The sequence below is a fragment of the Podarcis liolepis genome, assembly GCF_965112155.1.
Source record: "Podarcis liolepis genome assembly, chromosome: 3".
Classification (NCBI taxonomy): domain Eukaryota; kingdom Metazoa; phylum Chordata; class Lepidosauria; order Squamata; family Lacertidae; genus Podarcis; species Podarcis liolepis.
In genome coordinates, this window is record NC_139557.1 from 112,833,906 (window position 1) to 113,062,865 (window position 228,960).

At 42.5% G+C, this 228,960-nt stretch overlaps 7 protein-coding genes and 2 long non-coding RNA genes across 23 annotated transcripts; 3 read left to right on the forward strand and 6 right to left on the reverse strand.

Annotated features, from left to right (window-relative positions):
* Positions 1–2,302: 2,302 nt before the first annotated feature.
* On the reverse strand, positions 2,303–20,351 carry CLHC1 (clathrin heavy chain linker domain containing 1). Of its 5 annotated transcripts, none has more exons than XM_083494455.1 (12): positions 20,246–20,351; positions 18,210–18,477; positions 16,828–17,015; positions 15,272–15,405; positions 14,792–14,993; positions 12,427–12,545; positions 10,972–11,059; positions 9,038–9,144; positions 7,604–7,778; positions 5,371–5,573; positions 4,307–4,486; positions 2,303–2,633 (listed from the first exon to the last, which is right to left on the reverse strand). In XM_083494455.1, the coding sequence occupies exons 2-12, from the start codon at positions 18,390–18,392 to the stop codon at positions 2,437–2,439; spliced, it is 1,776 nt and encodes a 591-aa protein (XP_083350581.1). In that variant the 5' UTR covers positions 18,393–18,477; positions 20,246–20,351; the 3' UTR covers positions 2,303–2,436. The 5 variants fall into 5 exon arrangements, with proteins under 5 accessions (XP_083350581.1, XP_083350582.1, XP_083350584.1 ...); XM_083494456.1 differs by lacking the exon at positions 20,246–20,351 and adding an exon at positions 20,080–20,181; XM_083494458.1 differs by lacking the exon at positions 20,246–20,351 and adding an exon at positions 19,829–20,181 and having other exon boundaries at positions 18,372–18,477.
* A 184-nt stretch (positions 20,352–20,535) lies between these two features.
* On the forward strand, positions 20,536–25,592 carry RPS27A (ribosomal protein S27a). The gene is made up of 6 exons (XM_083494928.1): positions 20,536–20,626; positions 20,712–20,776; positions 22,203–22,257; positions 22,804–22,889; positions 24,808–24,939; positions 25,408–25,592. The coding sequence occupies exons 2-6, from the start codon at positions 20,729–20,731 to the stop codon at positions 25,555–25,557; spliced, it is 471 nt and encodes a 156-aa protein (XP_083351054.1). The 5' UTR covers positions 20,536–20,626; positions 20,712–20,728; the 3' UTR covers positions 25,558–25,592.
* A 2,406-nt stretch (positions 25,593–27,998) lies between these two features.
* MTIF2 (mitochondrial translational initiation factor 2) lies at positions 27,999–48,431 on the reverse strand. Of its 2 annotated transcripts, XM_083494376.1 has the most exons (15): positions 47,996–48,431; positions 47,389–47,416; positions 46,161–46,376; positions 45,577–45,697; positions 43,451–43,622; positions 41,719–41,879; positions 40,191–40,367; positions 39,514–39,653; positions 38,413–38,537; positions 36,122–36,326; positions 34,403–34,655; positions 32,091–32,231; positions 30,737–30,901; positions 29,058–29,198; positions 27,999–28,365 (listed from the first exon to the last, which is right to left on the reverse strand). In XM_083494376.1, exons 3-15 carry the CDS (start codon positions 46,368–46,370, stop codon positions 28,196–28,198), a joined length of 2,181 nt encoding a protein of 726 aa, XP_083350502.1. In that variant the 5' UTR covers positions 46,371–46,376; positions 47,389–47,416; positions 47,996–48,431; the 3' UTR covers positions 27,999–28,195. The 2 variants fall into 2 exon arrangements, with proteins under 2 accessions (XP_083350502.1, XP_083350501.1); XM_083494375.1 differs by lacking the exon at positions 47,389–47,416 and having other exon boundaries at positions 46,161–46,377; positions 47,996–48,430.
* A 5,868-nt stretch (positions 48,432–54,299) lies between these two features.
* LOC310702782 (prolyl-tRNA synthetase associated domain-containing protein 1-like) lies at positions 54,300–58,252 on the forward strand. Its single transcript, XM_083494910.1, has 2 exons — positions 54,300–54,795; positions 56,691–58,252. The coding sequence occupies exons 1-2, from the start codon at positions 54,697–54,699 to the stop codon at positions 57,126–57,128; spliced, it is 537 nt and encodes a 178-aa protein (XP_083351036.1). The 5' UTR covers positions 54,300–54,696; the 3' UTR covers positions 57,129–58,252.
* Position 58,253: 1 nt separating this feature from the next.
* Positions 58,254–140,748, reverse strand: CCDC88A (coiled-coil domain containing 88A). Of its 5 annotated transcripts, XM_083493997.1 has the most exons (33): positions 139,358–140,747; positions 139,139–139,239; positions 121,105–121,213; positions 117,892–117,961; positions 117,251–117,309; positions 115,729–115,812; positions 114,617–114,757; positions 113,280–113,449; positions 102,329–102,410; positions 101,204–101,362; positions 98,900–99,046; positions 97,803–97,947; positions 96,846–97,030; positions 95,152–95,289; positions 92,490–93,560; positions 90,634–90,761; positions 86,149–86,290; positions 84,646–84,822; positions 84,062–84,223; positions 82,202–82,479; positions 81,856–81,999; positions 81,355–81,541; positions 80,320–80,465; positions 79,021–79,113; positions 78,662–78,876; positions 73,985–74,068; positions 72,803–73,006; positions 72,463–72,534; positions 71,500–71,580; positions 69,782–70,050; positions 67,639–68,119; positions 63,294–63,395; positions 58,254–62,115 (listed from the first exon to the last, which is right to left on the reverse strand). In XM_083493997.1, exons 1-32 carry the CDS (start codon positions 139,418–139,420, stop codon positions 63,331–63,333), a joined length of 5,652 nt encoding a protein of 1,883 aa, XP_083350123.1. In that variant the 5' UTR covers positions 139,421–140,747; the 3' UTR covers positions 58,254–62,115; positions 63,294–63,330. The 5 variants fall into 5 exon arrangements, with proteins under 5 accessions (XP_083350123.1, XP_083350124.1, XP_083350121.1 ...); XM_083493998.1 differs by lacking the exon at positions 71,500–71,580 and having other exon boundaries at positions 139,358–140,746; XM_083493995.1 differs by lacking the exons at positions 58,254–62,115; positions 63,294–63,395 and having other exon boundaries at positions 66,821–68,119.
* Positions 140,749–147,564: 6,816 nt separating this feature from the next.
* LOC310703022 lies at positions 147,565–151,242 on the reverse strand. The gene is made up of 2 exons (XR_014523900.1): positions 151,114–151,242; positions 147,565–147,911 (listed from the first exon to the last, which is right to left on the reverse strand). It is a non-coding gene; the product is annotated as an uncharacterized lncRNA (long non-coding RNA).
* An 8,705-nt stretch (positions 151,243–159,947) lies between these two features.
* On the reverse strand, positions 159,948–170,396 carry LOC310702893. 2 transcript variants are annotated; one of them, XR_014523759.1, is made up of 2 exons: positions 169,656–170,396; positions 159,948–163,805 (listed from the first exon to the last, which is right to left on the reverse strand). It is a non-coding gene; the product is annotated as an uncharacterized lncRNA (long non-coding RNA). The 2 variants fall into 2 exon arrangements; XR_014523760.1 differs by having other exon boundaries at positions 159,948–167,833.
* A 1,867-nt stretch (positions 170,397–172,263) lies between these two features.
* CFAP36 (cilia and flagella associated protein 36) lies at positions 172,264–190,368 on the forward strand. 2 transcript variants are annotated; one of them, XR_014523588.1, is made up of 11 exons: positions 172,372–172,715; positions 177,011–177,075; positions 178,842–178,943; positions 180,277–180,391; positions 181,613–181,700; positions 181,947–181,998; positions 184,009–184,117; positions 184,976–185,106; positions 187,896–188,057; positions 189,530–189,702; positions 190,246–190,368. XR_014523588.1 is itself a non-coding variant. In XM_083494735.1 (10 exons), exons 1-10 carry the CDS (start codon positions 172,595–172,597, stop codon positions 189,614–189,616), a joined length of 1,032 nt encoding a protein of 343 aa, XP_083350861.1. In that variant the 5' UTR covers positions 172,264–172,594; the 3' UTR covers positions 189,617–190,368. The 2 variants fall into 2 exon arrangements, 1 of the variants encoding a protein (XP_083350861.1); XM_083494735.1 differs by having other exon boundaries at positions 172,264–172,715; positions 189,530–190,368.
* Positions 190,369–191,211: 843 nt separating this feature from the next.
* On the reverse strand, positions 191,212–222,527 carry PPP4R3B (protein phosphatase 4 regulatory subunit 3B). Of its 4 annotated transcripts, none has more exons than XM_083494325.1 (16): positions 221,963–222,527; positions 220,008–220,063; positions 216,549–216,647; positions 215,069–215,692; positions 209,606–209,683; positions 209,298–209,414; positions 208,320–208,436; positions 206,316–206,447; positions 204,850–204,952; positions 202,315–202,356; positions 200,567–200,725; positions 200,101–200,270; positions 196,193–196,332; positions 194,519–194,703; positions 194,172–194,374; positions 191,212–192,786 (listed from the first exon to the last, which is right to left on the reverse strand). In XM_083494325.1, the coding sequence occupies exons 1-16, from the start codon at positions 222,102–222,104 to the stop codon at positions 192,691–192,693; spliced, it is 2,463 nt and encodes an 820-aa protein (XP_083350451.1). In that variant the 5' UTR covers positions 222,105–222,527; the 3' UTR covers positions 191,212–192,690. The 4 variants fall into 4 exon arrangements, with proteins under 4 accessions (XP_083350451.1, XP_083350450.1, XP_083350453.1 ...); XM_083494324.1 differs by having other exon boundaries at positions 206,298–206,447; positions 221,963–222,521; XM_083494327.1 differs by lacking the exons at positions 216,549–216,647; positions 220,008–220,063; positions 221,963–222,527 and adding an exon at positions 215,819–216,060.
* Positions 222,528–228,960: the final 6,433 nt, after the last annotated feature.

Genomic DNA, 228,960 nt, shown 5'->3' on the forward strand with positions numbered 1-228,960 from the left:
CCCGCGGCTCTCCCAAGGCTAGCGGACTGCTTGCGCGCACCTAGAAGCTTGGGGCGCGCTGAGCTCAGCACGCCCCAAGCTTCTGGTGTAGCGCAAGGGTCCGCTAGCCCTGGGAGAGCCCCGCGGCTCTCCCAAGGCTAGCGGACTGCTTGCGCGCACCTAGAAGCTTGGGGCACGCTGAGCTCAGCACGCCCCAAGCTCCTGGTGTAGCGCAGCGATCCGCTAGCCCTGGGAGAGCCCCGCGGCTCTCCCAGGGCTAGCGGACTGCTTGCCGGCACGCAGAAGCTTGGGGCGCGCTGACCTCAGCTCGCCCCAAGCTTCTGGATTAGCGCAGGGGTCCGCTAGCCCTGGGAGAGGCGCCCGGCTCTCCCACGCTAGCGGAGACCTTGCCGGCACGCAGAAGCTTGGGGCGCGCTGAGCTCCGCACGCCCCAAGCTCCTGGTGTAGCGCAGCGCAGCTGGGGGGGAAATAATTTTTCCCCCCTTTATTTCCCCCCCAAAAAACTAGGTGCGTCTTATGGGCCGGTGCGTCTTATGGGGCGAAAAATACGGTAGTTAATGTGTTGTTTGTTATGTTGTTTTAAGTGTGATGTGCAACTTGAAAATGAATAAAAATATTGTTAAAAAAGAAGATCACGTCTATATCTATGGCTATAAATGCAGTGGTTTTCTATCTAACTACATATATTAATTAACATAGCAAATTAAGGCTGATTATGTTATCACTAATTACTTTTGTTGTGAATGATCACTGTGTTTATGTTGCATACTTTAAACTCAACCACTTAAGAGATTTTCTTTACAATTAATTGGCATGCAAATTCTGTTGAATAAATGAATAATAATCTCAGCCTATATTTTATACATTCCATAGTCATTTTACTCCAATGTTTAAAACATTTTAAATAATAGTATTGCTAACTATATGACCTATTAGTCACTTACTACAAGAAATCTCTAAACAATTTATAAAAAAGTTAGGGCACAAATGTGTAGCACAAAACCATAACAATACATTTCAGTAACACCAGTTCAATAATCCATAAACAGACCAAGCAGAACCCCCTCCCTGCAGAATATTTCATCAAATAAGCCATTATCTAGCTAATCATAATCCATCAAGTTTTAGTTTAGTGCCAGAAAGATGGTTTATGATGGGGCCAGGTGGACCCCTAAATAAATTTGTTAAAGTCCTGGATTCTTCATTCTTTTAGCAGCTTCAGGTGTTTTAATAAGACATTAGTACTAATAAGGTGGTCTTGCTTCTGAATAATCATGCATAGGATCACATTCTACACCTATGTTAACGCCTGCAAAACAGAACCTTTTCCAATAAAACCCAGCAATGGCACTTTTTATAAGATGCTACTACTTCTTTTTATTTTTAGTGATTGTAATTTTAAAGTTGCTTTTAACGCTGTATTTTAAATGGCAGCAACCCAGCACATGGCCTTAGAGCGAAGGGTGGTTAATGAAGAAGAAGAAGAAGAAGAAGAAGAAGAAGAAGAAGAAGAAGAAGAAGAAGAAGAAGAAAAAATGGAAACGGGGTAAACTTGGTGCTTGGGTTTCCAAAAGAAATGTATTGTGGGTGTCTTCAAGTGACTTCTGATTTGTCCAGCCTCCTCACCTCACCTGCTTTTTTTTTAAACAACAACAACCCCTTCACAAATGAATGATCCTGGCTACATTGTCTTACAAAAAGCTTCTCTGATAAATTAAGTCTGCAAGCCTAACTACCTGTTAGTTGGTCTCTAAGGTGCTACTGGAAGGATTTATTTTTTGTTTCAACTACCTGGGAGTAGAGATGTTGGAGAAATTTAAAAAATATATCAAAATGTTAGCCCTGTATGGCATGTGGGAAGGCCCTGAGTAAGTCCTTTGGGGTGGGTATTGTGTTCATGTAAGTGTGAGGGAGTGAGGGAGTGAGAGAGCATTTCAACCACTGGGCCCAGTGGCATAGGTGCAATTGTGCAAATATGGAATTTTTCAATTTGAAATAATAGACCAAGTCATGTGGACAGAAACTATTTCGGAAGAAGAAAAAGTTGGGCGACAAAAATGAAATCAGAGGAGAAATGAAGTGAAAATAATTTTAGTATGAATGTGAAACTCTATGACCATGAACTGCTAGCAACAGAGTCTTTAAATCTGCCCCAGGCCTTTTGCTATAACAGACTTAGCACAGCTACCCTTCTGGAACAAGTCTTATGTGAAACAAGGACGACGGTATCCAAAACCAAATCAAATACAGACTTCAAACAACACAGTCATATTTTGCCATGACAAACATCTCTCCCAATAAGGACAGGCACCCAGGTGTTTAATATATTATTGTTTCTAAGAAGAAAGCACATTCACAAGTCAGGTTTTGTTGAGTCTTCACCCAGTTGAAGTGACTCTGGAGGCCAAGAGCTCCCCCGTGTGATTTGCAGGGAAATTACCAGAAAACGTGTTCCATTAACTTGGCATCCTCTGCACTATCAGGAATTTCAACCACTCCTGCTTGGGCAGCCAGGATCGTGATAAGAAACTTGGATAGTTTTTCTCTCCTGATACTCTGGCATATTTCAGCTATTTCCTTCCAGCCATCCACATTACATTCTTTATCCTTTACAATAATTTGTTCCAGCACGTCTGTAAGGACATTCAACAAAGAAAAATGTGAAATAAAGTCTTGCTGCTTTTCCTTTCTGCTTGAATCATGAGTCGTAGAAAACAGAAACATGCATACCCAGGGACGCGGACTTGTAAAAAATATTGGGGGGGCCCGGGAAAGGTCATGAATAATAAATAAGCTCATGAATATTCAAATAAAGTGGCTCCGGCCCTAAATAGGGCAAGCCACGCCCCCCCGCCAGCCGATTGGCTGGCTGGGAGGTGTGGCCAGTCGGGATTCCCCTGTTCTCGCGGGATTTCCGGCAGTGCCTTGGCAGTCGAAGCAGCGAGGCAGAAGCCCCCGCCATTAGGGCGCGCGGCTGGCTGGCGAAGGAGGAGGCGGGGGATGGCGGCGGCGCTCTGTTGGAAGGGCGCCCGAGATTATTGGGGGGGCTGAGCCCCCCCAAAAATTTTTTTGAGGGGGCTCGAGCCCCCTCAAGCCCCATGGAGTCGGCGCCTATGTGCATACCTTTGGATAGGATCCTACATCCATTACAGGGCGATCTATACATGTCTATGAAGAAGCCCCACTGAGTTTGATGGTATTTACTCTCAGTAAGTAAATTTGCATTCTTCAGGTTTTGCCCAAGATAGTATGCAAAGGATTGGAACCTAACACCACAGAAGTCTGCACTGATGAACTGCAACCTATGCATGTTTTCTTGGGAGCAAGCCCCATTGGACTCAGATTGACTTTTGAGGAAACATAGGTTGGATTGCAAGGTTGAACTATGTCCCAGCAGACATAAGATGCCACGGTAGAGCAGGTCTTTAGAACAATGGCATCCATGTTAATATTATGTTTCAAAGCTTAAATCTTAAAGCTGGGGTAAAATGAAGCCATAAATAATTGCTACATTTAGTCACAGGTTAAACATGCTGACTTTTTAGTCAGATTGTCCTCTATGAAAGGATGTTAACTGATTAGGTAATTAAGTAAAAGCAACAGTGTTAATCTATCACATAAATGTAATGAACATCTGCATCACATATCCAATTAAAGCGCCTTTCTCCAACTTAAAAGGTAAAGGTAAAGGGACCCCTGACCAATTAGGTCCAGTTGTGACCGACTCTGGGGTTGCGGTGCTCATCTCGCTTTACTAGCCAAGGGAGCCAGCGTACGGCTTCCGGGTCATGTGCCAGCATGACTAAGCCGCTTCTGGTGAACCAGAGCAGCGCACGGAAACGCCGTTTACCATCCTGCCGGAGCGGTACCTATTTATCTACTTGCACTTTGACAGGCTTTCAAACTGCTAGGTTGGCAGGAGCAGAGACCGAGCAACAGGAGCTCACCCCGTTGCGGGGATTCGAACCACCGACCTTCTGATCGGCAAGTCCTAGGCTCTGTGATTTAACACACAGTGCCACCTGCGTCCCTGAAGCCCATGGTATGAAGGCCAAAAACAGACATGGGAGTGGGAGACCTCTCACCTGTTTTTAAAAGTTTAACTGAAGCTGAGAGCAGAGAGGGATCCAGTTGGGACTGCATCCCTGCAGCCCCTGCTCCTGATTAAAATCCTCCACCTGTCCCCATCCACTACCTACCCTTGTGAGGCCAAACATACCTGCAATATACAGGTGCCTGTAGATATGGGATAAATTGCAAGTACATGCAGTGACATTTCTACTGAAAAAACTCCAGCTGTGCTCACCCCTGCCTTCCTTGGAAATATCTTCCAACAATCGTATGCAAATGACTTTGTGTTCTGTGTCGATGAGTGTCAGGACTGTTTCCCCGAGGGACAAGAATGGTGGATGCCCATTCCACTCTTGAGTTAGGCAGCGCATGAGTTCTACATTTGGGCAACGTTGCAGTAGGAAGATATAGTCCTCTGAAAACAAACAGCAATTCCGTTAGAAAGGCCATCTGCAAACAATACAATCAATCATGCCAGTAAGTGGAGCATGAGGTGCACAAAATGTCTCCAGTTCTTTGCTGGCAAGAAGAGATCTACCATCTTTAAAAAGGCAAGATGGACTTGAGGATCCCATGGATGGACAGCAAATGAACTATTTTCCATGTAGAGCTAATGCTTGTTTCAAACCATAAGCAACAGAGAGAGGGGAAGAGCCATAATCACTTCCTCTTTCTCACACACAGAGCATTGCAAAAGTGTTTGAAAATGGCTGAGAAGCATTTACAGTGGTACCTCGCAAGACGAATGCCTTGCAAGACGAAAGAGTTTTTCGTTTTTTGAGTTGCTTCGCAAGACGAATTTCCCTATGGGCTTGCTTCGCAAGACGAAAACGTCTTGCAAGTTTGTTTCCTTTTGGATTTTCAATGCATTCCTATGGGAAACCGTGCTTCGCAAGACGAAAAATTCACAAGACGAAAAAACTCGCAGAACGAATTAATTTCGTCTTGCGAGGCACCACTGTATTCATTCAACATATAGCTTAACATTGAATGAGGAAAATAACACATGTAATTCAGGCCTGAAAAAGCAGCTACTTGATGCATCATCACCATCCCCAACATTTGAGATCAGGAGGGGAAGTCCTTTTCTGGCTTCTGGAGTCAGGCATGTGAGCTACAAGGAACAGGGCCTTCTAAGTATTAGTGCTGTTCTTGTGAAACTCCTCGCTGAAGGATGCTCACTAGGCTCTTTCACTTGCCATTTTTCAGAAGATGATTAAGATTTAAACAGATCTTTGGTTAATTTCAGTGCTGTCGAGGTTGCAGTGAGATATAAATTAACAAGGCTTGGGAATCTACCTCTGGGAAAGCGTTTGCATTGCTGAAGGTAATCCATGGCTCCGTAGATCTGTCCCTGTTTGCACAAGCACAGGGCGGCTTTTTTGTGCGCTCCACATTCAAGGTAGACAATCTGAGCCAAAGCGTAGCACTGGGACTCATTGTGCTTATCCATCTGTGCATAATTGAAGATTGCATCGCCGGCTTCCTCACAGAATGCCAGTCTAGGGGAAACAAGAGCAATTAAACATTCTAGGGACTTATCAGGCTTTGGGGTATTGTGAAGGATTTCAATGTGGAAAAATTGAAATAATGATACCTAGGATCATTTTGTAACTCACGTTGACTTTAGACTTAGTGGCGGGGGAGAATAACTAATATAATATATAATAATAATAATAATAATAATAATACAATAACAATTTATAATCTAAGTGAGGCAAAGTAAAAAAAAGAAAGGAACAGGAAGAGAAAACAAGGAATTGAGAAAAGTCTTGCTCATAAGGCAATGTTGGTGTAGGACTCTCTCTACACATTCCAGGAGTTTGAGCATTACCCAAATGATTCCCATGCTGTGAAAGTAACTTCTGAGATTCTGCTCAGGTGCTTCCTGTTGACCACTAACCTGCTTGCTCCCCTACTTCTCATCCTGGCCTGTAAAAGGTAAAGGTAAAGGTACCCCTGACCATTAGGTCCAGTCGTGACTGACTCTGGGGTTGTGCGCTCATCTCACTCTATAGGCCGAGGGAGCCGGCGTTTGTCCGCAGACAGCTTCCAGGTCATGTGGCCAGCATGACAAAGACACTTCTGGCAAACCAGAGCAGCACACGGAAACGCCGTTTACCTTCCCGCCAGAGTGGTACCTATTTATCTACTTGCACTTCGTGCTTTCGAACTGCTAGGTTAGCAAGAGCAGGGACCGAGCAATGGGAGCTCATCCTGTCGCAGGGATTCGAACCGCCGATCTTCTGATTGGCAAGCCCTAGGCTCTGTGGTTTAACCCACAGCGCCACCCATGTCCCTAAAAAATAAACAGAGGTGACTCCTCCTGTGCTCAGCCCCAATGCAGTTGGGTCTGACAGAGCCAGGCTGCCTCAGTTTCAGAGTTAACTCTTCACATTTTGAGAATTGTTGTCCACAGAAGTACAATCAGCAGGAGCATCAGTAACGCATCTGGATCTGCCTTCTTTGGAGCCAGATCACTGGTTCACATGGCCTAGCAGACCTGTGCAAAATGGGGGGCAGCCAAGTATACTTTATTGCAGATATTAATATTGTGCAGTTTGAAGCAATAGGATGAATTAAAAGCTGGTTCCTCTTGCAATAAAAATTGTCCAGACCCAAAATATGGTTTCAAAGCTTTACTAAAAGAATTTTCTTCAAACAGATAAAAATACAAAAAAATGATACAGTGGTACATCGGGTTGAGAACTTAATTTGTTCCAGAGGTCTGTTCTTTACCTGAAACCGTTCTTAACCTGAGGCGCGCTTTCGCTAATGGGACATCCCACTGCCGCCCTGCTGCCGCCGCACAATTTCCGTTCTCATCCTGAGGCAAAGTTCTTAACCTGAGGTACTACCTCCGGGTTAGTGGACTTTGTAACCCGAAGTGTTTGTAACCCGAGGTGTTTGTAACCCGAGGTACCACTGTACATCCAAATAGTTGCATACCAAATGGGCCTGAAATAAAGGTTTGTCTATCTCCACAGCCTTCATTACAGCCTGGAGCTGTTTTCTCTCCTGGAGAGAGAGACTTTATTGACACACCTTTGTCTTCGGTGGCTTGAGAGAGGCACCCTCAAAATGGCAATTTGCAACTGAATATTACATCCATGTGGTGTAAAGTTAAACACGATGTAAGAGAGCCAGTAGATAGACATCAACAGGTAATTATCAACCTGGTGGCACTTAGAGAGCTCCTAGTACAGCTCAATGGAATTTCCCATGCCCTTTTAGCAATACACATACAGTGTGATTTTCTGTTTCAATGTGCAATTAATTATACTTAACACACTTGACCCGGGCCTCAGAGGGCTAAGATGGCTGTGGGGAAGGAGAGCCAGGGGCCTGCTGGACTGTCATGGTAAGAACAAGACTCCTGCCCCCAGGCTTCAAACAAGCTCTGAATGGGCCTGTGGCCCAGTATTGCCTACTCTGAGGCCCAGTGGCTCCCCAGAGGGCTTTCCAGCATAAAAAGCACATGCTCTGCCACTGAGCTATGAACCCTCCTTGGATGCTCCGAGTGGCCACTTACCTGTGCATGGTGACCCAGTGCATCACCAGGTCTAACCGTTTCTCATTCAAGGCACACTGGATGGCTTCAGCTACCAAATGGCTTGAAAGCGGCTGCTTAGTAGCTATGCATGTGCCTATTAGAGCTTCGCAGTACATGAGCAGAGGGAGAACCTTCCCTTTGATTGGGCCAGCACCTGAAAGGGGAAGTCAGTAAGTTTCTTTTTTAAAAAAATTAAGCAAGCTATGGAAGATAGGAGTGCCTGGCGTGCTCTGGTCCATGGGGTCACAAAACAACTAAACAACAACAACAACATGCTTTTGCTTGGGCATTTTTCTTCTCTGCACTGCTGATTCCTCCTCAGTTCAGATTCGCCACTAAGGGAGCCTTAATTCCAACCTTGGATTTATATAATTGCTTGATCTTAGGGCTGATAAGAGTTAAAGAAATGAGGAAAATCTCAGAGAGAAGGAGGAAGGGTGGAAACAAGTTGTGGAAAGTGGGGAATGGTGGGTTTAAAAGGACAGAGGGACAAATATATTTAGCTAGTTATCAGTTTTAATTTTTTTTTATCCAGCGCAATCACAAAGTAAGGTAGCAACCAGGAATATTTAAAAAATGGCATTTTAATACTACAGGCTTGGATGAGACTTCAGGTGTAAAGAAATCTGAGAAAATATATCTACATAATGTTCTAACCTGCTACACTAATGCAACTACTTAGGGTGCTCTTTTGGTTGATTCTGTCTGTTTGGCTGTCAGAGTCTTGTAGTATCTTACAGAATCAGAAAATTGAAAGGTACCTCAAAAGCCCCTTCCAGTGCAGAAAATCTTCTGCTACAGCATCCCTGATAGGTTGGCTATTCAGTGTCTGCTACTGAGAGTATCTCTCTGCACTCTTTTAATAGTCTAACCTGACATACTAATTATGCTACTCAGAGCACTATATTGATTGATCTAAAACAGGAAAGTCATATAAAACCTTAAATATTAATGAATGTATTATGACATAAGCATTTGTAGACTATACTTTATCAGATGCAGGAAGTGTTGTCCATGAAATCTCATACCTAATAAATGTTAGTTGTTAAGGTGCTTTAAGTGGTTTGTGCTACAAGAAACAACATGGCTAGAGGAAGTTAGCTGATCTAAGAAACTGCAAGGGAGAAAGACCACATCCGAGGATCTCCCTCATTAACATCCTTTCAGCACCAGACATAAACTTCTCTCTTCACCCAAGGATTTAAAAGGTTATGGTAAATGCCCTTTTTATTGCTGTTTTCTGCTGCTAAAGGTTTGCTATTTTGCTGGATCTGTTTATGGGTCACTAAAATTATTACTGTAATTTGTTTCATTTGCTTTTTTGTTATGCCTTACTAATAATTTTTTGTAAGCAGTTTAGAAAATTATATATATCTATTGAGTGACTAATAAATCATATACATACATACATACCCCTAAATTTCTCCATGGTTTCTTCATTGTGGAGGATTCCTCTTGGACAGTTTGCTGCATATATTGCAGCAGCTTCAAACTGACTACGGGAAAACAGTTCATTGAACCTGGCACAGGTTAAAGAACATACAAGTTCAAAGGCACATGCAGTGGATGTACACTAGCCAGACACAACCCCAGAAGCTGTGTAACATGGGTATGATAGTCAAACTAGAAATACATAGCAAGATGTTCTTCTTTCATGCTCTTGCTATGTTGCTGTGCACAGCAGGACAGCTGTGGTGAGGAGCAAACCATCTCTTTCCAGCCTGCTGACCCCATTTTTATCTGTTTTGTTTATTCAATTTGTATACCACCCACAGGGCAATTCACAACATAAAAATACAAAATGAGAACATAAAATATATAATAAAAACAAACACAAACAAACAAACAAACAAACAAACAAAACCCTCCCGCAAACCCATTTAACAAGGACATAAAATGTTAATCAGCCCCTGGTTAAAGAGAAATGTCTTCACCAGGCACCTAAAGATATGTAATGAAGGTGGCAGGCAAGAAGCCCTGGGGAGAGCATTCCACAAATAGGGAGCCACCGCAGAAAAGACCCATTCTCGTGTTGCCAACCTCCAGGCCTCTCATAGAGGAGGCACACAAAGAAGGGCCTCTGAATAACCCCGCTCTGAGGTTTTGTATAGATGTTAAATAAATGGGAGGGGGCCGTGGAGAGGTAAGAGGGGAGTGAAACAGTGAAATGGCGTTTTCTCATCTGAATAGAAAGAGAAAACCATCTCTCTGGTTCCATTAGTCTTTTTGGTTATGGCTCTCTTCATAATCCATTTCTCCAGCAAACTGTTGCCCAAAGACACCATTTGCTTCTCTCCTTCCCTGCACCTCCATTTTCCTCATAAGCTTACATCAATTCCTGACCTTATTCTCTACCAGTGTCTTGCCTATCCAAGATCTCTGGGGCAGCCCATGCTAATGACTAACTTTGGCCCTCAAATACTTCTGTCTATTAAGGAGTAGAAGAAGCAGTTCTGTTTGGCACAGCCAACTGGTAAGGGATGCTCTTTGCTTCCTGCTACATCTCCCCAGTTCTGTTTTTCCCTGCAGTTTTGCTGGCTGTGTATGCCATGTCCCCATCTGTGTGGGATGTATTATTACTAGAGCAGTCAAGTACAACATTTTCCTGTTGCCTAGAATGGACACACAGGGGAATGTGGCTCCAGACAAGGAGGACTTCCTGTCATACCTGTGTGGAGCTTCCTCCCCGTCTGTGACCAGGTAGATGACCCTAACTGACCAGATAAAAAGGGTTGGCCACACAACCATCTCTCTCTTGGACTCTTAGTCTCTTACTTTTGGAGTCTCGTGGCTCTTAGGTTGTAGCCCACAAGCAGAAAGTCTGAGATGTAGCTCAGACTTCTTTTTACTGTAACCACAAGATAAAGCATGCCTTCAGATTACTGCTGTGAACTGAATGCGAGTAAAACTTTATTCTTACTTTTAAAGAAGACTGTGTCGTGTTATTATTATTTTAAGGGGGAAATAAAGGGGAAACTTACCAGGAACAATCCAAACTGGACAAGCCAGACTGGATTGCTTAATTAAAGGATTCTAATGAATCATCAGCTTGCTTCCAATATGTTGCAAAGGGAATGTGCTCTGCTGTTTACTCACTAGCGTGAGTGAGGAAGGATAGTATCAAAACAATATATCCTCTCCTACCTTCCTTAATGTTCCCACAATCTGCACACCAACAGTATGTCACAGAGGGGAGCAGGGAGACTGCTTGTGCCCACTGCTGCAGCTGTCAGAGGATCTCCACTGTACTGCTGCTCTCTGTTCAGTTGAGCAGTCTAATGACCGCAATGTGCTTGATGCGCTAGTTGTGGCGGGGACAGACTAAAGGGCATGCTCCATCACCTTACCTTTCAATGTATTCAATCAGGTCTTCAGCCTCTTTGCTTTTGCTGGGGTCATGTTCAAATACGCTGGAAATGCTGCTGGCAAGTGTATCTGAATAGAGAAAGCCACCCATAGCAAGTTACCATTTTACGCTCTCAGAAAACAGAACCACTAGGAACCACAGGTTTATATCACTTTTAGTATTACTTTAAATGATATGGCTTCTTGTAGTTTGGTGAAAGTGCTGAGAATTCTGTTTAGAGAGCTCTACTCTGCACCACAGAATTACATTTCCCAGGGTTCTCAGGGGAGAGGAAGGTCAGTTAAACTAATTTTGGCCAATAGCGAATGTGTGCCCAAAGACATCACCAGCTGTTTTCCAAACACTGTGCAGCATTCAGAAGTGACATAGTCTCTGTTCAAAAGCCTTAGGTTGCACTGGGCAGGAAAGACAGGAATGAGAGGTGTGGACTGGATGTAGTAGAGAAGTAAGGGGAGGTCAGCTGGAGACGATGGAACATGAAAGGTGAAGTTAGGATGGTTCAGGAAAGGATTTGCTAGCACATGAGTCAAAGGAAAGAGTGCAGGAAAGGAATCAGCTTGAGCATAAGGTGTAGCTTGTCGGAATTCGCCAGAGATATAAATTTGAAAACTGACAAATAAGGATGCCGGAGCATTCCAATGAAAACAGAAATGAGAGCAGAAGTTGCCAGTGTTTTCTTATTTGTCTCATGTGTCCAGAAGCAAAAACAACCCAGTGAATACAATCGGCTGTTTCTTTCAATCTGCACATGATACATAATTGATTATGTTTCCTCTCATTTGCACAGTGTTTCCTTTGCAGCGAAATGAATGGGGCAGAATAACATAATGACAAATTTATTTTACATAAGTTACATAATTACATAAATTATGCAGCTTCACCTCAGCAGACAGCAAGAAGAGGAACTGCAGCAGTGTTGCATGTGATAGAAACAGAAAACAATGCCTTCTTTCCCCCCCGCCCGCCCCCCCGGATGAATGAGCTAGAACAGATCAGGGGACCGAAAGATTGGCATAAGGAAGAAGAAGAAGAGTTTGGATTTGATATCCCGCCTTTCACTCCCTTTAAGGAGTCTCAAAGCGGCTAACATTCTCCTTTCCCTTCCTCTCCCACAACAAACACTCTGTGAGGTGAGTGGGGCTGAGAGACTTCACAGAAGTGTGACTGGCCCAAGGTCACCCAGCAGCTGCATGTGGAGGAGCGGAGACACGAACCCGGTTCCCCAGATTACGTGACTACCGCTCTTAACCACTACACCACACTGGCAAAAGGCAAGCCCTACTTTGGCAAATAATTTCAAAATGAAAGGGAACTTTAGCATTGCTGGTTGCCACATGGATCAATTGTTTCAGCATGCATCACAGACAAATGTTCTTCCCTGTCCTCCTTTGATGGTTTGCTGTTAGATGGCAAAATCTGAACTCGTATATTTTACCTTTTGAAAGTTTCTCATTTTCTATCATTTGAATGATGAGCTGCTGCAGGGTTTCTAAACTCCTGTCTGAACTCTCCCAGATAGTCACAACGTTGACAAACTGTGATAGTCGATAAAAGCTACAAAGGAGACAATAGTGCGTGAAACTGGCTGCCTGGCTGTGGCTCATCAAAAGGCTCTTGTTAGCTCCCTGTTAGTGATTCCGCCTAAATTTCTCTTTTCCCCCAACCACACCTTTATTATCATCATCTTGCTCCCTTTAGTCTTCAAAACAGAGGACTTGAGTTTTCTTTGCTACAGACCTTTCCTACTGCATGTTCCTTCATCAAGTGGCTCACAATTTGGGATGAGGGAGAAATTCAATTCCGGTTGCGTTTACAGGCAAACTGACCTAATTTAGCCATTTCTTCTTCTTTTTAATTAGCAATTTCCAAAACAATATGCAGACTGAAACACAGCCATCCTTCAAAATTCTCACTTATCTGAATACTGAAATGCAGTTGTCCAGCCAAGTAACGTGTACAAATATCTATAAATCTCTGTATAAATCCTTATCAATCTCTCTCCCATTTTTATGCAAAGATAAACATATTGTCATCATTACTCTGTATATTAGTAATACTCATGGCTAGTTTCTAACAGAGACCAACCCAAACCTCCTTTGAACAGGGCTGGAGAGGTGCTGGATTCGGCAGCGGTTGTTTGACAAGAAGATCCTGGGGAACTGAACCAGGGCCTAAGTGCTGTTGGTCCTCCCCATCAAATGAAATGAATGTCACTATGTTCTAGTTGAGAACCACTGATCCATCTGCCTGGTACTAGCCTAACTATATGGCTTAGGTCAAAGCTATCTGTAAAGGTAAAGGGACCCCTGACCATTAGGCCCAGTCGTGACTGACTGGGGTTGCGGCACTCATCTCGCTTTATTGGCCGAGGGAGCTGGCATACAGCTTCCGGGTCATGTGGTCAGCATGACTAAGTTGCTTCTGGTGAACCAGAGCAGCGCATGGAAACACTGTTTACCTTCCCACCATTTACCTTACCTATTTATCTACTTGCACTTGGAGGTGCTTTCGTACTGCTAGGTTGGCAGGAGCTGGGACCGAGCAACGGAAGCTCACCCGGTCACGGGGACTTGAACTGCCAACCTTCTGATCAGCAAGCCCTAGGCTCTGTGGTTTAACCCACAGCGCCACCCGCATCCCAAAAATGGGCTCTGCAATCTTCAGAGGAAGTCCTACTACATTCACGAGCACACCCGGTGAAGATGCAGGACAGACTTTCTCAGTGGCTGCTCCTAGTCTTTGGGACTCTCTTCCTAGACAAGCTACACTGTCTCCCTTTCTTGTTATCCCCCCACTGGCAGGTAAAGCCTTATTATATTATTATTATTATTATTATTATTATTATTATTATTATTATTATTATTCCGGCAGGCTTTTAGGAACTGACTGGTTTTAAGGAAAGGGCTCTGTACTATTTTTTACTATCTGCATTCTAGAAAATACTTTTTAACATTAATTCCTCAGGTGGTTTAATGGCTTTTGAAAGATAACCCTTTATATGTTTTCAGCTCTGCCCATTTTATCTGTATTTGCTTTAATTTTTGTGTGCCTCCTTGAGTTCTGGCAGAAAAGGTGGGATACAAATACAGTCAAACCTCGGTTGTTGAATGTAATCTGTCCCGGAAGCCCATTCGGCTTCTGAAATGTTCAGCAACCGAGGCACAGCTTCTGATTGGCTGCAGGAGCACTCAAGCAGAAGCCACATCAGATGTTTGGCTTCCGAAAAATGTTCGAAAACTGGAACACTTACTTCTGGGTTTTTGGCATTCGGAAGCCGGAATGTTCCAAAACGGAGGCTTTTGGGAACCGAGGTTTGACTGTAAATAAGAGTGTAAAAATATTAACAACTCTGTGTGTGTCTGTGCGTACCAGAGATTGAATTAATAACTACAGTGGTACCTCGTGTTATGGATGGGATCTGTTCCGGAGGCCCATCTGTAACATAAAATGCCCACAACTCAAAGTACTGCGTCTGTACAGGCGCGCTTTGGCGCTTCTGCGCATGCGCGAGTGGCGAAACCCGGAAGTAACCCGTTCCGATACTTCCGGGTTGCCATGGAACGTAATGCAAAAAGACGCAACATGAAGCAGACGCAACACAAGGTATGACCGTATTAGGCATTCCGCCTCTGGGATCTAAGCCATAATCCAGCCTGATTATGAGGTCTGTACCTAGAGAGGACTGCATTGCTACTGCAGTTCCAAAATAGAGAAGTGCGGTAGAGGTTGAAAGAAATAATACCCTGCAGAGCTCTTTTAAATACAAGGTAAATTTCATGTTGCAAGGGGGATCATTATACCAAAACTTCAGCAGCTCATTCTGTTTTTCAGCCTCATTTCGCTGGATAAGGGCATGGTTGAGGTCCTCTTCAATGTCTGCAGTGTTCTCCAGGGGGATGTACTTTGTCAACATGTCTTCTTTCAGGTCCCTCACCCTCTGTTGGAGGTGAGCCAGGTGGACAGAAAGGGCATTGATGTCGAGAGAATCTTTCATGCTGATGCCTGTTGGGAAAGGAGGAGCATAGGTTCCGGTGAACTCGCGGTTGCAATCAGCACACCGATTACCTGGAAATTCAGCTTTGTTGAAACAAAATCAAACCTGTAGTCATTTTTCATTACATCCAGTTTACTCAAAGTCAAGTGTGACAGCTAAATTGCATTACTTGATTTTCCTTCATTGAAATCCACAAGACTTAAGTGAAAAGTCTGTAACTATGGCCAGCTCATGCTCCAAATTTAAGAGAAACTTGATTGCTATATTAAAGAGAGCTGCTTCTCACCTGGAATGAGGATGGCAGGGTTGATTGTCTTGGTCGGGATTGGAGAGTCTTTTGCAGAGAATGTCTGCCTTAATGCTCTTACTTTCTGTATCAAGTTTGTGATTCTTTCAGAATTTTTCTCAATTATTTTTATCCTGAGAAAAGAAATAGTCATTGAAATATTAATCCAGCCTCTCTTGTGTAAGCGGCTTTCGTGTTCAAAGACACCCCCACCCATTCTGACATGTGCCACCTTGTGGGGGCCACACGGCAATGATGGGCAGGGCCAGAGGCAAAAGTGAAGGGGGGATAATTGTTACTCTTACCTTTGCACAGTAGGTGAAATTTCAATCATGCAAAACCAGAGATTTCTACATACACATCTCTTGATTCAGGCAAGCAAAAGAGCATTATTTCTGTTCAAGGGCATATTGTTGCCAGGGAAAAGGACTAGAGGAGATTGGAGGGCAGGGACATTGAGGAGCAGTGCTTTTATTTCTAAAAAAATGTTTAGGGGTGCTCTCATTTTCCTACTCATATTGAAATACTGCCCCTCAATGAGGCCAAACTTAGATTCACAAAATGTTTAGGGGTATGCGTTACCCCTGCGTCCCCCCAGAAAAAAAGCACTGGTGAGGAGAGCAGCCTCGGGACAGTTCCAAGGGTCAGGCAGAGAAGTCTGGAGGTCTGCATTTTGCCCTGTGCTGGATTTCTTCAGTAAGTACACCAATGGGATGTCTGAGGCAACTTTACTTAGTCAAACAGAACAGCGGCTGCGGGGGAACCCACAAACATGGAGTCCACAGGCCTATAAATTACAAAGGCTCTTATGTGGAGGCATTCCTTTGCCTCACATACCCTCCAACATTTCTCTGATGGAAATAGGGATGTCCTAGTCAAGACAACTTACCAAAAAAACAACAACAACCCACAGCAGATTAAAAACAATAAAGAGCAGGGGGTTTGGGGGGGGGGAGGGGAGAGACATTTTATAAATAAAGCATATCAGTAGACAGTAAACTAAATAACAAGCCACCAAAGGCTCTGACTGAAAAATATGCTTGCCAGGACAGAATTGTCAAGAGCTTGTTTAAAAGTAGACTAGGAAAATCATCCCAAATTTTAAAAGAAAGCATTGTTTGCTGCTTTTACTTGACTGTTCTTCCCCAAGAGCTTGCCACTGTACTCTGAAGAGTTGCAGTTTCACTACTTTCTTGTGTGGCTTTGAAGCCACACCATACATTTAAAGCACTCATACCACTTTAATAGGCATGGCTCACCCTAAAGAATCCCAGCTATAATTCCTAGCACCCATAACGATCTACAGTTCCCAGGATTCTTTGTGGGGAACCCATGACAGTTCAAGTGGTGTTAAGAGTACTTTAAATGTATATTCTGGCAGAGAACTAGACTGAAACATGATCCATGAAAAATATGATACTAAACCGCACATAATTAAAAGTTTTTAACCCCATTTTACTAAGTCCATGCTGTTGTGCTAGACTTGCTCAAAAATATGCTATGAAAGGTCATCCACCCCACCTCCTGTACTTAACAGTTGCCAAAGAGGTCCTTACTTTTCTTTCAGCTGACTAATTCTGTTCTTATAATACATGAGAGTTGTAGACTCGCAGGCTAAAATCTTTAATTTCCCATGAAGATAAAAGGCATTCTGTTGGCCCTTCTTTATTGCTTCTATGAAGGCATCATATTCCTGCTTGATTGTAGTGAGGATATTCTTGTACGCATTAGCATGCTCTATTATCTGTGTCAATAATATAGAGGCTGGTCATTTGCTTTCCCTGCTTTATAACACACTAGGCACAAGTTATGAAAAAGCTTCATTCCAAAATCTCTGGAAGACCCCTCCTTGCCAGGTCAGACCAAAGCAGCCTTCCCCCTTCCATATGGCAGATATTGCTTGTTAGTGTGGTGCCTGAGGTTCCCAGTGTGCCCACCAGTACCTCCTAGGGCACCTGGGAAGGTCTAAGTACATAAATATCCCCTCAAAAATCTACACTACAAGCGAGACTGCTTGTTCTTCCTGCTGTTTTTACTGCTTAAGTCTCTCCTACGTTGAGCTCCCTTAAACATGTCCACATTTCACTGAATGCCAGGATTGGACAGCCACCCTCCCATCTGTTCTGAAAAGAGGATAGGTGCAAAAAGAGCCTTCTCTCCATGAGCAAGCATGTGGAGAAAGGGCCAGTGTAGATGCCTCTCCCCACCAACACCACATTGATGGACTGGCTACATGTCACTAAGACACCTGTTTAGTTAGTTTGTTTGTTTGCTATTTGACACATTCCAGGACTAAGGCCCGGTATGATGAAGCCTAGCTCAATCACAAAATGTTCATATCCATATTACTACTGATTAACACAGGCCCAGTAGATTCCTTGGCAAATGCCACTGGGAATAGGTACAGGATATTTATTATTATTTTTTATTGAATTTATATACCGTCCTATACCCAAAGGTCTCAGGGCGGATCACAGGATAGTAGCTAGCAGGATGGACCATGAACCAGACTGGCTGCTGTTTTTCAGCCTCATAGGAACATAGGAAGTGGACTCAGACTGAGTCATGCCATTGGTTTCTCTTGCTCATTATCATTTACACTGACGAGCAGTGACCCTCCAGGGTTTCAGACAGGTCCCACCTGGAGATGTCAGGGATTGAATCTGGGATCTTCCTTCATGCAGAGCAGATTTATTATCTCCTCAGTCCTCCCACATGCAATATGGGGGATAATACTACTGATCTACCTTATAGGGTTGTTGCAAGAATTGCTGTAAAAATGGATGGGAAACATTTTGCACACTTAAGAAGTCCTATATAACGCTGCGCATTATTATTTTGCCACTGATTTCAGTGAAAGTCAGAATACGTTCCCAAACTCCTAAGATCGCACCCATTTGTCTTGAAAAGTGAAATGTTCTTAGCAATGCTTGGTTACCATTTCAAACACATTTCTGTATATTATGTAATACTCCTCAGCCAGTCCTTGCTCAGTACAACCCACTTTCTCGATTTCTGAGTGGATGTAACTCTGGATGCTCTCCAGAAATTCCTTCTCCGCCTCGGGGATGATAGGAGGCAACACTGAGCACTTTCTTGCCTTGACACTGGCAGCTTTCATGATGGAGGAGCAGCTAAGCTTCTACTGCAGACAGAAGTTGAGAATTCTCAGCTGTTTCTTTCGACCGAAACACTTCAGTCAAAACCTAAAAGAAAAAAATGACAGGGACACTGTTAAAATAATTTTGAACTTCTCTGGCCTGTCTCGCTGTCTTCAGTGGGACTTATTCGCAGATAAACTGGTGCTGGTCTGGATGCAGCAATCAAGCATCTCACTGTGGAATAGTCATGTTAAATTCATCTTTGTGCAAGTATGCAGTAGCAGTGTCCTTTGTGAGGCTGGTCCAGAGGCTGAAACTACAGTAACTAGTTTGCTTGCTGGGCAAACTACCGCCAGCACGAAACACCATGTTTCTGGAATGTGCAACAGCCAGTCTGCTACTGGGCCAAGTTCAAGGTCCTGGTACTAGCATGCAAAACCCTCCAAGTGTCTCCATTTTCCAGGGTTTACAGAAGCAGTCCCGGTTTATGATTTGATCCCAGAATGTCCCGCTTTTCCTTAGGACGTCTCTATTTTCATCGCATAAATGCTGGAGGTTATGTGAACCCCAAGCCAAGGCAATAAGTAACTATGCAAAGTTTAGAAGACATCTGAAGGTGTCCTGTATAGAGAAGGGTTTCTTTTTAAATGTTCAATTTTTTATCATGTTTTTATATATGTTGGAAGCTGCCTAGAGTGGCTAGGGCAAGCCAGTCAGATGGGTGGGGCATAAATAATAAAATTATTCTGATTATGGAATAGGATGCAGCTATTTTCATTGGAGAAATGTTGGAGGGTATGGTAAGGCCCTATGCAGCTTGGGACTGGGATACTTGCAAAACTGTCTCATCAGACCTTGCACACCAATTAGATCTTTATAGGCTGAACTGCCATGGAGATCAGCGAGGAAGGAGTGTAACTCCATCAGCCCCGTCCCATGAGGATCCTAAGTGCCAACAAGACCCACTGACTGTGTGGAAGGTCCCCAGGTTCTATCCCCAACATCGCCAGTTAAGGCCGAGACAGGAATCCTGTCCAGCTGTTGCCAGTTAGTGTAGGCAACACTGAACTAGACAGACCATTGGCCTGACTCTCCTCCTTAAGGCAGCTTCCTATGATGGGGCTGCCCTTCCTAGGAAGCCAGAGCTGTGCCACATCTGTAAGAATTAGGTTGTTTAGTGTGGCAGCACACACACTTTGGAACTCCCTGCCTCATGATACCAGGCAGGCGCCTTCACTGTATTCGTTTCGGCGCCTGAGCAAAACATTTTGGTTATCCAGATTACAGTCTGTATGAGTTTTAATTTGTTGCAGTCTATTCTGTGGCAGGTTTCACCTTCTGCGTGTTTTAAATTATGGTCGTGATTTTCTTATTTTTCTGCCTTTTTCATAAGCCACTTGGAGGCTTTTTCCCCTAGTCAGTAAGCACAACATTTATGAAATGAATAAGCAAGAACGTGTGCTTATGCTTGCTTTTTCCTCTCCTCCCTAGCAAATCCCCTTTCCTCATAAATTGCCATGCCTATTTATGAGGGGAGATTGCGTGAGCCTGAGGGAAGGGACCGTCTCAGAAATCACGTTGGTAAGCTTCTCTGGGAGCCTATTTTGGGCCAATGGGCGGTGCAGAAATTCGTTCAATAAATTAATATACTAACTCATAAATACGGCCCAGGATGTCATGTGGAAGGGGGAGGTCCTTCAGAATTACAATGGAAATAGGGCTTCTGCCTCACACTGAGGGAGCTCTGGGGCCCTTTTAACAACGCGCGCGAAAAGCGCCTCTTCTTCCCCTCAGCTGAGGGAGCCAACTGCCAACCGGCCCCGCCCCGCCCCTTTTGCCCCTTCGCCCCGCCCCTCTGCCCCAGCGGACTCACCCAGGAGCCAACTGTCGGCAAGCAACCAAGCTGAGCTAAATCACTAAGCAAGGCGCAGGTTGCGTGGGTGGATTCGGAGCGGTGCATGCTGGGAAAGGTAGCTCCCCTCCCTCCCCGCGTGCCCACTTAAGATCCAGCCTACAACTCCCAAGGGCCCTTTCGCCACCGGATCAACGGCCGACGAGGACGCTACTGCCTTGAAAAACTACCGCTCCCGTCATGCCTCCTCACACATTCCAGGCGGCGGTGCACGACGGGAGTTGCAGTCCTTGCCTCAGCCGGCGTTTTCCTCCCTTCCTTCCGCTCCCTAGCCTTGGAAACCCCGTGCGCGGCCGAGCGGGTTCTCTTTCCGGCGTCCGCCATTCCGGGAGCGGGTCGTTGGTGAGTGGTTGCTCTGTGCGGGGCCTGCTTCTCCGTTTCCCTCAGCCTTCCTTCGCCTCATTTCTCGCTCTCGTTGTTTCCTCAGGTCCGACGGCCGCCGCCATGCAGATCTTTGTGAAAACCCTGACGGGGAAAACCATCACCCTCGAGGTGAGGGAGGGAAGAAAGAAAGAAAGAGGGGTTCAGAGCAAGGCCGCTGATCCTCGGGCCTCTTCGCCTCGTGTCCCCAGAGTTGGGCTTCCAGGCCTTTCTTCCCCCTCCCCGTAGTTTGTGGCCTAGAGGGAAATGGCGGATTTTGCGCAGTTCCATTCCGCCCCCTGCTCCCTCCCAAAAAGGAAAAAAAAGGGGGGGAGAAAGCCTGTGGCTCATAAAATCACAAAATCGTAGAGTGCATAGCTGTCAACTTTCCCCTATTTTAAAGGGAAATTCCCTTACTCCGAATAGGATTCCTCGCAAGAAAAGGGAAAAGTTGACAGTTATGGTAGAGTGGGAATGGGGGGGGTCCCCTGGGGGTCATCTAGTCCAACCCCCTGCAATGCAGGAATCTCAACTACCACCCAGCCTCCGCTTAAAAACCTCCAAGGAAGGAAGGAGAGCTCACCACCTCCAGAGCAGAAAGGTCTTAACTGATGTTGGGTCGGGATCTCCTTTCTTGAATCCATCGATTTGGGTCCTTAGACCAAGCTGATATATTTATGTGTGTGTGTGTGTGTGAGAGAGAGAGAGAGAGAGAATTATATATTTATGAAGATGGCTATCCCATCACTTTTCTGTGCTCAAAGGCCTTTGTAACCAACCCACCCGTTTTTGCGTTAACCAAAGACCACAACAGTTCCACCACAGCTTGATGCTGCCCAGCAACACCCAGTATTCAGAGGCATGCTGCTTCTGATTGTGCAGTTGGTGTGTGGGCACGGCGATTAGTAGCCATTGATAGCCCTTGTTTTTCATGTCTTTGTTTAATCTGCTTTTAAAGCTGCCTAAATTGGTGGCCATCGCTGCCACCGGGTATAGGGCGGTATATAAATTCAATAATAAGTTGAATGCACTTTTTTATCTCCTCCCTTGCCCCCATCCCATGTCCCCACAATAAAGAGAGGTGTTTTTATATCTGAACAAAGAACCCAGCCAGCAATAATATAACCGCCTTCTTTGCCTCTACCACTTGCTGTTGCTGAAAGGAAAGGTTTGAGAAGGAGATGTGCATTCTTTCCCTTCTAGCCTGGTGATGGCAAGGGAGACAGCTGACAAGCCAAGCATCAACATTTTCCTACCATTTTATCTCTGTGCTGTGAAAAACTTTGTCTCCTGTATGTTAAAACTGCTGTTAAAAGTACAGGAGCAGGATTGGTGTTTGTATGTTGCTACAGAGAATATGACAAGAACTCAGTGTTTGGTCTGTTAACCAACATTATCTTGTCCAAGGCTGTGTGTGTATTTTAAGAATTGCTAGTTTAAACAAAGTTACTGAGCTAATATACATGTACTGTTCTAATACCTGGATGGGAGCAGTAATGAATTTATAACTATTTTAAGTCTGTAAAGCAATTCAATGGTGACTTATTTTTATAAACAGGTTGAACCATCTGATACCATAGAAAATGTCAAAGCCAAGATTCAGGATAAGGAAGGTAGGTGTTGCTTTTGTTTTGGAACTTGTGGTTTAAAAATGATTCTACTATGGAGTAAAGCTTCCTTGCTAGAATTCTCTGTTTACCCGTACCGTTCTTTTCCATCAAATTTGGTCTTCAAGGAGGTCATAGAATGATGCTTGCAGAGTCAATTCAGTATGCTGCAGCAAACAGGATACAGTTAGGAATGATGCCTTTATTTAAAAATAAAATAAAAGCTAGCAAGTATAATTGGGGTACATGTAGAATGAGGCTTATTTTGCTTTCCTCAAAAGGATAATGAATAGATGGAAACACACTTTTAAAAAGCATAAATGCCTAAGTATCTAGTCTAGAACAAAAAGGTGTTTATTGACATAATCGGAAACTAAATAATGTGTCTTAACATGAATGACATGGCATGAATACATTGAGAGAAAGGCATGTTAGACTGGTTTTAATATATTGTAAATTGCCCTGGTATTTCCTAGAGCTAAAAGGCCATTTTAAAATGTTCTTATAAAAACTGAATCAGTTACTCATACTCCACCATTTTTCCTCTATTAGGAATTCCTCCTGATCAACAGCGATTGATTTTTGCTGGGAAACAATTGGAAGATGGGCGCACACTGTCTGATTACAACATTCAAAAGGTATGTACTAAGTGTTCTAATACAGTGGGTGGAATTTACTGTTACTCTATTACAAACGTTCTGTCTGCACAAACATTTCATCTTGCTAGGCGGAATGTTCCTCCCTCCACCCGGCCTGTTCTGGGGGTTCTCCCGATCCCAGTCAGTTTCAGTGGCGGGAGCCCCATTGTGGAACCCCATGTACTTGCTAAACCATAAAATGCAAGAGCATGCTGTAATCTTGTACCAGTAGGATGAATCCTTCTGCTTCTAGTAGACAAGATGACCAGGTGGTAATAGCAGGTGCACATTGGTCCCACATATTCATTGTTAATAGGATATAACAGTTGGCTGTGGCCTCTCCTGAAGATGGAGACTTCATGAAAAATGCTGTTTTCCTTTTAGCATCTAAACCTGTCTGCCTTTAAAGGCACACAGAACCTTAGTAGAAACAAGCTGGAGCTTTAATTACATGAAAACAAAGAGCGTAGTGAACTGAATATACTGGACTTTAGCTTATCCCAAAATATTAGAAGTTGTGCTGACCTGATCAAATGTGAGGTGAGCGTAGCAAACTTGGATTTGAAAAGCACAGTAGGTTGCGTCCAGCAGTGTTGTTCAGCTGACGATAAGAGTTCTATCAGCAGAGTGGAGAGGGATCAATTTTCTGCCATCTCTCATGTGCCCCACATTCCCATTGCAGCTACTCTGGAGGGTTGGGGGACCTTCTACAGATCTATTCATACACTGCTTCCCATCCAAGGATTCCAGAGCAGTTTGTTGGATCAATCCGTCAACCTCTGATGGATGATTTAGGAGGATTGGGTCCTGTATCACTTGCTGCGCATGTGTGCCAGTATCCATACTCTGCAGAGTTACATCTCAACACAGCTTCTTCCTTGGAAGCATCTTTGGGGTTGAAGGGTACACACAGTAGGCAGTAAACACTCATGGACGCCATAAAGATTCAGTTGAGTGTAGAAGTTTACTTGACAGGCATAAATGCATATTGGTAGCAAATATATACAGACATTCACCACTGCCGTGGTCAAGGCATGCTTAGATTCCAGCAAGAGTCCAAGACTCACTCTGCTTCTCTCACCACAAGGCGCAAGCAAGAGACTCACAAGAAGCTACACACAACCATTGTTATCAGCACTTCTTGTCACACTGTGTATGTCCAAAGAACAGTTTCCACAGAAAAAGTCCTTGCATAGACAATCTCAGCCTTTTGCTGCTTTAAACTTCTCTGTTCTTCTCAGTTTCTGGAATAAATTATTCTCTCTCTCACACACACAATATCCAGCACAGTTCACAGAATTTGGGTATGTCTGCAGAGGGCTTCAGGGGGAGTTGCTTCTCATACAAGCCCTTCTAGTTGCTGTGTGCAACTCTATTTAAAGCAACCCAATGACTTCTGTAGTATTTACCAGTCATTGAGATTATTTCCAGTCTATTTAGCGCATCAGCAAAGTGCCAGTTATGTGCTTTGGTATTTTATCCATTTGCTACTCTTATCTCACTCCTCCTTAAAAGAGCACCTGGGAGGTAGGCTGTGCTAAGCAACTTGTCCAGGGCTATTAAGCTTTGTGGCTGAGCAGAGCACCTATATCTTGGATTCTTGTTACAGATAGGTAGCCGTGTTGGTCTGCCATAGTCAAAATAAAAAAATTCCTTCCAGTAGCACCTTAAAGACCAACTAAGTTAGTTCTTGGTATGAGCTTTCGTGTGCATGCACACTTCTTCAGATACACAGTGTGTATCTGAAGAAGTGTGCATGCACACGAAAGCTCATACCAAGAACTAACTTAGTTGGTCTTTAAGGTGCTACTGGAAGGAATTTTTTTATTTTGGTTTCTTGTGTCCATCCCAACTCCTAAAGGTTGCATGACTACAGCTGCCAAAATTTTTGTGTCCTTTGTTCGCTTTCTAAAACTAGGAGTCAACCCTTCACCTTGTGCTGAGACTTCGTGGTGGAGCAAAGAAGAGGAAGAAGAAGTCTTACACCACTCCTAAGAAGAATAAGCATAAGAGAAAGAAGGTGAAACTCGCTGTCCTTAAGTACTATAAGGTAAGAGCAACTTCATGTGGGAATTGACATACTGGGTCAGCGGTAATTAATTGCCTATGAAGAGCTTGCAGGTTCTTTCTAGATACAGATTCTTTCTACTGATGGCTGTTTCTGCATTTAGTTAGAATGCCAGCATGAGCCGTCTCCTGGTGACAAATGTAACCTTTAAGTCTGTTTGGAAATAATGCATAAGCACAACTGATTAATAGTACTGGTTAGGGCATTTAGTTATGCTGAATTGTTGGGGGGGGCATAAGTTATTTTCTTGCATTTAATGCTTAAACAACAAATATGGTCACTCTGCTTGACTAAATTTTGTCGGGGTTGAGAGTGTAACCTTAAATGATAACTTGGTGATTCTAAAAATTGCAAGCAGTGGTAGTCTGGACTGCATAAGTCAAGCTTCTGTATTTTTTTTTTCAAGGGAGATGGAAAATGCAATACGATTTAAAGCCTTTCTTCTTGCAGGTGGATGAGAATGGGAAAATCAGCCGCCTGCGACGCGAGTGTCCCTCCGAGGAATGTGGGGCTGGAGTATTCATGGCTAGCCACTTTGACAGACATTACTGTGGCAAGTGCTGCTTGACATACTGCTTCAACAAACCAGAAGACAAGTAAATGTGTCTATTGTAATAATTAAAAGTTGCTTTGAATTTTGCTGTGCTTTTTTCTGAGTGTGCAAAGCAGGGGCTCTAACATGTTTGCTAAATGAGAGGAGGGGAAAGTAGATAAATGGAAGACAAGGGGCTACTCATGAGCATTGCTGATAGGAGGAGGAGTTTGGATTTGATATCCTGCTTTCTCACTACCCTAAGGAGTCTCAAAGCGGCTAACATTCTCCTTTCTCTTCCTCACCCACAACAAACACTCTGTGGGGTGAGTGGGGCTGAGAGACTTCAGAGAAGTGTGACTAGCCCAAGGTCACCCAGCAGCTGCATGTGGAGGAGCGGGGAAGCAAACCCAGTTCACCAGATTACGAGTCCACGGCTCTTAACCACTACACCACACTGGCTCCTTTGTAAGAAACTTCAGTGAAAGCATGCAGCTGGCCCGTATGGGGATTGAACTCACGACCTCGGCATTATCACCACCACGCTCTGACCAACTGAACTGCCTTGTAACTTACCTGTTTAGTATAAAATACTTGGTCTGATTCAAAAATGAGATAGTACAAGTTACCTTTTATCTATTCCAAATGGCCCCTTTTTTACAGAAAATGAGGGCAATTGATTCCGTTATAGTACATAAGCAGAGATACAGCTCTTGCTGTATTTTGCATACATTGCGTGGAATGCAACATTGCACTCTTCTAGTCATTCTCGCTCTGCAAGTGTTGCATATTGGCAGCTGGAACAATCTAGAGTCACTCTTGCGGGGTGGGGGGAGGACAAAAGTCCTGTTGCAGAACTCTTTACAGAGGGTTACTGCTCATTGGGCTGGTCAGGTGAATCCAACAGGGCCTACAGCAGAGACGGGGGCACATTTTTTCTTGCTTGCTTTTTTTTGGGGGGGGTTCTTATTGCCTAGTTTCCACACCTTGAAGTCATGAACTTAAAAAACACAAAACATTAAGATTCTTAGGCCTGCTGTATTTTATGGCCCATTTCTAATATACGGTAGTTGGGTGGGACAGAACAAACTAAAACAGCAATACTGATTCTAAAGTATGGATTGATGGTGGAAAAAGTAGTGGTACCTTGGGTTACAAACGCTTCAGGTTACAGACTCCGCTAACCCAGAAATAGTACCTCAGGTTAAGAACTTTGCTTCAGGATGAGAACAGAAATCGCGCAGTGGCAGCAGCGGGAGGCCCCATTAGCTAAAGTGGTACCTCAGGTTAAGAACAGTTTCAGGTTCAGAACGGACCTCCATAACAAATTAAGTTCTTAACCTGAGGTACCACTGTATGAGGTTTCTTGCCATCACTAGTTCCCTCTCCAAACCTGGAATGATGGAAGACCTTGTTCCTTGGAGCAGCGGGCTGCCAACCTTTTTGTCCCTCCAGGTACTACTATCCACACCACAATGTGTTCTGACTACGATAAAATGCTATAAAGTCTCATTTTTGGAATAGGAGGGAAGAAACCCTTTGTGATGTCTCTGGGTACCATGTTGGCATTCCTTGCTTAGACACTAAATTACCAAGGTAAAGGGGCCATTAGGTCTAGTCGTGACCGACTCGAGTTATGGCGCTCATCTCGCTTTATTGGCCAAGGGAGCCGGCGTACAGCTTCCGGGTCATGTGGCCAGCATGACTAAGCCGCTTCTGGCGAACCAGAGCAGCACACGGAAACGCCGTTTACCTTCCTGCTGGAGTGGTACCTATTTATCTACTTGCACTTTGATGTGCTTTCGAACTGCTAGGTTGGCAGGAGCAGGAACTGAGCAACGGGAGCTCACCCCGTTGCGGGGATTCGAACCACTGACCTTCTGATTGGCAAGTCCTAGGCTCTGGTTCAACCCACAGCGCCACCCGCGTCCCAAATACCTATTTCACAACCATGGCTGTGTTCCACATTGGTGTAAAAAGGCTTTCGGGGGGGGGGGGCGGGGGAGAGATGCCATGGCTGCTATCATTCACCCAGTACAATCTGAGCATGGAGTCTTGAAGAAGGGGCATACGATTCTCATAAAGCATTGCAGGAATTGACTCCCAACAATCATGAAAATGTGTTTCCAGCTTGAAATACATAGGGAGTCATGGGAATCCTGTTCATCCCCTGGAACCGCACAAAGGTGGCAGCAGCTTAGCTTTACCTTCAACATACACACAGTTTGAATATGGCATGTAGGTAGAGATACTACCATCATGTGGTTCTTGAATTCGTGGCAAGCTGGTGCTAGCCCTGTAATCGCCTCATGTAATTTCAATGTATGAATTTGTCTGTACTCCCAAACTGATTTGAATAATAGCTTGGCACACATGTCTGCAGTGACAGATCCTCACATAGTTAAGCAAACACTTAGATCTGTTCAGCAAAATGTATTATTTTGGCACAGCCTATGACACAAGTTTCAGGATGCTCCTATTGTAATACATAAAATATAGATCAAGGTGGTTTCACTGTACAGCTAAGCTCTCCCACAGTTTTTATTGAAATTTACAACATAATGATTTTTTTTATATATTAAAAAATACATTAAAGTCCCCTAGTCATTTTTACAATGCAAGCTGCTTCTCAAATGTCTCTGTGATGCAGTGCAAATAATATAATCCAAGTTTCTCAGCCCATCACATATTTGGCTGTTTGGAGATTTAAAATCCTGGGTCCCAAGAGATCGTCTGCTCAACTTCCTTTTCATTGAAACAAACAATTTCATCTCCCACTTGAAATGCTATGTTCTTGTCCAGACTGAGCCCACAATCCATGCCAGTCTTGACTACAGGGACATCATCTTTATGGTGCTTCATTGACGATAGGTATCCTAGGGAAAACAGACATACATAAAGCAAAAACTCCAAATTGTGCAACATTTATTACAAGGCGAGAAATGTTTAGAGTGCAGAGATTGCTCCAATCCAGACCATGTCTTAACTGTGACTAATTTTCATACAAGTCACAGCACTCCAGAGCACACTACTCAGAATCAGAATTGCAGAGTTGGAAGGGACCCTGAGAGTCAACTACTCCAACCCCCAGAAATGCAACAATCTCAGCTAAAGGATCCAGTGTTCTCATGGTTGCCACATACAGGATTTAACCATCAAATGCCTGGGTAAACAGTAATGTTTTCAAATTCCTCTGGAAAGTTAACAGTGTTGGAGACACACACCTCACATGAGATTATATGAACACACCTCTCCAATAATTCGACACAGTCATGCGGAAGAGAATCAGTAACTGATTCCACCTGGAGCTCTGCTACCCACAAAAAAATTCTACAAAGCATATTGGGAAAGTGTGTGTGACTGACATTTGACTGAGGAGGATCAAACTTTATTTTTGTATAAAGAGGTGCTTAAATATTGGTTCCTTATTCAGTCTATTTGTTATTTTTTTAGTAAGAAATTCACCTAGGGGAGGGGCAGAAAGCAGGCTTACGAAATCCAGGAGTTTCATACAATTGTGAGAACTGGGCAGTAAAACTGTCTGCTTAGGAAATCAACCGCTACTCACCTGTCCAAATAACTTCTTGATTACGAATTAATTTAAATTTCATCTTTCTGTCCAGCTGCCCCTTCTGTACTCTGCAGCCAGCTACTGGAACTGTACTTTTTCCAACTGTGACATCAAAGATTGCTAAAACAACAGCTGTTCCTAAGGAAAACAAAAAAGCATGAGAATCCTAAAAGTGTAAAAGTGCCATTTAGGCAGTCTCTGCTCATTAAAAAGGATACGAACATTAATTCCAATCAAAATACAAAAGCTAAGGTGACGTATCCAGTACTAAAAAAACCCCAGCATCCAGACTTTCCAAGTTAAAAGCTGGATTTTGTACAATTTAAATGACGTAACTGAACAAGTCTGCAATCTTCCCCCTTTCTTGTTTTGTAGTAACTCTGCAGCTTTAGCCTGTTTTACTTCATCCAACAAAGTTTTACTTAGCTCAGAGCTTAGACTCATTGAAATGAACGTGATTGGTAGATCCACTGAACTCAGTAGGTCTGTTCTGAGTAAAAGCTGAAGCCCATCCCTTTTCCCCCTAGTCTTGACCTACAGACGTTCTGTTCAAACTGCACCTCACCAAGTGCTGTAAGATTGCAGCAAACATTACAAGCAAAGTTTCGAGCACTGTATACCTGAAGGAGTGTCTCCAACCCCATCGTGCAGCCCAGCTGGACTCAAGGTCCAGCTCCGAGGGCTTTCTAACCTTGTGAGAAGCAAGGTTACAGGGAACCAGGCAGAGGGTCTTCTCAGTAGTCAACACCCGCCCTGTGGAACGCCCTCCCAGCAGATATCAAGGAAATAAACAACTATCTGACTTTTAGAAGACATCTGAAGGCAGCCCTGTACCAGGAAGTTTTTAATGTTTGATGTTTTACTGTGCTTTATGTTTTTAATTTGTTGGAAGCTGCCCAGAGTGGCTGGGGCAACCCAGTCAGATGGGTGCCATATAAATGAAGAACTATCATAATTATTATCTTGGCTGCCACAAGTCCTAGAAATTTGCATTAAAAAAGGAAAATAGATCCTTAGGAGGTGGCATTTCTGCAGCCGGTTACGGCACTGCGCATTTCTGCAGAGAATCCTGTCTCTGGTTTGTCACTATTCCATGAACATCAGTACTTTAAGAAAAAGGTAAGGTAAAGGACCCCTGGACGGTTAAGTCCAGTCAAAGGCGACAATGGGGTTGCGGCACTCATCTCGCTTTCAGGCTGAGGGAGCCGGCGTTTGTCCACAGACAGCTTTCCGGGTCATGTGGCCAGCATGACTAAACCGCTTCTGGCGCAACGGAACGCCGTGACGGAAACCAGAGCACATGGAAACGCCATTTACCTTCCCACTGCAGCAGTACCTATTTATCTACTTGCACTGGCCTGCTTTCGAACTGGTAGGTAGGCAGGAGCTGGAACAGAGCAACAGGATCTCACCCCGTTGTGCGGATTCAAACCACCAACCTTCTGATTGGCAAGCCCAAGAGGCTCAGTGACTTAGACCACAGCACCACCCGCATCCCGCTTTTAGAAATACCATGCTGAAACTGCTATCCCTTGAATGAAAGACTTCTGGTGTATCATCACGCCAAAGGTCCAGTGGCCAGACAGCTGCTTTTGGGAAGCCAACCACCCGGGCCAGCAATGCTTACCACCCACCCACCCACCCCTATTTCTGCCATCTCAAATTCAGAAGTATACCCAACACATGCTCCTCTAGAGAACAGGGCAGGGTGCTGCTCAGCTCCGCCTGTAAATCTTCAACAAGCCGGTAGATGATTTTGTGCATTTTCAACTTTATTCCCTTCTTGGCAGCCAGCTGCTCAATAGGTTTATTTGCGTTCACGTTGAACCCGTATACAACACCTGACAATGCAACAAAAGAGGGTAAGTGTAAAATTGCTATTTTACTTCTTCTTTCTAATGGATCAAATTAAGCATACTTTAAAAGTTCCAGAGTTGCTCTATTTACCAAACATTAAGGGCAGGGCTGAGTATATTCATGAAGAGAAAATCCAAAACATCTGCAGCATGGTAACATTCTGCACCAAGGAATGCTAAATTCTGAAACCCAACTGAATTGCACCCATTCGCACGCACCTGCTTATTTTGCATAATTTATTCCACATCTGAAAGAAAGAGATGGGGAAGAGACGTCTCGGGAACTGAAAATCCTACCCTACTCCTCTCTGACTTCCATGATTTCACCAAGCATTGCACACACACACACACACACACACACACACCTCAAGCCTATCTTTGCAGCCATGTGGGAGAGAGACCTCCTTTACAATAAAGATGAGTTTCTTGCAATGTTAAATTCTGTGCCCTGAATTCCCACAGCCATGCAGAAAGCCATTTATTTCGCTTCTAAAAACCTGCAAGTTACCTTTTGTCCCACAAAGGGCCTCAAGCTGACGTAATGAAAAGCATTACGTGAAGACTCTTAATCTTGCATGCAAGGCATTCAGAAATCAGGATGGTGCATGCAGCAACTACCCCTAAACCAGGAGAGTTAATGTGCAGCTCCAATAGCTGGCATCAAAGGTGCCAGCTGGCCACAGTCTTGACAGGTAACACAATGTGTCAAGGGCATGAGATACACATTCCTGACTTGCCTTGCAACATGGGTGGGAAAGTGCGTCCCGTTCTGCTCCATGGGAACCCTGCCTGCAGTCACTGCAGCACACCTTCTGTGTACAGTGGTACCTTGGGTTACAGACACTTCAGGTTACAGATGCTTCAGGTTAAAGACTCTGCTAACCCAGAAATAGTACCTCGGGTTAAGAACTTTGCTTCAGGATGAGAAGAGAAATCGTGCTCTGGCGGCACGGCAGCAGTGGAAGGCCCTATTAGCTAAAGTAGTGCTTCAGGTTAAGAACAGTTTCAGGATAAGAACGGACCTCCGGAACGAATTAAGTACTTAACCCGAGGTACCACTGTACTTTAAGGCCGGTTACTGAGCTGCTGACTGCTTGCAAGGCAAAGTGCTCTGGCTCTTCAGCCATCTAAGACACATGACTTTGTACCGCTTTCTTCAATGGCCACCCTTTACCTTTAAATGTCTCTGCGAGGTTTATGTCATTTTCGCTAATATCCCCAATCCCACAGTGGACCACGTCTAGTTCACACTCCTCATCGGCGTCGTAGGTGTCCAAGATGTTCAAGATGGCTTCCACAGAACCATCAACGTCACCTGAGCAGAGCAAAAGTCCCAGTGAGTTTAAATGCGAGTGGCACACACAAAACAAAGAATAGCACAACTAATTACTGTACAATCCATGAGGATCTTAAGTCTCATGCAATTAAATGAGAAGGAGCTGAGCAATGAATAGAGCTTTGATTAAACTCGCGGAAACTGTGTCTCACAGACACACTGAGAGCCAGTGTGGTGTAGTGGTTAAGAGCGATAAACTCGTAATCTGGGGAACCGGGTTTGTGTCTCTGCTCCTCCACATGCAGCTGCTGGGTGACCTTGGCCTAGTCACACTTCCCTGAAGTCTCTCAGCCTCACTCACCTCACAGAGTGTTTGTTGTGGGGGAGGAAGGAAAAGGAGGATGTTAGCTGCTTTGAGACTCCTTTGGGTAGTGATAAAGCGGGATATCAAATCCAAACTCTTCTTCTGAAATTAAAACCTCCCAGGACTTTCCAACAGTCTGATTAAAATGTTGTGGGGTTGCTCAATAAAGAAGAGTCTACAAGTACAGCCATTAACAGTCGTGACTGTTAGCATTGGTATTGTATTTGCATTATAAACGCATTTCACAAAGAATAACTGGTATGGGGAAAGGAGGTGGCAGTTGGCAAGCTACTCTGTTAGTTGATTCTTTGGCAGAACCGTGAGGGTGTCTGGAGGAGTTTGTGAGGACAGGCAAGCTATGGACTAGTAACTTATGCACCGCTATGAAGGCGTTTTGAAAACAAAAAGGACTAAAGCCTCTCTTGGGCTCAAGGGAGAGAAACACATTGTAGTCATTAACATTTACGTGAATAATACTTGCTGTTCAACTGTTGCCAACTTGACAAGTCTCAATTTATCTTCGGGTCTTGTGTATGGTGCCTAAGGTAAAGGTAAAGGTACCCCTGCCCGTTCGGGCCAGTCTTGCCAGACTCTAGGGTTGTGCGCTCATCTCACTCTATAGGCTGGGAACCAGCGCTGTCTGCAGACACTTCCGGGTCACGTGGCCAGCGTGACAAGCTGCATCTGGCGAGCCAGCGCAGCACACAGAACGCCGCTTACCTTCCCGCTGGTAAGCGGTCCCTATTTATCTACTTGCGCCCGGGGGTGCTTTCGAACTGCTAGGTTGGCAGGTGCTGGGACCGAACGACGGGAGCGCAGAACTGCCGACCGTGCGATCGGCAAGTCCTAGGCGCTGAGGTTTTACCCACAGCGCCACCTGCGTCCTGTGTATGGTGCCTATTTTATCATAAATGGCTAACAATGACAGGTGCCATTCTCAATGCCAGTTAAGCCACACCTGTGTGTCAGTTAAGTAGCATGAGGAAGGACCACGGTTCAAGCATTAAAACATTTGCTTTCGATGCAGGAGGACGACCTAAGTCCACTTTCCAACACCTCTGGGCAAGACTGTGGGAGCTCTGTCTGAAATCCTGGAAAGTCGCTACCAATCAGTGCAGACAATACTGAACTAGGCAGACCAATGGTCTCTCTTGATATAAGGCAGCTTCCTAGGTACCATGTGTGCCCTCTTGTGGGCCTTGCTTTCTCGAGGCTTCAAATGGTGCTGTCAGGGAACTGCCAGGGGCGAGAGGGGAAAAGCAGGATGGATCACAGAGAGCCCCCAAAGATTGTGGGAAGCAGCACCCCCTCAGCGGAGGAGAGTAACCACGCCTCCAGCGGAGAGGAGCTGCAGGGCTCGGGGGAGGCGAGACGATGCCAGGCACCCTGCCTGGGCAAAGCGGGGAGGAGAGAGGTCCTCCGTTACCCACGCCCTCCTTGCGCAGTAGGCTTCTGCGCAGAGAGGGGAAGCGCAGACTGGGTGTCAACAAACTACTCTGCTGGGGAAGGTTTAAGGACCGCCCACTCTCAGATTCTGCCAGTGAATGAGCCAGCCACGGGATAGAGACACTCTTCATGGTGAAGGTTTTTTCTGGCACCAATAACAAGGGTTTACAGCTGACCAGGGAGGAATTTGCCTGATTGCTTGATTGCTCTTGAGCAATCCCCTGATACCATTACAGGTGCTATTTAATATTATATGGGGAAGTGCACCCCGCCCAGCCCACTGCCTCGGTGCTGGGGAATAATAATAATAATAATAATAATAATAATAATAATAATAATAATAATAATAATAGCAGCTCTTGGGAGCAGGACAAACCCAACTGAGTAAGAAGGACTCCACCTTTGATGATGATGTGCAGCACATTTTTGTCACTCTCCCCTTTTTCTTTCGGTCGTATAGTCAGGAGATGCTTTTTGCTCTTGTACACGGCTGCCCTTCTCTGCTTCCAGGACATGTTTTCCATGCCTTCTCTGTCCTTCTTGTAGGCGTCCCTGTGCTCCTTCTGCTTCGCCTCGATGACCTCTAGGTCCTTCTTCGCCTTCTCTTGTTGCTCGGCGTAGCTTCTCCACTCAACAACTTCACGAGCCCTTTGCTTGGCAGAAGAACAAAAGAGCTGCCTCTCTGATCTAGCAGGATAGCTGGGATCCCAGGATCTGGGCTCCCACCTCCATCTGCAGCCCCCACCCAACAGCCCAAGGGTTCCCCTCCCACCAGCAATTTATTTTTGGTGTGCACCGAGAGCTACAGAGGGAAGTGGGGAACTGTGTTCGGTACCTGGAAGGGAAGGTAGTAGTCAAACCTACATCTGCAGCACTGACCAGCCAGATATTAACAGCTCAAACTAGGATGGAGTCAGCCACTGCAGCTGGTACTCAAATATATGTTGCCTCCAAACACAGCTGTTCTGTTTAAATTATCTTAGGTTTTTTTAAAACTATATTTTTTGCCTTACACTTTTTATTATTACTTCATTTTAATTTTTTATTCATTTGTGTACCACCCTATACTCTTAGATCTCAGGGTGGTTTGCAATATATAATCACGATATAAAAAACACAAGATAAGTAATAAAAATAAGAACAATAACACACTAAAAATCTACCCCCCCCCCAAAAAAAAAACATTAGAAAGGGCTTCGGATGACAATCAGCCAAAGGCCTGGTTGAAGAGGAATGTTTTTGCCTGGTGCCTAGAGGTGTATAATGAAGGTGCCAGGCAAATCTCCCCAGGGAGAGAATTCCATAAGTGGGGGGCTACTGCAGAGAAGGCCCCTTCTCATGTTACAACCCTCCAGACCTTTTGTGGAGGAGAAGTGGTCAATGAGGTAATTATGCTTCTGGTGGCTTGAGGAAGATCAGAACAAGCGCCACTAAGTGCACAGAGATTGTGGGGCCCACTGTGCTCTCCATGAGCCGCTGCACCCTGCCATCTTAGGTACAGTGGTACCTCAGGTTAAGTATTCATTCTGGAGGTCTGTTCTTAACCTGAAACTGTTCTTAACCTGAAGCACCACTTTAGCTAATGGGGCCTCCCGCTGCTGCCGCACTGCCGGAGCACGATTTCTGTTCTCATCCTGAAGCAAAGTTCTTAACCCAAGGTACTATTTCTAGGTTAGCGGAGTCTGTAACCTGAAGTGTATGTAACCTGAAGCGTATGTAACCCGAGGTACCACTGTAATGGAGTGGAAGAAAGCAGGATGCAAACAGCTTGCACACAGCTTCTGTTCCAGCAGTGTAAATAGCTTCTTGAGCTGCCACAGCCGAAGCCAATCCGTGTTCATTAATTCTGCTCCTTCTCTCTAGTACAGGGATGGGGGCCCAATGTGGCCATCCTGATATTGTTGGGCTCCAACTCCCATCAGCCTCGGAAAGATGGGAGTTGCAGCCCAACAACATGGGGAAGGCTGCAGGTTCTCCATCCCTGCCCTGGTAGCTTGTCCCTGCTGCTTCCCCCCCCCCCAGAGGCCTGGAGCCCAAGGTGAGTGTGTCCTCATTGCCCAGTGAGAGGACCCACCTTGGGGGCGCCAGGCTTAAATGCTGAATGGGAAATCTGTGGTACCTCAGACTCTACTTCAAGGATTTCCTCTCCGGCTGAAGGAACCTCCTTCCATCCCACAATCTCCACTGGCATGCTTGGAGGGGCAACGTCCATGGCCTTGCCGTTCTCGTCAAACATCATACGCACTTTGGCCCAGCTTTTCCCTGCAACCAGAATACAGCCCTTTCTCAGACTGCCTCTCTGGATGATGGCAGTGGTCACTGGACTAGAGGGGAGAAGGAGGGAAGATCGCGTTTGAATTCGTACAGCCAATTTTATGCCACTAATTTTATTTGCATTTTTTTCCATAGTGAGCTGTCTTGAGATGAGTTATAGCATATGTGGATGGTAGCAAACATATTCGCAATGCATATGCTTTCTGTTTACAGTGGTACCTCGGGTTAAGAACTTAATTCGTTCCGGAGGTCTGTTCTTAACCTGAAACTGTTCTTAACCTGAAGCACCACTTTTGCTAATGGGGCCTCCTGCTGCCGCCGTGCCGCCGGAGCATGATTTCTGTTCTCATCTTGAAGCAAAGTTCTTAACCCGAGGTACTATTTCTGGGTTAGCAGAGTCTGTAACCTGAAGCGTATGTAACCCGAGGTGCCACTGTACTTTGATATCTGTTTTATCACACTTGAGCCCGGCCCTTCCAAATAGTTCATGTGAAGAGAATCAGAACTTACAGGATTAAACAGTTCTGAGTGACGTCTCACATCATGAGGCGTGGCTATGTTCACATACGGGAATGTTCTCTGTGTGTGAGTTCTCTTTCGGTTTTGACCAAGAGGCGAAAGATGTGCGCTCTTTCACCGGGCTGATTTAAGATGTTTTGCCACACGATTAAAGACTGTTGGAGATAAGCAACAAGCCTGCGTACAGTCTGATTTATTACCCACACACTGCAACAGTTTCTACCGCTGTGGAGACTCTGCTGAAGCGAAGCTTAGAGAGAGCTAGGCACAGGAGCGCAGTGGCGCGCAGCAGAATGTGCCGGACGCCATCATAAAGCCACAGTTCAGGACAGTGTACAGTGGTGCCTCGCAAGACGGAATTAATCCGTTCCGCGAGCCTCTTCGTCTAGCGGTTTTTCGTCTTGCGAAGCAACCCTATTAGCGGATTAGCACTATTAGCGGTTTAGCGGCTATTAAAGGCTTAGCGGCTATTAAAGGCTTAGCGAATTAGCGGCTAAAAGGCTATTAGTGGCTATTAAAGGCTTAGCGAATTAGCGGCTAAAAGGCTATTAGTGGCTATTAAAGGCTTAGCGGATTAGCAGCTAAAAGGCTATTAGCGGCTTAGAAAAAGGGGGGAAAGCGGAAAAAAATCGGAACACTTGCAAGACGTTTTCATCTTGCAAAGCAAGCCCATAGGGGAAATCGTCTTGCGAAGCAGCTCAAAAACAGAAAACCCTTTCGTCTAGCGGGTTTTCCGTCTTGCGAGGCATTCGTCTTGCGGGGCACCACTGTACCTAGATTCCCTACTCCTTAAGTCAGGGATGGGGAAATCAGTGGTCCTATAGATGTTGCTGGGCTTCAACTCCCCTCAGCTCCAACCAACAATCAGGTATGATGGGAAATGTAGGTCTGCAATATCTGGAGGGCCGCTGATTCGCTAATATCACCAACCCCACAGTTCCTTACCCCTGTTAGGTGAATTATGATGGAGATAAGGATCAGTCCCAAGTTCACCCACTACATTCCCGGTGGCTCTCCTGTGGCTTCCCAGAAGCACAGAAAGAGATAAATCGGTTGCACGCTGGGTTCAATAGCCTAACCTCGCTTAGTGTTGCAGTAACAGAAGCCACTTTGCTTCTAAATAACAGGAAATGGAAATGCAACAGGAAATGGAATTTGGACATCTGGAACTGGGCATGGATTAAAGGATATATATCAAGGGAGGAGAAAATTATGGAATATTATTCATAGAATCATAGAGTTGGAAGAGACCACAAGGGCCATCGAGTCCAACCCCCTGCCAAGCAGGAAACACCATCAGAGCACTCCTGACATATGGTTGTCAAGCCTCTGCTTAAAGACCTCCAAAGGAGACTCCACCACACTCCTTGGCAGCAAATTCCACTGTCGAACAGCTCTTACTGTCAGGAAGTTAATTCCAATATGTGATTGCAGTAGAGAGATTTTAACATGGACATGGATGGAAAAATATAGAGGACTGGTGGTGGCAATTAATGGAGATAACATTGAAGAAAAAAGCATGGTTGATTGACATTTACCAATAATAATAGTAATAATAATGACTCAAATGACTAGTGATACTGTCAAGGAATGAAGGGGCGTGTGCCTGTGGCTCACCCTTTTCCTTTATCTGTACGAGACTCTATGATGGTGCCTTCCACGGGGCCCGTAGAGTCTGCCTTCAGTTCCAACACCTCCGCAAGAGCCACGGTTGCCTCTGCTAAAGCCATCAAGTTGTCACCCTACGCCAAACAAAGACAGTTCAGAAAAGAGCTGAGTCACTTGGGATCAAGGAAATGACACATCAGTTACGTTACGACAGGAGATGAATAGCTCTAAAATCTGGATTACTGCATAGGCGGCAGTTTGAGGATGGGGATGATTTAAACCCCTCTGCATGGAGACTGTCATTGTGTGGCCAGGTATTCCTTCATGTCCAGGAACATGCATCAGCATCAGGGAATTTTTCCCCAACCCACAGTACTTCCTTTGCTGGGTTGTGGGTTTTCTGATCATTTGCAATGGCATGAGGAAAAGACATCCAATCTGTATGGTCCGTCATATAGCAGCTTTGTTGCTGCCTCTGCTCTTTAAGGAGGCAACCCTAGGGCTATAGGATAAACAGAGAGAGGCCAGAAGTTGAATTCTACCTCCTTGCTGCTACCGAAACATGGCCCTACCAATGGATGCCGGTAGAGTCAAAGAGGGTGTTTCGAGGGAGCACCAGGAAACAGCTTGAATCGGACAGATCCAAAAGCCCAGGTGATGGTGTAAATCACACCTTTGTATTACCCTCCAAAACAGGGTTTCTAAGAACCCACAAAATGGACCTCCCTTCTGCCCTGCTGGTGAAAACACAGCAGGGCTTAGCTGCCTACGGCAGCGAAATCATCTTTGCGTCCCACTCATTTTAGGATTGCAGATTTAGTTGTTTATTCAGCCTCGAAAATTAACATTTGCCCCAACTAATTCTCTCCCAGATCGATGTAAGAAACATCTTAGCGTTAATCTAATGATCTGTAGTTCTACACCTGCGGACACACAAGAATGGCACAAGCATTTTTATTTTGCACTGTGAAAAGCACTACAAATTACCTTCCAGAATTAGCTGGAACCAGCTTATGGGGAAAGGAAACATGCTTCTGGAAATAACGCACTTCCAGAAATGAAGCCCACCTATGACCCGCGGTTAGTATCGTGACAACAGGTTAAAATTACCTTTAGTGCTGAAACATGGACAGCCTGAACATCTCCTCCGTATTCTTCGCAAACCACATTGTGAGCCAGAAGCTCTTTCTTCACTCTATCCGGGTCGGCTTCAGGCTTGTCACATTTATTAATGGCAACGATAATTGGAACTGCGAGAGAAAAGAAAACGGGGAAGAATGCCAAAGTCCAAACAGCAAAGCATGGGAAGCAGCAAACCAAAGACGTTTCCCCAAAACTACAGTTCAATCGAGTGAAAGAATATTTATTTGTGAAGCTATCAGAATGAGCAGCTCGCAAACAGGTAAGCACCTGACCTAAGGGCCTTGGAAAAAAGTGAAGGCTTTCAGTGATTACTGTATTTTTTTGCTCTATTAAGACTCACTTTTTCCCTCCTAAAAAGTAAGGGGAAATGTGTGTGCGTCTTATGGAGCGAATGCAGGCTGCGCAGCTATCCCAGAAGGCAGAACAGCAAGAGGGATTGCTGCTTTCACTGCGCAGCGATCCCTCTTGCTGTTCTGGCTTCTGAGATTCAGAATATTTTTTTTTCTTGTTTTCCTCCTCCAAAAACTAGGTGCGTCTTATGGTCTGGTGCATCTTATAGAGAGAAAAATACGGTATGTATGCTATTTGACCAATGGCACTTATCTCTCCCTTCCTCCCACCCACTTTAAAGAAAAGTGCTGTACCTTTGGCATTTTTAGCGTGTTGAATAGATTCCACAGTCTGCTTCATTACGCCATCTTCTGCGGCTACCACCAATATGACAATATCTGTGACATGTGTACCTCTTGCCCTCATGGCTGAAAATGCAGCATGGCCAGGTGTATCCAGAAATGTTATTTTTTCTCCAGAAGGCAAACGCACTGCAAAAAACCCAAAACAAAAACCCCAACAACAATCAAATCTATACAGCACTACTGTAAAAATTATAAATGCATGTCAAAAATCTATGCCCCACAGAGCTCCATGGGTCTTGTTCCCCACCAAAAAATGGTTACACGATTGCAGACTGCTCAAATTCCTTTTGGACATGGATTCTGTTAAGGTAGCAACAGTTCTTCACAAAGCCAAACTCAGGGAATCTGCTAAACATATATTTCTGATATCTTTTATTTTTTAAAGGTTTCTTTTACTGTCACTGCTGCAGTCCCAAGCGCCACTGTATGCCTTCATGATAAATATTATTTTCTTGGAAGCCGCGCCCCTTATTCTTGAAGCTGGTCTTCATTTCCGTACTGTACAGCAGAGTAGCGTCAGCAACTCAACCTTTAGATCTGGGACTGTTTTCTGACACTAAAACACCTTAGGAAACAAGATTGTGTGGAGATCCCAAGGAATCCTGGGGGCTGTAGTTTGTTCAAGGGTGCTGAGGGGAGACCCTTAACAGCTATGACCGTTAAAGTGGTCCAAGAGTTCTTTAAATGTATGGTGTGGATGGGACAATCCGAGGAAAAGTCAGCGTAATTATCAATGCACGTTAAAATGACTCTGATACCGTATTTTTCGCCCTATAGGATGCACTTTTTCCCCTCCAAAAATGAAGGGGAAATCTGGGTGCGTCCTATGGGGCGAATGCAGGCTTTTGCTGAAGCTTGGAGAGCGAGAGGGGTCGGTGCGCACCGCCCCTCTCGCTCTCCAGGCTTCAGGAACACATCCGCAGCCTAGGCAGCCCTACGGGAGGCCCGGCAGGGATGTCTAGGCTGCGGATAGCAGCCTGCTGCCCAGCACGAGGGGTGCCCTGAAGCAGAGCGCCCCCCCACGCCAGACAGACATCCGCAGCGTGGGGAGCCTTGCAAGAGTTCCCCGCAAGGCTCCCACGCTGCGGATAGCAGCCTGCCGCCCGGCGCGAGGGGCGCCCTGAAGCAGAGCGCCCCTCCGCGCCAGGCAGACACCCGCAGCGTGGGGAGCCTTGCAGGAGTTCCCCGCAAGGCTCCCCACGCTGCGGATAGCAGCCTGCCGCCCGGCGGGCAGGGCGCCCTGAAGCAGAGCGCCCCTCGCGCGGGGCAGACATCGGCCAGCCCCACAAGCTCGGGGGACAGCAGGGAGGCGCAGCGCCGCCATCCCGCTGTTCCTCGACCTGGTTCTGTTTCCCCGACCTGCTTTTGGGGGGGAAATAAAGGGGGAAAAAATTCCCTTTATTTCCCCCCCCAAAAAAACTAGGTGCGACCTATGGGACGGAGCGTCCTATGGGACAAAAAATACGGTAAATCATACCAAGAAAGGCACCGATATGCTGCGTGATGCCGCCTGCTTCCATTGCTGCCACCTGAGTTTTCCTCAGCGTGTCAAGCAACGTGGTTTTCCCGTGGTCGACGTGGCCCAGGATGGTAACAACTGGAGGCCTTGGAGTTAATGAAGCAGGATCTGCAGGAGGCCTGCAATGAACAGAAACACGCAAGGCTTGCAAATGAAGTCAACCAGGAGTCAGCAAACTTTTTCAGCAGGGAGCCGGTCCACTGTTCCTCAGACCTTGTGGGGGGCTGGACTATATTTGGGGGGGGGAGAGAACCTATGCCCCACAAATAACCCAGGACGCGGGTGGCGCTGTGGTCTAAACCACAGAGCCTAGGACTTGCCGATCAGAAGGTCGGCGGTTCAAATCCCCGCAACGGGGTGAGCTCCCGTTGCTTGGTCCCTGCTCCTGCCCACCTAGCAGTTCAAAAGCACGTCAAAGTGCAAGTAGATAAATATGTACTACTCCGGCGGGAAGGTAAACGGCGTTTCCGTGCACTGCTTTGGTTCCCCAGAAGCGGCTTAGTCATGCTGGCCACATGACCCGGAAGCTGTACGCCGGCTCCCTCGGCCAATAATGCGAGATGAGCGCCACAACCCCAGAGTCAGCCATGACTGGATCTAATGGTCAGGGATCCCTTTACAAATAACCCAGAGATGCATTTTAAATAAAAGGACACATTCTACTCATGTAAAAACACCAGGCAGGCCCCACAAATAACCCAGAGATGCATTTTAAATAAAAGGACACATTCTACTCATGTAAAAACACACTGATTCCTGGACTGTCTGTGGGCCGGATTGAGAAGGCAATTGGGCCAGATCCGGCCCCGGGCCTTAGTTTGCCTACCCATGAAGTAAACCCTCCTTGTGTTTCTCCTTAACATTTTCCTCTTAACAGATCCCTTAAAATTCCTGAGCATCAATGACCTCAGCATGCGATCCTCAGCAACGAGTCACAGCCCAATGCCAGTAGCCTGCCAAGATGTGGTATTTTCTTCTTCAGGAAATGGAGTACGCATGGATATGTGGCTAAATGAAACGGGGTGCTCTCTTCACAGCAAAGGGCTTTACTTCAGTCAGCGCTTCTTTGTTTATTGAGTTATAGAAACTAAAAGATCTGAGAAGGGTTTATTTCAAATACTACTGACCAAATGAGATTTCCATAACAGCTAAAATGGTTTTTATTTGGACTCGTAGACAGAAGCACAGGAATCGTTTTCCAAAGTATTTCTTATCAATAAAAATTTCAGTGTGGCGCAAGCATATTTTTATTCTGAAAGCGCGGCACAGAGAAAAATGGTTGAGAACCACTGGGCTAGAGGATAAGCAAAGCAAAAGGGGTGTGGACAGAGAGAAAACAAAATTGGCTCAATATTAATTAAGGCTTTGATTGACTATTTAATTTCTATACTGCTTAACACACTGAAAATATCTCTAAGCGGTATACAAATAACTGAAGCAACAACAGACAACTTAAAACAAAATATTATGAAAATGCAGTTAGATATAATTTGTACATTCATATAAAGTTACTAATATTTTTAAATCAATATTAGCACACACAAAAACCTAAGCGAAAAGTTAGGATCCAAGCCTGTGAATGAGTATCAAAGACTATAGACATTAAACATAAGCCGGAATAGCAAAAGGGCGATGGAAAACAGGGTCTGCATAAACCTAGCAACCAAAATCAATTAACCCAAGCCATTACCTCTTTACGGCATCTTTGTTTTCTTTGATTTTGTCTTCTTTCAACTTGGCCCATTTGTGTTTCATGCCGGATTTTTGAACGATGTCCTTGATCAACACTTCATCCAGGACCGAGTCGGGTTCTAGGGCATCTATATCAACGCTCGTGTTTAGCAAGGCTTCGTATATATTATCTGAAAACAGAAACGGAAAGTTGTATTGGTCAGTGCACCAACCTCAGGAAGAACATGGTTGATGAAGAAGAAGAAGAGTTTGGATTTGATATCCCGCCTTTCACTCCCTTTAAGGAGTCTCAAAGCGGCTAACATTCTCCTTTCCCTTCCTCCCCCACAACAAACACTCTGTGAGGTGAGTGGGGCTGAGAGACTTCAAAGAAGTGTGACTGGCCCAAGGTCACCCAGCAGCTGCATGTGGAGGAGCGGAGACGTGAACCCGGTTCCCCAGATTACAAGACTACCGCTCTTAACCACTACACCACACTGGCTCTAAGAAGAAGAAGCAGCTCTAAGAAGAGCCTGCTGGATCAGGCCAGTGGCACATCTGGGGCAGCATCCTGTTCTCACATTAGCCAACCAGATGCTTATGGGAAGCCCAAAAGCAGGAAGTGAGAACAACTGCACTCCCTCCCACTTGTGATTCCGAGCAACTGCCAATTGGACGCACACTGCCTTCAACAATGGAAGTAAAACATAGCAATTTGAACTACCGTATTTTTCGCTCTATAAGACGCACCAGACTACAAGACGCACCTAGTTTTTGGAGGAGGAAAACAAGGAAAAAAATATTCTGAATCTCAGAAGCCAGAACAGCAAGAGGGATCGCTGTGCAGTGAAAGTAGCAATCCCTCTTGCTGTTCTGGCTTCTGGGATAGCTGCGCAGCCTGCATTCGCTCCATAAGACGCACACACATTTCCCCTTACTTTTTAGGAGGGGAAAAGTGAGTCTTATAGAGCAAAAAATACGGTACTTGGAGCCTAGCTGGATACGGTCTTTGTCACACAGGGACTTGCAGTCACCACCACAGCAGCTGCTGAATTCAAGCCTGGATTTCAGTGCTGTATAGTTAAAGCTATGGTTTTCCCAGAAGTGATGTATGGAAGTGAGAGCTGGACCATAAAGAAGGCTGATCGCTGAAGAACTTATGCTTTTGAATTATGGTGCTGGAGGAGACTCTTGAGAGTCCCATGGACTGCAAGAAGATCAAACCTCTCCATTCTGAAGGAAATCAGCCCTGAGTGCTCACTGGAAGGACAGATCCTGTAGCTGAGGCTCCAATACTTTGGCCACCTCATGAGAAGAGAAGACTCCCTGGAAAAGATCCCGATGTTGGGAAAGATGGAGGGCACAAGGAGAAGGGGATGACAGAGGATGAGATGGTTGTACAGTGTTCTTGAAGCTACCAACATGAGTTTGATGAAACTGCGGGAGGCAGTGGAAGACAGGAGTGCCTGGCGTGCTCTGGTCCATGGGGTCACAAAGAGTCGGACACGACTAAACGACTAAACAACAAAATTTATCACTACCACCTTGGGGAAATATATTTCACATGTGGGGGGAAAACTCTAAATGAAACAAGCTAAAGAAGTACAACAAAGGGTTTCCCATTCTCCTCTCCCAACCCCCCACCGCAAAAAAAACCCCCATCCAACTGGGACCAATTCTATGGCAAATTCATTTAATTCAAACCTTTCTCGGATGAAAGTAGCTCAAGCACATCGGAAGCAGATGGCTGAGGAATGCTCTAGAGGATGAAAGACATCTTACACAAACCTCCTTTATGGCACTGGAAAGGCAGGAAATCTTGAAACAATTAAAATGGGCTAATGAGGGACATAAGCTCCGCTGCAGGACTCCCAAGTCAGCAGATACAAGGCCCACATTCTCCTGTCTTGTCAGCAAAGGAAACTGCAATATACTGAGTTAGACTATTGGTCCATCTATCTCAGGGTCTCTTCAAGGTTTCAGACAGGAGACATTGCCAGCGCTGCCTGGAGAGGCTGTGAACTCAATTGTATGCATGCAGGGCAGATGCTATACTGAGCTTCACTAAAAGGGGATTCAAGTGGGAGCAGCTGAGAATGAATTCTGATGATGGTAACCTTTGCAAAGTCAAAGAAACAGTCTCACCTATGTCTTTATGCATGGCTTTTGCAAGGTCTTCTACGGTCATCCTGGACATTATCTCAACCTCCTGCTTCTCTGGTTTTGGTTGTACATGTCGCTGTTTCTCCTTGGCTGATTTCTTTCTCTGCAAGGGAGTTCAAGGAGTGCACATGGGATGGATGGAAGGGGAAGCAGTTTCAAGCAAAGCTGTAAAATCTTAAAACGCAATGCCTGCTTTGCTTATACGGCAGCCGGACACACACAGCTATGTAAGAAAGATCCACAGGGGCTCAGCTCTGGTGAACAAAGTGCTGATGCACTTTGAAAGAGGAACAATTAAACCATATGTTGTGCCGTATTACCATTTTTCATCTTGTTTCCAATGGTTTCCACTTTTGTCATTTCAAGATGGGCTGGGCAAAAGGCACACTTGAATTTGTTCGGAACAGATCAAACACTTTTACTCGACGTTTCTTTTGCATTAACCATCGTTTTTGTTTCCCTACAAAATACCCTGAAGGTTCCTCCACAAAACAGCGCCAGCTTTCATTCCACAGGCACACACAACAGGAATTCTTGGAAGCAAGAATAAAGTAGCTGTTAATTACCTCCTTGGTTGTTAAAAGCCTGAATTGTGAGCTGGTGTCTGGCTGCCAGAGCAGGGGGTGCAGCTGAACTGGGCACATGGGGTAGGCAGATGACAAGACAGGCTTCCACTGTGTTCGGTGTCCTTTCCCATAAGCCAGGGAGTGCAGCTGCCGGCAAGCACGATGCAACTGGCCCAAGTTCTCCAGCGTCAGCATCACCCTCCAGTTCATTTCTTCTCTGAAGGAAAGGATATAATGAGTCACCTTTCAAGATATATGGACCATTAGAAGCCACAAATGGGAACAAAAAGTGGCACCAGGTGCAAAAGAGGAACAGGAATGCTGTGTCTTCCATGGCTGTGTGGAAGAGGAAATGTCAGCGGGAAATGTTTATTGGGGTGTGTGAGAGAGAGAAAACCATGTTTACTGTATCTGAAGAAGTATGCATGCTCACAAAAGCTTATACCCAGAACAAACTTAGTTGGTCTCTAAGGTGCTACTGGACAATTTTTTAATTTATTTTGACATGCTTACTGTAATTCAATATTCTACATAACTATTGTAAACCACAGAGGCCCCCATCTTCCTTTGTTCCTGGCACCCTAATCAGAAAATAATAATAGGTTGTCATGTCCAGACTCCAAGAAAAAAATCTGGCAACGTTATGAATCAAAAGGAGGAATCTCCCCAGATGTGGACTGTGCTGCAGTGATGGAAGAAGCTGCACACAGCAAAGATGAGAAGGCTGTCAACAGACAGCTTTTCCAAGTCATGTGGCCAGCATGACTAAGCCGCTTCTGGTGAACCAGAGGAGCGCATGGAAATGCCGTTTACCTTCCCGCCGGAGCGGTACCTACCGGTATCTACTTGCACTTTGACGTGCTTTCGAACTGCTAGGTGGGCAGGAGCAGGGACCGAGCAATGAGAGCTCACCCCGTCGCGGGGATTCGAACCGCTGGCCTTCCGATTGGCAAGCCCTAGGCTCAGTGGTTTAGACCACAGCGCCACCTGCGTACCCCTAGTTCCATAGGTCTGCTTTTAATTCCTTTTCTTCTTTTTTAAACTTTTCTTGATGTTATTTCTCTGGTTTTATGTTTCTTTATTGTTGTAAACTGCTGTGTGTGTGTGTGTGTGTGTGTGTGTGTGTATGTATACACACACACATTACAAATACTTCTGTAAAACAAGAAAATCTTTAATAATAAAAAAATGAAATATATATATATATATACAGGATATGAAGGTCTTATTTTTATCTGTAAGCCTGCTTTGAGTCACTGTCAAGCAAAAAAAAGGGGGGGTAAATAAATACAGTAACAATAACAGTAGTAGAAGACAGAAAACAGAGGGACACAGACATTCAAAGGGGGCCAGGGGTATTATAATAATAATAATAATAATGATGATGATGATGATGGCCGTGGGCTTTGTGACATGAACTCTATGGCAAATGGGCCGCTCTTCCTTATATGGAGAGAAAAGGAACAGGGCGGGTGAGGGAACAGCCAATCCTGCTCCAAGGCTCCCGTTCGTCCATTCAAATCAGCGGGAGAAAACTGACAAGCCCCGCCCACATTCTCATTGCTTCAGTCCCCTCGCCGTGCGGCTTCCCTCCTGCTTTGCCACCACCCTGCCTGAAGGTGGCGCTCGCGCTCCTCGGCCGCTAACAGCTTTTTTAAAAAACCAAAACCACCCACCCCTCGCGCATGCGCATCCCAACCGCCGCGTCTCGAGACAGGGCCGTTAGGAAAGCCGCTGTGGCCGCCGCCGCTTCTCGTGCTGGTATTCCGCGCCGTCCTCGCCGCCACCCCCCGCACCGAGCACGCCCACCCGGGTGCGTGTGTTTCTGTAGCTACCTGTTCTCCCGAAGAAGTCTGCCTTCTCCCTCTCCCTCAGCGCGGAGCCGAAGGCCCCAGCGCAACCCTTGAAAAGAAAAGAAGAGGAAAGGTGTTCTTCATGCCGAGTTCTTCACTGAGCATGCGCCACCCTTCCCGAGCATGCTCGGTGGCGGCGGCCGAAGCCCTGGAGCTCTTCTCTTGCCCTCACTTGGGAAGGGCGGAGCCGCAACTCACGTGGTGAAAAGGGATGTTAGAAAGCTGCTGAGTGACAGCGGAATAAGCCCCTGGCTGAGTTCTATAGGTTTTGCTTCCTAGTAATTAATTTTCAGCTGATGTTTGTCGCAAGTTTACTTGAAGCTGTCTATTTATATACCCACTTCCTGCCAGGACGCAAAAGTTGGTTTACAATGTTAAAACTGAAGCCACAAAATAAACCGTATAAAGTGTAACGTTGGGGTCTGTGCTGATTTTGAGTCGTCCCTGAGGGTTGCATTTACCTCCCTCACTTATATGAGGCAGAAGTTCCACTGTATTCGGTGCTGCAAAATAAATGCAAATAAATAAATGCAACCCACTCCTTTGTTCAATGGTAAAGGTAAAGGGACCCCTGACCATTAGGTCCATTCGTGGCCGACTCTGGAGTTGCGCCACTCATCTCGCTTTATTGGCCGAGGGAGCTGGCATACAGCTTCCGGGTCATGTGGCCAGCATGACTAAGCCGCTTCTTGTGAACCAGAGCAGTGCATGGAAACACCATTTACCTTCCCACCAGAGCGGTACCTATTTACTTGCACTTTGACGTGCTTTCGAACTGCTAGGTTGGCAGGAGCAGGAACCGAGAACGGGAGCTCACCCCGTCACGGGGATTCAAACCGCCGACCTTCTGATCAGCAAGTCCTAGGCTCTGGTTTAACCCACAGCGCCACCCGCATCCATTGATTGTTCAATTATATTTGCATCCAAATAAGCAGGGAGAATATTTGCAGCCTTATTTGCGGTGGCATATTGCAGCTTTAGTCTGCCCTAGCCTTGGTGTTTGTTTTTAAGCAAAAGTAGAGTTTTTCCATGAGTTGGTATTCCTACATGTACTTACCTCAATGGGACGACCTCCTAAGTAGACATGTATACCGTACTAGACTTGTATTGTTAAACTAGGCAGAAGTTCTGTCTTCCATATGATGGCGAGCGATTGGAATTTTTAGCAGCTGCAAGGATGGGCAGATTGTTAACAGCTGCAAATTTAACAATAAAAAACATGGATGTAATATAGAAATTTACGGTGACAAAGACGAACCCCACCCCCACTCCCAGATTATGGCTGTGTGTGCTGTTTCTTAAGCAAAACTGGAAGACTGAAACAATATTACTTATTTCCTCTTTTGATTCTCCATTATACAGCCCATGTTTAATTCATTTTTCTTTTTTCTCCTTTGGGTAGTCAGACACATTCTTTTGGGGTGTTCAAACATTGTTTAACATGCATTATCACATACAAAGTTTCTGAAGTATTCAAGCACAGTAATTTTGACATGACACCAGCTGCAATCCCCTTTGCACCTATTTGGGTTCAGTGGCGCTTACTTTCGAGTAAATTTGCACAGGGTTGTACTGATAGTCTAAGCTCTAATTTTCTTTCCTGCCAAGGCACTATAATTTGCAGCAATCCTCTGCTCCTTCCTCCCAGGCCCAATAAAAAAATCCGCCTTCCTCTCCTCAGGCTAAAGAGCACTTGCTTGCACTGTGTCATTTGGGATTATCCCTGGGGTTTCTCTGCATTGTTAATGTGAGGGGAGGGCAGAAGAAGATTAAGGGTTTTCAAAGGCTTTTAAAAGGACCACTGCTTCTGCCTAGAATTTCTTCTAATCTATGGGACTGATGTCATGTGTGTGCCAGGAAGAATTTCATTGAAAAGACCCAGCCATCTGTAATCTGACTGCAGTGGGGGGTTGGGGGGGGGCGGTGAGAGGAAAACACAGGCAATCAGTGAGCACAGCAGACATATGTTGACTGCTGCCATGTCAGTGAAAGTGCTTTTGACAGGTGCTGTCCTTAACAGACAAACAGCATTCTGTAGTTTTCTTTGGAAAGGACTTGAGAGACTCTGCAAATACATTTTACATTTCCAAGTTCAGGTCTATGCTTCCCTGTGCCGGTTGCTAATCATTTGGCAAAAGAGTCTGCCATGCCTTTCACAATGCATTGTACATGGGATGGTTTGGGGGATGACACTGAAACTTCAATGGGTTCAAAATACAGCGGTCAGATTATTGACTGGGATTGGTCAGAACATACCTTGCCATATTTCCATTGTCTCCTTTTTACTAAACCCATAGTGAAAAATCACTTTGAAACTTACACTATTTTCTCCTCTGTTTTTATGTTGTTTTAATTCTGCTATAGTTTCATTACTTTTTAACTATTGTTATTAATAATTTTTTTAGCCACCTGTATTTTATCTGTGTTGTTTTACGTAATTAACATGAACTGTCTTGGTGTTCAACTATGAAAAAGGCGGGATGTTGTTGTTGTTGTTTAGTCGTTTAGTCGTGTCCGACTCTTCGTGACCCCATGGACCAGAGCACGCCAGGCACTCCTGTCTTCCACTGCCTCCCACAGTTTGGTCAAACTCATGCTGGTAGCTTCGAGAACACTGTCCAACCATCTCGTCCTCTGTTGTCCCCTTCTCCTTGTGCCCTCCATTTTGCACGGCATAGTTCATAGCTTCTCTGAGTTATTCAAGCCCCTTTGCCACTGATCCATGAAGGGGAGGCGGGAGGTAAATAAATACAATAATAACCTAGTGCTATGGGTTTTGTGATGGTAGTAAGTCCTTGGCTACAAAGGAGATTCCAGTTTAACATCAGGAAGAACTTTCTGACAGTAAGGGCTGTTTGGCAGTGGAACAGTCTCCCTTGGGAGGCTGTGGACTCTCCTTCTATGGAGTTTCCAATCAGAGGTTGGATGGCCATCTGTCATGGATGCTTTAGCTGAGATTCCTGGCATTGCAGGGGGTTGGACTAGATGACCCCTGGGGTCCCTTCCAACCCTACGATTCTGTGATTCTATACAATTAGGTAAAATGCCCCGTGTAACAGAAGGGCAGGGCGGGATGAGCTCTACTTGCCACTGCTGGAACTGCTTTTTGAGCTTATTACAGTGGTACCTCAGGTTACATACGCTTCAGGTTACAGACTCCGCTAACCCAGAAATAGTACCTCAGGTTAAGAACTTTGCTTCAGGATGAGAACAGAAATCGTGCTCCGGTGGCGTGGCAGCAGCAGGAGGCTCCATTAGCTAAAGTGGTGTTTCAGGTTAAGACCGGACCTCTGGAACAAATTAAGTACTTAACCCGAGGTACTACTGTGCTGGAATTTCCTTTTCTACACAACCATTAGAAAATCCCTATGATTCTAGCATCAGCAGGGGTTTAGGCCAGATTACCACTGAGGTAGTTGATTAGACAAGTTCAAGGAAGTAAAGGCTACGATTGGCTACTAGCCATGAGGACTATGTTCTGCCTCCACAGTCAGAGGCTGTATGCTTCTGAATATCAGCTGCTGGAAACCACAGGAAAGGAGAGTGCTCTTCTCTTGAACTCGGGTCCTGCTTGCAGACTTACCATAAGCATTTGGTTCGCCACTGTGAGAACACGATGCTGGACAAGATAGGCCACTGGCCTGATCCAGCAGGACTCTTCTTATGTTCCAACTCTACAATTCTATCAGATGATACTACACCTGTTCTGTAGACACTGCCCAACTGTTGGCCAGTGAAACCTAAAGTTGGCAACCCCTGGAATAAGTGGACCATCATGAAACTCAAACACTTTTATTTTAAAAATCATGACATGGCACAGAAGACTTTGATCTAATCAATATCAGAAGTTGTTTCTCAGCTTTAAAAAATTACCTTGTGGGTCCCACCCCTTTCATATTTTGGTAACTAGGCAGAAGCATTTTAACAGGATTAATATTACATCTCGCTTCAGTTGCAAGCAAGATTGTTTAGATAATTGGTTTATTAAATAAAACACACCAAGAGCAGCTGTTTTCATTAAGCAGTTGAATTGCAATGCATTTCACACTCTGCAGTTCACCTATTGCCAAATACGTGTGAATGCACAATTAAAGCCATTCAATTTAATATCCATTTCCCCCAGAATTAATGCTAATTTATTCACTTTCCAGTTAATGTCTTGCATTAGAACAGATTGTTGTTCTTAACAGCTTAGCAAATCCCTCCCGGCATAGACTAGGAAAGGCTAGCTCACAGCATTCCAAGAGAATCTCAAAATGCTTAAGGCCCAATCCACTGGGTACTTCTCTCTCATTAAACTACATTGAATCAATAGCGCTAAACTACATATTAATTTAAGCAGGAATCTAATGAATATTAAGAGATGGAGCATGGCTCAGTGGCGGCACATTTTCTTTGCAAGCAGAAGGCCCCAGATACAATCCCTGGCTTCTACAGATACAGCTGGCAGAGAAGCCTTCCTTGGAACCCTGGAGAGATGCTGCCGGTCAGTGTAGACAATACTAAGTTAGATGGACAAATGGTCTAACTTGGGAGAAGGCTACTTTCTATGGTTCCTATTGCTTTTGCATATGAAATTACTCCTAGATTGTGCTCTTGTTTTAGGCAGGGAAATCACTTCGTAAGCAAAGGAGCATGCATTGCACCAGTTTAGATCCAAATAGTTGTATTATTATTATTATTATTATTATTATTATTATTATTATTATTCAAGATTTTCTTGTTGTGTAATGTCTCTCGTATTTTTTCCATGTAACATTTTTACAAATCAGTTTCATTTGTTGAGACATTGGGGGGGGGGAAGGGGGTAGAGGGGGGAAGATGGGGGGGGTCGGGTGGTGATGTTTCTATTTTGCTTAATGTATGTAGGGTTTGGTGTCAGCGTTGCTTGTGCTGTTCATTTGTGTTTCTTTGGTGGCGAGAGAGGTTGGGGTTGGCCTAGGGTGTGGCTGTTCATTTGTGGTTGGCTGTGGTGGTCTTTGTTTTCGTGTGTGAGTGGGGTGGGCGGGTGTTTTGGATCAGGTTAGCCATACTGATTTGTATGCTGTTGGTGGATTATTGTCATTGTCTTGTTGGGCTGTGCATGTGATAAAAGGGAGCCATACTGGGGTAGAGGCGTCTTCTTCTGTTTGTCCTCGTATCAGTTTCCGTTTATTGGTTAATTTTTCTAGTAGGGCTGTTTCCCATACTATTTGGTACCATTGGTCCATACTTACTCCTGACAGGTCTCTCCAGTGTCTGGTTACGGTGTTTCTGGCTGCTGAAAGTAGGTGGGTTATGAGTTCCCAAATAGTTGTAGTTGAGGAATTGTTGTTGTTGTTGTTGTTTAGTCGTGTCCGACTCTTCGTGACCCCATGGACCAGAGCACGCCAGGCACTCCTGTCTTCCACTGCCTCCTGCAGTTTGGTCAAACTCATGCTGGTAGCTTCGAGAACACTATCCAACCATCTCGTCCTTTTTCGTCCCCTTCTCCTTGTGCCCTCCATCTTTCCCAACGTCAGGGTCTTTTCCAGGGAGTCTTCTCTTCTCATGAGGTGGCCAAAGTATTGGAGCCTCAGCTTCACGATCTGTCCTTCCAGTGAGCACTCAGGGCTGATTTCCTTAAGAATGGGTAGGTTTGATCTTCTTACAGTAGTTGAGGAATAGATCATGTTAATCATGAATTTTGTTGGCATCCATCTCTCTACATAGACAATGGAATGTGCCTCTGGGAGTGAAGTTAAACTGCTGCCTCAGCAGCACTGAAATGACCTCCTGGGAGGACAAGCCTGAGCAGTGTCTGTGGAGGTCCAAGACCCCCCTCTTGGCCTCGCTGATGTGCTCCAAAGAAAAGCAGAACAATCCGGTTGGCACCAGCTTGGCTGCAGGAGTTGCTGGAAGGAAGCATACAAGGCACTGTCCAACTGTTTTACGGATTCCACTTGTGTGCAGTTTGCTCCTTAGCCTTTTCTTCTCCAGAATACAGTGGTACCTCGGGTTAAGTACTTAATTCGTTGCGGAGATCCGTTCTTAACCTGAAACTGTTCTTAACCTGAGGTACCACTTTAGCTAATGGGGCCTCCTGCTGCTGCTGCGCCGCCAGAGCACAATTTCTGTTCTCATCCTGAAGCAAAGTTCTTAACCCAAGGTACTATTTCTGGGTTAGCGGAGTCTGTAACCTGAAGCGTCTATAACCCGAAGCATCTGTAACCCGAGGTACCACTGTATATCCTGCAAGGCTGTCGAGTTTTCCTTCTAGGTGGGCTACCTTCCCAGGCTGAGTAGCCTCATATGCCCCACATACTATACATAAAGTAACTGCAATCCTATGCACGTTACTCAGAGGTCTCAATGAGGATTACTCTCTAGCAATCGGGCTTAAAAACCTGCAGCCAACGAGTTGCGGAGTGCAATTCCACGCGCGTTTACCGGAGAGGAAGCGCCCCTGCAATCAGCGGGGATTCACTGCCGAGTAAACGCGAGTAGATTCGGAAATCGAACCCCGCACTTTCACCTGCAAAGCGGATGAAAGCGAGCAGCAAAAGTGAAAGCGATCCCTCCTTTCTTTCTTTCTGGCTGGCGGAAGACGTTCCCCTCTCCTTGGCCCAAGCGGAAAGGCGGCGCCTCCTCCCCCGCAGCGCGTCGCTCGATCAGCTGACGGCCCCCATCTCCAAAAGGCCCGAAGCGAGGGCGAAGGATCAACCATGGCCGGGCAGCCGCAAGCCGAGGGGGCACTTCGGAAGGCGCTAGAGGATCACCTGCACAGCCTGGGCATCCAAGCACTGGCCGTGGAGCACCCAGAGGTGAGGGGAGTGCGCGGATCGCGGGCGCCCGTGGAGGGGGAAGAGGCAGGGAAGAGCAGTTGCCACGTGGCTTGCTCCGATTAGCAGCCCCCTGGTGCTTATGCGCCCTGGCCAAAGCGGGTGTTTGGAGGAGAGGCGTGGAGAAAATCGGTATAAAGTTTTTCTCCCTGTTTCATAGGACGAGTGGGCACCCAACCAAGCTGAACGTTGGACGATCCAGGGCAGATGAAATAACAACTTCACGCAACGCAGAGTTTTAACTATGCAGAACTCACTCCCGCAGGGCCAGCAACCTGGATAGATTTAAGAAATCGGAGAAATCCAGGGAGGCGGCGGCTAACAATGGCTGCTGACCAGGATACCTATGCTCTGCTTCCAAGATCAGAGGCAGAAACCAAGGGCGGGGAGAGTGCTGTTGTTTCCCACATTTGGTTGGCCACTGAGAGCAGGATTCTGGACCAGGTGGGTCTAGGCCAGATCCAGTAGGTTATGACTACAGTCTGATGCGGATGTCCTGCTCCGACCATTTTTCTTACAATACTCTCCAATATCGAGTTTACAGCTCCAAAGCAATAAAACCATTGTAGACACATTAGGATAGCAACAGTCTTATAATGACAAACAATAAAAGAAACATTTCTAAGTCGTCACGGCCTTGGGAAAGAAAATGGCACTCTGGACACGCTCAGAGGGGTTTAATTTCTAATGTGACAGCTGCTGCTATTATTATTGTTGTTGATGTTGTTGTTGTTTTATTCCTTTGACAAGAACAAGCTAGGAATTCAGTAGGGTAAACATGATTTTGTGTTTTGTTGGCAGGGGAGAAATAATGCAATTAATTATGTTACACTTACTGATGCAATCCTACGCATGTTCTACCCCAAAGTAAACTGCACTGAGTTCAATAGGGTTTACTCCCAGCCAAGTGTTTAGTGTTTAATATTAGTTAAGATCGTAACAGCCTGCAGGATCAGGCCTATGGCCTATCTAACCTGGCAATCCTGTTCTCACAAGGACCAACCAGGTTGAAGACAGGAGTGTGATAGGAAGTATTTTACTTATGTGACAATTGCATTATAACACCTTTGCCATCACATGAGAAAAAAAGCAAGCAACCCCATAATCTGAGATAAAGAGTTAATAAAACAAGGCAATTTTTGTGCATTATCAAACGTGGGTCCAAGAAACGAGGAATCCTACTAGCCACTTGAGAACATTGACCACACTGCAACTACAGTGTTAGTTAGAACTAGTTGCAGCTTCCAACATGAAACTGATATAAGTAAGGGGAAATTGGGTCGATTGCTCTGGAGCTCTTCACACCCTCCCTCCCCATCACTTGGATAAACCTGGGTGTGACTAGTTGCTGGACAGTGACCCACATGGAACGCATCCTGATATAGTCCCTTCTCCTTGCTGAAAATGACCTCAAGCTCAGGCTCAGAAGGCATATTTCTGTATTTAAACTACAGTGGTACCTCAGGTTAAGAACTTAATTTGTTCTGGAGGTCCGTTCTTAACCTGAAACTGTTCTTAACCTGAGATACCACTTTAGCTAATGGGGCCTCCCACTGCCGCACGATTTCTGTTCTCATCCTGAAGCAAAGTTCTTAACCTGAGGTACTATTTCTGGGTTAGCGGAGTCTGTAACCTGAAGCGTCTGTAACCAGAGGTACCACTGTAGTCAGTCTTGTTCCTGTATAGGAAGCCTGTGGAAACATTCCGCTTGGGAGTTCTCCCGTATGCACTATGTTGGAATGAGCAAGATTTTTGCAGTCATTGCATTGGGGTTTGCGCATGAGTCATTCTGTGAATTGTGGCTTATGTGTAATTTGAAAAGCTCAGCCAGTGGATTGTGCAAGGAATAGCCAAACTATTTCAATGATCTCTTTTAGGTGTTCACAGTTGAAGAAATGATGCCTTACGTCCAGCATCTGAAAGGAGCACACAGCAAAAACCTTTTCCTTAAAGATAAGAAGAAAAAAGGGTTCTGGCTGGTGACGGTCCTGCACGACAGGCAAATCAATTTAAATGACTTGGCAAAGAAACTAGGCGTCGGGAGCGGGAATCTTCGTTTTGCTGACGAAGCGGCCATGCTTGATAAGCTGAAAGTTGGCCAGGGGTGTGCAACGCCCCTAGCTCTTTTCTGTGACCAGGGAGATGTGAAGTTTGTGTTGGATTCTGGCTTTCTGGAAGGAGGCCACGACATGTTGTATTTTCACCCAATGACAAATGCAGCAACTATGGGACTACATCCAGATGACTTTCTAAGATTCCTGAAGTCCACAGGACATGAGCCTACAATTGTACATTTTGATGAAAGTGACAAGTAGCTTTACACCACCATTTTATATGTAAAATCATGTCATGAAAATTTAAAGATGCTAGCTATCCGTTAATTTTATTTGTATAGTTTTTTCAAAATTTTAGTAGTTTATCTTTAGTTGGGAAGTTACTACCGGTTTCATGATGTATTTGGTAATGATAATCCACACCACACTTTTAAAGCGCACTTATATAGTCATGGCTATCCCCCCCACAAAGAATCTTGTGAACTGTAGTGTACCCTTCTCAAAGCTATAATTGTCAGCACCCTTTGTTGTTGTTTAGTCGTTTAGTCGTGTCCGACTCTTCGTGACCCCATGGACCAGAGCACGCCAGGCACTCCTGTCTTCCACTGCCTCCCACAGTATGGTCAAACTCATGTTAATAGCTTCGAGAACACTGTCCACCCATCTCATCCTCTGTCATCCCCTTCTCCTTGTGCCCTCAATCTTTCCCAACATCAGGGTCTTTTCCAGGGAGTCTTCTCTTCTCATGAGGCGGCCAAAGTATTGGGGCCTCAGCTTCACGATCTGTCCTTCCAGTGAGCACTCAGGGCTGATTTCCTTAAGAATGGATACGTTTGATCTTCTTGCAGTCCATGGGACTCTCAAGAGTTTCCTCCAGCACCATAATTCAAAAGCATCAATTCTTCGGCGATCAGCCTTCTTTATGGTCCAGCTCTCACTTCCAGCACCCTTAACAAGCCTTAAACACAGATCCCAGGATTCTTGGGAGGCAGAGTTTGGGCAGGTAAGCCATGGCTGTTAAAGTGGCAAAGGAGTGCTTCAAGTTTGTGGTGTGGATGTGACCATTGTTATTTCCAGCCACATCAGTCTATGTGAGTGGCTGTGATTCGGTGGTAAGACCACACATTTGAAATATAGAATGTCTCTGATTCAGTACCTAAAATATCCACCCTTTGTGGCAACCAATACAATTTACGCAATTCCAAATACAACCACATTTACTTAATCGTTTGCCGCTCAGGTACGATGGGTGGTGGCTATAAGCAACAAACATGATTTTATTACCATTTTCCAGATACAGAGTCCTTTAGTTCCAACTCTATGCTCAGGAAGGACCAAATAAAAGCATCTTTGAAAAAGGCAAATAAAGAGAGAGGGAAAGTTGAGTTATTTGGCTTGGAATTTTAATAACATAATTAAGTCGTGTACAATGGCAAACATTACAAAACTCCTTAATAGGTATAAGAAAGGAAAACTACAGCTTTAAATAACAGCTTCTGTAAAACAGTGTTTAAACAGTTTGTGTCGCACCCAGGTGCTCCCTCCTTTTAAGGCAGTTCCATTCTTAACAAATGCTTGAGCTACACACACACACACACTCACACATACACACAACAGTTCACACCATTGCTGGAGCTGCTCAGTCTCTCAGAACACAAAACATTTTAAGAAACAATGCATTCTGGAAAAGGCGATTGTAGCCTTGGCAACTGCAGCAGCAGAGCGGAAATTAAAACATTTCATTGTATTACAACACATTTCCAGCTTCCACTTTCCAGCTGCTGGATATCGATTTGTGCAGTGAAAAAGCCCTTGCATTTAGTTTTAAAGGTGCTGGGATTTAAACAGATGGCGAAGTGACACATTAATTTCTGACACTGTCACAGACTTTATGAAGTTTTTTAAAAAGTTAATTATTTTTAGAAACGGGGTAGACGGCAATGAAAATTGAGATTAAGTGGGAGGACCATTTCAGTTTCCCCCCCGATTCATAAGTGGTGGAATCTAGAGAGATCAGGGAGCCAGGTTATACTCCTCAATGTGCTCTGGGAAGGGAAGCTAAAAATATACAGGGCTTTGGTTCTGCATAAAATCCAGGCACTGTTTTCTGTTAAGCTGTTAGCAGAAAACCATCTGGCTTTATACAAAACAAATTACTAGGCTTGTTGAGAAAGAGCTAGAGAAGCAAAATGTTTGCAGCTCGTGAGCCTCTTCCTCTGCAAAATATCAATGAATTAAGTTTTGTTAAGGGAAGATTGTATTTCGGTCTTAAAACTTTGAATTATGCTATTAAAAACAAAAACAACCACCAACAAAACCTTACACATAGTGCTAACTCCAGCCTATTGCCAAAAACAGGTAAATCATAAAAGGCATGATCTTGCGTTCACTTTGCCTGTGCAAGTGTTGTGAAAATAAAGCAACGCTCTTGCGCAACTCCCTTTGACTTCAAGGGAGGCCTGCATGCACAAGAGAAGTTCCAGGTAGATGAGAGTCAGTCTCTAGCTGATATAATTGCCTGTAGAAAGGTAGAGTGCATGTGAAACAAATCATTAAGCCAAAGCACACAGGAATATGAAACAAGTGCAAAGCTCAAAAAGGTGCAAATCTTAAGAAAATAGGTATGGTCAATCAGCGGGTTGGTAAATGCATGAAAAACACACGATTGTTCCCGAAAGCTTGAGAGTCTAAACAAAGCAACAGAAGCTTAGGATCAGTTCATTAAAAAAAGCTGATCTACAAAGCTAGCTAATCACCATCTCCATGTACACCCACATTTAGAAACATCAATGTTCCCAGATATTAAAATCATCCTTTTAAAAGATTCCGTATCTTCAGAGGGGAAGAGACTGGTGACACAAGACAGGGTGGCACAACCCGCTACTGAACAAAATTACTGATGTGTTTTATGTGATTTTCATATGCCTAGTATCCACCCTCTTCTGTTTTCCTCTTCAAGGGGAGTTTACCGTTCACTCATTTTATTTTAATTTTATTCTGACAAAATCATAGTCAAGGATGCATGGTAATATCTGAAAGGCCATGGACTCAGAAATTACCAATTATGGCCACAATCCTACCATCCCATGCAGAGGGTAGGAAGTACATACAACTTTTAGGCTGAAGAGACTCTCCATACACACTAGCCGTATGCTGTCTGTAATTTATCATTATTTATTACAAGTATTTATAATATGCATCCCCCTCCAGGGTTGAAAGATGCACAGCCTGAACCAAAATGAAACCGCAAGATTAAAACCGCACAGAACAAAATAAAAAGCGTGGAGATTAGATGCCCTGCTTGGGTGTGTGTGTGTGTGTGTGTGTGTGTGTGTGTGTGTGTGTGTGTCTTCATCCAGTTACATGCTTGCTGTTCAGGAACACACCTGACACAGCCATGGGGGGAATTCTGAATGTTTGCTGCTCTCAGGGCAGGACTGGAATGATGAGCTGGCTCTGCCTATCTGGCCCCTGCTGTGTTTCATTTGCACCTTGCTGTTTCATTTGCCAGTGGGGGAGAATGAACCTATTCTTACATTACTAATAACATTAGTAATCATTTGCAAGAAGCCTGATGGCTGTAATAAACGTTTGCAAGGCTGTACAAAATGCTTTCTTTAAAAAAAAAGTTTGATATTAACATAGGGAGCGCTGGTCCCAGCCCAACAGGAGTTTACTAGGTCGGTCTTCACAAACATAGCACCCTCCAGATGTTTTGGATTAAAACGCTCTATTGAATCATAGAATTGTAGAGCTGGAAGGGACCACGAGGGTCATCTAGTCCAACCCCCGCAAAGCAGGAAACTTTTGCCCAACATGGGGCTTGAACCCACAACCCTGAGATGAAGCAGACCCAGCCAGCAGCCATGTTGGCTGGGACTGATAGGAGTTGTAGACCAAAACATCTGGTGGGCCCCAGATTAGCAAGGGATGGGCTTTTAGATATAGTACAACTCCTTGCAAATAGTTTGGCTGAGATGAAAATAAAGCGTGGTGAGGTTTAAGGATGCCCATGTGCATAAATATTAGCAAGGTTGAATGAACCCAATGAGGTTAAATGGTTAAAATGCGATATATTGTCATGGAAATATTAATACATTTAGTGACTCGTAAGAAAATAAACCTTTGAAATTTAATATAAACCAGGATAATTTCATGTACATTTCCCAGGATTAACCAAATCTATTTTCCTGTGCTCTTTGCAAGAGTTTTAAGACAAATGCATACAACAAATATTTTCAAAGTACCAACAGCATTAATAAATCTTAATTCATATACAATTATAAGGAACAAAAAGGTGGAAATATTAGTAAGAGCCTTAATAAAAGGAATGGCTTCAAAATGCTTATCAGAACCTTGTTTACCTTCGTCTTCCCCCATAAAGCTTCCTCCTAAACCATAATAGGCTAACAAAATCACAAATTAAAAAACACAACTAAAAATACAAAATATTTAACTTAAAGACAGTTTTGTTCCAAAATTTGTATTTGTTGAAAACAGAGATTGTTTTATTGGACATAGAAAGTTCCAGGAATATTAATTCCATTGTTTCCCTGCCCCCACCCCACCCCACCCCAATTGTATTGTTTTGCAAAATAACTTGTTGCCTTGAAAACTCATGGAACAAATAAAATCATGTCGAGTGTGGATTAAAGTGTTTAGCTAAGTTTTCAGGTACCTAAACAATTTTTTCTTGCTATTTGCACCAGAATAACCAGCAGTCTCATTTTACAAAGAGCAACATCATGCAAATTAAGCAAACCAATAAAATAAGCTTGAGGGGTTCATTTTTGTACCTGTATTTACAACAAATTCCACAATATACTACAGCCTTCTCCCCTTTCAGATTTACAGAACTAAATATTGCTAATTATTAGCAGAAGCAGTAAGCAGTTGATGACTGGGGTTCATAAAGGAATGAAGAAGAAAAAAAGCAATTGAGTTCCTGGAGCAAATCTTGAGGCCATACAACTCTTGGTTGTTAGAGAGGTTAAAGCTGTCCTTTATTCAGTAGATCTTAACAGTGCAATGTGCAATAAATTCCTTCTTTAAAAAAATTCAGCAGGAGACACCAGCACAGCTCCTTGATTCAAGGAAAGAAGATGCATATTTCTTGATTGTTCTATTCATGTAGGCCTGTAAAAACCTTCAACTATTTTTAAAAACACAACATGATTCCTATAGCCGGATGCCTTGTTACTTCAGTAATAAAGGCTTCACACTGAGATACTGAAGGACACTTTTCTCTCTGTGTTCAAGTGAAAAGTAGAAAGAGAAGTAAACGTAAGAAAAGCTTAAAAAGATACAGAAGAGATATAAAAAAGTAAAGTGACTACAAGAACTAGGAGGACACAACAGAAATGGTTTAAGCAATGATAAAGAAGAAGGGAGACAGAATGCCAAGAGTAAAATACTATATAATGGCATCTGGGCACCACTGTTGTAACTGCAAACCTATGCATGATTACCCAGAAACAAGTCCCATTATTTTCAATAGGACTTACTCCCATGTAAATGTGTATAGGATTGCAGCCTTTCAATTCCTTTAGCTATGCTCTTACAGTACATGCATACTATACAGGGCTGTGCATATGCTGGAAGTCTCCGTGATTGACAGAGAAGAAAGCACAAGTGGTGCTACTTGGGGTAGAACTCATGTTTCATAAGAATTCATGGTTGTTTTTTAAAGATAGGGTTTCAAGTCCTTAGGACTGCAAAGATATGCTTGAAAACAAGTTTTTCAGGAGCTGGAGGGGTGGGGGCTGAACAACATTCCCAATGTACACAAAGGGCCAGGGATACTTCTGTGCCCTCAACATAACTGAAATAAATCATGCAAAATAGTAAAAACGACAGTTAAATAAAATCAGAAGCACTGCGCTTAATTTATTTAATTCGCAGAATCCAGAACCACAAAACCTAAACTGTTTCTGGGTGTAATTTTTTTTTTAAAAATCTGTTTCTATAGAGTCTGCATGGCTCTGATCATATATCACATTCTAAAATGGGTATTACTGTAGCCTCAAAATGTATATGCTTGAGAAAATGACCAACTTATATGCAGTATAATACAGCTGGCTCTTTAGAGGCAGTTAACATAAAGGTTACACTGGCACAGGAGTCCCCAAATGAACAACGCAATGTCATTTTTTTGGATAGTGGCTTGCTACTATACACTGTGATTTATTATTGGAGACATATATGAGAAAAGCAAGGTGGATTTAGAAGACTGGACACTCCTTGCCTGGGTAGATAAGTAAGTGTCACATGCTGGCTTAGCTTGAATAGAGTAAGCAAGAGCCATTTAATGCAAGCGGTACTGACAACTGTTAATGCAAATTGCACTTGTTTTCATTTATAAATGTTAGTTTTTTACTCCTCTGTAAATGAAAGCAATCTCATTTACATGTTGGGCAGAAAACTCACCACTTGGCCCACATCTCATGTAGTGGGGGTAATAGAATTAGGAGCTTTGTTGCTCCCTAGACCTGCTTTTTGAATTTCTGTTTTCTGGTTTAGCTTCCACATCTGCAGAAGAAAAGCATTTTGTGTTACTTGTTCAGCAGGGGAGGAAATCACCTGATGTTGCAACATATACTGTTAGGTACTACTGACCAAAAGTTCACAAAAATGGAGAGGAACAAGAAGGGAAGGTAGGAACACAACTGGAGGCTGTACAGCTGTATTCTGTCTTATAGACTGCAATAACAAGAACATTTATGGAACTGTGCAGCAAAACATGTGCATTTGATTTATGCATCCTACCAATAAAGTCTGCAAAGCAGCAAATTATCCTTGCATGCAATAAAATGGAACATGCAAAATCAAATTATCTGAAATTAGCTAGTTGCTTAGAAAAGTAAGTCTTCAAGCAAGCAAGCTTTTCCTTGCAAGCAAAACAACTGTCCCAATTCACAGAACAATTAATCAAGCGTCTCATGCTTCTCTTGGGATGCTGGACCTGTATTTAATTCTCTGACTTAGGGTCAATTCATGCAATTTTTTAAAAAAGTGCACTGAAAGGCCCGTGTACAGAATCAACTATATAATTCCTTTGTCACTCATTCAATTCCAAACACACCTACTAGGAAGTAAGTTCCATCAAACAAAGTAGGTCCACTTATAAAAGGAGAATGATGTCACAGTTAAGTTAGGTGAGAAAGCACAATGCCAGTATCTGCTTCCTGGCCTACAAGATCAGACTTGACCATCAGTAACACTATGGACAGAACAGTGTCGTATTGTCTGTGTGGGTTTTGGGACTTAAGACATCAGGTTGTGTTGCCAAAATAGCCTGTCCTCACAATGTTACTCAGAGCTGGGACGAGTGATTTTGACACACCTGCCTGGTGGAGTACTACCAAGGGAACCTTGCCAAGGCAGAGGTTTTGCCCAACACTAAAGGGTTGGGGATGACCTACTGCTACCCCAAAAAATCAGAAAAGTTGCCCTCTGCACTATAAGCATCTGCTTGGAAGCTGTGAAAGCACCCATAGAGGCATATAAACAAAACCACATCAAATGCAAAATTGAAGACAGAAAGAACAGCACTGAAGAAAAGAGCTGAATATAGAATTAAAGAAAAAACAGAAGGCAGGTTTAGTTCATACTTTCCTCAGGGGGGAAAAGCAAAACAAATTCTCACAAATACCAGTGCTGGAACAGTCAGGAAGGTACTGAGCGGAGAGGGACCAAGCCCCTTGAATTCTACACCGTCAGGGCAATGGGCTGGTTTCTGACCAAAACATTTATCGGCTAGCCCTAACTGGTAGTGAATTTGCACTTACTGGCACAGACCCTATATGTGGGACTGCACAGAGAGCATAAAAGAAGCAGCAAGAAGTTATCAGCCAGCATTACAGGACATTTTGTCAGTTGTGACAAGATTTTTTAGAAAAGTTATATCTGTGAAGGACTTTTTCCCCTGACTCTTCCTCAAACATCACTGAATTCTTCATGTATCACAAATGTAAATAATTAAGACAAAATGGAATTAAAGTAGCTTGCATAAAATACAATACAGTTTAAAGGTGTAATTTAGTTATTTGCTCCTCTTGTCTTTTTAAGATGGGGACAAAAAAAAGCACAAGTCTTTTGGTCCCTGGGGGTGGCCAGATAGCTGAGAACTAAGTGAGTTCTTCCTGTAGCATTCTGATTTTGCTGCTCCTGGGAGTAAAGTAGCAATCTTCAGTCTCTAAATAGGATGCCAATCAAAATTAGGAAAGGCATTTTTCATTTTCCCAGAAACTTATTTTTCCTAATGCAAGTTTTAAACACATCTCACTTATTATAATAACTTCTACTTTCCTAAAAACAAACAGATGGATATTGAAGATCCAAAGAACCATAAAACTAAGTTTTTTGCGTGCAAAGGGGCTTCGTGCTTATTTTCATGAACAACGGTCCACCACACCACATGGCAAATCACTACTGAAGGTGAGGGAACTCTCAGAGATGGATTGTGTGATGTGGCATGGGGGGTGTTCCTGCTGTTCAAAGAAGAAGAAATTCCAAATAGTTGTGCCCAAGCTTAAAGCATGCTGAAAGTAGCCTATGCTTTTACCTGAAGGACCTGTGGATTCTTATTCACTGAACGATTTTGGAATTTAACCCACAATAACTCTTGGCTTTCAAACAAGCTCATGTTCCATTAGGGTTTATTGCAACTATGAAAATTGGTTTAGATGCACCATGTTCTGGTCACAAGACTCTCAAGTAGTTCTGTAGTCCAAAATGTATTTAAGCTTGTATTTCTTGAATAGTTAATCAATATAGGAAGCTGTCTTGCACAAAGCAAGATCCATCTAGCTCATTGTTGCCTGTATTGATTAGCAGCAGCTCTCCAGGATTTCACATGGGAGTTGTTCCCCACCCTACTTGGAGAGCCCAGAAGCTCCCTCACCCACAGGCTGTATTGCTTACTATTTTAGAACATGAAGCATCTTGGGGAAGGGCAAAAAAGAAGGAAAAATAAAATAAAATCAGGGTTCTTTAAATCCAACTTTTTCTATGGCATGGAATTCTACTTTCTCAAAGAAAGTTGTCAACCCAAGACCTTGGACATGTCTAAAGCAGTATTTTGGACCATCAAGCCAATTAAAAAAAACATTTTGTGCATCATTTTCTAATTAACTATCACATCCCTGAACGAAAATAAGAATACCGTAATACCAGTTTATTTTTTATTTTAATACACTGTAAAAATCCATTAAAAGCTATATAATAAAGATTCAGATAAAGCTCTATCGACAAGACAACACCATGACCATGTAAATACATCAAGCATGGGACGGGAAAAGCACATAAAAGGGAAAGATGAAGAGGGTCAACTTTTCCAACGAAACTACATTTAGTTATGTATCATTAAACAGGAAAGGCCCACTGTTTAGGCTTCCAAACCTTGATGTTTTATCAGCATGAATGGTACACATTCAGTGTGCAAACTATAGTCACTATTTCGAGAATGGCTCATTTATTAAGTAGAATTTGTATACGTCCAAAGTAAAAAGCTAGAGGTCAGAGGGGCCTCCTGCATTTTTTCACCAGCAAAACAGGAAAAGGACACTGATACAAAAAGGCCCCAATCCAGCTAAAGCTTGTCAAAGCTAAGATGTAATTCCAAACACACCTACTAGGAAGTAAGTCAAAAGTGGGGCTTACTTCCAAGTAAACATGAATATAATTGATCGGTAAGCCACTAGGCAATGAGACTTGAGTCAGTTACAACCGAGTTGGTTCCATTAATTTTACATCAGTCACAACCAGCTTTAGTTGAATTGAGTCCAAAATGTATAATCTACATGATAATGTGGACTCTGAAAGGAAGAAAAACTGAATGTACTGTTGCTGAAAGTTACCTGTTTTTTTGTGCTGTTTCTGGCACAGCACCATGCAACTGGTTAGCATGCATCCAGTAATGTATAGAAAATAAAATATTTGTAACAAATAGAAAATAAAATACAGTTAGCTTTTATTATTAAGGCTTTTAAAAGGCATGCAGAAATTATACAGTGCAGTTAATGTTTCATGCAAGCTTTGGCATGGTTACAATTGTACATTCATTCACATGCTAAGGGGGTAAGGTGAATTCTCCATCTCCATTTCGAGAAAAACTATGTACACCTAGTTACTATCATGGCTACTAAATTTAAATATAGTCTAAATCTATTAACATTAACAAGAACATCCACAATCTGTAGCAGAGATTTACTTAATATTATATATGTTTATCATACACAACCATATTCATACCAAACAGTCTGAGTATCTTCAGAAACGGGTGATGGTATTTTACTATCACTAGCATTTGAATGGGTAAGTGGTGTAGATTCACCACTATTCTGATTCATCTCTACATTTCTGCCATCAGATGATTTCTGATTCTCAGAAGGTAGTTTGTGATCATTCTGTGGAGATTTCACAGATGAATCAAATGTCTTATCAGTTGTCTTTGATACAGGCATTTGGGGCAGTCCACTAACATTGCTGACTAATTCGGTGTTGAGTGCCAAAAATGGCCTGGACAAACGGACTGCAGACAACTTACCTATAATGCTTGTTGATGTGCCCATTTTCTCATTGTACACATTACTACAAGAAAATGTTTTAGTAATAAAATTTGTCTTGCCTGTTCTTGAACTCCTAGGCATTTCTGATTTACATGTAGAATTATCTAGCGTGGCTATCCTACCCAAGTCATTTTCTGACGAGGTAACTGAAGGAAAAGGGGGATAATGAAAAACAGAGGAGTGTTGTTGGGGATTGTACTCACTAGAAGCTGATGGGACGCTTCTGTCACCTGTAGGTGGAGTTGGATCAATTGATACTGGCTGCCTAGTGTCCTTAGACAAAAAATCATGGATGCTTGTCCTCCGAGTAGTTCCTTCTGCAGTCGAAATCACACTGCTTGCACGAGGTAAAGTCGCATAAGGATTACAATCTTTTGATTGTCGTTGTGATTGTACACTTTCTTTAACAGACCTGGCCCTTCCTTTAGTGCCTGCTGTAAGTGTTTTTGAAGAGTTTGCAAAGTTGGCATCTTCCATTCTATGCAAGCTGGGTCTTGTAAGGTGTCCTTGTTTAGCTGACTTTCCATCAGAGAACTCCATTGTGTTTTTCACACTCTGTGATCTGGCAATACCACCGCTGCCTGATGACTGTTTTCTTAATTTATCTCTTCCGACTAATTCAGCATTTTCAGAAAAAAATTTCATCACTTCATCCAAAAGATTATCTTGGCTTGAGGACTTGAGCTGCAAAAGGTAGATATCCAAATAAGTTAATTCATTATCTGCTGCTTTGTTTCTTAATGTTTCTGCAAGAGAGTGTTTCATACTTCGACAGAACAAACATGCATAACCATGATGCAGTTCAAAATAATGGAAATCGTTGATACATATGGTATCACCCAGGTTTAGTACTTTTATCAATATGCTACTAGACTAAGTTTACTCAATAATGGAAAAGCCACAATTTCTTTTTTCAATTTTAAATGCATAAACTTACTGAAAATAAACATTCCTACCTTGACATTTTGATTTCTGTGAATATTTCCATTTATTTTAACATTTACGCAAATATCACTTCTCCAACATCAAAAGGTTCAACCAATGATGATCATTTCACTTTCAGATCTATCCCATAACTTTCTCACTGACTGATTAAAAAACTTCCTTAGCAATCTGAACATCATGTACAGGAGTGCCTAAGCCTGAAATCATTGTGTGGACTTCCGGATTTGGAACTCCCAGTTGGGAGTCCTTGGAAAAGATCCAAGATATAAGAAAAGAACAAGACCGCCTTTCCTTTCTAAGGCTCATTTAAGAACCAATCACCTAAAGACAAATGCACCTTATTTCAGACCGATTGTGGCATTTGAGCAGTCGCCAGGCCAAAAGTTTATACTGTTATTAATAAATAGCTGAGAAAATGAGTGCGTCTGTTTCAAAACAGTGGAAAAGACAATAAATTAGTTGTATACCCATATTATCTATCTTTGAAAAAGCTATTTTATGTAAGACCAGACAGAAAAGAATTAAATTATCCAATTTAAAAAATAAACACCAAAATCACATTATTATTTAAATTAAGTACATTATTTTATTCCAAGGTTATTTATTCCAAGGTTATTTTAATGCTTTAGAACTTGGCATCAGCATACAGCCACTTGTTTCCTTGACACAGAAATATAATGTGCTGGAAGACACAGTTCAATCATGATGGGAAATACACACTGGAGATTTTGGGGTGGGTGGGTGAAAATGCTATAGTCAGATAGCTCTTCAATTAAGTCTTTATCTCCTCAGTGCAAAGTATGTGGTTAAGACACAGTCCAAAGCATTTCACAAGCAATGCAGATTAAAGTCGAGATTAAAAGTGTAACTTTTGAGTTGTTTTGGCTATGGTACTGTCTGAAGATAAATGTAACCTGACAAGGGTGTTGGAAAAATTCTTTAGAGCTTGCAAATACCCATCCGTTGCTCTTTGGGTCACATACTGCAGCAGACCTGACAACAATTTTGTATAGTACTACTGACTCACTATTGGAGTCACAAAGAGTCAGACACGACTAAACAACAATATTGACTCACACTTTATAGTTTTGTGTTCAGAGAACGAGCACCCACACTCTGTCTTAAAAAAATTATATTTATAAGTTAGCTCATTTACTCCTGAAAGACTTTGCTCTACAGGAGATTTGCTCTTTTCTCAGAATAGGTTCATTTTTTTCTTTCCCTGTCTCATAATGTTACTTAAATTCCTACCCTAGGTGTCAATTAATTTTCCTAACCAACTTAATTCTGACCTTTACAAATGTAAAGTCACCACCAGATTTCCTTGTGCAACCTAAAAAGTGCGCTAAGTTTTGCAGCTTTATGTTTTGCCAAGTGAAATTAAGTAGCTTTTCAACGTACCTCACCCGAAGTCCCTTTATTACTTTCTTCCAAGAACTGCTGCAGAGTAACCACTTCACTTCCAGGGGAGTCCGTTTTAATTCTGTGCGTTCCTTGTCTATCCATTGTTTCTGACATTTTAGGATGGAGCATGGGGCTAGACCTGGCATGGCTTTTCAAATACTGGATGGGACTGCTGCTGCTGCTGGACCATGCGTCATGCTCATGAAGCAGGCTAAATTCTCCACTGCTGTGGCTTTGTGGCCTGCTTTGGTTAGTAACTGTGCCTGCTTTAGGGATAAACAGTATTGTCATCTTTATTATGCACGCTACATTGTATTTAAACACTAACAATGCATTATTGGATGTTTTTCCTTTGAAGAGACATTTGTCATAAGGTACTAAAAAACCTATGGGGAAGCCATACGAGAAATAAAGGTTATTAAGGTTCTTCAATGTGACATGGCATCTTTCCAATTAAACACCTCCACCACCTAATAACTTTGAATGTTTAATCTTTTTCAACAAAATGAGATCCCAGACATTAAATATGACCCAGTTCAGCTACAAAGTTGACATCCGCTACTATTTATGACATATGGCAAAAGGTAAAAATATAAAAGATGGAATGCAAATAATTTATTTTCAGACTGATCAAAAAATACCCTTCGAGAAAGGTTTCTTAAAAATGCATTCCGTCAAATGCCTGTATCAGTTTGTCATGACTTGGAGCAGAAACATCCCATTTTGCACAGAATAAAGGTTGAAGAAATGCCAGTTCACATTGTTTCCTTAAACAGATACAAATCAACCAACTGAAAACTGCCCTTTGTGTTATTTTGAATTATTATTATTTTGAAGAAAAACAAGCAGCATACACCATCAATGCTACTGAACTACATCATGCATTACTGCAAGGAATTGTTTATACTGGAAAATCACAAACATTTTAGAAGACCTATCCATATTTTCCATTGAGCAGATACTATCTAGAAATACAGTGAAATGAATTAAATGAAGTTTAAGTAATTCCTTATAAGGCAGTGACTGCTAGAAATCTTCCAGTTTTGCCTTGCATACACATGTTTTACAACAGAAGAGGAAACAGTCCATCCTGTCAGGTGTGTCTCAAAGCAGAGGACCAGAAAAAGCTGAGTGTATCACTTGTCCCTTTGGTTCTACTCATTTGCAACACAACAGCATGAATTCCTCTCTAGAACTATCCATGTATTTATTCTTCATTTGTAGGCAGCGGCACTTTCATCTGAAGAAAGCCAAAGAATAATGCTGATTCACATCTGATTCTAGAGGTCTTATTCCAAGACATTTGCCTGGCAATGAGTTTACTACAACATGGTTAGTAAAAATGGCCTATGTGTCTTCTGCCCAGAATGTAATTTGCTGTTATATTATAAATGTTGGTTTTCTGTCTAATATGACATTTGTTTGCAGGTTAAAGAAGAATTTGAAAGCATTATTCCTTTTTTGTTTTATGTGAGCTGCAAGGCATTGTAATGTATCCGAATACACTACTACACTATATGGATGGATGAATATCTGCAATGTCCTGCATTAATTTACTTTTCCTAAATCAGACATGTGACCCACCTTATTCCAGAGCTTCATCTAAAAAGGAATGAAATGATGAAAGGAAAGGAAAACATGCCCTGAATTCTCTCCCTCCCTGCCCTGGAAATGGGAGGAATGAAGCAGATGTGTCAATTTGCCTGGAAGCATACCTTTGACTTCATGGAGTGAGGCATTATTATTGCTATTGCTAGTGGATGTTCTGCCACTATCAAGGCTGGCTGGTCTGGAAGCTAAATGGAAAAAAACCAGTAGATCGCATGAAGCACATACCATAGCAGATGACACTGCGCCTACTACATTCTGATCACAGAATGCTCTGAGGCAGGAAATCATGCACTACTGATATTGCACAAGCTGAACATGTCTCAAAGTGTGGATTCTGGCAGGTGGGAAAAGGTGGTGTCCCCAGGCAGCCCAAGACAGCACTTTAAGAAAGTACACTAGAAAAGCGAGCAGGTTAGCGAAAGAAGGAACAGAGAAACAAAACACATGTTTTGAATTGTATCAGGTTTATTGATGGGAATAACCAAGGTTTTAAAGAGAAATGGCACCAACATGCAGAAATCAGGTTGCGGTTAAGGCACTTACAAAAGATTTTGACATGGAACTCTGCACGTTACAGAAATGTCACCGACAGGAAGAGAAAGAACATCTGCTCAGGAATGTTCTTTACTCCTAACCAAAGCAGGCGCAGAAGCAGTGTTAAAGGGTTTTAGAAACTGCACTACTGTGATTCAAATTTAACGGAAGTATTTTACAACTATGCCAAAATTTGATAGAGGAAAAATACATTTATTAATAAGATGAATTTTGAAAAGAAGATTTCATAAGCTGAAAGTTCTCACAATTGAACTCTAGAATACTCAGGACTGATGGAGAGGAGAGAAATTTGGGTCCTGTTCAGGTGCACTTCATACTAAATAGGTTTGTTCTGTTTAAGAGTGAAATCAGAGTGAAAGAAATGGAAAAGTTCCCATACAATCAGATGAGATGAGATGTAAGGAAAGAATACAAACATGCACACTTGCAACGCAGGTCATTTTCTATTTCTGGATAAACTTCACTAGCATTTCCGTAATAGGTCTGCTACTCCTTTAAAGCACAAATCTTACCATGAATTCTTGATCCTGTACTAGAATCATCACTAATTCCTTGTGGACTTACATCTTCAAAAGATGTAGCATCTAAAGGGGAAACAAGCACAATTTTGTTGCAAAAACAGACCTTTGAATTTATCATCTCTAAAACACAAGAAATTTTTATGGCTCATTGATCCCCACAAAAGTTTACAAATACGACTAGTTTCCCCATCCTAATATTCCACAAGTCTGCAAATCAAATATTCCAGTTATTTGCTGGAAAAGAATGTGAAATATGGAGCACAAACAGTTTCCAATAACGCTACGGTTACCAACACAACCACACCACACCGTGAAAAGGTTCTACCTATACCTTTATTATTAAGCAACTGCTTGGATCTCAAGCCTGCAGCAGAGTTGACAGTTGCAAAGTTGATGGATGTAGTAGAGAAGGCCATAGATCCCAATTCTTTTCTCCTTTTACCCGTAGATATATCATCAGGACCCTCCAGATGCTCAGAACTACCTGTCCATTGTCCTCCTGCTAGGACCATGGACTGCACCAGGTCATTCATGGCTGGGATGCAAATGAAAGCAAATGAATCAGCATGGTTCAATGTTTCTGAAAAGTTTTATTTTGTACTGTAAAATGCTTCATTTACCTAAGCATCAAGGCATACTGAAAGCTACAGTCCACAAGTTTCTACATGTTAAAACATGCAATTGGCTGAATGAATGAAAAGTGTTAAAAAGCCAAAGCCTCCTTGTACAGATGATTTTATTGCTTTTTATTAGCTACAACCGCCATGCTTGTGCTGGAGTGCTATACAATAAATAAATATATGTTAGAAGCTCTGATATGTTTCGCAATGAAAAATGGAATGAACAGGGAAAGATGAGCAGAAGTGCTAATACAAAGTCAGTGTTGGCAATGATAAGGGGTCCTTCAGTGCAGGTTTTTGCAGGAATAATATTTATTGCATGACAATAGAGGAAAGTATTTAAAATAAATGTGTCCTCTCCCAACTTTTTAAAGAGCATTTCACTGAAGAAATGACAAAGAATACCTGATTTCCCCACCCCACTCCTTCAACTTAGAATGGTAAAACATTTCTAAGGAATAACAGGTCACCATTTATTTTTTGTTTTTAAGCAAATGATTTTCTAGATTTGTACTGAGGTGTTTAGAAAACTGATTACTAGGAGTGGAATTCAAAATGTGCAAATGCATTGAGTGCACTATATCTTTATATGTACACACATATAACACATATATGTTCATATACTTCCCAGAATGTGAACCTATAAATGTGTGTTCATTGTGTGTGTAGATAGATGTAAGCATATGATTACATATACATTTTTATACACCCCAAGAGTTATGTATATTGAGTGCCAAGGTGTTTAGAAACATTGCTTCAGCTCCTTGTATTATAGCAGGACTTGCACTTTGCAAAATAGGAAAAACAGCGCAGTCCACGGAAAGGTTAGTGAAAGTAGTAATAGAAGCCAGTGTAGCCATTTAAAAAGAAGCTGAACTGTCATAAAGTCTTACACATGGAGCGACGGTAGAAGGCCTTCATTTTGTCTTTTTCCTTCGGTCTGTTCCTCAAAAAGGGCAGTCTTTTCAGTGCAACCACTTTTATGTCATAGCATAAGGAAAAACGGAAACGGGAAGATGAAAGAAAAAGGGGAGAAGAACAGATGGAAGTTAAATGTTGAAACTAAGGACAGAAATGAATGCTTGAGTTTCCGCTAGGTGCACTTTATTTACTAAAAGCTATTAATCTCATGTTGCTGAATGGCAATGGATATGAAGCCTTCACTGTGGAACTATCCAAGGAAATACTGGAAACCATGCCTGAGGAATATAAGGAACTTTCACAGTTCACAACTATTGGCTGTCTTAAAAACCAAGCAAAAAAAAGATATAAAAAGAAGCCAAACCCAAACCCAGGCACAAAAATTATGGGCAAGGAGTCAAAAACCAGCAAGCAGGTTTCCTGAGATGGAAAGGTATACTGAAAAAAAAAAAGTTCATTTGGTTTATCAAAGTATCTTTCAATAGGCACTACCTTCATTTCTTGCTACCAAGCAGTCATTGTATTTTTCACATTAATGACTTGTTTTAAATTGTATTAATGTGAACTCATCTTAGTTGATTTAACTTCCAAGAACAGCAGTATCTAACCTTTACCTCCTTTTACACACCATCTGAACATAGGATCAAGAAATTATTGGAATGGAGTGCAGAATACTGTAATATTCTGACTGATTACCACTTTAAATAAGAATTATTGGTTAAATGACATACCATACTGCTACTGGGGTGTGAAGTGGGGGAAGGCACCAAACAGAAAAATGACAGAACAAAGAAACAAACAGAACAGTGACAGTGCGGGAACATTAAAAATCAAACATGTAATAACTGCAGTGAGAATTTTAAATTGCATGTTACAGAAAGCTTTCACATGTTTGTTTGTGGCAGGGTTGAAACCCTATACAAGAAGACCTTGTAATAAAGCAAACATTTGCATTTCAATGTGGCATTATTACTAATCCAGTGCAAAAGATGTAAGCCATGAGTGTACATACAAGCCGTTCATCTCAGTCAAGGAGTCATCCAGTATTATCTATGTATGTTCATTCATGAATAAGTTCCACTGTGATCAATGGTGTTTACTTGCACTAAAACAAGCTGAATGAGAAGACACAGATTTTCACTTACACATGACCTGTTTCCTCATCTGTGTGCTGTGCACATGTGAAGGAGCATTGCCACAGCATGCTTAGTGCAGTGTCCTAGAAGGCATGCCACAGGCTTTCTTCTCTGCTAAACCAGTTGACACCTTGTGTAGCAACTACGGGTGGAAATACATGTTTTCAACAAACATGTATTCCAAAACCCTTCTTTGCAGAGATAGCATGAATGCATTGTATAATATGATAATCTATGTGCATATGGTTAAGCCTTCCAGTGAATGCCAATCCCACCCCCTGCAAACGCCTCTGAGGTGGTTCCTCTTCAGCCAAACCTATCCCACTCTTGATAACTGGCTAGGAGGGGTGATAATAGAAGCATTCAAAGATGTCCTAGAAGCAACTGGCTGGCTGAGGAGTTAAGTATTAGCCCAGCAGGGATCAGCAGTATAAAGGGAAACAAACATGTGATGGATATTCCATGCTTCCCCTGAAATGTGTAGCAAAGTATCATTTACAAGAGTAAAATATCAAATCAAAGTGTGTTACTATGGAAGGTTAACTTTTGTCACATTCAAATCTTTCTCCACAATTTTGGATAAAAACCTCACCTTTTCATTTTGTCTAAAAAGTAATGAAATGGAAACAGAGACTTGTGGCACCATAAAGAATAAAATATTTATTGTGGCATGAATCTCTGAGTCTTTAAAAGGTGCCACAACACTCTGTTGGTTTTGCTGCAACATACTGAAATGGTGCGCCCTGTGGAGGTGGAATAGAAGAATTTAAAATTTGTATACATATTTTGATTAAAAAAGGTTATCCGAGTTGTCTGAAAAAAGTTGCAAGAGAATTGTGGGAAGAGAAGGACTGCAAAAAGCACATAGAAAAAAATATATTGGGCAAGTCAAAATAAATTCATATCTATTGAATACTCCTTCAGTTTTGATATCCAGGTTGTTCTCTTCCCTGTCCCTTCATCACGGAAGTAACTCCCACACATAGATTAGCTACTGCTGATAGCCATCATGAGTGGACAGCTCTGATTCCCCTTGGCAGGAGTGCTTTCACAATATCTTATAAAGAGAAAAGGGTCTAGCTCAAGTTAAAGGCATGATCTTGCAGCAAATATGTCGCTGGCACCCAAACCACTGGATGTAAATGTATTAGCTACATTTTCACAAAATATGCAAATAATATATTTCTTATTCATAACAAAATTCTACGGAAACTGATGCTGAAGAAATGGTCCACAAATACAAATGATCAGATAGGTTTCTCTGCGTGAGGAAATGCAAGTAAGTTATGTGCTGATCAGATACAAGTAACACATCATAAAGTAAAATACAAATAATTCTGGACATATTTTCGAGTTCAGTAGCTACCTAATAATTACCAGTGAAAATATACTGAACACACACATAAACTGCAACCCACAGGTCAGTTATATAAATTCATGTGGGTCCATGGTCTTAAATAGAAATTCTACTTTGTCTCTGGAACATAACTGATCCCAGTGCAAGAGGGAGGTTGAGCAATGAAATTTTTTCGTAACGACTGCACATTTACTGAGCATCAGGATACAAATTTGGAGGAATAAATTGATTAACTGAAGATGATCTGGGAAAAAGAAATGCAGCTCCTAGTGGATTTCCCAAGGGGATTTATCTCATGACAGAAAAAAGATTCCCTGCCGATCACAAACCTTTTGAAAGGAATAATTTAAGGAATACTCTTAAAGACTATTTAGCAATTCTTCAATACTTAGCAATTCTTCAGACCTAACTAGCCTTCCTACCTGATAATGCTAATGGTGGGCGGGGGGGGGGGGGGAATCGCCACACTTTCTCCTCCAAATATACCTGACATTTGCTGCAATGTTTAAAAGTATCCCATCAGAATGGAAATTATCTGTGCAGCAATTGAACAACACATGCTGATTACTCTAGATCACTAAGAGCAAACAATCTTCTAGATTACAGATAGGTAGCCGTGTTGGTCTGCCATGGTCAAAATAAAAAAATTCCTTCCAGTAGCACCTTAAAGACCAACTAAGTTAGTTCTTGGTATGAGCTTTCGTGTGCATGCACACTTCTTCAGATACACAAGAAGTGTGCATGCACACGAAAGCTCATACCAAGAACTAACTTAGTTGGTCTTTAAGGTGCTACTGGAAGGAATTTTTTTATTTAATCTTCTAGATTGTGAAAGTAAAAATCTTTGTAGTTAGGAGGACAGCAATTGTGGACCAGATATCATGACAGGCAACTACTCAACTAATTTGGGACCTAAATTAAGATGTAAAACGCTAGGCTAGTACAAAGGCTGGTCAAAGTCTTCTCTTCCACAGAATTAGTTTCTCTCCTCTTTTAGGTCGCACAGCAAATGTAATCTTCAATCATTAGTAGATCAGTAATGAATCAAAACTGTAAAAACAATTACTCAACTAAAGATTTAAACATACTATGAAGCAGAACGTAATTTCTAATGTTTGTACAGAAATCTATATAATCAAAGCACGCATCATGTGGGGTTTGATTCTTTTCCAGCCTGATCAAATGGAGGAATGTTTACATGTGCACATTTTGATACCATGTAAAAACATCAAAGACATTCATTAAAAAACAACAACACTGTGTCTGCTACTCGGTCATATTGTTCTAACAGATCTTATTTTCAAGATCCCCCAGAATAGGTTTAGGGGGCATGCAGTGCTTCTAGTACAAACGGACATAAATATCTCACTTAATGCTACACTGAATTCCATGTTGAATTCCACCGTAAATATTTGCTTTGATATGGCACTCAAAAACAAGAATATGATTACTTAAGGTTCAAAATTCTATTCCAAAGCAACGTTGGTACAATGAAATGCTGTTAACGATAAAGTGTCACACACCCTGTGTCAGCACAGCCTGGCATACCAGTGAATTGATAGCAGAATGTGATGAAAAGGTATGGGTTAAAAGGAGTGGGAGAAGAGCTATTACAGAGCTGGACCTCTTGCTTCAAGAGTATATATAATGGATGCAGGTACTCTCATGAACCTGCTGACCAGAGCTATGCATGACACTGAAGCTTTGCAAGGCAGATCGATACAGCACAGTCCCCCTTCCATGCAGTATGCCCATAAACATGCAGAAACACACAATCAATTCATCAGCAGTATGAAGATGCTGATAAGGAAGGATGTTACAGGGAACTCTTCACACGCCAAGAGTAGAAATGTAATAAGTGGATGAAAAGAAACAGTACAGAAAAGAGCAATGGTTATGGGTAAAGAAGGGGTGCCAATTTCACCTCTACGTTCAGCTCAGACCCAATTTTTCACTGTCAGTAAATATTGCACCCCTAAAACACATTAAAGAGCATTCCTCTGCTGTAGAGCTTGATTCTCCATTCTTGAGCCTACAGGAACATGAGCAAAATACTTTTAAGCAAACTTCCTCCATGGGTATTTTGAACCTTTTCACCGCATCATGAAGTACTGCATGACACGCTACCCCTTACAAAAATTAAGCAATTTACTCACTGCTGCTTTTCTTAGCCCCCAGGGTCTGACCATCTTCCAGGGAATTTGAGCCCACCGAGGAACTATCTTGACTGTCCTGATGTGGCAGCTGAAGAAATCCTTCACTAGATTCTGAGCGGGTTGGTGTCAGAGTTAGAGACTTGAGGCGTTCTCGGTTAATATCCTTCTTTGATTTTATCAGTTTCCTCATTTTCAGAGTAATCCAATTACCTCTCCTTTTGGAGAAATGAAGAGGAATGCTATATTTAGAACAAATTCTTGCAAATATTTCAAAACAATTAAGTTTCTCTCTTTAAGTAACAAACACTGGCACATTGCTGGCAAAGAAGGAGGGAGAGAAATATGTGGTCATGCATTACCTTCTTGGAGGAGATGGTTCATAAAATTTATACTGATCCATAATCTTTTCTTCCAATTTCTCTTTTTGTCTTCTCAATTCATTTAGCTTGTCACTGTGAAGAAAAGGTAATTGACATGTTAGAAGGCATGTATGTTTCTAAAAGATGTTTTTCCTTTGTATCAATGTGCCTCAGGGACTTTTTAGGACATGTGTGTTTAAATGCAGTTTGCATTGCATCAGGGCATTTTACATTAACATTTTGCCAGAACTCAAGTCACAATATTTTATTTTTAGGAAAATATGGCCACTATGTAGAATAAGAGAAGGTGTTAGAATAAAGTGCTGGGCACATGACAGGATGTTTCATGTCACTCACAGGAACACAGGAAGCTGCCTTATACAACATCAGACCATGAAGCACGGGACTGACAGCAGCTCTCCAGGATATCCAGAGGAGATTCTCCTAGCCCTACCTGGAAAAACTAGGAAATGAACCTGGTACCTTCTGTATGTATTCTAACACTGAGCTACACCACTGTCTTCTCTCCATTACAGAAGGTCACACTCCCCTTATTTTAGACGGGAACACTGGACGTTTGCCGTGAAGGTTCCTTCTGGTTTGGTTGAATAACAGGTTAGGAAAGCAGGAGGAAGGCAGGGATTAAGTCACCTAGATTTCAGTTGTAGGTCTGGTGCTCTGAGATGCTTTCCCAGTTGTCTTGCTTGCTATAAAGCACAGGGAAATGTGATCTCAGGTGCCTAGGAAAGACTTACAAGCCAAGGATGGAAACGCTCCACCCCACATTAGGCCTAGCACAATCTGGAAGATGGTACTATAAGGGCCAGAGACTAGGAAAACTTTTCTCTATCCACTATCCCCATGCCATGCATGATTTTATAAATGTCTATTTTTCTCGCATTTTCTCGAACAGTCCCAAATCGTACAATCCTTCCTCACAGGGGCATTCCTCCATCCCTTTTATACCTTCAGCAAATGCATGCTGCAGCACAAATATCTTGAAGGATTGCTCCTTAAAAAAAACCTGCCAACATAAGGAGAAAACAGGTGGCTTATAACTTCCCATAAGAAATCTCACTGCTCTTCTGATTCTAGCAGTTTAAGGAACAATAATTCAACATCATTCCACAGTAAACTTTATTTCACAAGGAACAATACTGATTAAAATCCAACTACGAATGAACATTTTCATCTGTTGTTAATGGAATGCACTGATTAACATTTCCATGATTTATTTCTATTCGAACATCCAACTGCAGTTATGCTGGGTGCAACTAGTTCACCATTTTTGATACCCACATATACTGCCTTTGTTCAACGTGGAACAGATCTTTGCTTTCCATATTCTGCTCTAATAACGTTCTGTTTTGCAGCATTAATGTCTGTATTTGATCCAACAGGTGTCTGTTTTCTTCTTCCAAATTTCCTTTTAGCTGGCTAAGCAACTGTTGAAATGTACAAAACACAGTATTTTAGTGTATGCAGTCTGCCCAACTTTCTGTTTATAAAGTACAAAAGAAAATGAAGTCAAGAAGACAAGTCAAATAGTAGAGACAGCAATAGTTCAGTCACCAGAGCATGAAGCTCTTAAATCTTGGGGTCAGGGGTTCAAGCTCTGCTATAGATAAAAGATTCCTGCATTACAGGAGGCCGGAGTAGATGACCCTCATGGTCCCTTCCAACTCTACAATTCTATGATTCTATTATCTGGTTTTTGTAAATAATTGTAAATTGCCTTTCTTCCAATTGAGGAGAGCAATCTGAAGCTTCTGTTAAGGTCCTAGCATCCTTTTAGCTTCTAACCAATGAATCCACTGTTCAAGCCAATAAGAAAGGGAGCAGAATAAGTCTGGCTCTCTTCAGGATATCTCATACCTCTTCCTTGAACCTTCAGCTTTTGTTTAAATGCAAAAATGTTATTCTCTCTTTATGTATGAAACAGACAGAAAGAAAACCATGAATTCAATATTTGGAATTATGGAGTAAGAATCAAACTTTTTGCTTTCATATCAATGAGTGCAAAGAGACTAGGTTGATTGATATAAGAGGATACATGCAGTCTTAAAGCAACTTGTCAGAACACCGCCACTAATTCCTTAATAAAATCACTAGAACAATTCCAGAATAAGCAGAACGACTGACCTAAGTTTGTTCCTAACATGATACAAAGACAGCTTCAAAACTATTAAGATATATTACTAAATTCAACTATTACAACCCTTACAGAAAACTCATAAAGATAAACACATTACTGTAGAAATCTAAAAAAGCCTCTTTTGTCATGAATAAGCAGGGCTATAATAAAACATTACTGAAGAAATGCAAACTCATTACCTCACACTGATTATTCAGTTTTGTATACGTAATATCCAGCTGTTGGTATTGCTCTTTGAGTTTGGAAAATTCAGCTTCCAGCCTTGTTTGTTCCAGTTTAGAACTGTTCAGTAATGTTTTCAAATTCTTATGATCCATTTGGAGAATTTCATTTTCTTTCAAAAGCTGCGTATATGTATGATTCAATCTGTAATTAAAAATGGACAGAAAACAAAATTAAAGTAGGTTTTCACAAAATTAACAATTAAACAAGTGTCTGCACAGTTATATCATATGCTCACATTTAACTAAAGAGAGATTTACATTGTCATAATGTTTGTAGCAGTATCTTATAACCAATTTCTATGAGCATACTGTAGATTGTATTTTTCTTATTCTAACGTATTAAGGGTTTCTAACTTTCATGCATTGTGTTAAGATCAGGGTAAATGCAAAATATAGTTGGCACATTTAATCATACACTTTAATTCAGATAATTATTCATTAGCTTTGTTTTCTTACCTGTCATTTTCCTCACAAAGCTTTTTGTATTCCGCTGCTACTGTTTCATGCTTTTTGTTTTGCTGTAGCATCTTCTCTTGTTCTGCTTTGAGAACTTTTTCCAGTTCTTCTAATTGCACTTTTTGTTTCAGCAACTGATTGTATCTGTCAAATGGATTATATAATATTACTAATTCTATTCTCAAGTATTAATTACAAAAGGTTATTATGAATACAGCTTCCACTTTCAACACGGCTGTGATTATAAGGATTTAAGATCTAACATTTTAAATAATTCAATAATTATAAAATATCTGGATTTTCAGATTCAGCTGCAAATTGGTTATGACTGATATATCGAAATCACCTGTCTTCTAAGTCCTTATGTTCCACCTCAAGATTCTTGTGTGCTGACTTAAGGTTTCCATGTTTGGAAATTAGAGATTCATATTCAGTAGCTTGCCGTTCATGAAGCTGTTCCAGTTTCTCATGATCTTTGATGAGTGAATCATATAGCAATCTCAGATCCTCACGTTCCTTGATTATGGACTCATTTTCATTTTCCAAGGTGGACTGCTGAATCAGCAATTGTGCATTCTGATTCATGAGAGATGTACTTTGCGAATTAATAGCAGAATTTTCTACCTACAATTGCCAAAGTGACATTGGACAATCAATAACAAAGTACTTTGTGGTGTACTCATTCAAAATTAGCCTTCTACAGAATTAGCCAATTGAGGTCCTAGGTTGTTAACAGGTTTTAAACCCTGTATCTCAGAGCAATTTCCCCAATCTCTTCGAAGAAATGCTAGAGCTCAAACTGGGGCATCGTGCATTCAATGCACTCTCAGCACATAGCTCCGCAGTTTGCATCTGTAGGCATATCCACTATAAGGATTAGGTAACAGGTGGTACAGAAAACCTCTGACATAGACCCTGGAGAGCTGCCACTGCCAGTCAAAGTGGACATTTTCTCCTGTCCTATGCTTCCTAAATCAACTCCAGAAATAACATGAGGATCAGCAGTGAAATACTTAAATTAGGCTTGTTTAGGCAAATACAGGAGTCCCCCCACTTAGGCACATTCTACTGAAGCGCAACTGCATATACAGTGGTACCTCGGGTTAAGTACTTAATTCGTTTCGGAGGTCCGTACTTAACCTGTAACTGTTCTTAACCTGAAGAACCACTTTAGCTAATGGGGCCTCCTGCTGCCGCCGCACCACCGGAGCACAATTTCTGTTCTCATCCTGAAGCAAAGTTCTTAACCTGAAGCACTATTTCTGGGTTAGCCGAGTCTGTAACCTGAAGAGTATGTAACCTGAGGTACCACTGTACGTGTGGCGCTGGGAAACAATTAAATAAACTCATACCAGGAAATGGTGAGATAGAAGATACAGCAGCAGTACTTTGTTTCCGCTGCTCAGTCTCCCCGCCTAACAGCATGTGTTTGCCAGCCTCCTGCCAACCCCATAGCTTCCATTCTAGCTGTGGATACAGTATTTTGTGTATGGATTGAAGAGAAAGAAGAGGTGTTTAAAGGGTGCTCCCCACTTCACGTGATTTCACTTATGAGTGCAAGGGTGTAACGCCCACCTAACTGGGGGGACGCCTGTACTGATTACAAATTCTACATCTAGCCTCACAGAGATTCTTCTGATCCTTTCCTATAGATTCACCTTCTAAAAAATTTCACAGCTGTTCTAGAATGCAAGAGGAACTAAATGGTTTTTTTGTCTCTAAGATACCTAAATGTAACAGAAGCAGGAAACCCAAATGTTTGACTCTTGTTACCAAGTTCTAATTAGGGTTGGGAAATCAGAGACTTCTCTCTAACATGAAGAGATGGAATCATAGGGTTGTAGAACAAGCCCCCCCCCATCTTGCAGTACTTAAGCCATAGCACCACAAAAGGGATATATAGGGACTCAAAATGATACTGGCATGTGATCATCGAAGAAGTGAAAAAATGAAGTACAAAACAATAGTAATGGGAGCTATCCAAAGGAACTTCTTGGTTCTAGGAGGCAGATCTAGCCCAGGGAGCTAGGGAGTTACTACAGATGGGGCACTGCCCACCAGTCAAACCACTTATGTTCAAAATATAGGTTTTCCATGAGTGTCACAAGAATAGCTGCTGCTACTACCATGTGAATAACAGCAAGGCTTTCACTTGTAAATTCTATATTGCGGTTGGGAGATAAATACAAATTTGTGAAAACAGAACCTGAAGCTTGGCATTCTGAGTTTGTAGCGTTGTATTTTGCTCCTGTAAGGAAACAGTCTGTCTCTGAAGTGCCACAATCTGAGCCTGCACATTATTGTTCTGCGTCTCAAGCTGCTTTAGTTGTGTTTTCAGGGCTTGCTTCTCTGCCTGCAGAGTTGCGTTCTTTAAAAAGGAACAAAATGTATTACATACACGCACCATTTAAATGAACAAAATATTGATTAAATTCAGACTTCTATTTTACGCTAAACAATCCAAAGTATGGAGACATTATTGCAGTCAGAAGAAATCACACAAAGCATGGGTTTGCTTTCTGATGAAAGTGGGTTTACTCAATGTGGTATACCTATGTATGCATGCAAGAGAGAAATAAGACAGGCAGAGAGGCATAATAAGTTATGCTGAAATCAACTACATTTATTTCCAATAAACGGTATGTTCTTTGAAGCACAGTATTAGATCAGAGTACCCTAATTACTAGCCTATTCTTTTGTTATATCCGTGGCAACAAAATGTGGCTTACTATATACTACACAGGCTGACAATTAGGGTAAAATTATTAAATAATCCAAATTATTACTTACATTTCTCTCAACTTCAATCAATCTATCTTTAACCTTTAAAAGTTCTCTAGTAGTTTCTTGGCTCTCTCGTTCCCATTTATTGACAGACAAACTTTCTTCATCAGTTTTTGATGAACAATTCTGTACCATTTTCTCTTCCTCTTGTCTTTGCTTGAGGGCCTCATAATTCTTTTTCACCTAAAGATCAATGAATTCAAGTTCAAATGTAAAATACTAAGTCCTACTAAGTCCTAAGCATGCCAAGGCAACTTTATTATTATTATTTAATTAGAAAAAATGGCCTTGCCACAGCTGTTTTTCATTCACCAAAGGTTCCAACCTGTCTTTGATCCCCATAGGGAAAAAAGCAATAAGAGAGGCAGTTTCAGAGGGAAAGTATGGTTTGTGGAGGAGTTCAACACGCCTTCTTTCCTGCCCCAGCACAGCTTAGATCACACCCCACCCCAGACTTTACAGGGATTTGGTGGCAACCCAATTGTTACTCTCATGTCTGTTGCGTAGTCTGGCCTTTTGAGGTAGACTAATGACAAGGAGAGCATCTTTCTGAGGGACTTTGACTGCTACTTTCACAGCTTTTTGCAAACATGCCTACCATTCAGTGTCTCAGGTGTAGTTTCATTCAGCTCAACTAACTGGCCCACTAGCCTCTACTCCACTTCACATTACACAAGGACCACTTGAGCCCTTATACTGCAGTTCACTCACACTGAGGTCATCTTGAGGAGTACTGGTTGTTGTCCCCCATGCTACAAAGGCCTGATAGGCCTCAACCAGAAGTTCCATATTGTGGAACACTCTTCCAGCAGAGATTCAGCAGGCATCCACATTTTGGACTTTGTGGCCTTTTTTTGGAGACTTTTGCACCGACAGGCCCATGCACTTGTTTTAAATTTTGATGATTCTAATCATTAGGGTTTATTATTTCAATCATTTTAATCATTGTTTTGTACTGCTTTTAATTTTTTATGTTTTTTGATTGCTGGTACACTACCCTGATACTTTAGGAGAGGGTATACAGATACATACATACATACATACATATGTATAGATATATACTTTTATAGATAAATAAATGCTAGCAAAAATTAGCAAAGCCACATGCTGCAGTCTCAAGTGGCAGCTGTTCAGAAAGGGGCTAAACATGAAGCTGAACAGCACTTTAATTACTGCTATCAGCAACATCTAAAATTTGCCATGTCAAAAAACAAAATGTTTTCTGCATGGAAAGCATTGTTTTTAAACCAATATTTTTCATATATTTCTGTGAAGATAAATTGGTAATATATACACATTTTTCACTAAGAAAGCAAGAGTATGATTCAGCATGTATTTTGCTTATCAAAAGCAGCACTGTGCATAAATCTTTAGAAAAAAAACTTTTGACAATATAAGAAATAGATTTTTTTCTAACACCTTTATAACTGTTAGAAACAATTTAAAGAAATTTTATGTCATTTATGCACCAACTGAAAACTAAGGTAATATAAATATTCATTTTTTTACTGTTTTAAGTTCCTGGCGCAGTTGTTGATTTAAATTTGTTGATTCTTCTAATCGAGCTTCCAAAGCAGCAATTTTTTCTTCTTTTATTTCAAGTGACTTTTTCAATGTGGATTCTAATCTTGACTCCAGTAGCTTGTATTTGCTGTTAATGAAAGAATTACAATGTTTTAATTATCAAGAAGAAGACAATCCCCTAATATACAAGCTTCATCAAGGTGATAGCTTGACTGTTTTTCAATAAATCTGTTCACCCAACAGTCTGCTGCCTTCACTGCCTGTTGTTCTATTTATTTCATAAAATTTAGAAACCACTCGAATGTAAAAAACAAACAAATCCAAAGAGAATAAAATAATCAGTTGAAACAATAAAAACAACCATTTAAAACATTCAAAATATGACGTCTGCAGTGATCTAAAAAGAGATTGAAACATGCAAGATTTTGTACAAATTCTTACACCTCATTAAACTGTTTAGACAGAAGTAGTTCTACTCTGTGGGTACTGACACAGTCCTCTTTTTAATTAATGCATTAGCACTATCGCACTTGTTCATCTGACCAATTTAAAATCTAAATTTGGCTACTATGGAGATTTAGGAAGCTGCCTAACACCATCTCCTGACCTCAAAGGCCATGACCTAATCCCTTTGCCACCACTTTCATCAAATGTATTTAATGGAGAATATTCAAGAAAATAATGCAACCTCTAAAGAAACAATTCCAGAAAGTGTACACATACAGAGGACAAAACTGAGATGTGTCACCCATGCTGGTCTGGGTACACCTTAAGAGAACGGAAGATGTACATTTAATCATACTGAGAGTTCTGGCACATAATGCAGAATGCAAAGAGACTGAATTGCTGGTGAGCAGTCTTCATTCTGGCTACAGTCCAACAAAATCAAAGATAAAAAAATGAGCTTGATTACAACCCTCCACTACAAAGGACTGAACCACACAACCCTGGTTCTTCAAAACATAATGGGAGCAGAGAAGAGAAGGAATAAACATACAGGTGCATGATGATTTCCTATATATACCCACAATTGGTGTGAACCTAACACTACAGTTGCAATTTCTAAAGTAGTACTTCCACTGCTCAATATAGCCAAATTGACTGATGCTGTCCACATCTGATTTTACCCTTTGCTTTCTGCATTTTATTGCAAAGTTAAGTCTACAGCAACTCTTGTTTTCACATCAGTTGTATCTGTAGCCAAGTTCCCAACGTTTCATACATGTCCTCTGAATACTGGACTGTGGGAAATTTTTCTCCTGGCTTAAAGTGATGTAATGCTAAGAAAGCATGAAATAACATTGGCTCACATTAATGGAAACGCTGCACTCTGTTCATCCCTATGCTGCCAAGAGATAACAGAGGGTGTATGTGAGGAGGGATAGAAGGTCAACACACAGACTGAATGTGGTGCAAATATGGGAATACTTACAAATATAGATGTGGCCAAGTACAGCAAAATTATGTAAAGGTAAGCAAGAGTTTTCATGGCATCATATATTTTGTCTGATCATTATCCATTCCGAGAATCAAACTATTTCACTCAGAAAGTAATTTGCTCTCCTATGGTCAAGGTCACATCCAGGTCAAGGTTATGTCCAACCTGGTGTGAGGACACAGATATACTGAGACAACTCCATGGCTGTCATTGAGACCATGAAGTCCTGAACTGGTCCATATGGGACAGTTTCACTATGGATAATAAAGTTTCCCCTACACCACCATGAAAACATTTTCCAACATCAAATCTGAGATAACCTCTGCCAGCTCAGTTAGGGAGACTTAATGCGGCAGGGTGGATGGTACAGTAAAAACAACCCTGTTCTGGCCCTCTGGCCCAACAACGCAAACAATCCCTCAAATCCAGACACAGTATGGATTGGTCTCCTGGTGAGGGTGATGAGGTTTCTATGCACAACTGCAACTTCCCTGCCCCATCCCTCTGACCTCAAATGGTGCTGCACTGAGTGTCCAGGTGAACATAGCTGGGTGAGCTTAGGGCCACCAACTTCATCTATCCAGGTGTCAGTCATACATGCCAAGTTGGCTCCCTCACCCAGGATCAAATTGTGAATGGTTAATATTTTATTCTGAACAGACCTGGCATTTAGCAACACAGCACCAAGGGAGGGAGCTGGCTTACTAGCACCCCCAGATTCTGAAATACAGCGGGAGAAGCAGAAGGAGCCTGGGCTTTGATGTAACTAGCCCTCCTTCTCCTCCCTGTACAGTGGTACCTCGGGTTACATATGCTTTGGATTACATACGCTTCAGGTTACAGACTCTGCTAACCCAGAAATAGTACCTCGAGTTAAGAACTTTGCTTCAGGATGAGAACAGAAATTGTGCACTGGCGGAGTGACAGCAGCAGGAGGCCCCATTAGCTAAAGCGGTGCTTCAAGTTAACAGTTTCAGGTTAAGAACGGACCTCCGGAATGAATTAAGTACTTAACCCGAGATACCACTGTATACCTTTGTTCACCTCTGTATCACCTCCTAAACATATTACCACCCTGTGCCACCTCTACAAAATGACAGGAATACAGCAGAGGTTAATGTCAGGGGAACTCAAACTATGAGATACTTTTAAAATAAAAATATCAAATGTGACACACCTCAGCTCTCATCTGGGATAAAAACTCACCACTCCATAGGCATGAAATTAATATTCTCTAACACACATTCTTTGGTCACCTCATGAGAAGAGAAGACTCCCTGGAAAAGACCCTGATGTTGGGAAAGGTTGAGGGCACAAGGAGAAGAGGACAACAGAGGACGAGATGGTTGGACAGTGTTCTCGAAGCTACAAACATGAGTCTGACCAAACTGCGGGATGCAGTGGAAGACAGGAGTGCCTGGCGTGCTCTGGTCCATGGGGTCACGAAGAGTCGGACACGACTAAACGACTAAACAACAACAACACACATTACTCTAGACCACCTTCAGCCTCTTACCCTGAAAACAGTCTAGAGAAAACACAACACTGCCCCAAAAAGATAGAAATGAACAAGCAATAGGTAAAGGTAAAGGTACCCCTGCCCGTACGGGCCAGTCGTGTCCGACTCTAGGGTTGTGCGCCCATCTCACTTAAGAGGCTGGGGGCCAGCGCTGTCCGGAGACACTTCCGGGTCACGTGGCCAGCGTGACAAAACCTGCATCTGGCAAGCCAGCGCAGCACACAGAAACGCCGTTTACCTTCCTGCCAGTAAGCGGTCCCTATTTATCTACTTGCATCCAGGGGTGCTTTCGAACTGCTAGGTTGGCAGGCGCTGGCCAATAAAATTGATAAAAGGGGGTAAATTTTTGGTTCACACTGCTTCCCAAAGAAGTGTTCCCCTTTGGGGTGGCCCCTGCTAGCAGCATAACATGCTTCCTGCACCAGGCTTGGGCATACAGCACTTTATCATGACTAGAACACACAAGCAGCCAGACTGAGTGAAGGTAATTGAAACCACAAACTGCATCATATCCTGTAGACACCCACCATTCCAAAATCTGATGATAAACCGAGTTAACACTAAAAATCTACTCCTTCCATTGAAGCCTCTCACCACAATAAAAAAATTCATTGTTTAACCTCTCTATTCAATCCTCTCTTTCTCTCTCACAAACATCTCCCTAAGCCAACATCACTGCCACTGAATTTGGTCTTCCCACATCAAATCCATCACTCTGTAATAGAAATGAACCCCTTCCATGGGCACCAAACTAGGATTCTTAAGCAGTTGTCAGGAGCTAATGATTGAAAACTAAGTAGAAATGAAACCTTCTAGGGTGGAAAAAAAGCAATTAAAATTATTTTAAAGGGGAAAGTATTGATAATTTACTGTGAAAAGCTTACATTGTCTCAACAGTATCCTGAAAGTAAGACTGGATACATACAATTATAATGCTGGCTTCCTCTCAAGATAGAAGGTTCTGAATTTGCCACCATCATTATGTCAATCACTGCTAATAACAGACTACAGCGCCAGTCATTATTCTCAACTGAGTGGCATGCTGACAGGAGGGCTGGTCAGAAGCTGGAGTATTCTGCTTTTGTTAACACATATTTTCTCCAATTCCACAAGGAACAGGATGGAACACATGACCAAGTAAAGGAAACAGATGTTTGTATGCTATTAGCTTTATATTGGCAGATGGAGTAAGCTGAAGAGAGCCAAAAGCTCTTTCAGAGATACTGATTTTCCCCCCCCGCTGATAGACTCAGGAATCTATTATAAAGGATATAGTAAATAACTGTTGGAGAAAAGTGCTCAAAATGTCTATACCAACTCTGCAAAGAGATGTTTACTCCTCTGATGACATACAGAATTTCTTACAACAAAATTGAAAGTGGAACCTGAAAGAAGTGCACACTGTAGTAGCTGTTCAGATACATTCAGGAGCATATCCTGTGAAAAACAGTTATTGCAGAATGCCATAAGGAACTGCTCTCAACCTATTCCAAAGAGGCCTTAATATACTCACCTATCATCTGAACTCTGCTCATCATGCAAGAGGCGCTCCTTATTTAAACCTATCTTTTCAAGTTCATGTGTAAGCTTTTCTAAATCATTATTCATCTGCTGTGTCTTCAGTTTTTCATTCACCAAATCCTTTAAATAGATTTTTGAAAATGTGTTGAACGTATAATATTGCAATAATGCCATTTCTAGAGACTACAACAGGAGACTCAGGCAATAGATTTTAAGGAAGTTGAAAGTGGCTTTAAGAGAGGTTTCCCTTTCAATGCTGAACACAAATATTTTTTATCTCAGTTGTCTCCCATTAATTTTCTTTTTTTAGGTTTTTGAAAATTCTTCAAAAATATGCCAAATCAGTTTGCCAGATTTGAAATTAAAATGTAGATACATGCAATAAAGCTGTGATCCTTATTTCAAACCACCTTCAGCTCTCTGAAAAAACTATATTTTGTCTCCATCCTATTCACACTTACTGCATAAACTTCTAGTTAATCAGCAATTATATTCCAAAAACAAATATGAATTCATTTCAAAGGTTTGCCTCCTTTATTTTTGCTGGGTATTTTGTAGTTAATATATCCAATGCTGGCCTTGCCTTAGCAGAAATAACTTTTGTTTAAATTGGAAAACTCACTCTTCTCCAATTCCCCAACCGTATCCTCTTCTGTCCCAGTGGATTCCACATCCCTCAGAAGCAGCTTTGGGGAAGTGTTAGGTAGGTAGGTAGGTAGGTAGGAAAGATGAAGTGACCCAGTTTGCTTGGGCAGAAGCATTTTCCCCTCACATTAAGCCACCATTGGATACAACCCACTAATTTTATATTAAGTTACTAAATCCAACAAGATAGTTCAAATGTTCAGTGCATATGATCCTGAATAATAGAGCCATCAAGTGTTATAACAATTGCTTTCATGCTAGCTCCTTTCATTGAAATTGTCTTTCTTTATTCATTTGCTTTTTAGGGAGTATCCAGATTGTCAAATGGTTGTATTCTGGTATTGTCGCTGTTGTACTCCTGCTCTTTTTTGCAATGAAACACAATCACAGAACCAGCCTGTTCAGTGTGAACAGCCAAAGTGCCATCACAGCTTTTAAGAACTGGTGTCCCTTCAATGAAAAGCTTCCTTCTTGCAGTTTCTTCATTTCAGTTCGTATGCACCTGGAGGACTAGTTATCAATTAGCCCTTAATTAGTCAGCTTCTGGTGCCTGTGTAAATTACTGGTTTCCTTTCACTGTTTCATAGCAAAATGGTTATCATTTCAGTATAAAAAGTAAAGTGGGGGAGAATTAAAGGAAACCAGACGTCACCATGGAGAAGAGAAGCTGACTCATTACTGCAAGGAGGAAGCTAATAACTAATGTTGCAGGGGACCTGCTTATGAATAAATATTAGAAAAGGAGCAATGAGGAGGGCAAGAGCTAGATATTATACAGTCCACCTGTGCTACACAGAAACCATCATTTTAATTCTGCTTCCAAGGTAGTAATTATTCCACAATGCCTCAAAAGTGCCAACAGGTCCCAGTGTGAAAGCAAACGAAGTGCTGGCAACTGTTGCCTGCATTGCAGTGTGCAAGTCCATGATATTCACATGGCTCAAATGCAAACATTTCTGCTTTGCTCATTACACAGGGGGCACAAAAAGAAGCATGAACATCTTCTGTCACCATTTCTTCTTAATGTATGAGCAACTCAGAATCCACCAAGCTCATGAATAGTGTTTGAATAATATACAAATAAAACAAAAATACATTAAATTTGCATGAATTATTGCATGAAATTGACAGTTAGATTTTTTTGAATGTTACAGCTGCATTACCCTTTATAATTATAGTATATCATTCAGTAGGAAATATTACCTCCCGTAATGTGACAAGTGTTTTCTTGTCAATGGTGGCTCTTTTTACAAGCTCTTTATTTTCCTTTTCAATCTCTTTTAAACGAATAGAAGCTTCTTTACATATACCAATTTCCTTAACGAGTGACTTGTTCTCTTTTTCCAGATCACCAATTTTTACATTATTTTCTTCTAATGTGCTGTCCTTAATATCTGCTTGTTGTCGAAGCCTCTTGTTCTCTTTTTCCAGCTGTTTCTTATCTTTTTCTAGCTGAGAGGTCTCTTGTTCCAAAAGCTTGTTCTCTTTTTCTAATTTTTCTAAGCGTTTACTAGAGATTTTGAGTTCTTCCAGGTTTTTTTGTAAGGTTTGATTTTCCGTCTCTAGATCCTGTAGTTCACTTTCTAGATGCTGAATCTTTTTGTTGGTGTTTTCTAGGGCTTTCTGCAGTCTTTGGTTTTCTGTATCCAAACCCTGATAACTTACTTCTAAGCGTTCAGTCTTCTTAAAAGAAGTTTTCATAAGATCCAGGCTCTTTTGAAGCTGTCCTTTCTCACTTTCCAGTTCTTTATTTTCTAGCTCTAACTGAGCCATCTTGATATTTGTACTTTTCAAAGTTTCAACTGTTCTTCTGAGCTCTAAATTCTCTTCATCAAGTTGTGTGTTCTCTTTCTCTAATGACTCTAATTGAAAGCTGAGATTTTTAAGACTATCTAGAGTCTTTTTCAGCCTTCTGTTTTCAGTGTCTAGACTTGAGTTCTCTTGTTCTAAGGAATCTATTTTTTCACATGTAATCTTTAAGTTGGTAATCTTTTTCTGTAATAGTTCGTTTTCTTTTTCAAGATGTTGAACTTCTTTCTCCAGTTCATCTGCTCTTTCTCCCTTCTCTTTATAATGTTCTAACTCTTTCTTCAGTTGCTTCTTTTCAAATTCTATCTTATTTAATTTACTGCTTGTCTCTTTAATAGATTCATGGAGAATTTTATTTTCCTTTTCAATATCTTTCACTCTTGCTTCAGCACTGATTTGTGAACGCTGTCTGAGGGAAGCCACTGTTCGATTCAAATGCTCATTCTCTTGTTCCAGGATTTTAATCTAAGTAATTAAAATGAAAGTTTAAATCAGGCTAAAAATATTTTACATTAACAAAATTAGTTACAAAAAATATTCCAAGAGTTAAAGAGCACAAAAGTATTAAGCCAGTTTGAATAATAAAGTTAAGTCTTAGGTATGTTGTGAAGCAATCACAGAACTGCCTCACCTACAAACCTATTAAACCCAGATCTCATCCTATTTCGGGGCATCGGAGAGCAAGATGCTCTAGAATCTCACAGGGTTCTTCTTTAAGAATTCTGTCCGTTACACCAACATATGGGGTTTCATTTAACAGTACTGACTGAGGATGGAAGGCTAACATTTTGGTACCTGGACTTCTTTGAGCTCAGGATTATGAATGGTTGTATGACCCAAAGAACTAAAGTAGAATTGGAAAGGTTTTGCCAAGGAGGAAGGGCTTAGTTAAGCACTTAAACTGCAAAGCCTCTCCTCCTTGCAGAAGGGAGGAGCTGTGAGTGGGAGCCGTTTCCCGCCTTGGCAGGGGGCGTTTTGGCCCCTGCCCAGCCATCCTGGCTGCTGCGCCATGCCCCCGGGGCAGCCAACCAACCAGGTGGAGGCTTGGGGGTGGGGTTTCGCTGCTCAAACGCGGCTGCATTAGCGGCAGCAATTCCCGTCCATTGTGCTGCTACCCCATGGCACGACCCCCCGGTAACATCAGGGGGAGCTTTCAGTTGTATTTGCATCAACAGGCTCCTCCCACTGGTTAACCCTTGATAGACTCACCCCTCCCTGAGGGGGTGGAGTCACTCGCTGTGGTTCATCCAATGCCTAAGCCAATACCTCTCACATGCTGTAATCAATAAAGTTGTGGCCTTTTTAAGCTCATTAACCTTATATACCGTGTCCATGTGTCTTTCTTATCCTAAAGCGGGTGATGGATCCTTGAATCACAATTCCAATTCTACTTAACTCAGTAAGTCACAATGAATTCAACTAGACTTACCGTATTTTTCCCGTGTATAAGATGCCACCATGTATAACACGCCCCCTATTTTGGGGGACTCCAAATTAAGAAAACACCCCTCAGCACTACCCGTGTATAAGATGAGCCCAATTTGAAACTGAATTTTTTGGTAAAAAAAACCAAAACCCTAGTCTTATACACGGAAAAATACAGAACTTTGGGGTAAACAGGGTTGTAGCCAACTAAGTTTTGCTCAGAATAGAGCCACTGAAATTAAGGACCATAATTTAAAAGAGCTTATTAATGTCACTGTAGCTACTCCAAGTACGATTAGCATTGGAGACAATCCATTGTTAGGATTGCAATGTTAGAAAACACTAGGACTGAAAGAAACGCAGTACAGACGATTACTAAAGCATGAAGCTTCTCTGCCTGCTTAGATACTAGTGGAAAAACATGGACATAGTCCACCCACAAGGCATTCTGACAAAGTGGAGGAATAGAAAAAGGCAAATAACATCTTTGAAAAAACATGAAAATGGTAGCAGGAAAAATTGACCATGATTACCATATCCTATAATATAACATATACAATTATTTTAAAATGTCAGTCTTGACCATCTAAAGAAAGTTATGGTTGACAAGCGGAAATCTTTGTCATTTTACCTGTCTCTCTGAGTTTTCTCTTAGAGTCTCAATAGTCTTTTCAAGTTGGGCTTTCTCTTTCATTAGATCTTTGCTAAGATTCTGACTATTCTGAAGACCTTGTTTCTCTTCAGAAAGTTCCTTCTCAAGTCCTTCCAGCTAGAGAGAGAAAAACAAAATAAAATTGATAAAATTTCACATTACAGTGTATAAGATATGCTGAAAGTTTGTAGCTATTATTTGTTTCTTAAGTCTGTATCCCCCAAAATGAAATTTTCCTATAAGAGAAATTAAAGACCAAGGACAACATACAGAAGTGTCCAGAATATCTGGTTTTTCAATACCTTCATTTCTGAAAATTTATGTAGCTTCTATTGAAAATATTGTTCTGCACAAGAATTTATACTGCATTTTGTAAAAGAGTGTTAAAATACATTGAACATCTTGTGGATTAAAACAGTTATTTGTATTAGAATCAAAAACACTTTAAATATAATAATAAATCATTATTTTGACAGCGATAAACTGCAGCAAGCCTTGGGCTTCTACATTCTCCTCCACCAGTGTGGCTGTGAAGTGTAGATCAGCAGCTTTCACATCTGTTTTTTGATTAGCCAGAGTTTAGCATTACATCCCAGCTCTACTGTAGGTTAATCTTAACCACAATTTGTTGAAACAAGTCAGATTCATAACTCAAGAATTGAAGGCGGCTTGTTTCAACCAAACCATTGTTAGGATTAATCATTCTTTGTTGGGTATAGAAGAAACAGGCAACTGCAGTTAATAAAAAATGGAAGGCTCCTGGTCTGCTGATTAGCACTGATAACCAGCACCTTTTATGCTATTTGCAGGTGTGCTTTGATTCCAAACTGTGCCTTCAAAAGTGGTTGCTGTTTAGAAGCCTGGTTTGCCAAGGGAAACTTAAGAGTGTGTGTAACCCACCAAAACATTAATATACAGTTACAGCAAAATATACCGTATTTTTTGCTCTATAAGACGCACCAGACCACAAGACACACCAAGTTTTTGGAGGAGGAAAACAAATATTCTGAATCTCAGAAGCCAGAACAGCAAGAGGGATCGCTGCACAGTGAAAGCAGCAATCCCTCTTGCTGTTCTGGCTTCTGGGATAGCTGCGCAGCCTGCATTCACTCCATAAGATGCACACACATTTCCCCTTACTTTTTAGGAGGGAAAAAGTGAGTCTTATAGAGAAAAAAATACGGTACTTGGATGAAATATTTCTAGGTAGCATAACACCACAAAATTTAAAAAGATGGGTTTAGAACAAAGCAGAATTTTTGTTTTCTTTATTATGTATCAAAAGGCATTTGTCAATTTTTTCTGTCCTGTTCCAATTTTGAGAAAAGTTACCTGAAACAGAGCAGAAAAGGTCTAACTAATAAATAGGCCACATATTTAATATATATAATTTTGAAAAAGTATACACACAAAAAAGTAAACCATTAACAGCTGCTTTATTTCAAAAAATGCTTGTCAAACTAATCAGTAAATCCTCTGGCTAAACATACACAGATAATATTAAACAAAACATTTGTTTAAAACGAGACTTAAGACAGGGAACCTACAATGAAGTTCATGATAGAAAGCTTACAGAAACTTTAACAGTCTAAGATGTTTTTAGAAACTCCATTTTTGAATTATTTGCTGGGATTTACCTTCTTCCTATTTTAAAAATACAATAAAAATGGTACCTTTTTACTTAGTCTTTGGTTTTCCTTTTCCATTTTCAGCATTTTTGAACTGCTGCCTTCTGCAGATCCCACTGCATTTTGCAACTCTTCCACAGTCTTTAGCAAACTTTGGTTTTCCATTTCTAGTTTCAGTAACCTACTTGATGTCAGTTCATTCACTTCATGACCAAGTGACTTTCGTGGCGCTGTGGGTTTGTTTAAAAAAAAAGGCAATGACTTAAGTTTCCCATCTATTATCTGTAGATATTTCTTATATGCAATTGACACTGCACCCTGGAATCATGTTGAAGCGAACCACACCACTCCCTATTTGATCGTTATGCTGCCACATACCACTGAAGACATAATATCCCATAAGACTTAGCCATAATTTAATGATCATTTGTCTACTGTCAACAAAACATGATGTGACATAATGGTGCGTTGCTGGCTTATACACTTTTGTGTGTTTTAACTCTGGTTTGGAGTTACATGTGAATCCAACCAGCAACCTTCCTTAAACTACAGTGGTACCTCAGTTTAAGTACTTAGTTCGTTCCAGAAGTCTGTTCTTAACCTGAAACTGTTCTTAACCTGAAGCACCACTTTAGCTAATGGGGCTTCCTGCTGCTGCTGCTGCGCCACCGCTGCACGATTTCTGTTCTCATCCTGAAGCAAAGTTCTTAACCTGAAGCACTATTTCTGGGTTAGCGGAGTCTGTAACCTGAAGCGTATGTAACCCGAGGTACCACTCTATCATATATTTAGCTATCCCAGCCCAAACACCAAACTACGCCTATGGTTCATCTATTGTTGAGCCATATTACTTTGTTCACATGGCTCCATCTTTGGGCCCTCCAAGGAGAACTGTTTACAGAATATCTGTTTACAGCATGTGGAGTATTTGCAATGTTCAGCTGCCTATTTCCCATATAAACAGAAGAAAATAAGAAAATGCAGAATTAAATCTTCATCTACCTTCAGAAAGTTCGGATGATCTGTTTATTTGTTCAAGTTCCCAGCCCAAATGCAGTGATTCATCCATACTTTGCTTCTGAGCCATTTCAAGTGTCATATTTTCCTCCATAAGTTCCTCAATTTTCTTCCGGTCCATATCACGTTCCTTAAACATTGTTTACATGGGGAAAAAACTCTTTAAAAGTTCTCCTCAAATTGCACCAACCTATTTCAGTAACAAAAATTTTGCACAATGCTACTGACTTAATCTTTTTATGTTAAAGGATCTTGATCTAGTGTTAGCAGTGGAAAAAAGACCTATTTAAACTTATCCCAGTAGAGCATGCCCTCTTTCAGATACAAAAGGACCTGTGTGTTGGCAATCACATGTCAATTGGACACATCTAAAATGGTCGCCCCCTGTATATACAATCGTATTATCAGATGTTAAAGATTATGATGCTATGCTATCCTACCCTTGAAAACAAAATTTTTAAAAATCAACCATTAATTTTTTAATGAATGTTATAGCAATACAGTGTTACCAAAATCATTCTATATCAAACATCCTTGTTTCTTAAGAAAAAAGCAAGCAAGCAAACAAATAAATAATAATAAATAAATAAAACCGGTTGATTTTTTTAAAAAAAAAATCAAGCACAACGTAGTATCATTAATAACTTTTAAAATTGTTTTAGTAAAGATGAGGTTAGTAGAATGGCGATATTTAAGTGAAAGAGCACAAACTTTGCATACAAAAGGTCCCAGGTTCAATCCCTGAAATCTCAAGGCTGGAAATCCTCTTGTCCAAAACTCTGGAGAGTACTAAGCTAGATAAACCAACTGCCTGATTCAATATAAAGCCAACATTCTGTGTTTGTTAACAAACCATGGCTTAGCAGATTCATAGAGTGACATTCAATGTCACGTGAGCAGGCTTTTGCTTGTGCAGCAGGAGTCCAGAGTTAGGGGACTCTCCAGAGCAGATCTGGAACACACAGGTAGGAAGTCCTACTAAGCAAATAGGCAAATATCCCTGGATGTCACCTATAATAATTAATCCTGCATAATTCTGTTTTTAAAACCTACGCATCTGATGTCTCATGTTGTATGCTCACCGTTTCCATATCATGAAGTTTTGCCTTTAACTGTAAGTTTTCCTTTTCCAGTTCGTGCAGTTTATCAGAACGGGCTCGGGTTCCCTCCAACTGATCTTCCAACATTGTCTTTGTTTCTAGCAGTACTTGATTATCTTCTTTTAGCTCCTACAATAATCAGAAAGAAAACTGAAGCTGAGGATCAGTGTGTCAAAGAACATAAAAATGGCATGAACTGAACCAAAGTGATAATTTGCTGAATTAAGCTTTTAACAGAGTTGTGTCACACACACACAAGTTTGATGAAGTTACTGTTAGGATTCATTCCCAGTGTTGCAGTCATGGGATTGTTTTTATCACATGACAGTGTATGTTTTCATTCCACATTGTGGGAAGCGACAGAGACAGGATGTTTTTATTACTGTGTTTCCATGATGTAGGATTTTTGTCCTTTCTCTTCACTGTCTGATGCTGAAGAGGAAGGAGCTGAGTTACGATGCTCTGAGTGTGTATATGTAAATAAATGTAGTTTAGCCAAAAAGCTGCACAACTGAGTCGGAACGCTGACCGCCTATACTCTGCTGATCCTGAAGTGTGCTGATGCCTCTTGTTATCAGTCGCTGTGATGTTCGGGCTGGAAAAAGCTTTTGAATCTCCCGAACGAACAACCAGGAGGGAGAGAACATGCCAGTCAGGCATGTGTCTCTGCTGGACTCCTACTCATGTGTAGGACCTCCTGACAGTTACAGCTACATCATTCTGACCCCTGAGCTAAAATTGTATTAATATTCAGAATCCACTTTGGAAGTCACAGAAGCAGATTCTAAATTCAAACACCAAGTCCTCTGCTTGAGGCATTATTAGGGTCCAGGGATTGTCCACTCATGGGGATGGTAGATGGTTGATGGAGAGACCCTGGGTATGTTGGTCTCCCAGGGTGAGAGGCTGGGAGGAGAAAGGAAAGATCTTAGGTGAGAGCTGGGAGGAGATATTACATTATTTGGATAGTAAAGGTTAACATTTATATCCATTCTTAAGGAAATCAGCCCTGAGTGCTCACTGGAAGGTCAGATCGTGAAGCTGAGGCTCCAATACTTTGGCCACCTCATGAGAAGAGAAGACTCCCTGGAAAAGACCCTGATGCTAGGAAAGATGGAGGGCACAGGGAGAAGGGGATGACAGAGGACGAGATGGTTGGACAGTGTTCTCGAAGCTACAAACATGAGTCTGACCAAACTGCGGGAGGCAGTGGAAGATAGGAGTGCCTGGCGTGCTCTGGTCCCTGGGGTCGGTCACAAAGAGTCGGACACGACTAAACGACTAAACAACAAAAGGTTAACAGCTATCTTTAAGAGAAGACTCCAATTCTATATGTACCTGTATGTCATGGACTAGCTGGAGGCAGAGGAATGGTGGGAGGCACTGGCTGGGGAACCCCTGAGGGAAGGAGGCTTAGAGCCCAGGGACTGGTGGTGGGAATACAATGAGAAGTCAAAAGGAGAAACCTGGGAGGAGGAGGTGTTGGGAGTTCAAGAGGTAACAGGCTTTAGTGAGCAGGGAGAGTCTGTGGCAGAGAGAAGTCCAGAATTAGAATCACAGGCAGAAGCAGGAAAGGAGGAGGGCCAAGAGGGAGAGACGAGTCAGCCAGTGAAAAAGCAACGGTTTCTCCCCGCCTTGCTGCAACAGACTCCCCTCCCCCTTGGTCTGAAGAGGCATGAAGCAGGAGGAACAAAGATAGGCATGTAGGCGTAGTCTCAGGTGCTTGGGAAGGACCTGGGGAGAGGAGGAGGCTTAGGCAGCTGTGGGAAGGCAGGGACCTCCAGTCTCCATAATTGCCTCATAGGGGCAAGACCTACCAAAGCGTTGTTGTGAGCATTAGGCCTGGCACTCCTGAGCAGGTCCTGTTTTTCTAGTAAAGAGTTAACTTCATTTACATCATATGATTTATGGCTGATTTGCTCCTGACCCTGTTTTTGATTTTTTCCCTACATTTCTATGTTTTATTGTATTATGAAAAATGGTAATAACAATCTTAAAAATAAATAAATCCAAACACCAAAATTCCTAACACTAAAAACAAACAAACAAACCTTCAGTACAGAAGGGTAGGATTAAGTGACTGACGTGCACAAGTTTTGTGTGCTTGTATACAACCCCTAGTATGAAACCGCTTTGCTCCCGAATCACACAAGCAGGGAAAGAAACTAGGAAGTTGCAGTTAGTCACAGCTTTCCATTACGTGATAACCAGGACTTCAAAACAACCAGATTCAGAAGCTACTAGCGAATAAAACCTTTAATTTTTAATGTTTGAATTTCAAGTCACCTCTACTCTAGCCTTGTAGAATTCAATATCGTGTAGCCTCTCCTTATACCGACTGACTTCGCTTTCAAGCTTGTCAACCCTGATTGCCTTCTCTCTGAGAGCATCAAGTTCATCACGGTACACCCTGGCAGAACGGGCATCCGAAAGCAAATTCATATTCTAGCAAACGAAACAAACATATTTAATTATTAATTATTTTGTAGAAGAAAACATTGACATTACAGATCTGCAGTGAGCAACACTGAGTTTTCATGCACGATGGCAAAATTAAAGCTTGGAGAAAGACACTAAGCTATTCAAAATACTAAAGGCAATGAGAAGCAAAACACAAAATGCATTCAGATCCATGTACGAAATCTGCATGCGTTGCATGCAATTCAATCCTATGCATGTTTACATGGAAATAAGCATGACTTCAATGAGGTCTGCTTCAAAGTAATTGTGGAGAAAACTGAAGCCCCGATATATTATTAATCTCATTATTTAGCTGGAAATTCGCCTTCTCACTGAAATTTTGAAACAATTGCTGTAACACGATTGCTAGTTTTACAGAAAAGGTGGTAATCAAATAATTATCTTAATCCCAGGATAACTGTGTTATTTCTTATATGTATATAAAAGTGTTGAGGCAATTTCAATGCTGTAATGTTCCTCTTCAAAGGAATTATTCCCTTGATGAGACTGAGTTGTCCATTGACCAGTTTCACAAACATGCTCTGCTTGCTTTAAACTCAATTAAACTGTAGGAATCAAGTTATGTTTGATGACTTGTCATTACTGATGAAGTCAGTAACAACTCATTATAAAAGTAATGCCAATTGTTTTTTTCAACATGTCAGTTTTATTCTTCTATGTTTTTTGGAAACACTTTTCAACACAGGGTTCATATAATTTATAATATCATATTGGCCAAACATTTGGATGAACCTCAAGTAGAACAGGAAAATACCACATCCAAAAAAACCAAAATATGGACTTGAGGCAGAACCCAGAGCTCCTTAGCACAAAAACCTATTTAATTCAGGGTCCTAGCTTGGAGCATGACAACACATGTAATTAATTAAACTGATAAACTATACTTAATCTAAGCACAATGGCCTGAGAAGTTATCTTTAATTTCCAAACCTCTTGTTGCAGTCTTTTCAATTCAGCTTCAATTTGTTCCAGTTCTTGCTTACAATCCAGTAACTGTTCAGTCTTCTCCTCACTAAAAATAAAATTATTTAGTTAAAAACAGGAACTAAAGAAGAAAGGGACAGAACAAAATGAATAGACTTCCCCTTCATAGTTCACACCAGAATTTATACTTCAGATGCCTGAAGGGTGCTTTTTGTTTGTCTTGCAAAAAAACCCAACTTCTGGATTCATCAAACATGAACCAGGAAGAGCTGGGAGTGTGCTTAACTCTCTGCACTCTAAGTCACTTCCCCCCAACCCCACCAACACATCACATGCATTTTTTAACTTGATGCTTAGTGAGTACAATTTATCTAACATCTTTTTCATGAACACAGGCTTGCTCTTTACCTGGGGATCACAGATTTCTTCAAAAGTTAACAGCATATCAAGTAAGACAGTGGTTCCCAATTAACTAGGATCCCCTGCTTTTGAAAATGTTGATATCTCTGTGGTAGTTTTTGTTATGTGAATGGTACCACCATACCCTCCAACGTGTCCCTGCGCAGAACTATGGTGCGCATCTTCTGGGCTGCACTCCTGCGAGAGAGCACAGCGCCCAAAAATGTGTGTTTTGGAGCCCTGCGATCTCATGTGGTTTTGGGCACTGTGAAATGGGATGCTTGGACAGTGTGTTTGTGTGTAATTTTTTTAAAAAATCTATTGAATGTATATACCGTCCTATACCTGGAGGTCTCAAGGCAGTTCACAGAACAAAATCAAAATATAAAACCACAAAATACATAATCAAAATAAAAAAGCAACCCAGTTGACTGGTATGAGCCATGGTCTATGATTCTATGACCCCCTGGGGTCTGTGGATCACCAAGTGGGAACCACTGCAATAAGGGATATTAGCTCTGTGTTTTAAAACCAAATAAAGAATTGTATAAAGCCTACTAGCTTAAATAAAATATCAAATGGATCAGATTGCCTACTTTTCAAACAGGAAAGTTTCACCTGCCAATTCCTTAAGCTTGAACTACTGCTAAAAAGCAGGACTACAAAAGTTCATTAAAAAGCAGGCAAACCCTAGTCAACAGTCACATCATATATGCTTTATTTTCAATGTCTAATGCTCAAAATGTCAATTATCATCCTCCGATCAACTTCTGCAAGGATGTGTAAATAAATGTTCTCTTCCTATCCTTATACATACAACAAAGAATCCAAGTTTATTATGAATTTTTACATGCCCAAAGGAAATTTACTTCAAGCTTCATAAAAATGAAGAAAAGATATCCAAATTATTCAATATTAGAAAATCACAGTCTACATCTGACATTATATAAAAGATTCTGTGTACATAGGGTTAAGTTTGAGGAAAATAATTTGCAAGGATACACACAAAAATGTTTTTATAGTAATTGCTCCTTAAATCTCCATACACGTGGGGGGTTTTTTATGAAACACTTATCGCTGAAGCACTGTAAGACCCTTCAGTCATCAACTAGACCACAATAAAAGGCATTGGGATTGTAATCAGGGAACCCTCAGGAAAATCCTGGAATAGGAAGCTGCAGCAAGAGAAGAGAATCGCCAAAAATGTGGCAGAGACAGCTTGCCCAAGGTGTCTTTGCCCAATTTTTGGCAATCCTCACCAAATACTACAGTTCACAATCCCTCAGAAAAGACTTTTCAATTAATGCAATAGGGAGAAGGTTCCATCGTATGTTGTTTGTTATACAAGCACTGCTCTCTTTTATTAAATAGGCTGTGCTGACCAGAATGGTCAAATGTTCAGTATAGGAACTTGAGGAAACTGAGTGTTACACATTTTAGGGGGGAACAGAAAGAGGTATTGGAGACGAAAAACTTATTCAGGACTCTACTCGCATTCTGAATGGATGGGATGGGGAGTTGAAATTATATATATATATATATATATATATATATATATATATATATATATATATATATATATATATATGCTTTCGTAGATTTTCACGGGTACAGGAATGCAGGTTTTGGTGTCTTCGGGTGTCTTCCCGTGTAAGAGTTGGGGTGTCTAGGCGACGTTTCGACGAGGTCTCACTCGTCATCTTCAGGCTGGTGCTTTCGGCTTCTTGTTACTGGAACAGAGCAGGATCTCAGTGTTTGAGTTCCTATAAATACTGTTGAGGGGGTGTGGTGTATGGCCTCCAACGTTCTGGGCAGATAGGAAGTTCCCAGGGTGTGCCTTTTCTTCTTTTGTTCCTTAATTACTTGAGGGATATCTTGAGTGATTTCTTGAGTGATATTCTGAGTACCACTTAGGAGGGTCATTAGGTGTGGATTAGTTGCTAAAGCTTTCGTGTCTTGACCTCTTGAGCTTGTGAAGAGTTTTTCTGAGAAGAAGGTTGTACTGCACTTAGTTGTGCTCTGGCTTGGCTTCGTGTATAGGGGCGAGCTGTGGTTTTGTGCCCTGTGTCAGCCAGATCTGTGTAGGGATTGCAGGGGGGTGCAGCATCCGGAGGTGCCACTATGGTTTGGCTACTGGATGGTGTCTGTAATTTATCTGTGGAGAGGGTCTGGGTTTGGGTCTGGTGTGGTTGATTGGAGATGGCGTTCTGTGTGCCTCTGGTTCTGGTGTCGGTTTTTGTGGGGAGGGCTAATTTCCAGATGTCTGGCAGGCGGGACGTGTCGTCACGCTTGTTCATGTTGTGAGGGTGTTTCTCTATCTCGATGGCTTCCATGATTATTCTCTTGTGGTGATGTTCCATGTTAAAGAGCAATTTGGAATCTGCAAAATTAATTTCGTGTCCTGTTTCTTTCATGTGTTGGAAAAGAGAGGAAGCTTTTTCTTCTTTTTTGACGGCATTCTTGTGTTCTGCGATACGTGCATTTATTCGTCTGTTTGTTTGTCCAATGTACGTGGCTGGGCAGACTTTGCAGGGTATTTCATAGACCCCTTGGTTTTCCAACTGGATTTTATCTTTGGGGTTTCTGAGGATATTGGCTATTTTTTGGTTGGTGCAAAAGGCTGTTTTGATATTGTGTTTATGGAGGATTTTGCTAATTTTATCTGTAGTGCCCTTGATATAAGGAAGGAGGGCCATGCCATTGTTTTCTTCTGTGTCTTGGTTTTTGGGGGGTGTTTCTTTTTGGATTAGCTTCGTAACCCTGTTTTGCTGGTATCCATTGGCGATTAACACATTTGAGAGATTCTGTAACTCAGTTGTCAAGTGGTCTTTGTCAGCCAGGCGTTTGGTTCTGGAGATGAGAGTCTTGGCTACGGAGTTTATTTGTGCAGGGTGGTGGTGTGATTGTGCATGTAAGTAGCGGTTGGTGTGTGTTTTTTTCGGGTAGATAGTGTGTCCTAGGGAGCCATCAGGTTTTTTGTAGATTAGGACGTCAAGGAAGGGAAGTTGGTTGTTGGCTTTTATTTCCATAGTGAATTGTATTTTGGGGTGTAGGCTGTTGAGATGTGTGAGGAAGCTATCTAGTTTTTCCTTCCCGTGTGGCCAAATTACAAAGGTGTCGTCAACATATCTGAGCCAAAGTTTGGGTTTGTGTTCTGACTTGTCTAAAGCATTGGTTTCAAAGTGTTCCATGTACAGATTTGCGATGACCGGTGAGAGGGGTGATCCCATAGGTGCTCCTTCTATCTGTTTGTATCTTTGTCCATTGTGGATGAAGTACGTGTTGGTTAGGCAGTGGTTGGTCAGGTCCAGGATGTATTCGGGGGGATTGTATTTGTTTTGAATGGCTGTCAAGGCTTCATTAATGGGCACTTGTGTGAAGAGAGATACAACATCGAAGCTCACAAGTAGGTCATCGGGATGTAGGTTTTGCTTCTTTATTGTTTCTATGAACTGGAAGGAGTTTGTAACGTGTGAAGCGATGGATTCTGCATAGGGCTGAAGTTGCTTAGCGAGAAATTTAGCGAGATTTTGTAGAGGTGAGCCTATGGAGCTGACTATTGGTCTGAGTGGTGTTCCTTCTTTGTGTATCTTGGGGAGACCGTAGAGTTTGGGGCATCTGGATGATTTTTCTCTGGGGATGATTCTTAGCTGGATTTCTTCACTGATAGGAGAGGCTTTTATTTTGGATTTGGTGGTTTTTTCCAGATAGGTGGTGGGATCTGTTTTTATAGGTTGGTAGGTAGGGTCTTGGAGTAGATTTGATAGTTTTGCTTGGTAGTCCGATGTGTTCATCACAACAGTGGCATTACCTTTGTCTGCTGGGAGAATGATTATGTTGTTGTCTTTCCTCAGGTTGGTGAGTGCTTTTTGTTCTTCTTTGTGTAAATTGCTTCTGGGTGGTTTGCTGGAGCAGAGGATGTTGGTGACTTCAAGTCTGATTTTATTGGCTTCATCTGGGTTGATTTTGGTTAGGCTAGCTTCGACTCCGCATATGATGTTTTCCGTGGGGATGTGTCTCGGGGCGACTGCAAAGTTGAAACCTTTGGAGAGTACTTTGGTTTCAGTTGAGGTGAGGATCCTGTCTGATATGTTATGTACTGTTTGTTTCATGGGTTGTTGTGGAGCATATATGTTGTGGAGCATATATATATATGCTTTCGTAGATTTTCACGGGTACAGGAATGCAGGTTTTGGTGTCTTCGGGTGTCTTCCCGTGTAAGAGTTGGGGTGTCTAGGCGACGTTTCGACGAGGTCTCACTCGTCATCTTCAGGCTGGTGCTTTCGGCTTCTTGTTACTGGAACAGAGCAGGATCTCAGTGTTTGAGTTCCTATAAATACTGTTGAGGGGGTGTGGTGTATAGCCTCCAACGTTCTGGGCAGAGAGGAAGTTCCCAGGTTAGTGTGCCTTTTCTTCTTTTGTTCCTTAATTACTTGAGGGATATCTTGAGTGATTTCTTGAGTGATATTCTGAGTACCACTTAGGTGGGTCATTAGGTGTGGATTAGTTGCTAAAGCTTTCGTGTCTTGACCTCTTGAGCTTGTGAAGAGTTTTTCTGAGAAGATGGCTGTACTGCACTTAGTTGTGCTCTGGCTTGGCTTCGTGTATAGGGGCGAGCTGTGGTTTTGTGCCCTGTGCCAGCCAGATCTGTGTAGGGATTGCAGGGGGGTGCAGCATCCGGAGGTGCCACTATGGTTTGGCTACTGGATGGTGTCTGTAATTTATCTGTGGAGAGGGTCTGGGTTTGGGTCTGGTGTGGTTGATTGGAGATGGCGTTCTGTGTGCCTCTGGTTCTGGTGTCGGTTTTTGTGGGGAGGGCTAATTTCCAGATGTCTGGCAGGCGGGACGTGTCGTCACGCTTGTTCATGTTGTGAGGGTGTTTCTCTATCTCGATGGCTTCCATGATTATTCTCTTGTGGTGATGTTCCATGTTAAAGAGCAATTTGGAATCTGCAAAATTAATTTCGTGTCCTGTTTCTTTCATGTGTTGGAAAAGAGAGGAAGTTTTTTCTTCTTTTTTGACGGCATTCTTGTGTTCTGCGATACGTGCATTTATTCGTCTGTTTGTTTGTCCAATGTACGTGGCTGGGCAGACTTTGCAGGGTATTTCATAGACCCCTTGGTTTTCCAACTGGATTTTATCTTTGGGGTTTCTGAGGATATTGGCTATTTTTTGGTTGGTGCAAAAGGCTGTTTTGATATTGTGTTTATGGAGGATTTTGCTAATTTTATCTGTAGTGCCCTTGATATAAGGAAGGAGGGCCATGCCATTGTTTTCTTCTGTGTCTTGGTTTTTGGGGGGTGTTTCTTTTTGGATTAGCTTCTTCGCAGAAGAAAACAATGGCATGGCCCTCCTTCCTTATATCAAGGGCACTACAGATAAAATTAGCAAAATCCTCCATAAACACAATATCAAAACAGCCTTTTGCACCAACCAAAAAATAGCCAATATCCTCAGAAACCCCAAAGATAAAATCCAGTTGGAAAACCAAGGGGTCTATGAAATACCCTGCAAAGTCTGCCCAGCCACGTACATTGGACAAACAAACAGACGAATAAATGCACGTATCGCAGAACACAAGAATGCCGTCAAAAAAGAAGAAAAAACTTCCTCTCTTTTCCAACACATGAAAGAAACAGGACACGAAATTAATTTTGCAGATTCCAAATTGCTCTTTAACATGGAACATCACCACAAGAGAATAATCATGGAAGCCATCGAGATAGAGAAACACCCTCACAACATGAACAAGCGTGACGACACGTCCCGCCTGCCAGACATCTGGAAATTAGCCCTCCCCACAAAAACCGACACCAGAACCAGAGGCACACAGAACGCCATCACCAATCAACCACACCAGACCCAAACCCAGACCCTCTCCACAGATAAATTACAGACACCATCCAGTAGCCAAACCATAGTGGCACCTCCGGATGCTGCACCCCCCTGCAATCCCTACACAGATCTGGCTGGCACAGGGCACAAAACCACAGCTCGCCCCTATACACGAAGCCAAGCCAGAGCACAACTAAGTGCAGTACAGCCATCTTCTCAGAAAAACTCTTCACAAGCTCAAGAGGTCAAGACACGAAAGCTTTAGCAACTAATCCACACCTAATGACCCACCTAAGTGGTACTCAGAATATCACTCAAGAAATCACTCAAGATATCCCTCAAGTAATTAAGGAACAAAAGAAGAAAAGGCACACTAACCTGGGAACTTCCTCTCTGCCCAGAACGTTGGAGGCTATACACCACACCCCCTCAACAGTATTTATAGGAACTCAAACACTGAGATCCTGCTCTGTTCCAGTAACAAGAAGCCGAAAGCACCAGCCTGAAGATGACGAGTGAGACCTCGTCGAAACGTCGCCTAAACACCCCAACTCTTACACGGGAAGACACCCGAAGACACCAAAACCTGCATATATATATATATATATATATATATATATATATATATATATATGAGTTTAAAAGAGCTGTGACTGAGATATGAAAAATGCAAGAGAGACAAAGATGTGAAAATACCGGCAAACACTACTGCAGTTAGTAGAGAAAGCTGTAAACGGAACCAGAACATGAACTCTGAGAGGAAGGGACATAGATCAGAAGGTTATATCTATGTTCAATCCCAGGCATCTCCAGGCAGGCTGGAATTGTTTCCTGCCTGAAACCTTAGAGACACCGCTAGTCAAACTACGCTGACTTGAGGGGTCAACATTCTGACTTGATATAAGGCAATTTCCTAAGATAAGTACAGTGGTACCTCGGGTTACAAACACCTTGGGTTACAAACACTTCGGGTTCTGGAGGTCCGTTCTCAACCTAAAACCGTTCTTAATCTGAGGTACCACTTTAGCTAATGGGGCCTCCCGCCACCACCGCATGATTTCTGTTCTCATCCTGAAGCAAAGTTCTTAACCCAAGGTACTATTTCTGGGTTAGCGGAATCTGTAACCTGAAGCGTCTGTAACCCGAGGTACCACTGTATATCAGTTTCTTGTTGTATATGCAATTTTAAGTGCAATGTAATTTACAGGGTACAGTAGTACTAACTACTATAAACAACTTAATCAATAAATTTAGCATTTTATTTGTAACTTTTTTTGTAAATAAATCCAACACACTGCAAACGTGGTAACATGCTCTCAGTGATGTCTATACTTCCAATTGTGTGCTTCAACTACAGTATAAAATGATTTGTTTTTAATTATACAGAATGCAGCAGTGTGCACTGTTTAGTCTATTAACTGCCAGTCAAATTAATAACAGCAATTTGCATTAATTTTCCTAGTGCAGCTGTTTACAGAATATCTTGAGTAAGCTCACTTCAACAGACATGTAATAATCCACACATCAGAAAATGAGATCTGTTTCTCTTATATTCCAGTGTTCATGATGACTAAAATATATTACTTTGTGTATGCTTGTGGGGCGGAGAGAGAGTTGAAGTGAGATAACAATTAACTGTCAGTTTTAGAAGATATAGTCAAAACTCTTTTGTAAGAATTACATCATTCTTAGTATACTTAGCAGGTATAGGCTATCCTGTAAATGTCCCAATATTATGTTTGTCCTCTATTGTATTATTTGATGAAAACCACCACTGGAACTCACCCAGACTATCACTGCTGCAGTCCAGTGCAAAATCAGTGATGAAACACATAACAATCAACCAAAGTGAAGTCACTAAAGTTATTAATATAATTGGATGGAATCTGAGCAACATCATGTGCTCACAACTGTTTCAGATAGGTACTTGATATACAATCAACTTTTGACTGGCAGTTGGGAAAGAAGTTCTACCCTGGATTACCCTGTTTTCTTAGTCATTCAGTCTCTAAATTTAAACGGAGTTGGAGTTGCCCAGTATGCGTTGAGCTTTTGCTAGTATCTTTGCAACTCTGTTCCATAACAAAACTCGAAGATGGTTGAATTAGGCTTGGTAACAGGTAATAATAAACCTTACAATTTATAGTATGTTTGAATTACTTCTCTCACACAATTATGGGGATGAATAACTGAGATTTTATATGGATCTATTAAGGCCACTCACAGAGTTCATGGCCAGGCTACAATTCAAAACACCGGTCTGCAGTTCCTACAATGACAATTCAACACTAATTCTCAGATTTGAGTGCTATTGTCTTGGAAAACTCAATATACATGCTATAACCTGTTCAATGAATGGCAGGATAGGACTTTATCATTTGGGAGCAGGATCATACAGTAGTTGTCAAGCAGCCCAGTGTATGAGACAAAGCAAGTGAACACACATGCACGTGGCTGGATTCCAGAAAGCTCAGAAGGCATACCACTCAAAGGGGACACTCTGTTAATAGCTCAACTGAGTGGGGTGTCATCGAGCTGACCTCAGGCACTGGAATAAAGGCACACCCTCCCATTATTCAAATGGCAAAGTTCCCAGCACCATATGGCACACATCAGAAAATTAAATAGAAGGCCAGACAATTATAGAACAGCTGTTGGGCAACTTAGGTTAAAGCTGATAGAATAAGCAGAAATTTCTTCTAACACAACACCCTGATTTGAGAGATGTGATGATAACACTTGTTTTTACGGATTTTTAAAAACCAAAAATAAGGTTATTTTAAAAGACTATTGTGGCATGGTAATGGCAAACAAATGTATAGCCATCCAGTACAACTGTTGCTGAGTGCAAAACAATTTCATTAACCTAAGCTGACCCCACCAGGGGCTGTCACCTTCTGCCAGCTATCGTGCATTTGCCACATATTTTGCAAATCCTTTACTTAGGAAAACTGACACAAAACCGATTTGTTTGCAGACTCAGAATTGAGTGTATAATATCCAAAGTTTAATCTTACTTAGAAGGCTTACTTCATTGTCAGTCACCAATAAATATTCAATGCTTAGAAGAAAGGAGGTGACTAGTTCCAAGTTAGACCCTTGAAAATCCTAGCTGATAAAGGTTGGCAGAAATACCTAGAATTTGGTATAATAGACTTAGATAGTGGCTTCTGGCAGTAGATTTCAAAGTCAGTGGGATGGGGTAAATTTTAAAGTGTAGGCACTCTTCACGACAGCCTTCATTAGCCATAAACCAAAAAGTCCACAGTCACACCTCCAAGGAGAATCTAGAAGTGCAGGCGGCTTTGTCACTTCATTACAAATCCCCAAAAGCAGCAGAGACAGTAGAATAACTAATTTATTAGGATCAGCTGTCAACCATAAAACAACCATGGCAAGGATGGTGCTGTCATCCTGCTGTGACAAAAGTACCAGAGCTGTACTGCCCTAAATTCTTGTTCCTCTATAACCACTGTTCATAGACATTTTCTGCCTCCAACTACCACCCCTTTAGGTAATTTTTTTAAAAGTGAGCTCCAGTTCAGAGCAGTCTCAGATTCTTATATTCAAGAAATGTTTTAAGGCCAGGATTGTCAAATTCTTCCCCTATGGAACAGGAAGGGGCATGACAGAACAGACCAAATACCAACTTAAAAACACCACCAACAACAACTTCTTACAAATTTGTCAAGTAACATTTACTCTTAATCTTTTGGGATACGGTTGTTAAATTAGTAGCCAATTAGCATAACTCCAAAGGTCCAATAATCTTTACAGTCCAAAATCTCTCAAAAGGTCTTGAGGCTTGGTTGGGGGGGTGACTACACGGACCTAGGTGGGGTAACCTGTCCTCTCCCCCTTCACAGGGGGTTGGACTAGATGACCCTCTGGGTCCCTTCCAACTCTACGATTCTACAATTCTATGACCTTTGAGCAGTAAACCTGTCCTTGCTTTGAGATACTCCCTTAATCTAAAACAGTTATTTACCCACAACAAAAGACAACACAACAGGGATAAATAAACATAGGGACCACATCCTGCAACAAACTCAGGTTTCAATGCTTTCCCTGAATCTATGCAAAAAAGCCTATACTTCACAAGCCATCACCAAAAGGCTGAGGAACTTTTGATACTGACCTTCAGAAAAGAAAAATGATTGCTAGCCTGAATATGTGTGCAAAGTGCCTGCTTATCTTTTTATAAAAATACTGAACTCATCCAGAAATTCATTCCTGCAAAACCACCAATACACCATTGGAAAAGAGAGGAGCCAAATTGCAAAAATGCTTATATTTCTCTGCGTAAGCACAACAGAATTATGCTGCAGTTCTACATTCATATAACTGGAAGTCATATTGAAGTCACCAAGTGACTTATCATTCAAAATCTACACTTGTTTACTTGAAAGTTCAACTCAAACACCCTGACCCTAGGAGTATTGTAACTGAGATAAGACAGAAGGTGAATTTGGAAGTGCTTATAAGAATGTAAGATATTTTAAGCATTATTTTCCATCTTACCAACTATGTGAACTGAAAATAGGCATGAACTGTTAACTAACCACATATAACCATACAAGTATGATACACAACTACAGCAGCATATATAATACAGATATTAATAATATAAAACTTCAAGCTAAAAAAAGGCTATTTCTACACTACTTCCCCAAGGGCCCACAGTTTCTCATTACCGCCTAGCACTCTTCACAGTGTACTTACAGCTCTTGTCTAAGCCTTCTGATCTTTGCTTTGGCATCTGCTAGTTCCACTGATAAGTGCTGCCTACTTTCAGTGCGCTTCATGCCTGGAGATCCACAAGGTGATTGTGCTGCTGATGCATGAGGTAGAAAATGAAGAGAGTCTCGTTCTTCAGAGAGTTCTATGATAGTCTAAGATACAACATGAAATCTTTGATTACCACATAAGCATGTCAGGGCAGGAGCTAGGTATAGGTCAGCAATGGGGGGGGGGGGTCACCCGAGGCCAGGGCAGTTAAATTTTTATTTAAGGAAACAAACTACAGCTCACGCCTACTGGTCTCAGTAACTCTTTCTAGGTCTTGCCCCAATGAAGCAGTTGCAAGGACTGAAGGTCCCCGCCTTCCCAGTGTCCACTAGGACTCCTCCTCCCCAGTGTCTTTCCCATGCAAACTCAGGCTGTGCCTGCACACACCCACTCTCTGTTCTGCCTGTTTCATTTCTCTGTGAGTTCAAGGAGAGCAGATGGATGCAGCAGGAGGGGGAGACTCCCTGGATTCTTCAGCAGCTTGTCTCCACTCTGCCTCTTGGCCACCGTCTGCTCTCTGCCACAGATTCCGCCTGTTCACTAAACCCTGTCACCTCTACTGCAGCTGAGACCTCCTCCTTCTTCTTCCAGTCTGCTCCTCCTCCCTCTGACCAATCATCATTGTCCCACCGCCAATCCCCTGAACCTGAGCCTTCTTCCCTGGGGGTTCCTTAAGGAGTTCCCCAGCTGGTGCTCCCACTACTCCTCTGCATCCAGCCAGTCCATGACACTAGATAACTGATTTTCAATATTCTTGCCTCTGAGTCCATAAGTAGGTGTGTGTGAATTTAACCCATATTTTTCAAGGCCAAGATGCTCATCTGCCAATACCACTCAGTTTAGAGAACTGAGAAGACGACAATTAAAAATCATATTTCTGTATTCTAATGGCAGCGGTAAGAGCAGGGGAAGAGTGCTACGTGAACTTCTGAGGAGTGCATCAGCACTCTGTTCATTCACTTAAAGCCATAGTTGGTTTGAAGCTATGGTTTAATGTGATGTGCAAACAGGTCAACCATTGCTTTTAGCTGCCAGCTATTTTCAGCACTAAGGTAAAAGCTGGTAGTTGTTTTTAAAGAAGTGTAATATTAAAAACATAACCACTGAAAGGGGCCACGTGTACCTACACATCAACAAAATCTACAAATCTATCAAATTTCAGTATTTGCAAATAGTTGAGCAGTTATACTCCCAGGCTTTTTTCTAATTAACACACTTCTTTAATAACTAAAAATCCATTAGCAGAAGGGGAAAACTAGTACGACACATACCTCAGAATGCTCATCTCGTTCATCTATAAGCCTTTTTAAATGCAATGCCATATTTTTTAGGAGAGACTCAATACAGTCATGTGACAGAGCACTGTCATCCATCCACTGGAGATCAAACACATTTTCCTGATTATGAGTTACCTGCATATGATAAATAACAATAAAGTGAAAACTGTGCTGTTTCAATAATAAGACTATGAAAAGATGTGCTAATAGAATGTAACCTAATGTGGAGCAAAAGATTTGAAGTCCACGTCAGCTTTAAGAAACAAAGATTCATAACCTTAAATACATTTTAAGGAACATTCTGAAATCCGTACCACTTAGTCCAAGAAAAATCCAGTGATTTGGGAATAGTTTCACTTGGCTCATCCTTCAAGAATGAAGATATTGATTACAGCCTTAGCAGCATATCTTATTTTTAAATAATTTTATTTAGCACATTAAAACCATCTCTGTTTAGAAGTAAAATTACTGTAAACCACTTAAGAGATTTTTTAAATAATAAGCCGTCTATAAATCAAATGAAAAAAATCTACTCCATTTTGTTTTTAAAAATTCCTCAACTGCTATTAAGGACTAGTGGTAGTTAACACAAATACAGGTACCAACAACAATAACATCTCTTTAAACCATATCTGAATACTCTTAGCAGTCATGTACCTTTCTAGCATACCACCTTTATGGCTTTTTAAAGTTGAAACTAAAATTGACTCATGAACTTCTTCTCCCAAGACTTTTTGGCTCTTATCTTGTTCACACTCTTTTTTTAAATCACAATACAGATAAACTCTCAAATTCATCAGTTGGTTTGAATCTCCCTTCCCTAAAATTACTGAAATGTAATGTGTTGCATTCATTCATTGTGATTAAAGTTGTTACCTGGGTAGGTACTTAGTATTAAAAGATGAGAAAGACTTGTTTCAGAAACATTTTAAATGTATTTTTTCTAATTTTACAGAGATTTACAGTGTGTTCTGTGTATCATATTGGCTTCATAATCTGTAGTAACTATAATTTATATTCTTCTGAATAAAAAATAATCAAGATGGAAGGCTGCCTCCAAAATCCATATATAGATAAGATTTTAATAGTAGAAAACCAGATAATACCTCTTGTATATGGGCAGCAACAGCAGCTCTTATATCAAAGTCTAAACTTTGGATTCTTTCAATGAATTCTTCTTTCTTCTGACACTAAAACACAGATATTAACCAAAATTAACATTACAATTGGCTACACATAATAGCTCAAGAAGACCTAAAATGTTATCTGTTAGGCATACTGAAATACAGTGGTACCCCGCAAGACGAACGCCTCGCAAGACGGAAAACCCGCAAGACGAAAGGGTTTTCTGTTTTGGAGGCGCTTCGCAAGACGAATTTCCCTATGGGCTTGCTTCGCAAGATGAAAGCCCATAGGGAAATCTCCGGGGACCTCTTTTAAATGCTGGTGGTGGGGAGCAAAGCCTTTCCCCCCCTCCGGCCTTCAGAAGAGGTCCAGGAAGGCCGGCGGGGGCCGAAAGGCTTTGCTCCCCACCGCCAGCATTTTAAAAGCAGTCCGGCATAGCAGGGAAGCGCTTCCCACTATCGCGGACGGCTTTTGAAGGCAGGCGGGGGGAGCAAAGACTTTCGCCCCCCGCCGGCCTTCAGAAGAGGTCCTGGACCTCTTCTGAAGGCTGGCGGGGGGCGAAAGTCTTTGCTCCCCCCTGCCTGCCTTCCCGGGAGAGCAGAGAAAGGCAGCGCTGTCTCCGCTGTCGCCGACGGCTTTTGAAGGCAGGCGGGGGGACAAGACTTTTGCCCCCCGCCCGCCTTCAGAAGAGGTCCTGGACCTCTTCTGAAGGCTGGCGGGGGGCAAAAGTCTTTGTCCCCCCTGCCTGCCTTCCCAGGGGCTTTTAAATCGCCCCGGACAGCGGAGAAGTCCTCCGCTGTCCCGGGGCGATTTTAAAATGCCGCCCGCCAGCATTTTAAGATCGCCCCGGACAGCGGAGAAGTCCTCCGCTGTCCCGGGGTTTTTTAAAATGCTGGGGGTGGGAAGAAAAGCCCTTGTCCCCCCCCCCCAGCCTTCAGAAGAGGTCGGGGACAGACTGTCCCCGGACCTGGTCTGAAGGCGGTTTCCCTAGGAACGCATTAATTGATTTTCAATGCATTCCTATGGGAAACCGTGCATCGCAAGACGAAAAACTCGCAAGACGAAGAGACTTGCGGAACGAATTAATTTCGTCTTGCGAGGCACCACTGTATCTAAAGGTCTCATTAACAATAAACTGAGTACCTAGACACAACAGTTACATTCAGACATCATACTAAACTATGTGGACAAGTCTAGCCTCCTCCTAGATTCGCACACTTCCATCTTTTCCTTCCTCCATGTGGTCGGAGGAATTCAAAAGCTTTTGTTTCCATTATTGGTTAAACTACAGGACCTGGGCACAACAGCATTTTCCCCTCTCTCTGCATACAGAAGGTCCCAGTTTCAATTGCTGTCATATATCCAGTAGGAATGGAGAAGATTTCTGTCTGAACACTCTAGAGAATCTCTGTCAGTTTGGTTGAACCAGTACTCTGACTCTGTATAAAGCAGCTTGCTACCTTTAAGTGAATATCACGAGCAGTTGTATAATTGAGAGCTCACCTGAACTGCACATCCAAGGAGGAGTAGAAGCAGCTTTTTTACTTCTTCAGTGCCCTGTTCTGAAAATATTAGAAAAACAGCACACTGTGTACACCTTTAGATAATCATTTGTACACTACCAACACCATTTTTTACTTTTTGGCTAGGACTAGCACTCCTAGGTGCTATACCCTTCCTGAAAAGAATAAGTACCCTTTTCACTAGGAACCCATGATCACTTAGGGTGGCTAGTTTGATTTTATGTGTTGAAGGGCTCTTTGTACAGGTCATCTAGGTAAAGATACATGTGGATGGATCTCTTCCATGCAGAAGTGTGCTACCACTGCCACTATGAGTTTGATGAAGACCTTTAGGGCATGGGATGGTAATGCAATCCCTTGTAAGCAAAGTCAAGAATCAGGAAATTCTCAGTTCTAAACTTGTCTGTTATGAGTTCACGAGACAGTCTTAAGCAAGCTACTGCCTTTCATCCTTAGTCTCCCCCTATGTTAATACTGATTTATCTTACAGGGTTATCATAAATATGATAATGAATGGGAACCCCTTTGAACACCTGAAAATTTGATGCAAATGTTGAGTTCTAAATATTTAATAATAAACTTAACACTGAATGTCTGTTTTAAAATGAATATACTACTTACCTGAAAAGGGATTTTTGCCAATTATCAAGATGTTTGGCAAAGGCATCATAATCAATTGTTGCAATGTCTCCTATAGAAATGAATGTAAAGATTTAGAAGAGCTGTGTGAAGGATGACCACACCATCCATATGTTAACTAAAAACACAAATATCTTTAAAATAATGAAGCACCCATTCAAACTCACTTCTGATTTAACATATACCTAGGCTACATTTCTTTATCTATACTTACCTAGGAGTAAGACCCAATGACCTTAGTACATAGGATTGCACTGTTTGAGGTGGATTTAGGGCAGTGTGACCATTTCTGCCTCACTGGGTACCGAGCCCTGGTGACAAAGCAGGGCAGTACAACTATGATCTAGTGAACTGAGCAAAATGGAAGGCGGGGGCCATTTTTGGCCTTGCACAAGGCGCTGCTTAAATTTGAAAGACCAAAGTCCGTACCTGGTCTAAAGCATATACAGTCATACCTCAGGTTAAATGCGCTTCGAATTGAGCGTGTTCGAGTTGCGCTCCTCGGCAACCCGGAAGTAACTGAGTGCGTTACTTCCAGGTTTCGCCGCTTGCGCATGCGCAGATGCTCAAAATGATGTCACGCGCATCTGCAGGAACGGCGAAAAGTGACGCACGTGTGCGCAGACATGCTGTGGCTAGTTACATTTACCTCTAGATGCGAACGGGGCTCCGGAACGGATCCCGTTCGTATCTAGAGGTACCACTGTATAGGAGGCTGCACATATGTTTCTGATTCCACTTCAAAGTGCTACTTTCAACCTGCAAAACTCTATTCAGCCCAGGATCCCATTATCTAAGGGAATGTGTCATTATACTTGGATGTATCCAGTCTCTACTATCATCACCTGATGCCCTTCGCTCTATGAAATACACTCTCCAACACTTACATCCTTTCGGTGCCAGATTAACCCAAGCATTTGAGAAAATACTATCATCATGCTTTCTGTGGGTTTTTTGGGGGGTGGGGTACTGTTATTGTATATTTGGTGGTTGTTTTTAATTATGTATGTAAGCTGCCTAGAGACATTTTGTATTAGACAACAAATAAATTGAATTAATATTATCACTGATGTAGGAGGCTGTCTGATACATGCACTAAGCATTCCTCCAGGAACAATTTGTAACCTTATAATAATAAAAAACCTCAGACCCACCTGACTAGTCTGCATTAGGTCCACCAGACACTCACAATAAACATGAAAAATGAACATTTGTTAACTTTAATGTGCATATAAGACAGACAAAAAATTTAAAACCCAGTGATTGCTCATTAAGTATGAAGTTAACAAATTAAAAACAGTATCATATTCAAGATATAATTGATAATAAAAGTAATTTCCTCCATTGATCAAGGTCTAGGAAAATTTAAAAATGCAGACTACAGACGGACAAGAATGAACTGTATCACAATAGTCAGGTCAACAAGGACTACAGATATAGTGCAAATTTGCTTCAATTGGAATGTGCAGTGTTGTCCAGGAATGAAAAAAAATATTTAAAAAGAAAACAAGTACAATTTATGTGTTCCATGAACAATCTCATGGAAGTTGACCTGTTCTAACTATACAGTGTGCAGCAGTGGTAATGAGCGAAAATCCTCAGTCTAGACAGTACCTAATTCTTTAACGTTGGTGTATATTCCCTCTAACATCTGGAAACCTATCACAGCAGCTGCTAACACATACACAGATTTGGCAGCACAAGACTGTTTCTCTATATTACAGGGATTTTGCCATATGTTCAATAAAAATGTCCAAATTTATGTTCTGCATGATTAAGAGGGCTGTCCTCTTTTCTTTCAGCTGTTGTACAACATATTTTGACACAGTTATGAAGAAACTGATAATCTAATTCTCAAAGCAAGATAGGATTTTAAGTAGATAACAAAATGATGTAACAACAGAACTGAATCTAAAGGATCCGAGGTGCTGAAATGAATTTAATATAATGAATTTAAGTTTACATTTTCTATACACATAAAGCTGAGTCATTACTGGGAAGCAAATCTAAGTTCCATAGTATAAAATACTGATCAGAAAAAGATGAGCTGATGGAAGTATTAGCTACATCCAAGCAATTAAGGATCAGACAGAATTTAAAATACATTCAGCTGGTTCCAATAAGTCATACTCAAGGGCAGACCCTTGACAACAATGGACTCATTAGTCACGCCAATTAATTTCAATTGTTTTAGTCTGGGTATGACATAATAAAATATAACCCATTATACTGAAATTTTATAGTTCTACCAGAAAACATCAGAACATGACGATACCAGAAAGGTAAAGTGTTCCTTCTGGATGAATCAACATTCCTGTCATGGAAATCAATTATTTTAACCTGCTCTGCCCTCTATACTTTAGTATTGTATTTAGGATAGTTTTCAACTCAAAATAATGTTGTTTAGGTGCTTTGACAGAAATAAGAAATAATGGCCATCTATGACAGGTATACAAAAAGATGTGGACATGCACCCATCAATGGGGAGAGAGAAGAAATCTAAATTAGTTACCATTCTTTCACAAAGAGATGCTCTTTGCACCTCTTAGCTGTTTGAATGGAAGTGAGGTTGATATCCAATCCCGGCCAACAGGAAGGAGAAAAGCAATCTCTCATGCACTGTGGATTTTTGAGCGGATATTTGTAGGGACCTTTCACGTCCACCAGTGTCTCTCATGGCACCCTCAGGCACTGTGTTAGTGATCCCTGGTTAAATGTGAATCAGCAGAATGCTAATGCACACAGCTTGCTTTGCTCCTCCCCAACTGTTGGCACACCATCAGAAAACAAGTCAATTTCTAGCTTCTCATGACACCCAAACCTGGGCTCATGGTTTGTTTGGATAGTATCCAGATTTGAATCTCTTGGCTTGTTTGCAGGCTGCAAGGCAGCAGAAGGAGCATGGGTAGAGCAAAGCAAGCAAGCACTATATTAGCTGCATGAACCAGCACAGTGAGCTCTTTGGGTAAACCACAGTTTACTTTTAATCATGTTTTAAAGTTACCTGCTAACTAGCTCACTGTCAACTTCAAATAGAGACATTCTGATTCATTATGGGTTTCTTAGAGGAAAGGAGAGGAACAGCAGCACAGCAAACCAAACTCACAATTTAGACAATTGTGTCTATATTAGCTTAGCATTGTCCACAAAACACATCTTTACAAATGCTTTTTAAAAGAAAGAAAAATCACATACCTGATAGTATGATTTTATTTGCTTCACCAAAATAGATAAATTTTGAATTCGAAGTGATGAATCATTGTTGATTTTCTTATTTACTCTTTGACTAGATGCCTTAGGGTTGCTGAAATAAAACATGAAAGTAAATGAAAGAAAGTTCATTTAGTTGAAATTCACAAGGGGAAATTTATGTGTCAGCTAAGGAGAAAGACCAGTTACTAGTTACTCAAATATAAGTCAGATTCACAAGCTTTTTGGTTGGGGGGAGGGCGCGTGATAATAATGCAAGCACTTGGATAGATTACTGTGCTCTCATATCTATAGAACCTTCAATAATGGGAGCACTTTGTATATACAAACAAACAAGGCTAACAACAAAGAAGGAAGGCCAGATAGACAATACTTGTGTTCTCAGATCCCTTATATGTGTCAGGAGTCCAGATAAAAATACTAGCTGAAAGCCTCAATTCCACTGCTGTAACTAGGACTGCAAGGACAAAATGCTACACAAGCATAAGGATGGGGAATACTTCAAAATATGATTCACAGCTCTCATGTCTGGCATTCTAGTTAAGACCTCTTAGCAAAATACAGTCTTCCTAGCCTCTATTCATTCAGGGAGGCCAAGACATATAACTCTTGCCACATTTGTGTATACAATGTGAGATATCCCATGATTATATCAAGACGGCCAGGGATAGCCCAAGCAAACTCCTTTTTAATTAAAACTATGCCAGCCTCCAAATAAATATGGATATGAGAAAATCCATTGATTGTGCTGAGAAGCCTGTCACTCAATCCCCACCTACCAGTTCCAATACCATAAATAAGGAATATGGTGCCCCTATTCCTTGTCCCAATGTCTGACCATCTGAGCAACCCCACATCCAAGTGTACTGGGATTCACTCCAATAATCTTTCATAGATTAGTTGGTTTTTCAATGTTTGCTTTTTTTCTTAAGAGTAAAATTAACCCTTTCCTTAGCCTTTTACTTTTCATAAAGAATGCAGTCCCAACACCTTTCCCCCCAAATGTAAACTGTGTGACACTTAAAGTAACAGCTTTATAATGAGTCCCGGCATCTTTTTTTCTAAAACAAAAAGCACTGAGTCCATGCATTATGCGTATGGGGAAAGAACCCTCATCCCAGTTTACCTTAAGTCCACTTCATGTGCAAAATTTGAATTGGTGCAAGATGAAGCAGCAGATGAGGAAGTAACAGAAGCAATTGATCTGATATGCTGCCCCTTGCATCAATTCACCTCTATGATTTTGGAAGCTCCTGGGCAAGAGGCTTGATAAGCAGGTACTCCAACAATCTCTTGCCCCAAGAGCTTCCAAAATCATAGCGCCAGCCTTGCCAAAAGTACTCAGCACAGAGGAGGCTGCCCACTACATCTGCATGATTAATGGCTCTAGCCTACTGGAGAACAATTCTGACATGTCTCTGCTTTGTGTGTAATTAGATCAATTGCTCCTGATAGAGATGCAGCAGAATTGGTTGCCCTCAGGGAAATGGGAACAAGCTACTCTATTGGCTTTTCTTTCTTTCAAACAGGAAGCACATTCAGAATAATTAACTCATGCAGAAACACAAGGGACACCTCTACCAGTGGGTAGCTTTTGTTCTCACACATTCTTAAGAAGACTCTTTACTGGTTGTGAAACTGTGTGTGTCCAAAATTAACTCTGGAAAAAGACCTGTCAACTATAAGAAACATTACCACAGAGGGAGGAAAGGGTTCAAATGTAATAACTAAAAACATTAAAGCTCTAGAATTTAGGAAGCAGAAAAGAAGAGCCTCACATAATTTTAAAAGTGTACCTCCCTAGCTTTCACCCTCTTCCTCATAGCACTGTATTAAAATTAATCACAACATGGAAACAGCCATGAGATTCAGATTAACATTTCTTCTACTACAGTTTTCGTCTGATAGAGAACATTGCAATATTGTGATTACCCATTTTTTCAAACCCTGACTTTATAAAACAGAAGAACCAATACAAGATGCTATGTAGAACAAAAAAAAGGTGTTCATATAATTAATATTTGGTGGAAATGCTCTCCAAGAGATAGTATTTATTAAACTTATTAATTTCTCCCCAAAAAATGTAACTCAAAAGCAACTTACAACATCAGCAAACCAATAATGCATACATTCAAACCAGCATAAAACTGGTATTATACTAAGAACCAGCACCTAGGTCTCCCGAATACATAGCTTCTATCTGTGTGTCACATACATAAACTAAAAATAACTGCATAAAATTTAATGGAATTCACTAACATAAGATAAGGAGATCACCACTAATTAAGATGGGATTAGCAGACTTCACAGAGAATAAGCCTAACATCACCAGCTACTAGACATTATGCCTGTATGCTACTTTCATGATCAGATGAGTAGCTAGTGGGTAAGAACAACAGGAGGCTAGTAACAGGTAGGTAGCCGTGTTGGTCTGCTGTAGTCAGGGGGGGGGGGATTCCTTCCAATAGCACCTTAAAGGTAAAGGTACCCCTGCCCGTACGGGCCAGTCGTGTCTGACTCTGGGGTTGCGCACCCATCTCGCTTAAGAGGCTGGGGGCCAGTGCTGTCCGGAGACACTTCCGGGTCACGTGGCCAGCGTGACAAGCTGCATCTGGCGAGCCAGCGCAGCACACGGAAATGCCGTTTACCTTCCCGCTAGTAAGCGGTCCCTATTATCTACTTGCACCCGGGGGTGCTTTCGAACTGCTAGGTTGGCAGGCGCTGGGACCGAAAGACGGGAGTGCACCCCGCCGCGGGGATTCGAACCGCCGACCTGACGATTGGCAAGTCCTAGGCGCTGAGGTTTTACCCACAGCGCCACCCGCGTCCCATAGCACCTTAGAGACCAACTAAGTTTGGTCGTGTGCATGCACACGAAAGCGCATACCAATAACAAACTTAGTTGATCTCTAAGGTGCTACTGGAAGGAGGCTAGTAGTTAGTAGTACCAACATGTTCTGGTTGTGGTTTGCTGCTGTGGGACATAGGGTACTGGATTACAGAGGCCTTTGTCTGATTCAGCAGTGGCAGACAACAAAACCAAATACCAGTAAGTATTTGGATACAAGTTGTAAATCGTATTGGCTTTTGGCAAAGCTTTTCAACCTAGAAATGCCTGTTTTAGATAGGATGAGATGGAGAGTCTTGATTCTGTAGTAATCAAAGTGTAAATGTAAAGGCAGCTACCATCTCAGCTGTTACTGATCAATTACAGCAGAAGGCCCAAGTCTTTGTAGCAGTAGCTACCGCTAGACAGAGGAAATAGCTTTTCTTGGCAGCGGTCAAGGAAGGATCTCACAGAAATTCTAGAAGCCAAGACATGCAGCTGAAGAAAGCTCTTCCCATGAGTCTGGCAGATGTGAGTAGGAAGCAGCAATTATTTCTGATCCCAGTGGAAGGCCAACATAACTGAAATCTTAAAACCTGCAGAACTGCAAATAAATAATCAACACACTACCCAAGAAGGCAGGAGGAAAAAAGAATTCAAAGTGCAGTACTGAACTTTATTTATTCTCTGCACCCTCTCCTTTCGACAGTGGCCTCAGGCTTTTGAATCAGTTCCCAGCAGAGCTGTAGCAATTCACCCCTTTATTAACCTTCAGGAAAAATGTAGGGCTTGCTTATTTAAGCAAACATTTGGGATCTAAGCTGCAGTTATATCATCTGACTTACTTCGAAATTGACTATATTTTCTCTTTAAAAATTGTTAGCTGTCTCAAAGGGTGTCTTGCAAATGTTTTTAAGAAAGAAAGGTTTAGGCTGCAATTCTTCACTCATGGAACAAGCAGGGGCGCAGGGCGCAGTGGGGAGTGACACACTCATGTAACCAAAAGAATTTTGAATATTTTTACCACCGACACCCAGCTGAGAAGGCAAGCAGGTTGTAAGTGGAAAAGCAGCCTGGTTCATGCCACCATATACACTGTTTCCCACCCCTAGTCACACACGTGTTGAGAATTGCTGCTTTTTAAATATTAAATTTGTATACCACCCTTCATCAATGGATCACAGGGCACTTTACAGTATAAAAACACAAAAATACATACTATAATAACAAAGAAAACAATAACCCCACACACAGTTTAAAAGGTCGTAGTTTGTTTCATCAGCCAAAGGCCTAGGAGCAGAGGAATGTTTTCACCTAGCACCTAAGGTATGTATATGAAGGTGCCAGGCGAGTGTTCCCGGTGAGACCATTCCACAAACAGTGAGCCACTGCAGAAAAGGCCCCGTTCTCAGGACTAGATAATTCTCTGGACACCACCTGAGATCTGTAGATTTAAGCTGTAATCCTATACACAGTTAGGAGTAAGTCCCATTGAACTCAACAGGACATGCCTCTGAGTAGACATGCATGTAATTGCTTTGGTTCTCTGCAAGCATGTATTAGAATCAAGTTACAAAACCTACAGAGGTTCAAAGGGTTTGCTCCTGATGAAGTGTTCTTAGGGCAGTTCAGATCACCTTAAGGATGAGGAATAGCGGCAGGGGACTTCTTCCTCCTCAGCAGAAGAAACCCATTTGTCTAGTTCTCGGTTCTGTTTCCTCTTCCATTTGTTGGAGAAGCACTGCTTTAATTTTCAAGTAAATTATGTGATTTCTATATTGGCATTTCTCTTCCCCAGTGATGGGCACTGCATGTTGCTCCCCCCCCCCCCCAATATTCAAGCTGTATATATGGAATACACTTGCTGCTGAATTATGAGAGGCTCTATCAGTATTGCCATTCTACAGGTTTTTGAAGACTTACCAGTTTGCACAGACACTCTCTTGACTTAAATCTGTTTTTAATTACAATACTGTTTTAAAAAATCACTGCTTTTGATATAGTAGCAATGTCCAGGTAACAATATGTATATTCCTCTGAACTGCCATCTTAGAATTAGTAATTTTAGGATTAGCAAATGTGCATTATTCACACTATTAATTATTAATCAAGAGTGAAAATCTGAAAGTGGGACCCATGTTTCAGGTTATGAGTCATGTGTGCATCTGGACCAATTGAAAATCACAGTGGCTCTAGATGGCTGTTCTACTAAGCTATCGCTAATGGAGGAAGACTTAGAGGAGTAGGAAGACCTCGGCCTCCATGCATCTTGGACTGCTTCTTGAGGTATGCTCTAGAGCAGGGTGGGGAAAACATATCTCAAAACAAACATAGTAACTTATTTGTGCTGTCCATTGATTTTAACAGTGTAATATGTGATGCTACTTAAAAAAAAAAAAAACTTTTCAGTTCATAGTGTCCATATTAAAAAGCAGGATCATTGCTTCTGAAATATTTCCAGTACAAAAATAGACCTACACTTTATGGGATTACAGAAAAATATCTGCATGAGACAAACATAAGTTGCCAGTGGCAATCTCGAAAGTCACACTATATATATTCTAAGGCAATGAATCCTACATATCTGAATAGCTCCTTTTGTAAGGTGGAAAATGAGAATGCTTCACTGGCAAATAGCCTAACAAAATAGGGCAAATTTGTCTAGAAGTCAATAGGCAGCCCAGCAGTAAAAGATAGCCTTAAGCAATTTTACATTTAAAAGCAACCTACATATGACAAGTTACATTAATTTCAACTGGAGGAGAAACAGACAAGAGCACCCACAATGATAATACATTAGTTCAAAAAGCATAGTAAATAGAGGGGAGTCTGTTATTCTCAAATGCTATCACCACTATAAACTACAGATTCAGACATCACATAATCAGGGATTAGGTATCTTTTTCATGCAACAAAATCTATCACAAATAAATATGAAGCCATTAAGCTATCAGATTTCTAAATCTAACCAGACAGCAAATCAGTTGTGTCTTCTCCTGCCATCTGTTCAATGACGGTACTTAATGATTAAACCAGACTCATTTATACTAAATTATTAATTTAAAAAAATATATTTATACTATAGTACAAATACAACCTATATTAACCACACAATACATGATTTGCTTGAGCATCCATAGCTCTGCGAGACTGACATACGAACTACATCTATCATTCGAGAAACACTCTTGTGAAAATCTATCTCTAAGGCTGCAGGCCTAACCACACCACAGAGTAACTCATTGGAATCAATGGGGCAAAATTCTGAGTATACATCATTAGAATTGCAGCTTAAATGTCTCAGAAGGTCACTACAGTGGTACCTCAGGTTAAGTACTTAATTGGTTCCAGAGGTCCGTTCTTAACCTGAAACTGTTCTTAACCTGAAGCACCACTTTAGCTAATGGGGCCTCCAGCTGCCGCCGCGCCACAACCGCCCAATTTCTTTTCTCATCCTGAAGCAGAGTTCTTAACCTGAGGTACTATTTCTGGGTTAGCGGAGTCTGTAACCTGAAGCATATGTAACCTGAAGTGTATGTAACCCGAGGTACCACTGTAATTTCTATATATCAAAACCCTGAAAACTTTAATGGATTTCAACAATGCTTCATAATGTCTGCAAAGATACACTTTCAAATTATTTTATAAATGGTGAATACTAAAATCCAATACAGTAAACTGATCACATTGAATATGTCCAGATATAGCTGTAACATCTTTCCCTCTTCAGATTCTAACTATGACTTTCATGTACTGGTACAAAAGGGCAGGGCTTTTTTTATTTGGAACTCAGGGAAGGGTTCATAGTGAGCTCAAGCACCTATTTTTCTAGAAAAATAGCACTGCTAAAGGGTATACTGAAACAGTACGTTTGCTGTAAGGAGGAATACATAACTGCAAAGTATTTATTTGGCAGTAAAACTTTTGACCTAAAAGACTCTTGCCTAAAAGAGATACAGTGGTACCTCAGGTTAAGTACTTAATTCGTTCCGGAGGTCCGTACTTAACCTGAAACTGTTCTTAACCTGAAGCACCACTTTAGCTAATGGGGCCTCCCGCTGCTGCTGCGCCGCCAGAGCACGATTTCTGTTCTCATCCTGAAGCAAAGTTCTTAACCCAAGGTACTATTTCTGGGTTAGCGGAGTCTATAACCTGAAGTGTATGTAACCTGAGGTACCACTGTCCAGTCTTTCAGTATCTCTGAAGGACTGCCTCTTGAAAGTTATTAGTGAAATGAATGTGAAACTTGGTTTAATTCATACCATATGTAGAGTGCAAATGATCTGTGTAACCCTGAATAACATGGCCAATTTTTGTCACTATGTTTTTATAATGTCCCATATTTTCCGGCATGCCCCCATTTGCCAAACTAGTGCTATGTCAATATCTACTCAAAAGGAAGAGTTTGTCTAACTTCCTGTTTTATATTTGGTGAATGTGACACATACTTTGGTGGTATAGTTATCAGATTTAACTTTTTAAAAAGAGAGGAAGCTAATATGGCTCTGTGACATTTCGTCTATTGGAATGTTATGCAGCTATTTCACCCAGGAATAAAGGAAAATTGACAGCCTTCTGTTGATAGTCCTATAAGGTTGTGGATTTAGAACCTTAGAAATAAAATATTTCTGTATGGAATGAAATTTTTTTTTAGAAAACCAACAAAAATGACTTCAAATCTGAGTAGTTTTGTACTAGAAAGTCACAAAAATTCTGAATATCTAAAGTAAGCAGACTCTTATGAGATAGCTGGCTATGGCTACTGTTTAACAGAGCTAGTGACAAGATAATGCTTGTGACAATTGATCACATATATATTAGTTCACAATTCATTCTAATAGTATATTTGCCCATGCAGGAAAGTATGGGTGATCCTGTGATTAAGATGCCAAAGTTGAAAGCAAACATAATGTCACGCATCGCTAACTGTTAATACTGAGGAAATCTGTGAGCTGAAACAGAGCCTGTCTCATGTTCACACTGATGTGTTAAGGATATGTGCCAAGTTTCTCATTCACAGTTATGCTTGAATGGGTGACACCATCCTCTTCCCTTAAGCAACTGTTCATGATACAAGCTACCTCATCACAAGCTCAGTTTTAAGAAATATTATTCCACTAGACCATAGCTGTCAACTTTTCCCTTTTCTTGTGAGGAATCCTATTCGGAATAAGGGAATTTCCCTTAAAAAAAGGGGAAAGTTTACAGCTACGCCACTAGACACATACAAGAAAGCCATTCCTTTATAAACAGTACTTCAAAGAAAAATGTTAAATCATTATTATTGCACTGCGCTTAGGTTTTCTAAGAGGAAAAAGTACCGTAATTCAAAAAAAGGCATTCATTTTCCATAAACAAGAACAAAGAAAAATTAAAGGTAGCAAGAAAAATGGTTCTATAAAAGGTTTTGACTATCAACATTTCCTTTCACTAAATAAAGTCCAGAGTGCTACTAGAGTGCATCTGCTCAGGTGCTTCCTGTTTGATGTCTCAGCATTAAGTCATAAATACAGGAAGAGAATGAAAAAGAAAGCATGATTTGGCAGGGGAAAGTCTCCACTCAAAGTTTGCTGTGTGCAATTCCCCATCAGGGTGCTGATATGGAGCAGGGGAGAAAGATTAGTGCTATGTGACCATGAGGTTCATGTGGGGGCTGCATGCTGAAATACAAAATCAGACTTTCAAGACAAGCTTCAGATATATGTGCCTCTTTTATATCAGGATAAAAAAAACATCTTATCTTCTGAAGTAGCACTCACATCAGTAGTACTACCTGGGGCTGCTGGGAGCTGTGGTCTAGATCAGTTGAAGACACCAGATTGGTGAAAACTGATAATCGGACCGACTTCTGGCTGGGATGAGAAAATCTAAGTTTGTGTGTTATAAAGATTATTGTGTTCGACAGAAAACTGCATATCTGATTACCAAACAGAATTTTATGTTGCTTTGATGCATTCAGACTTAGAGCAGGGCTTTTAGTATGGCTGCATCTGTTTTGTGGCACTCATCCATTGTCTCCCGATACAAATGGATGCCAACCAACCCGATTCCTTGCAAAATACAACACTATCTGCATTTTGTGGAAACAACTGAATACATTTTTTGTTCCAACAGGCTTTCCCAGCTGAATGAATGGGTCTCTGTCATGGTCGCGCGCGCGCTCTCTCTCTCTCTCTCTCTCTCTCTCTCTCTCTGTGTGTGTGTGTGTACACACACACACTATATATCTGTATCTATATCAATATATATTTAGTGTGCGTTGTTTTCAACTGTGTTTTTGCTGTTTTTATTGTACATTGTCCTGCAATGCATTGTGGGGGCAATAATAATTCACCCTCCCACAGAAACCTTAAGGGTAAAAAGCTTTTGAAGGACAAAATTTACTACTTTTTCCTATACCCTTATTTTCTGCACCAGGCTACACCAAATATATTATTAACTGTGGATACAGTTACTGTCACAGACTATCCAGTATTATGGATCAAAAGAATAAAAAGGGGAAAAGACCAAAGAAAATTTATCTTATACATCAACCCACAAAGTAAATCGGGATTTTTAAATAAAAAGATGAAAATCAGAGAATAAAGGAGGACATAAAACTAGGAAAGACAGAATGATCTGAGGATCATGTGTAGACAAATGAAATAGAAATGATCTTAGAATTACTGATAACAAAAAATGGCTAAGAAATAAGATTGTGCGATCTTGAAGACAAATCAGAAATTTAACTCCAGGAAGTATTTTTTTACATTGATTTAAACAGCTGTGTCCTCATAGCAGCACAAACTGTGAAAACAGTTGCACTATTGTTACATTTTAGTTTAACTACTACATGTGCTCCTTTATATACTGAAACAAACTTGTTTTATTTACTACGTTCAAGCAAAAACAAACATGTATTTTGTCAGGCATCCCAGGAGCAAATCATTGCCAAGTGGACACAATAAACCCACTTATAACATTTTCAAATGACATAAATAGCCACAAGATTTTTTTTTAAAGTGCATATATTTTCGCTTTCAAGGCATAATTATGAACAGTTAAGAGGATGCATTAAAATATAGTCACTTAAATTCAATGTGTGTACAGCGGCCTTTAAAATTAAAAATACTGCTTCCTTCATCCCAGTTGACAAATTCTGAAATGTGAATTGAAGAAACAAACTGATACAAATAATTCATCTTTTGCTCAGAAACCATAAGTGCAAACTTCACTGCTATCCATTTATTTTGTTTAAAATATTTTCCTCCGTAACATTAGAGCCAAACTAGATGTCATGGCAGCAATGCCATTTGTTTACATATAGAATTTTTCTGATCAAGTAAAAGAAAGAAAGAAAGAAAGAAAGAAAGAAAGAGGTGTTGGGAAAGTGTAAGGCCACAATCCTTCCCTCATGTCTATGACTGAAAGAGGATTATGATAACACATAAATTTCTCTCTACTGGCAGAAAGGAGTGCTGTTATGTTGGAGGCCTCAAGGTACAGTACACCCAAACAAGCAGTAAGCTGCTGCCAGCTGTTCAGCATGAAAAAACCCTAAAATGCCAGCAGCTTTACATCCACTGAGTAAAGTTTTGTGAGTCTGATCCTCTGGTTCCTCAGCTATACCAGCTTGAAGCTGGCATAGCAAGAAAAAAAGGGGGGGAGGCATGCCCCCACCTCCCTCAACACTTTCTTGCCCTTGACAGTAGACGCCTGCAAGGCTTCAGCTGACCTTCCCAGACCCTAGCCCAAGATTAGGATTGCTCTGTTATTTTAAATAGGAAAAAGGACACATAGATAAGGAGTCTAGACCTACCCCCTCCTGTAGCTTCCCTCATCAGCTCAGGGCTTCCAGGGCACACTTTCTACACATTTTATGAATCTGCCCAAATCTCCAGGGGTTTCAGAATCAGGTTATCAATAAAACCCAACAGATCACAGCCTATCAGTTAATATCAAACACCTTATAGAGAATCTGGTAATAGCAGCTAGAAGACGTATTCTCCAACACTAGAAATTAACAGAACCTTCCACTACAACAGAATTGTTATTTTAAAATAATAGAAATTGCAGTGTATATAAAACTTGTGTTTCCCCCTCAGGGTTCAGCAAAAGGTGCAAGAAAATAAATTTAAAGGAATGGTTTTTACTTCTCTTGAAAGGTTTTGTTTCCATAACTGGTAATGTCCAACCTTGTGTCTTTTTTACAATGCTATAATTTAAAATAATATGGCCACGACTATATCCTGCTTATACTTATATTTCTATCTGTTTTGTAGCTTATGTTTGCATCATTTATTGCTTAAATTGTTTGAAGTTTTATTCTGTAACCACCAGACTGGTGGGGGGGGGGTAGGAATCTTACTTAGGAAAAAATGCAGTCAGTGCCTCACTTAATATGAGCCTTCAACACAACTGACCTAGTTATGGGCCCTGGAATGAATATATAAAGTTGCCCTAACAGTGACCTACAATGGGAAATGTAGACAACTGAAGGGAACATGGCATTAACAGAAATAAAATCTGTGCTGCTGGAACAGAAAAGCCTTACTGAACAACTGAATGGGGAAATGATATTTTAAACAGATGCTTTGGACTGTTTGTTAACAGCCATTATATTCAAATCAATAAACACTTGAGGAAGACATTTGTAAAAGATCCAATGTCTTCAGTCCCTCCACACAACCAATAAGCTATCACATCATTATTCTAGCCATTTCTTTCAAGTTATAGCAAGTATTATTAAAGTGATTTAAAATACCTTAGTTTCAGTAATACAGTGGTACCTCTAGTTATGAACTCAATTCATTCCAGAGGTCCGTTCTTAACCTGAAACTGTTCTTAATTAGAGGCGTGCTTTCGCTAATGGGGTCTCTTGCTGCTGCTGCGCCACCGGCACATGATTTCCGTTTTCATCCTGAGGCAAAGTTCTCAACTCGAGGTAACTTTTCCAGGTTAGCGGAGTTTGTAACTCGAGGTACAACTTGAGGGCAATAAGCTTCATGAAAAAAGTCCCATTTCTGTGGTGGCCCCCGATTTTGGAACCCCCTTCCTACTGAAGTGCAAATGGCTTCACCTCTGGCAGGAGTATATGCAACAGGGAATAGTAGAGACACGGGTGGCGCTGTGAGTTAAACCACAGAGTCTAGGACTTGCTGATCAGAAGGTCAGCGGTTTGAATCCCCGCGATGGGATGAGCTCCCATTGCTCGGTCCCTGTTCCTGCCAACCTAGCAGTTCAAAAGCACCTCAAAGTGCAAGTAGATAAATAGGTACCGCTCCGGCGGGAAGGTAAACGGCGTTTCTGTGCGCTGCTCTGGTTCACCAGAAGCGGCTTAGTCATGCTGGCCACATGACCCGGAAGCTGTACGCCGGCTCCCTTGGCCAATAAAGTGAGATGAGCGCCGCAACCCCAGAGTCGGTCACGACTGGACCTAATGGTCAGGGGTCCCTTTACTTTTTACACATCTTCTTTTGCTGCTGTGCTGATTAATTTCATTTTGAAACAAATGTGGAATCCACAATTATTCTGATCCATTGATTTCAATGGGACTATGCAGAGTATGACTTAGCTGGATATCACCTATAGTTACCCCCAGCTGCTTTCATGTGCAATGGGGCAGGGATTAGCTAATAAAAATCTCCATCAAAAGATGCTACCTTTTCATATCTTACATACCAAAACATATTCACCAGCAACCCTATTGCCCCCGAGTACTTCAAGGACCAAGCATCCTCCAACAGCTCTCATCTATTTTCCTACATCCCATGCCTTGCCTTACAAAATAGCTGTTCCCAACATCCTGCTGGAATAAGCCTCTCCACATCCAAACTTCCTGCTTCACAGGTCAGAAATCATCACCATCTATTTAGTCCCTTCACCACTGGCTGCAAATTCTGGTAAACAGCACTCTTTCTTTGATATCAGCATACACCGATGCCAAAATCCAGCTTTCTCCCAATTGAAAAGTAGAGAGTTTGAAGACTGGGACATTCACAGGGAAACCAAAATGCTTGTTTACAAAGCTATTGTACTACCAACTACCTTATTGTATGCTTCTGAAACATGAACCACCTATAAACGCCATCTCCAACTCCTTGAAAGATTCCATCAATGGTGTCTCCAAAATTTTTTACACATCACGTGGGAAGACAGGTGAACTAATGCTGGTGTACTGGAAGAAACAAAGACCACCAGTGTTGAAGCAATGATTCTTCAACATGAACTTGGTTGGGTTGGTCATGTTGTTTGGATGCCTGATGATCATCTTCCAAAACAACTACTCTGTTCAGAACTTAAAAATGGGAAGTGTAATGCTGGTGGTTAACAAAAGAGGTTTAAAGACTCTCTCAAGGCAAATCTTTTTTAAAATGTAGTATAAACACCGACAACTGGGAAACCCTGGCCTGTGAGTGCTCCAATTGGAGAACACCCTTACCAAAGGTGTCATGGACTTTGAAGATGCTCAAACTCAGGACGAAAGGGAGAAACGTGCTAAGAGGAAGGCGTGTTTGGCAAACCCTCACCGTCATCAACTCCCACCCGGAAACCTATGTCCCCACTGTGGAAGGATGTATGGATCCAGAATTGGCCTCCACAGTCACTTACAGACTCACTGTTAAGACCATGTTCATGGAAGACAATCTCACTCGGCCACGAGCGATCGCCAAAGTAGTAGTAGTATTTTTATTGTTTCTAAAAACTTCCAGATTTCTTCTTGCTTTTAAGCAGAGCCAGCCCCTCTGATCCCAGGGTGGCTGAATACAATAAAGGAGGGGATGTAGCTGGAATATCCTGCAGCTGATGCTTTATTTGTGAAACTGAATTGATTGTGAGTATTGTTCATCACAGCACAGCACAGTGAGTCCTCTCTCTCATGAGAAATGCTCAAGTCCTGATTTGCAAAAGCTGATAAAGCTACTTGAAAGAAGAGACCCATTTTATTGGACTGGCTTTCACAAGGAATTTGGAAGAGTTTTGAATTTCAGAGAAAGGTTACATTTAGTTACCAAAGTCTATTCATGGCATGGTAGTGAAGTGAGAATCTGTGTAGGACTGGAAAGTACACTGACAAGCTTCTTTTGATACTGGAGCCTATGAAAGTAGCTCCTATACATGATCTGACCTAAATATAGAAAAGCTGTTGATTAGGAGCACCTATCCCATTATCATTAATATCTTCTGCAGAGGCCCTTTTCCATGTCTTCTACCACCAGATATGAAAATCATCAAAACAGTGGTACCCCAGTTCTGGAATTATCATTAGGTTTCCCCTTCAAAGAACTGTCAGCATAAGCAGCATGATCCTTATCAGTTCAGGACCCTAGACAATGGAGTGTGCCTCCAGGGATGAAGTCAAACTGTGTTGTTTTTGCTGCATTAGGAACACTGAAGTGACTTCTCCGGGGTGCAAGCCTAGGCAGAATATGTGGAGGTTCCGAGCTGCCCACATGACAAAACACCGCACCCACCCCCTGGCCTGATGTGGTCCTAAGGAAATCAGAGCATACAATTGGTACCAGCTAGGCTGCAAAAGTTGCCAGAATGAGGCGTACAAGGGCCATATTAGGGACTCCACTCTAGATTTGTGTAAGGTTTATTCCTTAGCCTTTTCTTTGGTCCCTCAAAGCAGCGGAGGTTTGGGGGTCAGAGTTTTCCTTTTCCTAGATGGGCTACCTCCCCAGTTTGAAGATCCCCATCTGTCCCTTATTTCCCTCTACAACATGTGCAGAAACTGGCTTATTGACCTTTGGACCCACTATTGGTCTCATTCATTCAATCCGCTACAGCCTGTCTTTGCATGCAGGAGAATGCATGGGGCATAGTGGTGCTTTAACCCTTTACCTTGCTAGGGTCCTGAACCAAAGCAGCCACCCACTCCCCATGCCTGGGGAAAAAATTTCCTAAGAAAATTGTAGGCATGGGGAGTCCTCTATTATTTCAGGGGGACAAAAGGTTCATGTCCACTACACTGTAGTCCCAGGTCTATATCCACACCACCCCCTTTCTGTTTTTGGGGGTGAGAAGTTTGTACTCAAGGTCAAACTATAAGTAAACCTCATGTGCAGTCTTGTCCTAAATCTTAAAATGATTTGTTAACTGTGGTTGGCATCCATCTGTCTTGGGAGACAGTGGAGAAGTGTGCCTTTGGGGGTGAAGTCAAACTGTTGAAGAATTACAGCGTCTGTTGTGGCTATCCTCCCATGTTATCTCTGCTCTCTCAGCCTTTTTTGTGGTCCAAAGGAAAGCAGAGCAATATGTTTGGCACTAGCTTGGCTACAGGAGTTGCTGGAAGATAACTAAGGGTTTCCTAAATTGTTATGCCGTTCAGATTCCCTGGAAAACTTGGACCACAGCCTAGGTAAGAAACAGTCAACTGTAGTAGTGGAATATGCAATTTATGATGCCTCCCAGCTAATTATTAACAACAACAACAACATTTGTACCCCGTCCATCTGACTGGGTTGCCCCAATCATACAGCAACTATGAAGCAGCACTTCACCCTCTGCCTGTCTTAAAAGTGTCCCACTTAACATTGAGTGAGTGAACCCTCTCCTGGTATAGAACCAACATAGAGAGAGTGCTGAATCAAACATCTTGAGGTTCTTCATTTTAGTTTGCCAATTGGTTTGTCAAAAGGCCCTGTGGTTAAAGGGTGTGGTGGTTGATGCTCCAAGTAACAGACCAATAAGTCTCTGCCCCATGCTCATAGTGATCTATAGGAAACTCATTTGTATCCAGTGACAGAATCAGTGTGGCCATGAGCTAGCCCCTTTCAGAATTTATTGATATGTCATAGTCTGAAAGGGAATTGTAAAGCTTTTGTAGACTCCTGATTAAAATATTTGCTACCCTCCCAATACCAATTCAGAGTTTGTGCTAATTTAATTGACCTTGGGATAAAATGTACCCAATCTAGATCATCTATATAGCAGTGTTATTTCATAGTTGCTGTATGATTGTTAATTAGCTGGGGTCACATTGTGAAGGAGAAGAAAATGGTGCCAAAGGAGCAGCAGAGAGAAGCATTTTGCATCTCTCCTTAAATCAGCGCTTTTTGTCAGAAAATGTCTGCACATGAGCACTTGGTACAGCTGTACTCTAAATGTGATATCCAAGTCAAGTTGTATGTGACTGACTTTTTTGCAAATCAGCTAGCAAACTGAATTATCATTACCCCAAGCAACTCTGCTTAAATGGTATCAAAAATAAGCTGCCTTTATTCAGACACAATGGTAGCAGAAGAGAGCATTTTCTATCATTGACATTGTTATAGTACAGGTGTGGCATGATGAGTCAAATGCAGACTACTTCTCTGCCATTCTTTGTTGTCTCCTTTGATACTCCAGTGCCAAAAATCTCCACTGTAAATAAGAGAAGACCACAACTGTTTTTCTGGGCACTATTTTCTCAACAGCCTCAGTCAACCTCCAATCCACATCAGGTCATCAATCAGCATCAACTTTACCTTTGCCTGTCCCATCCCAAACGCATCACTATGCCTAAGCATTCTGGAAGCTAGCTAGGTCCATAACTCTCAGGAATGAAATCCTAGTGGCCCACCACCCTGAGTACCAAGAGTAATCTAAATCTTCATAAAATGATGGTAAAACCACAAAGCAGTTTAAACAAGGTTCGGTTGTGCCCAAGCTACTATAAGTCACGGTAGAGAGATTTCAACAAAAGTACACACTATTCCATATAAGAAGAAAGAATTTCCATCTCTACCAAAGGATCATCTCCAATTCTCCACTGCACCAACAGCAAAGAAATGAGTACATTACAAGGATCTTAGTCTTTAGAATGACATACTAAATTCTATTATGTTTCTGACTATACTGAAAGTAATCATCCAGCTATACAGCTTTATTAAAGAACAAAAAATTGTAATCTCTGGCTTCAAGTAATCATATTCATTGAACTTTCATGTCAGTGAAGTCTGACTTCATACTAGACTTTTTTATACATAGCCATTATTAACTGCATGCATCCTTAATTTGTGAACCCTTTGAATGTTACTTAAATCAGAAGGTTTTAACAACAGTACTTGTTGCTGCTCATATCTTTCACAGATGTTGATTCATGCATGATGATTTCCACATGTTGAATCACTAGCTTATGAGCAACAGCTCTTGGGCAAACAAAGTACAATAGACTACACAGGACTAAAACATTTTTGCTCCCAATTCAGGATGTGGAAATGTTACTTTTAGGTTTAGTCCTGTGTAGTCTAAAAATGTTTTAGCAGCAAGTTGTAAGCCATTTCATTAGTGGCATTCATCTCTCATCAAAAACTGGGGAAACCTCTTGTGGCAATGTTCATCTCAAAGGAAACATGCTGCTTCTGGGAGTGCCCTATTTCTTATTAAACTACATTTAATTTCCCACAACTTTATTCATTAAGATATCTCACCACTGAAAAATAGAATGAATATATGGCTCTTCCATCCATATTAGTGATGCAAAAATTAACATCACTTAGCCATAAATTAAGGTTTAAAATATGAATCCATTTCTGCTGGGTTTTCCAATATTAATTCAAACTGGGGACAGACTAGCCTTTGTAATGATCACTACAAAATGATGCCATTGAACCAAAATACTATCCTCAACAGATTTCCCTCAAACTTTTGTTCTGAGCTGTGTTTCTGAAGTATATTACAGCACAGAAAAATTAAGTGCAGCTTTCATTTAAACAAACTGCTGAAATCAATGGGGTTTCCTTCTCAAGTAAAATTAAGATCAGTTTGCAAGCACTATTGCATTTTGTCTTAAACATTGATCAAAATCAGGGATCTGAAGCTCCACACAGATAACATATGAGGGACGAAACCTGGAAGGTTTCCACAAAACATTAAAATGTATACTGAGCTTATATGGCAAATATAAAAAGCTTAGAGTTGAACATTTCATCTGAGTACAATTATTCTCAGACCAGATGCAGTACTTAACCCTTTACTGGACCGAATCCTGTGTTACTTCTGCCTAGCAATTTTGCATCTCCCCACTTCTGCTGAATTCTTGTGGATATACAACTGCCAGGAAACAGCTGCACACAGAAGCAGTACAAACAATTGGGAATATGTTAAGGCACTGAACTATGTTCCCAAGTAAGCAGAAAAAGTGACCACAAGAAATAAATGCATTCTTAGACCAACTGCTGAAAGTGGCATACAGAAGACACCAAATCATACAATAAAACAACTTACATTTGAAGCATGACTTCATTCAAGAAAACTCCATCCACAAGTGCAACATATTCGTCCAAGTTTGTTGGATTTCCTCCAGCTAACGGTCCAAACGTCTTAACCTATAACAGAATTATCACAATGACATACTTCGTCTTGGTCTCTACCGTAAGAAATTATACACATACATACACACACACATTTGAAATCTCTGCCACTGAATAGTGAATTAATGCTTACCCACGTAACAAGAGGGCTGGATATGAAGACCTCCAAAAGAGGTGTGAAAATCTCGTTTTCCATCTTAAGAGCTTTGTTAAAAAAGACAACAAATCAGGATTTTCCAAAAATAAAGAAAAGCAAAACAAAACCAGAAGCCAGTATGAGGTTCCTTCCGTTGCAGTAATTCCGTAAAATGCTCCACGAGTTCAGGAAGAATACGTCCAAGCTAGTTCCCCCGATAAAATTCAAAAAGTAGCCAGGGCAGCGGCGACAACAGGGTTTTCATTATGCCCCTCGTCCAGAAAAGGAGCGGTCGCGAGGCCATCGACGTTCATTTTCAGGGATCTCCCCCCCCCAAAAAAAAACCCCTCCCCCGACGCTTCCTACGGATGTATGTCTCCGACTTCACTCTCTTTCTTCCTCTTCTGTCCGTGCTTTAAGAGGAAGGAGAAAGAAAGGAAGCGACCCTACGAAAGAGCCCTACATCAGCCAGCCGCACAACAGCAACACCCCCCAGCTCCTTTTCTCCCCCCAGGGCTGCCGCCGCACCAGCAAGCGAGGCTGCAAAGACATGCAAATCCCAAGGAAAACTACCTCGACCCAGTTTCGCTCCCGTGCATGTGTGTGACAAGGGGGGGGGGGCGCCCAGAAATCTCTCCTTCCAAGCCACCACCCCACTTTCCAAGTCCCCCCCTTTTCTCAAGCGAGCATGCACAGGAAACCCCTCCCCGCTCCGCAAGCCAGGCTCGTTTCCCTCCCCATGCAGACGAGGAGGGCGCCGGCTCCTTCAGCCAAGGTTGGTTTGGGGTGGGGGGTGGGTGCAAGGGAAGGAAGGAAGGCTGTTTTTCCACCCCCCGTGGGGAGGCAGCTTTCCTCAGGGGGCGACACCTCTCTATCCAAAAGAGGTAGAGATGGATATGTAGGGGGGGACCCCACCCCACCCCGTTGCCTTGCCCCTCAGCGCTCGCCTTTCACATCTCCCGCGTACCTACCCCCCCCCAAAAGAAGGCTGCTCTGGTCTGCAGCCTCTCCTTTCCACGGGCTCCCCCCCCCAGTGACTCACCCACCACCTCAGCCCCTTACTCACTCCCTTCCCCGCTCCCCCCCCCCCCAGCCAGCTGCCTCCTCAGCTTCCTCTCTCCCTCCCCATTTCCCACCCTCTTTTTCCTACTCCTCTTTTTCCCCTCTCTCTCTTGCTGGTCCCAGTTGCAGCAACCCCCCCCCCAAAAAAAAAATCCACACACACTTCTAGGGACTAATTTCCCCTTCCCCCCGCCCGCTCTCCTGCCTTTCGCCCCTCAGTAACGGCTAAACGACCCTTCAGCCCAGCAGCCGCATCACTCGCGGCTCGCGCGCGCTCTCTCTCTCTCTCTCCACACCCACCTAGCCCCCCCCCTTTCTCCGGCACACGCCTGCCTGCCTCCTCTCCTTCCCCTCTAACGGAGAAGAAACCAGAGGGAAGGAGAGAGAGAGAGAGATCCTTCCGCAGCGCAGCAGAGGCAAGGGGACGCCGCGCACTTTTTTTTTGGTATACTGTATATGCATGTATGTAATCTCTCTTCCTCACGGTTCTGGATTTATCCCTCCGCCATACTGGGACTGGTAGAGAAGGGGTGGGGGGGGAATTAAGGAAAGGGGAGGAGAGGGAGAAAACCGCTGCATGGCGCGCGCGCACGCGCCCGGCAGCCGCTGCAGTAACGGGCGGCGAGAGCGCGCCCCAGAGCGCCTTGTGGAAAGGGAGGGAGGGCGCGATGTCTTTCTGAGGTGGGGAGGGGGGTTATTATTATTATTTTTCATACATATCTATGTCTATATAATATATATCCTATATTTTCCTGAGGGGAGATATTATTTATATATATATATATATATATATATATATATATATATATATATATATATACACACATACACACACACACACACACACACAGAAGAAATAGTATATAATCTATATATACTATTAGATATAGATATAGATTATATATCTATATTAGAATATTCTAATATTTATATCAATATTCTATTTGTTCTGGAGGGGTGTATGTGTATATATGTGTGTGTATATATATATGTGTGTGTGTGTGTTTATATATATAGAGATATATATCTTATATGACATGCCATCTGGTCAGGAATTGGGTGTGCACTTAAAGAGACTGAGGTTGAATTGCCTGCGAATGCTCGTGAATGGGGGAGGTGTTTAAATATTATACTCTCCCCCCCCCATTTCATGCATTCACCTGCAGGCCAAATATCCGTGTGAATCATTACCACTGGCACGAGAGAACCCCTATGTGGTGGGGGAGGGAAGTGGCGGGATCTTGAGAATTTCCCCCTTGTGGCAAGAATTGGGAGAGAGGGAGAAGATTGTCTTTTTCTCTAGCTAATTCCCACCCCACCCCTGCAATAATTTTCTTGGAAAGGATTAGTTCCATTTGTGAACGCTTCCCCCCCCCCCCACGTCCCCACCCCAAGAAGGAACATGAATTTGTTTCAAGATAACACCGAAAAATAATCAAGGTCAGAGACCCTCCCCAAATACATAAACTTTAACCTTCCGTGTGCACAACATGCTATAGCGTTCTTGGAAATATGGACCTGTTGACTGGGGCATGGTTTATACACTTCAATTATAGGTGCTCATCTAGTTTTAATTACAGACCCAGAAGATTGAGATATATCGCATTCCAGGTAAAATATATATTGTGTGCATTTCACATCAAGAAAAAGCAGGCAGGGGAGTGGATGTAGCTCTCATTCAAGGATATATATATATATATATATATATATATATATATATATATATATGCAGGTTTTGGTGTCTTCGGGTGTCTTCCCGTGTAAGAGTTGGGGTGTCTAGGCGACGTTTCGACGAGGTCTCACTCGTCATCTTCAGGCTGGTGCTTTCGGCTTCTTGTTACTGGAACAGAGCAGGATCTCAGTGTTTGAGTTCCTATAAATACTGTTGAGGGGGTGTGGTGTATAGCCTCCAACGTTCTGGGCAGAGAGGAAGTTCCCAGGTTAGTGTGCCTTTTCTTCTTTTGTTCCTTAATTACTTGAGGGATATCTTGAGTGATTTCTTGAGTGATATTCTGAGTACCACTTAGGTGGGTCATTAAGTGTGGATTAGTTGCTAAAGCTTTCGTGTCTTGACCTCTTGAGCTTGTGAAGAGTTTTTCTGAGAAGATGGCTGTACTGCACTTAGTTGTGCTCTGGCTTGGCTTCGTGTATAGGGGCGAGCTGTGGTTTTGTGCCCTGTGCCAGCCAGATCTGTGTAGGGATTGCAGGGGGGTGCAGCATCCGGAGGTGCCACTATGGTTTGGCTACTGGATGGTGTCTGTAATTTATCTGTGGAGAGGGTCTGGGTTTGGGTCTGGTGTGGTTGATTGGTGATGGCGTTCTGTGTGCCTCTGGTTCTGGTGTCGGTTTTTGTGGGGAGGGAAAACCAAGGGGTCTATGAAATACCCTGCAAAGTCTGCCCAGCCACGTACATTGGACAAACAAACAGACGAATAAATGCACGTATCGCAGAACACAAGAATGCCGTCAAAAAAGAAGAAAAAACTTCCTCTCTTTTCCAACACATGAAAGAAACAGGACACGAAATTAATTTTGCAGATTCCAAATTGCTCTTTAACATGGAACATCACCACAAGAGAATAATCATGGAAGCCATCGAGATAGAGAAACACCCTCACAACATGAACAAGCGTGACGACACGTCCCGCCTGCCAGACATCTGGAAATTAGCCCTCCCCACAAAAACCGACACCAGAACCAGAGGCACACAGAACGCCATCACCAATCAACCACACCAGACCCAAACCCAGACCCTCTCCACAGATAAATTACAGACACCATCCAGTAGCCAAACCATAGTGGCACCTCCGGATGCTGCACCCCCCTGCAATCCCTACACAGATCTGGCTGGCACAGGGCACAAAACCACAGCTCGCCCCTATACACGAAGCCAAGCCAGAGCACAACTAAGTGCAGTACAGCCATCTTCTCAGAAAAACTCTTCACAAGCTCAAGAGGTCAAGACACGAAAGCTTTAGCAACTAATCCACACTTAATGACCCACCTAAGTGGTACTCAGAATATCACTCAAGAAATCACTCAAGATATCCCTCAAGTAATTAAGGAACAAAAGAAGAAAAGGCACACTAACCTGGGAACTTCCTCTCTGCCCAGAACGTTGGAGGCTATACACCACACCCCCTCAACAGTATTTATAGGAACTCAAACACTGAGATCCTGCTCTGTTCCAGTAACAAGAAGCCGAAAGCACCAGCCTGAAGATGACGAGTGAGACCTCGTCGAAACGTCGCCTAGACACCCCAACTCTTACACGGGAAGACACCCGAAGACACCAAAACCTGCATTCCTGTACCCGTGAAAATCTACGAAAGCAAATATATATATATATATATATATATATGGTGTGTTTCACATCAAGAAACAGCAGCTATGCAGATGAAGGGGTGGAGCAATGCAGATGAGCTCTGGCTCTCTTCTCATTGTTTCCATTGAATTCTATGGAGCAGAGTGAAATGGGCTGCATGTATAAGACATGGTTGAAAGAAAATGCAAAGATTGAGGTCACAGCCGTGGGTGTAGCCAGGATTTATCTTTGGGGGGGAAGCAGGCTTTATGGGGGGGGCAGAACTGAGTTATCTGCAGTGCAATTGGTCAGTCAGTTAAGTATTTTTGGATATATACTTGATTGGGAGGGGGGAACAGCTGCTTTTCATCTGGAGATAATAGCACCTTAGGAAAAGAAGAAAAGGGTTAGACCTCCCCTCTTCACGTGTTGTGGTATCCCCAGAATTAAGGGTCCTGCACATGCTACTTAAAAAACCCCAGATGTGTTGACTAATTATGTTTAGTTTAGCCTTGAGCTTCTGGACATTCAGAAATTTCATCTGGACCTGCTACTTTACATCTGAATGGCAGCCCTCGCCAAAGTTCAGATTTTCATTACAGCTTAGACATTTCTGCATCTGTATTCCTGTCATAACTTAACTTTTGCATAAGAAGCACAGAGGAGAAACAAGGTTGCTGCAGAAAAGTAAAGGAAATCAAGTGAATTGATTGCCTGTGTGTTTGGCATTATTAAACTCCCAAGCGCTGCAATAACCCAGGGGATTTAATGTACTTAATAGTCACGAGTGCTTATATGCTGTATTGATAAAGAAGTTTACAAAATCTCACATGAGAATAAAGCCCCGGTTCTTTCACAAATGAGAGGAGTGAAATTCTAACTTAGTAGTGTCCCCCCCATATTACTTTTATGTAGTGTTCTTCAAATTCAAGTAGCTTTAGAATTATGCAGTAGAAACTAATGGTTGGTTCAGAAGGAAACATTTGGGAGAGGGAAAATTCCAAGTAGGGTCAAATAGCTAAACAGATTATGCTTTTAACCCAAATATCTGGATGATGTATATGTCCTAATTCTTTGAGATTAGGTAGAAAAATCCCTTTCACCAACCTCTTCTGTTATCCACAAAACAAGAGAAAATCATTTTTGTGAAAGAGAAAAGAATAAATTACAGGTTGTAGGAAAACTAGCCTTTCAAATCAAATTTCGTAGAAATTAGAATTAGTGGTATCTAGATCATCATAAATATGATGGATTTGTCAGCAAAAATAAGATGTTATCTTTCCAGTTTTAATCAAATGTGGATCTTGCCCAAGACAGATCATCTTTCCCTCCTTCCCAGCAAATCAGATCTTTGTGGAAGGGTTTAATTACTGGTCTCCAGATGAAATTATGGCTGGGTGGGGGTAGAAGAGGAGCCTGGGCAATCTTGTACTAGAGCAAAGGTCTCGTGACAAATGAGTAAAACCACTGCCAATAAACTTCTAGCTCTTGAAGGCAACTACAAAAGCCTTTTTTGTAAAGCCTGAATATTTATCTGCTAAGCTTCTGTGTAGAATATAACCCTGTGAACAAATATTATCAAGCTTCTGTGTCTGTGGCTCATCGGCGTAGTCTTTCATCAAGTAGCAATGACTTCAGCATTGGTCATTTCCTGGTTTTTAAAGATATACCAGGGGTGGTGGTTGTTGTTTAGTCATTTAGTCGTGTCCGGCTCTTCATGACCCCATGGACCAGAGCACGTCAGGCACTCCTGTCTTCCACTGCCTCCCGCAGTTTGGTCAAACTCATGTTGGTAGCTTTGAGAACACTGTCCAACCATCTCATCCTCTGTTGTCCCCTTCTCCTTGTGCCCTCAATCTTTCCCAACATCAGGGTCTTTTCTAGGGAGTCTTCTCTTCTCATGATGTGGGGGTAAATCTTGCTAATAGGAACATCAGCTCAAGAGGCAGTTATAAAAAAATGCCCATACACAGGGCTTGTTTTCAGCTCTCAAAACCTCAAGATTATTGTGCAACTTTTCCCATTCTGTGATGTTTGTGAATACTGTATCTCTAATACATTCTCAGTGTGTGCTGATTGTAGCAATTGATGCTAATTGATAATTTAAGTCTCCAGAAGATTGCTAGAAGAAGTTATTGAAGCTATTGTTTTGTATTTGGTTGCCATAACTTGAGTCCAAAAGAAGGTGGAACTGTCCCATCCTTAAACTGAACCACGCAAAATAGCCTGGCTGGGACACAGCTGAGAATGGGTTAAACATGCTCTTTCCTCCCCAAACTTGCAGTCATGCCCCTGAATATCTCTTTTCCTTTCTCCCATATATTATTGTAATTCACTCTGCATATCATTCTGGGACTGGCTAGCATGGCTATCTATCACTGGCAGCAATACTGCTGGGGCGGAATGTGTCTGTTGTGTGGAAGGAGTCCTTTCAACATCCATAGCAGGCATTTTTCTCACTGTTTAATAAAATCTCTTTGGAGGCAAATAAAAGTGCAAGCCAAATCATTTGCTTTTGGCGATTTGCATTTCATGGCAAGATGCAATTGCAAGAGAACACAGCTTGTACAGGACTCAGAATGGGCATCTACCTAATTCGAATAAGAGAGTTGAATACCACAGGTCAATCAACGCAGTCTCCTAATATAAAGCAGGATTAAACAGTGCTGACTTTAATCTTTTTATTTGTTATCTTTTAATTGGGTGTTTTGTCGTGCTGACTTTGAATTGTCCTAGACATAGGGCGGGTCAGAAATCAAAGCCTGGGAGTTGAGAACCATGGAACTAGCTCCATGAGTCTAAGAGGGTTTTAGACTTGTTTTCCTCTTAAAGGAATTCCACACCCACTTGCCATATGGCAAGCTGCTTTTGAAACTGGAAGGAGATTGTGATGTGGAATCTGGATTAGCTGTTCAAAGAGAAATAAGTAAAAAAAAAAAAGTTATTTGGCTAATGCAAGCCCTCAATGCAGGTCTTTGGCTACCAGCCAAAACTAATTAAAAAGATTAAAAACCTTCCCAAAAGATGCTTATCTGTTTTTTTTCCTCCCTAAAGAAAAGTGACAGGACTGTTTTCCTAAACTTTTCAGATATAATGTAGCAGCTTTTTGCAACTTTTATTTACCTGTACAGAGCCTCTCGTCTATAAACAAGGGAAGAGTTTCAATTAGGGAGGAATGTTTGCATACAAATTTCTTTATAAGCCTGTAGATTTGGGATTGCACTTCATGCATCAAATAAAGAGTATTGTGGACCAGAATATTATTTATTATGCCATAATAAATGTCTGTGTTTGTAAAGTGCCGCAAGACAATAGCTACAATCATATACAGTGGTACCTCGGGTTAAGTACTTAATTTGTTCCGGCGGTCTGTACTTAACCTGAAACTGTTCTTAACCTGAAGCACCACTTTAGCTAATGGGGCCTCCTGCTGCTGCCGCACTGCCGGAGCACAATTTCTGTTCCTATCCTGAAGCAAAGTTCTTAACCTGAAGCACTATTTCTGGGTTAGCGGAGTCTGTAACCTGAAGCGAATGTAACCTGAAGCGTATGTAACCCAAGGTACCACTGTACATCTGAGAGTAAGCCTCATGAAGAACAATCAAACTCTATTCTGAGTAGACAGCCTTAGAACGGTGCAGTTCATTCTTTTCACGTCACCATTTTACTGGGTGTGGGGGAAGTCCCATATTGTGTACATTGTAGGCTGTGTACTGTACTGGATTTCGAGCTCTAATATCCAGTATAGATAATGAAACCTTACGTTTGCCCATTTAATGACACAATAGATAAGACATCAGCTGCCAAAATAAATAACAATTCTTATTATGCGGTTGCAGACCATATTTTTTAGAGGGCTTAATCTCTACCTTCAAGATTGAGGATGAAACTGTAGCTCCAGATTGCATCAGCAGAAGTGAGGCAGTGAGGACTATGCTTTGGATTGGGTAGGACCATTTGGCTCCTTCCTAGAAATGTCTCCTTCAGCAGCCATTCCACTTAGTTGCAATGTAAGGGAGAAAGAAGACAACAAGTCCTGCCCTCAGTGAATTGTCTGGAACTACCATTTGGATCCTGTGCTCCCAGGACAGGCTTCATTAGCAGTGAGGCCCATTGGCTTGGATGTCACCAAGTAACTTTTGGCTACTTTCTGTCCAGAACTGCCTCCATTAGTGATCATTCTACCTGGTTAAATAAAGTGCATCAAATGTTTGTTTTTTCTTTTAGCATTGTTATTCATTGTTTATATTTATTAGTCGTAAAGTTTTAAGTGTGTATATTTGCAGGCAAAATAATTCTATTTGTTCAACTGGAGACATCATGCCAAACTCTGCTTGCACTTGGCATAGTTTAGAACTGAAGCCATGGTTTCAGTTTTCAAACGTACAGGCTAACTCCAGTCTCTAAATGTAATAACCTTCAGAGACATAAAGGCAGGTTGTCAATTCAAGACATCACACTAAACCATAGTTTGCAAAAACACTTTAAATTCCAACAATGGTTTCTTTTCTTTTCCCCCTATATATTTATTTGCGTAGAGACATCACCTTGCCAACAAATGTCCGTATAGTAAAAGCTATGGTTTTCCCAGTAGTGATGTATGGAAGTGAAAGCTGGACCATAAAGAAGGCTGATCGCTGAAGAATTGATGCTTTTGAATTATGGTCCTGGAGGAGACTTTTGAGAGTCCCATGGACTGCAAGAAGATCAAACCTATCCATTCTTAAGGAAATCAGCCCTGAGTGCTCACTGGAAGGACAGATCGTGAAGCTGAGGCTCCAATATTTTGGCCACCTCATGAGAAGAGAAGACTCCCTGGAAAAGACCCTGATGTTGGGAAAGATGGAGGGCACAAGGAGAAGGGGACGACAGAGGACGAGATGGTTGGATAGTGTTCTCGAAGCTACCAGCATGAGTTTGACCAAACTGTGGGAGGCAGTGGAAGACAGAAGTGCCTGGCGTGCTCTGGTCCATGGGGTCACGAAGAGTCGGACACGACTAAACAACAACAAAGTTTTTGTCTGTATAATTCTAAACACCATATCATGGGTTCCCTGGTGGTCTCCATCTGGGCACCTCAGCATACCCACCAAGTGTAGCTATTTTCAAGAGACAGCCCCAGTTTTACAAAAGCCATTGTGACACCTCCCTCTGCTGGCTCACTGGTCACCAGAGTGCTAAAAGGTCTGGTGAGCTCCTATGGCTGGATCATTTTGCGTTTGTTACAGGAAGAAGATAGACATGTAAGGAGGATTTCTCTCAGCATCTGCATTCTGTGATAATAGTGAATTCATCTTGAGCATAGAGGCGGTAGAGAGTACCTCAGGCCTCAGAGAGGTTAGGCTGGCCTCAACCAGAGCCAGGGCCTTCTCGGCTGCAGCTCCAAACTGGTGGAATGCTCTGTCAAAAGAGACTAGGGCCCTGCGGGACCTGCCATCTTTCCGCAGGGCCTGCAAGACAGAGTTGTTCCGCCAGGCCTTTGGTCAGGGCACAGCCTGACTCCCTCCTCTGGCAACCTGCACATAATTCTGCATAATTGGTTGCCATCAATTTGATTTAATTAATTTTATAATGGAATTTTTAGATTGTGTGATTATTTGACTGATTATTTTATTGTTGTTAGCCGCCCTGAGCCCGGCTTTGGCTGGGGAGGGCGGGATATAAATAAAATTTATTATTATTATTATTATTATTATTACTAACTGTGAGTTCCATTTCTCTTTCTTTTTTAGACTTTCAAGGCTCAGAAAAGTCTTCTAGGTCTGGGAAGAAAAAATAAAATTTCTCTTCTCCCAGAGTCCTCCCCCTTGCCCACCGCCTCCGCCTTTGGACCCCTCTTTCAGAGGACTGCTGTTGTAAACAAAATCTGCCCTTTTTCCCTTATGAGATATCCAAGAGCCCGTATAGAGTCCTTACATGGGTTCCCTATTGGTAGGAGAAAATAACAGAGGCCAACCGGAGAATATCGAGAAGTAAAGCAGCTAGTAAGCCTGATCTTTATTAAAGCTGTTGCAACAGGTTGCTCCCCTCACATGCAGGAGGATGGAGGAGGACCCAGAACAAGGGTGTGCCTGTCCTTATATAGACATTTTAAATTCCCTACCCTGGAGCTCAAGACCACCCCTCCATACATCATACATACATCACAGAAGGAGAGTAACCCAAGACCACCCCTCACTAACATCATAACTACATCATAGAAAAGGTGGTCTACAGCAGAAATTTGAATGTTGTTTGTCCTGTCTGCTAGGTTATCTGATAATGCCTTATCTGATTGCCTTTACTGGTAGTCTGCCCATTCCTTTGAATTGGTGATTACCCAATTCCTGCCCTCCCTCCTTGCAAAGAAAACATTTGGTCAGTTTGGGAGTCAAAATGGTTTCAGGACAGTCTTCCTGTATTGCTCCAGACATGTGGCCCACGTATCTATGTTTGTGCTTGGTTGGTACATTTATGAACATTTATTATATATATAATACCTTAAATTTTTTTATTACACTGCAAAGGTAAAACCCTTCAGCGTATAGATGTTGCTTCCAGATTAATATTAGTCCCTAAAGGTTCTTAAGAAAGGTCTCTCTGTAACTGTTTGAGGCCTGTTTGGAGGTTCAGAAAATAAACATATCCCATGTGGCCCTTTGTTTCCTTATAGGCTCTGCAGACCTCCTGCTATCCTGATCTGCAGGAAGATGACAGGAGGAAGAAATGCCAAGGAAAACATGAAGGTAATGTCTATTTCCAAGGATATGTTCAGGGTGTATAAGAAAGTTCCTAAACAATTATAATTGCTAGCCTTCTCTTCTTCTCCATTTAAATGACATAATATTTGAAGACCTGGAGGAAGAGCAGGGGCAGGACAGCTTTTATACTGACACCATGAACCACAGAACCTGAGCACGGAGTTTGCCCTTGCTCTCTACCAGCACTGGGCAGAGCTCAACCATGGAACGAACCTCACCATTTCCCCAGTGAGTGTTTCTGTCTTTGGGGCTCAAGGGAGCACATTGGCCCAACTCTGGGATACAGCACTCATGGTAAGGCAACCTTCTGAGAAACAGCTTTTCAGTGAGCACTGCATGCTGTCGTAAAAGTCACCTTACAGCTTGGACTGTCCTTCCTCCGAAACAGTTGCCCTCTTGGGGCACCAGGGCTGCCCAGGTCATGGCTGGCTGCAGAGAGCAGGGGCGAGGGAAGAAGCACCAGCGCCGTCATGGGGGACCAAGCGACAGAGAGAGCTGAACCCGAGTCTCTAACAATGGTTTCTGATTTGCCAGCTGGTTACAAGTCATGGCTTGTTTATTCAGTCAATGTGTCAACCTATTGTTAAACTTCATTAACCATTGTTTGGTGTAGTATCTGAATTGAGTGATTAGCCAATGCTTCTTACCAGAAAAGAAAATCTGCATGTGAGAACAGCCTTTTGCACAAGGTGTAGTTCTACTAAGAGCAGAGATGGGAGGGAACAGCTAACAGCAACTGGTGCTTGTCTTTCTCCCCCTCACCATCCTATAGTTGGTCCTGCTAATTTCTGCATAGTATATGATTGTTACCTTGAAAAGATAGACATAATATAAAGATGAAATCAATTATCTTGCCTGTACGTAATTAACTTTGATATTTTCATTCATGAATTTTTGTAGGGTAGAGCATGAGAAGCAGTGCAGCCTAGGCACTGTTACCGTATTTTCCCGTGTATAAGATGAGTGTGATGGCCTGGGAATCCGATTCAGAGGGTGAACTGGAGGAATCCCAGCCTGCACAGGAGTCCCCGCCTCCAGGATCGGCTGAACTGGGGCAGGGCCTTGATTCTGAGGCGCCTGCACCTGTGCCGGATCCTCAGGAGCAGGCATGTGATGGCCTGGGATTCTGAGTCTGAAAGCGATCCGGAGGAATCCCAGCCGGCACAGGAGTCCCCGCCTCCAGGGCCGGCTGAACTGGGGCAAGGCCTAGATGCTGAGGAAACTCAAGAGCAGGCACCAGGTGAAACCATTCTGGCCCCAGAGGTGCTGGATGACTCAGTGGCCACAGGTGAGCCTCCTCCAGGGCCCAGTAACCCTTCGGCCTCTCCTGATCTGCAGAGGCTTAGGGCAGAGAGGCGAAGGGAACTGGTTGCCCCCAGGAGGAGTGCTCGCCTTAAGGCCAGAGGAGGCGGGGCTCCTGGGGGTCAGGACCGCCCCTGACCTTAGAAGAGGATAAAAGCCCAGTCAGGCCGGCCCCAGGTTGCGGGAGCAACGTCGTTGTTGGCTTCGGACCTTCCTGTGTTCCTGTTCCCTGCTCGGCTTCCTGTTCCTGACCCTCCGGTGTTCCTGTTACCTGCTCAGCCTTCTGTTCCAGAGTTCCTGTTCCCCGCCCAGCTCTCTGCATCGGACCTCGCCCCTCTTCGTGTGGACTCTGCTACACTCACGGTACCTTACCCCCGGGACCAGCACAGTTTGCTCCCGCCACACCCGCACTCCCCCTTCGTAGGGGTGCGTTCGGGAAGAGTCAGAGGCCATGGCCGACCAAGCGGCTACACTGTTGGCAATAGCCCAGGAGAACCAGGCTTTGAGGCACACCGTGCAGCAGCTCAGTAACGCGATTACGGCACTGCAGCAGCGTTTGGACGCCCTACCGGCTCCTGGGGCCGACGCCCCGGCTTCTGGCAAGTACCCAGTGGCCTTGCCTGAGAAATTTGATGGGGCCCCGGCCAGCTTTCCCATGTTCCTTGCCCAGGCCAAGCTGTATATTCAGGGGCGCGCCCGGAATTTCCCTGACGACCGCACCAAGGTGCATTTTTTGATTAGTTTGTTAAAGGACCAGGCGGCCAAGTGGGCGTTGCCGCTGCTCAGGCAAGACTCCCCCTTGCTGACAGACTACGGGGGGTTTTGCAATCTGTTGGAGGCCGCGTTCGGCAACCCCCAGAAGGGGAGTCAAGCCAACCGGGCGATTCGGCGGTTGAGGCAGGGCAAGACCACGGTGGCCGCATACACCACAGAATTCCGGCTGCTGGCACAGGACTTGACCTGGAACGACTCGGCTCTCCGGGACCAGTATCTCGAGGGGCTTTCAGATGAGATACTGGACCAGCTGGCCACAATAGAACGCCCCACCATGCTAGACACCCTTATTCAATGGAGTCTACAGATTGACGATCGGCTAGAGGACCGGCGTCAGGCTCGGGACCGCCGGCACCTCCAATTCTTGGCCCCAGTGTCTACCAGCAGCCCCACGGGCCCAGCTAAGTCATTGGAGGAACCTATGCAGCTTGGGGCAGTGCGGCCACGCCTCTCTCCCGCAGAGAAGTCGCGGCGTCGGGAGGGGAATCTATGTCTCTATTGTGGCGGAAGCGGACACTATGCAAGGTCCTGTCCTGAGAAACGCCAGCCACAGGGAAACCACCAAACCACAGTAGCTGATGGCCCTGGCTACTTGGGGTCCCAAACAGCACAGAATGGGGCCGCACCAATTGAATTACAACACCTTATGGTTCCGGTACATCTATACCCTCCAGGAGGGCCATGGATTCTTACCCATGCGCTGGTGGATTCGGGCGCAACCCGCTCTTATATGGACGCTGCTTTTGCTGCCCAGCATCGGGTGCCACTTCGGAACAAGCCAGAACCGGTGCAGGTGGAGGCAATCGACGGACGGCCCCTGCGTTCGGGTGCCGTCACTCAGGAGACCCAGCCCCTGGTCCTGTGCCTCCAGCAGCACCGTGAGATGCGAACTCTGGATATTGCCTCCATGCCCCGGTTCCCCCTGGTGCTTGGGATGGACTGGCTGGAGGCTCACAATGTGCGGATTGACTGGGTCAAACGGACTGTACACTTCCCAGACCCCAGTTCTCCTGCTGAGACTGAGATGCTAGCAGCTGCGCCCACTGAGGAGGTTGCTGCAACGCTCCCCGCTGAATACCGGGAATATCACGACGTGTTTGAGGAACGGGGGGCAGACCAGCTGCCGCCGCATCGGTCCTTTGACTGTGGCATAGACCTGCAGCCCGGAGCGCCTCTACCGGTGAGTCGCTTATACTCGTTAACAGAGCCAGAGCGCGAGGCTTTACAGGACTTCTTGCGCAAGAACCTGGAGCGTGGGTTCATTAGGCCTTCTACCTCGCCCACTGCTGCGCCAGTGCTCTTTGTTAAAAAGAAATGTGGGGAGCTCCGCCTTTGCCATGATTACCGGGCCCTGAACAAAATTACCATCCCGGACCGGTACCCCTTGCCCCTTATTTCGGAGTTACTGGAGCGGGTGCAAGGGGCGCAGGTGTTCACCAAGCTAGACCTCCGGGGTGCCTACAATTTGATTCGGATCCGCGCCGGGGATGAGTGGAAGACCGCATTTGGGACCCGGTACGGACAGTTCGAATACCTGGTTATGCCCTTTGGTTTGTGCAACGCGCCTGCTGTGTTCCAACGGTACATCAACCACGTGTTCCAGGACTTGCTAGACAAGTACGTGGTGGTGTACTTGGATGACATTCTGGTTTACTCCCGTGACCCGGCGTGCCACGAAGGCCATGTCCGGACCGTGCTGCAGCGCTTGCGCGAGCATCGTCTGTATGCAAAGCTCAGCAAGTGCGAGTTTCATCAGCGGTCAGTGGACTTCCTGGGTCACCGACTCTCACCAGGTGGGGTGCAGATGGATCCTGGGAAGGTGGCAGCGGTTCGAGAATGGGCGGCACCTCGGAACCGCAAGGACCTACAGCGTTTCCTGGGGTTCGCCAACTATTACCGGACCTTCATTGCGGACTATGCTCACCGCACCACCCCGTTGACCCGACTACTGCGCCCCAAGACGCCGTTTTCCTGGGACAAGGAGGCGGAGGAGGCGTTTCAAGGGTTGAAGGCCTGTTTCCAGAGAGCGCCAATCTTGCAACATCCGGATCCTTCTCGACCCTTTGTGGTAGAGACTGACGCCTCCAGTACGGCTCTCGGTGCCGTCTTGTCTCAGCAGCACGGACCGGAAGCGCCACTGTTACCCTGCGCCTTCTATTCCCGCCAGCTCCTCCCAGCGGAGCGTAACTATACCGTGTGGGAGCGGGAACTACTGGCCATCAAGGTGGCCTTTGAGGTTTGGCGCCATCATCTTGAAGAAGCACGACACCCGGTGGAGGTGAGAACCGACCACCGGAACCTGGAATACCTCCAGACCACCCGCAAGCTGAACCAAAGGCAGATCCGGTGGGCGTTGTTCTTTTCCCGGTTCCAGTTCCGGATCCGCTACATCCCTAGCTCCCAAAACCAGAAGGCGGATGCCCTGTCCCGGAAACCCGAAGACAACGTAGACACGGTTCAGCAAGCAGCACCCACCACGATCCTACCACCAGCTGCATTCCTGGCCACCCAGGAGGTTGAGCCACTGCAGGCTCGGGTGCGGGAACAGCAGCGGGTCGACGCTTGGGCCCAGGAACGACTCCGGGAACTGGCCGAAGGATCATGCCCTCAGTATCCAGGGCTGGTCTCGCATCAGGGTCTTCTGCTGCACCACGGGCGCCTGTACATCCCATCAGGGCCGCTGCGGGCTGAGATTCTCCGGATGACCCATGATGCGCCAGCGGCGGGGCACTTTGGGCGGTATCGGACCACCCATCTGGTAAGCCGTGAGTTTTGGTGGCCCCGTTTGAAGGCCGACGTGGCTCGCTACGTCGCTGGTTGTGACGTCTGCAGGCGGGCCAAGGGGCCTACCGGGCGACCCCCCGGCCTTCTTCAGCCGTTGCCGGTTCCACCACGTCCTTGGCACACAGTTTCTTTGGACTTTGTAGTGGAGTTACCCCCGTCTCGTGGCTGCACCTGCCTTCTAGTTTTCTCCGACCACTTCACGAAGATGGTGCACTGTGCCCCCTGCCCATCCGTACCCTCAGCTAAGGAAACCGCACAGCTGTACCTTCAGCATGTCTTCCGCCTGCATGGCCTACCTGAGCGTGTAGTGTCCGACCGTGGCGTTCAGTTCACGTCCCGGTTTTGGCGTGCTTTGCACCAGGCCCTCGGGACAGAAGTCTGTCTCTCATCTGCTTACCACCCACAGACTGATGGCCAGACGGAACGGGCGAACGCGGTGCTGGAACAGTACCTCCGGTGTTACTGCAGCTACCAGCAGGACGACTGGGTCGACCACCTAGCATTGGCGGAGTTCGCTTATAACAACGCGGTGAATGCGTCCACCCAGCAGACCCCGTTCCAAGCCAGTTATGGTTTTCATCCACGGTTGTTTCCGGATGTGCTGCCGGCATCTGCGGTCCCTGCGGTGACAGAGTGGCTTCAGGAGCTCCAGTCCCAGCAACAGCTGTTGATGGAGCAGCTGCGCCAGGCCAAGGAGGCGTACAAGGTCCAGGCCGACCGCCACCGCCAGGTGGGGCCGGAACTTCACGTCGGTGACCTGGTGTGGCTTTCCACTCGCCACCTCCACCCTTCTCGACCTTCGCGGAAGCTGGACGCCCGGTTCACCGGCCCGTTCCCTATCGTGAACCAGGTCTCGCCTGTGGCATTCCGCCTCCGGTTGCCAGCACACCTGAAGGTTCACCCGGTATTCCACAGGTCCCTTCTGAGTCCGGTGGCCCCACCCGACGAGTTCCACCCGAACCGTCCCCGACCGCAGCCAGTTTTGGTGCAGGGAGAGCCTGAGTACGAGGTGGAACGCATTCTGGACTCCCGATACCGCAGGGGAAGGCTGCAGTATCTCATTGACTGGAAGGGGTATGGGCCAGAGGACCGTTCCTGGGAACCAGCGGCCAACGTCCACGCGCCTGCCTGCATCCGAGAGTTTCATGCGGCGTACCCCAGCAAGCCAGGTCCGGACCCTCAAGTGAGGGGGGGGCCTGGGAGGGGGGATGGTGTGATGGCCTGGGATTCTGAGTCTGAAAGCGATCCGGAGGAATCCCAGCCGGCACAGGAGTCCCCGCCTCCAGGGCCGGCTGAACTGGGGCAAGGCCTAGATGCTGAGGAAACTCAAGAGCAGGCACCAGGTGAAACCATTCTGGCCCCAGAGGTGCTGGATGACTCAGTGGCCACAGGTGAGCCTCCTCCAGGGCCCAGTAACCCTTCGGCCTCTCCTGATCTGCAGAGGCTTAGGGCAGAGAGGCGAAGGGAACTGGTTGCCCCCAGGAGGAGTGCTCGCCTTAAGGCCAGAGGAGGCGGGGCTCCTGGGGGTCAGGACCGCCCCTGACCTTAGAAGAGGATAAAAGCCCAGTCAGGCCGGCCCCAGGTTGCGGGAGCAACGTCGTTGTTGGCTTCGGACCTTCCTGTGTTCCTGTTCCCTGCTCGGCTTCCTGTTCCTGACCCTCCGGTGTTCCTGTTACCTGCTCAGCCTTCTGTTCCAGAGTTCCTGTTCCCCGCCCAGCTCTCTGCATCGGACCTCGCCCCTCTTCGTGTGGACTCTGCTACACTCACGGTACCTTACCCCCGGGACCAGCACAAGGCACCAGGTGAATCCACTCTGGCTCCAGAGGTGGTTGAGGACTCAGTGCCTACAGGTGAGTCTCCCCCTGGGCCCAGTAACCCTTCAGCCTCTCCTGAACTGCAGAGGCTCAGGGCAGAGAGGCGAAGGGAACTGGTTTCTCCCAGGAGGAGTGCTTGCCTTAAGGCCAGGAGAGGCGGGTCTCCTGGGGGCCGGGACCGCCCCTGGCCTCAGAGAAGATAAAGGCCAGTCAGCCCGGTCCCAGGTTGCGGGAGCAACGTCGTTGTTGAGTACCTGTTCCTGCCCAGACCCAGAACTGACCCTCCAGTGTTCCTGTCCCCGCCCGGCTTCCTGCTTCGGACCTCGCCCCACTCCTTGTGAACTGTTTCCAGGCTAGTGACCCAGGACCGGACTTGACTACGCCAACGGTAACCTTCCCCCCGGGACCAGCACAACGAGCTTTTATGAACCAAAAATGAGTTTCAAAATTTAGGGTCGTCTTATACATGGGTAGTCCTGAGGGGGGATGGGCGAATGTTTTTTTGGTGCGAGCCCGAGATTGTAAGCGGCGATTAGCTGCTTGATTGTGTGTGCGGGGGATGCCGAAAATCACTCGCCAACCAGAATGCAGCACACAACCGCTCGCGTCGCAGCTGCCCGATCGCTGACATTAGCCCTTCCGATTCTGCTGCGGCAGCCAATAGACAGCTGCCCTAGTTGCAGCAAGTGGGAGCGTGATTGGCGGCCGCTGGCAGTTATCAAGCAGCTGATAGGTGGTTTCTACGATGTGAGCTGGAGATTTTAAGCGGCGATTTGCCACTTGATTGTTGGGGGGGGGGGATGCCGAAAATCGCTCACCCGATGGAATGAAGCGTGAACCTGAGATTGGAAGCAGTAATTGTAAGCGACGCGAGCGGTTGTGTGCTGTGTTCTGGCGGCATTCCCTCCAAATAATCCTTCCCCAAAGCTCAATTCTCCTATTTTCTAAATTTTGAGGGCCCCAGAATAGTTTTATAACAATAACAATAACAATAATAATAATATAATAATAATAATAATTAATAATTTATTTATTTATACCCCGCCCATCTGGCTGGGCCTCCCCAGCCACTCTGGGAGGCTTCCACAGAAACCAGAAATACAGTAAAATATCACACGTTAAAAACTTCACTGAACAGGGCTGCCTTAAGATGTCTTCTGAATGTCAGGTAGTTGTTTATCGCTTTGACATCTGCTGGAAGGGCGTTCCACAGGGCGGGCGCCACTACCGAGAAGGCCCTCTGTCTGGTTCCCTGTAACTTGGCTTCTCGCAGTGAGGGAACCGCCAGAAGGCCCTCGGCGCTGGACCTCAGCGTCCGGGCAGAATGATGGGGGTGGAGACGCTCCTTCAGGTATACTGGACCGAGGCCGTTTAGGGCTTTAAAGGTCAGCACCAACACTTTGAATTGTGCTCAGAAACGTACTGGGAGCCAATGTAGGTCTTTCAAGACCGGTGTTATATGGTCTCGGCAGCCGCCCACAGTCACCAGTCTAGCTGCCGCATGGGGCATCCTATAGACTGAAAAGTACAGTATGTTTCATGAAACATAACACCTGAGCAAAACAAATTCAAGTTAGCTCAGGATTCCCTTTAAAAAAAAGCAAACCAATTATGTGATAAAAACTTTAATTCTAAACCAGCCACTAAACCAAAAGTAATAATTTTCCTTTAGAAATTATGCAGGTAGTTTTTTTTCTGTTGAGTTTGCCTGCCATCATCAATACTTTAAAGTTAGCCTTGGCAGGCATACACCCTGCGATGTCACAGTGGAAAAAGTCTGTTGATCTCACCAGAAACATACAGAAAGAGGCTGTGTTTCTCCCTCCTAATGTTTCTAAAGTAAATTGCCTCTGACATATGTTCCAGGGGAATACAAAATTTGTCTGCAGTGGAGGGACGTTCAGAGTTCTGCTAGCAGAGGACTGTTATCAAGAATAAAGAAAACTTCATTTTATTCCCCTCACCTCTCTGGTACAGTTGAAGGACCAGAAAGTTTTTTAAAAACTAGCAGTCCATGAACAGGGCCCTTTCTGGCAATATCAGAACTTTGGACACAGTTCTTATCTATTTTCTCTCTCTTCCGCATATCCAAAACAAAGGAGGTTTAAAAAAACACAATTTTCCTTTCTGTAGTCAAACAACCATGTACACACAGCAGGCAGGCAAGGCTGGAACGGCAGCTATTCCTAGGACAAAAAAGTAGAAGATCCAAAGTCCTGCATTGGGTTCAGGAAGAGAGGGTGTTCTCCTCTCCAGACGTCCTTTTTATTGAGCTTTCATGATGATATGCGTTCATTATGATATCACGGAGGTTATACACAACCCCACTTGATTATCCAGAATGTGTGCTACTTTATGATACCATTTCAAGCCATCCCTCCACACACACAAACACTGTTTTTCAGCATGATGCATCATATTTATTGGTGGATATCAATTCACTTCATTTGTGCTCCACTTTTAATCCAAAGTAAACTTACAATTAAAATCCACAAAAAGGTATGCATTATTAGGAAAAAGTGGATGTCCTTATGGTCTCTATAACTGATGAAATAGACTGAGTTCCAGGCTCTTCCTTCTAGAATAGCCTTCACGAACCTGGTGCTTTCCAGATGTTTTGGGCCACAATTCCCATCAGCCTGCCTCGGCCAGCACAGGTTGGCAAAGGCTACTTTAGGAGCCGAAAGAAGGAACTACAAACAGATGTAAGTGGGCTGGCTGAAAGTACAGATGCCAACCCACTGAAGCAGGATATGAGGTAGGGATGGAAATAATTGTATAGTGCTATTTTAGAGAGATTTAAAAAAAAATATGCAATTTTGGGAGAAGAAAGTGCATACGTATAGAAAATGGGGAACAAGAAATTAAATAGCCAAATAATTTGAGAGAGCTGTTCTGAATGGATGCTGTGCTTGTCTGAAATGGCAAACCCCATATACATGGTGCCTGGGGGAGATTTATGCAGCCAAACGTAACTGCTTTATTGCAAGTAAGAAAAGGTTAAGGACCACAGAATTATTAATAGCAAGAGAAGACTCAGGTTGGTCATGATAACCCCTAACCTTTAGGAAGGGAGAAGAAGAGGAGTTTGGATTTGATATCCTGCTTTATCACTACCCGAAGGAGTCTCAAAGTGGCTAACATTCTCCTTTCCCTCCTTTCCCTTCCTTCCCCCACAACAAACACTCTGTGAGGTGAGTAGGGCTGAGAGACTTCAGAGAAGGTGACTAGCCCAGCAGCTGCATGTGGAGGAGTGGAGACGCAAACCCGGTTCCCCAGATTACGAGTCTACCGCTCTTAACCACTACACCACACTGGGTTGTTTCCTGTTCCTCCCTCCCAGTCTCTCTTTCTCTCTCTCCTTTTTGAACCATGTAACTGAGCAGACGTCTGAGGCTATAACCAAGAATACCTTGCCTGTGTTGTCTCTGCTGTTGCATAGAGCGATGCATGAGTGAGACCTCTGACTATTGTAAGCATTTAAACTTACTTAGGGTTGTTATCTATTCACCCCAAGAGGGGTAGGGACAGGAGAGCACAAGTGTGAGTGCCTAATATGGGGACATTTAAAAGTATCACGCCCTGTATTTCCTGCACTTTGCAAACATTACAGGCATTTCTGTTTTAAAATCTGCTAGGAGTTCTTTTGACTAGAGACTGTCAAGCCCCACACTTTTTTGTATCCAGGCAGTCAGCTGTTTCTTTTTATTTTGTAGTTTCCCCCCACATGTGGGCATTCGCCAGTTATTTCCTAACAGTGCTATCCAGATGTTGTTGTACTCTCAATTCCCATCAGCTTCACCTAGCATAGACCATTGTCTCAGGGATTATGGGAGTCGTAGTCCAACAACAGATGAAGGGCACCTTGTTGGCTGCCCCTCACTTAGAGCATCCTCCTCTAGCCAGTCATATTCCAGATGTTTTGAACCACCACTCCCATCAGACCCAGCACAACACAGTTTATGGCAGGGCAGCACTGCCAAAAATGCAATACAATATAAGATGCTGGGTGTAAGACCTGAAAAATATGTGTGGTTTCAAAGGCTAGAAAGATATATCACACAGTTTCCTTGGTGAAGCAGATGCCCTTATAGTAAGTATGGCCCAGATCTTTCATAAAGGATCACCTGTGCTTGCACATTGTGAAATTTGCATTGTGACATCTTTGAGAAGAAAAGGAATGGGCCATTGCCTTCTGCTGCCTTAGTAACTGATTTGCAGCACAGGGCTAACAAGGCAAGACGGTGACTCTAGATTTATTTGAATCTGCAGTTACTCTAAGGAGTTCTGTCTCTGTTTAAACCGTCATCCTAAAACACAAAAGCCTCAATTGCTGCTGAATGCTGCTCCTTTCTTGGCAGGGGCAGGCAGAAGAGATCTCATTACTCCGTTGCTATCACAGCTACTCAGAGGCTTTTGACAAAGTCCCCCATGATATGGTTGCGGAGAAACTGGTAAAATGTGGGCTGGGTGAGGTAACTGCTAGGTGGGTTTGTAGCTGATTGACAGACCCAACCCAAAGGATGCTTGCTAATGGTTCTTCATTGCTGTTCAATGAATGTCTTTTTAAACAGCTTGGATGAAGGAATCAAGGGGATGCTAAAGTTCTGGTTTGCATTTGAACCCCTCCGGCAAAATCCTCACAGTCTGTGGGTGGCCATACGCTACCCAGAAATGCAGAATGTGGACAAGTCTTTTCAGTTTATTGCTGATTTTAATCTTTTTGATTTTTTTTATACCAGTGTTATTGTTTTACTCCTATTGTAAAACTTTAGAGTTTTTTGTTTGTTTGTTTACAGTCGAGCAATGTATAAATAAACCAGAGATAATTTAAATATTCTGTACTTTCCTACCAATAGGACTATTAATGTTTTAATAAGGCGGCAGTCTGTAGTCTATAAGTGCAACTCCTTCCAGGCTGGTTGCTTTCCTGCTCCAAATTGCACCCCACCCCCAGCTCCCAGCTGCTTTTCCTGACACAAGGTTCTACTCTGGAGGCGAGAAATGTTAATTGAGTGTTTCACAACTGAAATAATACACAGGTCCCCACTCCCTCCACTGTCTAAAGGTCTCCACTTTCCCTACTGTAAGACCATTAAGTCCAGGGTCTAAAATTACATAGTAGGGCAAAGAGAAGCTTTGAAAAAGGTGGATTAAATTGGGATATGGCACGGGGGACGGCGGTGTTGGAGAGAATTAAATCCCACCTTCCATAGCACTGCAGTTCCCCTCCCCCAGCTGCTTTTAACTGGAACAGCAAGGACCACAAGCAGCCCTGATGATGGACCTTCCTCATCTATGTCTAGATTAACAGAACACACTTTCATTAGTCAGACCAGAGAATTACTGGCAGGCCCACTAGCAAGGATTTTTCATGCTCTGAAAATGCAGAAGGAAAAGAGGGCAAGATGAAAATGCCAGTAAAATCACTGCAGAACTCCGCTTTCCTCCCTGAGCTCAGAGTTTCAGAAAAACACTATGGGCGCTCCAGATAAAACATGTAATCCACTCTAATCACTGTGCAAATGTTTGCATTCAGCTATTTTTGTTCAGCCTCCTTTCCTCTTGCTGTATTAAGACTAGAGCAATGTTAAATTCAAGAATACCACATTTTAATTCCTTGGTTTCTTCAGACCATGACATTTATTGGTTTTACATTCCCTTATTTCTTCTTTTGCATCAGAACTCAGCAGCGCTCGAGATACTTACCGGTGCTGAATTTTCTCCTTATTTTGCAACCTATTCAGAGATAACAGTACATTTTCCCTTGCTTGTAGATTTTCAGTATTTAATTTATATCTGCTTTGTCAGTTTATGTCTCTGCCCCTATCATTTTAGTTGCCCGGTTTCTCCTTGGACTCCTTCCTGTGTGGTGTAACTGTTTTTTCCATCTTGTCATTCTGTGGCTTTTTTATGGCTTGCTTTTGTTGCACACTTTCTTTTAAAGGAAGGTTATGATTTTGCATGGCATTTCCAAAACCTTCCCTAACCTTTTTTATAATGATCTGTGGAAAGTATTTGAGACAATGGTAATGATGAGGAACACAAGGATAGCCGAGGAATAATTTATTTTTCTTTTAATGTTGTGAATTTATTTTTAGACTCCTCTATTGTAAATCTATTCTAGGCCATTTCACACGCCACTGGTTTTTCTGTCCAACATTATAAAACTTACAAAGAGTTCTCTAAAAGAGGGCAAATGAGTTCACTTCTTCATCTGAGCATGATTAGACTGGATGTCTCCATGTAGTTTAATTCTGAATGGAAGCTGGCAATTTCTAAATAGTGGTGCAGTGAAGGGGACTCACTTGTTTTTACTTCTTTTTAATCAAGTACAGTAGATTTACATCCTGAAGCAGCAGTTAATGGGTTCAACAAAATTTATTAGCACATGATTACATGCTTGTGAAGAGGGAGATGTGTGTGGCCTTTTCCATTAGGCTCAAAATGGAAGTTAGCTTAAATGTGTATTTGCTGCTGAAAACAGCCCCTGCAAATTTAGTTCCCAGTCTTCTCACTGTAACACCTACATAGGGAAAAAATATGTGACATGCCACCACCTTGTCATTTATCTCACCTCATTCTGTATTGTTGACTGTTCTGGAGCAGATGGGACATAGCAATGCTCAACGTGAGGATGTCATGTTACATTCTCTCCACATATGCTGAAGCAAAAGGACAAAGAATTAAACAGAGGGCTATTTTTGGCAGCAAACATGATTTCATGTAGCATCTCCTCAACCAAATCATTCCTGAAACTAGTCATGAACCCAGAATGGAATTGATATCTTCTAAGAGTGTTTGCAGTTGCCTTGCTGCCACCTTCTCAGGCATCTTCACGCTCAAGATATTGTACAGTATTTGTGATCGGTTGTTAGCTGTCCTTAAACCATTGGATACAGAATGGGCTTAATTGGGAATAGCTGTACCACTGCCTCTTTAAGGGCAGCAGGGACCTCTCCCTCACATTACAGCATGCCAACACACCCTAGATTTAATTGGATAGGTTTAATTAGGATGGTTGCATGTTTAGTGTGGCATGTGGCTACTGTCCCAGCCTCAGGTCCCTGATCTGCAATATTTATATTATGTATTTAACAGAATGCATATATGAATCTAAACAGAACCTCTAAGCAGTTTACAAAAAATAAAAATAAAAAAATTGTAAATAAAAGACAAAGTTAAAAACAGATATTTGAAAAATGCAAAATGTAATTAAAATTAGAAGCTAGTAAGGTGATGGACTATGCAGAAATGGCAACGTTAACAGCTAAAATAAGAGAACTCAATGATTATAGTTTTGTGGAGGAAGCCTTTTTTGGACTATTTAAAGAAATATTATAGTTTTATGAATCCGTGAGCAGGATTTGAAGTATGAGCAACAGAAAGAATTAGGACTTGCTGTAATATTGTTGTGATATAAGAGATAGAGGATAGGATGCAGCAAAGGGGGAGAAAACAAAATCACCATGGGAAATGGAATGGGAAGTCGACAAAACAAGAGACAAAATTATGTATTGGAGTGTAAAAATGGACATTTTTCTTTATCCTGAAATAATAACAATAATAAAAATCAGAAGCTAAACAGGGAGTAAAACATGTCCGGATAGGCTTCCTTGAACAAAAATGTTTTTAACAGGCAGCAGAAAAAGAACAGTGAAGGCACCTGGCTATTGTCAATATGCAGGAGGTTCCAAAGTGTAGGTGCTGGCACACTGAAAGATAATAGAATCATAGAATTGTAGAGTTGGAAGGGATCCTGAGGCTTATGATGGCCCATTGTTAACCCATCAGGGAAGCCGTCAAGACAGCGAAGAAGTACAATACTAGGGCGGGGCAGCCCTTCCTCCAGCTGTGTGTTGGTGGGCAGAGACCAAAGGGGTTTAGGATTTCAGAGTCAATGGCGTAAGAGAACAGGAAAAAAGTGGCAAGCTAGAGGAAGTGGGTTTGGAGCACTATGTAGGCTGACTGGGACAGGCTATAGCAAAGAGACCCAGAGCATATGCCTGATTTGTCTGCTGTGCCTATGAGAAAAGCAAAGGACGCTCTTGAGGAGTAATGCTGTGCAACCCTCCATCCTCGGCTCAGGTTGTACATATGTGTAAATAAACCACATATCATAAAGACCACCCAGTCTCCACTGTGCCTCATTGTCCCAAAAGTTAAGCATACCTGGTATTCCTGGAATCTCTTATTGCTTGTCAAGACTGGGGTGGCGTGTAAGGTAGGCTACACCAGTAAGAGGGGGAAATAAACTCATTTTATTTCTTGGTTTCTCTCAATTCAGTTCTCAGTCCAGCATCCATCTTGAAACTACCCCTAAAAGCACATGCCTAGAGCATGCTGTTCCAATTCTTCAAAAGCAACAATTTTGCTTTTGGGCCACTAGGTGGCCACCACATAAACATGTCTTAAGGGGGTGACCTAAGGACGATGTAGATATTTATGGGTAGGCTGCTACAGTCTAGTCTGTTTTATCTATCAGAAAAACTATTAAAATTCTCACAACTGGAAAGGGAAAAAAACTTACTCATGACCAACTTAAACTATCTTTGCAGAATATATGACATGTTTAAAATGACTGGGAGCTGAAGGAAGGCATTGGGAAGATTATTTTTGAGCTCCAGTCAGATCATCAGTATACTGAAGTACTGTAAGACTTCTCTAATACCTGCAAGATGTGCTGCTCTGTTGCTGGAATTTTAAGTTAAAAATAGAATGCAATGAGGAGGAATCTCTTAATACTCAGAGCCAGCCCTCAACATTGCTGAAAATCCCTGGGGATAATTCAGAATAATCCAGCTGTGGACTTGTCTGTTTCTTTCTTCACTACAAGGAGTGGCATTTCTTTCCCACAGCTGACATTGACTGCTGATGGGGTTGCTATATACGATATTGTTACAGGTCTGGGGTAACAGAGTTTGGGGGTGAAAATGTACCCATAACTGCCAGCATTAGCAAATGTTAGAAATTAATAAAAGGCGTAGCTTTTGGATAATATTTGGAGTATTGAAGGAAAGATGCCAGGCCAATGGAAAAATACAGGCTGGGGCCTCACCTAAGATAGAAGCCGTTAATCATGACAGAAGATGTTGATGGCCCATCACAGAGAAATCCTTGGGTCTGTGTCAATAATGTAGGTTACAGGAAAATTGTTAACTCTTAGAACTAGGCTTCGAATAGCAGACAGAAGGGGAGGAGTTGCTTGGCCAGGGGTTTTCTGGGAAGGAGAAGCAGGAAGTGGGGAGATCTCCATGCAGGGATGTGGAAAGGCAGATGCCCTGAGAGCTGATGGAGACAATCTGAGGCAGAGGAAAGCCTCTGAATGCAATGCTGAGCTGTGCAAATGGCAAGCCCCTCGTGACATGTGAATGCTGTAAACGCTACACTCTCTCCATCTGCATCCAGATTGTTGTTGTTGTTTAGTCGTTTAGTCGTGTCCGACTCTTTGTGACCCCATGGACCAGAGCACGCCAGGCCCTCCTGTCTTCCACTGCCTCCCGCAGTCTGGTCAAACTCATGCTGGTAGCTTCAAGAACACTGTCCAACCATCTCGTCCTCTGTCGTCCCCTTCTCCTTGTGCCCTCCATCTTTCCCAACATCAGGGTCTTTTCCAGGGAGTCTTCTTTTCTCACGAGGTGGCCAAAGTATTGGAGCCTCAGGATCTGTCCTTCCAGTGAGCACTCAGGGCTGATTTCCTTCAGAATGGATAGATTTGATCTTCTTGCAGCCCACGGGACTCTCAAGAGTCTCCTCCAAATATGTGCTAATAAACCATATTTCTTAAAGACACAACAGTTTCCTCTGTGTCTTGATTCCCAATGGAAACGGGGTCCTAGGGGACCGTCTGAAACCTCCATTGAATCTTGCTACCACTCGGCAGAGATAGGGGGTGGCGTACAACCTTTGTAACCATATTTTTTCAGCTGGTAAATTTTGCTGCATAGTACAATACAAGGGGTGCCATCTTGAATAAAAAAATGGGGGGGAATTAAGCCCCTTCCGCATAATTGTTCATAAGACGTGTCACATGCACACCACATGAAGGGCAATACCCATCAACTTTGAGGAGCCCAGCCCCCTCAAATATTTTACGAAGGGATCTTGGCTCCTAAGGTACAGTAGCAACATGCCTAGCTGTAAGTTGGTGCCAGACACTTAGTCATCAGAGGATACAGCAGACACTCCACTCCACAGATCAAGGATTTGAGGAGTAGACAGGATCTCCTGGAACCAGAACTGGGGATCCCCTTGACTTCATTAAAACACTGACAGTTTTATTTTCAATCCCTTTTGCAATGATCCCTAACATTGAATTTATCTTTTTCACAGCAGCCACATACCAGGTCAACATTTATACCATGCTATCTACTATGACCTCAAGGTCTTGTTCCTGGTCTGTTGTGGCAGCTCAGACCTCATTAACGCAACTTAAAGCTACTGATTCATGTTGTAGCATTGGTCATAAGGGAAAATCTCCATTGTTCTTCTCTTTTTATGGCAGGACTTTCTAAATCAGATTTTGTTATGGTACCTTGTTATGGTACCTCCTGTTAATTCCTACTATCTGGTTTCTTTTCAGCCTTGGTCCTGATAATAGATTATAGTCCTTTGTTAATGTCTTTTTATCTCCCCTAAACATGATGTCCCAGAATACATACAATAGCCAAGATGTCTCCTTTGATAGCCATACCTAAAACATTTGAAGAAACTGTGCTGCATTACTCAAGATTTTCTGCTAATGTAGTTCAAATGAGCATCCCCACCCCCACACCCCGCGTGATTTCTTTTTCATGAAGAGGACTTCTGGAAATCATCGGATTGATTGTTGTACCAGTGTCTATACATCACTTCCAACATGGCAGGGAGGTCGCATCTGGGATTATGCTCAAAATCTGTGGTGTTGAGTAACATCTAAACACTTGTATTATTCATTATTGCCAAAACCTATTTGAATGGCTTTCCTTCCGACTGCTTGTTCCATAGCCTCCATATTAATTTGTATGCTTAGATTTTTCCTTTAACATAAGAAACACTTTAAATGGATGGAAAGACTGTTTATTTGGGAAAAAAATTGCTAAGTAAGTAAAACAAAAATGGGATACCAGAAACCTGGCAATTGTGCTTGGTAAAGTGTACAGGAGAATATGATGAGTCAATGGTTTTGTCTTGAGTTTTCATACAACAGCATATACCAACCACCTTGCCACCTCTTTTAATGACTATAGTAATTAGATTGTATATTCTGATTCTTAACTGTATCTTGGAATTGTTCCATTCCACTGAGACTTAACACCCTATTATTAGCTGTCTTACTTCTCTTTACTGTTAGTAATTATATGGATTTCCCTGTCAATGATCCTTCATTTTATTTTCATTAAGTATTTATTTTAATGTTTATATCTCAGTCATGGAACTTGTTTAAGCTGCTAGGAAACCTTCCTGACTGATGATTTCTTGCCACTATTCATCCTTTTGATGCTTGTAGCAATTGCAATTTATATGTTACATTATTCTCATCTTGTGATTTCATGTAAAACTGACATACTTTATATTCACCTCCTAAAATCTCATGTAGCTTTATTCTTATCCAATCTCCTTGTTCACAATAATATATAGACAATATATTTTAAAAAGCTTAATATAAATATTTCATATTTCTCATTCAAAGTATTATAGTAATAACTTTCTAGTACAATGCTTCATTTCCCCTCTTACTACAGGACACAGATCTGTGCACATCTGTTCTTCAAGGATCAAAGAACTTGCTGGATTAACTTGGCTGCTTTAGCATAGTAGGAAAAATAGATTTTTTAAAAAAGTAAGTTCTCAGCAAAGCTGAGAACAAAGAGCTAGATGGGAGGTGGGAAACCAAAGCAAAACAGACTAATTAAAAATAGGCCACAGTCATATAGGTTTCCAAAGTCTCACATGAGCAAGTGCTGCAAAGATTGTGCCCTGAGGCTTCCTGCTCTTAAACTCTACACTCCAAGGCATCAGTATCCCAATAAAGACAACATAAATTAATGGGTTAAATTAATCAGAATTAAAATGTGCTTGATGTGATGACAAAAGACAATTCTTTGTGTGCCCCCTCCACACAAAGTTTGACCACATGCCACATGAGAACAGTCCTTCTCTGTGGTGGCTCCCCATTTGTGGAATGCTTCCCCCAGCGAGGCTCACCTGGTACCATCATTTTATATATATATATATATATATATATATATATATATATATATATATATATATATAGTTTTAGGCACCAGATGAAAGCTTCCTCTGTAACCAGGCTTTTGGCCTTTAACCTACTGGGGCACGACTGCTTCCTGAATTAGGAAATTCAATTTATCTTGAGGCAGTTTGGTACCTCAAATGCCTTGCCCCTCCAAGGTGAAAGCTCTTTTTCTTAATTTTTTAAATTCAGCATATAGAGGCCAACAAAGTATTCCAGCAACAGAAAAAGACAAAAACGTATTAAAAAGCAAATGAGCTCCAACTGCATCGTCACTCACCAAAACAACTCCTGATAGCTGTGTGTATAAGCTGTGGAAATACGACTGCATCGTTCTTGCTGAGTTCGTCCTAAATTAATAGACAAAATACATTAACTTCGATAGGCCCTTTGTGGCCATTAATACTGACAAGAGGGGGCAAAAAGCCCACTGGAGGAAAAGGGGAAATGGATGGAGAAAAGAGAAAAAACTCTCCTTCATATGGATAATGGCCCTACCGGGTATCGTGGCATTTTATAAAAACATTTTTTGTTGTTGCTGTTGCTCCAGCCCATGAACATTTCCCTCATAGGTGTCTTACGATACGATACGATAATCTTTATTGTCATTGTCCCATACAGAACAACGAAATTGAAAAAATCTACATCAGACATTCAAAAACCGACAAGCCTGCTATCCCAACTATCCCAGCCTGGTTAGCCCCTAAAAACTCTGATACCCCATAATTGAATACAATATACTCACATAGAGACTACCTTACACTGTGTTTAAAACCAAAATCGCATTTGGATAGAAACTGTTTTTCAGACGGCTAGTCCTAGTCTTTATAACCCTGTACCTTCTTCCAGAAGGCAGAAGCTGAAAGAGATCATTTCGGGGGGGGGGGGTGCACTATCCTGCACTATCTCTGCAGCTTTCTTATGGCACCTGGAAGCATAGATTTGATCCAAGGTGGGAAGAGTGCACCCAATTATTCTCTCCGCAGTCTTTACAACCTTGGACAGCATTGTTTTCCCCCATACCATGCAGCTCCCAAACCACACACACAGACCATAAATTAATACAGTGGTGCCCCACAAGACGGAAAACTCGCTGGACGAAAGAGTTTTCCGTTTTGGAGGTGCTTTGCAAAATGAATCTCCTATGGGCTTGCTTCGCAAGACGAAAATGTCTTGCGAGTTCCTGCGGGTCCCCCCCCCTTTTTCTAAGCCGCTAAGCTGCTTATCAGCTGATCCGATAAACCGCTAAAAGCCGCTAATCCGTTAATGGGCTTGTTTCGCAAGACGAAAAAACCGCTAGACGAAGAGAATCACAGAACGGATTCTTTTCGCCTTGCGAGGCACCACTGTACATTCTCCACAGTACAATGGTAAAATGCCATCAACAGGTCCTTTGAGAGATTATTTTTCCGGAGGATTCTCCAAAAATATAACCTCTCTTCATCAGGTCTTTGCTGTTTTCTCCCCAGGTTAGGTCATCTCTCAACTGCCGTTCTGTTATATATTAAGCAGAGTTGTGTGGCGTTTCAAAAGTCTATCAGGCTCATTGTGGCATAAAGCTCCCCCTAGGAAAATGCGGAGTTACCCACAAATGTCTTGTGTCTGACATGTTATGTTTAAATATTGTCAATTTTAAAAACAAATTAAACATGTTTTTTTATTAATGCTCCCCCCCCCTATGTTTTTAGCTGTGCTTATTTTTATCTGTAAGACTCCTTGAGGGAAAAAGGCAGAGATTATTATTGTCATCATCATCTTCATCATCCTCCCTCCAAGGATAACACAAGTACCCTTTAGACAACATGAGTGCATGTCACTATAAAAACGAGTCTTCCAGGTGCCACACAAGACCCCCAGCAGCCCTTTTTTCTAGTGATACTAGATCTTAGCCAAAAGGCCAAGAAGCGAACGTGTTTGCATTAGGGGATGTCCTGAAGTAAAGGACCTTATGCTTTATATCTTGTGCTGCCCCTTATATAGTGAAGCAAGAGAACGATTTTTAGCACCTATAATGACAAGGTCCCCTGGCCAGAACCCGTCTGAAATGATTTTATATCTCCTCGCAGACACAGATAAGTATGTGACCTGGCATGTAGCACTCTTTGCAACTGCTAAGAAAATTAGAGCAAATTATATAGCCAAGATAGCCACCAACTGTAAAGGAGATGAATTTATTTGACCCTGTCTACATCAAGCTATATTCTATATCACCAAATTCCGAATATAATTGCAGTGTATCAATTAACATTATCTTTTAATATATTAGTGGCCATGTGATGATTTTAGCCTATTTTATTGTTTAATGCCTTAACCTGTATATTAAGGTATTTTTATAGCTCTGTTTAGAGTAGGTAATGTCTTGATAATATAAATGTGTTAGGTTTTTTGTATTAATCCAGCATATTTTCTTTTAGTTGCTGAATGATTCTGTGTACATTGCGGCAGCCTTTGGCTATGTGCAATAAAACTGACTGATTTCCCTAATTCGTCCATGCCCTGACTGATGTACTGTACTGTATTCCCATAACTTGAGGGGTGTGGTTTTTGTGTGTGCTAATGGGTTCCATAAACCACTATTTGCCGCGTAAAGTCGTTGCGAGGATGGGAAGGTGCCGCTTAGGGAGCTTTAGTTCTTAATTTCCTTTATATATTAGCAGCACATATACACGAAGCAATATGGGCAGGCTCTCTGTCCCCCCCCCCACCCCGCCCCATTCCTCTCAGCAGCGTTTGCCGCGAGCTTGCGAACCTCGCGCGCCCCGCAGCGGGCAGTTGGATACTGACGTTTTTCGATTTACACATAACGGGGAGCACGAAGCCCCACTTCGAACGCGACGCGCATGCGCCTTCGCGTCACCGCGGCCGGAGAAAGCGAACGAGCGCGAGAGCGCGTGACTGGCTCGCTCCTTAGGAGGGCGGGGTAGCGTCGCCGCAGCCGCGCGCACGCGCGTGCGTAACAATACGTGCGCTCTCGCTTCCTTTCCCTCCTCTTCCCCGCTGCCCGTTCCGTGACGGCGGTTGCCATAGTGACGGGAACCGAACCCCCCCCCCGCCCAACCGCCGCTTTGCGTGAGGCCCTTGCGGTTCTTTCTTTCTCCCGCCCGCCCGCCTTTCCCCCTTCGCCTTCTTTTCCCGCCCGCCCCTCGAAGGCCGCGCGCGCGGGCGCGCACCCGTGTTTCGTGAGGGAGCCTGTGAGGGAGAGAGGGGAGGGGAGATGAGATGGCGGCCGAGGGGGAGGCGGAGGCGGAGGTGGAGTGGGTGGTAGACAGCATCGCCGGCTTCCTCCGCAGCCCCGCCTGGTCCATCCCCATCGTGGAGTTCGTGGAGCACAAGTGCGAGGGTGAGAAGCGACCGGGGGGCGGGCGGCTCTGAGGGCGGGCGGGTAGAGAACCACCTCCCATTAGGAAAGGCGGGATATAAGGAAATGAGAATAAGCGTATCCTTCCCTCACAACCTTTCTCCCCCACTCCCCTGAGGGGAATCCCCCTGCAGTCTTCGCCCTCCCCGGTTTTAAAAATCTGTTTTTGTGTCCCCCCCCTTCCCCTCGGAAATGTATGTAAAGAGGCCCAGTGGCACTTGGGGACCAAGGGAGGCTGCGGGAATGATCGCCCTTGTTATTATTTAATTGGGGCTGATTCAGTTCTCAAGGGCGCTTAGAAACGAAATCCTTTCAAAGCGCGTAAAAGTGAAATCCTCTCCGGATAGTGCAAGTGCCAAACCCTCTTAGGGATGCTGACCAGAAGGGATGTTTTTTTAAAAAAAATTCTGGACATTGTAGATTTTTTTCTTCTGGCCTGATGCAGGTAACAGTCTTTCGCTTTGTAGTTGTGTCGTATCTCCACTGTTATCTGTAGTACAATAGTACTTATATTGCCATATTATTTTATAAATTGCTTGTTGGTCATTGACCGTATCAAAGATATTTGAATTTTTTTTTTTGTAGTTGTGTGATTCGTGCTCATACTTCATTGGGATGGCCATTGGCTATATGCTGAGACGTAAAAATACAATTCCCATCGTCGTAGCACGCTTGCGGTTGTACCCCCTCCAAAAGCATAATTAAGTGCATGTGTCAAACCCGTTGGAACAAAAAACCCCAAGTAATGTTTCTGTTGGGGTGTAAGAAAAGGGGGGGAAGCGCCTTTATTTTGGACTGGATTGTGCACATATGGGTTATTTTGTAGATTTCTGGTGTTTCCAAGGAGGTCCTAAAATCCCTTAAGTAGAGAATCACACAGAATTCAGTGAAGTTGCTATGAAGGTGGTTATATGACATCAGAATTACAGAGCTGTCAAATCTCCCAGAACCTTTTCATTTTGAGCTTCTCTGTCCATGTACCTTACAGTTTTTAATAGCTTTTGCACTGAGTCACTATTGCAATTTGCTGAGACAGATACTTTTTATGACTCTTAATTCTTTTGGTAGGAGATAGCTTACTGTTGTTGACTCTATTCTGGTTGGAACATTCCTAGAAAAGCTGGAGGCAGATACTAGCTAGACTAGAGGATGTGAATTTTGTGAAGTGGGCAAGAAAGGGAATGTTTGGAATCCAGGATTTTATTATTTTTATTTACAAATCTGGAGGAAGAAGTGTTTATGCAGCCCTTTAAAAGTTTCCTGAGGTATTTTGTTTGAAGAGCAAATTTAAACACACTTGGACAAATCCAGTTTAAGACATCTGCGTATGTAAACAGGTTGTCCATGTGTTTATTGCTTTGCTGGATCAAGGAGTATGGGTATTAACAGAACACGAGTTTGGAATGTGCATGTATGTTTGCCATTTCTTGCATTTTCATTCATGTTCTGAAGCTGTTCATGGCATTTTTAAGCATAGAATCATAGAGTTGGAATAGACCACAAGGGCCATCGAGTCCAACCCCCTGCCAAGCAGGAAACACCATCAGAGCACTCCTGACATATGGTTGTCAAGCCTCTGCTTAAAGACCTCCAAAGAAGGAGATTCCACCACAGTCCTTGACAGCAAATTCCACTGTCGAACAGCAGGATTGGGCTGATTTATTTTGTAAAATAAAGGTTTTTAAGATTGTTCATCCTTGTTAAAATGTTAAAATGTGAGTTGCTGGCTCTTAATTTCAGAAAGGTTTCCCCATTAAAAAAATTCTGCAGCTACATTGTTAAAGCTTGAGTCTGTATTGGGGTCACTCACCTACATACAATGAGATGCAATTTGATAGATAATTTAGTTATTTTAAAATATTTAAATTGCTTCCCAATAAATGTTTCTGAAGTTGTGTATGCCAGAAAACTTAATATATTAGCACTAAATATATACATAGCAATTCAAAAGCAGATCTTAAACACATCAAAATATACAAATAGTGTATACAGTGTAAAATAGCTACATCAAACTTCAGAGAAGTAAGTTTTCAGCCTTGTCTAAGTTCAATAGGGATCAGCTGATTCCAAATATATAGCATGTGCCAGTTAGTGGACACCCTTCCGAAATCTAGTTAGTCATCTTATTTTTGTTGGATTCTTAGGGGGGAAAGGGGAGCTCTATAACCTCACAACTGTTTAGCAGATGGCTCACTGAAGATCAATGGGGAACAGAAGGAAGCATTTACTTCTTTTGGGGTTTTTTTTTTTGTTAGCTGGAAACATTTTGAACTGCCTCAAAATACTTCTCAGTTATTCCATTTGAAGTACAGCCGTACCTTGGATCCCAAACGCCCTGGAACTCAGATGTTTTGGCTCCCGGTTTGCGAATGTTCTTTTGGAACCCAAATGTCCAGTAAGGCTTCCATGGCTTCTGATCAGATGCCACAATTTTGTTTTTGAACGTTTTGGAAGTCGAACGGACTTCTGGAACAGATTCCGTTCGACTTCCAAGGTACGACTGTATGTCTTTCCTGCAGGCAAGATGAAACTGAATCTTTGTTAGGCCTCCGTTAACAACCTCTTTGTTTTTGGAATGATTTGCTTATTCTGAGTGTCATAGAAGTTAGCTGAATTTTCATCAGAGCGCTTCTGGATTTTTTGTAGATTATTATATTGTTACTGTATTACTCTATTGTCCATACAGGCAGCTATCTTACAGCAAGTGTTGTTAAACTGAAGTATATTGTTGCCTAGGGCCGCTGCTTGAAACAGTGTTCTAGTTTCTTTGTGTACATTTTGAGTGAAACTTATGATTTGGGATTTTCCAAATTGTGCATCAAGATCCTACCTGGATTGCTGAAAAGAAGGGTAGACTTATGGATTTCATTGCTGAGGATGCTTGGAATAGATATAATTTGCTGGAAGTATAGGGGTTAGGAGTAGGGGTGTCCAGATTCAGCTGAATCCCAAGGCAAAGTTGTTACTGTGGAGGGATTTTTGGCTTGTCAGAAGCAAAGTAGGATGTGTACAAGGTAGCATCATTTGAAGTGGGGTGCCCTGAAACATTGTGTGATGCATAAGTAATCCAGACATTCAAAAAATGTTGTAGACAAGCATTTGCTAAAAGCGACAGTAATGTCTCTAGGCTTGCCGTAATGCCAGGGTGGGTTGGAAGAGGGAGATCAAACATCAGAGTGGGAAGAGGGAAAGCTCTGCTTTGACTGACAGGTCAAGCTTGTAAGGAATAATTGTACTTGGAAATCAAATCTCTTCTAGTTCTTCCCACCTGAAAATCAATTTTAAAGAAACCTAGCGCAAAGGCCATTGGACCTGTCTGTCCACAATTTGGTCTGTTTCTTACTCTCAGTTTGCAGAACATCTGGACACAAAACACCAGGGGAGATTACACATTTCCTCTTGTTACTTACACTAAAACTGTGCTGGTTGCCCTTGCAGGGAAACCTCTGCAGCTATGCATGTGAAATCTGATTTGTGCCCTCAGAATTGAGCAACCTTGCCCAGTTCCACAGCAATAGAAAGAAGTTACAGATATCAAACTTTCAAAGGTGTCCAGCACAAAACCATTTGGTTTTGGCAGGCTTTCCTCACTGCGGAGGGGGTGTGAATGCCTGCAAGCTCCATCCAGGTCTGCTAAAGGGCGGGGGGGGGGGGAGTTATAGCCATAAAATTCCCAATAGCAAATGGAAAGGTGGGGGAGGTGGAAGGCTTAGGTGGACCCTGAGTTGAATTGGCAGCCCATGAAGCACCTTGGACTGAGTTGGAATGTGTTTAGAAATGCTGAACTTTGGCCCAAAGGGAATCTTGTGGTTAATACATACCGCTAGTAGGTATAAGTAAGAATAAGGCAAAAAAAGGGGCTGAGTGGGCAGAGGTGTTATATGCCAGTAGAAGAGAAGAAAGCAGAGGGGTGGGTGTATCATGGAGGATGTAATAAATCTGGAAGTGAGACACAATTACCTGCTGGATTGGCCATCTAATGTTATGGATGGTCTTACTTTTTTATTTAGATAAATTTCACTATACAGTGGTACCTCAGGTTAAGTACTTAATTTGTTCCGGGCCGCCAGAGCATGATTTATGTTCTCACCCTGAAGCAAAGTTCTTAACCTGAAGCACTATTTCTGGGTTAGCGGAGTCTGTAACCTGAAGCGTACGTAACCTGAGGTACCACTGTACTAGGAATGTCATTTGAAAAGGTTTCTAGTTGCAGATTATTTTGGAAACTTTTTTTTTGAGAATTCACATTTTTTAAAAAGTAAAACTTGTCTCCTTAGTTTTTGATGAAGAAGAAGAAAGCAAGCTGTCTTACACTGAGATTCATCAGGAATATAAAGCTCTGGTGAGTAGTGGTTGTTTAATTTTCATTTTTTAAGAAAAATGTGCTATTGAAACAGGAATGGTTTCTGCACCACTTCTGTCAACTTATATATTCCTATGAGTATTACTTTTTTTGAAAATTAGCTGACTAATGGTTTAATGTAAAAGAGCTATTCTGCCAACTTTGAGTCTTTGCATTGTGCTTAGTTATCATTGTCCTAGTTTGTTGCAGATGCTCTAGATTGAAGAAACTGTATCCTTTTATTTTGTGCTGAGCCTTTATAGCCAGAACTTGATATTGCTGTGGTTGTATGACTGCAATCAAAAGCAACTGCCTGCATCTTTTTTCCTGCTTTCATCCCATTCAGTCAATCATTTCTATAGCCATTCTTTTCTTTCTAAAGAATAAATATATGGCTCATTGCTCTTGTGATTGAGTCTGAAAATAAGATGTTAGGAGTGAGCTCCTGTTGTACTTTGTCTTGAATTATAGCATAACCTGGCACATCCAGTCCTGCTGTTTCAGATCACTTAGAATTATTTATATTTGTTGTGTTCCCATCACAGCAAGAATATTAGCAGCAGTTGTACTTGCATATGTACCTAAACTGGGAAAAATTAGTGGAGGGTTGGAGAGGAGTGACGGGGGGAGCAACAAGAAAAAGACAGCACAAGAGAACATTCTGCCAGGCTCACTAGTGGGTGGCAAATGGCTGAGAGCAACTAATGTCTGTAACTGAAGAAATGGAATGTGGGAAAACTAGTAAGCGAATTATGCAGACATAAACCATGATATGAACAGCCTGCTTGTGATATTAAGTCCTCATCTGTGTCTTAGTAATGCACAGTGATAACTATCCACCTGAGCAATTTTTTGGCCTAGTCCCCCTTCTCTCCACTTACATCCCTGTCTATGATTGAAATAAAAAAATTCCTTCCAGTAGCACCTTAAAGACCAACTAAGTTAGTTCATGGTGTGAGCTTTCGTGTGCATGCACACTTCTTCAGATACACTGAAACAGAAGTTGCCAGATCCTTCTATATAGTGAGAAGGTGGGGAGGGGTATTACTCAGAAGGGTGGTGGGAATGGGAGATTGGCAGATAGCTGAGATGAGCCTGTTGACGACTCTTAACGACTGCAATAGGTCTTACAGGAAAAGGCAAGGGGTGAGAAGGTGAAAAATGGCTTAGTCATGTATAATGAGATAAGAATTGCTTATACAGCAATTGTCTATGATTGCTTATACAGCACCACCACCCCTTAACTGTCTGGGTATTCTCCAAAGGCCTCCATTATTTCTGCATTATTGATCCCTAGGCCTTGAACTGCCCCCTCTGCATTTCCATATCTCTTCATTCAGATTCCTCCTCAAAACCCACCTTTTCATTAAATCTTTGGGCACAACCCCCATAGTTCCTATTCTGTATTGTAGCTAAGCCTAAGCAAGTGCAACTGAAATCATCACATATTATTTCCCTAATTCCTTCCACTTTCCTTTCTCTCCTCTTCCACTGTTGTTTTCCCTTTTTTGATTACAAATCTCAAATTCCAGGGATGTACTCCTGTATTTTGTATAACATCATGCACATATATGCTGCTATATAAATTAAGAGAAATAGGGAAACTTGGCAGCAGCAAACAAAGTAAACTAACTTATGTACAATGACTTGCATTATTTATTATAAATAAACAAACAAATATTTATATCCCAGTTTAAAGGAATGGGGTAAGGTTCAAGGCTATAGAGAATTGTGGAATAATCTTTTCCGCCATCCATTTTTTGCAGGTTGAAAAGCTGTTAGACAGTTACCTTAAAGAAGTTGGAATCAATGAAGACAAATTCCAGGAAGCTTGTATGTCTCCTCTTGCCAAGACTCGTACCTCACAGGTAAATTTTCTTTTAGTAAAGTTAAAAAACAATCCTGGAGATAGGTGATTGTGTTCCCTTTGTATATATTTTCATTTGTATTAAAAAACAACAACCCTCCTGTGTCAAACACACACAGTGATGTTTCAGTTTAACAGAATGCATGCTTTGTATATATAAAACCTCACAAATTAAAAGTCAACGGGCTAAAAAGAATGAGCATTGAAGGTAACGGAGCTCATGTTTAACAATATGTTTAAGACTGCAGCCCTTGTCACTCAACTTTCACCCAGAAGCTGAGAAAAAAGTGAACTAGTGGAATACTAATGATGAAAGTGTCTTAGCAAGTTACCTGTGGTTTGGTTCCATGGCAGTGGTGAAAAAGCACATAGGATCAGGTGCAAGGGGTGCTGGCGTGTTATTGCCAGTTTCTGGTTTTGTAGCTGCACTACCTGCTTACTCAGGATGCGCACTCAGTGTTGCACATTATATTGATATGAACATGCAGCACAATTAAACAATATACTAATTAAAAATACTTCTTACTATCTAGGACAGTTGCAAAAACTAAGTGTTTCTGCAGGCACATATGAGCACATGCAGTAAGTATTGATGCAGTAAGAGCAAGCTATGGCTGTGCCTGAGGCTGCCAGTTGGAGGGAGGCCGAATAGAGAGGCCTGGAGAGCCAGAGATTCCCTAGTTCTGATATAAATGTTCATTATTGTAACCTCCTGGAAACAGGTATTTGCATACCTTCCCATGAGAGAGACTAGATGATTTCCCGTATTCCAATATTATATACACAGTGGACACTCAGGTTGCGAATGTGATTTGTGCGGGATGCACATTCGCAAATTAATGCAGCGTTCGCAACCCGCGTCTACGATTCAGCGCTTCTGTGCATGCACAAAGTGCGATTTAGCGCTTCTGCAACTGCCCATTCCGGTACTTCCAGGTTTTGGCAGTCCACAACCCGACAAAATGCAGTTTGAAGCGGACGCAACATGAGGTATGCTTGTAGTCTTGATTTGTAGGAATACTTGGGTAAAGGACAATGCAGTCCTGTCTTAATATCTTATCAGAAGTAACTTTCATTGATTCTGTGGGGTTTACTCCTATGTAAGGTGGTATAGGAGGAAAGCTATAAAGCCGTGTAGGTGGTGGTACAATAACTTTTTCAGTACTTTCCTCCCTAAATTTAAACTAGTGCAGTAATGTGGGACTTGAGCCTTTTTTTAAAAAATGATCAGACTGCAAATTTGTTTGCACTGTAAGATTTAAACAAATGAGCGGGATATAAATATTAAATTATTATTATTATTAAATTATTATAAAACATCTTTCCTCACACAGGCCATCTTGCAGCCAGTATTGGCAGCTGAAGATTTCAGGTTGTTTAAAGAGATGATGGTCCAGAAAAATATTGAAATGCAACTGCAAGCCATAAGAATAATTCAGGAAAGAAATGGTGAGTAGCGGCCAATGAGAAACTTGTCTTCCCATTTCATCTCTTCATTTGCTGAGACCAGGGGTGGCTTCAGGTTTTTCTGAGGCAGGGGGCTTCAGCGGGCTCAATAAGGCATGGGTAAGTGGTCAAAAGGGGCATGAGACACAACAGCAAGGGAGTTGAAAGAATGGCATTAAAGGGGCAAAATACTGAAGGCTAAGAGGGCAAAAAGAAAAAATATTTTGAAAAGGCAATGAGGAGCAGAGAAGGGAAAGTGTGAAGGCAGGAAGATAATCAGAGGAAGAAGATAGGCTAGAAGGATCTGTCATTTACTGCCCAGTGAAGGGACTAAGGTGAGCTCTTTCTGGGTTTTTCTTGTTCTCCTCCTTCCTCAAAATAAAAAATTCCTTCCAGTAGCACCTTAAAGACCAACTAAGTTAGTTCTTGGTATGAGCTTTCGTGTGCATGCACACTTCTTCAGATACACACGTGTATCTGAAGAAGTGTGCATGCACACGAAAGCTCATACCAAGAACTAACTTAGTTGGTCTTTAAGGTGCTACTGGAAGGAATTTTTTATTTTGACTATGGCAGACCAACACGGCTACCTATCTACTACTCCTCCTTCCTGTTGCTGCAGTCAATGCTCAAATGAGCAGCCCAAAATGAGAGGGGAGCTGAATTACATACTCTGCTTTTTCCAAGTTATTTGTACCTTGGTTATCCCACAGGACAGCTGGGGATAGTTGAAAAGCATCTACTGTACATAATTCCCTTTCTCCTCCATTCTTGAAGGAGCTGGGCTTTCAGTCATTTGGAAAAGAGGGGCAGGGAAGGACTTAAATGATGGATAGTTCTCTTACTTGACTGAGTTTGTATGAAGCAATATCTATTAATTGAAATGCCGTTTTTCTGTTATCTGTTTCATATTTCTTTTAAGCCAACCGTAAAATTGTCTGTTAGGTTTGTTATGTGGGATTCAAACAGAGTTCAAGATGTTGCTACAGATGAGTTTCCAATCTCTCTCTTTCTTTAATAATCTTCCAAGTTTTCTGTAACAAATGTCTTTTTTATTTTACACATATGGAGATAATTCCTGTGGAAATCACCTAAAAATAATCACTTCTAAAAGTTCAAGTTTCTGTGCACATTTTGACAATCGGATAACAGCTTGTAATTCATCTGTGGAAAACTGGATGTCAACCCTCTTTACTCCTCTTTCTTTGTTTCTTTTTTAAACAGGTGTGCTACCTGATTGTTTGACAGATGGGTCTGATGCATATACTGAAATTGAAGAAGAGGAAATGAAAATATTAAGGGAGGTTCTCAGGTAAAAAGAACCTTTTAGTTTTGTTTCTCTAACAAATTGTGCCCCCCAAGTGCCTGTTCTGAGAGTTGGGAGAAGCTCCTGAATTTCATGGGCTGGGACATAAGTGGTTGAGGGGAAAAGGAGGGATCCCCAAAATTGGGCACATTTTGACTGTCAGGAGAGGCTGCTCGTTGTTCTTGCATTGTGAGTGAGCAGATAAATAACTGAACTGTTGAACTGCATGTTCCCTCCTATTCTGTTTTGCAGAAAGTCAAAGGAAGAATATGATCTGGAGCAAGAAAGGAAAAGAACCAATGAGGTATACTGAGGTTCAATTGAATTAATCTACTCTGTGAATGTAGTGATGTTATTATTTAATTAGAGCTCTAGAAATCCAGCCTTCCATCAAATACACGTGCTTCCCATCAGGCTTTGGTGGCTTAATAAAATTACCAGCATATCCCTGCTACATATGCTTTCTTTGCAACTCTCATTTCTTTTCCCTTTTTTCTTTTGTGAACTTGATGACATGGATATGATGAGTGTCCCTTTATCACGCTACTGAGCAAATCGTTCAGGAAGCTGACTGATGATGGTGTGAGAAAATATTCTGAAGTAAAGACTATTTTTAATGAATCACAAAGTAGGTGATAGATGGTGCTGCAGTGGAAAAAAATATAGCTAATCATCTACAGGCCCTGATGACGAAGGTAGACAACATTTGGGGGAGGGGGGAGATTCCATATGGAAGACACGCAGCATTCTGAGATCAATTTGTCAGGATGTCTATTAAGAGCCATGAGAACAGCCTTGTCCTATTGGTTGGGAAAGTTAGTGTCTCATTCAAGGGTGTTTATCTGGAGTGGAATTAATGCCTGTCTTGTATGTGCCTCACTTTGAATGCGCTTTAGAGGTTGCAACAGCAACTAATAGAGTGTTGCTGTTTTCTCCATTCTTATTTTTTAGCGTGTTCCTGGTGCTTATATGCCAGCAATACCTATGCATGAATATGAGCGCCCCCTCCCAGAAATCAGTTCTTAAGCACAGAGGAAGTGGTAGTTATTTTGGCATAACAGTAGCAATAGTGCCTTATGTGGTGGCTTCTAGAGGGCCCCTCACTCTCTGAGAGGTCTTTTGGATATGTGTGACGGGGGAGACTGAAGTGGGGAGCTTATAATAATAATAATTTAATAATAATTTATTCTTTATACACCCCCCCATCTGGCTGGGTTTCCCCAGCCTCTCTGGGCGGCTTCCAACAAAAAACTAAAATACAATAACCTGTTAAACATTAAAAGCTTCCCTAAGCAGGGCTGCCTTCAGATGTCTTCTAATAGTTTGGTAGTTATTTTTCTCTTTGACATCTGGTGGGAGGGCGTTCCATAGGGCGGGTGACACTACCAAGAAGGCCCTCTGCCTGGTTCCCTGTAACTTGGCTATTCGCAGTGAGGGAACTGCCAGAAGGCCCTCGATGCTGGACCTCAGTGTCCGGGCAGAACGATGGAGGTGGAGATGCTTCTTCAGGTATACTGGACCGAGGCCGTTTAGGGCTTTAAAGGTCAGCACCAACACTTTGAATTGTGCTCGGAAACGGACTAGGAGCCTGTGTAGGTTTTTCAAGACCGGTGTTATATGGTCTCGGCAGACGCTCCCAGTCACCAGTCTAGCTGCCGCATTCTGGATTAGTTGTAGTTTCTGGGTCACCTTCAAAGGTAGCCCCACATAGAGTGCATTGCAGTAGTCCAAGCGAGAGATAACCAGAGCATGCACCACTCTGGTGAGACAGTCTGCGGGCAAGTAGGGTCTCAGCCTGCGTACCAGATGGAGCGTACCAGCTGCCCTGGACACAGAATTGACCTGTGCCTCCATGGACAGCTGTGAGTCCAGAATGACTCCCAGGCTGCGCACCTGGTCCTTCAGGGGCACAGTTACACCATTCAGGACCAGGGAGTCCTCCACAACACCCCCTCCTGTCCTGCAAAAACAGTACTTCTGTCTTGTCAAGATTCAACCTCAATCTGTTAGCCGCCATCCATTTCCCATACATGAGTGGAGAAGATCATAAGGATGATTTTAAAGTTGGGTTAAAGTATAGCAATAGCAGAACACACACAACTTCTCATGTTTTAATTGAGATCAAGCACACTTACCTAATTAATTTGTGAGAGCATAATTTTGTTAAATAAATAGCATTTGTCAAAAACCATGTTTTAGTAGCTCTAAGACTGTGAACAGCTATATGTGGTTTTTACTGTACTTGTTTTTAGTGTCTTGAGTGCATTAGTTGATACTGTTCTATTATCTCTCCCCCCCCCCCTTAAATATATAGTCACATGAGAAACAGAAATCATCTGATGGTGCACACAAATCTGCAGGACATCTGAGTGAAAGTGCAGGAACTAAAGAGCCTGCTGACCATACTACAAAACATTCATCAGGTATGATTATCTGCAAGTATCTAAAATACAGAGATGAAAAAATATACAGCATAACTTGGTATGAACCACTCAGGACTTTGGATTGGGTGGTCATAAAATATTATAAATAAATGGGAATTGACATTTAAATGGGAATGCTGGGAGGGAAGAATTTTGATGCTTCAGTTGAACTTTGTGTTGTATGTTTGAAAAATGAAAAGCAGAGGCTCTTTGGAAACCTGCTATAGCAATTGTTCAGACTCTAAGCATGAGCAAAACCCAGCTGTCAGTTCATCCCAAGAGCAATAACACTTGACATGCTCCAGAGGAAATTGGGATGGGGAGAAGAAACAGTTATTCTTACTGTAAATGGTATTGCTTCATGGATGTCAAGAGTCTTCAAGCAGGCCACGCAGCTCTCCCTGCAGCTCAGACAGGAAATGTCTAGGTCTCAAGAGAAGACCTTGCTCCTGCTTTCCTGTTAAGGCTCGGTCCCACTTCACGTAACAAACCAGAGAACAGACCTCAAACATTCAGAACTGAAGGAGATGAAAAACACAGTGAACACTGAATAAAACCTATTTTGTTTTTGATGGGTAAAGCACTTCACAGTGTGTTTTTTTGTGTTCTTTCTGCTCAGAATACCTAGTGAAGTTAATGGAAATGGTTAAGTTAGAGTAGTCTCATTTAATGTAGTGGACTTAGTTGGAATACAATCCATAAAATATTAGTATTTGGGAAGCCTTTAGGAAATGAAGAATTGTTTTTAAAATTCTTGCTCTTTGGTTAAAATCCATCAAGCTACAAAGATCCCTTACCTTTGATTTGTATTAGTATGATGAACGTATGATGGATTATTTCCTTTCAATGTAAATTTAGGTCGAGAAGCAAAACACAAACACTTACCTACCCGGGAACTGCCCTCTGCCAAACTGAAGGAAGAGAGTCGGAAGAAAACCATAGGGAATGGCTCTGAATGTGTAGCAAAGCAAGTGGGGACTGAAGGACGAGTAAGCTGAATGCTCACTTCATTTAAGATAACTAATATTATTTAGTAGCTAGTATGTCATTTTGGATTACTTTTTGTATGGTATAGTTGTGTATAAATATTTAGAAAGTGTGATCCAGGGTTCCCCAGCTTGGTGCCTAGTGTTCAGGCATGATGGGAGTTGTAGTTCAAATCATCTGGGGGCGCACCCTGTTGAGAAATTCTGGCTTGAACCATTAGAATATCATTTACTGAACATCACAAGAACTAGGTGCCGTATATAAAATGAAAACAAGAAAAATATCTATCTTCAGAGTTACAATCTTAGGAAGATAGAAGGTAAGGAGAGTGGAATCGATGTGCAAAATCAGTTAGAATGTCAGAATGAAGAGTTTTGTCAGGAGTTTAAATGTGCTAATGGGAGAAGCCAGATGCCAGGAAGTCAGTAGAATATGAGAAGGAAAAGGAACTCCGCGTAGAAAGCAAAAATGAATAGCACAATCACAAGGAATGAGTAGGATGGGTAACTAGACTTTTATGGAGGAGGAGGATGATTTTAGTTTTTTAGATATAGATATTTGACTTTCAACACACTTCAGCAGTATTCAGACATTCTAAGGAAATTTGATTTATTATGAAACACAACTCCATACACAACAAAGTATGTGTCAGCATAAATGTTAATGAGACATTGTCTGCCCCAACACTTTTAAAAGGGCACATGCTACAAACTGACCTTAAATTTTGTAGGAAAAAAATATGCAGTTGTAACTAGATTTAGAATAAATGTACTCAGAGATTGAATTTAAATTCCATTGTTCATTCTCTTTTTAAGAGAGTAAGAAGTGTGTTGATGATGTGGTCTGTTGTTGGTCACGTGGCAGGATAGGGCAGACCTAATTAAACAGTTCAGCTGATTTGAATTAAGAAGCCATCTGTTGTTCATATGTCAGTTTTATATCTTTTAAAAGAGAATGTAACTTCTGGAAATCTGAGTCCAGCAATCATGCATTCCTGTGTTTATGGCATCTTTGCAGAAGGTCTTGAAAATGTAATATATCCTGCAGTCTCCCTGCTCCTTTCACACATAGTATCTTCAGTAGTATATTCTGACTAAAGATAGGTCTGCCAGTGTATCTGTATGCAGACGATTAGGGACTATTTGGTATATACATTTTCCCTCTTGTATTAATTTGAAAGAAGCTCATTATGAAATCCCTTCCAGGTGAGCTTTTATATGCCTTGGAGAATTTAGAAAAGAAAGTACTACTTTTTCTTTTTAGGTGTACATTAAACATGTAAAGTGTAAGTGTGTCAAGCATGCTTACTCATCAGATACACTTATCAGGCAGCAAGGACCAACTGTGACTCCCAATTGACTATACACCTGGTAGCAAGCCTTAGTCTGCTCTGCATAATGTACAAAACCGGTGAACGTGTGCACTGCAAAAAATATTGTGGCTTGCATGTCACTAGTGATGCTACCATAGTTCTTAACAATGTTCCACATTAGAAAACGAATGGTACCTGCTCCCTCAATTCTTCTCTAAGGTAAAGGGACCCCTGACCATTAGGTCCAGTTGTGGACGACTCTGGGGTTGCGGCGCTCATCTCGCTTTACTGGCCGAGAGTAGCGCACGGAAACGCCGTTTACCTTCCCACCGGTGTGGTACCTATTTATCTACTTGCACTTCGTGCTTTTGAACTGCTAGGTTGGCAGGAGCAGGGACCGAGCAACCGGAGCTCACCCTGTCGCAGGGATTCGAACTGCCGACCTTCTGATCGGCAAGCCCTAGGCTCTGTGGTTTCACCCACAGCGCCACCTGCGTCAATTCTTCTCTAGCTTAGACTAAATCAATCCAGAGTGCTTGATGTTCTCTTTCTGCCTGTGGCTTGCTCCAGACCTCCCTTTCTACTTGCTTAAAGGCTACTGAAACACAGCAGCAATTAAAGTGCAAGGCCCCTGGTGGAATCCTTTTTTTGGAGCGGGGTAGCATCAAATTACTACTTGTAATAAACGCCATATTTTTCGCTCCATAAGACACACCTAATTTTTGGAGGAGGAAAACAAGAAAAAAAAATGCTCTGTTCTGGCTTCAGTGAAAGCAACGCAAAGCCTCTTCAGGGCAGCAGCAGGAACACTTCCCCTGCCCTGAAGAGGCTTCGCATGGCTATCCCAAAAGCCAGAACAGCAAGAGGGATTCCTCCACCCCCCCTTCGTTCCAAACATACAGTCTCCTTATGGTAGTTCATCAGAAGATTTACTTATCCGTCCGTCACTCCTGGTCGCAGAGACCCATAAATCAGCAGCCTTATCGGTCGAGCTTTACTTGATGTATGTGCTTTCAGCTTCCTTTCCAATGTATGTTTCCAATTATAATTCCAAGCTGCAGCAACCAGCACGCACTGATTGGAATCGGCTTCAGGAAGAGCTGACTTCACCGAGGGCCTGTGCCAAGTGTTCAGCACCCCCATCACTCGTTTCAGGGGGTGCATTGTGAACACCGCTGGCAGGACAGCACTCCCCCACATCCTGGGGGAGCAAAAGGAAGGCTGCATACTTCCCATAGCAGCCCCTTAGTACCTCGTATGTGTCAGAGAGATGTTATTGTCGGCCATCTTCCAACGCGCCACCTGGTGGCCCCCCGGTTGATATGATACGGTACATTGTAAACAAACATGCTTGTCCTTCTCTTTTGTTTTTCTATTTTGTTGGGACTATATATAGTTTTATTCACAAATATCTAATTAGATAAAAAATACATTACAGAAACTATGCAATAAATCTGCCTTTTATATTCTACTTACCAGAAACTATCAGAACTTGGAGCACAAGAGCTCAGGGAGCGTGAAGACTATCTAAAGCAGAAACGAGATGCATTGATGGCTTTGAAGAAGGAGTCCAAAACTAATATGCCGCCGCCACCACCACAAAGTACAGAGCAGAAAGAAGAGCTGTTACCTTCTAAGGAGGTAAGAGAGGAGAGAATGTTCTAACCAGCCAGTCTGCATTGGAGAAATGCAGGGCTATGTGCAGTTCCAAACTGATGCTTTGAATAGCACTGTTCAGTAGTGGAGTGGGCAGAGGGCAGGGCTGCATCCTAGCACAACTGCTCAGTATTCAAAGTAGGCCTGTGCTTAGTTCCTCATCTAGTTAAGGATATGCAACCAAAAGCCTGTTTCCACAATTCCTAACAGAGTTGAAATGGGAGCTAAGAAAGCAACGACGGTAAACAGACATGCTAAACATCCTTACAGTAATACTTGCATAGTAGAGAGTTGATGCACGAAAACATAAAAAGAGCTGGGCCACTTGCATCTATTTAATATGCCACTAAACCTAGAGTGTACACTCTAGGGTCAGTGTGCTGATTCACACCTGCGTGTGTGAATAGCCCAACACATACACACATGTAATAGCATGAACTTTTAATTTGCCTATAAAAGCGTCATAAACTATGCTACACTCCTCTATGCAGTTACTTTAGAGTAAGCCCTATCGAACTTAGTGAGACTTACTTTAGAGTAGACATGCTCAGGACTGCATTGTAAACTGGGGGAAGTGAGATAACGTTCATGTGTTCAGACTGCTTCACATTCTTGCAGCAATCCTGATGACAACTATTAGCTAGGGCAGGACTATCCCACATATGGCATGTGTCCCTGTTGGTTCTGCTGGACCTCTCAGCGGCTTTTGATACCGTTGACCATGGCATCCGTTTGGGACTTGAGGCACTGTTTTACATGGACTCTTTCTCCTTTTTGGAGAGCTGAATCCAGAATGTGGTTGAAGAGGACTCCTGTTTGATGCCTTGGGGGTCCCTCAGGTTTCTCTTCTGTCCCACGTGCTGTTTAACATTTACTTGAAAACGTTGGGAGAGGCTGTTGGGCGTTCTGGGGTTATGTGTCAACAGTATGCTGATGACACCCAGGCATTTCTTTCCACCAACGTCCAAGGATCTAAGCCCATGTCTGTCCTCAGTAATAGACTGGATGAAGGTAAACACATTGAGACTTAATCTAGGCAAGAGAGACGTGCTCTTGGTCAGTCAGAAGGCAGAACAGGGAATAGCTATTCAGAAGGTACAGGGTCACAGTTTGGGTGTGCTCCTAGACTCAGCCCCCAGCATGGATGTCCAGGTCTCTGCGTTGGTCAGGAGTGCATTTGCAGTGTTAAAGCATGTACACTTGCTTCACCTGTTCCTTACCAGGTCTCTCTTAAATGTAACACTAAAAAGAGCTCCGTAACACGTTTGCCTTACAAACTGCTGAACCTACAATGTGTTATGCAAAATTATTCTTCCATACTTGAAGGGCTAAAATCTTATGCACTTTAACCGAGACAAAGTTACATTAAATTGGAAGTATGTCTGTATAGAAATGCATAGTACTGTGTAACTTAGCAAAGGATATTGCAGTTTAAAATTTCCCATTTTTATTTTTAGGGAATGACAGAAGAAGAGGAGCAAAGGTTGTTAAAGAAAAGAATCCTTGCAGCAAAACTTAAAGAAGAAGTTATTAATAAGCGATAGTTCAGAGAAGCTGCTTTAGGAGTTGGGGACAAGAATGACTGTTTAGTATATTTAACCATGAACTGAATTCTTTGCTCACAAACATTGTATGCATTAATTTGATTTTCTATATTAAACATTACCTTTTTCTTGTTTTTTTTAAATAGACTTAAATTAGATAAAAGTAATGATTTATTTTACTTTTTTTTTAAAGGGAGGCTTGGTCATTCCAAAGTATTAAGCATCCAGCAGTTTAGATTCTTACGATTCCAATACGTATTGCTGAATGTGAACACTGTAACTCCTTTGCTTGGTTTAATATTTGTCGGTTCTTTTGTCAAAAGTACATTGGTAGACTGACATTAACATGTTTAAACTTGTTTTGATTTTATATACAGATGAATGTAGAAGTGTCAAGTTTAAAATCAACTGTATAGAGCTCCAAGTGTTCCTTCCTTCTCACAAGATTGCCTTGTGAGACGGATGTTTGGCAACCTTGCAAATTACAGGGCAGAAGTAGGCACACTGTAAATTTGCCTACGTATAAATATGCTGTGTAATGTTTGAAGCAGGCTGAAGAAACAGAATAAGCTAATATATTTTCATATATTTTAAGTGAACCCATTCATTATTATTTGTGCTTTATTCAGAACAATCACTCTCCCAGCGCTTCCGACACCAGAAGGCTACCGTCTACAAATTTCCAACACAGTAAGAAACACAGCTCATCCACATTTCATGTAACTTTTTATTAAAATAGTATTTAACTGAGACATGTTGGCAGATGTAATCTTTTTCTTGGAAAAAAATCAGTTGAAGGGCCCCAGGCATTTGAAATGTGGGCTGTCCTGTGGCAAAAAGCGACCCACCATAACAAGCGGGAAGGGAGGTGGAAGGGGGGAAGAAAGCACCTGAGGCAGATTGTGTAACTCGAAAGGGAGGAGCTTCATCTTGCACAGTATTTGTCAGCCAATATTCGAACGCTCCTTCCTAACTTTCCATGTCATTAAACTATTAAAAAAAACACTGATTGTTGCTATAGAAGTGACTCGTGGGGCAGGGCCTGCATGTGTTCTTAAAGCTCTCAACAGTCTTTGAAAATGGATGGAAGATGAGAGACCAAATGCGTTGGGTCTTTTTTCATTTGCTTAATAAAAGCTTGGAGACAGGCCAGATTTCCCCACCTCATATAGAGCTTAAGAAGAAAATTGTTAGCGGGTTTGGGGGCAGGGGGAGAAGAAGAGAGAGACTTGCCAGGAATACAAAGTGAGCATATGAAGCCTACATAGTAACACTGCTGAACCAGCCCAAATGTTTTGCCACCCACTTCCCTTCAAACAAAGGAGTCTTCAGATGAAGTGAGAAGGAAGCCCCTATTTTTAGTTGCCTGGAGCCCCCAGATGGCAGAGATATGTCCTTCAGGCCATATTAACTGTCAGTCATTGCAACACACCAAATCAAATCTGGGAACATTCATTTCTCCCCGCTAGATTTGGTTTGGTGGCATATAATGATTAATTTGTACAAATAACTATCTCATTAAAATCCTCTAAAATGGCCACATTTCAAAATCTGAATTAACTTACCATTTACAACAAACCAAACAAAACCAATAATTATGGAATTACAGGGTCACATTTTAATTCCTGAATTTTACAGTTCAGCATTAATATCACCACATGTATACAAATGGTGTAAAACAAGTACAGTGGTTTTCTTTTTCAATACAAAATAAACTTCTGTTTCATGGAAAAACTATACTTCATATCTACACAGTCAGCCCATCTTTTGCAACCAATAGCTAAAATTAAAATTAACTACAAAATCTCCAAAACAGGGAAACTGTGTCAGTAACTGTTCCAGGAGAAATGGACCCTAACACATTGCAAGAGTGATCTATATGGTGAATTGCTGCTGGTTTCATAAGTTCATTATCACTCTTAATGCAATTTGTAGTTTGGGGAATTCTTTCTTCTGCATGATCTCAGATCATATATGGCCAAACTAACATTAAAATATTTACAGTTCACTTGCTCTCAAAATAAAAAAGGTCTCAAAATGGTTGCCTCAATCAATTTACCTAATGTACTTCTTTTTTTTTTGAAATTTGCTTAAATACATGGAATGTGTTAAGAAGCAGCCTTTGTACTATCCCCCCACTCCCAGGTTCAAGGTGCTGCGCGTTGACTCCACCTCCCAATCATTCTTGGTTAAAAATGACTATGCCCCCAAACCTTCCGGCATTTCACAGTACTCTCTCTCTTTTACTCTTGCAAATGTGAAATGCAGATTTCTCAAGGGGAAAAAATGCTGAAGCTAGCAGGGAGCGACTCCATTTGACCTGGCTTCCCGTAAGATGCTACTGGTAGTTGCAACTCAGATGCTGCTTCCAAGCACTAGGGCTTATTGATGTTTTCTATATATTTTACTGTAAGCTGATGAGCCTTGGGTACCAGCCTTCCTGAACAGCTTCTTGTAGTCATCTTCAATTTTGAACCAAGCTTCTTTTTTCCTCCCAAAAACTAGAGGTGGGGGAGGGGGAAGAAATCAATTTGCCACTCAACATGCACTACATAGCAGGGTGGTGATACCCTCTGTGTTTTGGCTGACTGTGCAAGTAGTGGTCCCCAACTTTTGAATTCTTTTTTTATGGAAAGAGAATCATTTAAAAGAGGCAACTGCTTAAAAAAACCCACAATGGACAGCACCATTACAAAGTCATGTTACTAGGTTTGCAACTGAAGCCTTACAATTTTCTTCTAGCTTGGGGAAACCCTGCAATATCAAAAAAGTTACTTGTCCCATCCCCTCACAGAGCCCGAGATGTTCTTTTTGCTGGCAACCTGTCATCCAGGCGCTGATTAGTAACCCACCATTTCAGTTTAATTTTTAACAGCCCGAATGGCAGACTCACTGACTAGAAAGAGATTAGGTTCTTTGGAAGCCTGGTGTTCTCAGAACTAAACCCTTCTAGTCGAGTTTCTTTTGCTACTCCTTGCATTCTCGTGTATTTTCCAGGGAGAAAGCTTTCTGTCAGACTATTTAGTTCAGTCACAGCATTTGAGCACCCTCAATAAGAGTTTGTTTCAATATTCTTAAGAGCCAAGACGAGGTCTTTTCCTTGGGGATGTTTCCTCCTCTTCATCTTCTTCCTCATCATCTGGATAATCCACAAGGCCGACTAAACTTCCCTGTTGAAGGCAAAGAAAAGGCTCAGATTGAAAAGAATTCTTGAGAACAATCTTGTTGCAAAATGACGCCCCCACTAGCTGCCAGCATATGCAGGGAAAACTAAGAGCATCACTTGGGGTTGCCTGATGTAGCCACTGCCTCCGACAAGAGCAAAGATTACATTTCATATGAAGACATGTATACCCCATGTATATATCTGCCATAATTCAGAGAGTGAGGATAACTAATTACTCTGCATGCAGATAGGGGGAAAGTACTTAAAGACAACAATGGTATGTTTCTATTTTATGGAATATGCTGCTGCAAGATGAGACCTTATCAATGGCTATTAACTATGATAGTTAAATGGCATCTCCATGCTGAGGTGATGACTCTCTCACAACCAGATGGTTTGGGCAAACATCAAGGAAGGACTACTGCTGCATTTGGCTTTTGGGCAGCATCTGACTGACAACTGTGGTAAACAAGAGGCTAAACTACATGGACCTTTGACTCTTTTCATGTGTTATGGAGCCTGACCACAGATGCAGCCCCCAATTGTCATGAGTAATAATCAGAAGCCATTATTAAACAGCAAAAAGATAAACTGGTGCCTTTTGCAATTCAGATCTGCTGTGCTCAAAGCGTGCCTGAAGCAGGAAGAGTTCAAATAAGCATTAAGGCCTGCAAACAAAAGCCATTGGGCTGGCTGCTCAAATGTCCCACGTAACCTGGAAAACAGCATTATGAGATGCAGTCCCTGGTCAAGACATTCAAACTAGTGGAAATGATCCATTTAAGTGCATACGAAGAGCCCTGTGGGATCAGGTCAGTGGCCCATCTAGTCCCACATCCCATTTCCCACAGCATCTCACTTCTGCAAGCACACCCTCCCCTCCTGTGGTTTCCAGCAGATTTTCATATATTTCTGACACAAGCCAGAATTTCTGTGGCCTCTATGGAAAAATCTGAGCCCTAAAAATGCCACTGGAGTTCCTTAACATGACATGGATAATACTGTCACTGGATTAATTTTAAATGTATTACCCTGGCTGGCTACCAGATATTTCAACTGACTAACATTCAAAAGCAGTATTAAAAGTACCACCCCAACACTAAAGAGCCATAAGCTCATGAATCCCAATGTCAGCTCTCAGCAAAATGCCCATCCGAATCAGCAAAGTTTTGTCACATTTATACTCCTGCCAGGGTCAAGCTGTAGCGAACTGCAGACCAAAACAATGCTGTGTTGTAAGAGTCTTGACACTGGGGAAGCCCACTATGTCCCACCAGTTTTACCTCGTAGGTAAGTACAGTGAGGAAGGTCTAGCCTCTGGGCTTTAAGAACAGGTTTATACATTTGAAGGGGCTTTCTCACCATCATCAATGATACCAGTTGGCTCACCTTTGTGGCTGTGACCGCTGCAGTCAAATTGGCATTCTTAGAAGAAGAACCATTTGAACTTGCTGGCGACGTCTGAGCTGCTACAGATTTACTGTTTGTACTATTTGCTCCATTAGTTGCACTGGCGGAGTGGGAAAATGTGAATTTGAAACCACCCGCTGAAGTTCTTTTGGGGAGATTCTCTTTGTCTTCACTCTCTTTTGCTATTGGAGAAAAACATTTTTTGTTTAGCATTGTCATTAAGATAAATAATCTATATAAGCCGAGGTGCATACAGCAGCTCAACTGAACTACTTCTTCAAGTGGCACTTCCAACTGGGGGAAGCATGGCAAAAATGGGGGAATACCTTTTTTTGTTTCCATGAATTTCTCATAACTATCTGGAAAATCGTCCTCTGACTTCGATTTTTCTACAGGGGGTACAACTGCTTCACCCTCCTCCTCTTCATCTTCATTGAACCACATTTCCTCATCATCCTCCAAGGTCCTAGCATCTCTACGGAACCTGTTGCTACGCAGTATAGATGGGACACTGTAAAATACACACACAAAAACGCTCAAAATCTGACACGCCGGGGGGGGGTACCCTATATAAGATGACAAAGCTAGACCATGCATGGTTGGTATGGAGAAGTTAGCAGAAAACAACCTTGAGAGTAGTTAGTTAATGCCAGCATCCTGGTCTTCCTCTAAGGAGCTTAAAGGTAAAGGTGGCCGACTCTGGGGTTGCAGCGCTCATCTCGCTTTATTGGCCGAGGGAGCCGGTGTACAGCTTCCGGGTCATGTGGCCAGCGTGACTAAGCCGCTTCTGGCGAACCAGAGCAGCGCACAGAAACGCCATTTACCTTCCTGCCTGAGCTGTACCTATTTATCTGCTTGCACTTTGACATGCTTTTGAACTGCTAGGTTGGCAGGAGCAGGGACTGAGCAACGGGAGCTCACCCCGTCGCGGGGATTCAAACTGCTGACCTTCTGATCAGCAAGTCCTGGGCTCTGTGGTTTAACCCACAGCACCACCTGCGTACCTTCTAAGGAGCTTAGGGCAGCCTTTTATAGGATTGTGGGCCACCTGAACTTCCACAGCAGCCAACTAGTCTTTCAGGGTCTTCTAACACCTTCAGGAATTATGGGCTGCTCTGCACCAACCTACTTGTTGGCTCAACTAATCTCTGTTCCCCTCACCATGTCAAAATCCCAGCATGAGAATTTCCCTAAAGGGGGGATTCCCCCTCACCCCTGGATATATTGTATTAATGCATTAAAACAATCTATTTGCTGCCCTTCAGCTTTCAGGATGCCTTACCAAGTCAGAGTCTCAGAGATCCAAGCAACATAAAATTTCCTTCCAGATACGTAAAGGTAAAGGGACCCCTGACCATTAGGTCCAGTCGTGGCCGACTCTGGGGCTGCGGCGCTCATCTTGCTTTATTGGCCGAGGGAGCCGGCGTACAGCTTCTGGGTCATGTGGCCAGCATGACTAAGCCGTTTCTGGCAAACCAGAGCAGCGCACGGAAACGCCGTTTACCTTCCCGCCGGAGTGGTACCTATTTATCTACTTGCACTTTGATGTGCTTTCGAACCGCTAGGTTGGAAGGAGTAGGGACCGAGCAACGGGAGCTCACCCCAACGCGGGGATTCGAACTGCCAACCTTCTGATCGGCAAGTCCTAGGCTCTGTGGTTTAACCCACAGCGCCACCCGCGTCCCTTAACTGTGGCCTAATTCTAGTTACCTCACCTGTTTTGAAATTAAGCAACATGCTTTTCAAAGCAAACCAAGAAACAAAATGCTGAGATCCAGAAGTCTTGGAGTTGTAAAGTGGAGAGAGAAATGTACTAAATACAAAAAGTCCTGACCAAGTAAAACACTCTATTGTTATATACTGTGCATTCTTTGTAAGAAAGGCTGGCACATTTGACAGTATCATTAACTGGACAAGCAAGGCAGGAACATTTCATAAAACCTTCTAGAAAGGCCATACAAAGATGCTTTCAGTTTGACATTTAGGATCAAGAGGGATACCTGTTCAGTTTCTGGCTTTGTCTGTCTTTCTCTTGCTCATATTTTGTCTTCAGTCCTTTAAACGTCTGAACATATTCAATGGATTCAAGTGCCTTATAAAAGTTTTCAACTATATGTGCAGTAAGTGATTTGATATCTTCCTGCGTTAACACAAAACAAAGGCTAGCGTTACCAAGCTGGATAAGAAAGCAGATATCAATCTCAGCCCATCACTGCAGTTAAATGCTAACTTTCCCCTTCACAGCAAAAGGGTAAAAGTGATTTAAGCTTGAAACTTGGGTTTCGTGATTGAGCAGCCTGTCTCCTCAGGAATATTTTACTGAAGTAATACCCTCTGACAACATACACAAGGAGGAATTCCAGACGATTCACTCATATGCTTGTGTGCTTCCTGAGCTAACAGGCCAAAGATATGCAGAGAACTCTGTAGCCACAAACATTACGGCTGTATAAACAAATACAATTATGACATGGGGGTGGTAAGAGTTAAGGGTCAAAACACCTGCCCCCTTCCCAATTATTTTCCTCTACTAATTCACACAAGCCTTTGGTGCAGCACTTACAAAAATGGAATCAAACTAAAGCAGCTACTGTATTCATCTCCATGTGACAGCCAGTTTGCTTCCTGCCAAACAGGGATAAGATTGTGGCAGAACTCTTAGTATAAGTGGTGCTCTTCCAAGCTTGAAAGCTGTACTATGTGTTTTATAGACCCTGGGGGTATCCCTTGTAGGCTGAAGAAAAAAGAAACAGCCTCATGGCTTTCTGTAAGACTGACAGCTCCCTCAATTTCCCAGAAATTTGAAGAGAAGCAAGTAATGGGTTAAAGGACTTTTTTTAAAGTCAATACAGCTATGAGAGAAGAGTGAGATTTAAATTCAAATAAGCAATACTATTTCTTTTATTTTCATTAGTACACCTGTCAGGCTATTAATCATTCTGAGTGCTCACAGGTTGCAGAACACTGAGCGTAGACATAGCCTGTTCCTCTCTGCCGCCTATTGACACAACCGTGGCACATCAGTCACGGCTGCAACGCCTGTAGGGGCAGAAGCCATACTATTTCTAACACAGATTTTTCAAATCAGTTCTATTTGGATCTCTGTGGGTGTGAAGAATGATTTTGAATTAGCCACCCTACTGCCTCAAGCTGCCCCTTTTTCCTGTTTGTGATGTTTGCATAACAGGCTGGAAAAAAAATATAGTGCGAACATTATGATCATTGCTGACACTCAGAAACAGCAACACTCAACTACGTTTACCCAGAGCAATTTAATTTCAATGGGTCTGATCTATGCAAACCACAGTTGAACACCACCTTTTAGCTTGAAATTACTAACATACTCTGGGGGGAAAATCACTGACTCAAAATCACTAAATGAAACTAGCTTTACAAGCCCGGTTAACATCCTTTTGCATTTAAACGGGTGAAGTGTTCTATGATGTGTTTTAGTTACAGATAGGTAGCCGTGTTGGTCTGCCATAGTCAAAATAAAAAAAATCCTTCCAGTAGCACCTTAAAGACCAACTAAGTTAGTTCTTGGTATGAGCTTTCGTGTGCATGCACACTTCTTCAGATACACTGAAACAGAAGTTGCCAGATCCTTCTATATAGTGAGAAGCTATTTTTCACCTTCTCACCCCTTGCCTTTTCCTGTAAGACCTATTGCAGTCGTTAAGAGTCGTCAACAGGCTCATCTCAGCTATCTGCCAATCACCCATTCCCACCACCCTTCTGAGTAATACCCCTCCCCACCTTCTCACTATATAGAAGGATCTGGCAACTTCTGTTTCAGTGTATCTGAAGAAGTGTGCATGCACACGAAAGCTCATACCAAGAACTAACTTAGTTGGTCTTTAAGGTGCTACTGGAAGGAATTTTTTTATTATGATGTGTTTTGTATACGAATTCCTGGAAAATCACTGTGGAGCTCAAGATGCACAGCAGGGAAGGAAGGAGAGCGTTCTAGTCACAGAGCGCACTAGAAACCTGGCTTCCATTATGGGAATTTTGAGTCAACTACCCTGTTCAGCTGCTCCTCTCTTTTGGCAGCTGGTGGTAGGTGTAGAAGTCAAAACGTTCTGAGCAACAGCACACACTTGAGAGTTTCTCTGCAGCTAACGCAGACACTTCTTCTAGCAGAAGACTGCCCCATACTCTTGTTCTGAATAGCACAGCTAGTAAAGCGCTAGGGCAGCCTTCCCCAACTTGGTGCCCTTCCACAGTTTTGGATTACACTAACACCAGCCAGCATGGCCAATGGTCAGGGGTGATGGAAGCTGGGAGTCCAAAACATCTGGAAGGTGTCAGGCTGGGGAAGGCTTCTCCAAGGCATTTATGCAGGCCTGTCAAGACACTTTTAAAGAGTCTGAACAAAATATGAGAACAAGTCTGTGGCTCGCATGCAGGGTTTAACAAAACCACTTGCCATGCTCCCCATGCAGAGTGTTGCATCACCCTCTAGTGAGTGGCAAGTCACACGTGGCCAAACCAGGAAAACCCCCTGGAACAGGAAGGGCTGGACACAGCTGCTCAAGAAGCACCGTTGGGAAAGGCCGGCAGGGGAGGGAGAGAGAATAGGGAATGGACTCAAGATTCAGTCCTTTCCATGTGATACTCTAGTAGTAATGGTCATAGAATCATAGAGTTGGAAGACACCACAAGGGCCATCAAGTCCAACCCCCTGCCAAGCAGGAAACACCATCAGAGCACTCCTGACATATGGTTGTCAAGCCTCTGCTTAAAGACCTCCAAAGTAGGAGACTCCACCACACTCCTTGGCAGCAAATTCCACTGTCAAACAGCTCTTACTGTCAGGAAGTTCTTCCTAATGTTTAGGTGGAATCTTCTTTCTTGTAATTTGGATCCATTGCTCTGTGTCCGCTTCTCTGGAGCAGCAGAAAACCACCTTTCTCCCTCCTCTATCTGACATCCTTTTATATATTTGAACATGGCTATCATATCACCCCTTAACCTCCTCTTCTCCAGGCTAAACATGCCCAGCTCCCTTAGCCGTTCCTCATAAGGCATCGTTTCCAGGCCTTTGACCATTTTGGTTGCCCTCCTCTGGACACGTTCCAGTTTGTCAGTGTCCTTCTTGAATTGTGGTGCCCAGAACTGGACACAGTACTCCAGGTGAGGTCTGACCAGAGCAGAATACAGTGGCACTATTACTTCCCTTGATCTAGATGCTATACTCCTATTGATGCAGCCCAGAATTGCATTGGCTTTTTTAGCTGCCGCGTCACACTGTTGGCTCATGTCAAGTTTGTGGTCAACCAAGACTCCTAGATCCTTTTCACATGTACTGCTCTCAAGCCAGGTGTCACCCATCTTGTATTTGTGCCTCTCATTTTTTTTGCCCAAGTGCAATACTTTACATTTCTCCCTGGTCCATTCCCCTATATTGCTGCAACGCAGGGTGTGTGTGTGTTTTTTACACAACACATCCTTGAAGATGGCAGGATCCCCAAGGACCTGCTCTACAGGGAGCTGACTTCAGGCACCAGGCCCATTGGCAGATCAACTCTATTCTACAAGATGTCCGCAAACATGACATGAAGGCTGGTGACATCAACTTTCCTGTGTGGGAATCCCTTGCAGAAGACCACAGCACCTGGAGACAGGCCATCTGGTCATGTATCCATAGCAATGACCAAAGGAGGAATGACCGCTGGGAAGAGCGCAGAGTGGAGAAAAACCATGGTCCATCTGTAGCAGTACAACCAGCCACTGTCATCTGCAAGCTGCCAACAGTTTGACCTCACCCCCAAAGGCTCACTCCTCCACAGTCTCCCAAGGCAGATGGATGCCCACAACACATAAAAAGTTATTTCCAGCGTTCAGTAGCAAGATCTAAAGCTCACACATGCCTAAAAGGTTTCTTGGAATTGAAAGCACAACTTACCACTCTGATGAATTCAAAAAGTTCAATGACTGCTGAATTCAGCAGATTGTACCTAGTTCCATTATCCAAAAGAGCATTTATGACGGGCTCAAACAGGTTTCCTTTGGTGATATAACGGTTATAAAACTCATCCTTTAAGCCGATTATCCTCCTCATGAAACGAAGAGCACCTGCAATATTAACAAGCATTTTAAGAGGGTCCTTTCTGGTCCTCACACTACCTGGACCTGTTTACACAAGCTGAAAGGAGTAGTCCAGTTTACTGACCAGCAGCAAACTATGATGTCTAGGACAGCCTTCCCAAACTTGGTGTTCTCCAGATGATACTGGACTACAACTCCCATCAACGCCAACCATGCTGACTGGAGCTGATGGGAATCCAAGAGTCCAACAACTGGTGTGCACCAAGTTGAGGAAAGCTGGTCTAGGAGCCAGCTTAGAAAATGAAAATTGACCTGCTACTTACACAGTGCCAAAAAGGTGTGTTTTGAATTCATCAACACCAACACTCTTCTCAGCAAATCCTTGTTCATAATATAGTTCTTGATGTGATATGTGTGGTGTTCCACACAAAAGGTGAGCAGCTCCAAAATTAAGGCAAGCAGCTGTGCTGTTTGGTAGTTGTCTGCCAAAGGAACAAAACCCAGTTAGATACAATGAACCCTGCAAATGCCAAAGTCACGACAAAAATAGTGTTCGCCTAGGAGTAAGACTTTCCCCAAGCTAGACATTTATGTCAAGCAAGCTTGAGATCCAAAACCTTTGCCATGGAGCAGAGTTCTCTAAGCACAAGCTGGGATCCTAGGTCTAGCATTGTTTTTATTTAAAATCTTTTGTACCCAGCCTCTCTGATTCTTAAGGAGGCTCAGGTTTACTAAAGTTAATAAAAATGTAATAACAAACAAACAAACAAACTTGCGGAAAAAATCCTCAGTAACTGTATCAAATCAGTCAGCTGTTGCTACAGAAGATGCATGTACCTCCTTAAACATGGGTAGGCAAACTAAGGCCCGGGGGCCAGATCCGGCCCAATCGCCTTCTCAATCTGGCCCACGGACGGTCCAGGAATCGGCGTGTTTTCACATGAGTAGAATGTGTCCTTTTATTTAAAATGCATCTCTGGGTTATTTGGGGGCATAGGAATTCGTTCTCCTCCCCTTTCCCCCCAAAATATAGTCTGGCCCCTCACAAGGTCTGAGGGACAGTAGACCGGTCCCCTGCTGAAAAAGTTTGCTGACCCCTGTCCTTAAATGTCCAGGAGTGTTTCTGAAAGTTCTCTAAAATCCCTTGGTAGCTGGTCTTGCCTGTGGCCACGGCACACCAAAAGCTTAGAGATTTGTGAAAAGCCTGTGCGCAGAGTGGCTGTATTCACAAAGTGGATGATTTCACACAACCATTCACGCAATGCATTTGTATGTCACATTCTTCAACCCTCCACATCGTGGAGGATTGGAAGGAGCCAAAGACACGCTTGCAATCCTGGTTTCCCAGTTCAGACATAAACGTATAAAAGAATAGCCTTGTTGGATCAGATCAAAGTCTCATCTAGTCCAGTATCCTGTTTTCACAATGGCCAACCAGATGCCTGTGTGAAACATACAACAGTACTCGCTCATGATCCCCAGCTGCTGAAATTCCAAAGCATGCTCCCTCTAATACTGAAGATAATACAGCCACCGTGGCTAGTTGCTAATCCCATTTTAAGACATCCAAATCACCAGCCATTGCTACAGTTTGTGGTAGTAAACTCCACAGTTGAGTTATTTGCTGTGTGAATAGGTACTTCCTTTTGTGTGTCCTGTATCTCTCAGCTTCATGAAAGCACTTTAGTTCTAGTATTATGAGAGAAATAGAAAAACCTCTCTCTATCCGCACCGCACTGCAGTTTGACAAAACAAGATGTTTGCTATTCTGCCAGAGGCATGAGAGAACCACACAAGCGCATGGCTCATTCCAGATCCTTCATGCTTTGGCAGACCAGTGGCAGTGATGGCTGAATGCAGCCTTCTTGCTGTCAATTGGGAAGACGATATCCCCATTTTTTAGGGTGATGTCTCTAGAATGCCCCATTCCCCAAGGAGGAAGAAAAAGTTGTCAATCTAAGATTCCTAAGAAAGGATCTTTCCATATGTATACCTCATTTCAAATTAGGATGGTGGTGGTGGTGGTGGGGGGGGGGGTTAAGAAAAAAAAATCACAAATGAATCCACCTACCTGGGCAAATTGTATTACTCTTGTTGCTTCCAACTACCACATCTAAAAGAAGTGAAAAGATTTAGCACTGTTAAGCTGCCTGCTTAATGGCTGTGGCAAACAGAAACTACATTTTATTTCAATGTCAGACAACTTCTGACTCGCCTGTGCAGCACAAGAAGCCCACCCAAACTCTTTTTGGAGGGGGTTGTCAGGCACCAGAACCCACCCAATTTTGTCTGTAACACCACTAGAGTTGCACACATGTACTCCATCTGCGAATAGTACTGTGTTAGCCACTAAAAGTTGGTGGTAAAAGATAGGAGACATGCAAGTCAGCATGGAGAGGTTTGCAAAAAGCTACAAAAACAAGTTACCAATCCCATTGGTTTCATTGCAGCAACCTTTGAATCTCAGAACTGCTTGAGTGACTTTTAAAGATATGGGTTTATTTTTGTAAGAAACCACTGTGCCTGAAAAATCAGCAGCCTGGTTCACACACAACAGGAAACTGTGGTTTCCCACTGTGTGACCAAGCCTGCATTAGCCTTGGGTTTGTGTGTTTCCTCTCTTCACCTTCCAGGCCTATGAAGAGAAGCTTCCAGTTTTAAACTAAACACAGTTCCCTTTGACACCCCAATGCTGGAAACAAAGATTTGTTTAAACTACAGCAAGTAAAAACAAGTCTATCTTGCTCTCGGATCACAACTCCTCATGTTTGGATACCAAGGGAAACAGTGGTTGCTTTAAAACTGGAAGCTTCTCTTCCTCATGGGCTTGAGAGAGGAAGAAGGAAGCTACACCTGAGTCAGTGTGCTAGGCAAAAACGATGAGACAGTTTCTCAAGAGATCCCTTGGTTTCTGAAATTATTTTAGAGTACAGTGGTACCTCGCAAGACGAATGCCTCGCAAGACGGAAAACTCGCAAAACGAAAGGGTTTTTTGAGCTGCTTCGCAAGACGATTTTCCCTATGGGCTTGCAAGTTTGTTTCCTTTTTCTTAACACCGTTAATACAGTTGCGACTTGACTTTGAGGAGCAACTCATAGCACGCGGTGTGGTAGCCTTTTTTGAGGTTTTTGAAGACTTTGGTGATTTTTGAAGCTTTTCCAAAACGTTTCCGGCACCGTGCTTCGCAGGACGAAAAAAATCACAAGACGACAAAACTCGCGGAACGAATTAATTTTGTCTTGCGAGGCACCACTGTAACTCAAAAAGGAAGCACTGTACATCGTAATGCAATACTTTTTTTACAAAAATGCAGTCAAGATCAGCAGCCAATATCCAACGACAGAAGGCTGTTTGTAGAACTGAAGCCCCTGAAGACCAGAATTTTCAGTACTCGGCAGTGGGTGAAAACAAGAACCCAGAAAAATCTGGAATTTTACAACAGTACAGTCGTACCTTGGTTCTTGAACAGAATCCGTTCCAGAAATCCGTTCGACTTCAGAAAACGTTTGAAAACCAAGGCGCGGCTTCCGATTGCTGCGGGAGCTTCCTGCACTCATTCGGAAGCTGCGGAGGACATCTGGCTTCCAAAAAATGTTTGCAAACCAGAACACTCACTTCCGGGTTTGCGGCATTCGGGAGCCAAAACATTCGAGTCACAAGGCATTTGAGAACCAAGATACGGCTACATTTGGACTAACCACAAACACAGCATTCAGATGTTAATGCTAAACCAGCTTAGCAAAAGGGGTACAAGCCTGCGTGAGCTTTGCTTGCTCCTCTGGCACAGCCTTGAAGACACTAGAAGTGTTAGCTTTAGTTTCCAACTACCTTGGTTTAAGAACAGCTTAGTTTATGAACAACTTGGATTAAGAACGCTGCAAACCTGGAAGTAGATGTTTTGATTTGCGAACTTTGCCTTGGAAGCAGAACATGTTCCATTTGTAAACTGAGTCTCCCGTTGCTATGGGAAAGCACGCCTTGGTTGAACAATGCTTTGGTTTAAGAACGGACTTCCAGTACGGATTAAGTTCGTAAACCAAGGTACCACTGTATTTATTTCACCTGAATGGAGAACTGTGACTAGGGCTAACTATGTTTAGGAACAGCCTCCGCCAACCCTGTGTCCTCAAGTTGTTTTGGACTACCAGCCATGCTGACGGTAGTTGACACATCTGAAGGACACACAAGGTTGGGGAAGGATGGCTTAGGGAAACAAGCCAAAGACCTAAACCTCAGTTTGAAGTTGGCTTTCTTCCCCAGCGACAGTTGGTTTAGGTTTGCCCATAATGAGAAAATGTGGTTAGTTCAACGAGGAAGCTAAAGGTCCAATCTCCTCCTTGTAACTGTGCTAGAGGAGAATGACAGCATGCAAGCTCACGCGTGCAACACTAATCCATGTGAAGCAGCCACACTCTCCTTCCACCAGCCTTCTGCAAACCTCGGACAGCTCAATACAACCAGGGCATAAAAGTATGCAAGTCTCGGTTTGAGTAAATTAATCCGCACAACAAAAACACAGCTTGTCTTGCAAACAGCTGCATGAGTCTGAAATACGAAAACATGGATAGAAGAAGGCAGAAAAGACAATCAAAACATCTGATCTTACCTTTGTCGCTTTTGTCCTCTGATGTGTTTGCCAGAAGTGGAGCAGTGAGGACATGCATACAATGGTTGTAGAAAAAATTGAGAAACTCACTTTTCTCGGTTTTCTGAAACAGAAAATACTAACTAGATTAGCAAATATGATAACAGCATGTAAAGTCATGCAGCTGAGAAGTAACAAACAACCAAACAAAGAGAAATCAATGATGCTGAATTCAGCGCCTTCAAGGTATCTTCTACCCAGAAGAGATGCAAGCCAGCACATTCCCACTTATTATTTGAATGTTTTAAATAGCTTTGAGGGGTATTTTTGGCAATCAAGCGGTATATAAATTGTATAAATACAATAAATTAAAAAATCTGTAAAATTAGGGTGGCCTCACCCTAATGAGGTGGGGCAGGGCCCTTCTCTGCCCTGGTACCTAAGTTATGCAACTGCCTTTCTTTACCAATTAACACAGAATCCAAGCTGTTGCTTTTCCAGCACCAGATAATTCCCCCCCCCTTTTTAAAAAAAGACACATTCCTGTATGTTTAACATTCCTGAGTTTTAGCGGCTTGATGACTTTAAATGGCTCTGGAGGATGCGGCTGTTGTGAAATTAAACTCTGCGTTTTATTTCCTCTTTAAACTGTTTTATAAGCAGCAGTTTTAAGATATGCTGTAAGATACCTTGAGACTCATATAATGAAAGGGAGGACTGAGATGCTTTAAACGACAATACGGCACGCACGCACCAGTATAAACATTCACACAGCTACAGAGCACTGGGATTTCTATCATTCCATTGTGCAGTCACAATGGAACAGGAAATCGCAACACAGTTTGTGTTTTACCTCAAAGCCACCATGGCAGCTTACCTAGCTAGTAAACTTCAGTTTGAGAGCATGAACTCGGTCCTTCTAAATTAAAATCCCCAACTCTTCCCATTGCACCAGACTGAAATAATTTTTTTACTATATAAACACTTGCTCCCAGCCCAGATTATGTAAGACCTTAGTTTGCAGGCAATGGTATTAACCATGCCCCACCTGCCATGGGGAGCTCAAAGGTAACCCATTCCATATATGGTGTTGATGCCTTTCAATCCCCTGGGCAGCAGGCATGACAGGAGAACTCATCATTCAATCCAAGAGTGGACAAAGTTTGAACTGAACACAAAACGGTGTACAAGTACTGGAATCTCCAAGCATATGAAAAGTCATGCACATGGTCTAAAATAAAACGTTCTGACATCATGCTGTGGGAATGACATTTGAGATGAAGTAAAACTACTATTCCAGTCTTGTGGTGGAAACATATACATACATATATTTTAAAGAAAAAACATGCTTCCAAGTATATTTTCCAGAAATGAAAAGCTAACGCACATTTTTGCAAATAGTTACAAAGTGTGCCGAAAGACAAGTGGATTTTAGTCAACATGTTTCTTAGACAGTAAAGTTTCTTTACCCCTTTCCATTTTCTTACATTAGCTGTGGCCAACATGTTCTCAGGATCAATTAGGGTACGCAAGAGCCCCATTAACTGAACAGCGCCCCCAAGCTCGGGGTCAGTGTCACAGATCATTTGCTCAATGACTACGTTTATGAGGAGAATGTCCTGAAACAAACAGAGACAAATTAGACATGCTTTCAGAAATTTAACAAAGGTAAATAGTATTTTTTTTTCTTGGGGGGGGGGGAGGGTAAGAATAGGAACCTATGACAGTTTTAGATTTTGGCTACCATCTCTCAGGGTACCAATTACTGAGCTTTGTGTAATTTCCTACCGTTATTGATGAGGACGTTTATTTCCTCTTGATTAAAAAAAGGAACATCACATTTGTGATGTACATTTTTAGGATCCACCTTATTTTTGTCATTTTAAGTTGCTCAAAACAGTTTAGAATATTATGTAATATTGCATTTCAATATTAACATTGTGTTCTGATTGTTGTAGCCTGTCCTAAAGCCTTAAATTGAAGAAAGGGTAACAAATTATAATAAAATAAAATTGTAATATGGTGGTTCTTAGGTATTTTTTCACCCATGAAGCTATTTTTATTGCTATGTAGCCTATTGAACATTTTAACCGTTTGATATGTTTCTGCTATGCAGTGTTTTAGGAGACTGTGTGTTAAAGAAAACAGATTTTCACAATGAACCCTTTACAAATTTAAGTTAATAGGCAGGGTTAACTGCCTAATGGCCACTTGCTACCCCAGATATCTATTGCCTTCAGGGACTGCCAGACTATTTTTGCTCAACAATTCACACACGTTTGCTTACATGTAGTTTATTCCAGCAGCACATGTACAAGAAGACAAGTTGCTTGCAGTATATCTAGATGCAATAGTGAGGATATGGGGAAGAAACCTTACTATGGAGGCCCAATAAGACCTGCCTAGATTCTGATACACCAAAAGCCTTCAAACTACCTGTTGACTCTTCTAGAGTTTCCATAAGAGAGCTTTATAAAAGTTAAGTGTAAGAGTACCAGGACCCTCCTTCTCTAGCTGCTGCCTCTGTTATGAGATTTGCAGCCAGATTACTACTTCTGATTATTATTTGAGCTTTGTGGTTGCTCACAATTTAGAGAGAGAGAAACGTTCAAGCTCCAAACCAGGGTACAGTGGTACCTCGGGTTAAGAACTTAATTCATTCTGGAGGTCCGTTCTTAACCTGAAACTGTTCTTAAACTGAGGTACCACTTTAGCTAATGGGGCCTCCTGCTGCATCACCACCACGCAATTTCTGTTCTCATCCTGAAGCAAAGTTCTTAACCTGAGGTACTATTTCTGGGTTAGCGGAGTCTGTAACCTGAAGCGTCTGTAATCTGAAGTGTCTGTAACCCGAGATACCACTGTATCCACCCCCAGATACAAACACTGGGTGTAGCTACAAACTCTGGAGACAAAAGACAACGAGGAGTAACACAGACTTGCCATGAGCAACCAACAGTGGAGTAGTAAATGGGAACCCAGTAGCCCAGGACTGATGAAACCCTTGTTGGAGAACACTCTTTCAGAGCGAACCTTTGTTTGCTAAATGAATCAAACATGTCAGGTGTTAACAGGTCAGGAAGCTCTCATGTCAGCCCAAATTATAGTTCAGAATACAGTGGTACCTCGTGTTACGGACAGGATCCGTTCCGGAGGCTCGTCCGTAACGTGAAATGCCCGCAACTTGAAGTGCTGCATCTGCGCAGCGCGATTTGGTGCTTCTGCGCATGTGCAAAGAGCAATTTAGCACTTCTGTGTATGCGTGAGCGGCGAAACCGAGAAGTAACCCGTTCCGGTACTTCCGGGTTGCTGCGGGATGTAACGCAAAAAGACGCAACATGAGGTATGACTGTACAAGTCTGTGATCTTAGACTGTGTGTGTGTGTGAAATACCGAAGAACACTACATTTTTTACTTAATAAAATAAGGGACATAGTGGTAGGACTGGCCATTGCCAGCCGTATCATATAAGCATACTGCATCTTTCTTACATCGTCACTCTGCTGGGCTTCCTGCATTACAAATTCCCGCACCATGGATGGGCTGAATTCTACCAGGTAAGAAAATATATCTGTAGCAGCAGATCTAACTTGCAGATCGTCCATGCCCTGAAATGAAAATCATATTAACAGTGAAAAAGAGTATTATGGAGGTTGTAATGCTATACAAAGCTATTAAAATGCAGTGAAGCTCTGATTTCAAATATACAAGAGGATAGTAATTCTATTTCTACAAGCCCTGGGGTACAAAAGCTTTCTTTATCATCCTCAATAGTCTATGACTGCGAATCTAAGGGTGTAGATTTGGACATTTTGCTTAAAAAAAAGAAGTCCAATTTTGTTGCCTTGAAATTCAGGTAGTTAAACTATATGCAGGATTAGATCCAGAGTTCCTGTGAGTGGATCTTTGCTCAAAGGACATTCCCACCAGAAAAAGGGGTGTGTGTGATTTTTCTGGAATCTTCCTTCCCCCTGCAGCCTCCAGAGAAATTGCTCCAGAGGGTTGGAGAACTCTCTGGAACAGCATAGCAGGTGTCACCAGGGTTTATAAGGGAAAACTGTAAAAACCACCTCTGCAGGGCCTTCTGCTGGATCTTCCACAAATGGAAGAGCCCTTCTGTTGGTGGAAGAGCAACTCTGAGTGGAACCCAAGGTGATTTAAAGGATACAAATTTGAAAAAACCCTTTTCCATCTGTCTGTTGGATACCTAAACATGACCACTGAATCTTAGTGCTCTGTTTTTTATACACACGTATTTGTCACTTCAGTGATCACTGTATATTTAAATAAGCCAGTAGTCATTTAAATATCTATGAACTGTATCTTTCTCAAAGGCTCTGCATACATCAGAGACCAGTATTAGAATCAGTCAACCTATGAACAATTTGAAAGAGTGCAATAGCTCAAAAATGTAAAGACAAACCAACGAGACACCTCAAATCTTGCCTGCACTTTATCATTCAACTCACCATTACTATTTCAAGAGCAGGAAGAATTCCTAACTTTGCCAAAGTTTTGAAAAACGTGTCTCTGTTCTGGGGCTGCAATGTCTGGGAAAATGCACAAAACTCCTTGAAGAAGTTAACCTGCAGGAGGTGAAAGAAACATTTCAATACAGAAAGTGCCAGTACACAGCCAATAAGTAAACATTTATACAGTTTCAGATATTAACAGTATCTGAGTTTTAACTCAACACAAAGAACACATATTTCAAGCAAAAGAGGCAGCAGCATTAGCACACTATTTCCCAAGGTAAAAGCATCCAAACTGGACTTACCAGTTCACGCCTTTTGTCATCATCTGTAGCTTCGTCAGTTAATTGTGCAAAAACTTCAGACAAAAACTTTTCATCTTCCTGTACAATACAGCAATTTTTACATAGTTATGACACAAAGTTCTCTATTTTATAGCTGCAATGCAAAATCAGGTTTTGTACTGTTGCAAGTTACTCTCTTATTTCATGTACCACTAAACTAATGCGTCCACCTGTGCTATACTGCCTATGCTTTCACAGCTAGGAAGGCAGATTCCACAGATTTACAAGTCACTTTTTTCCTCCAGAGAGTCCCACTGCAGTAAGCAGTATTATGTATGAACAGCATTGTTTCAATTTACCAAAGACAAGTCTATCAGTCATAATGGTCAACTTGTGCCCAATCAGTATAGGAACCTAGCTTAAGATTCTTTTAAGTATCCATACAATGAATTCAAAATGCAGATGACTATAGTTAGTAAGAAGAAATTGATGAATGAATGAAAGCAGACTTTTCCCGTCCCTGATAAACCTCTGCATCTCCTTCTCCATCCAGCTTCTTCAGGGGGAAGAGGATTCCTTCTCTCACTCAGGTCTCTTTCCTCCCTCCAAGCTTCTTTGGGAAACAATGGAGGGAAGTAAAGCCAACGAGACCAATTACACCCACATTATTGCCCACCGCTATAACTAGGTGTATGATCTGAATGTACGAGGCTTCAATCCAATCTGTATAACCTCCAACTGAGTTGCAAAAAAGTGCACCAGGAGCCCTACACATTTATATCTGCCCTGTGGATTGTCTGAGGTATCAAAGTGGCACTGCTAATTTGCTGCTCCACACCAAATTTAACGAGTTTTAGAAGTCAAGCACTTGTGACTTCAGCAGAACAATCCAGCCAGTGTTTTTGTTCCAACAAGAAATTTAGGACTGAGTTTTTACAATTTCTTAAGCCTTGCAAGTTTAGAAGTCAGTTGCAGACTCAACAGTGATGAGGCTAGACTCATTCTCAATTGGTGTATCTGACCTAAAAAATGTAAAACAAAACAAAACAAAACAAAACAAAACAAAACAAAACAAAACAGTGAGTCATATTATTTTAACCCTCTTGATAGTTTTCTAGCATTAAGTGCTGCATGTGTTGAGCTTGACTGTGAAAAGATTATATAAAAGATTTAGTGAACTAGGAGAAGGAAGTGGCAGGCACAGTGCAAGGCAGGGGCAATCCAAGCCTTTAAATTAAGGAGCTAAAAGCATGTCATTAAAAAAAACACCAGTACAGATTAATGCCTCCCCCCCCCCCAATTCTCTTCTAATAATCTGGGAAGACACAGTAACAAGACAGATATATTAGTGTTTACAAGTTTCCACCCATCTGGAAATGGTTCAACTGCACATAAGTCAATGTAACTTTGCTAAGCCAAAACACAGATGTTACACACTTTTAGAACTGGAGGTGGGTGGGTAACACATAAATAGGTCGTAGCCATTTTTTGCTTCCTACTGTCCTATTCCCAAAATGGCCCACCATCTCATTAAAGTCTTCTCTGACACTGGAGTTTGCATGCTATTTTAAGATATAGTCCAACTCTTAGAAATGCATCATTATATGAAACTGTCATAATGCACACAAAAAACCAGGACCCGTAAGCTAGTGAGCTGCTTCTTATGCAACCCTCCTCAACCAAAGGTTAATGACTGTGTCACAAACTGTCATGCTCATGACATATATGGGGACATATCCCTACATCAAATTGTCTCCTTCCCTTGGATATTTGGATACACAAGAGTCCAATGATCAAAGCTTACGAAGTACTGAATATCACTTTTCCCTTAGGTAAAAAAAGGTAGAAGTATGTCAGTAATTAATTAGGCATATAGTTATTTCTTCATTTGTGCAATGCATGGCTGCAGGGGCATTACTGTAGAAAAAGGAACTGTACTGGACAGTCTCAAATATTAACTAGTCATTTCTCTGCAAGTTATAGCTTAAGTGTTTCTATTTGCTAAGTCTTTATAAGGACCCTGAAAAGAAACATAAAAAACACTAGTTAATAATGATTGCAGTCTATGGCAAGCAAAACTTCTCCCTACTCTGGACATGACCTGAGTTTCGTCTGTATTTGCTTGCCCCCAGAAAGTAGGGGGAAGTTTTGAAGTTATGATGACAGCCTCTAAAATGGCTAACGGGCATAAGTGAAGATCCAAAAAGTCACACAAACTACACAAACACAAACAGTGTGCCTGTTTTTCAGTCACGGCGTAAGAGAAACCACCGAAGCAGCTTTCAAGGTGTTTGCAACATGGCATGGAATGGTTATATATATGCCATGGTTGAAATATTCCTATTCCAACAAGGAAGTTAAAAATAATCCCACGGGCATGCATAAAGACTTGGGCTGTCTTCTGAAGTAGCTCTTTGGACCTCAGTTTTCAAGTAATTAAGATGCTATTCATGCTTATTATATAGGTCCCTTCTACCTACTACTGCTCATAACACTACCAATCAGAAGAGTCGTCCAACATCTATTCATTTGGAATGCTTAGAGCTATGCAGGCAGCAAGAAACCTCAAAAAGTACACCAATTTCATGTTGCCACAGCAGCAGCAGCCAAGGACCAAAATAAAAGAAACTGTTTCCAAAACACAGTTGCTGGCAAGTATTGAAAATATCTCCTCCATGTGTTCTGCTTTTGGAAGACAAGAGGGAGGCGGAAAGGGGGAAATACCAAGAAGTTGTATTGTTTATGACGTATTAGCAATTTAGGTGTTTATCCTACTCAATATCAAAGTACTCAAGTTACAGAATATTTAAAATCAAGCTTGAAGCATCAAGAACAACGTAAATCTATTTAAAACCTTAGAAAAATCCCACCCATTAAAATCCCCATCCATTATCAGTTTGGCCTCCACCCATAAAAAGCCAACTCAAATAAAGGGCTTACGCCTGAGCAAAGGAAGAACTTCTACAGTTGTAAAACCGAGCAAGGGCCAGTCTACATGGACTTCCATTGCAAGCAATAGTGTGTTATTCAATGTAGTGCTAAGGCAAATATTTTGCCAGCCCAATAATTTCTTCTTGCACAACAGAATGCTGCCCCCCTCTTCCATACCCCAAGCTCCCTAAATCTATTGCGGGAGTTCCCTCAACCCCCTGAAGCAGATCTGGGGTCAGTGCAGGGGGGGGGGGAGTCCCACTGCAGAAGCAGAATTTTTTTTGCTTGTGCAATTTTTTTAGTTGGCTATAGCTCAGAGTCTTGAGCAGGGTTTCCCAAACTTTGGTCTCCAGCTGTTTTTGGAGTACCTTGCAGCTCGCCAGACAGAACGAATCCCCCTCTTCTCCCCCTGTGTGCTGTTCTAGGGGTTCTCCCAACTGCCCCAGAGCCAACTGGGGGGGGTATGGGAGACGTGCAAGGGAAGGGGAAAGGGAAGATCCACTGTGCAAGTGGAAGTTCTTGAATCCCATCCAGTGTCTCTAAACTATTTCAAATGTTTTTAGGAGGAGGCACGAGGCACTTCACTATCTCATGAAGGCAGTAACACTGTCTAGGTGCAGAAATACATCTTGATCTGACTATTGTTTGTGTCTGCAATATATGAACTACCCCTCTAATGCTGAACCGCCTTGCAGAAACTCTTTAAACCACACATTTTGAGTGACTGAAGTATTGTCTTTAAAAAGGGCATTTCCACTCCATTCCACAGCTTTTTTAAAGTGTTCCCTAACATTTTATCATCTGAAAAACTGAAAGCTTTCCTCAACGTCTTATAATCAAAGGTTTAAAAGATTTATCAGGGTACAGTATATCTTGTTGCACTCTAGGCTTGCGTTGCTGTTAGGTTATGCCCAACAGTGGGCATGAGTTCAACCACCTTGCTATCAACAAAAAATGACAATGACCCAAGTAATCATTTAACGAAGATTTAGTCAACTTCTGGCTTTTCACTGGACAGGGTGAACTTGAAGATGAATTGAACCCAAGCAATTGCCTATGGATGATACACTGCAGGTGGTAAGGCAGCTAATAAAACATTGCAGCTGACACATTATTTTAAGAACCACATCACATTATTTAAATCTACATTTGTTCTGGCCGTATCTTCCAAAAGTCTGTGAACTACCATATGCTGCCACGTAAGGGCTTAAGAGCAAAATGACACGGTTTACAGCCTCCGAAGAGCTGGAATTCACTCGTTTTCATTTGGCTCCCACAATCTGACATATAAAAACTGCAAACTAAGACTATGTAGGAAGACAAGGTTCTATATTCTTAAATGCTGGCATGTGAAATGTTTTCTTCAATACATTATTTGTACTACAAAATTAGGAGTACCTAAAAATGAACTCGGAGCTCTCAAACAATAGTTCTGGCAGCTAGGGGGTTAAACAGAGGATTTGTCAGACATTCCCCGTTTGTCAGACCATTTAACTCTATTTTTAAGCTATTATGCAAAATGATTTCCTAAATCTAGGAGACTTATAACAGCAAATTCTAAATAAGATTATGCCAACAACAAAAAATGTTAACTAGAAGGAGGTTTGCTTTTTTATTCATGGGGAAGAGACTACAGAACAGATCAATGGGAAAGCCCATTATTTTCATGCAGCAGGTCCGGGGCTCAGTCCTCAGTATGTTCAATTAAGGTAGGTGGTGATACAAATATCTCTATGTGAAATGCTGGAGTTTCTTCCAATCACAATAGACAACACTGTGCTAGGTGGACATAAGACAGCTTCCTACGTCCCCTACAGTCAAACCCTTGGTTTAGCTCTTTTTAAAAAGTTTCTTGGGATGAACAAGGTTATGCGCAGGAGATTCTTAATTTGTTTCCTGCGTATTTTTAAAATATTTTCTGTTAGAGGATTCACAGAAACAAAAAACATTAATCATAAGCCAGCCAAGAGAAATTATCGAGTTTGTTTTGGATTTAGCTTCAGAACCTTATGATCGTTGCATAATTTTATAGAGAGCTAAAACATTTACAGAATTAAAAAGCTCTGCCTTTCTCATGCAGCCTATATAAAACTTTAATCAAATAATGTTACAATTCGAATATTACAGTTTGTAAGTGTAAGAAGGCTAATGATAGCATTTGTGAGAGTCGCTATTTATACTGCATTTCGTTTTTAATACAACACACAACACAGCTGCTTATAAGCAGGAAAAAACTGTTAACCATCTGCCACGAATAAGGCCACTGCTGAAAGGCACCTACCTCTCACATAACACAATGAGCTGAACGTAATGTATCTGCTTTAGAAGGAATGCACTGTGCTTATGAAGAAGACTGTGAAATACACAACTGAGACATTACAGCAAAGAACAAAGCTAGCCAAGGGGGATGAGGAGGAAGCACCAGAACTACTAAATTAGGTTTAAAAGCATGTACCACAAACAGCACTGAATTAAAGGCATGCTACGGTTAACCTCACATTTGTATGTCAAATCTCCAAAATGCAAGCCTTCCAAACTTCTAGTTTCACTTACCTGCAGCATACTGACAATCTCGACTTTGTTAAAGAAAATGAAAGATGTGAGAGTAGAAAGAAAATTTTCTTCAAAAACTGATGGTGTTGGCAAGATGATGTCCTGGATGTACTGTACCCTGTAAGTCTGATGAATCTTTTGCCTAAGTTCAGAGTCTGTTATGGGTATGACCTCTTTAAACTTTGCTGTTTTGGTCAAGAATTCTCTGTGCCTTTTTGGCTGAGCTAATGCAGGGTCATACTCAAGGCATCCCACAACATCCATAATGCACTCGTCTGAAAACATCACCTCAAAAAGAGTTGCTTTATTGAGGAACAAAATTCCTCGGATAATTTCATACAAATGATGTAAGCCTTCAGTATTTTCTAGGTTTTCACAAAGCTGGAAAAGCTGCAATAATTTTTTAATGTAGCCTTCATTTTCCAAAGCCAAAGCTAGTTTTTCTCTACGGATGGGCGACGAGAGAACTGAGGTAACTAGGTCTGCAATCTCTTCGAGTTTGTTAAGTTCACAAGTAGGGAGATCAATCAAATGAGTTGTTTCTGGCATTTCCTCAAAGCGCTCTTCTTCAGATTCATCAATGAGATCCTGTGTGACTTCCACTGAAGGGTCCTTACCTTGAACCTAAAAATGGAAACATGAACAATTGCTGACTCATTCTGAAACATACTGGTGACTGTCGGAGGCAGAGAAGAGGAAATAAATAATTTGGTCAAATCACATAACATTAATAGGCTTCTGCAAACTGACCAGGAATGAAATGTGGCTCTTGGGCTGCGCAAACTCAAGCTCTGTTCCTGCGGCAGATGCTGATAGTGCGAAAGGGGGAAAGAACTTTCTTGTGGCCCACCAGAGCTGTGCATATGAGCAACTGTTCTGAACATGACTCATTGGCAAAGGATCAACAGTTCTATTCACATCCCAACCCAGTAGATGTCATACAGGAGAGTCACATGCAGTCTATGGTGGCTGTAATTCCAGGCACAGGAGTACTCTGCTAGGAGACAAGGCAGCCCAAGTAGTTGGTTTAAAGCTCAGTCCTAGGAATTGGATGAAACTTACACATTATAGTCCTATACAGATTCATATAAAGCGTTTTTCAGAACATGTAGGCACACAACAGCATGTTTTCAGTTACATGTTATTTCACACACATGTACATGTCATGGAGCTTAGAATTACTGTTTCTCCGAAGCATGAACTTGTAGCACTGCAGGCACATTTGCTGCCATGTAAAATGCCAAGGAAGCCTAAAATATTACTATAAAAAGGGGCAATTGAAAAACACCCATGAAAGGAGCAAGCAGGTGAAACTGTAAAATAAGCCTGTGCCCTGATGCCATGAAGTTATAACACTGTACTATGAAATTCTATGACTGTGTTACATGTAAGCAATAATAACATAACATGTTCAAAGTGGGATTTGTAAATAATATGATTGGAATAAAAATGTGGTAAGTTTTAAAAAGATTAACCTTACCTGGCAAATTTTCTCCCAGATTTCATCACAGCCAGCTTTTTCTTGAAAACTCAGGGCTAAATCATAATTCTCTGCTTCTGACCAAACAATCAAAGTATCCTATTTCAAAATGAAAGACTATACTGATTATTTGATTCCATACGAGTACAACAGTGGCATACAATTAGGTTGATATATCCAACAAAACAACTTGGTGAAACAGGATACTGGGTTTTTTTATTAAAAAAATGCTACCTTTTTAGAACTGCTCTTCATATGCCCTTTCACAATTTCCTATTAGGAAATTTTAATTAGAACTATTAACCCTCCAGTTTAAAGAAACAGTAATATTTACAACTGATTTTATATTATACAGGCAGGATTATTTTTACAATATAATTTACCATATAAATCGCCAATGCTCTACAATGAATGCAGTTGAATACTCTTCGGTTATGCATGTCTGGATAAAAGGCCAAGAGGCCAGCTATGTATTTAAGAACATCTCTGATTCAATCCCTAGCATCACCAGACACAGCTGAGACACTCCCTGCCTGAAACCCTGGAAAGCCACTGCCAATCATTGTAGACAATACCAAGCTAGACAGACCAATGGCCTGACTCAGTATAAGGCAGCTTCCTATGTTCCTATCAAAGGCATGCACAGAACCTAATAAAATTCACCCAGGAAGTATAATGATTTATCTTAATTGTCACAATATTCCTATTCTTTTAGAAAGAGAACAGCAATAGGTAGGGAACTGCAATGTCCTGAAATGGGGGGGGGGGGAATCTCTGACATTATGAGTATTTGTGATGATCCAGATAGAATTTTGCATTTCTTTGTTTATAGAAAATTATATTATACTGTGAAGCCTTCAGCATTAAGACATACACAGCACTAGCAATGAAGATCTAGTTGATCAGAGAAAATGGGAAGTCACCTCACCTCTCTTGATTTTGCTCTCTCAGAGATACAAGTTCTCAAGCAGGCAGAGACCATTGTTTATCATGTTCAAGAGGATACAACAGGAGTTGAAAAGCTTGCATGATATACCACTTAACTAGTTCCTGAGACACAACTCTTATTTTCAACACATACAGCTGATGTATTTAGGATCAGAAAGCCATACTGTAAAGGGACAGAATCTTATAACCACCCTGTCACTGAAGCAGCGTTAATTCAAAGTCATTAAAAGATAGATTTCTATTTTTACGGAGAGATTTGCAAGTTAATTATTATCTTGCCATCTTTCGTTCACAGGATCAGGATAGGTCAGGAAAGCTATGAAGAAAAACCCCTTTCCTAAAAAACATTTTAAAATTAGTGGGAAATGTTTAATTTTTGTAACTTTTAAAGTGTACAAAAGCATGCCTAGCATACATTAAAAGACTGCTATTGAACAACCTTAAAGAAACGAGTACCAACTTTGAACCACATTTTTGAGAATGAAGTCTGCCCACTTGTACAAATAAAAATCATTTGTGCAACGGGACTTCTTGTTCTAATTCTGTCTCCTCCAGCCCCCCCCAAATCTGCTGTGGAGGGTCCCCCAACCAATGTAATTTAATCAAAACAAAAGACAAATGAAACTTAGTTAACAATATTGTTGCTTTTATTATTTCAGGCATTTTTGAAATGCAAACCCATTGCCAATATTACAGTAATTTCTGTTAATGCTTGAACTGGCAACCCAGCTATGCTTCTATGAAGACGTTTATATAATCATCTATGATGATGCATCAAATCCCATCTTTGGGATTTTGGATCCTTTCCCAAAATACATAAAACAATGAAATACCACCAATATTTCCCAAATGCTTCTTTTGGTGGGGTGGGTATTAAATTTGCTTCCTGTCTCCTGAATCAGACCTGTTTCTACTAGTTGAAAACCTTCGGAGGCAACTTGGATACAACACTAATATTGCAACTGCATTGCATAAAACAGCCTCATATATACTGCCATAAGAGCCAGGACAGAGTGAAAAAGGAGAGGCTCTTTACTACAGTAAAAATAAACTACATGTATACTACTAAATTCTTCTTGTTCTTGGAACTAAAATGTACGCAAGAGTTTCTATATATACGTAGAATGATTGAAAAGGATAACAAGTGGCTGCAACCTGTGTATTTTTGAATTTGTGTTCAAGCCTTGCTAAACCTATTTATAGACAAGATTTACTTATTTCGGCCCTGAGCCTTCATTCTATTCCATGCAAAACGGTTCCTGTGCCAGCAGAGTTCTAATGAAGTCAAGTGAAATTTTCCAAAGGGACAGAAGTCAGGTCACTTTCTGTGGATCCAACTATAAATCTGAAACCTACAATTGTCTTCAGTGACACAAGCCTCACTGCTGGGCGTATAAAATTTTTCCTACACAGTTCCTTTCCAAAAATCCTCATATTTCATATCTCAACACTCAGTGCTGAACCTCTTGTAGCTTCCTGAAGATCCAAAGAAAGTGTTACATTTTCTGAAATTCTGCACCAGCCAGTTTGAACCTTTCCCCTAACCTTATTTATTGAGGGACAGATCCAGCCATGGTAGCAGTGCCCTAAATGAGATTGGAACATCTGCCTATCACATTAGGCCACGTTCTCAAAAATATTTATCACTCATATTCTTTGTGACATTCTTACAGAGGAGTCACTGTGAAAGGGTTTTTTTGTTTTAACATCATACTAATTCAAAATACACTTTTTATCCATGAACTCTTTGTTTTCTAGAAAGTTACTGATGGAATAAGGCTCTTGGTCACCATTTGTAGGTTACTCTGTAAACCAAAGGGAAGTCTACTGTATACACATACACACACACACACACACACACACACACACAGAGTAAATAATATTAATAATAATAATAATGGAATTAGGAATGTGTTTTATGGCTGAGTTCAGACAATATTTCTTGGCATCATGAAACATGGGCTGTGAAGCTGGGGGCAAGTATCAAAACTGAGCACTTTGCCTTCGTCTCATGCGATGGCTTCATTCTTGCTTTGCATTAAACTTGAAGTTCCTAATACATCTCAGTTGAAAAACTCTTGTGTAAAGTCAGGTAACTAACCAAAATGATAAGACAGGATGCAATCATAGTTTTATGAAGATGGGGAAGATGATCCAAAACTGTTCTATGGCTGTAACTGTAATCAGTAAGCCTTTGCAAGGAATTAAACTCAAAAGAGAAAACGTATCTGGGATATCCCCTCCTGCCCCCCAAATTAATATACTAAACTTAATTTGCAATATGGGGGAAATGGTGCAGTACTTATAACAGACTAAGTACTCCTTAATCATTCCAACACTAGAATGGTCAAAGAAACATGTAATCTAGCTTTTAAAGTCCCCCCCCCCAGGTTCCTTCCTTTCTGTCATAGAATCAACTTGCAATTAAGTAGTGTGCCAACTCTGTGCAAACAAGATATTTCTGTACAATGGCAACACAGTAGATACTTATAGGAAAAAGCTAGTACATGCCTGCTGTTTTTGATATGCAGTGTTTGGATTTATCTTCGATTCCAACAAAAGCGAACCTGAAAAAAGAAGAATTGCAGTTAGGAACCTATGTGAAGTAAAATGAGCTTTATAGAAATCAGTAATCTATGTTTCAGAGCACCACCCTCCAGTCTAATAGTTTCATACAAGCAATGATGAAAGACAGCAAAGATAAACACAAAATCAATATACACATCTGCAAGTCCATTCTAATACCTTGAGAGGCAATAAAAGCAAATATGACTATACCATATAAATTTTCTTACTCATGAAATAATGTATTCTTATCTTCTTGAGATGGCTGACATATATTCTGTTCAATCTTACTTGACTAGGAGTAATCGCCAAAGAAGAAGATATTCTGTTGCGGTATATTCATAACACTAAACTCTTTAACCCTAAACTTTGTATTATGTGTGTGTCTAAGCAGTCATGTATCGTGGCAACCGCTCGAGTAATCTTTTCCAGCCCTCACAAGGTTTATTTAGCACATTAACACCTGTTCGTTAGCAACGTTGCCAATACATTTTCTAAAAACAGCTTTCCTGATCTTTAAAGAAAAAGAACCCATTACAACAAGAGTTTAAATCTTTGCTACAAATATATTGCAACAAGGAAACTTTTTTTTAAAGAGGCCTTCACACCAAAACATATATATTTTCCAATGAGAGGCTTATAAAGATTCCATCATAAGGGGCAATGTTAAGGCAGTGCTTTGGATACTTATAACCCAGTTCTCAATACACTTCGAAATAAACATGTTGAATTCATAGCTAACAACTAGTAACTGAGCTTTTCTAAAAGTTGAAGTATTGGCACACAAAAAAAACTTTTGAGACTATGTTCCATATTATTTAGACATCTGTCACGAGTAATGGGCTTGGTAGCCTTAAAAGAGGCAGGAATTGAGAGAATAGAGATGGGTCTCCTTCCCCATCGTAGGCACTAGTTTCTCCTAAGCAAGTGTTTAGGGTTTTTCCTGTAAAACTGTCAGATGAACAAGGACCTGAAGAAGACTGTTCAACGTAATAAATTTCGTTATCAAGTATGAAGAGCCTTTGAATGGGTCATCTCATTGGGATAAGCTTTTGAGCCAAGCTTTCTAGAACTGCATGGAATTTCACATCTGGAAAGGAAGATGGAAGTGGAAAGACTAGTGGTATTTGGAAGAGTAACTCTGATACCACAGCAGGCCTGTAAACAGCCATGGCCTGCTCATCTACGAGTAAGAATCACCTGAACGAAGGTGACTAAGTAGGGAAGCTGCCTCACTCCCCCCCCCCCCCGTTTAACCTTTCAGCCCCTTTCTTCTTACGACAGAAAACAACTAATGTTTACCTATGGGGGGAATGGGATTACTAATGACTTCTGCAACCTTATGGGGAGGGTACTAAAGAGAGTGGAGAGGGGGGAGAGAAAAGAAGAGAGCTGTGATCTGTAAAGGAGGGCAGGCTGCAAGAGACAAGAACTGAGGGAAGAGAGTGGCTAGAATCACAGAACTGTGGAGTTGGCAAAGGGACCCCAAGGGTCATCTAGCCCAACCCGCCTGCAATTATTGCAACTATTGATATTGTTGCAGGCACGTAATCAGCAGCGCCTGTCAGCCTTTATTTTTTCCCCCTTAATATTTTGTGGGGTGGGGAAGAGGGAACAAAAACACGAATAACTTGCTCCCGAGACTTCAAGTGAGAGGGAAGGAGGATTGTGTTGTGAGAGACAAGAGGTGCTCCGAGGCACCCTTTGGGGGAGCCATCTGCCCCCTAAGCTATCAGCCTTGGGACGAAGGGGGAGGGGGCTCCTCAGAGTCCCGATGGGAAACGAGGAGGGGGGCCCTCTCGGGGCCTGAGGACCACCTCGCCGCCTCCCCGTCCTGCCGCTCTCCATTGTCCCAGGCAGCCCAGCCTCCGCCTCGCCCCATTATCCCTGCCCCTCCTCACCGTCCGACTCGGCCCGCACCAGCAGCGACATCCCCTTGAGCCGCTCCACGTAGGTGGACGAGACGTGCCCGGTGCCCCTGTCGTCCCATTGCCGCTCTTCGTTGAGCGTGTAGACCTTCACCCGCCGCCGGGTGTCCGACATGGTGCGCGGCCCGGCCCGGCCGGACTGCGAGGGACTGAGGAAGGGGCGGCAGAGGGAAGGGAGGGGAAGGAACAGAGGGCTCCGCCGCCGCTCAGGAGCCCTTTAACTCGCCGCTTCTCATGGCGCCCGGGCCTGCCGCTTCTGCCTCCGCCTCCGAGTCCCCCCCCCCCTCAGCGTCACCAGGCGAGCAGCAGCAGCAGCGACTACCACCGCGGCGCGGCCGCCATCTTGTAATCCGACTCCTGTCCCGTCCCTGCCTTTCTCTTCCTCTCAGAGCCGGGGAGGGAGGGGGAGGAGCGGGGCGGAAGGCCTGCACGGGCTCCACTAGCAGGGGCTACGGCGGCCGAGAAGCGGAGGAAAGCGAACGCGAGAGGGCGGACGCCTTCGAGCTCGCGTAGTTTGGAAGGGCTGAGGAGGAGGAGGAGGAGCTGACGTGGAGAGGAGGTTGCGCCTGCGCGGTTGCGCCTGCTCCTGCTGAGCGCGGGAAGGCAGCGGTCCTTCGCCTCTCTCGACCTCTCTGACTGTTGACGGCACATAGACTCAGGGGGAAAAACGTGCAGAGAGACGCATGTGGCGAGAGTCTGAGGCCCGCGCAGATTAAAAAAAACAACCAACCCGTCCACAGCCCTTCCCAGGAATTAAAATTAAATTAAAATTTAATTTAATTAATTATAATTAAATAAGTAACACACACACACCAATGTTTTGAATACAGGAACAAACAATCTGAAGTGTGCATACACAGGAAACCTTATACCCAGAACAAATTTAGTTGGTCTCTGTGGTGCTACTGGACAATTTTTAATTTTTTTATTTCGACTGTGTCAAGGCTACCTACCTGAAACAAACAATCAGTTAAGGTTCCCCACACACAACCACCACCCCAACTCCGCCCAGGTGTTTCTTAGCTTGTGTTTTTATGAGCCACCCTGAGATGTGCGGACGAAGGGCGGTATACAAATTTAACAAAGATAAATAATAATGAAATAATACACTGATTTCATAGCTGCCGGTTTGAAAAGCAGTCAATGCCTCGGGTTTCCGTGTTCTACGCATGTTCTTTCTTTGTTGCAAATGAGACGAAAGTGGGCTGTGTTTTGTAAAAGCTTTGAAGGTTCTTGCGTCTGCCTTCTTCTTTGTACCTTTTCCGTACCATTTTCCCATTTAAATGTTATTTGAAACGTATTAAAGAAGGGATGCAGGCATGGGCGGGTATCACCTCCGAGGTGAAAGCATTTCCCTCAGTTATCACGGATATATGAATATTATTTATTTGTGTAGCCAAAGCCGATAACAATAGCAAATACATTAAACAGAATAAAATACATCACAAGGTAAATTGTTTTTTTTAAATTAAATCCAGGCATTCTGTCAGATGAGTTTGCTCCCCTGAATAATTTAACTTTAAACCCACCACAAACTTTTCTCCTTAAAATTGCTGCTCTAAAGGCCAAAACAGGCCACTTTTTCAGAGGTATAGGGGACGCTGCCCCCTAATAAAAAGTTAAATCAGATGCTCAATCAATCGATCAACTGGGATATTTAAATATTTGAATGAGGCTGCTCTTAAATCCTCCTATATTGGGCAAACCAGTAAATAGTGGGTAAGGCTTCAGGCCCATTGCCTCCACATGGGCAAACACTCACTTCACGTGCCGTTTTCTCAAAGCTCAAGATTATTAAAAAAACCTCCTTAAACTCAACGTTGCAAAAGAGAGTAGCTGGCTTGGCAACGATATCAATTGAACATGCCCAAGTACCAGCACTTTTGACCTGAAGGAATTGGTGACAAAATTTGCAAAGGAAAAGGCATGCAAAGCGAGACTTAAAATTAGAACATCACAATTTGCAAGGTTGCACGCCGAAACATTTTTTTTTTTTTTTGCATTTGAAGAAGGTAATCAAAGGTTGCTGCATTACTACTTATTGCAATTTAAGTTAAATTCAGCGGTTCCAAGTTTTGCGCTTTTCGTTTTCCTACAAGACACCCGCTTTTGAAATTCGAAGCTAGCAGTCAGGCTTGGGGGTTGTAAGTTGTAGCCTTGCCTAGGGCACTGGGACTAGTTCCAGAGAAATCTGGAATCAGTGTCCTTCAGCTATGGCATGGTGGGCAGGGGGACAAACCAAAAACTATTGCATAGTGCATAGACTGGAGCTGCAGAGCCATAAAGGCGTTTATCCATTTGACATTTGTGGTGCAGGTTACATAGTGAGGGTGAGGAGTTTGCATGGGGAGTTGGACATACCCAGGGGCTCCAGTATTGGGGGGGGTGCAGCAGGAAAAGGGGCTGGCTAATATGGTGTAGTGGTTAGAGCATGGCCTTCGACGGGTGGGTTGCCTGATCCAAGATGGGCTGCAACAGGAGCGCTATGCAAACGTACAATAAAAGATGGGGAAATGGATTCCCAAAATGCATGTTTGGGTTTAAACTGGGTCTGAAAAGATTGAAGATACTTGGGATAGAGTGTCAGGCTACAGAGGCCAAGGGTTCAAATCCTCCCCCCTCCACTCAGCCATGAAGCTAACGATACCTCTGTTCTGATACAACATTCACAAAAACACGAACAATCTCTTTAAAATAACGAACATCTGGCTGTTGTCAATATCTATTGTGTCCCTGTGAGGACATGAGTTCTAGTTATTCAGGCTTTACATGGCTGACACCTACGAACTCCAGCCTCCTGGAAGTGGCTAATATCTGCCCTGGGACCTCTTTTTTATTTTTATTTTTTTGGATGAATTAAACATTTGGAAAAGACATTATCTAACTGTACAATCCATAACCTTGTGAACACTTATGGAACCTTCCTTTTCTTGCTTTTATTCATAGCTATTCTGATCTGCTGTATACAGTTGTGTTTTATGATATGCTAAGCAGAGGATGAGATGGTTGGACAGTGTTCTCGAAGCTACCAGCATGAGTTTGATCAAACTGCGGGAGGCAGTGGAAGACAGAAGTGCCTGGCGTGCTCTGGTCCATGGGGTCACGAAGAGTCGGACACGACTAAACAGCAACAAAGCAGTATACAGTGGTACCTCGGGTTAAGTACTTAATTCATTCCGGAGGTCCGTTCTTAACCTGAAACTGTTCTTAACCTGAAGCACTACTTTAGCTAATGGGGCCTCCTGCTGCTGCTGTGCCGCCGGAGCCCGATTTCTGTTCTCATCCTGAAGCAAAGTTCTTAACCCGAGGTAATATTTCTGGGTTAGCGGAGTCTGTAACCTGAAGCGTATGTAACCTGAAGCGTATGTAACCCGAGGCACCACTGTAATTGATTAGGATACTATTTTCTAATTCATGCTAGTTGCTTATTTCCCTTTAAAACTGAGTCTAAATCCTGGGCTGAAAATGAAGCTCAGGACAACAATAAATGATGGAATGCAGGAGATTTCAATCTGTGTAAGAACTGCTGAGCTCCTGTGTGTCTTTTCCAAAGATTATATAAGCTGAAGACTCTCCAATATGTTTTGCACACCAAGTGGTGGCCTAGTTCGCTTCTGTGATTGGAGCAGTCTTGACCGCAACAGAACACTTATTTCCCCCCAAAAACTCTGTAAGTTAAAATTACTGAGTTAGCTAGAGACTCAGAGTCATAACAATATTTCCAAATCAATTGACAATAAATTCACCAAAGTGAGTCCTACTTTCTCTCATTGAAACTACAATTACTACTGAACTTCAAACAAAACATTAAGAGTTGTGGGAACTCTAACCCAGTCCTCAGAATATCTGTTTTACAAAAGCCTAAAACTGTGAAGTTACAGACCACTGAGAACACTGTAGATAAGAAAACACTACTTGGATAGCAGTATTGGAGTTCTTTTCCTTTCCCCCGGAACAATTAATGCACAAAATGATGTCACCTTCATTAAAGGATAGTCCATAACTCTTCATACTATGCCGGGTGATAGACTAATTATATACTAAACAATTCAGAAGTTAATTCCACCTCAGCACCTTTATTGTTCCCCAAGGTGCTTACAACTAAGTTCCAGGACGAAGGACGTGTCTCAATGGTTCAAACTGGAGCAGCTAATGGTTATGCCGAGACCAACAAACCAGTCACTATTGTTTAGACTCGGGGCTTGTTGTGACACATATTTGCATATCTAATTATGCAAATAAAATGTGAGATCACCTTAACCTTAGGCTTCAAGAACAAGCTGCAACAGGGAGAGTTGTCCTACAACACTTATGAAAGACATACTCATTGGGGCAAGCCTCTGGCTGCTGAGAATACCCTCTGCATGACCTTGCCAGCTAAACTTAATGCACAGACACAACAACTAAGAGGTGCTTCTCAGGGCAGCCAAGGGTTTATAGCGCTAGGGAATCATAGTCCTGATGGCACGATAAACTCGCACAGGCTGCACTCTTGAGTAAGTCCCACAGAACACAGTGGGATTTACTTCCTAGTGCACACACAGAGGGGGGGGGGAATAGCAGCCTTGATCAAACAGCAGAAAAGCAATATTCCATCCATATTTGTTTTATTCACCATTAAACATATTTTTAGTCCCTTCTCCATCGCAGGATCTCAGGGCTGGTCACAATACCATAACAAAGCAATCTCATCAGGAGGCCCATTCCATGTGACATAGGAATGGCACCATTTAGTTTGATGGCACCTACCCTTTGGGACACCCTCCCACCTTTGCCGAGGGCCCCACTGCTGCCATAAGAGAATTGCTGTTGTGCTCATGTCCTGCTCCTGAGCACAGGATTTGATGAGGCTTTGGTCTGATCAAGCCGGGCTCTCCTTCACAGTCAACACTGGGCTAAATAGACTTCTCTGGCAGCAGCAAACAGAAGATGCTTCAGAGTGATTCCCTCTAGAATTTGCTCTCAGTCTGTGCCTGGATGTATTTGATAGGGAAAACGTCCACCTTTGGTCCCCACCCCGCATTCAGTTCTCACTTGTGACTACTAGAAGCAGTCAGCATGTGACAGCGGCCACACCCTGGGAATGGCTTTGACTAGCCGGCTAAACCAGAGGAGAGTAGTTGATGTGTCTCAAAACCTCAGTGAGTTAGGGACTCACCTAGACAGCATCTTAAAAAGCAGAGACATCACCTTGCCAACAAAGGTCCGTATAGTTAAAGCTATGGTTTTCCCAGTAGGGATGTATGGAAGTGAGAGCTGGACCATAAAGAAGGCTGATCGCCGAAGAACTGATGCTTTTGAATTATGGTGTTGGAGGAGACTCTTGAGAGTCCCATGGACTGCAAGAAGATCAAACCTCTCCATTCTGAAGGAAATCAGCCCTGAGTGCTCACTGGAAGGACAGATCCTGAAGCTGAGGCTCCAATACTTTGGCCACCTCATGAGAAGAGAAGACTCCCTGGAAAAGACCCCGATTTTGGAAAAGATGGAGGGCACAAGGAGAAGGGGATGACAGAGGACGAGATGATTGGACAGTGTTCTCGAAGCTACCAGCGTGTGTTTGACCAAACTGTGGGAGGCAGTGGAAGACAGGAGTGCCTGGCGTGCTCTGGTCCAGGGGGTCACGAAGAGTCGGACATGACTGAACGACTAAACAACAACAACAGCATGTGAAAACATGCTCTCGTGGATTGAGTGGATGAGACCAAGAGTGGGTCCAATGGTCAAGAAGGCAGTTTCCGCACACTTGCCATAGTGGGGAGTGAAGGGCAGATGGCGCTCAACAACCTAGGAAGGCAGCCCACCTAGGAGAAGGAAAACTCAGATCCTAAAGCTCCGCTGCCTTGCAGGATATCTTCAAGAGAGAGAAAAGGCTGAGGATTAAGCACTACACAAATCTGGAGTGGAGATCTGAAACAGTTGGAAGGCGCCTTTGTACACCTCCTTCCAGCAACTCCTGCAGCCAAGCTGGTGCCAAATTGATTGCTCTGCTTTCCTTTGGACTATATCCATGAGGCTGAGAGGGGGTCTTGTCATCTTGGCAGCCTTGTGCCCCAGGGAGGTCACAGCACTGCTGTTAATGCAACAGCTTTATTTCACCCCCAGAGGCACACTCCATTGTCTCTCAAGACAGACAGATGCCAACAGCTGCACTCTCAGTATGGTTTTAACACTGGAGAGCACCCAATATTTCTTCTAGCTGTTGGTTCATTTTGACATTTAGGTTATCGCTTCTACTGAGAAGTGCGGCTCTCAATATGCAACAATAATTTCAAAGTACAACACACTTGGGAGCTTAGCATTTTATGAAAATAACATAGTAAATCCATACATCTTGCAAGGTTTCTTTCTGGTTAAAGAGAGTTTTGTTTTGCTCATCCTATGTTGTTCTTCACACTTACATCTCCCCCCAGGAAGGTAGACTGTCACATTTAACAATGTGCATCCCTGTACGTACAATTAGTGTGTCTTATTTATTCTGAGGCCAAGAGAAGGATGTTGTGCCTATTTTTCCCCTTGTGCTACTGTACACAATGGCAGGCTCACCATTTCCAATATAACACCACAAGAGATTTGCAGCAATGCCTCCAGAGCTTCAATAAATTTATCAGATTTGCATTTTAAGGCATCCATTTCAGTTTTCATCTTGTTTTTCCGAACAGACGTTGGCAGCCCACGGGCCATCCTCTCTCCACTAGTCTTTATACATCCCAAAGGTTGTTCCTGCCCAACCACCTGTATCTCTCAACTGGTAGCTTGAGGACCTGATTCCAGTGTGAAATAAATGAATGTTACACATTCAGTGTGACCAAAAGACAAAAAAGCCACACTGTCTTTGATGAGCTCTCCTGAAAATGTCTTTTAAAAAATGTTCATAATGGGATCAGCCTGCCATTCTTCAAAGTCGCACTAAATTTGCCAGATTGCTCTTGTTCAGTTATAAATATGCATTTGCTAAAACGTTCGCCTGC

Excerpts from the sequence above, each read along its gene's own strand:
- MTIF2 (XM_083494376.1), bottom strand. The coding sequence starts at position 46,370 with ATGAACTGGAGGGTGATGCTGACGCTGGAGAACTTGGGCCAGTTGCAT. Across the intron at positions 43,623-45,576 it reads AGCCATGCATAAAGACATAG|ATAATATATACGAAGCCTTG; the intron begins GTGAGACTGTTT and ends TTCTGTTTTCAG. Across the intron at positions 28,366-29,057 it reads TCAAGAAGTTATTTGGACAG|GATACCTATCGTCAATGAAG; the intron begins GTGAGTAGCGGT and ends TGTTTTCCCTAG.
- PPP4R3B (XM_083494324.1), bottom strand. The coding sequence starts at position 222,104 with ATGTCGGACACCCGGCGGCGGGTGAAGGTCTACACGCTCAACGAAGAG. Across the intron at positions 204,953-206,297 it reads ATGTAAGAAAATGGAAAGGG|AAAACCGAGAAAAGTGAGTT; the intron begins GTAAAGAAACTT and ends TTTCTGTTTCAG. Across the intron at positions 194,704-196,192 it reads CAAAGCCAGAAACTGAACAG|TGTCCCATCTATACTGCGTA; the intron begins GTATCCCTCTTG and ends TGTATTTTACAG.
- CFAP36 (XM_083494735.1), top strand. The coding sequence starts at position 172,595 with ATGGCGGCCGAGGGGGAGGCGGAGGCGGAGGTGGAGTGGGTGGTAGAC. Across the intron at positions 178,944-180,276 it reads CCAAGACTCGTACCTCACAG|GCCATCTTGCAGCCAGTATT; the intron begins GTAAATTTTCTT and ends TTCCTCACACAG. Across the intron at positions 181,999-184,008 it reads AAAGGAAAAGAACCAATGAG|TCACATGAGAAACAGAAATC; the intron begins GTATACTGAGGT and ends TTAAATATATAG.
- CCDC88A (XM_083493995.1), bottom strand. The coding sequence starts at position 139,420 with ATGGAAAACGAGATTTTCACACCTCTTTTGGAGGTCTTCATATCCAGC. Across the intron at positions 102,411-113,279 it reads AGAAGGCTTAGACAAGAGCT|TGAGGAGAAGACTGAACAGT; the intron begins GTAAGTACACTG and ends TTTTATTTTTAG. Across the intron at positions 72,535-72,802 it reads GCAGTTGCTTAATAATAAAG|ATGCTACATCTTTTGAAGAT; the intron begins GTATAGGTAGAA and ends TTTCCCCTTTAG.
- LOC310702782 (XM_083494910.1), top strand. The coding sequence starts at position 54,697 with ATGGCCGGGCAGCCGCAAGCCGAGGGGGCACTTCGGAAGGCGCTAGAG. Across the intron at positions 54,796-56,690 it reads TGGCCGTGGAGCACCCAGAG|GTGTTCACAGTTGAAGAAAT; the intron begins GTGAGGGGAGTG and ends GATCTCTTTTAG.
- CLHC1 (XM_083494455.1), bottom strand. The coding sequence starts at position 18,392 with ATGAAAGCTGCCAGTGTCAAGGCAAGAAAGTGCTCAGTGTTGCCTCCT. Across the intron at positions 17,016-18,209 it reads ACAGAAATGTGTTTGAAATG|ATAATAGAGCATGCTAATGC; the intron begins GTAACCAAGCAT and ends TTATTGACACAG. Across the intron at positions 7,779-9,037 it reads AACCATGGAGAAATTTAGGG|GTGCTGGCCCAATCAAAGGG; the intron begins GTATGTATGTAT and ends TTCCCCTTTCAG.
- RPS27A (XM_083494928.1), top strand. The coding sequence starts at position 20,729 with ATGCAGATCTTTGTGAAAACCCTGACGGGGAAAACCATCACCCTCGAG. Across the intron at positions 22,258-22,803 it reads CAAGATTCAGGATAAGGAAG|GAATTCCTCCTGATCAACAG; the intron begins GTAGGTGTTGCT and ends TTCCTCTATTAG. Across the intron at positions 22,890-24,807 it reads CTGATTACAACATTCAAAAG|GAGTCAACCCTTCACCTTGT; the intron begins GTATGTACTAAG and ends TTCTAAAACTAG.